Below are 288,358 nucleotides of genomic sequence, written 5' to 3' on the forward strand. Positions count from 1 at the left end.
ATGGAAAATTGGGAAAACTTTAAGAAGCAACAAAGATCCACAAAGCAAGCAATAAAGAAATGTCAGATAGATTATAGAAATAAGCTAGCACAAAATATAAAAATAAGTAGTAAAAATGTTTATAGTTATATAAAGTGGAAAAGGGCAACTAAAGTGAAGGTAATTCCTTGGAAAATGGGAAGGGGAACTATTGGGAATAAGGAAATGGCCAAGGCTTTGAACAACTATATATTTCTGTCTTCAGAAATGCCTAACATGTCCAAGAGCAATGTTATGGATTTATAGATGTGATGGGAGATTATGATCTCAATACAATTACTGTGACAAAAACATTAGTGATGAGCATACTAGTGGGCCTAACAGTGGACAGGTATGTTTGTCCTGAGGGGCTGCATCCTAGGGTACAGAAATAAATGCTGGAAGTTATGATTGTGAGAATTTATTATAATTCTCTGGACTCAGGATAGGGCCTGGCAGATTGGAAGTCAGAGAACGTCAATCACTGTGGCAAACGTAGGTATCAATTGGCCAGTTAGCTTAATGTCTGTAGTCAGGAAAATGTTTGAAATTATCATTAGTAAAGAAATAGAAAGGCATCTGGACAGAAGTTGTAGGATCAGACAGATGCAGCATAATGGGCAGGTCCTGTTTGATAAACTTATGAGGTGAGTAGAGGGGAACAGGCAAAGTAGTATATTTTGATTTCCAGAAAACATTCAATACCGTGCCACATAACGGAATTATCCATAACTTAAGGATGTATGAAATTGGGGGTGGGGTGGGGAAGAACAATTAGCACGGATAGAGTATTGGTTCACCAATAGAAGGCAAAATGCTGAAAGGTTTTTTTAGTTGTGATCACTAGTGATTGGAATTCCACAGCGATTGGTGCTGGGCCTGCAACTGTTTACGATATGCATTAACAATTTAGAAGAAGGAACCAAGTGTAGCATTTCTAAGTTTGCTGATGATTCTAAATTGAACAGAAAAGAAAATTGTGAAGAGTCTGCAGAGAGATATAGATAGGCTAAGTTAGAGGGTGAGGGTTTGACAGATGGTGTACAATGCTGGTAAATGTGGAGTCATCCACAAGGAAAAATAAGCATTAAATCATTATTTAAATGGTAAAAGATGGCAGTATGGTGCTGTGCAGAGGGACTTGGAAGTGTTTGTGTATGAATTGCAAAAGGCTGGTTTGCAGGTGCAACAGTTCATCAAGAAGGTAAGTGGAATGTTGACTTTCATTGCTACAGAGATTGAAATTATGAGCAGTAACTGTGCAGTGGATTGGTGAAGCTGACCTAGGGTACTGTGTGCAGTTCTGATGTCTATACTTGAGGAAAGACATCCTGGCTTTGGAGTAGGTTTACCAGCTTGATTCTGGAGATGAAGGGATTAACCTATGAGGAGAGAATGAATTGTCTGGGATAATACCTGCTGAAATTCAGAAAAAATGAGAGGGGATCTTATAGAAACATATAAAATTATCGAAGGAATAGATAAGATGGAAGCAGAAAAGTTGTTTCCACTAGTAATTGAGACGAGAACTGGGGAACGTAGCTTCAAGATTCAGGGAAATAGATTTAGATGGTGATGAGAAGAAACTGCTTTTTCCAGAGAGCAGTGAACCTACGGAATTCACTTCCCTAGGGAAGTGGTAGAGGCTACCTCATTAAATATACAATACACAGTTAGATAGAGTTGAGTCTACAGCCAGATTAGCCATGTTCTTATTGAATGGTGAAGGAGGCTCAGCAGGCCAGATGGCCGACTCCTGCTCCAATTCCTGATGTTTTAATATAATCCATTCAAGCTAAGAACATGTTTATCAGAGTTTGAGGTGAGGTGGAGATGTGAGGACTGAGCTTGAAAGTAAGTGGTGGGTGCGGGCAAGGAACAGTGCCAAGGAAATTCGGCATCATTGTTTTGTAAATTGTCTTTTGTAATTATTGCTCGATTAGTAAAAAAAAGCTAACATGCTATTCATACCAGCTGCATCTACCCAATTTCCATTATCCAAAATACTTATTACTGCCTATTTCAGCAGGAATGTATGTTTCAGAAGATACATTGTAAAACTAATGTCAAGCCACCATGTTGATTAGTCTCTAAAAACCTTATTTAGTAAAACATGCATAATAGAAGTATTTACACTCAGTGGCCTCTTCATTAGGTAATGAAACCCAGTGTAGTCTTCTGCTTGAGTAGCCCATCCACTTCAATGCTACAAGGTTTGCTAGTGCTACATGGGGGTGGAGGTGGTATTGATACAAGAATTGCAGGGGATGGAAACCAGAGTGCCAGACCAGAGGGCAGAGTGGTTGTGGAAAAACATGGTGTTAAGCCTATACAGTAAACAAAGTCAGGAGTAGGAAAAGTGATTGAGCTTAGGGCATGGGTCAGCACGAGGAATTATGACTTTGTAGCTGTTAGTGAGACTTGGTTGCAGGAGGGGCAGGACTGACTGCTCAATGTTCCAAGGTTCAATAGTTTTAAATGTGACAGGGTGGTAGGAATTAAAGGGAGAGGGGTAGCATTATGAGTCAGGGGAAATGCCAGAGCAATACTTAGGCAAGACAGGCTGCAGAACTTTTTTACTAAGGCTATATGGGTGAACTAAGGAATGAGAAAGGTATGACTACATTAATACATTAATGGAATTATATTATAATCCATCCACCAATCAATGGGATTTAGAGGAGCAAATTTGTAAGGAGACCACAGACTGTTGTAAGAAACATAAAGTTGTGATAGCAGGTGATTTTAACTTTCCACATATTGACTGGAAGTCTCATGCTGTAAAAGGGCTGCATGGGATAGAATTTGTCAAATGAAATCAGGAAAGTTTTCTTAATCAATAAATAGGAGCCCCAACTAAAGAGAGTGTGATACCAGATCTTCTATTAGTGAATGGGACATGGCAGGTTACAGACATTTATGTAGGGGAACTTTTGCATAAGATAATTTTGGAGAAGGATAGGTAAGGACCTTGGGTTAAGACTGAATTGGAGAAAGGACAATTTGATGGTATCAGAAAGGATCTGGCAAGGGTGGATTGGGATAGGTTGTTTTCTGGCAAAGGTGTACTTAATATTTGGGAGGCCTTCAAAAGTGAAATTTTAGGTGTAGAAATGTTTATATGTGCCTGCCAGAATAAAATCAAGGATACAGGTTTAGGGAATCTCTGTTTTTGAGAGATATTGAGGCCCTGGTTAAGAGGAAGAAGGAATAGCCAAGGAGGAGCAAATAGGGTACTTTGAGGAGTATAAGAAATGCAAGAGAAAAACTAGGTAGGAAATCAGGAGAGGTAAAAGAAGTTTGCTCTAGTAGACAAGGTGAAAGAGAATCCCAAAGACTTCCACGGATATTTTAAGAACAAATGGATAGCAAGAGACAAAACTGATTTTCTTGAAGATCAGAGTGGTCACTTCTTCCTGGATCTGAAAGAGATGGGGAGATCTTAAAAGAATTGTTTACACCTATATTTACTCAGGAAACAAAGAGAGAATCTACAGATGTGAGGCAAAGCAGCAGCAATGTCATGGACCATTCACAGATTCCAGAGGAGGAGGTATTTGTTATCATGAATGCAAATTTGGATGGATAAAACCCAAAGGTCTGACAAAGTGTTCCCTTTAACCCTGTGGGATGCTAGTGCAGAAATTGCTGAGGTCTTAGCAGAGAAACTTAAGACGTCCTTAGCTGCAGGTGAGCTTCTGGAGGATTGGAGGATGTTGTTCCACTGTTTAAGAAAGGGTCTAAGAATTATCATCATCAATATACACTGTGTCATATGATGTAGGTGATCATGGTCTTTGATCACAATTGTTCTTGGCAAATTTTAGTACAGAAGTGGTTTGCCATTGCCTTCTTCTGGGTAGTGCCTTTTCAAGATGGGTGAACCTAGCCATTATCAATACTCTTCAGAGACTGTCCTGCCCAGCATCAGTGGTCACATAACTGCAACCTGTGATATGTAGCATACACCACCTGCTCCAGGCTTCACATGACCCTGATCCAGAGGGGAGCGGCGCTGCACCTTGCCTAAGGGGGACCTGCAGGCTAGCAGAGGGAACGATCTGGGAAATTATAGGGCAGTAAGCCTGACATCAGGTGTGATTAAATTATTGAAATGTATATTAAGGGACCGATATACAGCATAAGTATATGGATAGTCAGGAACCGATTAGAAATAGTCAAGATGGCTTTCTGTGTCTAACCAATCTTATAGAATTTTTCAAGGAAGTTACCAGGAAAGTTGATCAAGGCGAGACAGTGAATGTTGTCTATAGGGACTCTAGCAAGGCCTTCAGCAAGGTCCCACAGGAGAGATGGTTCGAGATGGTACAGTTGCTTGGCAGTAAATTGGGCGAGGTAGTAAGGTGGATTAGACATTTGCTCTGCTGGAGAAAGCCAAAGGGAGCTAGTAAATTGCTGCCTCCCTGACTGGAGGCCTGTGACTAGTAGAAAGAGTCCTTAAAAGTGAGTCCACAGATTGTGGGGACAGTTCAGTGATGGGTTGAATGAAGTTGAATGACCTCATTCTCTCTGGTTCAAGAGCCTGATGGTTGGGGTGTAATAACAGTTCCTGAACTTGGTGGTGTGGTTTCTCAGGCTCCTGTACCTCCTTCCTGATGGCAGCAGCTCGAGGAGAGCATGGCCCAGATGGTGTGTGTCCTTGATAACTGATGCTGCGTTCCTGTGATAGCACTCCATGAAGATGTGCTCAGTGGCGGAGAGAGCTTTATCCATGATGGACTGGGCTGTATCACTTTTTATAGGATTTTCTGTTCATGTATTTTGGTGCTTTCATATTAGCCTGTGATGCAACCGGTCAATATAATCTCCACCACATATCTATAGAAGTTTTAAAAAGTTTTAGATTTCCTTGGCGGATCTCCACAAACTCGAAGAAAGTAGAAGTACTGCTGTTCTTTCATTGTAATAGCACTTAACGTACTGGACCCAGAACAGATCCTCTGAAGTTCACCAAGGAATTCAAAGTGGCTGATCCTCTCCACCTCTGATCCCCTGATGAGGACTGGCTCATGGACTCCAGTTTCCTTCTCCTGAAGTCAATAATCAGCTCCTTGATCTTACTGACACTGAGTGAGAGATTGTTGTGTGGTACATCTCAGCTGAATTTTTGAGCTCCTTCCTTTTTTGGAGCTCAAAAATTGATTCACCACCACCTTTGATTCAGCCAATGATTGTGGTGTCATCAGTAAACTTAAATGTGGCATTGGAGCTGTGCTTAGTCTCACAGTTTTAAGTATAAAGCATTGTGGTGCACGTTTCCTGATTGTGGACGAGATATTGTTGCCAATCCAAATTGACTGGGGTCTGCAAGTGGGCAGAAGAACAGCCAAATGAACAGATTTTCCAAAATGGAGTCCAGGGATCCAGTGGTAGCCATTCCTTATGGAAGTACAGCAGTGGTCGAATGTTTTTTTATCCCTTGTGCTGCACATGATACTTTGATAATAATGGGCAGAGATTTCTTCAAGCAAGCCTGATTGAAGTCCCTGACAATGAAAGGCCCTGACTCTGCTTCTTGTTTGTTGATGGTGGCCCTCTGCGCTTTGAATGCCTGCTTAATATCAGCCTTTGTCGGTATGTAAACTTTTCTCAGGTTATGGAGGAGTACTCTCTTGGTGAGTAGAATGGTTGCCATTTAATAATTAGACGTTCCAGGTTGGGGGATCATTAGTATGACAAAACCACTTTATCTGACCACCACAAAGAGTTCATCATGAAACACAGCAACCCCTTCCTCCACCAGCTTTTGCCTTCTATGAATCAGCAGTCTGGTCTAACCAATGTATCAAGAAGCCAGTGGGTGTTCAAAGTTCAGGCGGGTTCATCAAAGAGAGAGATTAAAGATATCCGTGCACACTTCAGCCAGTTATTTAGCAGTGGCCTTTAAGTCCTTAGCCAGGTACAATGTCTGGGCCGAAAGCCTTCTGTAGGTTCACCCTCCCAAAGGATGCTCTCATGTCAGCCTCAGAGACAGGGTCATCAGGGGCTGTGAGTGTTTGTGATTGTTCCTCTATGAGCACAAGAAGCATTGAGCTAATCTTTGAGTGAAACCTTGTTGTCACTATGGAGGAGTGGATTGTATTCAAGCACCACCAAGGCTGTCAAGCGTCCTTCAATGATTCATGTTTGGTCTGCATTCGCCACTTTGCACATGAGATGGCTTTCTGGAGATTGTACCTGGACCTCTTCTATTGGACTTAATCGCCAAACTGATCTGGCCCTCAGCAGATTGTGGATTTCATGTTTCATCCAGGCCTTCTAGTTGGGGAAGACTCTTAATAATTTTGTGTGGACATACATGTCTATGAATGTTTTTATAAAGTCTATGATAACCGTGGCATATTTGTTCAGATCCACTGATGATTCCTTGAAATTTTGCTCAGTTTACCAACTGGAAGCAATCCCCATTGCCACTCCTCTGCCTCATCGTTGTCCATCCAGGTAGAATGATTTGACAGAATAATACTTTGAGGCAGAATAATACTTTTTAAAATAAGTTGAATAGGTTCAAAGTTCAAAGTACGTTTATCATTGAAGTATCTACACCATATACAGCCTTGATATTTGTCTTCTTGTAGGCAGCCACAAAACAAAGAAACCCATTAAAAAAAAGACTATCAAACACCCAATGTGCAATAAAAAGTAAAGAAATAGCATTCAGAACTAAAGTTCACAAGAGTGTGTTCACAGTCACAAAGCCAGTCATTACTGCAGCCCATCCAGGGGGCCATTAGTAGAAGGCCACAGCCTCAGTTCAGCACAGATGTGAGTAAAGCTCACAGAGTAGTGAGCCGAATACCAACTCGTCTCTCACCTCTGTCCCTGACATCCCAAACTTTTCAATCTAGTCCGGCCAAACCTCAGCTCATTTCTCACTTTCAGACCGAGGTTGCACTCCCTCGATTTGGTCCACACTCACCATGCTGCAATCATCCCACACCTTTGAGACTTTGGTTCACTTCATGAAAATGCCAGACTGATTGCAGTGATCAATTTCAGAAAAAAAATGTGGTTACTAAAGTTTTTGGCAGCCTTGTTTGCTGTTGATAAGACATCACTGTGTTTCACCAGCACTGTGTCTTGAGTTAGCCATGTCTCCGTGAAACACAAATGCAGCAATTCCTTATTTCCCTCTGATACAGCAATAATTCTCCTCATTCCTTCACCTTGTTCTCCAGAGGCAATACATTTACTAACAAGATACTGAGTAGAGGAAGTTTCATACCGCATGTTTCAGTCTGTCTTGGAGTCCTACTCTCCTTCCTCTCTTCTAACCATGTGATGTGACTTCATCTGCTTAAAGGTGCCGTACCTGTATTCTAGAGAGTTATGCCAGCAGAGTCATTCAGAAAATCAGAAAATCATTATTTTGGTTGAATTAGTTTAGAAGTATGTTAATTAAAAAGAAAATACTGACTGCAGATTGCAGATTAGGAATTCAGAAGAGATACTGTATATCTAGAAGTTTTGTGTGTAGCTTGCAAAATGTCACCATGTGTTGCCAATACTAACTTGGTGATTCACCTTGTTGCACTTTGAGAAGATAATAAAAGGATATAGCTTACACAATGAGTGGTATGGCACTGAGGAATGTAATAGGACAGAGGGATCAGGAATAGAGATCCATAATTCTTTGAAAGTGAAGTCACAGGTTAAGGGGTTTTAAAGAAAACCTTTGGCACATAAACCAAAGTATTAAGTATAGAAGTGGGGATGTTATGTTGAAGTTGTGTAAGACAATAGTTAGTCCTAATTTGCAGTATTGTGTGCCGTTCTGGTCGGCTATCTACAGGAAAGATATTAGTAAGATTGAAGGAGTGCAGAGAAAGTTTACAAGGATGTTACCAGGACTTGAGTACCAGAGTTACAAGAACATTTTGATTTAGGTTAGTACTTTATTCCCTAGAGTGCGGAGGAATAAGGGGATACTTGATAGATGTTCAAAATTATGATAGGGTAAATGCAAGCAGATGTTTTCCATTGAGTTTGGATGAGGAAATCTAGAGGTTATAAGAGGAAAAGTGAAATGTTTACTGGGAACATGAGGGGGAATTTCTTCACTCAGAGGTTGGTGAGTATGTGGAATGAGCTGCCAACAGAAATGTTGGATGCAGGGTCGATTTCAACACTTTAGAGAAATTTGGATAGGAACCTGGATGGGAAGGGTATGGAGGGCTATTGTCTGCGTGCAGGTTGATGGGACTATGCTGATTAGTAGTTCAGCACTTGATGGGCCGAAGTGTCTGGCTCTGTCCAGTAGCCTTTTATGACTCTATGACTCTGTACATTGAGAGATGCTCTTTTGCACAACACTGTGGTAACATGTGGTTATTTGAGTTACTGTTGCCTTGTTGTCAGCTTGAACTAGTCTAGTAATCTCCTCTGACCTCTTTCATTAACAAGGCATTTTTGCCCACAGAACTGCTACTCGCTGGATATTTTTCTTTTGTTTTTTATAACATTATCTGTAAACTCTAGTAACTGTTGTGAGTGAAAATACTAGAGATCAGTAGTTTTTGAGATACTCAATCCATGCATCTGGCAGCAACAATCATTCCACAGTCAAAGATACTTTACAATTCTGATACTTGGTCTGAACAACCATTGATCTTCTTGACAATGACATTACCCGACATAGATTGATATACCACTTTGCCAGAAAAAGCAGGATCTCCCAGTAGCCAGCCATTTTAATTCCACTGCCCATTCTGGCATGTCAGTCCATGGCCTCCTCTACTGTCATGATGAGGGTACACTCAGGTTGGAGGAACAACAGCTTACATTCTGTTTAGGGGGCCTCCAACCTGATGACATGAATATTGATTCCTTGAACTTTCAGTAATAGCACACCCACCTCCCCCTTTCACCATTCCCCATCCCCTTTTTCCTCTCTCACCTTATCTCCTTGCCTGCCCATCACCTCTCTCTAGTGCTCCTCCTTCTTTTCTTTCTTCCATGGCCTTTTATCCTCTCCTCCTTTGATTCCCCCTTCTCTAGTCCTGTATCTTTTCACCAATCAACTTCCCAGGTCTTTACTTCACCCCTCCCCCTCCTGGTTTCACATATCACCTTGTGTTTCTCCCTCCGTCCCCCCCACCTTTTAACTGACTCCTCATCTTTTTTTCTCCAGTCCTGCTGAAGTGTCGACTGTACTCTTTTCCTAGATGCTGCCTGGCCTGCTGAGTTCCTTCTGCTTCTTGTGTGTGTTGCTCAGATTTCCAGCATCTGCAGATTTTCTCTTGTTTATTCTTGACAGTGTTTGCATGCTTTATGCAGATCTGCTGCCATATGATTAGCTGATTAGATATTTGCATTAATGAGCAGGTATGCAGGTGTACCTGATTAAGCGACCACTGAGTATATTTCCAACATTTGTCTATTCTCCAACATCCTTGTGCATGGTTCACTGTCTTCAGTAAGTGTATCCTTGATAAAGAGTATTTTTCACACCTAGAGCCTTTACTCAGAGATCTTGGTGGAGTGACCAAGTTTCTTTTGAACATTTGCTTAAGAGTAATGCTGCATGATACTAAGGTGTGGCAGAGTACAAATCTGACTCTGTGGCATCAATTACTTGCTGTCAGCTTTTGTTTTTATCCTGGGATCCCTCCCTGAGCATACATATGGTGATTATCTGTTAAAGATGCTTACGCTCAGGTGAGATATTTGAATAACATAGGGCATAAAACATTACAGCACAGGTGCAAGGCCTTTGTCTCACAATGTATGAGCCAAACACGAAGTTGAATTAAACTAAGTCTCTTCTTCCTGCACCCATCACTCTCTATGTTAAAAAAAATCAATTTGCTCCACACATCTCCCTTAAGTTTTCTTCCTCCTACCTTAAATTCATTTCCTCATGTATTTAATATTTCTACCCTGGAAATAAAACATTTTGTTTATCTACCCTATCTATGTCTTTCATATTTTTATAAACTTCTGTTGGGTTTTCCTCAATCTCCAGTGCTCCAGAGGAAACAGCCCATATTTGTCCAACCTCTCCTTATTGCTCACCACTCGGATTCAGGCAGAATCCTGGTTAATCTATCCTGCACCTTTCCCAGAGTCTCCACATCCTTCCGCAATGGGGCAACTCAAACTCCAGTATTGAAGCAGCTTCCCCTATCTCCGCATCATCCTTCAGATATTCATAAAAGAACCCATGGCACTCTTTTAAAGAAGGACACAGAAATGATTCCCGGTCCTCTGGATATTTATTACTCTTAAGCACATTTAAAATACATTACCTGATCTTTATCCAAGTTCAAGTTCCAGTTCAAGTTTATTGTCATGACATTTCATAGCCAGGGTATAAAAGCTTAACCATATAACCATATAACAATTACAGCATGGAAACAGGCCATCTCAGCCCTTCTATTCTGTGCTGAACACTTACTCTCACCTAGTTCCACCGAACCGCACTCAGCCCATAACCTTCCATTCCTTTCTTGTCCATATACCTATCCAATTTTACTTTAAATGACAATACCGAACCTGCCTCTACCACTTCTACTGGAAGCTCGATCCACATAACTACCACTCTCTGAGTAAAGAAATTGCCCCTCGTGTTACCCTTAAACTTTTGCCTCCTAACTCTCAACTCATGTCCTCTTGTTTGAATCTCTCCTACTCTCAATGGAAAAAAGCCTATCCACGTCAACTCTATCTATCCACCTCATAATTTTAAATACCTCTATCAAGTACCCCCTTAACCTTCTACAGTCCAAAGCAGCAATTACATTACAGGTGCAAGGCCTTTGTCTCACAATGTTTGAGCCAAAAACGAAGTTGATTACATTACATTACAAACATGACAAATATAAGCTTAAGTTAACATGCATTATACATAACTTACATTAACACAATGAACAAAAAAAAACAATGACGTTTAGCACAAATTGAAAGAAATATAGTCCGGGACAGTTTTAAGGTGCTCCGAATTGGTTCAAAAACCTGATGGCAGTGGGGAAGAAGCTGTTGTTGATCACTGAGGTGTGTTTGTTCAGACTCTTTACCTCCTGCCTGATGACAGCAATTATAAGAGAGCATGGCCCTGATGGTAAGGATCATTGGTGATAGATGTTGACTTACTAAGGCTATAAACTGTACTTATGTTAAAACTGGTGGAGTCCACCAGTTTCTAGGGTTTCTTGAGTCTCTGTGCACTGGAGTTTCCATATCAGACCACTATGTGTATCATCTTGTCACCGTTCCTACTTTGTGATTTCAAAACATAAATTTTTGGTGGTTTGTGATTTCTGGAAAAGGATATGAAAGGCGCTGGTGTTCTGATGAAGTTTTTCATCCAAAATAAGTTTTTCATCCAAAATGTTAAGTCTACTTCTCTTCCTGTATATGCTGTCTGACATGTTGAGTGTTTCCAACATTTTCTGTTTCTGTTTCAGATTTCAGGCTTCTGCATTTCTAAATATTTATTTATAATATAAACTTAGTTTTTCTAAAACAAACACTCTACCTGTAATTCTTTGTAATATGTTTTTCCAGCTAGAGAAACCTAGATCTCACAATGCCTTGGACTGTAAATCTACGTACAACATGTACAATTTTGAAGTGATGGCATTATCAATGGGCAGCAGGGTGATCCAGCAGTTAGTGTTCTTATTTCATAGATCCAGTGACCTGATCTCTGTCCTGTCCTCCAACACTGCCTGTATGAACTGTCACATTCACACTGACCATGTGGATTGTTTTTCAACTGCTCCGGTTTCTTCCTATCTATCCAAAGACATGGTGGGAGGTTAATCACACCCTTGCAAGTGGCAAAAAAGGAGCTGATGGGTCTACGATAGAGAAGAAAGCATGTAAAAATAGAGGCAGAGTGGGTTTGTCCTCATTGGAGAAGGTGTTGACCTAATTGATTACATTCTGTGTTGTAAAATATAGATAAATAAATACATAAATAAATAGATAAATCAAGATAGATTTTAGTGCTGTTGTTATTTTGGTAATCCTTTGAACCATGGTTGGGCTGTGGTTATATTTGTGTATCAGCTGGACTTTGAGAAATTTTTCAGGTTTGCGTGCATCCCAGATAGCGTTATAGGCATGAAATTGTGTGTCCACATTCATTTTTCATGTACTTTTACTTTAATGATAGATATTTCAACGGTTCAGTTCCACTGACTAGTAGATGAACATGCCAATGAAACCAATGATCTAAACAGGAGAGCAATTCTATGTACCACAAATACTTCCACTCCCATGAAGTACTCTATAGTTCCATCTCCTTAAACATTACTGACCTAGCCTGGCACAATTGCAATGGTTGAGTGATAGATTCCAGTATGACATGTAAATTGCGAACTGTAACCCAACTGTTCCAGTTAGATACATGAACTATTAACGGAATACCATACAAATAATTCAACCTATACAAATACCATAAACATATTTACTTATCTATAAAACAAAATCTTCACTGAATCAAAAGCTTAGCCTTAAGTAAACAAGACTCTATGGTAAGAAGTTCACTCAGATTCAGTCCTGGATGTATTTACTGTATATTAGCCTAGATCAATACCTCTTGAATCTACAAGCAAACAATTCTATGTGGGAATTCTTCACATTAAGCTTGTATTCTTTTACATTCATTGTCTTGCATACCGAATATGTTCCTTTTCTTTGAATATCACAAAATATTTTTCTGTGATCTATCAAGTTTCATAGCTTGAAGTCTGAAGAAAAGTATGAACCTGAAATATTGAATGTTTATTAATTTCCATGGATGCTACCTGACCTACTGAGTTCCTCCAGCATTTGGTGTGTGTTGTTTTGGATTTCCTGCACCTGCAGAATTTCTTGTGTTTAAATTTTTTAGCTGTTGCATTACTAAGTTGTAGCTAGGAGGTAAAATTCAGCTCAGTGGAAATGATGAACAGTTCTTCCTTATAGGCATTTGAGGCTAATTTGTTGCCTAATACTGAGATAGCAATTGGAACAAATCTTTTTTGACTGGTTCTCTGAGTATTAGGAACTTCCTGAGCGGTCAAAGAAGACTGTAGGTATTGGAATCTGGAGCAATAAACAGACTGCCAAAGAAATACACTGGGTAAAGTTGCATCTGTGAGAGCAGAGGCATAATTGATGTTTCAGGAATCTCTGCATCAGGACCTTTAGACCCTCTAAAGCAATAGATTCCTCTATGTCTGCATATTGTTAGGACAGGTAATTTATCAAAGAAGTTCAGTAAAACTCTGGTAATCTGGTATCTCATCGCTCTGAAATTCTAATTGTTTAGTATCAGGCATATTCATTAGGGCACAAAGTGAGCTGGGTTCTAGGCTGAGAGTGGAATAAACAGCTAGCCTCGGGGGTGAGGGGGCAGGGGGTGGGGGGGGGGGAGTGGTTTAGAGTGTAAGTAGTGTGCGTGGCTAAGTCAGGTATCCAAAATATGAGTGGGGTGTGGGGCTGGAGTTGGGGTCTGGACAGTGGGCTGGATGTGTAGTCAGAATTATCTTGGGGTTAGGAAAACTGAGGCTGCATGTGGGTAGGTTAAGGGTGAGATCTGATTGTGTTCATCTTTCAGATGCTTCTATATTTCCCTTCCTTCAAACATCCTGGGTTCGTTGAAACAAGTTCATATACTAATGTATAATATGAAATGAATTCTAGAACTCGGGTTACGTCAGATCTGGAGTATTGCATAAAGTTCAGGTCACCCCACTATTGAGCCCACTGTAGAGGCTTTGGAGAGGGTGCACAAGAGGTTTACCAGGATGCTACCAGGTTTTAAGGACATGTGCTACTATGACAGGCTGGAAAAACTTGCACTGTTCCCTCTGGAATGGCGGAGGCTGGGGGAGATCTGATAGATGTTTATAAGATAATGAGAGGCATTGAAAGAGTAGATAGGGGTTATCTGCTTCCCAGGGTAGAAATGTCTAATACTGGAGGGCATGCAATGAAGGTGAAAGTGGGTAAGTCCACAGGGGATGTGAGAGGTAACTTCTTTACTCAGAGGGTGGTAGATGCCTGGAATGTGCTGCCTGGTATGGTGGTAGAGGTAAATACATTAGAGGCTTTTAAGAAGCTTTTAGATAGGCACATGAATATGAGGAAGATGGAGGGATATGGACATTGTGTATGTAGGAGGGTGTCGTTTTTAGAGTTTGTTTTATTTACCTCTTAGTAATTTGGTACAATGTTTTGGGCCGAAGGGCCTGTTCCGGTGATGTATTGTTCAATGTTAAAATAGAAGCCTGCTTGAGTAAAAGCCAATGGCACAGAATATATTTCTAAGTTTGTCACCACCAAGTTTGAGAGTTCCAGATTATCACCTTTACAGTGGCTCTTGAGGCTATCCAAAAATTAACCCTCTAAATATTTGACAGGATCCAAGTTGTAATCAGAATTTTCAAATTAGCAATTAGAAATTTTGAGAAGTTCGTTCTTGAAAGGTATTATGCAATATTTTGATCAAAAGATTATATCGGATATGCACAACTTAGTCAATGTAGCACACTTTATTATAGAGAATTATCCCAGCGTGCTTCAGTTAAGTGTTATTATGAGAGAGGACTAGGAATGCAAATGAAAATTAGTTTCTTTAAATAGGAGGGAAAGGGAGAGGGAAAGGGAGAGAGAAAGAGAGACAGAAAGATGGATGGGGAGGTGTAGGAAGTTAATTCCTGCTGTAGTTGTTAGAGTTCGTCCAACAATGGTGGAAAGGTTGAAATTGTGGATTTACTAATGGTAATCAGACAGGCTTGTTAGGAAAATGGAGGTTCCAGGGTTAGGTATTTGAGAACAAGGATGAAAATTTTAATTCCACCTCTATCCCCACTGCTTATCATATCTCTTGTTGCAAATTCTACAGCTTAAGGCAGCAAATTACTCTTCCATTCCCAATCAACTCACTATAGGAACAGAACAGAAACACATTTAAACCTCTATTTGTTTTCAGCCAGTCACCTGTCCCTGTCAAAGACTATCACATGCGACAGAAGTAAGTAGCTTGATAATGCTAGGGAAGATAATGGGCTTTAAAAGAATTAAATAACATTGTTTTTTTTTCCTCTTGTGGAGGCCAGCGAGGGGAATTTAAGTGCTAAATAATGGAACTTTGCTTGCAATCCATAACGCACTGACAGCTCCAAGCAATTGTAGATCAAATCTGACACAGGTCATATGCAATGTATTTTTAATAAAGGAAATTTACCAGTACTGCGTGGCTGACTAAGCTGCAGGCTGTGTGCTTTCATTCATTCACAGTTTTCATCTTTTTGACTATTACTATCTATGATCTTGGCTTTCACTGTACAGAGAAAGAGAGAATAAATGGATAGATGGAAAGAAAAGAGCTTTGGGGAAACTGTAAAGAAGGAAACACTACTGCATTAATCTTATAGCTAGATTATACTGACTAAAATCTTTTTTATAACATCCATATTTTACCAAGCAAGCTTTCTCCTAAAAATTATGTGGACAATGTTATTGCCCTGTGTTTTCTGTGCTGAAGAGATACTGCTGAGATCATTTCAGATTTATATAATGTTATCCATAAGTACAAGAGTCTTGCTTAAATTGTGTAAACGTCTTACAAAAGAAAAGGCAGATTCAATTTCTCATGTCACCACATTCTCAGTCTGGGAAAGCCTTGACACTAATTGCTAACCCATTGCCCCATTGTCCTACATTAGTTGCCAGAAGGAAGCCACAATTTCAAAATTCTTGTCATTATTTTTCTATATATTCATCAACTCACTGCACTCTGTGTTTAAAACCTGCTCTGTGATTTGACACCCCTTACAATTTTGAAACCTTGATTAATCCTAATTTCAATCATTTGGTGAATGAAAGCTGTGCTTTGTGTTGTCCTTCCAATCTGCATTTCTTTCCCCGTGTCCTTCTTAAAGACTCTCCTTTCAAGCTTGCGTCTTTAACCAAGCATTGAATCTTCATCCCCTATTTCATTATGTGGCTCATTACTATGTTGCTAATATTGGGGAAAACATTTTACAAAGTCAAAAGTGGTGGATACAGTCCAGTCATCACAGAAAAAGACTTCCCCACCTTTCAGCACATCTACAAGGAGCACTCCCACAAGAAGTCAGTGTCCACCATCAAAGAGCCCCATCAAAACCATGCTCTCTTCTCATTGCTGCCAACAGGAAGGAGGTGCAGCAGTCTCACGTCCCACGCCACCAGGTTCAAGAACAGTTACTACCCTTCAGCTATCAGGCTCCTGAACCAGCATGAATAACTTAATTCACCTCAACCTTGAACTAATTCTACAACTTATAAACTCACTTCCAAGGACTCTACAACCCATATTCTTGGTATTATTTATCTATTTTTTTTGTATTTCCACGGTTTGTTTTATTTTTACACATTGGTTAAAAATGTCAGTCTTTGTGCATAGTTTTTCATTGATTCTGTTGTATTTCTTCATTCTACTGTGAATGTCAGCAAGAAAATGAATCTCGGGGTAGTATATGGTGACATATGTGTACTTTGATAATAAATTTACATTAAACTTTGAAAAATGCTACATCAATGCAGGCTGTTACTTCATTTCCAGATTAATGATGGAGTGCTGAGTAGATTAGGTGCAAAAGAGGGTGGTGGAAATCTGTACAGAGAAAGCCACACAGTAATCATCACATGATTTTATCACAGCAGAAAGGGGGCATTATAAAGTATCCACCTCATGTTATAAAGATATGGTTGGCTTCAATCCAGATAAAACAAGATTTAGGTTCAATGCCAGTTTAATTTGTTCAGACTCATTTACAAGAATGACGCCTGGACTAGAGAGTCTAAGCTGTATGGAGAGTATGATCATGCTAGAGTTTTTTCTTGCACCCCAGAGAATGAGTGGTGACCTCAATGAAGTTTATAAAATACCAAGAGATATAGATAAGGTAGAAAGTCATAGCTTTTCCCCCAGGTATGGGCAGTCCGAAAATAAAGAGCTTAGGCAGAGTCAGTCAGTGATACAACACCACAGCATAGGAACAGGGCCTTTGGCCTACCTAGTCCATACCAAACTGATATTTTACCTAGTCCCATCAAAACACACTTGGATAATAATCCTCCACATCCCTAACATCCATGTTCTTATCCAAACTTTTATTAAATGCTGTAATCCGCAACCGTGACTCAGTTCATGGACTTGTTTCAGCCGGCAGCCCGGCCCTCTGGGATTAAGTGTCGGCTTCGGGGCTCGACCCGATCGACAGCCCGGGCCCCTGAGAGTTGGAAGTGGCAGTGGAGCCTCCCCCATCACTTGGCCCGACCTGGAGCGCCCAACGACGCGACCCGCCGATTGATTCCCGCAGGACGCATCCACCAATCTCAAAGAGCTGCGAACAACACACTGCATCAGAGGAAATTTGGAAAGATGCACTATTTACTGAGGAAGCGTGGGAAAAGTGCTGGGCTGCTGGTCAGACTGAAGCTGAGGGGCTTTAGGGTCCCTCTGCCCACCATTCTACTAGCTAATGAGCAAGCCATAGAGAACAAGGTGGATGATCTTAAAGGGAGACTCACCTACTGCAGGGAGATGCAGAACTGCTGGGTATTCTGTTTCACAGAGACCTGGCTCTCCCCTGCCACCCCCGAGTGTGCCATCCGACCAGAGGGATTTTCGATCCATTGGATGGACTGCATGGCGTCTTCGGGCAAGACGAAGGGAGGTGGTGTCTGCCTACTGATCAACACTGCCACCACCCCCCAGGTGGATGTGGTGTGCTGTGAATACACTGTATGCCAACATCAGTGAACTTGAGACCAGGTATCCAGAGGCTTTGCTCATTACTTGCTGGGGACTTTAACCAGGCCAACCTCAGAAAAGCACTGCCAAAGTTATACCAACATGTCTCCTGCTCCACTAGAGGCCCGAATATACTCGACCACTGCTACGCAGCAGTCAAGGATGCCTACCATTCTGTCCAATGACCTCACTTTGGAAAATCGGACCATCAGGCCGTACTCCTCCTCCCGGCTTACAAACAGAAACTGAAGCGGGAGGTCACGGTGTCAAAAGTGGTGTCGTGTTGGACAGAGGAAACGGATGAGGTCTTCCGTGACTGCTTTGAATCGGTGGACTGGTTAGTATTCAAGGACTCGGCAGCTAACCTCGATGAGTATTCCTCAGCTGTCATGGACTTTATCTGGAAATGCACAGAGGACTGTGTGTCTCGCAAGAGAATCTGAGTATTCCCTAACCAGAAACCTTGGATGAATTATGAGGTCCAGTCCCTTTTGAAGGCTACAGCTGTGGCTTTTAGGTCCGGAGATACCAGTCGCTACGTGGAATCCAGGCGTGAACTCCAGAAAGCCATTAAGGGCACCAGGAGGCAATATCGAGCCAAGTTGGAAGCCCAGGCTAACCAGAATGATGCCAGTAGACTGGGAATATCAATAACTGTAGTGCTTCTCTTCCTGACGAACTTATCATATTCTACACAAGATTCAAACAGAGGAGGAGCGTTCTGCCCTCTCCGGATGAAATGGACCTGGTGGCATCGAGATTCATCGTCACCGAAGAAGACGTTAGAAGAGCCTTCCTGAAGGTAAATCCAAGGAAGGCAATGGGCCCAGATGGCATCCCGGGACGGGTTCTCCGGGCCTGTGCAAGTGAGCTAGCTGGAGTGTTTGCTGACATCTTCAACTGCTCCCTGCTTCAGTCTAAGATCCCTTTGTGTTTTAAGGAGGCATCGATAATCCCGGTGCTGAAGAAAAGCAAGGTGGCATGCCTGAATGACTATCGACCTGTGGCTCTGACATCAATTGCTATGAAATGCTTTGAGTGATTAGTTATGGCACACATCAACCATAACCTACCAGTCAACCTCGACGTTTTGTAATTCACCTACCGGAGAAAAAGGTGCCATCTCTCTGGCACTACATTCCTCCTTAGAACACCTGGAGAATAAAGATGCATAAGTAAGGCTCCTTTTCATTGACTAAAGCTCTGCCTTTAATACCATCATTCCAAATAAACTGATTCCTAAGCTCCAGAACCTGGGTCTTAGCACTCAGATCTGCAGCTGGATCTTCAACTTCCTCACAGACAGAACCCAGGCTGTAAAAATAGGGGACAAGCTCTCCTCTACAATCACTCTGAGCACCTGTGCCCCACAAGGCTGTGTACTCAGCCCCCTGCTGTACTCACTGTACACCCATGATTGTGTAGCCAAGTTTCCTTCAAACTCAATATATAAGTTTGCTGATGACACCACAATTGTAGGCTGTATCTTGGGTAATGATTAGTCTGAGTACAGAGAGGATATTAAGAACCTGGTGGCATGGTGCGAAGACAATAACCTATCCCTCAACATCAGCAAGACAAAGGAATTGGTTGTTGATTTCAGAAGGAGTAGCGGACCACATGACCCCATCTACATCGGTGGTGCGCAGGTGGAACAGGTCAAAAGCTTTAAGTTCCTCAAGGTGAATATCACAAATGACCTGACTTGGTCTAACCAAGCAGAGTCCACTGCCAAGAAGGCCCACCAGCACCTTTACTTCCTGAGAAAGCTGAAGAAATTTGGCCTGTCCCCTAAAACCCTCACTAATTTTCATAGGTGCACCATAGAAAGTATTCTTCTAGGGTGCATCACAACCTGGTATGGAAGTTGTCCTGTCCAAGACCAGAAAAAGCTGCAGAAGATCGTGAACATAGCCCAGCACATCACACAAACCAATCTTCCATCCTTGGACTCACTTTACACCGCGCATTGTCGGAGCAGTTCTGCCAGGATAATCAAGGACACGACCCACTCAGCCAATGCACTTTTTGTCCTTCTCCCCTCTGGGAGAAGGTTCAGGAGCTTGAAGATTCGTACGGCCAGATTTGGGAACAGCTTCTTTCCAACTGTGATAAGACTGCTGAGCGGATCCTGACCCAGATCGGGGCCGTACCTTCCAAATATCCGGACCTGACTTGCACAACCTTACTTTCCCTTTTCTATTTTCTAATTATGATTTATAATTTAAATTTTTGTTATACTTACTTTGATTTGTACTTCAGGGAGCGCGAAGCACAGAATCAAATATCGCTGTGATGATTGTACGCTCTAGTATCAATTGTTTGGTGACAATAAAGTAAAGTGATCGAACCTAGTTCCACAACTTGCACTGACAGCTCATTCAACAACTGTACCACTCTGAGTGAAGAAGTTGCCCCTCAGTTTCCCCTTTAATTTTTCATCTTTCAACCTTAACCTATTACCTCCTGTTGTAGTGTTATCCAACCACAGTGGAAAAACCCTGCTTGCATTTATCCTATTGATACTTTGCATAATTTTGTATACCTCTATCAAATCTCCCCTTATTTTCTTATGCTTCAGGGAATAAAATCCTAACCTATTTATATATTTATTTATATATTGTTACGAACCCGTAACTGGGTCGCTTACCAGCAAAGATAGAGAGGTCCGTTGAAGTCTGATGGTACTATGTTTAACAGTATTTATTAGTAAAAATACACAAAAATAATATCAATGCAAATATACAGATAATATACATCATCAATACTAAATCTACAAGTGCGGGTATAATAATAATCAATAAGAAATAAGCTCTATCATTGTCTAGGGGATAATGTATTGTCCGATGGAAATATAAAGTCACTCAGTTCATGCAGGCTGCAGCCTTTGGGGACCGCTGGGTTTTCAATGGTTGGAGAGAGAGAGAGATTTTGAGAAACTTGCCGGCTTTCCTTTTATGATTTCGATCCGTCAAAGTCTCGTTGGTATGGCCGTTCACTTGTGGCCTCTCCTTTAGCTAAGCCGTTCTTCCGTGGCGAGCCCGCCAATCCCAGGCAAGGGAAGGATGCACACGAGCCCCCCACCGGCTGTCGCTATTAAACGCTGTCACGGGTTTTCTAGCGTTTCTCCTGGTGCGTCTAAAGGGGTTGTTCCCCGGACCCTCTTTTATCCTTACTCACGGGGTCTCAGATGTCAATCAGGTTGGGATGATGCAATCCCTCAACCAGCCCACTCTGGTCATCCCCTGAGGGGCTTCAATGAATAGTACAGTACTCAATACACAATTCCGTCTCCAAGAGACAATAGCCATTATCAATGGTTTTGTTTCGCTGAGGCCAGGACACATTCCACACCTTGTGGATTCTCTCTCATTTCCTGGGTCCCAGACCCGAATTAATAGCGATCTTGCGATTCTCGAAAAGGAGGGGGCGACTTTGTACCCTTCGGCCCCTCAGAGTTGCGGCACATTCGTAACAATATCTGGTCAAGATGATGCCAGCGTGCAATGCTCCCATGGTCAACATCTTCCCGATAGCTCACAAAAATAGCTTTTTTTAACTTCTTTTATGTCTGTTTTTCCACCTTAAATGCAGGCTGTAACAGTTTCTGGGACTGTTACAGCCTGCAATTTACAGCTTGGAGATCATTTGTGTGATCCAGTGCTTTGCTGGCTCTAAGCAAATTCTGGGAAGCAAGCACATACTCGGTCGCCATTGGGAGCATTCAATAGCTAGTGGGAGCTTGTCTACATTAACACTCCCAGCTATTACAGCCTTAAATGAACCTAACTATTCAACCATTCCTTATAACTCAGGTACTCAAGTCTCTGCAGCATCCTTGAAAAATTTCCTTGTACTCTTTCAATCTTATTCATAGATTTACTTCAGGTAGGTGACCAGAACTACACACATTATTCCAAATTTGGCCTCGCTGATGTCTCATACAACTTCACTATAAAATCCCAAATCCTGTACTCAGTACTTTGGTTTATAAAGGCCGATGTGCCAAAAGATCTCTTCACAATCTTATCTACCTGTGATGCCACTTTCAAGGAACTATTGATTTGTATTCCCAAATCTCTCTGTTCTATTGCACTCCACAGTGCTCTGCCACTCACTATGTAAGTCCTACCCTGGTTTGTCCTTCCAAAGTGCAATTTGAAAGAGACATGAGCGGTAACTTCTTTATGCAGTGGGTAGTGAGTACTTCAAATGCGTTGTCAGATGACGTGGTCGAGACAGGAACAAGTGCAATGTTTATGACGCATTTGGATATGTACATGGAGGGTATAGGGTTGGAGGGTTATGGGCTGAGTAAAGACAACTGGGACTAGCAGGGAGGATACTATGGTTAGTGTGGACTAGCTGGGCTAAGGGCCTGTTTCCATGCTGGATAACTCCATGACTCTATGCTTGTCATTATAAGAACTAATTTAAAATGGGTTCATTTTAGTTATTTGGAAAGATGCATTTATCTCAGTGTATCTCTCTGCCCAGGAAACCCCACTATGATCAAAAGCCAAGATGCATTAACTTATCCACATCTAAATCAAGATATATATCATGATTTCATCACTGATGTTGGATCAAAACTCAGTCATTTCCTATATCATGGGGATTATTTTATATAATGCCTTTCAGAAGCTGTTAATGTCCAAAGCTTCTCTTCAAACAGCGAAGTATTCTTAATGTGAAATCTATGGTGCATACTGTCAGTAATTATTAAAATGGTGTACATTGATTATCAATTTTTACCCAGTTGGTAAACTGACTTATCGTTATGAAGTATGTGAGGGAGGAAGAAAGAGAGTTGTGTGTGGGTCCCATTGATCTAAATGTGAAGGCAATCCTTAAATTGTTCATTATAAGAAATGTGAAGAGTAAAAAAAGTGAATTAGCAGATGGAAATAACATGCAATATTCAGCAACATCTATTCCAAAGCAGTGCACAAAATTTGGAAATTCCTTCCAGTCTTTCAACTGTACTTGCGACATGTAGGAAACATCAGGTAGATTTCACAAAGTCCTCCTTTGCAAAAAGCAATTTAATAATCTGCTTCAAATTAATTCTTTAAGGGATGAATATCAATGAGGGTACTATAGATATGAAAATAGAACTGAGAAATTCACCAGAAATGTTTAAAGTTTACTGCTGTATTTAAGTGATGCACCACTGATGGTGTAGCCAATGCCAATCACATTTCCAAACTAGGATATTAAACCATAAATGTCTGACATGAATGGACAATGCTACTATCTGCACCTCTCAGTGCCACCATAATAACACAATCACCAAAATCTGTTCAATAGAAGAATGTTCACAATAAATCAGAAAAGGCAGAATCTTTAATCAGTACAACATCCTGGCAATTAATACCAAAAAAAAATTAAACTAGTATTTAGAGATTTCCAGTCTCATGTTTTCTGTGCTGCTATTCAAATTGTGCTCAGTTCGGAGTTCAGGATGTTAATTTCTCGTGCAACTCTTTTCTATTAAGATTCATCCCTAATCATTTCCAAAAAGAACAACTAAGATGAACTTAAATTGCCATATTGAAGTAACTGATATTAAATATTGTAATTTCGACTATTCATTCTTGATTCTGGCATTTTTCTTATAAAGAATGACTAAATAAATGTCTTTACACTTACATCAATGACATTCAATTTCTCTCAGTCCGATCATAGCTTTTGAACAGTGACACTGCTTGGTTGGAGTCCAACCCTGTAGAGTTCAGGGGGTCATCAAGTTTACAAAGTAGAGGCAACATCATTGGAATTCAATAATTGCACTTTGATGGATTACTTTGGACAATGGGTGAACTTGAATGCTATGCATTTTTATGAAATGATTCACTGCAAATTTGGATTTAGGAATTGATTATCATGTTTGATACATGTCTTCAGGCAATGCAACTAATAAAATCAATTTGTCATTCCATAATAGATAGTTTTTCTTTCTGGAAATGCCTTATACATAGTCTGATTCTCTGATAGAGTACCAAGAAACGTATTACATCATTAGAGGTGTCAACTTACAAATAGTCACTTAAACCAAAGACTGTTCTGCTCTACCAAGCTGATTGGTAGATCACATGGTCCACATAGCACTATAATGAAGAACACCAGAGCAGTCATCCTCAAAGTCCCTGCCAATATTTACCTTCCAGTTAATTCTACAGAAACAATGCCTTTCGTTGGAGCCTGTCCTGTAGAAACAGGTTGCCACCCCACTAACATCACAAAAATGATTACACTTTCTCCAAGAAAAACTAACCTGGTTATAAGAAGTTCGGAGGGTTCCTGAGGTCATGAAATGCACTTCATAAATTTTCTTTCTTTTGCCCCCATCTCTTTCTGGGACGTCTGTGTTGTGCAGTTGTGGAGTAAATTATATGGCCTTTTTATTTGATGGGCTCTATTGGCCAGGGTCATCCATGGATGTTGTGTATGAGCGGTTCAAGTTGATACACATGGCAGAATGCAAGCCAGGCCAGCACAATACGAAGGACAAGCTGTTGCCCGTGCAGCTGGCTCCCCCTCTCCACACAGCTGATGAATCCAAAGGAATGTCAAAGACCGATGATGCAGTTTGGCACCAGTACCATCACGGGAGCTACCAGTCAGTGTTGAATTCAAATTAGGACTGACTTAGGGATTCCAGCTCCATACTTTTCCATAGGGTTTACTCCTGAAGTCATCCCCATGAGTGCATGGTAGTGAAGGTTTGAGATCAGCGTTTTCCTTCTCTTAGATGAGCTGTCAACCACAGCTGATGAGCTCCCTCTGCCTGAAGCTGCTGTTTTTAAGGCGCCAGTAACCCAGCTTTGCCACTTCTCCTGTAGGTAGAAATGGTTCTGCCGGGCTCAGCAACTAAGCCACATCTGAGGGCCAGGAGCTGGACTTGGATATCAGAGGGTATTTAAGACGCACACCATTGGGAGCATTTAATAGGTAGTGGGAGCTCATTTCCCACTACTCCCACATCCCCACTATGACAACCTTAAGGAATCATTATATTACCAGCAACTAGCAAAAGGGCTGATCAAGTTCTCTGCAGCAACTCTGGGGGAAGGGGGGGCTGTGTTGTTGAAGTGGTCCTGTACCCCAAAGAAGGATGGAAATCACTTTGATCTTACATGTCACTTCTCAGTAATTGCAACAATACCATCACTGCAACTTCAACATACCTTACTATCATTTTAACTTACAGTATCTGGTATTCACATACTCAGCTCTGTTGCTCTCAATTGTGCATTCAGCACTGCTCTTCTACCAAATAAGGCACCACACCACTCGTAATCATGTAGCCAAAGCACAGATTTAAAAGCAGCACTCTTTTAGGGAGACAAAAAATACACAATCAATGGAAGAAGGATCTTTTGGGGGATTTCAATGATATTTGCATGAAATTATTCCGTTGATGGAGCAGTGTCACCCTGGAGGTCTGAGATATAAAACGAAGTATTATGGCCACTACAGCTCCTTTTCAGATTCAATACTGTTTCTGGTTATTCTCCCAGAGTTGACCAGCATATTTGCAGATGACTGAACAAAGAGAAGAAACTTTGATCTCAAGAGCATTATTACTGTATGTTCCTAACCTACCCTGACCAACCTGTCACTGAAACTCCAGTACTTCAGCAAGCTTTGTTAACCTCCAGTCTCAATGATTACAATCTTCTACTAAACTTTCTTAACTTATCCCAAGCTATATTTAGTAAAACATAACACAAGAGGGAATGGGTCAGTTCACATTCATATGTTGAGAACAGTTGTTCAAGTCTCTGTTGGGAGAACTGTAAACATGATGGTAATCAGTACTTTTTATAGATTCTTTTAGGTCAGAAACAATACTCCTAAAAAGCTTCAATGAAATGTCATGAAACAAAATCTGAAGTTTGACCAGACAATAAAAGAATATTAGAATAGTCAAAGAGGTAGGGAAAAACCTTCCTGCAGATCCTTTAGTGAGGAATTCAAAAACTCAGTGTCTTTTTCACTTAATATAGTAGTAGGCAGCTATCGATCCCAGGGGATCATGAGTTCTGCGCCTCAGGAGGTCTGTGCCTTCTCCAGGACTCAAGCCTGAGAGGGAAGATTTGAAGAACCAGCTGTTGCCCATGCAGCAGATTCCCCCTCTCCATGTTACTGATGTAGTCCAAGGGAAGGGCAAACGCTGATACAGCTTGGCACCAGTGTCATCGCAGAGGTTGCCAGAGTGAAGCTGTAAACAACATCAAACTGCCTGAGGGACCCCGGCTCCGGATTTCTTCCTTGGAGTTTACTCATGAAACCTTTCCCATGGGGGGGTATGGCCGCAAGGCAGCGGAGGTTTAAAATCAGAGTTTTCCTTCTCCCAGGCGGGCTGCCGTCCAAGGCTGATGAGCTCCACCTGCCTAAAGCAACTGGTTTTGAGGCTCCAATGGCCTGCCTTTGCCCCAGTAGAAACAGTTGCACTGGGACTACTAACGAATCCACACATGAAGGCCAGATGTTGGACTTGGTTATCAGAGGCTGTTAGAGTCGCACACCATTTGGAGCATTTTATAGGTATTGGGAGTTTATCGCCACTACCACCCCAGCTACGACAACCTTAGGAACCATCCTCTGCTGCCACTTAAGATATGGCTGCCAATAATTAATTCCTATCACTATCTGTGAGGAGTTTGTATGCTCTCCCCATGACCTCCTGGTGCTCCGGTTTCCTCCTACAATCCAAAGACATACTGGCTGATAGGTTAATTGGTCATTGTAAATTGTCTCATGTTTAGGCTAGGGTTAAATTGGGGGTTTCTGGGTAGTGCAACTTGAAAGGCTAGAACGGCCTATACCATGCTGTATCGCAATAAATTTTAAAATGAATAGTTAAATTTCAAGATGATCAAAGTGTTGATCTGGAAGAGGATAGTTAACAGAAACATGTGAGGTTGGAGTAGATTCAAGAAAGAGTTTAAGATATGGGGTGATTTAAAATAATAATGAGAAAAATATCTACTATTTAAACAACAAAATTACTTCAGATATTTTGTTTTGTGTTACTCCTCTAAAACTTATTTTTATTTCCCTCTATTTCTAATTAACTACAGGTTAACGGGATAAGGAATCATTGTGTAAGGAAAGGACAGCAACTTCAAAACATATATATCTGAGCCTTTATCCATCAAAAGCGGCGTCAATCATTAAGGATCCCCATCCCACAGGGCTCTCCCTTTCCTCATTGCTACCATCCGGGAGGAAGTACAGGAGTCTGAAGACACACACTCAATTTTTTAGGATCAGCTTTTTCTCCTCTGCTATCACATTTCTGAGCAGACAACGAGCCAACTCATGAACATCACCTCACCACTTTTGCTCTCTCATTTGTATAACTTATTTAATAACATATATATATATTACAATAACATACGTATTTGTATAATTTATATCAGTGATATTAAACCTGATTCTGATTCTATAAAACTCAAGTTACCCTAGGATGTACCTGAGGAAAGTGAATAACCACAAGTAATAACTCAAAGGAACTGCAGCTCCATAACCATATAGGTTATTTTCAGCAGTATCAGGATATCAGAAGTATAAAACATTGCAGCTGACATGATTTAACTTTGACAATTCACAGTTCCGAGATGATATTTGTTTTATACAACAGGAACCATCACGTTCCACATGGTATTTTATCATCTCTGTCTAAACTTATCCTTCCAGCTATCAATTATATCTTAACCCAATATCGATCCAACTCTATTTAAAGTAGTTAATCAATGAAACATTAATTGTTTTAGCTGGCAACCTACCTCACATACTTGTGATGGGTTTTGGAGAAATAAGCAACACAAATCTTAATTTTTTGTTTTACCTAATTTGTTATTGTGTTATGTGACTCATAGAGTCTGCTTCCAACATGACATGTAGTATCATAAAACTTGTCCATTAACTTGTCATTATCACCTGACTAAAAGATCTATCCTGGAGTAGAAGTTCACCTTTCTGTCAGGCCAGTAAAGAGCAGATAGTGGATTTTGCAGAATGCTCCCAATTATCATTCTGTTGATGGTGTCACTTAGTAAAGAACCTGAATTCTCATGTAGTTGTATGGTCAAAAAGAACTATGATGTCCTCATGCTTTAAACATCTGACTTTCAGGGAGCATTTACAAAAAAAAACTTTATATGAAACTGGAAGCTAGATAATAAAATTGGCCTGTGACCAGTCAGTGAAAAATAATAAATTGGTATTCATATTGTCTTAATTTACTGTTGATGAACTAATTTAAAATGGGTAAATTTACCTCATTGCTAAGCTGACCTTTGAAAAGTAATATAGTTTAACTATTTTGGAAGTACTGAACATGTGAAAAAAATAACTATTTAAAGGATCATATTTCACTGCAGTTTCCACAGTCATGATAAATAAAGCTATGATATTTTTTTCTGGGACATCATTAAATGCTTCTGAGGGACTGGGTCCATTACCATTGATGGAAGTAAGTTACAGAAAAATTACTGCCTTCCTGTGTTTATCAAGATCTATGCACCAATATAATGTAACATAATGGATATCTTACATCTAGTGGACCATACATCATTACTGAAGGACATTTTCATTAGTCTGTGCAGAGCACAGTGCGTTAGAAGTGTATGAATAATATTTAAACTATAATTGCAAGAAATATATGGATAATATTTTAAACTATAAATGCAAGGAATGTAAATATGCTGAATTTGTTTGCCTGTAATCTTTTGTTTCAGTCTGCTTCAATTTGAGGTTTCCAACAGCTATATGCAGGCTTAGGGTCACCAGCAAGGGTTAAGAAGTACATCCCAGTACTTAAAAACATGGTAACATGCTGTAATGACTACTGCCCAGAGTCTCTGACATCTACAAATATGACATGTTTTGAGAGGCCAGTCATAGCACTTACTAACTCCAGGCTCCCATACAGTCTTGACCCACTGCAATTTGGTTTGGTTCGGTTCAGATCCCACAACCCACCTATGGGTTATGGGAGCGCTTTCGCATGCCTTAGGCTGGTGAGGCCTTGCGGTACCCAACGCTCTCCAAGCCAGAACTCAGACAATGTCCTCCAACTCGGTGGCTTGCCCTGGTCTCGAACACATAACCATTGCAGTTCTTCAGGGAACTCATCCACCCTGGCTGGTGACCTCGTCGATGAGGCCCTTCACCCAGTGATGGAGTGTCAACACCATCCCCTCACATTGTTCAGCCCACTAGCTGAAGTGGTGGAGGGGGGTGTGCCATTGTGGCAGATGTGAGAGATTTAGGAGATGGATGAGGACCAGTGATATCTATCCACACTACAGGTACAGTGCAGCTGCCAGACATCAAAGGTACTACTTCTATCCAGAACCCGCTACAACTCCAGTTCACCAGCTGCCAAAACAGGTCTATGATGGATGCTATCTCCCTTGTCCTGCTCTCATCATCTGGACAGTACAGAAAACTATGCTAAACTATTGTTTATTGAACACAGCTCTGTATTCAATAATATAATTCCAAGCAAACTTCTCTCCAAACTTGTATATGTGAGAAGCAACACCTCCCTTTACAACAAGATCTTTGACATCCTGACCAACAGACCATAATCAAGAAGGTTAAAGAGCAAAATCATAGTGGGCCATATCTCAAATAACTATGTGTCAGAATACAGAATGGAGATAGAGAGCCTAGTGACATTGTATGTGACAGTAACATAGAATACAGAACAGTTTAGCACAGTACAGGCCTTTCCACCCTCCCCTCATACTTCCCTCCTATCACCTTAAAATTATGTCTACTTATATTACCCATTTTTGCCCTGGGAAAAAGTTGCTGGCTGTCCACTCTATCTATGCTTCTCGTCATCTTGTACTTCTTTATCAATTCATTCTCACCCTCCTTCATTCTAAAAAGAAAAGCCCTAGTTCACTCAACTTATCCTCATAAGACATGTTCTCCAATCCAGGCAGCACCATGGTAAAACTTACCTGCACCCTCTCTAAAGCTACCAATAGTTAGCACAAAAGGACACAGTTTTAAAGTGCTTGGAAGTAGGTACAGAGGAGATGTTAGGGATAAGTTTTTTTATGGAGAGAGTGATGAGTATGTGGAATAGGCTGCCAGCGATGGTGGTGGAGGCGGACACGATAGATTCTTTTAAGAGACTCCTATGCAGGTATATGGAGCTCAGAAAAATAGAGGGCTATGGGTAACCCTAGGTAATTTCTCAAGTAAGGAGATGTTCAGCACAGCTTTGTGGGCTGAAGGGCCTGTATTGTGCTGTAGGTTTTCTGTGTTTCTATTCTTCCTATATGGAGATGACCAGAAGAGAAGACAATAAATTCCAGAATTTAATGGGAAACAAAGTCATTGATTACACCCTAACTCATTTCAGCTATAGCAGATATACAGTGACACTATATCAGACAGCCATAAGAACCTTTCCGTAAATGTCAGTGAAACAAATTAGTTGATTGAGAGGGGTGATAGCTTCACGTTTCTGGGAATGAACATTACCAATGGTCTGACCTAGACCAAACATGCAGAGCCCAAGAGTGCCTCTATTTCCTCAAGAGCCTAAAGATATTTGGCATGTCTCCTCTGACTCTCAACAATATTTTAGATACACCATACAGAGCATCTTGTGTATCTGGATACATCACAACTTGGTATGGCTACTGTTCTGCCCGTGTCCGCAAGAAACCGCAGAAAGTTGTGAACAGAGCTCTGTACAGATATTCCTGTTTCAGCCTGATACAGCTACAAAGAACAACTGCTTCCAAGGTCAGTACGTTCAACAAAGATATTCTAATACATTTAAAAGAACCATCACTGCTTAAAACTGATGGAAACAACACTGATTGTGGTCAAAAGCACCCATGTAGGACACCTCGGAGGAAGTGTGGGTGTAGAGCGGGGTTACAAGTGTGTTTAAGGAAACGGGGTTTTAAACTCCCTATACCAACTATCTCGCTGGTGAACATGCAGTCTCTGGTGAATAAAATCAATGATCTCAGAGCCGGGGTGCTGAATCAGAGGGACATTAGGACCGTGTGTGTCCTTTGTCTCACAGAATCCTGGTTAACCCCTTCTGTACTGGATACAGCAATTCAGATCAATGGGTTTACCATACACCGTCAGGATAGATCCAGAGAGTCTCTCAAAAGCAGAGATGGAGGAGTATGCCTCATGATCAACTCTTCTTGGTGCACAAATATATCAGTGCTGTCCCAATTCTGCTCACCAGACCTGGAATATCTAGCAGTAACGTGCTGTCCTTTTTACCTATCATGGAAGTTCTCTGGGGTAATTTTGATAGCAGTTTACATTCCACCTCAGGCCAATGTCAAGAAGGCTTGAGGTAATCTGAGAAATGGGATTAACATGCAAAAACAGCACACCCTAACGTCTTCACCATTGATTTGGGAAATTTTAACCAGGCCAGTCTGAAAAAATCACTAAGCAATTACCATCAACAGAGCATATGCAACACCAGAGGAAACAACACACTGGACCATTGTTACCATATAACCATATAACCATATAACAATCACAGCACGGAAACAGGCCATTCCGGCCCTCCTAGTCCGTGCCGAACTCTTAATCTCACCTAGTCCCACCTACCCGCACTCAGCCCATAACCCTCCACTCCTTTCCTATCCATATACCTATCCAATTTTACCTTAAATGACACAACTGATCTGGCCTCTACTACTTCTACAGGAAGCTCATTCCACACAGCTATCACTCTCTGAGTAAAGAAATACCCCCTCGTGTTTCCCTTAAACTTTTGCCCCCTAACTCTCAAATCATGTCCTCTCGTTTGAATCTCCCCTACTCTCAATGGAAACAGCCTATTCACGTCAACTCTATCTATCCCTCTCAACATTTTAAATACCTCGATCAAATCCCCCCTCAACCTTCTACGCTCCAATGAATAGAGACCTAACTTGTTCAACCTTTCTCTGTAACTTAAGTGCTGAAACCCTGGTAACATCCTAGTAAATCTTCTCTGCACTCTCTCTAATTTATTGATATCTTTCCTATAATTCGGTGACCAGAACTGTACACAATATTCCAAATTTGGCCTTACCAATGCCTTGTACAATTTTAACATTACATCCCAACTTCTGTACTCAATGCTCTGATTTATAAAGGCCAGCGTTCCAAAAGCCTTCTTCACCACCCTATCTACATGAGACTCCACCTTCAGGGAACTATGCACTGTTATTCCTAGATCTCTCTGTTCCACTGCATTCCTCAATGCCCTACCATTTACCCTGTATGTTCTATTTGGATTATTCCTGCCAAAATGTAGAACCTCACACTTCTCAGCATTAAACTCCATCTGCCAACGTTCAGCCCATTCTTCTAACCGGCATAAATCTCCCTGCAAGCTTTGAAAACCCACCTCATTATCCACAACACCTCCTACCTTAGTATCATCAGCATACTTACTAATCCAATTTACCACCCCATCATCCAGATCATTTATGTATATTACAAACAACATTGGGCCCAAAACAGATCCCTGAGGCACCCCGCTAGTCACCGGCCTCCATCCCGATAAACAATTATCCACCACTACTCTCTGGCATCTCCCATCTAGCCACTGTTGAATCCATTTTATTACTCCAGCACTAATACCTAACGACTGAACCTTCTTAACTAACCTTCCATGTGGAACTTTGTCAAAGGCCTTGCTGAAGTCCATATAGACTACATCCACTGCCTTACCCTCGTCAACATTCCTCGTAACTACTTCAAAAAATTCAATAAGGTTTGTCAAACATGACCTTCCACGCACAAATCCATGCTGGCTACTCCTAATCAGATCCTGTCTATCCAGATAATTATAAATACTATCTCTAAGAATACTTTCCATTAATTTACCCACCACTGATGTCAAACTGACAGGTCTATAATTGCCAGGCTTACTTCTAGAACCCTTTTTAAACAATGGAACCACATGAGCAATACGCCAATCCTCCGGCACAATCCCTGTTTCTAATGACATCTGAAAGATCTCCGTCAGAGCTCCTGCTATCTCTACACAAACTTCCCTCAAGGTCCTGGGGAATATCCGGTCAGGACCCGGAGATTTATCCACTTTTAAATTTCTTAAAAGCGCCAGTACTTCCACCTCTTTAATTGTCATAGGTTCCATAACTTCCTTACTTGTTTCCCACACCTTACACCATTCGATATCCTTCTCCTTAGTGAATACCGAAGAGAAGAAATCGTTCAAAATCTCTCCCATCTCCCTCGGCTCCACACATAGCTGACCACCCTGATTCTCTAAGGAACCAATTTTATCCCTCACTATCCTCTTGCTTTTAATATAACTGTAGAAGCCTTTCGGATTTACTTCCACCTTATTTGCCAAACCAAACTCGTAACTTCTTTTAGCTTTTCTAATCTCTTTCTTAAGTTTCCTTTTACATTCTTTATATTCCTCGAGCAATTCCTTTACTCCATGCTGCCTATATCTATTGTAGACATCCCTCTTTTTTCGAACCAAGTTTCTAATATCCCTTGAAAACCATGGCGCTTTCAAACCTTTAATCTTTCCTTTCAACCGAACAGGAACATAAAGATTCTGTACCCTCATAATTTCACCCTTAAATGACCTCCATTTCTCTATTACATCCTTCCCATAAAACAACTTGACCCATTCCACTCTCTCTAAATCCCTGCGCATCTCCTCAAAGTTAGCCTTTCTCCAATCAAAAATCTCAACTCTAGGTCCAGTCCTGTCCTTCTCCATAATTATATTGAAGCTAATGCTATTGTGATCACTGGACCCGAAGTGCTCCCCAACACATACATCTGTCAGCTGACCTATCGCATTCCCTAACAGGAGATCCAACACTGCCCCATCTCTAGTCGGTACTTCTATGTATTGTTGCAAAAAGCTATCCTGCACACATTTCACAAACTCTAAACCATCCAGCCCTTTTACAGAATGAGCTTCCCAATCTATGTGTGGAAAATTAAAATCTCCCACAATCACCACCTTGTGTTTACTACAAATATCTGCTATCTCCTTACACATTTGCTCTTCCAACTCACGCTCCCCATTAGGTGGCCTATAATACACTCCTATCAGTGTTACTACACCTTTCCCATTCCTCAATTCCACCCAAATAGCCTCCCTAGAGGAGCTCTGTAATCTATCCTTCCAAAGCACCGCCATAAGATTTTCTCGGACAAGCAATGCAACACCTCCTCCTCTGGCCCCTCCTACTCTATCACACCTGAAGCAACTAAATCCAGGAATATTTAGTTGCCAATCACACCCTTCCTGCAACCATGTTTCACTAATAGCTACAACATCATAATTCCATGTATCAATCCACACTTTAAGCTCATCCACCTTTCTTACAATGCTCCTAGCATTAAAATAGATACATTTAAGATACTCTCCACCTCCTCCTCTCTTTTCATCCCTAGCAATGCATTCAAATTTATTATCCTTTTCTTTCTTCTCCCCTACAACTTCGGGCTGAGCGCATCCCTCCTCCATCACCTGCCTGTCCTCCCTCACACACGGTCTACTTACTTGCTCTACTGGTGAACTAACCTCCTCTCCCATAGTTTCCTCAAATTGATTTCCGCCCCCCCATCTTACTAGTTTAAAGTCTGCCCCGTAGCCCTAGCAAACCTCCCCGCTAGGATATTGGTCCCCCCAGGATTCAAGTGTAACCCGTCCTTCTTGAACAGGTCACGCCTGCCCCAGAAGAGGTCCCAATGATCCAGAAACTTGAATCCCTGCCCCCTGCTCCAATCCCTCAACCACGCATTCATCCTCCACCTAATTCCATTCCTACTCTCACTGTCGCGTGGTACAGGCAGTAATCCCGAGATTACTACCTTTGCGGTCCTTCTTCTTAACTGCCTTCCTAACTCCCTATACTCTCGTTTCAGGACCTCTTCCCCTTTCCTACCTATGTCATTGGTACCTACATGTACCACGACCTCTGGCTCCTCACCCTCCCACTTCAGGATATCTTGGACGCGATCAGAAACGTCCCGGACCCTGGCACCAGGGAGGCAAACTACCATCCGGGACTCCCGATCACCTCCACAGAACCGCCTGTCTGAACCCCTGACTATCGAGTCCCCTATTACTATGGTCCTCTTTCTTCTATCCCTACCCTTCTGAGCTACAGGGCCGTCCTCTGTGCCGGAGGCCCGGCCACTGTCACTTCCTCCAGGTAGGCTGTCCCCCCCAACAGTACTCAAACATGAGTACTTATTGTCAAGGGGTACAGCCACTGGGGTACTCTCTAGTACCTGCCCCTTCCCCTTCCTGATCGTGACCCACCTATCTGCCTCCCGTGGCCCCGGAGTGACCACCTGCCTGTAACTCCTCTCTATCACCTCCTCACTCTCCCTGACCAGGCGAAGGTCATCGAGCTGCAGCTCCAGTTCCCTAATTCGGTCCCTCAGGAGCTGCAGTTCGGCGCACCTGGCGCAGATGTGGACGTCCGGGAGGCTCGGAGACTCCAGGATCTCCCACATCCGACACCGAGAACAACAAGCTGCCCTCACACTCATACCTCCCGAATAACTGAAAATAACAAGAACTAAAAGATAAGCCTACTGTGCCCTCTTCCGCCTAAGCCCTCTGAGCCCAAGCCCTACACTCTGCTCCCGGCTCACTCCGCTGCCCACAAACGAAGCTGCCCGCTGCTTAAGGCTGCGTTCTTTTTATATCTTCCCTCCTTCCCAGGCCTCCTTCACGCGCCTGCGCAGTCCCGCCTCTCAGAACTCCGATCTGAGAAGCAATTTGAAAATGGCCGCCGCCGCACTTCTTCTCAGCCTCGCTGTCCTCTTCCAAAAGAGAACTGCCTCACTCCTTCTCTCCTTTTTATATCTTCCCTCCTTCCCAGGCCTCCTTCACGCGCCTGCGCAGTCCCGCCTCTCAGAACTCCGATCTGAGAAGCAATTTGAAAATGGCCGCCGCCGCACTTCTTCTCAGCCTCGCTGTCCTCTTCCAAAAGAGAACTGCCTCACTCCTTCTCTCCTTTTTATATCTTCCCTCCTTCCCAGGCCTCCTTCACGCGCCTGCGCAGTCCCGCCTCTCAGAACTCCGATCTGAGAAGCAATTTGAAAATGGCCGCCGCCGCACTTCTTCTCAGCCTCGCTGTCCTCTTCCAAAAGAGAACTGCCTCACTCCTTCTCTCCTTTTTATATCTTCCCTCCTTCCCAGGCCTCCTTCACGCGCCTGCGCAGTCCCGCCTCTCAGAACTCCGATCTGAGAAGCAATTTGAAAATGGCCGCCGCCGCACTTCTTCTCAGCCTCGCTGTCCTCTTCCAAAAGAGGACCACCATCAAGAATGCCTACCATGCTATTCCATGCCCTCACTTCTGGAAGTCTGATCACCTAACTGTACTTCTACTCCCTGAGTATAGGCAGAGACTGAAGCCTGGAATACCAGCAGTGAAGACCAAGAAGGTCTGGACAAGGGAAGCACAGGAGCGCCTACAGGACTGCTTTGAATCGGTGGACTGGACTGTATTCAGGGATTCATCTTAGAACCTGGATGAGAATGCTGCAGTTGTTACCGACTTCATTAAAACCTATGTGGATGAGTGTGTGCCTACAAAGACTTACTGTACATTCCCAAACCAAAAACCGTGGATGAACCAGGAGGTACCTCGTCAGCTAAATGCTAGATCTGTGGCATTCAAGTCTGGCGACCCAGGCCTGTACCAGAATACCAGATATGATTTGTGGAAGGCTATTTCAAGGGTTAGGAGACAATTTTGAACAAGGTCGGAAGCGATATCAGATGCACGGCAACTCTGGCAGGGTCTGCAAGACATTACTTCCTACAAAGCGAAACCCAATAGCATGAATGGCAGCAATGATCCACTACCCGATGAACTCAACGATTTCTATGAATGCTTTGAAAGGGAGAACACAATTACAGCTGTGAAGATCCCTGCTGCACCTGATGACCCTGCGATCTCCGTCTCAGAGGCCGTTGTCAGGCTGTCTTTAAAGAGAGTGAACCCTCGCAAGGCGGAAGGTCCCGATGGAGTACCTGGTAAGGCTCTCAAAAGCTGTGCCAACCAGCTAGCAGGAGTATCCAAGGAGATTTTCAACCTCTCACTGCTATGGGCAGAAGTTCGCACTTGCTTCAAAAAGGCAACAAATATACCAGTGCCTAAGAAGAATAGTGTTGGCTGCCGTAATGACTATCGCCCGGTAGCACACACATCAACAGTGATTAAATGCTTTGAGAGGTCTGTCATGACTAGACTAAACTCCTGTCTCAGCAAGGACCTGGACCCACTGCAATTTGCCTATTGCCACAATAGGTCAATGGCAGATGCAATCTCGATGGCTCTCCACATGGTTTTAGACCACCTGGACAACACAAACACCTAAGTGAGGATGCTGTTCATCGCCTATAGCTCAGTACTTAACACCATCGTTCCCACAATCCTGACTGAGAAGTTGCAGAACCTGGGCCTCTGTATCTACCTCTGCAATTGGATCCTTGACTTCCTAACCAGAAGACCACTGTCTGTGAGGATTGTTGATAACATATCCTCCTTGTTGACGATCAACACTGGCGCACCTCAGGGGTGTGTGCTTAGCCCACTGCTCTATTCTTTATATACACATGACTGTGTGGCTAGGCTTAGCTCAAATACCATCTATAAACTTGCTGGCAATAGAACCATTGTTGGTAGAATCTCAACTGGTGACGAGAGGGCGTATAGGAGTGAGATATGCCAACTAGTGGAATGGTGCCGCAGCAACAACCTGGCACTCAATGTCAGTAAGACGAAAGAGCTGATTGTGGACTTCAGGAAGGGTAAGACAAAGGAACACACACGAATCCTCATAGAGGGATCAGAAGTGGAGAGAGTGAACAGTTTCAAGTTCCTGGGTGTCAAGCTCTCTGAGGATCTAATCTGGTCCTAACGTATCGATGTAGTTATAAAGAAGGCAAGATAGCAGCTATACTTTATTAGGAGTTTGAAGTGATTTGGCATATCAACGAATACACTCAAAAACTTCTATAGTTGTACAGTGGAGAGCATTCTGACAGGCTGAATCACTGTCTGGTATGGAGGGGCTACTGCACAGGACTGAAAGAAGCTGCAGGAGGTTGTAAATCTAGTCAGCTCCATCTTGGGTACTAGCCTACAAAATACGCAGGACATCTTCAGGTAGTGGTGTCTCAGAAAGGCAGCATCCATTATTAAGGACCTCCAGCACCCAGGGCATGCCCTTTTCTCACTGTTACCATCAGGTAGGAGGTACAGAAGCCTGAAGGCACACACTCAGTGATCCAGGAACAGCTTCTCCCCCTCTGCCATCCAAGTCCTAAACGGACATTGAATCTTTGGACACTACCTCACTTTTTAAAAATATACAGTATTTCTCTTTTTGCATGTTTTTTAAAAATCTATTCAATATACATAACTGATCTACTTGTTTATTTATTATTATTATTTTATTTTTCTCTCTCTGCTAGATTATGTATTGCAATGAACGGCTGCTGCTAAGTTAACATATTTCCCATTACATGCCGGTGATAATAAACCTGATTCTGATTCCAAAACCAACCTTCTCTCCATGGACTCTGTCGATGCTTCTCACTGCTTCTGTGAAGCAGCTAATATAATCAAAGACCCCACCCTCCCCATACATCCTCTCTTCTCCCCTCTACTATCAAGCAGAAGAGACAAATGCCTGAAAAAACTTATAGTTGGCTCAAGTATAGCTTCTATCCCACTGCTATAAAACTAGTGAATAGTTCTATAGTACAATAAGATAAACACTTGATGTTGCAGTCTACCTTGTTATGACTTTGCACCCTATTATCCAACAGCATTTCACTTTCTCCGTAACTAAACGCTTTATTCTGCACTCAGTTATCGTTTTACCTTGTATTACCTCAATACACTGTTGTAATCAATTGATCCATAAGGATGATATGCAAGGCAAGATTTTCACTGCACCTCAGTACAGGTGACAACAATAAGCATATTTACTCTTAAAACTACCTCCACTTCAACTCTTAGTGGAACAAAAAGCTTCAAAATGTCTAATCCAATAACAGATTAGTGATAATTATTTCTTGTTTTTAACATGATACCTTCAAAAATAAAGGAAGTTTTAAAGCAAATCACAGATATTGATGATGGACCAGCGCTAGCAGAGAAGTGGCAGCAGTTCAGTTTGGAATTTTTGGTGTTTCCCCAGATAAGTCTATCTAAACTCAAGAATCTGAAGAATGCATGTAGGAACGCTAAGTATGAAATGTTTAGTGTTCTCCTTGCCAGAATTTTATTGGATTTGTTGATTCCAGGAGAAAATCTACAGTAATTCCTCTGCTTCTGTGTCAAGAATTATTTAATGCAAATACCTACCATTGTGTGGGGGTACACTACTAAGATTCAGCCTGCAATCTGACATGAACAGATCTGAAAAAGGTGAATTTTGATTTAAAATGGTGATTCATAGCAAGTCCTCACTGCTGGAAGATATCTTGGGACATTGAAATGAACCAAAAACCAAGAAGAGGAAGATTAAAATGGATTACCAAGGGATTACATGGAGATGCTTAAGTATGTAGATGCAGACTCAGCTACTGAAGCCAAGTGGAAAGTCGAAGAAACAAGTTCAAAAGCCAAAAAAATTCGGAAGAGGTGAGATTTCTTTTCAATATTTCCATTTTTTAACCATTTCATTTCCAGAATATGATTGCTACTGACAAGGTCTGTGATCTGTTGGTTGGTCAATTTAAATGCCGGCCTAGATAGACTGAAAAGAGCAGGGTGTGAGAGCTGATTTTGCTTACTCTCCATGACGGTCACTCCTCTCTCCATGACACTGAGGCTACAAAGACAGCTCTGGCTGCTGTGTTTTGTGCCCACTAATATGATGAACTGATAAGCAAGACTTTGGCCCAATGTTCCCTCTAATTTTTAATGACCAGTGTGTGAAAAAATCTTGTGCTGTGCAACTGTTTGCCCAGTGAAAACAACATGTGTGCTCTGAATAATTTATTTAACAAAAGCAGTATAAATAAGCCGTTTCTAAAATCTGCAGGCCAATCATCGCCATCTCTGCATTGTCAACACTGTCTGCATCAGAAAGCAGAAAAGGAAATGTGATCGTGTACGAATGTGAAAAATAGTTAACATGCCAATGAGGGACAGGGTGACAACCTTTTGTGCACAGTTTAAATTCCTTTGTGCACTAGTAGCAAAAGATGCGTGCGCACGCACACACGCGAACTTTAGATGGAAAATTGCTTTAGGCCTACTCCAGGCTTCACTGGAGTTCAGATCTGAGGACTCAATCTGGTTTGGAATGTTGTTGTTTCCTTCAGTTGTTTGCAAGATTTGCGTTCTTCCCCCTTTTCTCTTGTGCATCGGGGTTTGTCTTTTATTTATTTATTTTTATTTGGTTTCTTTCAAGTTCCTTGCTTTGTGGTTACCTGTAAGCAAGCAAATCTCAAGGTTGTATAATTTATCCATTCTTTTATAGTAAATACACTTTGAATATTGATTTATTGTCCAACCCTAATTGCCCTATGAAGGTCATAGTAGGTTGCTTTCCTGAACTGCTGTAGTCCCTCTGGTGTAGATATTCCCCTGAAGCTGTTGGGGAAAGTGTTTCTGGAATTTTACCCAGTAACAATGATGTACCAAGATACATATCCAAATCAGAAAGCAAACATCTAAAATAAAGGGAAAAGTATAGATACTGGCATTCTCATGTGTTTTCTTGCTTGGTGCTTCTTGATCATAATATTTAGAGTTTTGGGAGGTTTTTGTCAGAATAGCATGAGTGAGCTGCTACATTGTATTTTGTATGTGCTGGTGAGGGAGGGAATTACATTGAAACGCAAAAATACAACCGCAGATGCTGTGGATCAAAGAATACGTACACAACAAGTGTACGTATTCTTTGTTGTTGTTGTGTTGTGTACGAATTACATTTAAGTTGGTTGATAGGTTGCCAAACAAGTGAGGCGCTTCACCCTGGATGATGATAAGCTTCTTGGGGGTTGCTGATGTTGCACTCATAATGGGAAATGCAGAGTATTCTAGCACTCTCCTGACTTATGCCTTGTAGACCATAGAGTGTAAGAAGGAGAGTCATTGGACATGAGATTATATTTGCCTTAGGATTCCTAATCTGTAATCTCTTAGTGTTGCTATAGTATTTATATGGCTGCCCAGTTGAACTCCTGATTAAAAGAAATCCTCAGGACTGTAGTGAAGAGAAGCTTAGTGATGACAATGCTATTAAATGCCAGGAATAGGTCGGTAGACTCTCTTTTGCTGTAGCTTGACATCACTTGGTATCTTTATGACATAGATGTTGCTTGCAATTATTGGTCTTATTGCACAGGTATGGCTGTTTCATTTGCCTTATGAATAGAAACAAGTCTCACTACCGATGTGAACTGATCTTCAATATCCTCCGCCACTGTTACTCTTCCTCAATGCAGAGTCATAACCTGTTCAGGCTTCTGTATTCTCTACACTCCTACTTTGTTTTACCATCTTTACTGAATGCCGAGGTGAAAGGAAAATTATGTTACAGTTATGCAAATCCCACGCGTGCTGTATGCAGTCAGCTCTGGACTGACCCTATCAAGGATAAAAGAAGTCAAAGTTGAATTTCATTTTCATAAGCACAAGTACATGTATGCAGAGGTGAAATCAAAAATGTATTTGCTGCAGAATCATGACTGGGTTTGGATGGGAAGCAATGAAATCTTCCCAAAATAATACTTGGATTTCAAGAATGAAATTGCCAAGAAAATTTACATTAACTAGGGCTGTGTTTATCACAGTTAAAAAGGTTAAAGAATGTTTTGATTGAAGTGTTCAAGGAATGAACTGCAAAAGTAGAGGGAAAAAATTTTGTTTTATTTAGGTGTTTAAGATAAAAGAATGGAAGTTACAGCCAGCAGTAAAATTAGGAAATACATCAATATACACAGGTGTTAAAAACTTGGAAGGTTCTGCCAGAGACAATGGATGCAAAATCAGTTTCAATTTTGAGTTGGTTTGATAGATTTTTGTTAATGAAGGGTATTCAGCAGACTAGGGCAAAGGTGAGTATAGGGAGTTAAATCACAAATCAGTCATGATGGGCTCAGACTTGTTGGGAAATAAGCTGCAGTTCTGTGGCAAGCTGCCAGCACTTGTGTCAGCGTTTACCCTCTGAAAGGTGAGCACCTTCAGCACTTGCATGCAAATCTATAAGTACCACACTTTCTGGCCAAGCTGCACTATCGATCTCCCAACTGCTTTCAGACACTGGAGTCTGCAGGGAGCCCAGCAGAGAAATAATGATATGCCGGAAGCTGGCAGCTACACACGTGATAAGTTGAATCTGGTGCATGAAAATGAAGCTCACTTGCTTGATAGTTTAATTAATGGCAGTGAAACTAAAACTTCTCTATAAAAAATATATTTTAAATATTTTTTTCTATAATTTTGAAATATTTAAGAGATTTCTTGTTCAATTGTTTGTACCTTTGATTTTCTAAATGGTTTAAAATGGGCTATATCATGTTTAACCTGTCCCACATTTTATGCTGTCTGCTCAAATGGACCCTGCATCACACAAGCTATTTGCAGCATTGCAATCTCAGCTGTATTGAAGGCCTTGACTAAACAGTGAGGCACAACGGGTTGCAAGTGGTAACTAGACCTCAGGTGGCGCAGCCCTGATCGGACTTTGGCAGATGGCAGCTGTCAATAGTGCCCAGCACTGATTTAAATGCCTGATAGATTCAGAAAGATTTGAAGTGCGTTTGAGAAATACAAAACTGTGAAAATGTAACATCTTAGGTTCAAATGGTGTATAACTGTTAATTGAAGTATAAATATGTGTTAAAAAACAAAAAAAAAATCTTAGTTTTGCTTGTTTTAATGAAAACCATTAAAATGAATGCAGTTGTTACTTGTACAAAATCAATGCAGTGCACAGACCTAGACTCAAAGAAATCAATAGCTCGGAAGCGGGCCTTTCTGGCCATCTGGCCTGTGCCGAACTATTATTTTGCCTAGTCTCACCAACCTGCATGCAGACCACAGCTCTCCATACTCCTCAAATCAAAAGGGAAAGTCAAAATTGTACTGAAAAGAAGATAACAGGGAAAAAAAATCCATAAAGGCGAAGGGTCTCGGCCTGAAACGTTGACTGTACTTCTTCCTATAGATACTGGCCTACTGCGTTCCACCAGCATTTTGTGTGTATCACCCATAAAGTAACCTCTCCAGTACTCCTTCTCTGAATGTCCGAAAGCATTCAAAAACAATATTTTTGAAGCTATCTTATATTTTGGACAGGATTCGCTCTGGCCCGTCTACACCATCATATGAGAGTGTTCAGAATCTTGCTACAACACAAATACTATTTTGGAGCTGAATTACCCTTAAACAAGTTTGCCTTAATCAACTTTGCACAGCTGATCCTCTAAAAATTTTCAAAGTTTTCCATGCAGCAGTGGTAAATGTGAAAAGGAAAGCACTCTGAAAGTCTGCTCAGATATATTTGATTGGTGTATCAGCCCCAGAGGTCTGAGTAGCTTATTGCTCTTGCAGTGTTCAATGCTTAAATCCCTTTCAGTCAGGTTTTGCCATACCATTGCTTTGAAATGACATATCAGAGATAAAAGTGTCACCCTGTGTGACAACGACAAAGACAATCTTCCATTCTTTCCTCATTCTTCTTGAGCTGTCAGCATTCTTTGACATGATTGGCTACATCTTTTCCTTTCCATCTTCAATGTCACTCAACCAGGTGACTCCACAACCACCTGGCTCCAACTTTTCCATAACCAAGGAATCACTTAAAATAGATTATCATCTTGGTTCTTTTTAGCTCTCTATGTATCCAACTTTAGTATCTCCTATTTCTCATCTGTATTTTGTCTGTCATTGATTTCATTCAATGGTGTTGCATCATTTAACGCTATACACTGATAAAAAGCAGCCCCTCCACACTACTATTTCCCTTTGCCTCTTCTTTCCTTCAAAAAATTTCAGACGTTTATGTAACCTTCAGTAGTAGTGTGATCACTTGAGTCGAGTATGATGTTCTCCTAAGGAGTTATTCCCTTAATGGAGAATGCCCGTGCATTACTTTGTTTAATGTTGGGAAGCTGACGCATAAGTAGCCACAACGTAATCCTTGACAGTTTTGGGTCAGGGTCTAGTAGTATGGCATGCAAGACGACTGGGGATCCTTGACTGCTTCTGCCTTCCTTGGCCTTCACTGCCAATATGATGCAGCATCATCTTCCACCAGCTCCACCATTGAGGTCTTGGTTGGATTGCTCTTTGTTTGGAACCTCCTCCTTAACCTTACCACCATGGGTAATCCAACAAGGAACTGAGCTCCAGAGGGCACCGCTCTCACTATCTCAGGAACTCACGAGCCTTTCCACAGTGGCAAGGTGATGATCCTCAAAGAACGTAGCTTGCGGTACTGAATGAGCAGAAACATTCACCAGCTGAATGTCAGGAAGAACAAAGTGCTTGGCTTTAGTTCCAATTCTAAGCTTAATTTCATTCCACAAGCAAAATTTCCTGAAGTAAAATTCAAAATGCTTCTGCCCATATAGTAACTCAGATTGTCAGGTTTAATCACATGGGCTACAGTACATGGACTTCTAGTTAAACAGTGCTTTATTTTCAAAATTCTCTTTTATTTCAATACCTGAACAATCCAACACCTGCCTTTTTAAGTAAATTCCTACAGCCTTTTGAATATTCTCAGGTCTATTAAATTTGGGATGTTGTTCATTCCAGACATAAATCACTCCACCATAACAACCACATCTTCATTGACTAAGACGCTTTTAAGCTACTTCACCTCTATTTTTCTATAGAAAATTGCTTCTTTGGGCAATCTTCTGATTCCTTATGACTCATGCAGGTCAATAGTAAATTATGTTTGATAACATTCCTGTGAAGTGCCTTTGGATATTTTAATATGTTAAGGTTGTGGTATAAATACAAGTTTTGTGGGTGGAAATGTTCAAACTATTGCACACCAGTTCAGATAAAACCATGCTGAGCCACTGTGGGATACAAAGAATAGTCAGAATAGTAACAGATGTCTCTGTTTCTCAGGGTAGCAACACACTGAGGAACCTTGCTTTTCATCTTCTCTGATGCCAGGCCGCGAGGGAGCTTTATGCCAGGTCTTGCCAACCTTGCAAGTGTGAGGGAGGTGCCGCTGGAATTGGGTCCTTCAGTGAGATCAATTGCAGGGAGACAAATGTCAGCTCTGTCACTGGAAGCTTCAGCAGAATGTCCCAGGCATCCACCTCCAAGCCATCTGTCACTCGGATAGGACCAGCTAGAAGGAAGGGGTTCTGAGCTAAAACTTGTAAAAAGAGGGGGGTTCAGCAATAAGAAATTGAATGGAAAGATATCATTTAAACTGATTAATACTTAGAGGATTTGTCAGATAAAATGTGTCTGTTGACGGATGACCTTTTTCTCATTTGCTATTTGTATAAATGACCTTGACTGGATACAGAAAATACAGGGGAATAATAGACTACGATAATAGACTGCTTATTTAAACCATTTGCTGATTATAAGCTATCATTGTCCGTGACCAATTCACAATTGTCTTCCCTAATCCCCATTCCAGCCAAACTCTGCATGCCTGGTTCTCTAACCCTTCTCATTGCCACAAAAGTCTTTTCTTAAAGGCAAAATTGTACAGTATATTATAGGAAATAGTAATCTGTGAGAAATTTGCTGGAATATAAATCAGTGATGTTCATTGTATATGTCTTCTTCTGTCAATGTATGTTTATAATAGGCCTGAGGTTGAGTCATTTCTGACTATTCAGAAGACCCAGAGCAGATATTTAATAAATAAAAAATACAGAATGTCTCATTCTGTGTTAAAATATATTTACCGTAGATTTCGCACTACAGAGCGCACCTGATTAAAAGCCGCTGGCTCTAATTTTAGAAATAAAATCAATTTTGTACTTGTACAAGCCACACCGGATTTTAGGCCGCACCGGATTTTCGGCCGCAGGTGTCCCACGTTGTAATATGAGATATTTACACAGAAAGATATTACACGTGAGGATTTTTTAACTTTTAATTAAATCCATATGGTAACATAAACAAATACATATTGCAAATGCTTTTTTTCGAACCGTGCCTGTAACGCGGCTACTTTTAAATATACGTTGCGTATACTTTTTTACTGAACAACGTTCCAATATCTCCTAACGACTGGTAAAAAATATATATACTGCAGCCTACCAGGAAAAGTTATTGATCGCCTTTAACTTAAAAGCAGCGTTTTGGCTCCGCCGCTCGCCCCCCGCCTTCCCGTTTATCGCAAAGCGGTATTTTTCCCACAAGACGCGGCGAAACCGGGTGTGACGTCATAGCATCCCGGGATGTAGTACAGAAAACAAATATAGTTAAAACACTTCTAACTTTAACAAATGAATTACTAAGCGAAAATATTATAAACTAAATAACAGCCATAAAGGCAGCACAATGCTTTTCTTCGAGTGTTTTCCATGTTGATGAGGGTGAGTACAAATGACTGATTTACAATAATTTAATTGTGAAAGTGCGCTTGATTTATCGTACAATTTCATTGGACCTCTGTGAACCACTCATCAATTTTATTGGTCTACTGTTACAAGGCAAAATGTTTTTGGCGGCATGAAAAAAAATCATGCATTAGCCGCACCGTAGTAAAGGCCGCAGTGTTCAAAGCTGTTCAAAATGTGGGAAAAAAGTAGCGGCTTATAATCCGACATCTACGGTACTTAAGGTTAAGAGATTACAGTAACATTGATGTGCCAGCTTACTCCATGATAGCCTTCCCTTTCCCTCTACGCCTCCATAATGTGAATGAAACCCCTTGTACACCTCATTATCTTGGGGTCCATCCACTGCCAATCTGATGTGACATACCTTCTGGTGACTGACTAGGGCACCCTTCAAATGCAGCCCTGTCTCAGTGGTGCACCTTGCAGAATGTAACTCTTTCCTGAGTGCAGTCTGATATATCTTATTTTTAACATGAAATCTTGCTAACAAGTTGAATGTGGATATTTCCTCATTAATATAAACTTAATTTAGAACAGGGAGCAGACTTCTTATATGGTAAAAGGTAAACTCTGGACATCTAGATTTCCCAGCATACACTGCTGTGACCCTTGCACTTTATTTGCCAATCTGCACAGTACAGAACGTTCTCTGTATTGCAAGACAATCTCCTGCATTCTGTTTTCTTTGTACTACCTCAATGTAGTTATTTCGTTCATGATTTGTTTGGATTATGTATAAAACAAAACCTTTCTATTGTACCTGGATACATGTGTCAAACCAATACGAACATACTCAGGCAACCCAGTTACTGCCCTTTCTCCCAGGTGGATATTGAAGAAGCCTTATTTTGAAACAGAGGAGCTAGCTGAGTTAGTTTTTTCTGGCCAATATTTATTCTTCAGTCAATATTATACAAGGAATTATCTGATAATTTTCAAACTATCTTTGTAGAGGGAATGTGTCTTTTAGTTTTCCATATAACAAAAAATACAATTTAAATGTGTAATAAAGTGCTTTAGAAACTGCCTGAAGCTGTGAAGAGGACATAAGGATAATATCAGGTAATCCACTTGAATGAGTAATGCTGGTGTTTTCATCACAGATGTTGTCTGGCTTGATGAGTATTTCAAAGGATTTCTGATTTTAATTCAGACTGCAGTTCAGGTAAGTATTTAGTGATAAAGATAGCATGGGTTCACTTGATAAAATCTGTTTGGACATCATACCTCTTTAATTCCTTGCAGTAACTTGATTTTGATTGGGTTTAGTAATTAAACTTAATTTACTCCATTGTTGACTGGTCATTTGTACCTGAAAACCACCGGCTGAATTTAATTTGGTCTCTCAGAATGTGCTCAGATATTGGTTTCCTCTTAGTCTGTGAATGAGCAGAGTGCAAAAAGAACAGATAGAGATTGAAAGGTTTATTCGTACACAGAAACTATTTGTGTCACTGCTAAAAGCTGAAGTAAATTATTGTTTGAAAGGCAAAAATACCCAAGGGTCTTTCAACAGCCCCATTCTGAGAATGCAAAAGGCTTGTTGCAGATTATACACAATTCTGTTTGCCTTCACAAGAAAGACAGTGAGACAAAGTAAGATTATAAGTCTCTAACCTTACATGAAAGAAGTTGAGAAGAATGTTTCTTATTGAGGTAGTAAGCAGTATCTTAATTGAAGACTGAGAGGAAGAAAACCAGAGGGATTTATGAAATGAATTCAAGAGCTTAGGGGTCAGGCAATTCACTCATGGGAACACAAAATGTTGTATTGATATCCAGTCTTGCAATATTAAGTGCCATATGAAATAATCTCCATGGAAATCCAGGAAGTAATAACGCTTCTCATGTCACATTTATAACAACATCATTAGATCACCTGCAGAGTGACTCATTTACATATTTACATATTAATATGCCACTTTGCTTACTCCTCTTCAGTGTCACAGAGTCGTCAAAAAGCAGAGCACAGAAACAGGCCCTTAGGCCCTTCAGCCCTTTTTGTACATTCCAGAGCATTCAAGCTGCCTAAACCTGGACCCAGACTATAGCCATCCATACCACTACTATCCATACACCTGTCAAAACTTCCCTTAAATGCTGAAATCGAGCTCACATGCACCACTTGTGCTGACAGCTCATTCCACACATTCTCATGACCCCCTGAGTGAAGAAGTTACCCCGTAAGTTCTGCTTAACCGTTTCACCTTTCACTCTTAACCGATGACCTCTAGTTGTACTCCCACTCAACCTCAGTGGAAAAAGCCTGCTTCCATTTGCCCTATCTATATCCCTCATAATTTCATATACCTCTATCAAATCTCGCCTCAATCTTCTACATTCAAAGAATAAAGTCCTAACCTATTCAATCTTTCCTGAAAACTCAGGTCCACCAGACCCAGCAGAATCTTTGTAGATTTGCTCTGTACTCTTTCAACCTTATTTACATCTTTCCTGAAGGTAGGGGACCAAAACTGCACACAATACTCTAAATTAGGCTTCACCAACTTATTATATAATTTCAAAATAACATCCCATAACCAGTACACAGTACTTTGAATTATGAAGGCCAATGTGCCAAAAGTTTTCTTTATGAGCCTATCTAACTATGAGGCATCTTTCAATGAATTATCGAGCTGCACTCCCAGATTGCTGTGTTCTACAGCACTCCTCAGTGCCCTACCGTTCACAGTGTAAGACCTACCCTGGTTGGACCTACTGAAGGGCGACACCTTGCACTTGTCTGTATTAAATTCCATCTGCCTTTTTCAGCCCATTTTTCAAGCTTGTCCAGATATTGCTGCAAGCTCTGATAGTCTTCCTCACTGCCCACTACTAGAAGATAGAACCATAGAACACTACAGCACAGTACAGACCCTTCAGCCTTCCATGTTGTGCCGACCCATATAATCCTTAAAAAAAAGTACTAAACCCACACTACCCCATAACCCTCCATTTTTCTTTCATCCATGTGCCTGTCCAAGAGGCTCTTAAATACCCCTAATGTTTTAGCCTCCACCACCATCCCTGGCAAGTCATTCCAGGCACTCACAACCCTCTGTGTAAAAAAACTTACCCCTGATGTCTCCCCTAAACTTCCCTCCCTTAATTTTGTACATATGCCTTCTGGTGTTTGCTATAGGTGCCCTGGGAAACAGGTACTGACTGTCAACCCTATCTATGCCTCTCATAATCTTGTAGACCTCTATCAAGTCCCCTCTCATTCTTCTACGCTCCAAAGAGAAAAGTCCCAGCTCTGCTAACCTTGCTTCTCCAATCCAGGCAACATCCTGGTAATCTCCTCTGCACCCTCTCCATAGCTTCCACATCCTTCCTGTAATGAGGTGACCAGAATTGAACACAATACTCTAAGTGTAGTCTCACCAGAGATTTGTAGAGTTGCAACATGACCTCTCTACTCTTGAACTCAATCCCCCTGTTAATGAAGCCTAGCATCCCATAGGCTTTCTTAACTACCCTATCAACCTGTGCAGCGACCTTGAGGGATGTATGGATTTGAACCCCAAGGTCCCTTTGTTCATCAACACTCTTAAGTAACTGACCATTAATCCTGTACTCAGCCTTCTGGTTTGTGCTTCCAAGATGCATCTCCTCACACTTGTCTGGATTGAACTCCATCTGCCATTTTTCTGCCCAACTCTGCAGCCTGTCTATATCCTCTTGTAACCTTCGACAACCTACAGCTCCATCCACAACTCCTCCAATCTTTGTGTCATCCACAAACTTACTCACCCATCCTTCCGCTTCTACATCCAGGTCATTTATAAAAATCACAAATAGCAGGGGTCCCAGGCCAGATCCCTGCAGCACTCCACTATTCACCGACCTCCAGGCAGAATACTTTCCTTCCACAACTACTCTCTGCTTTCTTCCTTTAAGCCAATTTTTTAACCAAACAGCCAAGGTTCCACTGATCCCATGCCTCATGACTTTCTGGATGAGTCTCTCATGAGGTATCTTGTCAAATGTTTTGCGAAAGTCCATGTAGACCACATCCATTGCCCTACCCTCATCAATTTCTTTTGTTACCTCTTCAAAAAACTCAATCAGGCTCATGAAGCACGATTTCCTTTCACAAAGCCATGTTGACAATTCATGAGTAGACTGTGCTTCTCTAAATACTCGTAGATCGTATCCTTAAGAATCCTTTCCAGTAGTTTGCAGACCACTGACGTAAGATTCACTGATCCATAGTTCCCAGGTTTCTCCCTATTACCTTTTTTAAACAAGGGAAATACATTTGCCATTTTCCAGTCCTCTGGCACTTCCCATGCAGCCAAAGAGGATTCAAAGATCATAGCTAATGCTCCTGCGATCTCTTCTCTCAATTCCCACAACAACCTGTGGTGTATCATATCCGGCCCTGGGTGTTTATCAATCTTAATGTTTTTAAGAAGATCCAGCACTTCTTCTTCCTTAATCTCCACATTGTCCAGCACACAGGCCCGCTCTACTTCGACCTCATCCTGGTCAAGATCCTTTTCACTTGTGAATACTGAAGCAAAGTATTCATTTAGGACCTCCCCAACCTCCTCTGCCTCCAGGCACATGTTGCCCTCTTTATTCTTTAGCGGACCCACTTTTTTTCTTGTCATCCTCCTATTCTTCACATATGCATAGAACGCCTTGGGGTTCTCCTTAATCCTACATGCCAAGGCCTTCTCATGCCCCTTCGAGCTCTCCTAAGTCCTTTCTTTAGCTCCTTCCTGGCTACCCTATATTACTCATAAGCCCCTCCTACTTCCTGCTTCTTATATCTAACATGCTTCCTTTTCCCTCTTGACGAGTTGCCTCATATGTTTCGTCAGCCACAGTTCCCTTTTCCTCCCATTGTTTCCTTGCCTCAGTGGGACAAACCTATCCTGAACCCAACTCAAGTGGTCCGTAAACTTCTCCCACATTACTTCTGTGCTTTCTCCTTTGAACATCTGTTTCCAATTTACTCTCACTAGTTCCTGCCTCATCCCTTCAAAGTTAGCCCTTCCCCAGTTAAGCACTTTACCATGTCATCTGATTTTATCCCTTTCCATAGCTATGCTGAAGCTAAGTGAGCTGTGGTCACTCTCACCAAAATGCTTCCCCACCAAGAGGTCTGTCACCTGACCAGGTTCATTACCCAGAACTAGATCCAGTATAGCCTCTCCTCTTGTCCGCCAGTCCACATACTGTGTCAGGAATCCTTCTTGAATACATCTGACAAATTCAGCCCCATCTATCCCCCTTGCACTCAGGAAGTGCCAGTCAATATGAGGGAAGTTGAAATCACCCATAACTATTACCCTGTATTTCCTGCACCATTCTAAAATCTGCCTGCTTATCTGCTCCTCGGTGACCCGAGGGCTATTTGGGGGCCTATAGACTACTCCCAGCACAGTGATTGATCCCTTCCTATTTCTGACTTCCACCCAGACTGACTCCATGGACACTCCTTCTGCAGCGTCCTCCCTTTCTACAGCCGTGATACTATCCCTGACCAGCAATGCCACTACCCACTTTTCTACTGCCCATCCTATTCCTTTTAAAACACCTGAACCCCAGGACCTGCATCATCCAATCCTGCTCTTCCTCCAACCAAATTTCAGTAACGGCCACAACATCGTAGTTCCACATACTAATCCATCCTCTAAGTTCATCCTCCTTGTTCCTAATATTCCTAGCATTGAAATAGACACATTTCAACCCCTTTAGCTGGCTACAATTATGTTCTGTCCTCTGCCTATCCTTCCTCATCGACTCAGAATTCTTAGCATCATGTCCTTGTCCTTCTACCTTAATCCTTGCACTCACATTCTGATTCCCACTCCCCTGCCAAACTAGTTTAAACCCTCCCCAACAGCTCTATCAAACCTGCCCGCCAGGATATTGGTCCCCCTGGGATTTAAGTGCAACCCGTCCTTTTTGTCACACCTGCCCCAAAAGAGGTCCCAATGATCAGAAATCTGAATTCCTGCCCCCTGCTCCAATCCCTCAGCCATGCATTCATCCTCCACCTCATTCTATTCCTATTCTCACTGTCGCGTAGCACAGGCTGTAATCCCTTGGTGTCTTGGTGTCTCTTGGTGTCATCCGCAAATTTGCTGATCCAGTTAATCACATTATTATTTAGATCATTGATATAAACGATAAACAACAATGGGCCGAGCATCAATCCCTGGGGCAGCCCACTAGTCATAAGAACATAAGAAATAGGAGCAGGAGTAGGCCATCTGGCCCATCGAGCCTGTCCTGCCATTCAATAAGACCATGGCTGATCTGTCTGTAAACTTACCTCCATCTACCTGCCTTTTCCCCATAACCCTTAATTCCCTTACTATGTAAAAACCTATCTAACTCTTTCTTAAATATATTTAGTGAGGAAACCTTAACTGCCTCCCTGGACAGAGAATTCCACGGATTCACCACTCTCAGGGAAAAACAGTTTCTCCTCATCTTTGTCCTAAGTCTTCTCCCCTGAATCTTGAGGCAATGTCCCCTAGTTCTAGTCTCACCTGCCAATGGAAACAACTTTCCTACTTCTATCTTATCTATCCCTTTCAAAATTTTGTATGTTTCTATAAGATCCCCTCTCATTCTTCTGAACTCCAGAGAGTATAGTCCCAGGTGACTCAATCTCTCCTCATTGGTTAACCCTTCATCTCTGGAATCAACCTGGTGAATCTCCTCTGCACTGCTTCCAAAGCCAGTATATTCTTCCTCAAGTATGGAGACCAGAACTGCAAACAGTACTCCGGGTGCGGCCTCTCCAGTACCCTGTATAGTTGCAGCATGACCTCCCTGCTCTTGAATTCAATCCCTCTACCAATGAAGGCCAACATTCCATTTGCCTTCTTAATAACCTGTTGTACCAGCAAGCCAACTTTTTGCGATTCATGTACAAGCACTCCCAAGTCCCTCTGCACAACAGCATGCTGCAATCTTTCACCATTTAAATAATAATCTGCTCTTCTATTATTCCTTCCAAAGTGGATGATCTCGCATTTACCAACATTGTATTCCACCTGCCAGACTTTGGCCCACTCACAACTTAACTATCTCCCTCTGCAGACTACCCACATCCTCTGTACAATTTGCTTTTCCACTCAGTTCATTGTCATCAGAAAATTTAGCTATGCTACACTCAGTCCTCTCTTCCAAATCATCAATGTAAATGGTAAACAGCTGCGGACCCAGCACCGGCCCCTGCGACACCCCACTCACCACTGACTGCTAACCGGAGAAACACCCATTTATGCCAACTCTCTCCCTTCTATTGATTAACCAATCCACTATCCATGCCAATACATTTCTCCGACTCCGTGCATCTGTACCTTATTTATAAGTCTCTTATGCGGCACTTTATCAAACGCCTTCTGTAAATCCAAGTATACGACATCCACCTGTCCCCTCTATCCACTGCACTTATTATGTCCTCAAAGAACTCCAGTATGTTTGTCAAACAGGACCTGCCCTTTCTGAATCCATGCTGCATCTATCTAATGGAACCACTCCTTTCTAAATGTTTTGCTATTTCTTCCTTAATGACAGCTTCAAGTATTTTCCTGACTACAGATATTAAGCCAACTGCCCTATAGTTGCCCGTCTTTTGCCTACATCCTTTCTAAAAAATTGGCGTGACATTTGCTGTCGTCAAATCTGGCGGGATGTGTGTTCTACCACACTCTCCATGTCCAACTGTTCAGCATACTAATTGATTGTTTTATTTTTATTCACTTCTGGAATACATTTGATGAGTATTCTTTTAACTTGATTTGGTATGTATTCACTCCAATTCACACACATACAATATTGTTTATTCCTAAAGATTTACATTCCCTCACTCATATCACATTTTACCATTCAGTACATATTTGTTGATTACAGCATTGATTGCTTGAATTGTTTTTCTTTGCCTCTTCCCAAGAAGGTGTGAGAATGTAAATCATGATTTTACTTTTATTTTACTGCAATATCTTCAGTCTCTCTACCAAGGCAGGAGAAGTAAACTCAAGCACATTTGAAACCAGCAGTTAATGACCGCTGGGACTGCACCTTGAGATTGAAAGAGGCATTCAAAATACTTGAATAAGCATTTAGGTGAATGATAATTCATAGTTAGAACCTAAACATCTTGGAAATACGGTCTCTTCAAGGTTCCCATCAGTACAAATCTTTAAGCTACTATATCAGAGGTTGGATGGCAGAGGAAGAATAATGAGTACTTGAAGCATTCAAACAGATGTGATACAAATCACGACCAACTACTTATAATAACCCTTTAAATATATCACGTTTGCAAGAATAAATCCCATCTCCTCAAATGTACCTTCTACTGTTGTGCGCTGCCCCACATGTCAAACTTCAATCAATTTATAAGGTCAAGAATATTTTTCTGACAAAAACCAACACCAAAAATCAACTCACTAAAATGGTTATGACAATTACCTTCATATGTGTGGAATTGGGATTAGCAGTTCTGCACACTTGTCAACTTGAACGTGCTGAAACTAAATCTCTGGACTTTTGTAAATATCTGGTCAACATAAAGGCTTTTGGCAATAACCTTCATAATTGCCAGTGACAGCAAGTTCTTAGTGAAAATAAGAATCATAGCTTTCAGTGCTGTTACAGGAAGTTCTGCAGATGAAACTGGAAATTCATCATTCACAATCTCTGCAGTTCTGGACCTAGAGTGGCAAATAAAAGATTTGTAAGGCATTATTGTAAATTATTATATCCCAAAAGAAACTAGTGAAACTTCACATCTGCGAAGATTGTTTGTAGTTCTTTCTCAATAATTTTCTTCAGTTCTTTTTTTAAAGTGGAAGAAACAATAAAATTGTCCAGCACTTTTTTAAAGAGCACAAAACAATAAACTTGTCTTTGCTTTCATCTTTGACATGATTGAAGACTGTGCCCACTCCGTGGCTGATGCAAGAGCTTCAATATCCTTGACATGACATGTAGCTTCTCTATCTGCATGTACGACCATTGTCAATTCTCATACCATCTTAATTTTTCATCCATATTTTTGCATATGGTGCAATGTATAAATATTGTTACTAAGTCCAGTAAAAACCCAGAGTTACATTGTAATAATCCCAAGCAAGGTTTGAGGTCTGACTGATCTTCTGGTTTCTTTGCCTTTAAAAGATTTTAGTATTGTCCTTATGAGGGCTATGGGTAACCCTAGGTGATTTCTAAAGTAAGTACATGTTTGGCGCAGCATTGTGGGCCAATGGGCCTGTATTGTGCTGTGGATTTTCTATGTTTGTGTGTTTCTGTATCATCAATAGTGATGTCTTCAAAGCCTGATCTGAAGATATCACTTTTGGGTATCCAACATCTTTACTCTTGGGAAAATTTTCCAACAGTTTCTCATCCTGTTAAATATTTAGCCTTTCTCCTTGGACGCTTCATAACAAGTTGAGTGTTTTTATCATCTTTATTTTCTTTTGTTTCAAGCTGCTGTGATCCCCCCCCCCCCCGATGGTGAAACGTTTGTGTAACAGCATAGCAGTTTGTTTAATGCTATCGCAGAACCAGCGACTCAAGTTCACTTCTGTCACTGTACATTCTCCCCATGACCATGTGAGCTTCATCTGGGTAATTCTGTATCCTTCCACATTCCAAATACATGTGGGTTAGTAGGTTAATTGGCCTCGTGGGTTTAATTGGGAGGCACTGGCTCATTAGGCCAACAGGGCTGTTACCAAGCTGTATCTCCACAAAAATCTAAAGAAAGCACAATGCCAATAATATTGCCTGGTGATTAATGTTCGGAGCTATCACAATGTCCTTTCATAAATAAATGACCCAACACGCTATACTGTAGCTTAACCGTGGCCTGACTAATATTATGCAAGTTTGTCAGTTTTGCACTTTAATTCTACGTTACTAAAGTTTTGTATACAATGGTTTTATTGACTGTGTTTGTAAATTCACAATTTCATCTTTCTCTGTTGTACAATTTTCTCTTTAAGGATCTAAAGCTATAAGATATTGGAGCAGAATTAGGCCATTTGGCCCAACAAATCTGCTCCACCATTTCATCACAGCTAATCCATTTACCATTTTCCCTTTCAGCCCCAATTCCTGCCTTCTCACCGTATCGTTTCATGCCCTGACTAATCAAGAATCTATCAACCTCTTCCTTAAATATACCCAATTTGTCCTTATTCCTACTTTTTAAAATTTTACTCAAATATTATATCAACTTATACTTTTAAAAAAGCAAGCAGAACCTGTTGGACTTGCCTGTGGAGCACAAGGTCACAGCGTGGGTTGTTGACAGTTCCTTGTGGTCTTTATATGCCAGTTTTAAAAAGTGAACAAGGCCTGCTGGGAATTATCTGCATAGCGTGATGTCATGGAGTGCGTTGGAGACAATTCCTCGTGGACTTTATGAACCAGTTTTAGAAAATGAGAAGTGCCTGTTGGGACTTGTCTATGGAGCGGGAGATGGCTTGGGTTAATAGTAACTAGGGTTAATTAGCACATACCAATAATAGGAAGTGGGGTTTGAGCAGAGCGGCTATTGGGTAAGTGGATAGTGTTAGAGTGGTCAGGCTTTGGATCAACAGGTTTGTGCAAGAACAGGCGCAGGCTAGAAATTAAGCTTGAGCATAACAAGTGTAGGCAGGATGGCAGTAGAATGTTCCTCCTGTGAGATATGAGATTTCAGAGTATCTAATGGTCTCCTTGATCACTACATTTACAGGAACTGCACCCATCTTCAGCTCTTGATTGAGAAGATCAAGAGACTGGAGCTGGAGCATTATGCAGCCAGGACCATCTGGGAGACGGAAAACCTGATAGTAGAGGTTTTTGCTGAGGTGGTCACATCCAGACTGCAGGCTTCAGATAGTTGATGGGTGACCACCAGTAGAAGTAAGGGTAGTAAGCAATCAGTGCAGGGTTCCCCTGTAGTCATTGCCCTCAGCAACAAGTATACCCCTTTGGTTATTGCTGGGGAAGGAGGTGACCTATCAGGGCACAGCAGCTGCCGACTGGCCAGTGGCACTGCGGCTGGCTCTGAGACTCAGCATGGAAGTTTAAGTCAGGCAGAGTGTAGCAATAGGGGAGTCAATAGTTAGGGGGATGGAAATAAGATCCTGTGGCTGAGAAAAAAAAGATGCCAGAGCGACGTGTTGCCTCCCATGTGCTAGTGTCTAGGATGTCTCAAAGCAGATGCACAAGATTCTCAAGAGGAGGGTGAGAAATCAGAGGTCATGGTGCATATTGGCACCAAAGGCATGGGTAAAAAGGGGTAAGAGTTTCAATGCAGTAAGTAGAAGGAGTTAGCAAAAAGGCTGAAGAATAGGATCTCTGCATTACTTCCATTGCCACATGCTATTCAGGACAGGAATAGGATGATAGTATAGATTAATGAGTGACAGAGGAAATGGTGCAGGAGGCTGGGTTTTCAATTTCTGGATCATTGGGGAAGGAATGACCTGTACAAATTGGGGAGGATACACCTGAAAGCAAGGGGGACTGATAACCATGCAGGCACATTTGCTAAAGCTATTAGGGATGGTTTAAATTAAGTTGGCAGGGGTAAGGGAACCGGAGTAATAGGGCTGAAATGGGGCAATTGGGACACGAGCAGTTGCAGTATGTTAGTGGTCACCAACCTTTTTAAGCCCAAGATCCCCTACCTCGGCCTTAGTAAAAGACACGATCGACCCCAAATCGGTTAGTGACACGCATGCGCACCGGGGCAGAAAAGAACAGAAATAAAACCCCACAACCCAGAAGTAGCAATAATATATGAACACCAAGGGTCCTCACCCTTTCTTTGCACCGCGGACCGGTTTAATGTTGACAATATTTTTGTGGACTGGCTGACAGGGGGCAGGGGGTGTTAAACATGACCGGAGTACAGCGATACTTGAAGCAGCTTCCTTATGTCCAGTCTATTACACAATTTAGTTTTCATGGCTCTCAGCACTTAGCTTCTGTCCCGCTTGTTCATGTTTTTTCCGCTGTAAAAACTCAACGGGTTTGTCTTTAAGTGCAGGGTGTTTGGATTCAAGGTACCAAAGCAGATTGGAGGGCTTCATTGCCTCATTAGATAGCCTCTGGGCCCAAACTCCAGCCTCCCGTCCGCCCGCCGCCAGACGCCTTGGCCAGGTGCGGCTGGTCATGGGTGGGGTAATGGGACAAGGTCAGGACTGGAGGTCCCTGTGCCAGGGCTGCAGAGATCACAGTCCGGAGAGAGCGACCGACTGAGCGAGGAGTGCGACAGGGCACATGCCCGTCCCCCTTGTAGGATCTGTCGGCTGACAAAAGTTTGCTTTAGTAGATCGTAGTGAGGAGGCTGCTCTGCTACTTACAAAACCCTGAGCCCGAATTAGATCGTCTGCGAATATTTTAGCACCGGCTTCCCCACGAACATTTGGTGTGGTAAACAGGTTTAGAGGCGGTGCCCATCTGTCTGCGCTCCAGGCCAGCAGCAACGGCACTTCCTGCCGGCCGGTTACCCAAGGCCGACCAGTGATCCCTGGCGCGAGGGTATCACTGCGTTTAGGTGACTGATGACCTCGCGTGGATTCATGTTCAACAGTGGCCGTGACAGGGAATGAGGAAAGGTGCAGCTGACTCATATCGTTCCCTCGCAGCCTGGTGGTTGGGGACCACTGAAGTACACTGTGTAAACCCCGCAACCCAGAAACAATCTCTCAACAGTATTTGTATATTTATTTTTCACTTTTTTTTCGGGATCTACTGGGAAAGTCTCAAAGATCAACCAGTCAATCGTGATTGATGGGTTGGCGACCACTACAGTATGTAGTAAGACTTGTGAGGATGGACAGACAGATGATAGGGCAAAATTGTAGACATTGGGATGGGGTAATACGCAACTTGGGAATAAAATTAAAAAGTGTGATGAATATAGGACTGAAGGTGTTTGAATGCACACAGTGTGCAGAATAAGGTAGCTGATCATAGCTGGGAGCTGAATATCCAAATATTAAAAGGTCAGACTGGTAGGCAGAGGGGTAGGCATAAAATTAAATCAAATCCTTAAAAAGAGGTGACATAGAATCTTTGGGCGTAAATTTAAGAAATTGCTAGGGTAAAAAGACCCTGATAGAGGTTATATACAGGTCCCTGAACAGTAGCCAGGATGTGAAATCTTCTAAGCGACACTTTGCAAAGTCTTTATGTGGAAGGATATGGTTTTCTTTTAGCCAACTCTTCTTCCTTACCACTCTTCCATAAATACTCCTTTTGTGCAAGGTTTTTGCAACTATGCAGCCATTAACTTCATCTCCAGTTGCAGATGTTGATATCTGTAGCTCACTCGGAGTGACTGTTGGCATCAAAGTAGCCTGTTTTGCAAGTGCCCTTTTTTTCTGGCGACTAAGTTTAGAGGGACAGCCTGATCTAGGCAGCGTGATTGTGGTTTCATATTTTTTTACACTTGTTCACAATGGACTGCACTGAGCTCCAAGGTATGTTTAGAGCCTTTGAGATAGTCTTATACTCCTCCCCTATACTGGTTGTTGGATGTTGCTGATAAATGGTGTTCTGCTTGGGGTCAGTATTGGGACCACTTCTTTTCACATTATACTGTATGTTAACAATTTGGATGATAGAATTGATGGAATTGATGGCCAAGTTTGCAGATGATACAAAGATAGGTGGAGAAGCAGGTAGTTTTGAGGAAGTAGGAAGTCTGCAGAAGGATTTGGAAAGATTGGGAGAATCTTGGTAGAAAGAATAAAGGCACAGACTATTTTCTAAATGGGGAGAAATCAGAGGTGCAAAGGGACGTGAGAGTTCTTGTGCAGGATTCCCTAAAAGTTAACTTCCAGGTTGAGTCGGTGGTAAGGAACGCAAATGCAAGGTTAGCATTCATTTTGAGAGGACTGGAATATAAGTGCAAGGGTGTGATGCTGAGGCTTTATAAAGCATTGGTCATACTACACTTAAAGTATTGAGAGCAGTTTTGAACCCGTTATCTAAGCAACGTTATGTTGGTATTGGGGAGGTCCAGGGGATGTTCAGAAGAATTAGTCTGGGAATGAAAGGGTTAATATATAAGGAGCATTTGATGGCCCTAGGCCTGTACTCGCTGGAGTTTAGAAGAAAGAAGGGGATCTCATTGAAACATGTTGGATGTTGAAAGGCCTAGACAGGGTGGATGTGAAGAGGATATTCCCTATAGTGCGTGAGTCTAGGACCATTGGGCACGCTCAGAACAGAAGAATGTTCATTTAGAACAAAGATGAGAAGGAATTTCTACAGTCAGAAAGTGGTGAATCTGTGAAGTTAATTACCACAGGTGGCTGTGGAGGCCAAGTTATTGAGTATATTTAAAATAGTGGGTGATAGGTTCTTGGTTAGTCTGAGTGTCAAAGGTTACAGGGAGAAGATAGGAGAATGGGAATGAGAGGGTTAATACATCAGCCATGATGGAATGGCACAGGAGACTCGATGGGCCGAGTGGCCTAATTCTGCTCCTATGTCTTATGGTCTTCTGCCTCTCCAGCCAATTTGTAAATGGACCACCATGCCCATTACACTGTTGATTTACCTGTCTCTCTGAAACTGAGCACTGCTTTCACCTCCATTGGCTCATGTTCCCAAATTTTCCATCAAACTCATTTTGAGATTCTGTTTCAAATATCAAAGTCTTCAAGCTGTGCTGAGAATGTAGATATCCATGCCATATACCAGCTATTTACCTCAATTCTCCTTTTTCTATTTGTCAATCAGCTACTTATCTATCCAGCTCTACTTAAAGCTTTGCCTGAATTTCAGAAACAACTCCCTTGTGAAATGCTTTATTGAATTCCTGCTGAAAATCTATATAAATGACATCTACTATATCCCTTTTATCTGTCAAATCACTTACTTCCTCTGGAAATTTTATTGGATTTGTCAAATATGATTTTTCTTGTGAAAAACTCATGCAAGATACCCTTGATTAATTCATATGTTTCTAACTTCTGTCAACATTCATCATAAACTTTGGAAATTTTCTCACAAATTAATAGTAAATTATACTTCTGAGGTCTACCTTACCTACTTTTTGTTTCATTGTTCTTGGTAAGGGAGAGAAAAAGAGAGAGACAAGGGGAGGAAACAAGTGAAAGAGAGTGAGAAAAAAAGAGCGAGTGAGAGAAAGAGTGCGCAAAAGGAAGAGAAAGAGAGACTGAGATGCTAAGAATCACAGAACAAAGAAGCAGAGTGAAAGAAGTTCACATGATCGACATGCAGTCCCTATCAAAATAAGAGCATGATTAAGCCAGCTTGACAGCTCTGTGTATAACACTAGAAAGCAATACAAATGGATAAAGGTGAAAAGGGAAATAAGATGCTAGAAATCTGGAGCAACACACAAACCATTGGAGGAACTCAACAGGTCAGGCAGCGTCTATAGGGTGAGATGGGCAGTAGATGTCTTGTGTTGAGGCCTTTCATCCTGATGCTGAACAGGGCAGCGTGGTAGTGAGAAGCTGGGCTTGCTCAGGAGTGTTTAGTACTCAAGAAGACAGCCACCCATATCAGAGTGAGCCTGGCTAGTTCATCTCAGACAGTAGTATTTGAGTCCAAGCTGTGATTCTAAGATTGCAACCAGGAAGAGTAAAGTCAACAAGCAAGATCATTCCTACTCAATCCACTGATAAAAATAATGAAGGCATTCTGCAGGATTTTCGAACTATTCCATCCCAGCTTTCAATATATTGTAGTTGATTAGGTCAGTATTTATTGCTCACTGGATGTGGGAAGAAACTGGATCATCTAAAGGAAACTCACAATACCACAGGGAAAGTGTGTGAACTCCACGCAGACAACATCTAACTTCAGGATTGAACGCAGGTCTCTGGTAATGTGAGGCAGTCGCTCTACAACCTGTGTCACTATGGGTTCCCCACTCTTTGGTTTGTTAAATGAGAGGAAACAGAAGAGAGGAAACAAGGAAGATTGATGGGATCAAAAAGATGCATGTTAATCTCTCTGCAGCAGCCTTTGTGACTTGCTGCCATAGGTTGTCTTGAAGAGACAGTTAAACTGGTCACAATGTAGCTGATATGATTCGATGACAGCTGGACATCGGTATTAAATGCTTTTTTGATTTCAGGGTATGTTATCACCACATTACTTGCATACTTAGTTTTTTGATTTCTTTTACAACTCTCTGATGGGTGAGGAAAGATTGATGGGAGAAATCAGTCAACACACTGGAATTTTAGGGGTTTTGAGAGAAGGCTTCTCACCTGCTCCTGTCATCTGTTCATTCTGATTTCTGATGCAAATTATTTACCCCAGACTTGGTATAGCAGCAGAGTATTGATTCACTTTCAATGTCAAATGTTAAAAATATTCAGACAGACAGATATACTTTATTGATCCCGAGGGAAATTGGGTTTCGTTACAGCCACACCAACCAATAATAGTGAAGAAATATAGCAATATAAAACCATAAAAAAATTAAATAATAATAAGTTAATCATGCCAAGTGGAAATAAGTCCAGGACCAGTCTATTGGCTCAGGGTGTCTGACACTCCAAGGGAGGAGTTGTAAAGTTTGATGCCCACAGGCAGGAATGACTTCCTATGTCACTCAGTGTTGCATCTCGGTGGAATGAGTCTCTGGCTGAATGTACTCCTGTGCCTAACCAATACATTATGGAGTGGATGGGAGTCATTGTCCAAGATGGCATGCAACTTGGACAGCATCTGATCATTCCTCACCGTTTTTAACAGTTGATGCCAAGCTTTCCAAATATATACTTTAATATGTATAAACCGTGCCTGCTGTGAATGTTTCCAATCATGTTTATTACTAACAGGTTTATTATCTTTTGACAAATTCAAGCTGGACAAAAGATGTCAAGAAAGAAAATCTACTGAGTGAATTGTACAACACTTTTAGTGATCAGCTGCAAAAGCACTTTTATTTCAATGCAGGTATAGCACACTTCTCTCTCGCTCTATCCCTTTTATCCTTTCTCTCTCTTTGCTGCAGGGTTTCATGACTCCTTTAGGTTCAGCTGCTCTCCAACTAGACACTGCATATTTACACACAGGACTCTACCATTAAATTATTTGCAATTGTGTCACGTTTCAAACAGACTTTAACTTGAGTTTTTTTTCTTTCAATTTCATTACTTTCTACAGATATTTGGAAGAATTCCACACTCGCAATTATATTGTTGTATTTAATTTTATCCGTGTTTACACTTCTATATTTTTATATCAAGACAATGACAACCGCAGTAAGATAAATTATCAGGTTTCAATACAATATTATCATTTTTTAAATTTAATAACTAAGGAGAAAAAGAAGAAAAACACAACATTTTGCTATATGATCTTATAGCACTTGGAAGGAATCCATAAACAGTAGTGCAGTCAACCTCTGTTCATTCTGGATCATACAGGGCAATCAAATATTGAGCAAAACACAAAAAAATGCAGGAGGAACTCAGCTTGTCAGGCAGTATCAATGGAAATGAATAAACATTGATATTTCAGGCTAAGACTCTTCTTCAGGACTGGATAGGAAGGGGGAAGATGCCAGAAGAAAAGAAGCAGGGGGAGGGGAAGGAGGACTGCTAGAAAGGTGAAGCCAGATGTGTAGGAAAGATAAAGGGCTGGAGAGGAAGGAATCTGATAGGAGAGGAGAGTGGACCATAGGAGATAGGAGAGGAGGAGGCAATGTAGGGGGAGATGTAAGCAGGTGAGAAGAGCTAAGTGGTCCGAGTGGGGAATAAAAGAAGAGGGAAGGAGGAGAGGAAAATGAATATAAAAGATATCTATATTCATGCAATCTGGTTGGAGACTACCCACAAAGATAATAAGGTGTTGCTGCTCCACTTTTAGGGTGTCCTCATCACGACACAAGAGGAGATCACGGACCCACATGTCAGAACAGGAATGGTGGAACTGAAATTATTGGCAACTGGAAGTTCCACTTTTGATGGTGCTCAATGAAGCAGTCCCCCAGTTTATGACAGGTCTCACCAATGTAGAGGAGGCAGCATCGGGAACACTGGACACAATAAATGACAAATGTGGTTTAAAGGAAGAAAAGAGCTTGCACAGCTATACAAAATTCACACTGCCAGAGCATTTGAAAATGATTTAGAAGCTCTGATCACCATGATGTCTTATCACACATTGAACACAGAAAAGTTTCTCCTGCCAAAAAGGAGGAAATACATGCATAATCTAATTTTGATTTTGTTAATATATATATATATATTTTAAGTACAATAGATTTTAAGGTCAGTAAGATTTTCTCAATACGGAATAAAGATAATGAGAGGTGAATGCAAAATGCAAGTGAGGGTTCAGTGCCAACTACCTGTTTTTTGGTTGCTTGTGGTATCCCTCTTTTGCTGGAGTAGGAGCCTGTGGCCTACTGCTGTGTGGTGGCTCGCTGTGACCTGAGGGTAGGCCTTTGTGCATGAGTGGTATCTGTCTCTTTCGATGATGTTGGAGGATGTTGCCAAGGTTCTGCATTTATGGATTTGGACTATGGACATTTTCAGTCCAATCATTTTTACATTCTGTGTTTTTCCCCATTTTTTCTTGTTTTTTGTGTGTGGGGAAAAGGGATTGGGGGGGTGGGGTTGATTTTCTTGTTGCATTTTGTGTGGGGAGGGGATTTGTGGGTCAATGTTCTTGTTGTGCTTTATGTGAGTGGGGGGAGACTTGGGGGTTTGATAATCTGTTCACACTCTTTCATGTGGAGGAGGAGAGTATGCGGTTGCTCTTTGAACTGACTTCCATGGTTTTTCTTTGTTTCCTGGCTATCTGGAGAAGATAAATCTCAGAGTTGTATACTGCATGCATGCTTTAATTATAAATAAAATTGAAGACAAGGCATTTTCTGAAGGTCCTCTTGGCTTGGCCTCAAGCCACTTTTGCTGAGCCAAATCAGACTGACATTTCTGCAAATTCACAAACAATAAAGTGCAAAGGTGATGGCAACCACTGAGATAAAATGAAACACATCTGAATCTTCAGTTGACATATCTAATGCGGGGTTGCAAACAATTCAGTGCAGTACTGAATGAGAGCATCATTTGACTAGGCAGCCAGAGCAAATGAGTTCACTTACATTCCCTAACGTAAAGATGTTGCTTCTAATATTTGGGAAAAATAGAATCACTAAAGGACACTGCTGCCATAAAAAAATGTATCAGGAGAGATTTTTATTATTTGGAAAGAAAGAAAACATAAAAGACAGTATGTCAATTCTATCAGAATGATACTGAACACAAGAGACTCTGATGAATTTCAATACACTTTATATCACTGTGTTCTCTGCTTGTATGAAATCACAATAAAGAAATAAAATTGGTGGCAAAGGAATCATAGTTATGATTTTACAGGTGAATGCGGGATGACTGCCATCAATATTCTCTTTTGCTTTTGCAATTCAATCTTCATTTTATTGATGTTAACTTAAAGGACAGGCAAAAAAACTGACCAATAACAAAAGCTCCCAAAGAACTGCCAATTCAAGAATCTCCACGGGAATTCTAACTTAAGATGTCAGATTATGCTGTGTGCATCAAAGAAATATTTGATGCAAGAGAGACTGAAAGGAAAATTTATGCAATGCAATTCCAGGGTATTTTGGAGAAAAATGGAAACCTGCATTTACATTCAGTGGCCATTTTATTAGGTACACCTGTACCCCATTCGTAAATGCAAATACTGAATCAGCCAATCATGTGGCAGCAACTCAATGCATGAAAGCATGCAGTCATGGTCAAGAGGTTCAGTTGTTCATACCAAGCATCAGAATAGGGAAAAATGTAGACTAAGTGGTTAATGCCACACTGCTGAACACCTGGGACCTTTACGCACACAGACTCTAGAGTTTAGAGAGAATGGTGTGAAAAACAAACAACTTCCAGAGAATGGCACTTCTGTGGGTGAAAGTGGCTTGTTAATGAGAGACCTCATAGGAGAATGGCCAGACTGGTTCATGCTGACAGGAAGGTGACAGTAATTCAAATAACCACTTGTTACAAAAGTGGTGTGTAGAACAGCAGCTCTGAATGCACAATATGTCAGACAAAGTGCAGACAGAGCTACAGATTAACGTTTCATCAAAATACAAGACCTCCAACTGAGCTCCCTCGGTAGTTCTCCCTTGAGAAAATCGTGTCTGAATTTTCTTTTTGATGTAGCAGATAGGTATTTGGTTGACCTAAATTCTGCTCGTGTGAAAGTTTTCAATTTAAGCTTTGCAGTTATAATATTACCTATTTTAAAATCCAGTTTAATCAACCACATACTAATGTGCATATTTTACCTAAGCATTGCATATATGTGGCTGTGAGTCATATTATGATAAATGAAACAGGCAATGGATAGGACAGAGACATTTTTCATATAAGTAAATGGCTCTAAATGTAAAATATGTTTAGACTAATAAATAGCTGTATTGTAGTTAACCATGGTTATTATCTTCTATTTTTAGTTTTTCGTGTTGTAACTCCATATTGTGAAATGGGAAAATCCACACAACCTTCTGAAATAAGTATTTAAAGATTATTACATTATTTTTTCTATTACAGGGAATGGTTTCAAAATTGTTGGAAATATCAATTAACATTGTGATCCACAGTGGAGACCTTGGTAATCTGACAAAATAAAACAAAGCAATGGTACAATAATCCATCTGACAGGAATGTATGTAATATATTCAGATAAAAACACAGCAGGTTTCCACCCAGTTGCATGAGAATGCCCTTCAGTGAGTCAAATTCAAATGAATTCCACATTCTACTCAATGACCTGTGCTGATCAACTGGATGGAGTGTTCACTGAGATCATTAAACTTTTACTTCAGCAGTCTGAGGTACACGCCTGCTTTTAGCAGACTTCCCTTACACCGGTGCCTAAGAAGAACATGGTGACCTGCTTCAGTGACTGTTGTCCAGCAGCTCTTCCATCCACAGTGATGAAATGTTTTGAGAGATTGGTGGATGAAGCATTTGAAGTCCTGCCTTAGAAGCGACTTGGATTCACTCCAATTTTCCTATGGGATCAACCAGTCCACAGCGTGTCCTCTCATTGGCTCTTCACTGAACACTGGAATGTCCGGATGCATACATCAAGATGCTCTTTATCAACTATAGCTCGGCATTTAATACCATCATCCACTCAAAACTAATCCTAAGTTTCAAGACCTTGGCCTCAATATCTCCTTGTGCAATTGGATTCTTGATTTCCACACTTGCAGATTCCAGTCAGTTCAGACTTTTGACAACATCTCCTCCACAATTTCCATCAGCATAGGTGCACCAGAAGACTGAGTGCTTAGCACCCTACTCTACTTACTTTACACTTATGGCTGTGTGGCTAAGCACAGCTCCAATGCCATATTCAAGTTAGCTGATGATACCACTGTCATAGGCCAAATCAGTGGTCGTGATGTATCAGCATATAGGAGGAAGACTGAAAATCCAGCTGAGTGGAACTACAAAAACCTCATTCTCAATGTCAGTAAGATCAAGGAGATGATTATTGACCTCAGGAGGAGGAAACCAGAGGTACATGAGCCAGTCCTCATTGGAGAATCGGAGGTGGAGAGGGTCAGTAACTTTAAGTATCTCAACGTTACCATTTCAGAGGACTTGTCCTGTGCCTAACAAGTAAGTGCAATTATGAAAAAGCACAGCAGCGCCTCTACTTTCTTAGATTTTGGGAAGATACATGTCATCTTAAACTTTGACAAATTTCTATAGATGTGCAGTGGAGAATATATTGACTGGTGCATCACAGTCTGGTACAGAAACACCAGTGTACCTGAGTGCCAAATCCTACAAAAAGTTGTGGATACAGCCCAATATATGGGCAAAGCCCTCCACTCCAATAAGCACATTGATATGAAGCATTGTCGCAGGAATGATGCATCCATAATCAGGCATGCCTACCACCCAGGTCATACTCTCCTCTCTCTGCTGCCATCAGGAAAAAGGTACAGGAACCTCAAGACTCACACCACTAGGTTTAGGAACAGTTATTGTCCCTCAACTATCTAGCTCTTGAACCAAACAAGAGAAAATCGGCAGATGCTGGAAATCCAAGCAACACACACAAAATGCTGAAGGAACTCAGCAGACAAGACAGCATCTATGGAAAAGAGTAAACAGTCGACATTTCAGGCCAAGACCCTTCATTAGGGTCTTGAACCAGTAGGGATAGCCTCAGTCAACTTCCCTTGCCTCATCATTAAAAGGTTCCCACAACCTACGGATTGACTTTCAAGGATTCTTCTCCATACGTTCTTGATATTAATTTATTATTATTATTTCTTTTTTTGTATTTACACAGTTTGTTGTCCCAAGTTTGTGCAGTCTTTCATTGATTCCACTATGGCTATTATTCTATTACGGATATATTGTATATGCTCACTTGCATCATTGACCAGGGTTCTCTCTTCTTATACCTGATGAGGTCACCATAGCCTTTGTCCAGGAGCAGATGTCGTCAGGTGGTACCCAACCTTCAAAGAGTGTTTCGACCCTCTTTCGACCACTACACTCTCCGACTGGTGGGTCAGCAGTTGTGGCCTAGTCACTGCTCATCTGCTGCTGACTTCCAGCTCAACTCCTCTCACCTGCTCCATATCCAGCAAAAGACTCTTTCTGCTTCCTCCTCCTTCCTGAGAGCTGCTTGGTTCTTGCTCTTTTCATCACAGCCCAGTGCAGACAGCAACCTTCATGCCGACCTTGCAGGAACCCTATTCAGCCGATCTCCATGGGGAATAGGCACGTTTTCCATTCACTGTCCCTGCATTCCTGGATTAAGCAGGGTCTTCCTCTCATGAGCCTCCTAGCATCCTTCCTCCCATGGTACCGTGAACTCCAACAGGATGATTTTCTTGTCCTTGGAGGACCACAGTATGATGTCATATTAAAGTGTGGTTTGCACCACCTCTGGGAATTGCAGCATCTTCCCCACATCGACCCTTAATTACCTTGATTTGAATTTAGGCCTCTTTGATATGACTAGTATGACCCTCTCCTTGATGAAAATGACTGCCCTGTTTGCCTCTCTGCCAGCGGGTCTCTATTTACACCTCTCCCGTTCCAATGGGTCAGCAAGGGACAGCAGGACCTTGTTGTGGCACCACCTACACCCTCCAGGTTTTAAAGCTGTTTGCATCCTGATAGTTTGTGTGCCAGTGGACCCCACTGACCACAAAACTTGCAGTTATGCTTCTCTCTCAGTCCCGATGTGTGCACCTGTGATGATGCAGAGAGAGTATCATACATGGACCACAGGAGGAAAGAAATGTGGAAGGGCTCCAGTCTCCAAAGCTCTGCTCAAATGACTTTGTGCTTTGGAAGATCCCATTTCGTCCATGCGCCCTGTGATCCCCAACTCCACTGCCTTCGATACCCATCTTTCATCCTGGCGGTTCCTTACCTCTGCCTGGACCACGTCAAGCCTATCCCTTACACTTGCACCCCTCCATCATTGGAAGTGTGCAAGCCAAGGCCTTGCTGTTCCAGGCATGGGTTGCTGATGATGTCTCTCAATTGCAGGGAGCTCATTGCCTGGTCTGTGGCCAAGTTGGCAGCCTATTTTCAGCGCGATCTTGTTGTGACTCCTGCTTGCTTTCTTAGCTTGTCATTGGAACCCCTCAGTGTTAACACAACTCTACATTTTGCCACCTTGAACTCCTCCGCTGCCAATGACAACAGGAGCTGTAGCTAGCCTGATCTTATGTAGAGCCCACTGAAGAAAAACTTGGGATCTCCAGCCACTTCCACAGGTGCTTCTTGACTTGCTTATCCATGCTTTCTCCATTGAGAACTCGTACACCATGAAAAACCGGAGCAAACTTGGTAGAAGACCATGTTGGTACAGCCATGTCTTAAATTTACCAGGGAGATCGGTTTTGTCCATCTTCTTCAGCCACTCTTCAGTCTTCTTTACAGTGTTGGTGATGTTGTTGCTGTCAGCCATTGCTACATTAAATCCCTTTCCATGACACTTAACTGGGCTGTTCTCAATAAATGGAATGACTTCTCCCTGTACTTGAAGAATGAACTAGCTAGTAATCTTGCCCTTTTTGATTACCTTGCATCCGGACATCCTGACCTCGAAGATCAACCTAGCCCAAGTAGCTATGTTATCCAAAATTTTTATTACCCATCTTGCTTGGACATGGGCTATAGTGGTTATTGTAATGTCATCCATCATGTCATTCAGTCCAAAGATCCACACCCACAGTTTCTAGTCAGGGCATGACAAGTTATAGGGAGAATGCCAGAGAATGGGGTTGAGAGAAGAAATGGATCAGGCACGATGAAACAGCGGAGCAGACTCAATGGACTGAATGACCTAATTCTGCTCCTGTATCTTATGGTCTTATGTCAAAGAAATTTCTCCACATCTCATTCTTAACTAGTCCACACGGGCCCTCCTGCACTCCTTCATTCTGAAACTGAGATCCCTGTTTCAGTCAAGGGATGCATTCTTCCTGCAGCCAGCCTGTCAATCCCTGCAAGAAGTTTTAATAAAATCACTGCTCATTGTTCAAAACTCGAGGAATTAGGACCAGCTTACCTCAGTTCTCCTCAATATTCTAGATGTGTCCTGTGCGTAATTCTCTAGGTATAATCTCAGCAATACACAATATAATTGCAATAAGTCAACTTTATTCCTGTAGTCAATTCCTCCCACAATGAAAACCAATCTAATGTTTATTATGTTAATGGTGTGCTGCACCATGTTAGTTTTCAATGGTAAATGTAGCACTGTTTCCTGCTGTATTCAGCAAGATGGACAACATTACGTTTTTTTCCCATATCATAAGCCATCCACCACCATTTCTGTTAACTCTTTTAGTTTGCCTACATATCCTTGAACCTCTGTAAATTTTCTTCACTTAGCTTTGTATCAGTTGACATGAAATATGACATCTGATTCCTTCATCCAAATTGTTGATACAGTTTTAGCTCCGGCACTGATCTCTGCAGTATGCCACTAGCCAGAGCTAGAGAACTTGAGAAGATCCATTTATGTCCTCCCATTACTTTCTGTCTGCTAACCATTTCCCCATGCATGTCAGTATGTTAGCTGTTATTGTATATTCTCTTACTTTGTTGACCATCTTTCTCAGAGGTGTCATATCAATAAAAAATCTGAAACTCTATATACATGCCATGTTCACTATGTACACTTGATTTCCCCATAATGCTGAGATATAATGGAAAATGGTTCCCAGTTTTTTGAATGGAACACTTGCATACCCACAATCACTCAAACATTTGTCCTCTCATATCATATGTTGCCTTCTAAGGAGCTGGGTTGTCCTGGAAATTCCCAAGGTCTGCCATTGGCCTTTTAACTGGCACAGAGAGCATGCTGGAAATGCATATTTTTATTTATATTTACTCGTTTTCTGAACTTTTCAACTAAATTAAGCCTTCCAGTAACCATCAACTTCAATAGTGTGAAGGCCATTCATGCCACATCCAAAACCTTTGTTCCTATAAAACATGCTAGGCAAGCACAGAAAAATTATAATCACTTGTACTTTCTCAATTCAATGTGACTTTATTTTCTGGATAAGTAGAATCATCTCCCAAATGAGATTTTAGAGAGTTTCATTTTAAGAGTTTATTACTAACAGAGGAAGAATCACTCATGTGGTCCTCTTTAATATGAAGAACAGGCAGCTGTTGAAGGAGGGACCCATGGAAATACTTGCTGTAATTACGAATCTTTTCTTGTGATCATAACCAAAGGGATATTTAATGTCATCTCCACCTTTATTTGCTTGATACCAAAAACAAAAACTACCATAGTTCAGGGCTTTACAAAATTTCTATGACATACAAGCTTGAGAGTTGCAAGGATTCATCTCATAGCCACTCTAGTGATTAGAGTCAAGCTTGGGGACTTTGGCTACAGATGGTTGATTAACATTCTGCTTCTTCGAGCTGAACCAATTGAGAAAATGTAAAGTTTATATTAGCATTTGACTTTGGACCATCTAAATTGCTTTCCAAAGCAGACCTCAGATATTCATCCACAATTATTTGCTTCTTGGCAATGCATATACTTTCTTGTTAGCTTCTCAGTTCCTCTTGGCTGCATCCCAGTCCGTTCACAATATTACAGAAAATCAGCCCCCAAAGTGTGACTTCTCATGACAGCAAGTCTTGAGGCTGATATAAATGTTAATATCTGTGCTTCAATGCAATATTTAAATACCTATTCAGATTTTGTGATGAATGCATTTTCAAGTTTAGCTCTTGCTTCATTTTTCAATCTGGTGCACATATCTGAAAGTGAAGCAATCCCATCACAAGCTGTTAAATAATACCTTGTGCAAGAGGAATCTGATACTCCAAGAGAGAAAAAAATCAATTGCTTTCTCAGGTAATGGTGATGATTGATTGAAAAAAAATAATTAATATAGGAAAGAAACAGAAAAAGAGAATCAACAATATGTTAGAGAATTTTGGACACTCATTAAGAGGTCAAATCGATTCATATTTTTATGACTGATGAGATTCAAATAACATGTTTGGCATCTGTTCATCTTCCTAGGATGATGGATGTCCTCTAAATAACTTTGGTGAGACCTTATCATGTGCTGAGTTTCCATTGATGACAAATTAATTATAATGTGGATAGACAAAGACTGTCATTTCTGCCAGAACTGCAAGTGTCACAGGCTAAAGATGTATGGTGATCAATAGTTCTGTGGCCTTGTTTCTGGTGCTGGCTTCTATCAAACTGATAGCACTAACCTTCATTTTAACTCATATTTGCCCATTGACAACACCAACATTCACTTCTGCCATTGGCTACTATTTCCCCACTTGTCATCGTCAATGCAGAAGGTTTTCTTATTCTTTATAGTTAGAGTCTGGTCTTTGGCTCGGGATCCCTATGCATCCACATGTACCCACGCTATATGTTTGTGGTTGTGTATATCCTTCATTCTTTGCAGTGCCTGAACCAGCATATTCCATTTTGGTTAATGATGGTATCTTTGATCTAAAGGGTTTATTATGTTTGAAAAACGTTCCTTCTCTGAGAAATCAAGATTGCATTGTAGTCATTGGAAGTTGCTAAGTCTTCTTTAACTGAAATACAGCCTTATGCTATGAATGCAAAACTGAGGGACCTACAACTTAGGCCTCAGCGTGAAGCTGTTATTTTTTAATGTACATCTTTTTTTAGAATCAGCTGATGTTAACACCTACCTTTCCAAAACACATACAGGTAGTCCTCGAGTTACGAATGCCCGACTTATGGACAACTTGTACTTACGAACCGAGGAAGGAGAACGCCGTCTGCCATTTTAAGTCAGAACACGATGCTGTCCACCATTTTAAGTTGTTACTGTCGACACTGTGTTGAGTGTTTAACTTTGTATTTGGCTTAAATTTTTCTTAGTAGGATTCACCCTGAACCCCCCCCCCCCCCCCACCGTTCTGGTCAGTTGGTGGCGCAGTGAAATCAGACAGACAGACAGATAGACATACTTTATTGATCCCGAGGGAAATTGGGTTTCGTTACAGCCGCACCAACCAAGAATAGTGAAGAAATGTAGCAATATAAAAACATAAATAATTAAATAATAATAAGTTAATCATGCCAAGTGGAAATAAGTCCAGGACCAGCCTATTGGCTCAGGGTGTCTGACACTCCGAGGGAGGAGTTGTAAAGTTTGATGGCCACAGGTAGGAATGACTTCCTATGACGTTCAGTGTTACATCTCGGTGGAATGAGTCTCTGGCTGAATGTACTCCTGTGCCTACCCAGTACATTATGGAGTGGATGGGAGTCATTGTCCAAGATGGCATGCAACTTGGACAGCATCCTCTTTTCAGACATCACCGTCAGAGAGTCCAGTTCCACCCTCACAACATCACTGGCCTTACAAATGAGTTTGTTGATTTTGTTGGTGTCTGCTACCCTCAGCCTGCTGCCCCAGTATACAACAGCAAACATGATAGCACTGGCCACCACAGACTCATAGAACATCCTCAGCATTGTCCTGCAGATGTTAAAGGACCTTAGTCTCCTTAGGAAATAGAGACGGCTCTGACCCTTCTAGTAGACAGCCTCAGTGTTCTTTGACCAGTCCAGTTCATTGTCCATTCGTATCCCCAGGGATTTGTAATCCTCCACTATGTCCACACTGACCCCTTGGATAGAAACAGGGGTCACCGGTGCCTTAGCCCTCCTCAGGTCCACCACCAGCTCCTTAGTCTTTTTCACATTAAGCTGCAGATGATTCTGCTCGCACCATGTGACAAAGTTTCCCACCGTAGCCCTGTACTCAGCCTCATCTCCCTTGCTGATGCATCCAACTATGGTAGAGTCATCAGAAAACTTTTGAAGATGGCAAGACTCTGTGTTGTAGTTGAAGTCTGAGGTGTAGATGGTGAAGAGAAAGGGAGACAGGACAGTCCCCTGCGGAGCCCCAGTGCTGCTGACCACTCTGTCTGACACACAGTGTTGCAAGCACACATACTGTGGTCTGCCAGTTAGGACTGGCAGCACTGGGCTCAAGTTTGATCCAGTGACAGACCGTTCCCGTGCCGGGTTGATGTCGATCCAGTGACTCCCGTACTATCCGTGCCGGGTTGATGTGGAGCTTGAAACTTGAGCTTGTAAAAAAATACACTGCCACCTCCAGTTTAAATTCCCACGCGGAATATTGTGGAGGATCAAATACCCAAACCCAGCACAGACCCCACTTGTCCCATTTAGTCTGTCTCAGTGCGGTGGTCCTTAGGACCCGGTGCAGCTCGGGACCCACTGCCCGCAGTGTTTCTGTTCCACTGACGGGAAGCGATCACGATTGAAAATAAAGTGGAAATAATAAAATGTTTGGAAAGAGCTGAAAAGCCATCGGTCATTGGAAAATCGTTAGGCTACAGTCGGTCAATGATCGGAACGATTTTAAAGGATAACGGATAATGTGAGAATAATGGAGCATGTGAAAGGCCCTGCCCTGATGAAAGCTACAATTATTACTAAGTAACGCAGTGGTTTAATTATTGGAATACATATGTTTCTTAAGTGTTTTATATGCATAGAAAGGTAAATTATATACTATTCAGTATACTAAGACAAACGTTTGACTAACTGACGCAAAATAATACCGGATGTACTTGTTCCGACTTACATACAAATCCAACTTAAAGACGGACTCAGGAACCGAACTCATACGTAACCCAGGGACTGCCTGTACTAAAATTTTCATCAAATGTTATCTGTCAAACTAAATGCACAACAATGAAATCTGTTGACGATTTCAAGCGGAGTGCCATAGCATCTGATTACAGGTGGAGAAAGTACAATGATAGTAAGGGACAACATGGTGCAGATAGGAAATAACAACTGCTAAAGTTAATCTTTCAGTTGGCTACTAATGGATCATTATCAATCTCTGATCATCTAAGTTTGCAGACTAATCAGACTGAAATCCTTTCAATCTGATCATTTCCTGAAGATGACTTACTCCATTTCTGCAGAGAACGTGCAGGTCAACAGTCCAGAAGATACGATACCAACAGGGATCAAAATCTTGTTTCTAAACGATCAGAAGAAAAGCCATCAAACTACTTTTTTTTGCCATGGAATGCCTCGAAAAAATGAAATCAGACAGAAATTTTGGGAACAGTCGATCTTCTCCACTGCAGACATCCATGCCTTTGGATAAACTCTGTCAGATAATTAAGGGAGGTTATTTAAAATGATTCTGACAAAAGTTCTCTGTGGTCCAGCTATCAAAAACAAAGAGCATAATTTAAGCTGAGAGGAAAGTGTTTTAAATGGGATTTGATGGCATGTTTTTTACATGAAAATTGCTTTATATCCGAAAATTGCAGACATTGGAGGTGATGAGTCAGATACAATCACTATATTTAAGCAACGCTTGACAGGCATCGAATAGGCAAGATATTGAAGGATATGGATCTAATATGGGAAAATAGAATTACTTTAGATAGGCAAAAATTGTTACGATGGACATGGAAGGTCAAAGGCACACTTCTGTGCTGTATGGCTCTGTGGCTCTGAAATATCCCAGTAATTGTTTGTAAGGACAATGCTCTCTTCAACAAAGTAAGAAATAGTAGTCAGTGGGGGTAAGACAAATGACAAGGTTTTCTGTGAGATTTTCCAGATGATTTTCTGCCTACAAGGTAAGGAATAGCTATTGCCAATTTTCTAGCTTCTCAATGCCAGAGTTGTAATCTCAAATATATCACAAGATTGATAACCTTTATCTCATTCTGCAGCATCCAATCTGCTGCTAAAGATCAAAAGTGACACAGAAACAAAGCCCAAGTAGAAAAAAATCTATTTTTTTTCCCAATCTTGTTATGTGATCAACACTAGGAGACATCTATGACCCTACAGATGACTGCAAGCTTCAAATCTTTGGTATGAGATAATTACCAATTAAACCAGAAACAGATCTCACTCTCCTCAAATTAAATTCAACAAATCACTGCTTACTCTTCTCATGGAAATCTGCTCCAGTAATTCATTTTATTCTGGAAAATAATGCTTATTTTTTGTCTTAGATCAGTCCTTACACAAAATGTAGGCATGAGTTCTATTCCTCTGAAGCCAATTCTGTTGAACTTATGGGTCTTCATTAACACAGTCTTGCCTATACATCCCTTGATTTAACTATATCTGCTTCCATACTTTACTAAATACCTTACTCCTTCAGTGTTTTCTACATATATTGAGCATATTTTAAACTGGAGATTAGTTTTATCAGCCTTTTCTCTACCTTTCCAATGGCCACAATCTTTCTTGCTTTGCAAGAAGATCAAAAACAGATTTAGTGCTCTACACCTCAAACCTGACCCAAATCTTGTACAAGACAAAACAGCATGTCTTGTTTGCTGGTAATGTGCATTTTAATGCTGGACATGTGGATTTGGCTAGAGTTTCCTAATGTTAAGGCACACAATATGACGAGAGTAACTCTGCAGAATCCTCTCAGCCCAAAACATTGATTGTTTATTCATTTCCATAAATGTAGCCTGGCCTGTTGAGCTCATCCAGCATTTTGTGTGTTTTTCTTTGAATTTCCAGCATCTGCAGATGTTCTTGTGTTTGTTTCCTAATGTTGTTCATTGATCTTCAAGCCTGATATAGAAAAGCCAGATCTATCTCTTTTTTCACCACTGGCCTTGATTCTTGTACTCGTTCAGTACATGTATAATTATCAATTGACCTGCCAAACATGGGCACAATCCCTCAAGATAACTAGATTTGTGTTCAAATATCATGTCTGCTCCAGGTTCAGTAGCTGCCACATCATTCTTGATGTCATCCATCAACTTGCAAACTGTTCCTTGATTACCCCCTAGAGTTCATTAATAAAAAAATAGCAAGTGGGAAAAAGTAAAAGTTTTGGCTGGGTGGTGTAGGTATGAATAATCAGAGTGAATATTTTTCATTGAAAAGCTAACTTGTTTTATTCCACGTTTACTTCAAGTGTTACAGATCTTACTCGTCTCAATTTTCAAACTATTTTATGAAAGTTAACCCTTTAAGTATCCTATAACTTTGGTTCTATCAGCTGAACAGAACAATCTTTTTCTTGGCATTCTTCCACATGTAGCACTAGTATTAATTTGGAGTCATAACATAAGAAAGAGAAGTGAGAATAGGTCAGACAGCCCATCATGCCTGTCCACCACTCAATAAGATATGGCTGAATATTTCCTTCAGTGCCACTTCCCATGTTAACTAAATTTCCTTTGCTTCTCTTATTACTGAAAAGGTCCTCAATCTTGTGAATTTACTCAGCAATTAAGCCTTTTTAATCTGAGACTATGACCTCTGGCTATACACAGCAGTAATGTCTAGAACATGATTTAGTTTGTTAATCAAATACTATATTAATAATTGTGCCTTGTACACCATTTCTAAAACTTATGATGAAGCAAATATAACTTCCATATAATTTACATCCTCACTACATTTTGCACCTCGTGCTACTTTCTACTTTGTGGATGAACATTGAACATTACAGCACGGTACAGGTGATTGAACTTATGTATTAGGTATATCATCCTGGATTAAATGCAATAAATGCATTGCAAGTTATGACTGTTTGTTGCAATCTATAACCAAATTCAGCTCCATTGACCTCAACAGTACAAATTTCAGAGCACAATGCACATGCAACTTGTAGAGTTGGATTTGTTCCTCATTATTGATTTCTGAAAAATGCAGGGCATATTGCAAACCTCCATCTCTTTTAGACTCTCACCATGATAAATCCATGGAATGATGCACCTTTACATATATAGTGGGAAGACTTGAAGTAATTCAATCTCTGGCTTCTCTTTAACTGAATGAGGTGGGGCAGCATAGTCACATAGTGGTAAGCACAATCACTTTACAGTGACAGTGATCACCAGTTGGGGTTCAATTCCTACCATTGTCTGTAGCACATTTTAATTTTCTTCCTTTGACTATGTGGGTTTCTTCTGGGTGCTCTAATTTCCTCTCATGTTGCAAAAGATACATGGTTAGAGTTAGTGAGCTGTGGACATGCTACGTTGGTGCTGGAAGTGTGGCGAGACTTTGCTGATCATTGACACAAATAACAAATTTCACTGCATTTCAATGTACACCAGACAAGTAAAGCTAACGCTTACATGGTAGGAAACAGATTTGCTTGACTTTAACAAGTCTTTTCATTGTGTGTGCATAGATGATATATTTTACGAAGGCATGAAGGCAGGAGATTGGGGCCGAGAGGGAAAATGGATCAGCCATAATGAAATGGTGGAGCAGACCTGATGGGCTAAGTAGCCTAATTCTGCTCCTATATCTTGAGACTAAGGTAAAAGAAAAAAACTGCAATGTGTGCTGCATTTAAGAGCTGGTAATAATCAGAACAAATCTGGAGTCAGTAATTATAACGATATAACAATTACAGCACTGAAACAGGCCATCTCGGCCCTTCTAGTCCATGCCCAACACTTACTCTGACCTAGTCCCACTGACCCGCACTCTGCCCATAACCCTCCATTCCTTTCCTGTCCATATACCTATCCAATTTTACTTTAAATGACAATACTGAATCTGCCTCTACCACTTCTACTGGAAGCTCGTTCCACACAGCTACCACTCTCTGAGTAAAGAAATTCCCCCTCGTGTTACCCTTAAACTTTTGCCCCCTAACTCTTAACTCATGTCCTCTTGTTTGAATCTCCCCTACTCTCAATGTCAACTCTATCTATCCTCCTCATAATTTTAAATACCTCTATCAAGACCCCCCTCAACCTTCTACGCTCCAAAGAATAAAGACCTAACTTGTTCAACCTTTCCCTGTAACTTAGGTGCTGAAACCCAGGTAACATTCTAGTAAATCTTCTCTGTACTCTCTCTATTTTGTTGACATCTTTCCTATAATTTGGTGACCAGAACTGTACACAATACTCCAAATTTGGCCTTACCAATGCCTTGTATAATTTTAACATTACATCTCAACTCCTATACTCAATGCTCTGATTTATAACGGTCAGCATACCAAAAGCTTTCTTCACCACCCTATCCACTTGAGATTCCACCTTCAGGGAACTATGCACCATTATTCCTAGGTCACTCTGTTCTACTGCATTCTTCAATGCCCTACCATTTACCATGTATGTCCTATCTGGATTATTCCTACCAAAATGTAGCACCTCACACTTATCAGCATTAAACTCCATCTGCCTTCTTTCAGCCCACTCTTCTAATTGTCCTAAATCTCTCTGCAAACTTTGAAAACCTACTTCATTATCCACAATGCCACCTACCTTAGTATCATCTGCATACTTACTAATCCAATTTACTACCCCATCATCCAGATAATTAATGTATATGACAAACAACATTGGACCCAGTATGTATCCCTGAGGCACACCACTAGTCACCGGCCTCCAACCTGACAAACAGTTATCCACCACTACTCTCTGGCATCTCCCATCCAGCCACTGTTGAATCCATTTTACTACTTCAATATTAATACCTAACGATTGAACCTTCCTAACTAACCTTCTGTGCGGAACCTTGTCAAAGGCCTTACTAAAGTCCATATGGACAACATCCACTGCTTACCCTCATCAACTTTCCTCGTAACCTCTTCAAAAAATTCAATAAGATTTGTCAAACATGACCTTCCACACACAAATTCATTTTGACTGTTCCTAATCAGACCCTGTCTATCCAGATAATTATATATACCATCTCTAAGAATACTTTCCATTAGTTTACCCACGACTGATGTCAAACTGACAGGCCTATAATTGCTAGTTTTACTCTTAGAAGTCTTTTTAAACAATGGAACCACATGACCAATACGCCAATTCTCTGGCACCATCCCCGTTTCTAATGACATTTGAGATATTTCTGTCAGAGCCCCTGCTATTTCTACACTAACCTCCCTCAAAGTCCTAGGGAATATCCTGTCAGGACCTGGAGATTTATCCACTTTTATATTCCTTAAAAGCACCAGTACTTCCCCCTCTTTAGTCGTCATAGTTTCCATAACTTCCCTACTTGTTTCCCTTACCTTACACAATTCAATATCTTTCTCTTTAGTGAATACTGAAAAAAAAGAAATTGTTCAAAATCTCCCCCATTTCTTTCAGCTCCACACATAGCTGTCCACTCTGATTCTCTAAGGGACCAATCTTATCCCTCACTATCCTTTTGCTATTAATATAACTGTAGAAACCCTTCGGATTTATTTTCACCTTACTTGCCAAGGCAACCTCGTATCTTCTTTTAGCTTTTCTAATTTCTTTCTTAAGATTCTTCTTACATTCTTTATATTCCTCGAGCACCTCATTTACTCCATGCTGCCTATATTTATTGTAGATATCTCTCTTTTTCCTAACCAAGTTTCCAATATCCCTTGAAAACCATTGCTTTCTCAAACTTTTAACCTTTCCTTTCAACCTAACAGGAACATAAAGATTCTGTACCCTCAAAATTTCACCATTAAATAACCTCCATTTCTCTATTACATCTTTCCCATAAAACAAATTGTCCCAATCCACTCCTTCTAAATCCTTTCACATCTCCTCAAAGTTAGCCTTTCTCCAATCAAAAATCTCATCCCTGGGTCCCGTCCTATCCTTCTCCATAATTATATTGAATCTAATGACATTGTGATCACTGGACCCGAAGTGCTCCCCAACACATACCTCTGTCACCTGACCTATTTCATTTCTTAACAGAAGATCCAACACTGCCCCTTCTCTAGTTGGTACCTCTATGTATTGCTGCAAAAAACTATCCTGCACACATTTTACAAACTCCAAACCATTCATCCCTTTTACAGTATGGGCTTCCCAGTCCATGTGTGAAAAATTAAACTGTGCTTACTATAAATATCTGTTATCCCCTTGCAAATTTGCTCCTCCAATTCTCACTTCCCATTCGGTGGTCTATAATACACCCCTATAAGTGTTACTACACATTTCCTATTCCTCAATTCCACCCAAATTTCCTCCCTAGACGAGCCCTCTAATCTATCCTGCCAGAGCACCGCTGTAATATTTTCTCTGACAAGCAACGCAACACCTCTCCCTCTTTTCCCTCTGATTCTATCACACCTGAAGCAACCAAATCCAGGAATATTTAGTTGCCAATCACAGCCCTCCTGCAACCATGTTTCACTAATAGCTACAACATCATATTTCCAGGTATCAATCCATGCTCTAAGCTCATCCACCTTTCTTACAATGCTCCTAGCATTAAAATAAATGCATTTAAGAAATTCTCCACCTCTTCCTCTTTGTTTATCTCTAACAGTACAAAGAACTTTACTGTCTTCTTTTTCTTCCTTCTCCCATACATCTGTTCCTACACTCTGGTTCCCCTCCCCCCACATATTTAGTTTAAATTCACTGGAGCCTCTCTAGCAAACCTACCTGCAAGAATATTTGTTCCCCCTCCATTTCAGATGTAAACCATCCCGCTGGAACACATCCCACCTTCCCTGGAAAACTGCCCAATTATCTATAAATCTGAAGCCCTCCCTCCTGCACCATGTCTTCAGCCACATGTTGATCTGCACTATCTTACTATTTCTAAACCCACCTGCACGTGGCACTGATAGCAATCCTGAGATTGCTATCCTGGAGGTCCTGTCCTTTAACTTGGCACCTAGCTCCCTAAACTCACCTTTCAGGACCTCCTCACTCTTCCTACCCATGTCATTGGTCCCTACATGGACTACGACATCCGGCTGCTCACCCTCCCTCTTGAGAATACTGAAAACTCGACCTGATATATTGCGGACCCTGGCACCAGGAAGGCAACAGATCATCCGGGATTCTCGATCTCTTCCACAGAATCTCCTATCTGTCCCCCTAACTATCGAATCCCCTATCACTACTGCTCTCCTCTTTTCCCTCCTTCCCTTCTGAGCTGAGGGTCCAGTCTCAGTGCCAGAGACGCAACCACTACAACTTGTCCTAGGAAGGTCGTCCCCACCAACAGTATCCAAAACGGTATACTTATTGTTGATGGGAATGGCCACAGGGGTGCTCTGCTCTTCCTGTCTACTCCCCTTCCCTCTCCTGACAGTCACCCAAATACCCGTCTCCTGACTCCTTAATATTGCTTTGCTAAATATTGATATTGCTGAGCTTAATATTCTGAAACAAACATTCTGCAGCAGCATAATAAATGTGAAATATAAAGCACTAGTACTTATTTTGCAGGCCCTTGAACACATCAATGAAGTCCAACGCCTTCCTCACAAAACAAGAAATGACATGGAATCTGGAAGGCAATAAAATACCACATCAGATGTCAGATATCGTACTATACATCATTAAGCAGCACAAGTGTCAGATCTGTTTCAGTGATTACCAATGATGGTAGCAAAGGAGGGGAAGTACTGATGGTGCCATGATTGATATGGACACAACTTTATTATATTAAGGTGGAATATTTCTCTGCAAAAGAATATTTGAAAGCAGCATGTTCAATAAATAGGCCAGTGATACAGTGAAGATGTACAGCACTGCAGAGGTCATGGTACTGAAATACTAACTCATTTTACTGCAGCAAAGAAAATAGCAATGAAACTAACACCTTTCGATGATGAGAAGATTTCACTTTCACCTGGATTGACCCACAGGATATTCCAATCCCATACTACATGCTACATTGAGAAACAAGGTCTGTTCTAAAAGCTGCATTTCTTAGTACGATCTGGAACTGTAAGAATAAGCTAATATACAACAGAATATATTATTTCAGCTCTGAAGGCAAAGAAAAATCACATTTATACACCACTTAATATAATCTTTGGGAGAAATAAAATCATTAAAGCACATTACAAATTATACAAGTATGGTGGTAAATGAGGTAGGTCTAACAAAGAAGGGAGAGATAATTTGAGATGTGTAACAAGAGAGTTATGGATGGTGGTGAATAGAAGTGCAGAATAAGATCTAGAATTAACTCGGACTTGCACTAAAAAAAACAAGATAGCAGAAACGAAATCCAAAGGCAAAAATCACAATCAGTGGTACTAGAAATTGAACTCTTGTGATTGAGCACTGAGTGCTCAGAACAAAACCTTTCAGTACAGACTTTCTATGAAGGAATGTAGCGGGCAATAATTGGAAGACTGAGTCTTAAAGGGACAACAGCAGCTAACCATACCCTGGGGAAATGCAGCGGTAAAGCCTGGATGCCTGCTGCTGTTCAGTTGGGATTATGACGGAACTGCCCCCCCCCCACCCCCTGGTGGTCCAGAACAGTCAGGATGTTGCTGGTGAAAATCATCTATCAAGGTAGGGTCTAAGTGAGAGAATTCAGCTTCCTTCTTTGGGGCCACATCCCTCCGAATCGATGAGAAGCTGCCTTTTACCTCGAACAATGCAGGTGTCCAAAAGTCACCAGATTGTGTAGGCAAGTTATCCCTCAGCAATTCTGGGAGGCAGAGGAGGCTTGGGAACCAGAGCCTCAAACAATTGAGAGAGGATACATAGAATGTGGGGTGAACCTGCACGGTGTTTAGGGGTTGGAGACAATGGGTAACTGGGCTGACACGTCGTAGGATTTTGAACAGGTTGACATAATGAGGGGCCTATTTTCTGGATTCAACTTGCATGGGGAGTTTGCTAACTGAGAACCAGACCTGCTAACCAGGAAGAAGTGCTGGTCTCTGTCTTCTCCAGGAGTTGGCCTGGTCTTGTTGTTGACACAAATTTGCCAACAATATCTCTCTCACCTTAACCCATTTCTGGCAAAATCTCTGGGCCACTGATGGAACCCCCAACTCTTGTGCCAGGATCAGCAGAGGATGGTACCCAAACTGGCATTCGAAAGGGGACATCCCAATAGATGAAGGCTGAAGTGTGTTTTGTGCACAAGCTCCACCCAGATCAGGTTGTCACTCCAGGTGGTAGGGTTCAGTGCACTATCAAGTCTATGTTCCAGCAGATGTGTATCATCACTCTGGAGTTGGGAATTATAGTCGAAGGGTCTGTAATCCAGGTTAATTAAACCCAAAGGTGTAATGTTAGAAAGCTCCACACATGGAGGGCTGAAAACAAGGTTTACTAATTTTTTTTTAAAAGGAGTACTTCAAAAAGTAGAATGAGGTGTGGCTGACGCAGACATGGACAAGTGACAGAAACACAGCAAACAAACTGAAGATAAAAACTGTTAAAAGTAGAATTAGAAATGAGTATCTCTACCCTACTTACTGGAAATCCTCAGGGTGAAACCTTTGGTGGAGAGACAATATCAATAAAAGATTTATTGAAGCAATGGCTATATTGAGCACCAGCTATAGCGAGACAATATTGGTAGAGAGTAGTGTCCAAGATCCCTATCGTATAACTGGGAATTAGTTCTGTTAAATCAAATCAAGGGATTTGGTGAGTTAAAGTCTTTTTACTGTTCCGAGTGTTTAATTTGTGTGAAATATATCTGAGAAATGTTTGGAAATGACAATGTGATATTGACTTATCTTGAAATATAAAATAGAATGTGTATAAGAACTTGTGGATTGTAGTCCTGTTGCATATAGGTCAGGTTTTTGTTATATAAGTTTTGTGAATTGACTTTCCATGGATGATCCACCATTTTATCCAACGAACCAAGAAACAATATATTGAGCCATCCAAGATTGAAGAACCAGCGTGGGAATGAAATACTTCAAGACGCAGTGGATTTAATATGGTTGGACAAACAAGTATATTTCTCCATCGATGGATCTGAATTTAATTTTCTGGAAGAACTGATTATTTTAGCAAGGACTTTGATAAGTAACAGAACGAGATTTAATTTGTTTAAAAGTTGTGATGTTGGAGAATTGTCGTGAAAGGGGTTAAGTTGTAGATATATATTTTTGGGTTTGAATTTGAATTTGTAGACATACAGACTGAACAGAAACTGAGGTTAACTATAATACTTAAGAATAGGAATTCAATTAGTTTCCTAACTAGGGATAAATAGAAAGGCAAATGTTAGTCTGTAAACTTCTAAACAGAGAATAATACTAGATCTAATTAGTTAGAGAAATTCGAGTAATAAAGGTTATTCTAATGAATCCAATATTTCTAAAGGAAAAAGGAATTTGGTTTTCATTGATATCTTGGGATTTGGAACCTAAAACAGAATTTTGAATTGTGAATTATGCTTACTCATGTAAATATTGTATACATATATTGTAATATATTTTTTAAGCAACAAAGCTTACCTCCAGAAATGTGTGTTTTCCATTCACTGCCTCCTTCTGATATCTAGAGCTTCTGATGGTCCACTGGCTCCTAGTGTGGTACTGTGTGATTTCATTTTCTCATAAAGAGTGTGGCAACCAGTCACACAAGACAAGATGAACACTACACAGGTGTTATAATTCTCTTTCCAGTTAGGAGCTTCAAACTGTGGAGTGAGAGCATCTGCTTTTTGATTTTTTTTGATCCTTGGTGGTAAGTAATCTTGGAAGTGAACTCCTGAGGTATTTCTGGAGGTAACTCATAAGGTGTCTGGTGCCCCTTTTGGAGGGATTTATTTTTGCACTGATTTAACCAGCTCAGGACAATGTTTGTAGCCCAGTAGACTCTCACATTGTGAGATGACAGTCAGGGATAACCCAGAATGAATGGTATTTCAGGGGAGCAAATTAGATGAAACTGGACATGCTGGCCTATCTTGAATTTGAACAGGGATGTTTGGTGGTTGATCTCCCCTAGCAACAAAGTTCTCCATCCAGGGCCATGGCAACAAGCTGCTAGTTGAGATGTAAAAAGGGGATTTGCAATCTTCTGGTCAGTCCAAGGTCCTAATAATTCCCTGCCGCACTGAAGTCAATAAAGGTGTCTAAGGGATGTGTTTGGTCTCCCCATGGAAGTGATACAAGGAGCACCACTCCAGAGAAGTTGAACCACAAGTAAGGCTAGCAACTGCCACAGCCCTCCCTAGACTGGATGTTCCCAGGAGTTCCTGGCAGCTTGGAACAAGAGGTCCAATAATGTCTGGACTCTCCACAGTAAATGCAACACCTCTCTTTAGGCTTGAGGGAGGCTGGTATGTCCTATTTGCATGGGCTCCACAGAGGTTGGGACGAGCAGCAGTCAAGGAGGAGTCCTAGCCTGGGGAAAAGGAGAGAATGAAGGATAGACAGGAGGATAATAATCTTTTTTGGAATGATCCCCTTCATCTATCCCTTATCCTTTCCATTAATCGGTTACCAAGTCAGATTGCCAGGTCCATAAGACTCTCACAATTCTTCACCAAGTTTCAGGTCACAAGGGCATCCTTTAGCTCATCACTCATTATGGCATTAACAAAGGACCAATGGATAGTGGTGAACAGAAGTACAGACTAAGGTCTAGAATTAATTCAGAGGTACACTCAAAAACAAGCAAGACAACACAAATGAAATCCAAAGCCAAAATCACAAAGAATAGCATTAGAAACAGAACTCTACAATGGAACACTGAGTGCTCAGCATGATGCATTTAAGAACAGATTTTCCGTGAAGGAATGTGACAAGAAATAATTGGCAGTCTGAGTCTTAAAGGGACAGTAGCAGCTAACCATAATCCAGGTAACTGGCGTGCCAAAACTTGAATGCCTGTGCTATTGAGTTGGGACAATGACAGAGATGCAGAAGCTTAGGGAATGAATTTTAGAATTTACAAGAACTAGAGAGTATAAATCTGCATAATGGAACAATTAAAATCAGAGCTGTGCATGAGGGCACAGAACTCAAGGAGCAGAAGTAGATAAACCATTTGTTAGTCACAACAAATTAAGAATAATAACAAACGCTATTGACTCTGGTTTGGAGTTCCACTGGTGTCAATTATCCTCCTGTCACTTCTCTTCATGACCATTACTTGTATGTGCCTTGATAGTGAGTGTAACTGGATCTTCTAACTGTGGGAGGACATGAGAATTACATTCTGTCATGGAGTAAGTTAAAAGATTGTGTGTTAATCTCTCACTCCAGGCTCTAATCTTGTCTGAACGAATATTTTAAAAAGTACTGAACAGTCAGGAGTATTTTTTAGATGAAATGTTGTAAATCTATTTCACTATGTAAAGCGTAGATCTGTTCTTGGTATCCTGGTTAATATTTATTCCTTAACTAACTTAACTAAAACAAATGATCTTATAATTATCCAATAACAAACAAGAGAAAATCTGCAGATGCTGGAAAACCAAGCAACACACACAAAATGCTAGAGAACTCAGCAGGCCGGGCAGCATCAATGGAAAAGAGTATAGCCAACGTTTCGAGTTTGTTTACTCTTTCTCATAGATGCTGCTTGGCCTGATGAGTTTCTCCAGCATTTTTTTGTGTACCTTATCATTATTCTTTTTGCTGTCTGTTAAAGTTTACTGTGTGCAAAATGGCTACTGCATATTCCACATTACAATAATCATTCTGCTTCAAAAATAATTAGCTATGTAGCATTGTAGAAGGGGCAAGAGTCAGAAAAGACATTCTGTCAATGCAAGACTGGTTTTTCAAGGTGAATGCACCTTACAGGATCCAGGAGTTGGAGGATCCTATAGTGTGTTTGTTGCAGTTGGGCTTTGATAAGTAAGTTTGTTAATGTACTTGTTCTTTGTTACCAGCATATCTGTTTGACCAGGTAATTTGATTGATATTATCCTGAAAGAATTATTTTCTTAGATCTTGAGATACATTTCTGCTGTCAGCATGTCTGTGTTAACAATCGATTACAATTTTACATCGTGGCTTGGCAAATATGATTGATTGTCTGATATCTATCTGTTTTATTGATTAACATGAGCTTAAAACATGGCATGCATCTTTGAATGTTGGTTTGTACTGCAGTACAGCAAGTCATTTTGTAATTGTGTTTTCTCCTCTCTATGGTGTGAACGCGCTGCTCCAAGGAACTCATTCATGCACCGCTTCTGCCTGATGATGTGAATATGAATTCTTTTTGTCTTGATTTGCTGTGCTATTAGCACCCAGCAGATTTTGGTTTCAAACAGTTATTAATGTAGGACATGAAAGAAATGGGTAAAAACATTTAAGTCAGCATTTTTGCTCAGAGCATCCTAGCACGCTGGATCACTGTGCGGTACAGAAACTGCACTGCAGCAGACAGGAGGGCTCTACAAAGGGTAGTTAAAAACTGCCCAACACACCATCAGCCTACCTGCCATCAAGGACATATATACAGAAAGGTGCCAGAAAAAGGCCATGAAGGATCCCACCCACCCTACTTAGAGACTGCTTGTCCTCTCATCAGGGACGAATGGCTGCATCCACGCCAGTACCACCAAATTCAAAAACAGGTACTTTCCTCAAGCCATCAGTTGGACCAACATCGCCACCTATTAACTCATCCCACCACCACTACTTGTAATTTCCTGTCAGAGTCACCTTATGTATAGACCCTCCTGTAGCTAGCATCTCTTTTTGTGCATAAAATCTTTATATGTATATAGGCTAATCCTGTGTAGTTCCGTTTATCATGTTTTTTATTGTATTCTTAATGCTTGGTGTGCTTTTTTAATGACGTATCAGATCCAGAGTAACCATCCTTTTTGTTCCCCTTTACACTTGTGTACTGATGAATGACAATAAGCAAACTTGAATCCTGAATCTCTTTTATCCCCATGCCCAACTTTATGACCTTCACTTGAGATGCTGATGTTTCTGTTGTCAATATGGGAGGAATACCTAAAACATTATATTAGAAAGTAGTTCAGAAGTAATTCTTCTTATACAAAACCTCTTTCAACTTTCAATGCAGATATTTGATATTTTATATCAAATATATGCTAAGTTTCTCAGAAGATATTGGGAACTACTTAAACTATGTGTAAGTGTTGATAATGTGAGTGGATAAACAGGGTAAAATTTGCTTTCTATCACCAGGTCTAAACTCACGTATATGGTTTTGGATACTAGTCGGACTTATCACTGTACACTCAACTCCACTGAAATTTTGAAAAGAATATGTAGAAATGAATACAATCTGTGTTTGTTTCTTTTGCAAGCATTTATCACTGGACAGACTTCTACTCACTCATCGTTGTTTCATTTCCATATAGAAACATAGAAATCTTCTTTGTGCATTACCCTGATGTAAAAATACTTCAGGTCAGGGAGGGTAATTATCTTCTGACTGCATTAAAATATTAGAACATAGAAAAGTAGAAAACCTACAGCACAATACAGACCCTTCGGCCCACAAAGCTGTGCCGAACATGTCCTTACATTAGAATTACCTAGGCTTACCCATAGCCCTATATTTTTCTGAGCTCCATGTACTTGTCCAGAAGTCTCTTAAAAGACCCTATCGCTTCTGCCTCCACCACTGCTGCTGGCAGCCCATTCCACCCACTGGCCAGTCTCTGCGTAAAAAACTTACCCCTGACATCTCCTCTGTACCTACTTCCAAGCACCTTAAAACAATGCCCTCTCATGCTAGCCATTTCATCCCTGGGAAAGTCTCTGAGTATCCACACGATGCCTCTCATCATCTTACACACCTCTATCAGGTCACCTCTCATCCTTCGTCGCTCCAAGGAGAAAAGGCCGAGTTCATTCAACTTATTCTCATAAGGCATGCTCCCCAATTCAGGCACGCTATTCCAGGGTCCTATATAGCTGCAGCATTACCTCTTGGCTCTTAAACTCAATCCCACAATTGATGAAGGCCAGTACACCGTATGCCTTCTTAATCACAGAGTCAACCTGCGTAGCAGCTTTGAGTGTCCTATGGACTTGGATCCCAAGATCCCTCTGATCCTCCACACTGCCAAGAGTCTTACCATTACTGCTATATTCTGCCATCATATTTGACCTACCAAAATGAACCACTTCACACTTATCTGGGTTGAACTCCATCTGCCACTTGTCAGCCCAGTTTTGCATCCTATCGATGTCCCGCTGTAACCTCTCATCCTATGAATGTCCCTCTGTAACCTCAAGTCACTCAAAAGACAAGAGACTGTTGCCAAAGTTTCTAACTAGCGTCAGTCACATGCAATTGTGTGACCGTTAAACACTACATTTTGCTTAGGGCGAACAGTTTTTAAATATCATCAGTTGCATGTGTTTGTGTTCAAGAAGCAGTGATATTTGTCACTGATAGTTGGCAAGAAATAAGCAGAATGACAATTCAGAACAGTGCTGCTCAATGTGGTTTCAGGCATTCAAGCTTGGAGATGCTAGAAGTGGTTGGGAGTGAAGATAAATTGATTTCACTACTTCAACAAGTTAGGAACTTCAAATAATTTGAAGGTATTGACAGTCACCTTGTATGTTAGTTTGAAAATATACTAGTCACAAAAGTTTTTTTTTTAATATTGCAAAGCAATGGTATTCAGTTGCATTAAATGCAACATATTAAATTTTATACTTGAAGGTATAACATATTCATTTTTAAGTTGAATGAATTGAATGAATTGATTATATTACTTGCATCCTTCATATACATGAGGAGTAAAACTCTTTATGTTACTTCTCTGCCTAAATGTGCAATGTGCAAATTAATAGTAATTTATAATAAATAGTATGTGCAACAGGATAGTCAATGTAACATAGAAACACAGCTGGGTCAGCATGAGTTAAGCAGTCTGATGGCCTGGTGGAAGGAGCTGTCCCGGAGCTTGCTGGTCCTGGCTTTTATGCTGCGGTACCATTTCCTGAATGGTAGCAGCCGGAACAGTTTGAGGTTGGGGTGACTCAGGTCCCCAATGATCCTTTGGGCCCTTTTTACACACCTGTCATTGTAAATGTCTTGAATAGTGAGAAGTTCACATCTATAGATGCGCTGGGCTGCCTGCACCACTTTCTGCAGAGTCCTGCAATTGAGGGAAGTACAGTTTCCATACCAGGCAGTGATACAGCCAGTCAGGATGCTTTCCATTTTGCCCCTATTGAAAGTTCTTATAGAAAGTTTCTGATAACATAGATTGAGCATAACAATTAAAAGTTCCTCGTGAGTTTTTATTCGGATTTTTTTTCTGTGAGGAAATGATAACAAGAAAGGTGCTTGTTAGTTTATTTGACATTCATACTTATTTACAGTTTTGGAAAGGATACTCAGTGATATTAATCTTGCAGAATCATTGCTTGCCCCTGAGGCATGCTAACAAACCAACTCTTTAAATTTAGCTTGATATCGAATATAATTTATTGTGTGGATTTCTAAACATAAGAGATTCTGTAGATGTTGGAAGTCTACAGCAAAACACACAAAATACAGCAGGTCAGGCAACATCTACGGAGATGAACAAACAGTGGACTTGAGGGTTTTGCCTGAAATGATAACTATTTATTCCTCTCCGTAGATGCTGCCTGAGTTGCTGAATGCCTCCAATGTTTTGTGTGGTGGGTGTTATTATATAGAATTTTGGCCCTGTTTCAACTTTAAAATGATGTACAGCATTTAGCAAGGATGAGGTTTACACCAAAGGTATCCAAGATAGTGCTTGGTAACACAACATTGTGCTATGATACTCCATTGAGCTAATTTTTCAGCTATCTAATCTCCACAAAGTTAGTGAACAAGGAGCTTACTCTTAGTCATGTTTGTATGATTTTATCACCTGATAGAGAGGGCTGGTACCCCTTAGGTTCAAGGTCTGTGTGCTGCTCTTTCTATAACAACAGCTGCTCTGTGTCTTCAAGTTATTTATTATCAAAGTACATATACTACCCTGAAAATGAATTTCAGGGTAGTGTGATCACTTGAGTCGAGTAAGAGATTGTCTATGGGTGGGACGTCTGATGTTGTAGAGGACGATCTGGGATCCACATATTCTGATGCAGTATGGACACAAAACAGTGATAACTGTGGTTAGTAGTTGGGTCTTTTTATTGTTAGTTCTCTCCTTTCATGTTTTCTGCACCACAGTGGAGGTCACTCTCATATACTGTAGTGCAGCTCTTATTGTAAAGATCTTCTCCAGATGCATTGATTGAGTGCAGTGTCTTCCCAGTTTTTAGATGTAATTCTGAACAACTTCCAGCTGATTTTGATGTTATCTTTGAAGCATTTTCTTTGCCCACCAGGGGCTCGCTGACCTTTCTTCAAATGGGAGTAATGGATCTGATTGGTGAGACATGAGTTAGGCACCTGATTAACATGACCTATCCATTGGAATTGGTGTTGGTATATCATGGTGGAAATGCTGTTCATGTTGGCCTCTCCAGCACACTGGTGTTTGTGTGTCTTTCCAACCAGACGATCCTCAAATCCTGCATCATGTCTTTTGGTGGTATTGTTCCGGGGCATTCAGGTGTCTATAGTAAGTGGTGCATGATTCACCTCCATACAGCAATATGGGAAAGATGTCTCTCTATACACCAAAAGTTTTGTTTTGACCTGTAAGTCATGGTTTTCAAAGACTTTTTTTCTTTAATCTTGTATAGGTTCAACTTGCACTACTCAGGCTGTGGTTGACCTCTGAGTCAATGTCTGCTTTTGAGGACAGAATTCTGCCAAAGTAGGTGGGGTGGTGTACATTTTCAAGGACAAATCTTCAACCTTTATGGAGGGCTGGATAAATGGCTGGTTGGGCAGTGCTGATACAGAACCTGTCTTTTTTATATTCAAACCAAGACCAACGATCTGTGTATCTTGGCAAAGCATTCAGGGTACATTTGAGATGTGTGCTGCAAGACCTCATGGAAATATTTGGGGACATATATATACTTCGATAATAAATTTATTCTGAACTTTGAACTTCGAACTTTAAATTTGTAGCTTATCGCACACAGTGGTGGTATCCAGGCATGTACCCAGGATTACAGTCATCTGATATAAAGGGCAGAATCTCATCTGCAGAAAACAATATATCCTATAATTCTAGTACAGTGATTATGTGGTTGCATAGTTACAATGTTCCAAGTTCATTCTTAACCTCTGGTGCTATTGGTGGGAATTCTGCACATTCTCCCTGCGACCGTATCTGTATACCCTAAGAGTGCTGATTTCTTCTCACATACAAAAGATATTCCAGCTGGTTGGTTAACTGTCTCCAGTAAAGTACCTCCAGTGTAGCGGACTGCTAGAAAAATCAGGATAAATTTGACAGGAATGTGGGAGACAATAGATGGTAACAAAATAAACAGGGGAATGGATCTGAAGTATTATTCAGGGAGGATACATAGATTTAGTGAGATGAATAGGTTTTATATCATAAGAGTACGTGATACTTGCATTGCTCTTGTTGTAGTGGTATTCAATTGTTATGTTTGGGCCTTATAGGTCAGGGCAATAGAGGTAAAAATTCAGGGAAGTAGAGGTTAGCCATTGCCTACCAGGATCAAAAATACAGATCATTGCTGGCCACTGAAATTACCTGCAAATTCAGTCTCCAAGAATGAAATTATCATGAATGCTTCCTCAGAAGAATAATTTCTTTCAAGCTTGACGCAAAGAATACACCGGACAGGTAACGTTGGAGAAGAATATCTCGCGCTTCTATGCTTTTACCTTTTATGCTTTTCCAGAGCCCTCAGAAAACCTTTGCATCTCAAGTGCAGGCAAATGATGGTACACAGAGACATCTGGGATCTTGCTGAACTAGAGGAAAAACTGTGTAACTCCCAGCCTATGAAATTTAAGAAGCTTGAGAAACTTCTCAAACAAGATATCTTGACATTTTTTTTCCAGTTTGCGAAGGAAAATACCAACATGGACAGAATGGAAAAAAAAACAAAGTATGCTCACAGTTTCTCCTCCACATTTTCCCCATTAATGAGAAGCAGGCTTGTACAATCAAGGATTTATTTGCATTCTCTGGAGGTGCAATGATTTTATTCTTTTATTCACCGAAGATTAATTAGGATAACATGAAACTTGTTAGTCCTACTACAATAAAATAAAGATGTACCCTCTCACCTTCCTTCAAATGATATATCAAGTACTTATCATGACTTGTCAATGGCTAGATTTGATAAGTTTCAGAAAAAATAAGAGAACGACTCAATTTTGAAATAGCTGGTAGTCCAATATGATTGACCTTAGTTTGCCATGCCAAATTCTCCATTTAGGCCTTAGAACAGAAAGAAAAGCATGATGAGAAATTTTAGAGTTAATATTTACATTTGAAGTATAGTTAGCATTATTCTGCAGGCAATTTGGACACAACAACTCCCAAAAAGAGCAATGTGACAGTGATATAAAATAATTTTTGATGTTGTTTGACATTAAATATTTGACAAGAGCTGGAGGTAATGCCTTTGCTCGTATTCAACAAAGCTAAGGAAAAAAAATCACCTCAGAAAACTATGGTGTCTTGGTTTTTGACACTACTTCTGAAGGTACAATATTACCTCAGTTGTGATTTTATGTGCTCAGTTCACCAGAGTGGGAGTTAAGTCTGCACCTGTGTGACTTTGAATCAGGAGTGCTACCAATTAAGCTAAAGATGAAACTGAAAGATCATAAGAGTTCAAAGTAAATTCATTATCAAACCATGTATGTGTTAACATGTACAAACTTGAAATTCACATTCTAGCAAACAATTACAGGGTAAATACAATAGCATTCCATGATAAACTTTTGACAAACAAACACTGACCAACAAGCCATGTGCAAAGCAAGACAAACTGTTCAAATAAAAATAATATTTAGAACATAAGATGTAATGAGTCCTTGAAAGTGAGTCTCCAGGTCATAGAATCAGTTCAGAGTAATGGTGGTTGTTGTTTCCGGACCTTGATGGTTGTCAAGTGATAAGTGTTCCTGACACTGATGGTTTGGGACCTAAAGCTTCTATACCTCCTGCCCAATGGTAGTAGCAAGAAGAGGGCATGGCCTTCATAGTGGGGGTCTTTGATGAAGTATGCTGCTTTCTTGTGGCAGGACTCAATCGTGGTGAGTGTTTTGCCTGTGATTGACTTAATTTTACCCACCACTTTCTGTAGCCTTTTTCATTCTTGGACATTGGTGCTTCCACCCCAGGCCATGGTGCATCTGGTCGGGATTGTCAGAATGCTTTGTGACATGCTGAATCTATGCATACTGCTAAGAAAGCAGAGACTTGATCAGACAGTAGCATGAGTGTTTACTTTATGCTGCTATCTGACCAAGGATTTGAATAAAGTCCTGATACTGTTTGTTTAGCAAGAACTAATAGGCATAGTAGAAGAAGATACGGTCATTCAAATCCTTAAGCTTGTTGTACCATTAATGAGATTACAGATGATTTGAAGAGTTTAATATTCACTGGGATTACTTCAACAGAACTGTAAGTGTTGTTCAGTACAATAATGCAGTAGATTTCATATATTTTATCTACAGTATGTGCCTGTCATCAACAACAGTTCAAATTCCATTCATGTATTCATTCATGACATGCAGTCAATAAGAACACTTCACTCCATCATAATATTATTTTTAAAGTGAAGTGTGTAGATTGGAAGAAAACATAGATTTCAAGATTTATATCTGGCAAATCATGCAAATATCTTTTTCCTATTTGTTTCCACCATGCAGTATTGTCTCTGTCCTTATACTGTTTCCAGCTAGTTTCATCAGTTCATTCTCGATAGCACCACACATTCAATTATGGACTGTCACTATTAAAATATAAATTCCACGAAAAAGACATGCTGTAGCTCACTCCTTGTGAACTAAATTATCACATGGTCATCTCTGAACTTTCCTCAATCTACATTGGAATGCCCAGATATCAAGTATTCACTGGCCTTCATATACAAGTCTATCCTATAGTCTTAAATTTCAATTAGCAGGAATAAATCTTTGCATATAATGTGTTGAAAGTGATATTGTCTTGTGGTTGTAAAGAATTATAATGTACAAGCTGGAGTACTTTTTACAATATATTTTGTTCATTGGTCCAGCCCACACTGGAGGCAGCCGTCAATTCCAGGGGATCATGTGTTTGTGCCTCTAGTGGACTGTGTCCCCCACCCCCTCCAGGATGCAAGCTTGGGTGGTACAGTTTGAAGAACCGGCTGTTGCCCATGCAGTGGGTTCCCCCTCTCCACATCACTGATGTATCCAAGGAAAGGGCAAGAGCTGATACAGTTTGGCATCAGTGTCGTCGCAGAGGTTGCCAGAGTGAAGTTGTAAACAACATCAAACAGCCTTAGTGACACTGGCTCTGGATTTCTTCCTCGGGTTTTATTCCCGAAGCTTTTCCCACAGATGGGTATGGCCACAAGGCAGTGGAGGTTTAAAATCAGAGTTTTCCTTCTCCTAGGCAAGCTGCCATCCAAGGCTGGCAAGCCCCACCTGCCTGAAGCAACTGGTTTTGAGGCACCAGTGGTCCACCTTTGCTCCTTCTGTTGCCAGCAGAAACCATTCCGTCGGACCTAGTAGCTAAGCCACATATGAAGGCCAGGAGTTGGACTTGTTTGCCAGATGCTATTAGAGTCACACACCACTCGGAGCACTGTATAGGCAGTGAGAGCTTATCCCCAGTACCATCCCGGTAATGACAACCTTAGGAACCAAGCCCACACTGAAGCTAGCCCACTACACCTGATATTACCGCCAGTGTACCTGCCCACCAAAGCTTACCTGGGGCAAATACAGCAGCCCAGTCTGACAGTTCGCCTCATACTGAACTAGACAACGGAGCATCATCAGGCTTCACTGACAACCGAGTCCCAGGCCTGAGGCTTTGCCCCAGTGCGCCTTAAAACCCTTTGACAGGAGGCAATGCTGAACATCAACTTTTATTGAAACCACAAGGCTTTTTCTCTACAGTTTATAAATGATCCTCTTGTGTGTAAAAACATTAAATAAAATTGATTATTGCTTTTAGAAGCCACCTACCTTGCTCATTTTCAAGATCATTCTCTAATCACATGAAGTCCTACCAGGTCTATCAGAGTTAGAGGTGCAAAGTAGATGATAATAGGAATCCCAAAAAGGCTCCTCTATTGGAGTCCATGAACAGTTCAGAAATACAGCCAAAATTATTAAATAGTTCAAAAAAATCTCCAAAAAATTACGTAAAATCTTTGTATTACACTGAGACATAAACTGTGGCTTGCTGCAGAGCATTGAAATTTAGGGTTCTTAAGCACTTGTATTTACTAATCGTTAGCTTAACTAGAGCTATTAAGCCCTTGTGCTTTCAGTTTAAACTGTTCAAGATAATATTGACTGGCATGTGTTTCTCACATTCTATGAATATTTAAAGAGGACTCTTGTTTAGTGCCTTAGTGAAGTCATTGTGTTGGAGAAAATGAATTGTCGCCTGGTGTCATTCAGTCGTTTGTTTTCAGGCTCTGTTAGTATTCCTATATCTAACGTCTTGCTTCTGTCTCCTTCCTGGGGATCCTGCTGTTCCTCCACTCCTGGGTCAAGTTATGCACCTATTGTCCACAGCTCCTGGGTTGTGTCAGTTCCAGTGACTTGCGTAACAGAGAAAGCCTGAGTCCGTCCTCTGAAAGCGTCCCGTGAGGGAATGACTCTGCTCATTATGGACCCAGCAGGGTTTCTCCAGTCTACGTTCAAGATTTTTGAGGTTCTCTGGGTCAACAAGTTTTGTAAGGTCTCTCATGTTCTGCTTTGTTTCTGAGTTTTGTGCTAGGCTCCTGAGGATCATGCTGCGTTCCTGACTCCCAGCACTGCCTCGAGTATCAGGTCCGCCATGCCTTTTTCAGACCTGTGCTTAAGAGCACCAGGCCTGCCCCAAGAGGTCTGACTTGTGTGTTTTTCAGGCCTGCCTCAGGAGCATCGGAACAGTTCTGGATTTTGCACTGCTGCCTCGAGCTCCAGGTCTGCCTTGTGTTTTTCAGGCTTGCCTCAAGAGCTCCATGGAGTGTCAGGTGCCAGCTTTAGATGGGAGGGGAGGTATGGTCATGAGCTCTGCAGTTTGCTGTAGAGTGTTGAGCTACTGGAGTTTATGAGCACTTATTTTTACTAATCATTTTATCTAGAGCTATTAAGCACTTGTGCATTCAATTTAATCTGGTCAAGTTAGATTAAATTGCCAGCATTCTATGATGATTAAAGAGGACCCTTGTTTATTGTCATTGTGTTGGAGAGACTGAATTGTCTTGCAGTGTCACTCAGTTGCTGCCTCTGAGGTTCTGTTCGTGTTCCTACACTAACCTCTTTTTTAAAATCTTCTGCTGGGGATCCTGCTATTCCTCTGCATCTGGGTCCAGTTGTGAGCCCGCTGTCCACGGTTCCAGGGTCGAGTCGGTGCCAGTGACCTCTGTAACAGAGAAAACCGGTCATTCCTCTGCATTCCAATAGACAATAGCATGTATACTTAGAGGTAGAAATTTATTTGCAAGAAAGCACACAAACTATTTACATGATCATTGGTATAAATCTTCAAGGCTGTATTTAGGACTGTTATAGTTTGGATGAAGGAAAACTACACGTTTTCCTGTTCAACAGGATACAATATGAGCATGCAGCTAGAGCAGCCTTTTCCATGTTTAATGATTCATTACAGAGGAGGAAACCCTGTTTGGTCACCAGCAGTAAATTTGTGTATATGTTTGTAAATATGTCCTCACAATTCACTCCATTGCCTTGGATAGAAACATGCAGACAACCCAGGTCACAGATTGTATTTAGCATTAGTGACCAAAAGACAAATTTCTCTCTCACTATCCATTTATGAGTTCAGTGATACAGTAGCAAAATGACCTTTCATTGAAGAAAGTGGAAGTCTTACTTTTATGTTGTACCATTCACAATAACAATCTCAGGATTTTATAGCCAATGACATAGCTTTATAATCCTGCTGTTACATACTAACAATGACTGACAATCAAGCCAGAAAAAACTCTCATAAAAAGCAATTACAAGCAAATCTTTTTCATGAAGTCAACTCAGGGACAAATATTCACTGTCAGACCAAACTGTAGCAGCTACTTCACCAATTATTTGAAATGAATGTTGAAATGAGCCAGAAAGTGAGTTAACATAAACAGCAAGCAACACAATATCACAGCTTGTAGAGGTGCTGCCTCTCAATGCCAGAGACCCAGTTACAATCCTAACTGTGAGAGTTGTTTACATGGAGCTTGCACAACCTTCCAATGGCAGCATGTTTTCCTTTGGGTGAATCAGTTCCCTCTCACATTCCAAAGATGTACCAGTTGGTAGGTTAATTGTCTGTTGTAAATTGCCCCTTAGTGTAGATGTGTGGTGGATGTGGTGATATCACGTGCCACGTGTAAGAACGCGATTGGACAGAGTTCGGAGCATGCGCAGAAGTGACAGAATGATCTAGAAGCGTGGCAGTGTTAAATGTGGTTGTTGTTTGCTGTTAAATAAAAGTTCTAGTTATATTCTTCCAGAATATGGTTTGTTCTTTGTAATCCACAGTATGTATAAAGAACACAACAGTGAAATATGGGGAAATATCTGGAGAATGTAAAGAAAATTTAAAAAAAAACTCTTGGAATAATAGAATTGAGTGCATCCTCACAAAATCCTTCAGGTTTTACCCCAGTCAGATGCACTGGATGAGCCATAAAATCTGGAATTTGCTGAGAGCCAGATCAGAGGCATTTGAGTGTGGAGATCAAGAATGCTACAAGATATGTAGGTATGATCTCTGGAAAGCCACCCCATGGGCAAAGTGGAGATTCTGGACCAGACTGGAATCAAAGAGAGATGTTCGACAGCAGTGGCAAGTTTAAATGCCATAACCTCCTACAAAGTTAAATCTTGTGACATAGGGGCAGCAAAGCTTCACTTCCGGATGAGCTCAATGCCTTCCATGCTTGCTTTGATCACCAGAACAGGGAGGATCCGTCTCACACGCCTATGTCTCCTAATGATCCTCTGGTCTCAGTATCTGAAGATGACGTGCGGGCTGCCTTCAAGAGAGTGAATCCAAGGAAAGCATCCAGTCCAGAGGGAGTACCTGGCTGAGTACAGAAGAGTTGTGCTGTGCGACTGGCTGGTGTGTTTACAGATATCTTCAATCTCTCTCTAGCAGTGTGCGGTACCCACCTGCTTCAAGCAGGCTTCAGTCTTATTGGTGTCAAAGAAAAGCATGGAGTGGAGCCCCTAAGGCAGCTGGACATCACTGAACATCCTTCCCAGCAGCTCCTGCAGCCAAGCTGGTGCCAAATGTATTGTTTTGCTTTCCTTTGGATTACACAGGTAAGGCCGAGAGGGGGATCTTGATGACTGGGCATCCCAGGATCTCCATACCTTCAGCTCAGGCTTGTACCCTGGAGAGGTCACTCCAGAGCCACAATCCATTGCCCTCCAAGATAGATGGATGCTATCATTGAAGTGAATTGAATTGACTTTATTTCTTACATCCTTCACATACATGAGGAGTAAAGTTCTTTTTGTTGTGTCTCTATCTAAATGTGTAATCATAGTAATTTATAATAAATAGAACAGTCAATGTAACATAGAAATACACTCAAATCAGTGTGTGTAATCAGTCTGATTGCCTGGTGGAAGAAACTGTTGGTCCTGGCTTTTATGCTGAGGTACCATTTCCTGGATAGTAGCAGTTGGAATAGATTGTGGTTGGGGTGTCTCAGGTCCCCAATGATTCTTTGGGTCCTTTATACACACCTGTCTTTGGAAATATCCTGAATCATGGGAAGTTTACATGCTCTCTTCTTTCTGCAGCTATCAGGAAGGAGTACAGGAACCTTAGGTCCCACATCACAAAGTTCAGGAACTGGTATAACCCTTCAACCATCAGGCTGCTGAACTAGCATGATTAATTTTACTCACCTTAACAGTGAACTGATTCCACAACCTAGAGACTCACTGTCAAGGACTCTACAACTGGTGTTCTCGGTATTATTTATTTATGTTATTATTATTTTTATTTTATTCTCAATGCAGCAGGTAAAACCTGAGGTATGGGTATAGCCAAGCACATTGATTTCTCAATTGCTAGGAATGCTGGGACTACTCTAAATGTGTGTAGTATTGTGGCTTTTCAGAGATTTACATAAATATTGCTGTGTATGCCTAATTATTTAATGCTATTCTGTAATGACCTTGGGATGGTACCAGTGTAGATGTTACTACTGGGGCAATGTATACCCTGTTCAAATTCCATAGTCTTTTAATTTCCTCTTTTAATGCAGCATATTTATGTTATTTTAACTTATTGATTTCTGTATATTATTCAGATTCAGATTCAGTTTATTGTCATTTAGAGACCACAAATGCAATGCAGTTAAAAAATGAGACAACGTTCCTCCAGCATGATATCACAAAAGCATATGACAAAACAGACTACACCAGAAAATCCACATAACGTTCGGCAATCCCCAATCCAGAGTCCAGAGAGGTTGCTGCGCATTAATATCGCGCTACCGTCTTAGCGCGTTCCCCGGAAAGGAGCTCCAAATCCACCAGACAAACAGGACCAAAAACTATCTGTGCTGGAATAGCTTTATCTATTAAGTACGTTTTTCTAGCTTGTTTATCCTGTAGTATTCTGCCTGGATGGTTAAATTGGTTTGTTCTATCTGTAATGATGATTCAGTCATAATCATAATTTGTAGGACTTTGACTGTAAACCTTGATCAGTCTTGTATTCATAGTAAGGAACGGTGTATTTTATGAGTTTGTATTTTAAAGCAAGATTTTGGTGAATGACGTTTGCCACTTGAATGTAATTAAACTGAATTAAACTGCTGCAAGATCCTGTAATGTGTTGGATTATTTCTGGTTTCTTATAGCATGTTCTGCATTTACTGTTTTGAAATTGTTAGGTACTTTTTGATAATTTTTTATATTAGCCACCTGGTCCTGTATTGCCACAAGAAATACCTCTTATTCTTGGAAAGACATCAGCAAGTCTGAGCCAGGTGTTTGATGCTTCTTTGTCGACATCTAGTCTGCTCAGATTGTGGAGATGTCTTCCATAGATGGTCATGCTCTTCCATTTAAATTTTTTTTCTATAATCATGATTTCTCCATTTTTTCTAGGTTGTGCTTTCATTTAAGTTTTGTGGTGTGTACTTCTTATCAAAATTGCAAATGTTCTTGTGGAGTGCTGAATCCTGTTGTTGTGGAGGAAAGTATATCTTTCGAATCTCTATCCGACTGTTGTGTAAATTCTTTATGTTACTCCACTTCCTCCTTCGGTCCAAGGCAGTGTTAACCTAAGCGTGTTCACGTGTACATAGTTTTCTAAGATCAGTCATTTAAGTTCTTAAATTTCTTTGTAAATTTATCAGATCAGTTACTGAACAAAATATTATGCCAAAAGAATATATTAATATGGGCATAGCAGAAGTATGTATTGCCTTTGTTATATTTTTATTATTGAGCTCTGTTTGGCAGATTTTCTTAAGCCTTTACATAAATTCTGTCAAAAATTTTCCTTTATCGCACTATGATCTATTTTCCTTGCTCGTCGATGCCCAAGATACTCATGTTTCATATTCATCTATCGGTTGTATAGTATCCTACTGCTCTGTTTTACATTCTGCTGGCTCTCTTGCACCTTTCCTTATGCTTAACATTCTGCACTTATCTAGTCCCAAGTTCATTTTTATATCTTCAGAATATAGTTCTGCACTTTGAATTAATTGGTTTAGCTTTACTGATGGTGTGTATAACATTCTTCATGTTTGCATAACTTGCTTTCTTTTGCACAAGCTGTCATTCTTTTTGTGTAGTTCTTCATTGATTCTGTTATACTTCTTTGCTCTATGGTGAATGCCTGTAAGAAAATGAATATCAGGGGAGTATATGGTAACATATACTGTACATTGATAATTTACTTTAAATTTGAACTTTAATAACAGTGTATTATACAGTGTGCAGGCAATCAGTCAAAGTCAGTTTCGTTAGGAGTGAATGGATTCTCAAAGAGACAGCTCCTTTTCAAGCTTCACGATTTCACAGGTCTGCATTTTAGCTTTTTACTTGTGGTGACAGAAAGTCAGACATTTTTGAAGTTTTAGCTTCATAACATTAAAAATCTTTCCTCATTTTCAGAAGTTCATCTGTGAAGATCGGAGGTTTTGCAGATTTAAGCTTTTTTTTTGCTTATTTTGGCCAATATTTCAAGTTATTTTCTTGCATGTGAGGCATACAGTCCCCATTCATTTAATATTTGCTCTTCATCACAGCAAATTATGATACTATTCACTTAACAGCATATTCTAATCCAGTAACAAAAATAGATGCATTTTTGATCATTTCAAGATTGGTCACAGGTGGGGAAAAGGCAACAGAGGGAAAAATAATACTGATGAAATTTTATCCAAAAACAGTACATTTTGAAAACAAATGTATCAGTATTACAGATGCAGCTGTTACACATACAACTGAAGGGAGACAATGGGGGTGGATGGCGGGGGGTGGGGGTGGAATCATTATGCTCAGTGGAAATGTTGGTTTGAATTTATTTGCTTGAAAGGCAAAGCAATTGGGGTAGCCAAGTGCAACAAATATTATCCAGCAGCAATAATGTGCTTGGACTGAATTCTAAAAGCTGACTCCACGATAGAAGGAATTCAGAATTTATAAAAAAATAACAAATAAAGTATATTCTTGCCAGAAAGGAACACCTGGAATATAAATGCCTTTTAAGAGTAATTCAATAATATTACTCTTATGATGATATGATGGGCTATTTCAAATGGAAGTGGTTCTACAATGTAAAGAGGTTATTGATTCTTTCAGATAATTGTCATGTTAAAATGGGCAGAAATCCCAACACAAATCTGATCTTGGATCTATAAGTTATATCACATCACTATCTTCTTACATAGCTCATTTGATGGGTTCAGTGTTTTAATCCACTGATATGGAAAATTAATGACAGGAAGATATTTCTTCAAGACAAAGTGTGCAATGCAGCTTAAATCAAAGTCTAATGAAGCATCACAACGAAAAAAATTCTGAGGTAAGTGCCATTTTAAAATCAGAATTACATGTGCTGTGATATGCTAAATGAATATAAAGACTTTGTCATTTTTTATTCATGTTTAGTTTAGCATCAATAATCAACCCCAATTATGCATATTTTAATATTTCTGCTTCAATCTAAAGCTTCCAGGAGAAAAATAAAATTACAAGATGACAATAAGATTATGAAACACTGCTACAGTCTCTCTGTACCTGGAATGTTTCTCACATTCACTGGATCTATTCTTCGTTCTGTCTGCAAAGGTAGTAGCATGTATGTTCTCTGGAGCAATTGGAGGCCTCTATGGGTCACTGTTGACCATGAATGTTGCATCCCAGCTGCCTGGATAGGCAAGCCAGGGCAGCACAATATGGAGAGTAGGCTGCTACCTATGTAGCAAGCACCCCCTCTCCACACAACTGATGAACCTAAAGGAGCGGCAGAGACCAATACTGTTTGGCATCAGCCCCATTGCAGGAGTAGCTAGTTGGCATTGAACTCAACATAGGACTGCTTTAGGAACTCCAGCTCCAGATTTTGCCTTCAGGGTTTATACCTGAGGCCTTCCGATGAGTGTGGATAGCCGCAAGGCAGTGGGGATTCGAGATCAGAATGTTCCTTCTCCTAGAGGAGCTGACAACCACGCTGATGAGCAGCATCTGCTCGAAGTGACCTGTTTTAAGGCACCAGTAACCTGCCTTTGCTCCTTCTCTTGTCAGTAGAAATGGTTCTGTCAGGTTTTGTGGACTAAATTGCTAGAGGTTACTTGAATGACATGCCACTGAGAGCATTTTTAGGTAGTTGGAATTTATCCCCATTGCCACCCTGGCTATAACAACCTGGAGCAATATTTGCATGGATTTGGTTGCCATCTTACAAAGTATCTGGAGACAAAACTAAATGAGCAAGATGAAGTCGATGGAAACTACAAACTGCAAAAGGTGAACATTATGGCTGTTTGGAATGGAGTCGGGATAATCAAAACTCAAGGACAAGGTACTTTGCCATTTTATCACATATCCTCAAGCAAAATGGTGCTTGTCCCATCATAAATGATGTAGTCCCTTAGTAGTTAGTACAGTTTTTAATGCCCCTGATTGGCTGTTGGATCAGTTTGTTATCAGGGATTTTCACTTGGCAGACAATGAAGTACCTAGCACACGTACAAAGTAATTAATTCTCTGCCTGGTGAAAATCTTATTTGATTTGGAGCTGCATTATTTGTCGCATTTTTATCACTTTAATTCCACAGATTAAAAGAGAATAAAGGTAAAATTAATATTGCTCCAAATGTTGTGGCAGCAGAAGGATTATCAATGTCCATTCTTAATTATGTCTACATTTAGTTGCTTAACATTAATACAATTTTGCCTTGGAAAGTGACAGAGGAGATGCTTCAAAATGCTGTTTTAGAGCAGGGCAAACATCTGAACGTCCCATCAAGGAATGTAAAATTGCCAGTACAAAGCATAGCCAAAACATGAGTAAGCCTGATTCAAATTCCAGAAAGAGAAATAAAGATTTGGAAAGATTAATATTTTTCAGTGACAGATCTAAAATTCAATGGGGCCCATTGGGACTTTTTGTGAAACTTCAGATTATGCAGAGAGCTGCTTGTGGAGTTTATCATCAGATTTGAAAAGTGAGTGGGGCCTGACACCAATTTGTGGGATTTTGAGGTTGTTTAACTGGAGCGGCCAGTGTGGGAGTGGCCACTGTGTAATTGGGCCTTCATTAGAGTGGCTTTGTCTCAAGAGTCTTTGTTGAGAAAGGACAGAAACTAAGAGATTGGACAGTGGCACAGCAGTATTAGAAGCGTTCCAGCATAGATCCTGAGTGGAGCTTGGAAAACCCAGTCTCCACAAAAGAGGGGTAGAGTCTAGCGGAGCGGTCATCGTACGAGTGATCTGAGTCAGAGTGGTAAGACTTTGGCTCAAAGGACTTTGGTGTGACAGGCGGAGGTGAGATAAGCGGGCAAGTTTATTTCTTATTTCTTTTCCTTATTTAACTCTTGAAAGAATAGTCGGCAAGCTAGTGTTCTGTTCTGGGTGTCAGATGTGGGGTCTTCAGGAGACTTCTAGCCTCCCTGATAGCCACATTTGCACCTGGTGCAGTGAGTTGCAGCTCCTTAGAGACCATGTTTGGGAACTGGAGCTGGAGATTGATAACCTTTGGCTTGTTAGGGAGTGTGAGGGGGTGATAGACAGGAGCTACAGGAAGGTAGTCACCCTAGGGCTACTGGAGACAAATGGATGACTGTCAAGAGAGGGAAGGGAAAATATCAGATGGTGGAGAGCAGCAAGTACTGTGGAGGGGGGACAACTTACCTGGGGGAAGCAACAGCAGCCATTCCTCTGGCACCAAGTTGGCCCTGTGGCTCAGAAGGGTAGGGAACTGAGGAGCATAGCAGCAGTAATAGGGGACTCTGCAGTTAAGGGGACCGGTAGGCAATTCTGTGGATGCAAAAAAGAAAAATAGATGGTAGTTTGCCTCTCAGGTGCCAAGATCTGCTATGTTTCTGAACGTGTCCACAATATCCTGAAAAACAAGGGTGAGCAGCCAGATGTTGTGGTACATATTGGTACCAATGACATGGGTAGAGAAAAGAAGCAGATCCTGAAAACAGAATACATGGAGTTAGGAAGGAAGCTGAGAAATAGGACCTCAAGGGTAGTAATCTCGGGATTGCTGCCTGGGCCACACGACAGGAATGGAATGAGGTTGCAGATAGATGTGTGGCTAAAGAATTGGAGTTGGGGCAGGGATTCAGATTTCTGGATCATTGGGACCTCTCTGGGGCAGGTGGACCTGTGCAAAAGGGAAGGGTTGCATTTGAATCCAAGGGGGACCAATATCCTTTTGGGCAGGTTTGATAGAGCTGTTGGGAGTGGTTTAAGCTAATAAGCCAGACAGATGGGAACCAGTATCATATAACTGAGGAAGAGGCAGCAGGTTTCCATGTAGATGATGGGTAGAATATGAATGTAAGGAAGGGCAAGCCAATGACTGGGTACAAATGTAGACAGAGCAAAGAGTTAAATTGTATTAAAGAGTCAAAATTCAGAAGGACGAAGAATGCAGGACTTAAGGTGTAGTATTTAAATACACTTAGTATTCAGAATAAAGTGGATGAACTCATGGCGCAATTAGAGGTTGGTCAGTATGACGTTATGGGCTTCACTGAGTCGTGGCTGAAAAAAAGTCATAATTGGGAGCTTAATATCAAAGGATATTCTTTGTATTGAAGGACAGGCAAGAAGGCACAGGCTGGTTTGATAAGAGAACATGGGGTCAGAGAATGTTAAATCTTTGTGGGTCGAGTTAAAAACTGCAAGGGTAAAAAAAAACACATTATGGGAATCATATTTAGGCCTCCAGATAGTAGCCAAGATGTGGGGTTGAGATTACAAAGGAAGCTGGAAAAGGCATGGTATAAGGGTAATGACAGAATTGTAATGGGGAACTTCAATATGCAAGGGGATTGGGATAAATCAGGTTGGCGCCAAATCACAAAAGTGGAAATCTGTTGAATTCCTATGCCATGGCCTTTTAGACTAGCCTGCCCTTGAGTCTACTCAGGGAAAGGTTATCTTAGATTGGGTATTGTGTAACAATCCAGATTTTATTAAAGAGCTTAAGGTAGAGGAACCCCTAGGAGCCAGAGATCATAATATGACTGAATTCATATTGCAATCTGAGAGGGAGAAGCATAATTCAGATGTATCAGAATCAAAATAGAATACAAGGAATTACAGAAGCCTATGAGAGGAGCTTGCCCAGGTGAACTGGAGGGGGATACTGACAGGGATGATGGCAGAGCAGAGGTGGCTGAAGTTACTGGAAATAGTTCACAAGGCGCAGTATGGATATGTCCCACAGAGGACGAAGTTCTTAAATGGTAGGGGTATGCAACTGTGGCTGAGAAGGAAAGTTAAGGACTTCATAAAAGCAAGGAAAGTGCATATAATGTAGCAAAAGTGAGCAGAAAGTTGGATGACTGAGAAGATTTTTAAATCCAGCAAAAGGAAACAAAAATAGCCATAAGAAGGGAAAAGACAAAATATGAGAGCAAGCTAATCAATAATATAAAGTAGGATACTAGAAGATTCTTCAGTTATATAATGAGTAAAAGAGAGGTGAGAATTGATATTGGACCACTGGAAAATGATGCTACTGAGGTAGTAATGGGGGACAAAGTAATGGCGGATGAACTTAATAAGTACATTGCATCAGTCTTTACTATGGAAGACATTAGCAGTGTGCCGGAGGTCCATGTATGTCAGGAAGCAGGAGTGAGTTCCATTGCTGTTTTAAATGGAAAAAGTGCTAGACAAACTCAAAGGTCTTTAGGTGGATAAGTCACCTGTACCAGATGGATTACATCCCAGATTTCTGGAAGAGTTTGCTGAAGAGATAGCAGATGCATTGGTTTGGATCTTTCAAGAATTACTTGATTCTGGCATGATTCTGGAGGATTGGAAAATTGCAAATTTCCCTCCACTCTTTAAGAAGGGAGGAAGGCAAAAGAAAGGAAATTGTAGGCCAGTTAGACTAACCTCAGATGTTGGAAAAATGTTGGAGTCCATTATTAAGGATGAGTTTTTGATGTACTTGGAGACTAATGATAAAATAAATTGGTTTCTGTGAAACAAAATCTTGTTTGACAAATCTGTTAGAGTTCTTCGAGGAAGTAACAAGCAGGGTGGACAAAGGAGAGGTAGTGGATATCATTTACTTGGATTTTCAGAAGGCATTTGATAAGGTGGCACACATGAGGCTGCTTACCAAGATAACATCCTATGGCATTACAGGAATGATACTGGCATGGATAGAGGAATGGCTGACAGGCAGGAGGCAGCATGTAGGAATAAAGGAGACCTTTTCTGGTTTGCTGCCAGTGACTAGTGGTGTTCCTCAGGGGTCAGTATTGGGCTAACTACTTTTCACATTGTCTGTCAATGATTTAGATAATGGAATTACTGGCTTCGTGGCAAAGTTTGTAGAGGGTACAAAGATAGCTGGAAGGGTAGGTAGTTCTGAGGAAACAATGTGATTGCAGAAGGACCTGATCAAATTGGAAGAATGGGCAAAAAAGATGCATATGGAATACAGTGTTGGGAAATGTATGACAATGCGTTTTGGTAAAAAGTACAAAAGTGCAGACTATGATCAAAGTGGGGAGAAAATTCAAACGTTGAATGTTTAAGGGGACTTATGTGTCCTTGTGCAAGGCTCCCGGAAGGTTAATTTACAGGTTGAGCCTGTGGTAAAGAAGGCAAATGCAATGTTTGCATTTATTTCAAGTGGAATAGAATACAAATGCAAGAAGATAATTTTGAGGCTTTATAATAAACTGGTCAGGCTGCACTTGGAGTATTGTTAACACTGCTGGGCCCCATTTCTCAGAAAGGGTGAGTTGTCATTGGAGAGAGTCCAGAGGATGTTCATATGGACATTTCCAGGAATGAAGGGGTTAACAATGAGGAGCATTTGGCAATTTTGTGCCTGTACACACTGGAATTTGGAAAACTGGGGGAAGGAGTCTCATTGAAACCTACCGATTGTTGAAATGATGAGATAAAATAGATGTGGAGAGGATGTTTCCTATGGTGGGGGTTTCCAGAACTCAAGGGCATAACCTCAAAATTAAGGGACAACCCTTCAGAACAGAGGGAAGGAGGGATTTTTTTTAGCCAGAGTGTAGTGAATCTGTGGAATGCTCTGTCACAGACAGCTGTGGAGACCAAGACTGTGGGTACATTTAAAGCAAAAATTGATAGTTTCCTGATTGGTCAGGGTATCAAAGGTTATGGTGAGACGGTAGGTGTATGGGGTTGAGTGGGAACTGGGATCAGCCATGATGGAATGGCGAAGCAGACTCGATGGGTTAATTCTGCTCCTATGTCTCATGATCTTGTGCTGAGTTCCCTCCTTCCCTCCCTGACAACTATACCAGAAGGAAATTATCTAGCCACAGCTTCCTACAGACTGCATTAGGGGACTGTAGCTGGATGAATTTCTGATCATTCAGGAAATGGAGGGCTTGATTGACAGGACGTACAGGAAAAAGTTATACCGAAGGTGCAGGAACCAGGTGACCATCAAAAGAGGGAAAGGGTTTCGGGAGCCAGTGCATTGTACAAAGTTCCCCTCAATAATAAGTATACTTCTGAGGGGGTAGCCTAACAGAAGTTTTCCGGCCCTGATTCTGACTCTGTGAAATAGAAGAGAAGGGGGGCAGAAGAGGTGAGCAGTAGTGGTAAGGGGGTTCATTGTTTAAAGGAACAGACAGGAGGTTCTGTGGATGAGTACAAGATTCCCTGATGTTATGTTAAGTCGCAGGTGCCAGAGACAGGGACATCTCATACCGAGTCCTTAGCATTCTTAATGGGGAAGGTGAGCAGCCAGAATTCGTGAGCCACATCAATTCTATAGACATGGGCAGTAACAGTGACAAAATTCTGCAAAGTGAGTTCATGGGGTTAGGTGCTAAGTTAAAGGAGAGGATCTGCAGGGTGGTGATTACAGAATTGCTACCATACCATGTGGTAGAAGTAATAAGATAATGCAATTTAACATGTGGCTAAGGAGATGGTGCAGGAGAGATGGGTTCATATTTTTGGATCATTTGGCTCTCTTCAAAAGCAGATGAGACCTGACCAAACAGGATGGGTTTGCACCTGACCAGGAGGGGTCCAATATCCTTGTGGAAAGGTTTGCTTGTGCCACTCCAGGGGGTTTAAACTAGAGTTGCAGGGTATGGGAACCAAAGTGCCAGGACAACTAGTGGAGGGGTTCTGGGGAAAGCAGATGTTAAGCCTACATACAAAGAGAGGAATTGAAATTTTGAGCACGTTGGGACTAATATTCTGAGATATATCTATTTCAGTGCAAGGTGTACTATAGGTAGGCAGATGAGTTCAGAATATGGATTAACTCGTGGAATTATGACATTGTAGTCATTAGCGAGACTTGGTTTCGGGGAGGCAGGACTGGCAGTTCAATATTCTGGGGTTCCATTGTTTTAGACATGATAGAGTGGGAGGGATTAAAGGGGGAGGGGTGGCATTACTAGTCAGGGAAAATATCCTGGCAGTGCTCAGACAGGACATACTGGAGGGTTCATCTACTGAGCTTATGTGGTTGGAAGTGAGGAATAACAAAAGGAGGACCACATTAATGGAATTATATTATAGCCCTGCTTTTGGTCAGCAGGATTTAGAGAGCAAATTTATAGAGAGATAGCAGACAACTGCATGAAAATGAATGTTGTGATAGTAGGTGAGTTTAACTTTCCACATATTAACTGGAACTCCAATAATGTATAAGATTGGATGGAACAGAGTTTGTCAAATGTATTTAGGAAAGTTTCCTTAATCAATATATAGAGATCCTAACTTGAGAGAATGGAATATTGCATTTCCTATAAGGGAATGTGACAGGACATGTGACAGAATTGTTTGTAGGATAACTCTTTGGATCCAGTGATCATTAATTCCATTGGTTTTAAGATAAATATGAAGAAGGATAGGACTGGTGCATACTTTGAGATTCTTAATTGAAAAATGGCCAATTTTGATGGCATCAGAAAAGAATCTCGCAAGTGTGGATTGGGATAGGTTGTTTCCTGGCACAGGGATGCTTGGTAAGTGTGAGGTCTTCAAAAGTGAATTATTTAGAGTACAGCGTTGGTATGTTCCTGTTGAAATAAAAGACAAGGTTAACAGGTTTAGAGAATCTTGGTTCCTGTTGAATATTGAGGCCTTGGTTAAGAAGAAGAAAGAAGTGAAGTTTGATTATAAGAAATGCCAGAGAACATTAAGAGGGAAATCAGGAGGGCTAAAAGAAGGCATGCAGTTGCTCTGGTGGACAAAGTGAAGGAGAACCCAAGGGGTTCGACAGATATAGTATATTAAGGGCAAAAGGATGGCAGCGGAGAAATTAGTTTACTTGAAGAGCAACATGGACGTCTATCATGGAACAGCAATTTTGCAGATAACAGCAAAATTGGGTAGTTAGTGGACAGCGGGGAAGGTTATTAATGTTTGCAGCATGGTTTGGACCAGATGGAAACAAAAGGCTGGAAAATGGCAGATAAAATTTAATGCCAACAATTGTGAGGTTTTTGAACTTTGGGAGTACAGACCAGGGTAGGTCTTATACAGTGAAGGGTAGGACATTGACAAGAGTGGTAGAACAAAAGAATCTGGGAATACAGATCTATAATTCCTTGAAAGCTGTATCACAGGTAGGTAGGGTCATAAAGAGAGCTTTTGGCATATTGGCCTTAATAAATCAAAGTACTGAGTACAAAAGTTGGACTGTTATGTTAAAATTTTATAAGACATTGGTGAGGCCAAATTTGGAGTATTGTGTGCAATTCTGGTCACTTACCTTCAGGAAAGATATCAATTATATTGAAAGAGTACAGAGAAAGTTTACAAGGATATTGCTGGGACTCAAAAACTTGAGTTATAGGAAAAGTTTAAATGGTTAGCTTTATTCCCTGGAGCACAGGAGAATTAGGGGAGATTAGATAGAGGTATGCAAAATTATGAAGGGTATAGATTGAATAATTGCAACCAGGCTTTTTCCACTGAGGATGGGTGAAACTATAATTAGAGCCTGTAAGTTAAGGATGAAAGAGGAAATATTTAAGCAGAAATGGAGGGAGAACTTCTTCACACAGAGGGTGGTGTGAATGTGGAATAACCTGGCAGTTTAAGTGGTGGGTGTGTGTTTGATTGCAACACTTATGAGAAGTTTGAATTTGTAATGTATGGAACTAATTCTTTTAGAGCCCCCTTAGCACTACAATAAATTGTTGTCTATGCATGCATACTGATCTGTTGACTGTGCATGCACTGTTGTCTACGCATTTACATTGTTCTCTCTCTTTCTTACTGCAATGTGAATGCACCAGTTAAAGCCATCTCCAGTATGTGTGCTTTTATTTAATCAATTTTAAGGGTTCAAGGACACCAAACAACACTGCATCACTGATGGCTCGTCATGCCTAACACTACTGGCAACTGAAGAAGAAAAGTCTTCATGCCGTGACCCAGCAGAGGTGTTCCACACCACATGGGAGGACCAGCTGCTGGTAACAAATTCCGATATAGAAAGGAAACATGGAATGACCTGACATTGTCAGTAATCAGTGAAATCACGATGCAAGCATGGCCAGCTCCTGGTATCCCTATATTTCCAGAGTCCTCAGCAAGACAAGACCAACTGTCAGAATGTCAAAGAAGGCTGGTGTGTGGATCTCATGTTGCAGTTCCCTCTAAACTGCACACCAGGGTGTTAGAAAATCTGCATTAATAACACCTGGGTACAGTCCAGGTGAAGTCTAACCCAGAGCTTTGTATGCTGGGCAGGAATAGATAAACAGATTGACAACTTAGCCAAAAACTGTTCGGGGTGCCAAAAAGTTCAAAATGCCCCCACAGGTGCTCTTACACCCATGGGAGTGGCCATCTTCATCATAGTAAAGAATACATATTGACTTTGTTGGTCCATTCATGAACTCCATGTTTCTGATCGTTGTGGATGCTCAGTCGAAGTGGTCGGAAATTATACCAATGAAGTCAAGCACCTCAGCAAAAACTGTCTCTGCCTTGAGGACTATCTTTACCAAAAACGGCTTATCAGAACAAATTGTGAGGGACAATGGACCACAATACATGTCAGAAGAATTCCGACTGTTCATGAAGAAAAATGGCATCAGACATTTCAAGTCAGCTCCTCGCCACCCAGCAACAAATGGGTTAACTAACAGGTGTATCCAAACCTTCAAAAAGTCCATTAAAGCAATGGCTAAGGAGGGCATTTCTCTACAACACAAGGTGGATAATTTCCTTTTGTGGATCAGAACTCTGTTGATGTGACGACAAATCAAACACCTGCAATGTTGTTCATGAACGGGAATCAGAAATGTTGCACAGACTTCCTGAAACCAGATCTACGGAGGGAAGTGCAGAATCAACAGCTCAGCGAGTTGCCAACTGAAGCAGCACAGAGCTTTGAGAATGGACAAGAAGACGTAGCCTGTGATTACTGAGAAGACAAGTGGACACCCAGTTGGAGAGCTACAAGATCTGGACCACTAATGTACACAGTGGATGTTTGCGATCAGATATGGAGACATCATGTGGATCAGGTACTGGATGCTCAAAGACACAGCTGAGTCAATTGCATCCAACAAGATGGACGTATTACAGTCACTGAACTTGCCTCTCAGTGATGATCATGTCACTGACAGCAACCTGACATGGGAAACCAAGAACGTTGTCTTTGACAAGACACCTACGAAATGCAATGCCACTCCACAGGCCCAGAGGTGCGACAAGGACATTATCATTGACAAGACACCTGCCAAACCTGATGCCACTCCACAGGCCCAGAGGCACTATCCTGAATGAAACAGAGCACCTCCCAAAAGACTGAACCTTTACAACTGAGAAGTTAGTTATGGATGTTATTGTGAAAGCATATTTATTTGGAATATTGGTTTATGAAAGGGAAATTGAATGTTTTTTACATGTATAGTTTTATGGAGCATTAATCTAAAGGTGGTGGAAGTATGGATCTATTTCTTTTAGAGGAATGACCCCCCACCCCATATCACTACATATGGTTGTTGTCTACACATACATACTGATCTGTTGACCGTGCATGCACTATTGTCTATGCATGCCCATTGTTCTCTCTCTGTCTCACTGCAATGTGAATATACCACTTGAAGCCATCTCCCGCAAGTGTGCTTCTATTTAATATATATGTTGTGCACCAACACAAGAGGATTAGTACATAGATGTGAAGGATATGGAGGGCAATGGTATAGGTACAGGTGAAGGTTGATAGGACTAGTCAGAATAAGAGTTTGGCCTAGACTAGAAGGGCCAAAGAGTTTGTTTCTGTGCTGTCGTGCTCCATGACTCTAACACTTTGAACTGTACTTTGAGAGAGACAGAAGAGAGAAAAAAAATGGTAAACAGGACACAAAAAGAAAAAAAAACAACAGAAGAATGCCTGCAAAGAATGTCAACATTTTAGCCAAGACCCATTATGTGTTTATTCCCTTCCGCAGAAATTGCCTGTTATGCTGAGTTCCTCCAGCATTTTGTATGGGTTGCTTAAGATGTTCAGTCTCTGCGGTATCTCTTGTACTTATTTTTTTGTGTGTCTTCGGCATCAAATGCAAATTTTCAGTTGTAAAACTATAAATGACAGAAATGAGCAAGCCATAACGTTAAAGGCAACATAGTCCAGCCGTCTTATAAGCAATTATTAAAATTTCATGTCATTCAATGGAATCCCCTGGTGAACCAACTGACAAGATACGTTGTTTGAAAAACTATCACCCCATCATTATCTATTCGACAGCAATTTATAGATATCCATGCATAATTGCCCCTCATCTAAAAATATTTTATCATACCTGTTTGAAAATTAACAAGACCATTGGATTTACCATTAATTTCATAACAATATTTTGATGAACATCTTTGCATCTCTTAAGGAAGATTTCAGGAGAGGTCTAATAATTTAAGCTGGCATTATGCAGTTAAAGGTACTTAGTGATTTTATTGCTTTCCTGGCATCAGTTTAAATCTCTGAGCTGTTGCATTAATCTGTGAATGAGAGGAAAAGAAACTTACTGTAGCATTTATAAGAGCAATTTACAACTGATGCTTGTCTATTTTCTTATCGTCCAGCTATTCTGCACTATTTTGAGACATGAGTTATAGGAATCCATATGAATAGTTCTCTAATTTACAGATCATTGAGGAGAATGATCACAGAAATAAACACTAAAATCGTACAGACATGCTTTGGGAAATTATCAAGGACCAGTCCATAAATAGTCAGGACTCTAACAGATCTAGATAGTATACTCAGAGATATCTCCATAAATAAAGTGGCATCACTTGAAATGAACTGAGAAATGGCAGGCGAGGTTTAATCCTGATAAATGTGAGCCAATGCATTTTAGCAGAACTAATGAGTCTACGTTACTATACCAGAATGGGTAAGATCTTAGAAATAAGTGAGAAATAGTGGGAATTTAACAGGCAAGTTCAAAGATCCTTGAAGATAGCAGTGCAGGTTGATAACCTGATTAAGAAGGTATATGGGGTACTAGTCTTCAATAGTTAGGACATTGACTACAAGAACAGGGAAGTTATCTAAAACATTGAAACATTGGTCAGACCTTAGCTGAAGTATTGTGTGCAGTTCTGTTCATCACACTACAGGAAACATGTGATATCACTGGAGAGAGTACAGAGGAGATTCACTAGGATGTTGCATTAGATAGATAGATACTTTATTAATCCCAAAGGAAATTACAGTGGCATTGCAAGTGCGGATATATGCAAATATACAAATATGACAGGAGAAGTAGGAAAGAATATAAAAATTAGATACCTCAAACTGTCTAACAGGAGGCTATAGGTTGACTCATTATAGAGTATAATGGCTGAGGATAAGAACCTGGGGGAAGTAACAGTGGACCTGCCTCTGGCACTGAGTCTGGCCTTGTGGCTCAGAAGGGTAGGGAACTCAAGAGGATGCCAGCAGTAATAGGAGACTCTATAATTAGGGGGACAAATGGGCGATTCTGTGGACAGAAAAAGGAAATATGAATGGTAGTTTGCCAGGACCCAAAATGTTTCTGGATGTGTCCAGAATATCCTGAAAAGGGAAGGTGAGCACCAAAAGTCAAGACACTTATTGATACAAAAGATGTAGGAAGAAAAAGGGAGAAGGTCCTGAAAATAGAATGCAGGAAAATGAGAAGCACGACCTCAAAGGTAGTAATCTCGGAATTGTTGCCTGTGCCATGAGACGGTGAGGATAGGAATAGAATGAGGTGGCAGATAAATGTGTGCTGAAGAATTGGAGCGGTGGGCAGGGATTCAGGTTCTGGATAATTGGGACCTCTTCTGGGACCTGTACAAAAGGGATAGGTTGCTCTTGAAACAGTGGGGGTTAATATCCCTGTGGGCAGATTTACTAGATTGGCACAATTGTAATGGGGGACTTCAATATGCAAGGGGGTTGTGAATTTGTTGAATACCTACAAGATGGCTTTTTAGAGATGCTTGTTCTTGAGCCTAGAAAGGGAAAGACTATCTTAGATGGGCAGTGTTTAATAACCCAGATCTTATTAGGGAGCTTAATGTAAAGGAACCCTTAGCAAGCAATGATCATATTATGATTAAATTCATACTGTAATTTGAGAGGGAGAAGCATAAACCACATGTAGGAATATTGCAATGTAGTAAAGGGAATTCCAGAGGCATGAGAGAGGAGCTTGCTCAAGTGGATTGGAGGAGGATACTGTTGAGGATGATGGCAGAGAAGAGATGGCTGAAGTTTCTGGGATAATTTCACAAGGTGCAGGATAGATATGTCCCACAGAAGAAGTTGTTCTCAAGTGGCAGTGGTAGGCAACTGTGGCTGACAAAGGAAGTTAAGGACTGCATAAAAGCCAAGGAAGGGGCATAAGTGATGTAGCAAAAGTGAGCGGGAAGTTGGATGATTAGGAAGCTTTTAAAATCTGACAAAAGACAACTAAAAAAGTTATAATAAGGGAAAAGATGAAATATGAGGGCAGGCTAGCCAATAATACAATGGAGGATACCAAAAGTTTTTCATTTATATAAGAAGAAAAGGGAAGTGATAGTTGATATTGGACCACAGGAACATCATACTGTCTATGTCATTTGCATCGGTTTTCACTGTGTAAGACACTAGCAGTGTGCTAGAGATCCATGAGTATCAGGGAGCAGGAGCAAGAGTCATTGCTATTACAAAGGAAAAAAGTGTTAGACAAACTCAAAGATCTGTAGGTGAATAAGTCACCTGGACCAGAAGGACTATATCCCGGAGCCTTGAGAGAGGTTATTGAAGAGATAATGAAGCATTGGTCACGATCTTTCAAGAATCACTTGATTCTGGCATGGTCCTGGAGGACTAGAAGATTGTAAATGTCACTTCGCTCTTTAAGGATGGAGGAAGGCAAAAAAAAGGAAATTATAAGCCAGTTTGCATAACCTCAGTGCTTGGGAAAGTGTTGGAGTCTATTATTAAGGATGAAGTTTCGAGGTACTTGGAGACTAATGATAAAATAAGTCAAAATCTGCATAGTTTTGTAAAGGGAATTCTTGCCTGACAAATCTGTTTGAGTTCTTCAAGGAAGTATTAAGTAGAATGGACAAAAGAGAGCCAGTGGATATCATTTACTTGAATTTTCAGAAGATGTTTTATAAGGTGCCTCACATGAGGCTTAACAAGATGAAATCCTATGCCATTACAGGAAAGATACTGGCATAGATAGCAAAATGGCTGACAGGTAGGAGGCAGTGAGTGGGAATAAAAGGGGCCTTTTCTGGTTGGCTGCTGGTGACTAGTGATATTTCTCAAGGGTCAATATTGGGACTGCTACTTTTCACATTGTTTGTCAATGATTTAGATATTGGAATTGTTGGCTTTGTGGCAAAGTTTGCGGATGATACAATGATAGGCGGAAGGATAGTTATTACTGAGGAAACAATACAGTTGCGGCAGGAATTGGAAGGGACAAAAAAGTGGCAGATGGAATACGATGTTGGGAAATGTATTGGTAAAAGGAACAGTACTGCAGACTATTGACTAAATAGGGAGAAGGTTCAAACATCAGAGGTGCAGAGGGATTTGGGAGTCCTCACGTAAGACTCCCAGAAAGGTAATTTACAGGTTGAGCCTGTGGTAAAGAAGGCAAATGCAATGTTGACATTTATTTCAAGGGGAATAGAATATAAAAGCAATAAGACACTAGTCAGGCCACACTTGGAATATTGTCAACAGTTGTGGGCCCCATATCTCAAATGATTTGCTCCATTGGAGGAGTCCAAAGGCAGTTCATGAGGATGATTCTGGGAATAAAGGGTTCACATATGAAGAGCATTTGATGGCTTGGGTCTGTACTCATTGGAATTTAGAAGAATACAAGGTGGATCTCATTGAAACCTACCGAATATTGAAAGGTCTAGATGAGGTGGATGTGGAGAGAATGTTTCCCCTGGTTGGGGTGTTCAGAATTAGAGGGCACAGCCTCAAGATTGAGGGGAAGCCCCTTAGTAAGGAGGAATTTTTTTAGCCAGAGTGGTAAGCCTGTGGAATGTTCTGCAACAGACTGTGGTGGTGTCCAAGTCCGTGCATATATTTAAGGCGGAAGTTGATAATTTCCTGATCAGTGAGGGCATCAAAGGATATGGTGAGAAGGCAGGTGTATGGGGTTGAGTGGGAACTGGGATCTGCCATGATGGAATGGTGGAGCGGACTCGATGGGCTGAATAGCCTAATTCTGCTCTTTGGAGCTGTGCACTTGTTTTAGACTATTACTAAAAGTGTTTCAATATTCACCCAAGGTTGCATACAGAGGATGAGGAACATTGTCCAGAATTACCAGGATTTTCTGGAGGGTCCATTGTTCTACTACAGCCTCCAGTATGTGCAGTTTGATTTGTATAACAGAGCCAGCCTTTCTAATCAGATTATTGAGCCTGTTAGCATCACCTGTCATTGCCCCAGCACAATAATGCATTGAATATTGTACTGGAGACAACTGAGTGGTGGAGCATGTGAAGGAGAGGCCTGCATACTCCAAGGATCACAGTCTCCTCAGGAAGTAGAGGTGACTATGGCCCATCTTGTACACAGCCTCCGTGTCGGTGCTCCATTCAAGTCTGTCATCCAAGTGCCCCCCGGGTACTGTAGGTCCTCATCACATCCAAATCCTTATCATCAATAGTAACAGGGAGCAGTGCAGGTTTAGTCTTTATAAAGTTCATCACCACCTCCGTTGTCTTACTGATATTGAGCTGCAGATGATTCAACTTGCACGATTTGATAATTCATGACGGAGCATTTCAGTTCTGAGGAAAGAATGGAGAGGCAAATTCTCACTTTCCTGAAATGCAGGAGGTGAAGAAGGAACATGAACAAGTTACATAAATTATGAGGGGTAGATTGCAGGTAGTTTTCTATTTAACAGACATGAACAAAACTACAGGACATGGAGTTAGAGTAAAGGGCAAAAGATTTAGAGAAGATCTGAGAGATCTTGTTCACCTAGAGGTAGTGAGCACCCAGAGTATCATGCCAAAGAAAGGGGTGGGAGATAATAATTTATAGAATTTAAGAAGTGTTTCAAAAAGTTATTGAATCATCTAGGCATTAAAGGCTACAGGCTAGGTGCTGCAATGTGAGATTAATATAGATGAGTGACTACTGTTTGGCCTAGATATCAAGTTTATCGTCATATGCACAAGTCTGATGAAGTATAGTTGCAATGCAACAGCATCATGGGTGGATAGGTACAGAAAACACATAGAATAAAGAATATACTTAAAATAATTCCATACATAAGACAAAGAAGGCTGTGCAAAAGCATGAACATAGTGCAAAAAAAAGATGCAATTGAAGACAAGTCCAGGTTAGTCCATGATGGGCCAAACAACCTGTTTCCTTGTTATATGTCTTTATGACTTGATAATATGTCATGAAAAATCAGGTTCATATTAATTTAGTGGGGTGATGGAGCAGCAATCCTGATATATTCAGCACAATTCTTTTTCATGTGACGCAAACAGGATGTCTGATAGATGGATAATCCAATATCAATCATCTGTCCCTGATCTAGATGTCCAAAATGCTCTCTATATGTCAGGGTCCGGTCCGGAACCGCGTTCCGGGTTTTGATCCGGTCCAGGGGCTCCGGATTCTGGGTCCTGCAGTTGTCCTCCCGTCACCCGTGATCTAGTTAGGACCCTCCTGGTTCAAGGAGGCACACCTGTAACTCATTGAGCTGCAGGTGTTTATAAGGGGCCTTGGGACTGGGACCAGGCGGGTGGTCGTTTTGTTCTGTTTCCCGTTTCTCCGCCGGCTCCGAACTCTGCTTTGCATTCTGTGATTCTGCCTGGGCTCAGATCTACTCTTCATCATGCTTCTCTGCCCCGTACCAGTACTGCCAGGTTGGTCCGCTCCCCCACCTTTCTTCCCATGCACTGGTCCCGCTTCTCCGCTCGTTTGTTTTGTTCACGTGGTTGCGCTGTCTGCTGGCCGTTTCCGATTTTCCCGTTATCATGACTGTTGTGTTGGTCACCCTGGACCTATGCCCGTTCTTACCCCTTGCCTCCGTCGGGCAGGTCCGGCCGACCTGCCGCTGCCCGGCGCGGTTTCTGTCCCATTTTCCTCTTCCGTCCGAACCCTGGGATAGTGCCCCGCACCCACCTAGGAGTCCATTCATGCCCAGGCCTCCGGTGTTTCCGCCTGGGGGGGGCGTCCCTACCCGGGATATATGCGGCCTGCCCAGGGAGGGCTCTCCGCCAGCTTATCTAGACTGCCTGCCTGAACCCCGGGGACCTGTCTCCCTGCCTGAACCCCAGGGACCTGTCTACCTGCCTGAAACCCAGGAGCCTGTCTACCTGAACTTGAGCTTTGGGAGCCCGCTCCGCCCTGCCTGCCTGAACTTCGGGAGCCTGCTCCGCTCTGCCTGCCTGAACTTCGGGAGCCTGCTCTGCTCTGCCTGCCTGAACTCTATCTACCTGAACCCCAGCTCTACCCTTTAGTGCCATGGCATCCCCATCCTGTCCTCCCCCTAGTACTTCAGTGTCTGCATCCTGCGTTTGGGTCCATCCGGCCCCTCCTGACACTATAATTATTTTAAAAAGTACAATTAATGAGAAGTGCATATAAGATAGCAAAAGTGAGTGGGCAGTTGGATGACTGGGAAGCTTTTAAAATCCAACAAAAGACAAATAAAAAAGCTATAAGAAGGGAAAAGATGAAATATGAGGGCAAACTAGCCAATAGTATAAAGCAGAATACTAAAAGTTTTCTCAGTTATTAAAAGGGTAAAGGAAGGTGAGAGTGGATATTGTACCACTGGAAATGATGCTGGTGAGGTAGTAATGGGAGATAAAGAAGTGGCAGATAAACTTAATAGATACTTTACATCTGTCTTCACTGTGGAAGACACTAGCAGTATCCCAGAGGCCCAAGAGAGTCAGGGAGCAGGAAGGAATGCCAATGCTATTAAAAAGGAAAAACTGCTAGGCAAACTCAACAGTCTAAAGGTGGATTAGTCACACGGACCACACAGACTACATCCCAGGCTCCTGAGAGACATTGCTGAAGAGATAACGAGTGCATCAGTCATGATCTTTCAAGAATCATTTGATTCCGGCATGGTCCAGGAGGACTGAAAAATTGTAAATACCGCTCCACTCTTCAAGAAGGGAGAAAGGCAAAAGAAAGGAAATTATAAGCCAGTTAGCCTAACCTTAGTGTTTGGGTAAGTGTTGGAGTCTATTATTAAGGATGAGGTTTCGGGGTACTTGGAGACTGATGATAAAGTAAGTCAAAGTCAGCGCTGTTTCTGTAAAGGAAAATTTTGCCTGACAAATCCATTAAAGTTCATCGAGGAAGTAGCTATTAGGGTGGACAATGGAGAGACAGTGGATGTCATTTACTTGGATTTCAGAAGGCATTTGTTAAGGTGCCACACATGAGGCTGCTTAACAAGATAAAATTCAACAAAGTTACAAGAAAGGTATTGGTATGGATAGAGGAGTTGCTGACAGGCAGGAAGCAGGGAGTGGGAATGAAGGGGGCCTTTTCTGGTTGGCTGCCAGTGACTAGTGATGTTCCTCGGGGGTCAGTATTGAGACTGCTACTTTTCACATTATTTGTGAATGATTTGGACAATAAAATTGATGCCTTTGTGGCAAAGTTACAGATGATACAAAGATAGGTGGTACTGAGGAAGCAATGCAATTGCAGCAGGACTTGGTCAAATTGGAAGAATGGGCAAAAAAGTGGCAGATGAAATACAGTGCTGGGAAATGTATGATAATACATTTAAAAGAAACATTAGTGCTGACTACTATCTAAATGGAGGGAAGATTCAAACATCAGAGGTGTGGAGGAATTAGGAGTCCTCGTGCAAGACTCCCAGAAGGTTTATTTACTGGTCGAGTCTGTGGTAAAGAAGGCAAATACAATGTTATCTTATATTTCAAGGGGAATAGAATACAAAAGCAAGGAGATAATGTGGAGGCTTTATGGAACACTAAGTCCGCCTGCACTTGTTGTATTGACTGCAGTTTGGGGCCCCATTTCTCAGAAATGATGTGTTGTCACTTGAGAGAGGCCAGGAGAGGTTCACGAGGATGATTCTGGGAATGAAGGGGTTATCATATGAGGAGCATTTGGCAGCTTTGGGCCTGTACTCACTGGAATTTAGAAGAATATGTGGGGATCTCATTGAAACCTACCAAATGTTGAAAGGATTAGATAGTGTGGATGTCGAGAGGATGTTTCCTGTGGTAGAGTTATCCAGAACTAGAGGGTACAGCTTCAAAATTGAGAGGGAACCTCTTAGAACAGAAGTTAAGAGGATTTTTTTTTAAATCCAGAGTGTAGTGAATTTGTGGAATGCTCTGCCACAGACTTTGGTGGAGGCTAAGAATATTAGCATATTAAAGGTAGAAGTTGATAGTTCCTGATCGGTGAGGCATCAAAGGATATGACAAGAAGGCAGGTGTATTGGGTTGAGTGGGATCAGTATCAGGCTTGATGGAATGGTGGAACAGAGTCAATGAGCTGAATGGCCTAACTCTTTCCCTATGTCTTATGGTCTTATGATCATAAACTCCCAAATTATTGACGGATCAGTTATTGTTATGCTAAGTGTTTGTCTCCATATGGTCTGTAAGCTTCCTTGAATTAAACAACTTAGCTAACCTTGTCTGGTTTGAAACAAGTCAAATTAAATAACTGTTTATCTTATACTGTAACTTTTCAGTAATAATACAGGTGCTTAAGTCAGCATCTTGTGTTCTATAGTGTGAGCTTCTTTGGCAAGCTGTCTTTTTAAACTTCAAGCTGATTACTGCATTCAATTTACTTCAAAGGAACTGAAGATTGGCTTCTGTTTATGATCAGAAACTAAACAATGAATTTTAGTTTTAATTTTAACTTACAACTATTTGATCTTCACAAGTGACAGCTGCTGTGTATAGAGAGCTAAGTTTGGCAAAAGAGCAAGAGGCACTCTGGGCCAGGAAGCAAATATCCATCTCATCCCCTCTTGCTAAGTGAAGATTTCTAACCAAGCTTCTTCCTACAGATATCAAGTATGAGATCAAGCGTCCTGCCAAGACTCCTCTTGGGAACAATCTGTCACTCCATCAATCATTCCAGTAGATTAGATAGATAGATAGATAGATAGATAGATACTTCATTGATCCCAATGGAAATTACAGTATCACAGTAGCATTATGAGTGTTCAGGTACAAAACATTGGAAGAGCAGTAAGAAAGAATAAAAAATGTTACCTTAAAAATAAGATTTACAAATCAAAGATTACAAGATTTACACGTTCACACTGATAAGGTAGTAATGCAAGCATTACTGTATTATTATACAGTAATGAGTGCACATTCACACCATCCAGATAAGAAGTGATGGTAGTATTGTACCAGGTGTTTGTGATAAACAGAACTAAGCAGAGTTTAAACAGAGGTTAATAGCAGTATGACACAAGGGGGTCATCACTTTTCCTACTTTAGGTTGACTCATTATAGAGCCTAATGGCTGAGGGTAAGAATGACCTCCTATAGCGCTCTTTGGAGCAATGCAATTGTCTTAGTCTATTACTGTAAGTGTTCCTCTGTTCAGCCAAGGTGGCATGTGGAAGGTGAGAAACATTGTCTAAACTACCAATATTTTCCAGAGGGCTGTTAGTTCTACCACAGCCTCAAGTGTGTCCAGTTTCACTCCCATAACAGAGACAGCCTTTCTAGTCAGTTTATTGAGCCCGTTGACATCACCCATGCTGATACCATTGCCACAGTACACCACCACACAGAAGATTGTAATGGTAACAGCAGACTGGTAGAACATGTGAAGGAGAGTCCTGTATACTCCAAAAGATCTCAGACTCCTCAGGAAGTAGAGGCGACTCTGGCTCTTACTGTACACAGCCTCTGAGTAGGTGCTCTACTCAAGTCTGTCATCCAGATGCACCTCAGGTACTTGTAGGCCCTCATCACATCTACATCCTCACAATCAATGGAAACAGGGAGCAATGCAGGCTTGGTCTTTCTAAAGTCCATCACCATCTCCTTTTTCTTATTGATGTTGAGCTGCAAATGATTCAGCTTGTACCATTCACCAAAATCCTCCACCAGCACTAGAAAAGCTCTCTTCAATTCAAAGGTCAAAGAACTCATTAAGTACTTCCTAACGTAGGTGTTTCTGTGTGAAATTCTTTTTAAAGTATTCACTTGCTTAATCCCAGTTGCACATATTTCTTAAATATCAAAGGAATGTTACCATTATACTTTTTCAGAAACACACAACAACACATCAACGTCCTTATTATAAGTCCATATTAATCTATGTTTAAAATCTTCTTCCCCACAAGCAGTTCTTGTCACTTCCTTGATGCAAGTTTGAATCACTGTCTCTGTCACCGTTAGATCATCAGGTCAGCTAGCAATGTCTTTCACTAAGCTGAAAATAGTTCATCTCCTCCACAGGCTTATTTGCATTGCTTTCAATGCTATGCACGACTTTACTCTGGTTTTCTGAAAACAAATCTTGTTACTGATTGTGTATTGCTATTTTCTTTTGCCTAAGGAGTAGTAATCTCGCATTTTAATTTTAGAAAATTGTATTCAAGATTGTTTGTCATTTCCAGTACACAAGTGTAAAGGAGAATGAAATTAATGTTGCTCTAGTTCTGATGCAGCACAAAAAAGCCACACTAAGATAAAGAACACAGTAATGAAAAAATACAATATAAATACATAGATTGTATCTCCATAAACTGATGTTCGGCATGGTGTGTCTGTACATAAGGGGACACATAGGAAATGATAAAGTAATGATAGTGAGGGTGAGTTTGTGGGTGGAGGTGTTAATCAGCCTTACTGCTTGGGGAATGTAAACTGTTCTTGAGTGTGGTGGTCTGTGTGTGGATGCAAGTAGCTTACTCCCCTACTGGGAGTTAGATAGTTCATGAGCAGGGTGGGTGGGACCCTTCATTATGTTATTGGTTTTTTTCCAGCACTTTTCAGTTGATAAGTCCTTAGCGTTGGGTAGGTTTTATAGAAGAGATACATTGGGAGATTTTGACTACTCATTGTATAGCCTTTCTGTCTGCTGCAGTTCATTTTCATTACCATGCAGTGATGTAGCATATTGAGATACACATCTGTAGAAGGTCATAAGTATAGATGTGCATAGTTCAGCTCTCTTCAGCCTTCTCAGAAAGTAAGGAATTGGTGAACTTTACTGATTGTGTAGAAAGTGTTCTGGGAGCATGAGAGATTGTACAAGATATACACTCCCAGGAGTTTGAAACTGCTCGCGTTTCCACTGCTGTGCCATCAATATAAAAGGTGGTAAGCTCTCCTGAAGTAGATAACCATCTCCTTTGTCTTGATAACATTGAGGAAGAGGCCTGGCAGAAGGTCTCGACATCTTCCACCTCTTCTCTATAGGTCATCTCATCATTGCTGGTGATGAGCCCCATCACTGTCGTGTTACATGGACAAACTTGACAGTGTGATTGCTCAAGTGTTTGGCTGTACAGTCGTGCATGAGCTGAGTCTACAGCAATGGGCTCAGCACACGACCCTTAGGGGTACTCGTGATGAGCACGATGAGAAGGATGGTGCGGTTGTGTATTCTGACTGTCTGAGGTCTGAATGTTAGGAAATCCAAAACCCATTTGCACAATGGTGTATTTAGACTGAGGAGTAGGGGTTTGCCCACCAAGGTCTTTGGGACAATAGCGCTGAATGTTGAACTGAAAACCAGAATAAGCATCCTTGTTTTCTAGGTATGTCAGGGCCTGGTGTATGACAGATTCTACGTCACCTGTCATACAGCAGTTCTGTTGCTAAGTATATTAGTCAGTGTCCAGTGCAGCATGAGTGGTGTCTTTGATATGAGCCATTACCAGTTGTTCAAAGCACTTCATGATGATTTGCATCAATCCCACTGGATGGCAGTCATTTAGTTCTGAAGGTGTAGACTTCCTTGGTATAGGGATAATGGTGGTGTAAACCGTAATAGTATAGTGCCACCATTAGCAATGAACAACATATTTATAAAGTACATTATATTAAATCTTAAGAACCATACACTATGGATTCTAGTTGATTGGGCCAATATGTTTGGCCCAGTTAAGTGTATGCCCCAATTATCCAGTTTCATGGAATTTGTTAAAAAAGTATAAAAAAATAGAAGCTACCATTTAACTGATTGACAAATGATGTATTTCAATAAAATGCGGGACAAATTAGAACTTTACCAATATTAGTAAAGCACTATAAAATTGTGTTCATAATGGTTACCAATGGAAGAATTCATTGACATAGTACTTAAATGGTAAACTATCCATTCTTAGCCCCTTAGAGCATTGAGGTTCAATGCTCTTCCCAATAACCAACAATTTCTTTTTATCAGTTCCTGACATACTTGAACACCACAACACAGTATGTGATCCATTGATTTCTTTGAACCTGCTAGTGTTGAGTGTTTGCAGCAAAGGGAACCGTCTGGCAAGGCATGATTTTAAATAAAAGGCCTGTTTCTTCGGCATTGTAGACAGCATTTGCACAACATTTTTGAAGCAAGTCGGGGTATTTTGTAGATTTCCATGCGTCTGCACCTACAGCATCAATATTACCTACCTCGATGTGTACTTTCTTGAATTTAATGTGATGCCTACATTTCCATCAACACAACTGATCATTATGTTGATTTAAAATCTTCATGACCCAGCTTCTTAGCTATCTTCTCTGTCTTGCCTATTTAACATTGGTCCACTGACAAGCACACCTCATCCAGGTACAATGGAAATCCATTGATGCAGGCCCCTTCAACATCTGGATCCTAACTTTCACACTTTCATCTCTGTTGCCAATGGCATAATGTCCATTCTTCTTGTGGTTTATTTTGTTGATTTAAGTGTGCCGTTGTAGAGTTTGGCACCTCAGTTATCTCTGGCAACTGGTGATGAGTGGTGTGAGAGAGATGCCTTTTAATTTGGCCCAGTAAGGTAATTTTTTGGCTAGGGTCAAATATTTTCATGGCAAAGATCTCACTTTTCTAAAGTCAAAATAAAGCATTAAAAAAAGTTATCAAAAGTCACTGTTTGTTGAATTGGCATCCATCGCACTAAATGGATAATGTAACATAACCACAGGTAGTGATGCAACTGTTCACTTTGAACTTGATGTAGTGTCTAATGGCCACACAACTGCACATGACTGACTATCTCCTGCCTCAGTTAAGTGGCACAGTATCCCAAATCAATGAAGGGAATCGCAGCTATTTTCTCAATTTGTTTTTGTTCCTTTGTCCCAAATAAGTGGTTGCCCTGATTAATCAGTGGCCAAAAAAACTATAATCTACTCTATAAAAAGCTACCTCTGTTAGAAAGTAAACATTTAATATCCAAAGACGTAAGATAATCTTTGTTGACTCATCTTTCTGTGAGATTGTGTTATTAGGCCAATTATTTATGACAGAATCATCCCAACCCCTCTCAAGATGAAGTGAGAAATGTGCATGCCCGCATATAATATTAGTGATCAGGACTGGGAAAAGGAGAAGAGCAAGGATAACATGATTAGGGCGGCCCCTAATCTTCAGTCTTCCAGGGTTAAAGACTAACCAGAGGAATAGGTAAAGAGGTGAGTATGAGGCAGTGTATAGCAAAGCAAACATATGAGAAATAATCCAGATTATTGCTGGTCAAATATAGAAGTTAATGAAGTAAAAAACACAAAATGCTGGCAGAACTCAGCAGGCCAGACAGCATCTATGGGCGGAGGTAGTGATGACATTTTGGGCCAAAACACTTCATCAGGAGTGAAGTAACATGGGATGGTTGAGGGGGGATAAGAAGTGGGGGGAGGGATGAAGTAGAGAGCTGGGAAGTGATAGGCTGGAGGGAAATGGGCTAGGGGGAAGGTGGAGAGTTATGGGAAATTAAAGAGAAAGAAAGGTAGGGCATGTTACTTCACTCCTGATGAAGGGTTTCCGCCAGCATTTTGTGTTTCTTATTTATTTCCAGCATCTGCAGATTCACTCATGTTGCAAGTTAATGGAGTATTAGGAGTGGAGCCATTACTTAAAAAAAGAAGAAACAACAAGAAAATCTGCAGGTGCTGGAAATCCAAGCAACACACACAATGCTGCAGGAGCTAGGCAGACCAGGCAGCATCTATGGGAAAAAAGTACAGTTGACCTTTCGGGTCGAGACACTTTGGGTCCTGCCTGACCAGCTGAGATGCTCAAACATTTTGTGTGAGTTGCATACCAAAGGCAGGAGTCGTTCTGTTAAAACTGGACTTACTTTTTAATCTTGTTCATTTACCTGTTAGCCACTAAATGAAAGTACAATAAGATACCTGTCTAATGGAAGAGAATCTTTATTTAAAGGAAATGCTCTTTCACAATGTTCTAGTCTAATGATTTCAATGTTATGTTCCCATAAGTGGAATCATTCAATGACATGGCATTGCTTTTCTCCATGTGTAGAGGAATTCATGTCAAGAGATTTCGCTATTAGCCTACCTTCAAATCTTTCAGTTTTGTTAGGGTGTTATTAATCATTTCCACAAGTGATTATTTTGTTTTCCATGTATCTATGTTCATTTCATCTATAATGAGATCAGAGAGAATGTTTAAGTAGACAGGAACAATCACGTTGCCAGAGGCAAGATTTAAGGGTTCCAGTGTCAGGAAATGTAGCAGAGGCTTCACCCAGAAGCTGAGCAGTGGAGGCGATTTATCAGTAAATAAAACTTTGCTAATAGACTGCAAAATAACAAGCTACGAGGGGCCACAAAACAAGAGACAACAGAAACTAAACTCGACAGGTAACAAGACAGGGAGAATCAAGGCTAGGAGCAGCTAATTGGGGCCAGCTGGTTGGAAGACTGAAAAAGAACTGAAGGACTGAACAGGGGTTATAGGCTATAGGTGACGAGTCTGGCAAGAGAGGCAGGTTAATTATATTAGCTGGCTAGAGACTGGGAAGAGCCTGCATGTGCACTGTGTAGACCTTCCACCATCCTAGGTTCTGGAGGTGCAGGCTCAGGTGGATTGAGTGGTCCATAGACAATGGGGCTTCAGACAGAAGACGTGAAAGGTAGGTGTGATCCTGAGGGATGATGGCAGCTGGAGATGGTAAGTGACTGGAATAATGTGATGGGTGGTTTTGAAGGGACAAATGAACCAGGGAAAGAGTGCAAGGGCAGATCTCAGGTAGACAGCTAGACACGTTTCCCAGGTCAGGTTCCCTTGCATTGGTTTGTAGTACTACCATCATATTGGTCAGTTAATTGGATTTTGTACTTTATCCCTAGTGGTATGTGGATGAGTGATGGAAACTGGCAAAAGTTGATGGGAATGTGGGGAGAGTGAAATGGGATTAGTGGAAGATTACTGTAAATGAAATGGACTCCGAGGCTAGGTGACTGTTTCTCTGTATGTAGGTTTAAGATAAATTAATAGCTTTCTTTCATGTTCAACTTTAGCTCCCAGTTAAGCATTGCCACAATTTAATTTTCTTGTTTACAAACTCCTTCAAGCCTCTGACACTTTTATCTCTGTGAACCATCCAGTCACATAATCCCCTTAGGTATCTACTGTAAGTCTCTTTAACCCTGTCCTTTTGATCATCTCATTTGACCAATAGCAGCTGTGCCTTAGACTGACAAGGCCCTAAACTCTGTCATTCCCTACTATAATGTCCTGCCTTGTGAATTCTCTCTGCTGTTATTAGGCTCAACATAATCCCTAATTCTTTGGCCAAGTTTATGGTCACCTACTCTAATATCATTTCACTTCATTTATTTATGTGTTTGTTTGTTTGTTTGTTTATTTATTTATTGAGATACAGCATGAAACAGGACCTTCTGGCCCTTCGAGCCACTCCACCCAGTAATCCCCCAAATTAATCTGAGCCTAATCACAGGACAATTTACAATGACCAATCAATCTACCAGTCTTTGGACTGTGTCAGGAAACCAGAGCACCCAGAGGAAACCCATGTGGTCACAGGGAGAAAGTACAAACTCCTTACAGGTAGCGGTGGGAATTGAACTGTGGTGGACTGTACTGTAAAGCACTGTGCTGACCATAACACTACCGTGTTGCCCCATATTGTCAAATTTTAGTTTAATAAAGTTTATGAAAACTATCAAGGGGGCTACGTAAATGCAAGTTATTATTGATACAATATGATAAGGCATTTTATTTCCAGAAATTATTCATCAATGGACCTGAAAAATAAATTATACAATATTAAGTACTTCCTTTAGTGTAAAAGATGATGAGAGGCATTCATTATGTGGAAAGTCAGAGGCTTTTTCCCAGGGCTAAAGTGGTTGCCACTGGAGGATACAGGTTTAAAGTACTGGGGAGTAGGTACAGAGGAGATGTCAAGGGTAAGTTTTTTACTCAGAGAGTGGTGAGTGCGTGGAATTGTCTGCCGGCAATGGTGGTGGAGGCGGATACAATAGGGTCTTTTAAGACACTTTTGGATAGGTACATGGAGCTTAGAAAAATAGTGGGCTATGGGTAAGCCTAGTAATTTCTAAGGTTGGGACATGTTTGGCACAACTTTGTGGGCCAAAGGACCTGTATTGAGCTGTAGGTTTTCTATGTTTCTATATAACCTTCAGAACTTTACATAGAGTTAAAAAACACCTTTTTAATTGCTGGTGGTGGGGTGGAGATATGTCTCTACTAAAGGAGATGTAAGAACTAGCCTGCTTGTCACACTAAGGCAAGGTGTAGCCCCTGCTTAACCCCCTCCAATCAGGGTCACATGAAGCTATAGGGGCAGGTGGTGGATGGTTGAACGAGCAGCTTGTGCATATCACAAGTCCTGGTTATGTGACCATTGACAACAGAGAGGCAATCTCTGAAGAGTATTGATAATGGCTGGGGTCACCCGCCTGTCCAGACACTGCCCAGAAGAAGCCAATGCACTTCACTTCAGCAGAAAATTTGCCAAGAACAATCATGTTCATGAGACCATGATCATATGACATGGCACATAATGGTGATGATGGATTAATTGCTGGCTTCTTTACAGAAGAGACACAGAAAAATTAAAGGCAAATCATATCAACTAACCTTTTGGATATTGTCAGTAATCCCCTTCAGATAACTCCTTCAAAATTCCAGACCCACCTATGGATTAGGTGAGATATTCAGGAATTAGGGAATCTATTCTTTATTCACATTTTCAGAATTTGACAACAGTGAGATCTTTCATCATAAAATCATGCTTTAAGCTTGCCTTTATTTTCTTTAATATTTACTATTGAGAAGTTGCTGATTGTGCACACTTGGAATCCAAATATAAACCTCCAGGTCAATAGAGATTGTTTACTGTCTCTTGCTTAATATGTAATGCAGCTTCAAAAGAAAGCTTCAATCTTAGAAGCATGGTTGGATGTGTATGACATCGTATGTTCAAGTGAATACAACAGCAGACTCACTGCCATGATTTTCTTTAACCTATTTTAAAATATTTGTCTGTTCTGATTTGTTTTTGCAGTGAGATTAATTCTGTAAGAGCTGCCCTAGTCAGTTTTGAGGTTGATAAAAAACACATTATCCTCTGCTTACTGCAGTACTTCCAGATGTTTCTCTACTCAGTGTGACATATAAATGTGTCTGAAAATCTAATCAGATCCATTCTGCAACAAAATTTGCCTTGAAGCCTTGTCTGACCATCTGTTTGAACATCATAATGCTAGGGAGCTGATACATTGAAACAACATGGTCTTATATAATGAATGACAAGCCATGTACAATTTTTACACCTTGGGAAGATTTCAGCAGCCTTGGAAATGGCATGCACGAGAAGTGCTTTTTCTGTCACATTTGCAGATAGATACTGTTTTAGTCACGTACACAATGTGGCCATAAGACCAGATCAGTGACCACCTCCTTGTAGTTGCTTGCTGAGCCTCATAACACCCTAACTTGGAAATATATCACCAGTCCTTCACTGTCAGTGTGTAAGATCCTGGAGTTCTCTCCCTAATAGCATTACAGGTATACCCACAACTTGAAGACTGGAATGGTTCAGGAAGGTAGTTCACCACCACATTTTCAAAGCCAGTTTGGGATGGGCAAGCTTGTAATTCACTTCCTAATTCCCCAAAGTCAGTCTGCGGTCCACCAATTCAAGTTAGGAGAATGATGGAATAACCTCCCTAGCCTAGCGTCTCAATATCACCAAGACCAAGGAGATGGTGGTGGACTTTAGGAGATCTAGGCCTCATATGGAGCCAGTGATCATTAATGGAGAATGTGTGGAGCAGGTTAAGACCTACAAGTATCTGGGAGTACAGTTAGACGAGAAGCTAGACTGGACTGCCAACACAGATGCCTTGTGCAGGAAGGCACAGAGTCGACTGTACTTCCTTAGAAGGTTGGCGTCATTCAATGTCTGTAGTGAGATGCTGAAGATGTTCTATAGGTCAGTTGTGGAGAGCGCCCTCTTCTTTGTGGTGGCGTGTTGGGGAGGAAGCATTAAGAAGAGGGACGCCTCACGTCTTAATAAGCTGGTAAGGAAGGCGGGCTCTGTCGTGGGCAAAGTACTGGAGAGTTTAACATCGGTAGCTGAGCGAAGGGCGCTGAGTAGGCTACGGTCAATTATGGAAAACTCTGAACATCCTCTACATAGCACCATCCAGAGACAGAGAAGCAGTTTCAGCGACAGGTTACTATCGATGCAATGCTCCTCAGACAGGATGAAGAGGTCAATACTCCCCAATGCCATTAGGCTTTACAATTCAACCGCCAGGACTTAAGAACTTTTTAAAAGCTATTATTAATGCTTTTTGAGATAGTGATTTAGATGCATATCATATTTTTTACTGAGTTAAGTATTGTATGTTATTAGTTTTGCTACAAGTGTATGGGACATTGGAAAAAAAGTTGAATTTCCCCATGGGGATGAATAAAGTATCTATCTATCTATCTATCTATCTATCTATCTATCTATCTAGTGCAGCTTTAATATCACTCACAAAGCTCAACCCTGATGACAGAATCATTGGGGTCTCTCCCTACACAAACCCCATCCAGGACGTACACCAGAAGCACTGCTTTTGAAGAGCACGTAGCATTGTCAAGGATCCCTCCCATCCCTCCCACGATCACTTTGACCTCCAACCATTACAAAGAAGATACTGTGGCGACCCACTTACTAGCACACTCGAACCGGCTGACAATTAGCCAGCGTGCAGGCACAAAGGGAGAAAGCCTGAGGGGGTGTCAGTACGTGCCTCTCGAGGCATCCGCACGGGGGAGGGCGGATTGAGGGAGGCTTTAAAAGCAAGGTTGTGAAGTTCGAATAAACTTTAACTTTGACTGCAGTTTACCGACTCCGTGTCGTTATTTTAGCGCTGCGTGTAGCACACTGCTACAATACCACAGAATAAGAACAAAGTCTGTTAGGCAGGGTAACAGCTTCATCCCCCAGGCTGTGAGTCTTCTGAATACCCTATTATTTATGATAGGGCCAGTAGCATTATAATGTTGTATCTTAAATTTGCTGTTATACTTACACTTTATGTCAGCTTGTATACCTACAGAATATTTTTTAACTATTTGTTGATGTTATTGTGTTAATATTATGTTCTGTATGTATCGTCTTCTGCTTCTTGGTCTCAGAGGATTGTTTCCTTTAGCTGTGTGCATGTGCATGGTTGAATGACGATAAACTTGAACTTGAACTTTACTGGACATAGCAGCCTTCTTGATAGGTACCTGATCCACAACCATTCACTCTCTTCATCAACACACAGAGCAGCAGCAGATAAGGTGAAACAACTCACCAGGACATTCAAACCAACAACCTCTCCAAGCTAGAAGGACAAGGGCAACAAAAGCACGGGAACACCGCCTCCTTGTAGTTGCTTGCTGAGCCTCATAACACCCTAACTTGGAAATATATCACCAGTCCTTCACTGTCAGTGTGTAAGATCCTGGAGCTCTCTCCCTAATAGCATTACAGGTATACCCACAACTTGAAGACTGGAATGGTTCAGGAAGGTAGTTCACCACCACATTTTCAAAGCCAGTTTGGGATGGGCAAGTGAATGCTGAATCAACCAGCAAGGTTACATCCGTTGAAATATACAATAGCACTGCTCTTTTAATGTAGAAGTAAAATCACTCTGCAGACATAAGCCTGAGCCTTACAAAACACAGTATCATTAAATCATAGAAAGACATAGCACCGAGGAACATTTTTATCCATAAACCTGACTGATGACCAGAGTGGGGGTTGCCATAATGGTTGATTCTGCTTCAGATTTCTCCCATCCATTATGTTGCTTATGAGCCAAAGAATCCAAAACTGACAGAGTTTTGCAAATTTATCCTTAGCTGCTGCTCCAACTGAGACGGTATCTGAGTGGATTTGGCAAAATTAATGCCTCCATAATTCCTTATACCTCTTAAGAGCTTGAGTAATCAATCAACTAGATGATTCTTAAAAGAGAATACATGTCCAAACAAAAAGATTCAGGTTCAGATTCAGAAAGGTGTGCTCAGGGGCAGTCCACAAGTACACACACTGTAATTGAATGAGTGAAGCTTAAGAATATCTTCTTTCTATGAGCATAATATATCTGTGATGAAAATTTATGTGCTTAACATTCAGAATCAAAATTAGAATCAGATTTAACATTACTGGCATATAGAGTCAAATATGTTGTTTTGTGACAACAGTACATTGCAATATGTAATAATAAAGAAACACTATAAATTACAATCTCATGTAGTAGGCCCTCCATTGATTGGAGTGGACATGGATGTTGTGTCCCAGCTGTCTATGCAAGCCAGGGCAGTACAACATCGAGAGCAAGCAGTTGCCCATGAAGCAGGCTCCCCCCTCTACGCAGCTGATAAAACCAAAGGAACAATGAAGACCGATGCGGTTTGGCACCAGCAGGATTTCAGGAGCTGCCAGTCAGTGTTGAACTCAAATTAAGACTGACTTAGGAACTCGAGCTCCAGATTTTTCCTCAGGGTTTACTTCCGAAGCCTCCCCCATGAGTGCAAGGTAGCGGAGGTTTGGGATCAGTTTCTTCCTTCTCCTAGATGAACTGCCAGCAACAGCTGACATACCCCATCTGCCTGAAGCAACTGGTTATAAGGCAACACTAACCTGCCTTTGCCCCTTCTCCTGTCCATAGAAATGGTTCGTAAAGCAGAACTGCACTCACGACTTGAGTCTGCCATCCAGGTCTATTGATTTTGAGGATCAAGAGATTTTCTTAAACATCTTGAAACAATATTTCTTACTGGTTGTAGATTTCAGCTGTAGTAGTCCTAATTGGGAATACTTGATGATTCCCATCAGAGCTGCCAACAAAGAATTGCATGGGCAGCACTGGAAGGCACACTAGTCAGGTTGGTGGAGCCACTGATCCGCAGTGCAGATACCCATGTTCATTTCTTAACATGAGTGTCGAATGTGTGGCATTTATTTGTACTTAAACTTTTCAGGTTTCAGCAGACTTATCCGGTTTGCTCACACACCCCCAGGATGTGCATTTGGCAGGTTTATTGCATGTACAGTCGGTGAGAAGAAGAATCTGGGAGAGTTGATGAAAAGTGGGAGGAATGTCGGATTAGAGTGAATGGTTGGTTGATGATTAGTGAGAGCTTGAGGGGGCCCATCTTCAGTATGTGCACCATGTGTCTATGACTATTTTAACTCTGAATAAGTACTTCAAGCAGCCCAAATAGCATGGCAACACCAATTAGTTCAATTACATAAAAACTAGAAATGATTTTAGTACTTCCAAATTAAGATGGTGCATTGAAGTACAGCTTCCATACATGTCAAATTATTACCAGACATTTCAAAACCTTTACTTAAAAATGTGTTTAATTCAGCCAAGATGTCCTCTTTTAATAACAATCCATAAGTTTATGAAAAATATTTTCTCATTTGTGAAGAGAACAAAACAAACACTTCATAAATATAACAAAATTACAAATACTACGTGGAATTCAGGAAAGCCCAGTTTACCAAGAGGGCAGTTAGAATGGGCATTTTTTTTTACCACAACCAGTATCTGAAACAATTGAGACAGGGGCAGTTACTAATAGCTAGACAGGCAGGTGGCCGACTGGAGTACTGAAAGACATCTTCAATCTCTCATTGCCAGTCAGTTGTTCTCACCTGCTTGAAAAGTGCACCAATCATAAGAGTACCCAGGACGAGCAGAGTGAGGTATCTCAATGACTTGCATCCAGTTGCACTCAAATCAGCTGTGATGATGTGCTTTGAGAATTTGATGATGGCTGGAATAAACACTTGCCTAAGCAAGGACCTGGACCCGCTGGAATGTTCCTACTATCAAAATTGGTCTACAATGGCTGCAATTTCTCTGGCTTTCCGCTCTGCCTTGGACCACCTGGATTACAGCAATACCTACGTCAGGTTTCTGTTTATTAATTACAACTCAGCGTTCAACAGCATCATCCTCTCAATGCTAACCAACAAGTTTCAAACCTGGGCCTCTGTACCTCTGTACTGCCTTTGCAATTGGATTTTTTGACTTCCTCATCTGGAGACCACAGTCAGTGCAGATTGGAAAAACATCTCCTCCTCACTGACAATCAACACCGGTATACCCAATGATGTGTGCTCAACCCGCAGCTCTACTCTGTGTAGACTCATTACTTTTATTGGCAGAATCTTAGATAGTGGTGAGGAGGCATACAGGAGTGCGATAGATCAGCCAGTTCAGTGGTGTTGCAATGTCAGTAAGATGAAGGAGCTGATTATGGGCTTCAGGAAGAGGAGATCAGGAGAACACACAGCAGATTCTTATTGAGGAGTCAGCAGCACAAAAGGTAAGCAGCTGAAAGTTCCTGGTTATCAACATATTGATACAGCAAGATCCATCCTGCACCCAACATATTGATGTGATTACGAAGAAGGCATGCCAGCAGCAATATTTCATTAGGAGTTTGAGGAGATTTGATATGTCTCCAAAGACTCTACAGATGTACTGTGGACAGCATTCTGACTGTTTGCATCACCATTTGGTATGGAAGGGCCGCTGCACAAGATTAAAAAAGCTGTAAACTCTGCCAGCTCCATCACGGACACCAGCTTCTGCACCATTCAGTATATATTCTTATTGTAATTGATAGTAATTTTTATGTATTGCTTTGTACTGCTGCCACCAAAAAACAGATTTCTGAACATATGTCAGTGATAACTTAATTCTGATTCTGAATACATTATTTGGACAAAAAGGGCCATTTCTGCCTTGTAATTTCTATATAACTCGATGTGAAACAAAAGGAAAATCTGCCAAATTATGCCAGAACTCACTTTGATATGGTTAATTATGAACAGTTTCCAATCGGCATCTAACCAGGTGCTTCTGATTGCCAGCTCTCTTTGTTCTTAATATAGAGGGACTGAAAACATCCTCTTTATTATAATCTAAATATGCCTGGACCCGCCAGAGAGAATGTTATTGACTAATTGTTTTTAAATCACCTATAATGGCAAATAGAGGATGCTTTCTCTATAGAACACATTATTGCAATATTTCTCAAACTAAAAGCCTGCTATTTGTGGATCTCATGTGGATGCGCTTTCTGTTTGTTAACCAGCATGGTGATTGTTTCTCCTTTCAAAAGTGGCTTTAACAGAATTTGCGCTCCCTTGAACTTTCACTTAAACCATACTGTGAAGCTCTGAGACTTCCAGAATGAGTTGGATTTAGTCAAGGTCAGACTATCTAAACAGGCATATATTAAGAGAAACATTTGAAACTACTATTTCCACTCTACTCCAAGCTTCTGGATTCAAAAATCAATGATCAACTTGAATTGTCACTGACTAGAAGTCATAGAAAAGAGTTAATTTTCACTTTTTCATAATATAAATTGGGAAAAATCCAGCTTTTATATCATACTGATTTACTTGTATTTACTCTGGATTTAATCTTTTTGTTTTCATTCTCATTCTAACAAGATTCTTCCATTTCATTCCTCACAATGTTTGTAAAGCACCAGCTTCAATTTATATTACAGGCCTGCCGATAACAGTTCTATTAAGTGTTCAAACAGCAATGACTGCCTTATTCCCTCTCTTTCTCTAACCATTGGATGATTTTGTGGTTTTATGTATTGGTTATTATATTGAAAAAAATGAAGTCAACCAGTTTCTCCAGCTTGATGTGCACTAAGTTACCTTGCTGCAATTTACCAGTCATTGATCTAAAACCCCTGGTGGGCCAACAAATTATTTATCCCCTTCTTGAAAAAAATACTTGGTTGGCATTTGTGTGGCAATTGCAAGCTAGGCAGAGTATATGGATAAAAATGGTACAAGCAGGCCTGCTAATTGGATGCATAGAAAATGGCCAACTGGCTGCAGTGTAGATGTCAGGATAGTCCGAGTTAAAGCACCTATACTCTATCCTCTGGAGATCACCTGGGCATCTTTGAGATGCAGTTAACCTTCCTCCAGATGAGTGTTCTACTGAGAGCTCTTAGAAGAGCAGCTAAGCTGTTGCCATGGAAAATGAAAATGAAGGTTTTTCATGATTTTGCTGATAACATACCCATGTGACCTACTCCTGCCTTAATTTCTATTATCACCGTGTCTTTGGGTGAATCATTCTATAAATCTAATTAAATGTTTTAGTGTGCTGCTTTGGTTTGCATTTGTTTTAGTTTCACTCTGTTGCTTTATATTTAGCTTCCCTTTCAAGGCAGTGAGGGCGGATATTGGAACCTAGCTCTTTTAGCTTATGAAAAGGAGACGTGCTGTATATCCACATCAGAGATGTAGACATCCCATCAATCTGGTAGAAAATGGCAAGTGTGCATCTGCCCTCTCTCCTGTAACTAACTATATATATATATATATATATATTTGCTTAGTAATCTATATTTATATATATATAACCTACTGCATCTTGAGACTTAATGCCACCTCAGACAGCCTAGACAAATCACTTCAAATCTATATATACCACTATTCTATTTATCAGACTCTTAAGATATTGGTTTAGAGTCTACAAGTTCAGTGCTCAATATATTAATGTTTTCATCTGAATTAAAACTACACACACACACAGTCATGTTAGACCATTTCAGCTTTTGAATTGCTGTCAAATACATAAAGTACATACACAGCAACAAGCTTTTATTAGTTATTAAAATTGCAAAGGTTAGACCTTGACTTTATGCAACAGATTAAAAATGGTGATAAAGTCAGTAATGTACTTATGTCTTTCCTCATTGGTATTTCCCTTGACTTTAAAGGCAATTTCATCTCCCAGGAGTAAATGTTTAAGGACGCAAACAGCATTAAATCATAAAATCAAATGTCATGTTAATAGTGGTGTCATACAGAAACTTCTATGTCAATCTCAATCCTCCAAGAACATTTACTGTAACAGAAGATGATCTCTGTTGAGCATTATTTATTGTACTTCAGAAAACCTTCATCACCAGTCTGTAGCCTTTTGATAACCTCTTCGGTCAGAGTGCTTCCATTCAGAAGGTACTTCATACTAACAATATTTACACCAAAAGTCCTTCATAACAGCAATTTAGGAATGGCACAGGTTTTTTTTTGAAAGATCAAAAAGAAAGTAAAATATCAAAGGCTCAGTATGAAGGCTGGTTTGAAATGAATAAACAAAAATGAGGAAAGTATATCAAAGATATCAAAGGCAATACAAATTCTGTTTGAGAACTACAATGGCCATAGGAATTCTAGAACAAATAGAAGACAATTGTATTTTTATTCTTTTTTAAATGAACTTCAAGAAAGGTTCTTTATACAAGGAGACCCCAGGAGCTTCATAATAATGATACGGGACCTAAGTGCGCTGAACTACAAGAATTTTACTTTCAGCAAGATGTTGGTGCACTAGGTCACTCCCGGTCCAACAAATGGTGCAAATGCTTGTCTTAAACTTTTTTTTCTAGTGATCATCAGACCCTGTTGGACATCGGTAATATAAAATGCTGCAAATTGGGTTGATTGGTTTATTGACGAGACCGATGGCAGGGGAACTGCTGGCATTAGTTATTGTGTGGACAAGGAGCTTATGCCACGGCATCGCCTGTTACAAGCACCCAGGCAAGGAGGCATTGGAGGCAGTGAGGGAAAAGAACAGAGGAGATGAGTGCATGCTGGAATCTGTGCTGGCTTGGGAACTGTGCTCTGCAGGCTGGCTCTCCCATCAGTGCTGCTCTTCAGTGCTTACTCCTTGGAATTCAAGCTGGATTGTCTTCATCTACAGCTGACACAGCATGAGACAAGCTGATTTACCTTTGTCTCTGACTGACACAGTGCAAGATGAGGAACTGTTGCACTCTGGTTTTTGCAGAAATGTGGTCCCAGGGCAACATCTCATGTGCCATCAACCTTCAGAGACTTGTGCTAATTTTATTTTTGTGACTGTGCATGATATTGTTGCTATATATGCTGTGTGTGTTTTACACCTCGGCTTTGAAGGAAGGCTGTTTTTTTTTACTTGTATATATGATCATGAACAACAATTAAACTTGAACTTGAAAGTTTATATCAACTGGGTTTGTATACCCCTGAAGTCTAAAGATTTTATGGAAATTGAGGGAAGAGAAGGAAAAAACTATTTCCATTGATGGGGAAGTCCAAAGCAAAATTTGTGTAAAACCATTCATAGGTAGTTTCAGAAAGCACTTAAAAAAAAATAGTGTTTAAAATCTCAAAATATTTACCACAATTGTTGTTGAGCTGCTGATGAATTGGGGGCATAGAAAATTTCAAAGCTGAGATTGATAAGAAAAAGGTAAGAAGCAGATCAATTATGACCTCAATAATTGTTAGAACAGTTTTAACAAGCTTACTGGCTGCACACAAACAGTTGCCACATCATGGCATCATCTTCCTTTAGTTATAATAGTGAATGTTAAATTTTAGTATTTGGGAAGTAAAAAATCAATCTACTGTGCTTCATAGTTTGCTGTTGCCTTTCTTAATATTCAGGAGTTCTATCCGGCCAAATATATCGATCACTCCAATGCAACAGATTGTTCGAAGGACCCTGGAAAACAGAATAAAAACTGTATGCAGTGATTTTCTGGTGTTGCCTCAGGTTTTCCAGCACATGATGTGGAATCATCAAAGAAAACCCTACAGAAATTCAAACCCAAATTATTTTGTGGGTTCGAATGGTACCCATATAGATTTTAGCTATTCTTTGATTTTCCTTAACATTACTTTCATAATAAAGACAACGATGCAATTTTGTGATAAATATTTTTTTGCTCATATTTATTTATATTTTATGCTGCTTTTCTTCCTATGCACTGAAAACAAAGATACAGGGTATCACTGCCAACAGATTAGCAAAAAACATATAATTCACTGTTTCAGTTTGTGAGATAATTATTTTTTCTTGACCTGTGCGCAAATGGTTGTATCTGTTTTTGGTTGAAAACATTATGGAGTCATTTTCAATTTCCTAAGAATGGATGAGATAATTCTCATGCAGCAGCATGGCCATTTAATTCCAAAGACCCGAAACTTTATCGAAGAGTCAAAGAAAGCAATGAGAGAACAGTGTTTTTTTTTGGTGGGGGATGGAGGTAATCAGGAAAAAGAATGAGTTAGCAAAGGCGAAACTAAAATGCTCATTAGTAATAATGAGAAATGGTGCATGACAAATCCACTGCCCTGGGGTTGTAATGATGTGGTTTCGCCTCCGGGATGTGGAGTTAAGCTTTAACTAATGAAGTAAAGTATCTTGTTTCTATTGCCTGAAAAGGACTTAAATGAAATGCATTTGGATCAATCCGAAACAATTCCCACTGGGTTTAGACCTTTAGAATAAAATTAATATAATTTGGCAGAAATTTAAGCTTTATTCATTGTACATGAAAATAGAGACAAGAAATATCTATAAAATATGATTTCATGTGACCTGAATTATTCGATGCTGTGGACATTGAGTGCTTAAGTAGAAAATTATTCTCTATTAATTCTGGTATCTCCAGCAAAATATCATCACCTAACACAAATTCCTCTTAACTGTCTTTTCAGAAATTCATAGGAACCACGTCATACGGTAGAGTGCAAAGACTTAGGCACATATACATATACAATTAGGATTTTTGCACAGTACTGTATTTGTTAACATGGAGCGGAGAGCCAGCTTATAAACGTGGTGGGAGCAAAGGATGTTGGGACTGGTCAAGTGGAGCGATGTGGGAGGAGTGTGGGAGAGGTGCCAGAGAAGGAGTGCCATGGATAGGCGTGGCACGGTTGCAGACATACCCAGCCCTGGGGCACCAGGCAAGGTCATTTGATTCCAAACAATTGGTTTATTGATCATTACAGAAAGTCTCTCTAGTGCTTCCCAATCCTTCCTCTCTCCCTTCCCCTCCCTTTCCCATTTACTCAACCATGATTTCCCTCGCAGCCTGGGCAGTACGATATGGAGAGCAAGTTGTTGCCCATGTAACAGCCTCCCCCTCTCAATGCATCTAATGAACCCAAAGAAATGGCAGAGACTGATACAGTTTAGTACCAGCACTGCCACAGGTGTTGTCAGTAGGACAGCCTTAGGGACTCCAGCTCTGGATTTTTCCCTTGGGGTTTCCTCCCAAAGCCTCTTCCATGGGCGTGTAAACCCAAAAGGCAGCGGAGGTTTGAAATCAGAGTTTTCCTTGTCCCGGATGAGCTGTCTACCATGGCTGATGAGTGCCATCAGCCTGAAGCAACTGGTTTTAAGATGCCAGCACCTTTGCCCCTTCTCCTGTCAGTAGACATGGTTATGCGGTCATAGTAGCTAGGCCATATATGAAGGCCAGGAGCTGGACTTGGTTGTCAGAGGATATATGAGGTGCATGCCATTGGAAGCATTTAGCGGGTAATGGGAGCTAGTCCCCATTACCACCCCCGACTATAACAACCTTATGGAGCCTTTTCTATAAATGCATTAGATTATTATTCATAGTCATCAGTATTATTCTTCTTACAGTTGAATAAACAATTACAGCAGTTGTAAGGCTCACTTCCTATGGGCAGTGGATCCTGACTTCCAATGGAGTTTGTGGTCTTGTTAAAGAACGTGCAGTTTACAAGTTTAAGTAATTGAGGTAACATTTCAGTTAACTCGGAACTTCAGAACCTTTCACTGTATGTATACCTGATTAAAGAAAACTCATCGACCAGAACTTTATTTATTTTGTACAGATGTAGTCTTAACTTATGAGCATATCAAGAATTTTCCATTTCTGTTTTGCAAGTCTCAGCCTAGGTGATTGTATAATAAATGACAGACTGATTACATGGGATCACATTTTTGTGCATGATTGCTTCAGTGATGATGGTCTCTACCTTTGTCAACACATTGACTTCAAGTATTATTAAATGGCCATGGAACAAGATTTTGAACAAATAAAACATGCTTCTTATTTGCAACATTCATTCAGGTGCCAGACAATCAAGGGACAGGGTCCATTATCAATTTATCAACAAGTTAATGAATCCCGTGTAGAGTGAATGGCAACAAGGGAAATTTGGCAGCTGTTTAAAAAGCACAATTGAATTGACAGCTTGTAAATTAGTGATATCATTGGTGCAGTGAAATTTGCAACAAAGACACATCAAGTGAAGTCAAAGATCTAAGTGTTTGTTTGAAAAAGTACTGAAATGAAAATTAGAACAAGTACATATATTCTTTGAGATAAATTACATTGAAATTATTCTCAGGAGAGAGAATTATTGAGGATAGAAGAAATAGTTTAACTTTTTAATTACTATATAGCCATTTTTATAATTGCTGTCTTACAATTTTTTGTCAATGGGCTGGGAAGAAGAACCAATTTCATCCCACAGTTTTAAGTGCCATCTCCATACAGAATTACAGCTGAAAAATAGTTGATTTTATTCTTCCATTCTTTTTATCTGTCTTCTGTTTGTTCTATCCAATGGATGTAATTGTCCAGTGGTATTACTTCAAAGAAAAGGAGTGGCATTAACCTCATTTTCAAACTGAAACTGTGTCTGACACTCTTCATGTATTTGTATATGAGAGCTTGCCTAATGCAGAATTTTCAGTTGTGTTTTAACATTGCAATGACTAGTAAGTAATGTATCAGTTGTAAAGCCTTTAGAAATGCACAGCCGCTGTGGAAGACACAATATTGATTAAAGCAATTTTCTCTTGCTTTCCATCATTCTGTTTGCATTAGTAGAGGATCTTGCACCAAAGAAAATGGCTGTGGCAGCTAAGTTTGGTTAGTATTCTATGCCTAAATGATAGAGCATAGAACAGTACAAAACAGGAACAGTCACTTCAGTCCACAATATCGTGCTGAGCCAATTGAATTAGCAATCAAATGGCCAATTAAACAAGTCTCATCTACTTCCACAATGTCGATACCCTTCAATTTTCCTCAGATCAACGCGTCTATCTAAATGTCCCTTATAAGACCCCAATGCATCTCCTTCTACCATCACAACAGGCCGTGCATTCCAGGCCCCCACCACTCTCTGTGTAAAAACACTAGCCCCTCACATCCCCTTCTCACCTAAAGTACATGCCCTCTGGTATTAGATATTTCAACCCTGGGAAAAAAGATTATGTCCGTCTACTCCATCTAGGCCTTTCATAAACTTATAAACCTCTATCATATCTCTGCTCAGCTTCTGCCACTCAAGAGAAAACAGCCCAAGTATGTCCACCTTCTCATTATAACACATGCCTTCTAATCCAACCAGCATGCTGGATAAACCTCTTCTGCCTCAACATCCTTTCTATAATAGGGCAATCAGAAAGTTTGGAATACTCCAATGCGGCCCAACTAGAACTTTATAATTGAAGTAACCACATTAGTCATGCCAGCTGGTGATGTCTTCATTTTGAATTGCCGCACAAACTATAAAATATTTTAATTGAATGTCTCAGGAATATTTTAAGAAATAACATCAGGCGTGGTCCTGGGATCTGGTGAAGAGCTAATGTTGTTCCATTATTCAATAAGGGAACCAGGAATAATCCTGGAACATATAGATCAGTGAGTCTCATGTCAGTGGTAGGGAAGTTACTGGAGGAAATTGCAGTTTTATTAAGCTGCAATATAACTTCCTAAACTTTGAACTCCAGGTCATTTAGATACATCACAAACAACAGAGGTCCCAGTACCGATCCCTGCAATACACCACTGATCACAATCCAGCAGGAATAAGTCCCTTAAACTATTAAGCTCTGCCTTCTATAGGAACACCAGCTCTGAATCTAATTGATCAATTCACCATGGATCCCATGCATCTTGATCATCTGGATGAGCTTCCCATGAGGGACCTTATAAAATCCATGTAGACAAAATTCACAGCACCCTTCATCAATCACTCTCATCATCTTGTCAAAAACTCAATCAAGTCACAACTTGTCCCACACAAAGCCATGCTGGCTCTCTCCAATCAGGTCATACTTTTTCAAATGCTTTTCAATCCTATCCCTAAGAATTATCTCCAGTAACTTCCCTACCACTGACATGAGACTCACCAATCTATGGTTTCCAGCATTTTCCCTGGTTCCCTTATTGAGTAGAACAATATTAGCTATTGACCATGCCTGATGTTATCTCTGTAAGTTATTTAGAGGCATTCAATCAAGATATTTCATAGTTTGTGTGGCATTTTTGTAATGAAGGTGTCATGAGCTGATATGGCTAATTTCGTTCTTCAGCCAATTACCCTGCAAATGCACCCTATGAATAAAATGTGAGTGGATTTCAGCTGTGCCTCATTGAGCAAGGCTGACTGTTATCAGCATGCTACCGAAACCTTGCAACTCACACTGACAGTGCTGTACAGAGCTCCTACATCTGACCAACAGCTGTGTATTGCATTCTGACCTGCTGGGTTCCTCCAGCATTCTGTGGTGTTGATGGCATCTGTTTCTTTAAAGTATACGCACCTAATTTCTTCAACACCACAAGCAACACCAAGGTCGCAGGGCACTTGCCCATTGCAGTGCTTGACAGCAGTCTTATTCCTGCATCCAGGGTTGCCAAGCACTTTATCTTGTGCAAACACACCTTTAATACCTCGCCTTACAGCTTTGCCAATCACTGCTGATCAAGCCTTTCAATGCTTCCAGAAGCTTTCTGATTTCTATCTGTCAGCTAAAATCATGAAGGGTTAGGAGTAGGTACTTACATGCTTGAGTTAACTCAACGTTCATTCCGAGTGTAGCTGTTGTGCTTTCTAATTATATCTGTCTGTCCTGGCTCCATATAAATTTATACTACACTCCTGTTCAGCAAAAATACACTTGCTTCAGACTTAGAATAATTAGCTGAGAAAGCATCGATCCTATTTTGTGACAAGATTTCTATAAACCTCTGCATGAAGAGCTGGCTCTAAACTTCCCTACTGATCGGTCTGGCTCTGATGTTAGCATTATCTCCTAGACTAATCTGCAATCTATCCTCTTAATCCCTTGCAAAAATCCAGCATCTTAAATGATATCATCCCTTAATTGCATATATTATTTGTCCTGTTTCCTTAAATATAATTTAAATACTATTTTCATTTCACATATATGCAAACACATCAGATTTAACACTGGAACTCAAAATCATGCAAATGATCTATGATCAAACTAATTTTAACATTGACATTGACATGTATAAAGTTTCAGTGATTCAGCCATTTTATCTCTCCCCTTTCTTTCAAGTGGGACCACCAATTTACAGTAGCTCATTGACTATTATTTGTAATTAGTTGAAATTTATCATTTCTCATTTTCCTTGCCTTAGTTCCATTCATACTCTGAAATATATATGTCCATTAATTTCACATATGATACAATAGAAATATGCTGAAGAACGTGACTCAGGGTGAATTTCTATTCCACCGTTCTGGAGAGTTATAATGTTATGAGGCAGAAATGTAACCATAATCATTTTCACTATCCATGTACATTATAGTAGCTGTGTGTTATACTCTATTTCCCAAATCCATTTTATTAAAATGCAGAGTATAATATGCATACACCACTAAAGCTTGTATTAACTACAAATGGCCAAGGACAGATTTTATTCTGCAAACCAAGTTATAACTGATTTACCTCTGAAGACCAAAAGAAACTCCATAATGTTGACATCTTCTCAACTGTCTGAAATGTGTATTCACTTTGAGTGAATAAATAAACAAATTGATAAACAGCCTGTTCAAAAGGCAAGGCATTGAAATTGCTGTAGAAATTAATTTGTAGGAAACAAATATGTGACAGTGAAGTATATGGGAAAATGATTGTGTTGACACTGTGTAATGCATCCATAAACTGATATGTGATTAAGTGAAGATGCAGGTATTATGGGCTTTCCCAAGCTCTTCTTGCATCATAGATCAATAGACTTTCTAGCAAAGGCCGTCTGCCAAAATATTACAGAACATTCTCAATGAAATATGCAGTTTTCTTAAGTTTATGAAGCCAAAAGATGAGCGAGTAGAGCTGCAGAACTTGCAAATCTTGCTGCCACAGTAAAGACCTTTCTCATTCAGCAGAAGCATCCTGATAATAAATGGGACTGTGCATTACTTCTGTTTTAAAGTGGAAATCAAACATTTTGCTGTTTTTTCTAATTTATTTCTGGTTTTCATGAAGTTAAAATTCAAGTTCAAATTTACTTTCTTTCAATCATATGCATGTATAATGTATACAGCAAAATGAAACAACGTTCCTCTGGGGCTATGGTGCAAAACAGTATATACAGTGTGTATATACAGTGTATATACAATAATAAACAAATATATTCTGGGGGTGTACAAGTTGACATGAAATGCATACAAGACATATAGTTAAATGTACAACAGTATAATGCCACTGGTGCGATCATGCATAATGTGTACTGGCAGAGTGTTCAGAATTCTTACAGCCTGGGCGAAGAAGCTATTACCCAGCCTAACAGTCCTTGTTCTTATATTGCGGTAGCTTCTACCTGACAGTAGGAGGTCAAGACATTGTAGAACAGACGGAAAGGGTCCTTGACAACGTTGAGTGCTTAGCAAATGCAGCGCTTCTGGAATATGTCTTGGATGGCTGGTGGAGTGGTGGTAGAGATTATGATGAATCTCTTCAGCAGCCCTCACAATCCACTGCAGGGTGTTGTGCTCAGATGCCTTGCAATTCCCATACAGACAGTAATACAACTAGTCAGGGCACTCATGATGGCGGTCCAGTACAACGTGGTTAGAATGGGGGGTGGGGAGCCTCGCTCGCCTCAGTCTCCTCAGGAAGTAGAGGTGCTATTGTGCTTTCTTAGCTAAAGAGGCGGTATTGAGGGACCAAAAACCAATAATTCAGTTGACCATTTTTTAAGAGACAACATTCAATATTATTATTGTTGAAAAAAATAGCAATTCTGTTTATTCACTATGAGTAAAGATCTTTGCATTGTGCATTTACAAGTAGCTTGCAGCCTAGTACTCTGCTTAGAAACAATCGCTCATGAGGCTGCTCGTGCCCAGAATTATTCTGGGTTCTGATGATAAGGCATTGCTTTATTGTTACCCGGAACGATGAATGAGAAGTAAGCTGTTTCCTGATAAAAGTGTAACCTCAATCACAAACAAACAGCAAGATTATCAACAGAACTATTAGGAAACTGAAAATCAGTCCTCTCAAAGAATGTCTTCATATGATAAAGCCTGAGGAATTAACTGACTTTGAGTTTTCATTCCAATGTCCCCGCCATTTCCTGAGTGGGCATTCAATGAGGTCGACCCTTATTTTGGCAAACATTTTAAGACCATATGATCATAAGATATATGAACAGAATTAGGACATTTGGCCCATTGAGTCTGCTCCACCATTTCATCATGGCTGATATATTTCCCTGTCATCCCCAATCTCCTGCCTTCATTCCATAACCATTCACGCCCTGACTAATCAAGAATCTATCAATACACCCAAAGACTTGGCCTCCACAGACACCTGTGGTAGCAAATTCCACAGATCCACCGCTCTCTGGCCAAAGAAATTCCTTCTCATCTTCTTTCCAAATGGATGTCTCTCTATTCTGAGGCTGTGCACTCTGGTCCAAGACTCCCCCACCTTAGGAAGTATTGTTTCCACATCCACTCTGTCTAGGCCTTTCAATATTTGATAAGTTTCAAAGCAATCAACCCTCATTCTTCTGAATTGCAGCATAGGCCCAAAGACATCAGATACTCCTCATATGATAAGCCTTTCAATCCCAAAATCATGTTTGTGAACCTCCTTTGAAACCTGTCCAATTTCAGCACATCTTTTCTAAGATAAGGGGCATAAAACTGCTCACAATACTCCATGTAATGCTTCACCAGTTCTTTACAAAGCCTCAAAATTACATTCCTGCTTTTATATTCTAGCCTTCTCGAAATGAATGCTAACATTGCATCTGCCTTCTTCACCACTGACTCAACCTGCAAATTAACCTTTAGGGAATCCTGTATGAGGTCCCTTTGCATGTCTAATTTTTGATTTTATTTCTCCATTTAGAAAATAGTCAACCCTTCCATTTCATATACCAAAGTGAATGACCATATACTTTCCAATACTGTATTCCATCTGCCACTTATTTGCCCATTCTCCTAAATTATATAAGTTCTTCTCTACTTCCCCAAATCTACCTACCTCTCCTTTGTATCACCCGCAAACTTGTCCACAAAGCCATTAAATTCTATCATTGACATATAACACAAAAGGAAGCAGTCCAAACACAGACCCCTGTGGAACACCACTAGTCACTGGCTGCCAAATAGAAAGAGTAAAAGACAGGTAAGAATAGACATCGGCTCAATTTATTCCCACTCTTTGCCCCTGCCAATCAGCCAATGCTCTGTCGGTGCTAGTATCTTTCCTGTACCATGGGCTCTTAACTTGTTATGGAGCCTTGTGTGGCACCTTATCAAGGCCTTCTGAAAATCCAAGTACCCAACTCCACTAACTCTCCTTTGTCTATTCTGCTTGTCATTTCTTCAAAGAATTCTGGAAGATTAGTCTGACAAGATCTTCCCTTAAGGAAACCATGCTGATGACTTGATTTTATCATATTTTATTGTGTGCCTCCAAGTACCCTGAAACCACATCCTTAACAATTAACTCCAACATCTACCCAAACACTGGGATAAGACTAACTGGCCTATAATTTCCTTTCTTCTGCCTCCCTCCTTTATTCAAGAGTGGAGTGACATTTACAATATTCTATTGATTCTTGAAAGTTCATTACAAATGCCTCCATAAGCTCTTCAGCCAACTCTTTCAGAACCCTGGGGTATAGACCATCTGGTCCAGATGATTTTTGTTATATTCAGACCTTTCTGATTCCCAAGCATCATCTCCCTAGAAATGTCAACTTCGCTCACTTCTGCGCTTGACAATTTTGAGCTTCCAGTAGACTGCTGGTGTCTTCCACAGTGAAGACTGATGCAAAATACTTATTCAGTTTGTCCACTATTACTCCATTACTGCCTTATAAATTGCCTTTTCCCTCAAGTAGAGAACTGTATGCATTGCTGCTTCCATTAACCTACAGCCTTATTCTTTTGAAAGTACATTTTTTTTTATATAAAAAGAACTGAAGAATGAACCCCAATGTTTTATACATTCTTTTAAGATGTGTTTTAGTAGTTTAGGTATGAGATGACTTAATTATATATAGATATGCAGAAGGCACACAGCACATTTACCTTCAGAGAGCAGGACACACAGTAGATATAAGAGTTGAGATTTTATGTTGCAACTGCACAATACAGTCCGCATCTGGAATGTGGTGTGCAGTTTTAGCTGCCACGTGACTAGAAGGATGTGATTGTACTGGAGAGAGTGCAGATGATATTTACCAGAAGGTCACCTGGAACAGAGGATTTTTGTTAGTGGGAGATATTAGATATATTGGACTTGTTTTTCTTAGAGACATTGAGGATAAAAACAAACTGCAAAAACCACATAAGATTACGTGAAGAACAGATAGGTTAGGTAGTCAAAATATTTTTCTCATAGTAGGGGTATTAACAATGAGAGCACAGAACAAACTCAAAGGAGATCCAAGGGAATTCATTTTGCGATTGATTGCTGCCAGAAGTGGTGCAATCAGATACAATTAATATATTTAAGAGGAATTCAGTCAGACACTTAATTAAGCAAGTTACAGATTTAAATGGCCCTAATATAAACAAATGGATTACTTTCATCATACACCAGATACTCTCTACTGTTACCTGATGAGGTAACCATAGCGTCTGGCCAGGAACAGATGTTGTCAGGTGGTACCCAACCTTCATAGAGTGTTTCGACCCTTAACCACCACACTCTCCAGTTAGCGGATCAGCAGTCTGCTCCATCTGCTCCTGACTTCCAGCTTAACTCCTCCCATCTGCTCCACATTCAGCAAGAGGCTCTTTCTGCTTCCTCCCCTGTATTGTGAGCTGCTTGGTACTTGCTCCTTTCATCAAGGCCCAGAGCAGGCAGCAACATCTAAGCTGACCTTGCAGGGACCCAGTTCAGCCAGTCTCCATGGGAAATAGACACGTCTGCCATCCTTTGTCTCTGCACTCTTGGACTAAGGAGTGGTACTTCACAACCTTCCTCTCATGTGTCTCCTCACATCCTTCCTCCCATGGTGCTGTGAACTTCACCGGGATGATTTTCTTGTCTTGGGTGGACCACAGCATGACGTCTTGTCGAAGTGTGGCTTACACCACTTTCGAAAACTGCGGCTTCCTCCCCACATCAACCCTCATCTCACATGATTTGGCAGTTTGCAGCAGATTGGATTTAGGCCTCTTTGATATGACGGGCGTGGCCCTCTCCTTGATGCCCGTCACTGCCCTGTTTGCCTGTTGGCCAAATGGCCTCTTTTTACACCTCTCCCGCTGCAGTGTGTCAGCAGGGGACAGCAGGATCTTTTTGTTGTGCCACCTACACCGTACTTGTGTTAAAGCTGTTTTGCATCCTGACTGTATGTGTGCCAGTGAACTCCCCTGACGACGAAGCTTGCAGTAAGCATCCACTCTCAAATCCCATGCGTGCGGCTGTGATGGTGTAGTTAAAGTGTCATACATGGACTACTGGTGGAAAGAAATGACTTAGTTATACTTAGACATGAAGAAAGCACACAGCCTATTTAGCTTCAGAGACCAGGACATACAGTTGATATAAGCATGCTGCATCATCACAATACAGTCTGCATCTGGAACGTGGTGTGCAGTTTTAGCTGCCACATTATTAAAAGGATGTGATTATACTGGACAGAGTGCAGATGATATTTACCAGGAGGTCACCTGGAACAGAGGATTTTTGTTAGTGGGAGAGATAAGATAGATTTGACTTGTTTTCCCTAGAGACATTGAGGATAAGGGCAAACTGCAAAAACCGATAGGTTAGGTAGTCAAGATATTTTTTCTCACAGTAGGGATATTAAAAATGTGAGGATTGAGCAAACTTAAAGGAGATCCGAGGGATTTTACATAGCGAGTGATTGCTGCCAGAAGTGGTGGAATCAGATACAATTAATATATGTAAGAGGCAATTAGTCAGACAATTAAAAAGGCAAGTTACCGAGTGAAATAGCCCTAATGTAGGCAATTAGGACAAGTAAATTCAGCATGTGGTGGGTGAAGGGCCTTTTTCTGTGCTGTATAACTTCATGACAATGACTCAAAATCAGGTCACTTAAGCTGATGGACTGGCACTGGAGCTAAAACGTCAGATCTATTTGCAGTAGATGAACGTAGCATTTTTAATACGTATTTTAAAATGCTCCTCAGTTGGGACCTTGATAGGTTTTGTATTTGTTAACAAATATATTGGTCGGGTATCATGGGGAAAGAAAATCTTCCAAAGATAGTCACAAGTTTAGGCCAGCACTTGCACTGGCATACTATACTCCTTTTTTACCATCTTATCCACTTGAGTATCAACTTTCACTGAACTACAGACCTGGACCTGAACATCCCTTTGTATCTCAATGCTAATAAGGTGTCTATTATTAACTGTTTACTTTCCCATTTTATTTGACCTCCCAAGGTGCAACACCTCACTCTTGCCTGGATTAAACTCCTTCTGCTACTGTTTCTTCCCAGCATTGTAACTGATCTACATCCCACTGAGTTCTTTGTTAGAATAGCAGTTATTGAGTGCTTTACAGCACCAGAAATCGTAGTTCAGTTCCTGCTACTGTCTGTAAGGAGGGTGTATGTTCTTCCCGTGACTGCATGGGTTTCCTCAGGGTGCTCTGGTTTCCTCCCGTGTGCCAAAGACATACACATTAGGAAGGGTTAGTAAAGAGTAGGCATGCTATTTTAGCACCAGAAGCATGGTGACACTTGTGGGCAGCACCCAGCACATTCTTGGACTGTATTCTTGGACTCGTTGATGCAAACAACACATTTATTGTATAGTTCAATATTTTGTTATGCACGTGACAAAAAAAGATGATCTCTTATCTTATCTTTAGACTGTACACAATTGCACCAATCTTGGTGTCATCCACAAATTTGTTAATCCACTCGTCTATATTTTCATCTAAGATATTGATATATTCCACAAAACAACAGGTAGTCAGTGCTGATCCTTCTGGAACACTACTGGTTATGGACTTCCAGCCAGAATGGCAGCCGTTAACCTAAGTCTGTCTTCGATGAGCAAGCCAGTTCTAAATCCCAAAACTTGCAATTCCATATTCCATGCATTAGGGTAGTGATAACAGAGTAGCACCTGCTAAATCGCTAAATCAATCCCGTGCATTTGTCCTCTGAATCAACCTAGTGAGGGATCTTATTAAATATCTTACTAAAGTTTATATAGATAAAGTCCACTGCTATACCTTCTTCAAGCACGTTTGTCACCTTCTCAGAAACTCAATCAAGTTTGTAAGGTTGTACACAAGCTCACGTTGACAGTCCCTAAATAGGCCGCGACTTTCTAAATATGCATAAATCCTATCCCTCGGTATCCTCTCCTATAGTTGCCCTCCCACTGACATAAGGGTTACTGGTCTTTATTTACCTGCATTATCCCTGCTTCCTTTCTTGAACAAATACACAACATTTCCTACTCTCCAGTCCTCTGGGACCTCACTTGTTGCTGGTGAGGACACTAAGATCTTTGTCAAAACCCTGCAGTCTCTTCACTTGCTTCTCTCAATATTTTGGGATATATATGATCAGGCCCATGTGATTTATTTATCTTAATGCTTTTTAGGTGACCCAGCATTGTCTCCTCCTTTATCTCAAAATGTCCCAGCAATTTAGCATGCTCTATTCTGTTTCCACTATGCTTGAAAGCTTTTTCCTCAATAAATACTGTCGCAAAGTACTTATTTAGTATCAGAGCCACTTGCTGTGACTCTGAGCACAAATTCCCTTCTTTATCCTTGAGTGAACCTACCCTCCCCTTAATTATCCTCTTTCAGTTAACATCAGTATAAAATGTCTTGAGATTCTCCTTTGTCCTGCTCACAAAAATCATTTTATGGCCTCTTTTGGCCTTCCTGGAAGGTGGTGAATCTGTGGAATTCATTACCACATTTGGTTATAGAGGCCAAACCATTAGGTATATTTACAATGGAGGTTGAGAGGTTCTAGAATTGGGTTGAGCGGGAAAATAAATCAGTAATGATTGAATGGTAGAACACGTTTGAAGGGCCAAATAGCCTAATTCTGCTCCTATGTACTATATCTTATGGTCAAAGCTTGGAAGTTATCCACACTCATAACTATCCTAAAATAGAATGAGTTGATAATGAAGCTATTGGCATTTTTGCTTAATCAAAAATGAGCAAAGTTGCATGTGTGTTGCATCTTGCAATGCATAGTGCACTTTTACTCCAAGCAATTGTGTGATAAATAGAATTCTGTAAACTTCCATTTTAAGGTGTTCTGCAACCATAACTATGGAAAGCCAGTAGAATTTCAGGAGACAAGCCAGAAATGGTATTTGGCTATTCCCTCTCATGGACCTACCATGTATGATTGAGAAGATGTCCACAAAATTCACCTCATTTCTTTTTCACACTATACAAAAATAAAAATTGCTTATGAGTATATTCCTCCAGCTTTATTACAGACACTCCATGGAGAGGGACAGCAACTTCAAATTCCTTGGTGCTATCATTTCAGTGGCCTTGTCCTGGACCCAGCACATAAGTGCAATTACAAAGAAAGTACGGTGCTGTATTACAATGGGTGTCATTTGACATGACATCTAACACTGACACCTATTACATCGACAATATTCAACCTTTACCGCTACCATTTTCAGAACCTTAGGATGCAGATCATCTCGTCTGGGTGACTTATACACATTTAGGCCTTTCAGCTTTTTGAACTCCTTCTCCCATGTAATAGTAACTCACTTCTCTTCCCTCACACTCTTCAACACCTGACACACTGCTTGTGTCTTCCACAGTGAATACTGATGCAAAATACTCATTTAGCTTATCTCCCATCTTCTTGACCCCCGTTATTACTTCTCTGGCCTCATTTTCCAGAAGTTCTATACCCATACTCATCTCTCTTCTATTTTTATTATATTTGAAAAAAAAACTTTTTCTATCCACTTTGATATCTTTGCTAGCTTGCTTTCATACTTCATCTTTTCCATCTCAATAAATCTTTGAGTTGCTTTCTGTACATTTTTAAAAGCTTCCAAATCATCTATCTTCTTGCTATTTTTTCCTTTGTTGTATGCCCTCTCTTTTGCTTTTACATTAGCTTTGACTTCCTTTGTCAGTCACGGTTGTACTATTTTGCCATTTGAGTATTTCTTTGTTCTTGGAAATGCATCCATCCTGCACCTTCCTCATTTTCCCAGAAACTCATGCCATTGCTACTCTGCTGTCATCCCTGGCAGCAGCTCCTTCCAATTTACTTTGGCCAACACCTCTCCCATACCACTGTAATTTCCTTCACTCCACTGAAATACTGCTACATCAGACTTTACTTTCTCCCCATCAAATTTCAAGTTGAATTGAATCCTATTGTGATTACTGCCTCTTAAGGATTCCTTTACCATAAGCTCCATAATCACCTCTGGTTCATTACATAACACCAATCCACTATAGCTGATCCCTTAATAAGCTGAATGTCAAACTGCTCTATAAAGTCATCTTGGAGACATTGTAGTGAACTACATATACCTGTCTGGACACTCCCCCCCGCTGACTGCTCCTGTGGCTCCTCCCACAGACCCCGGTATAAAGGCGATTGGAGGCACTGCTCCTCCCTCAGTCTCCAGGATGCTGTGTGATGGTCTCTTGCTGCTGACAGTGCTTTCTTCCAGCTAATAAAAGCCTATCTCTCGCCTCACGTCTCCAAGAGTTATTGATGGTGCATCAGACATTCAACAAATTCACTCTAAATCTCCTATGACTATCATTGCCCTTTTGACATGCCTTTTCTATTTCCCATTGTAATCTGTAGTCTACTCCCTAGCTATTATTTGTTGGTCTGTATATAACTGCAGTCAGGGTCCTTTTACCCTTTCAGTTTCTTAACTCAATCCACAAGAATGCAACATGTTCAGATCTTATGTCACATCTTTCTAATGATTTGATGCCATAGTTTACCAGCAGAGCCATACCAAACCTCTGTCTACCTTCCTTTTCCTCTGATACAACACGTAACTTTGGACATTCAACTCCCAACTACAAGCATCCTTCAGCTATGATTCAGTGATGGTCACAACATCATACATGTAAAAGAGTAAAAAGATCATCCACCTTATTTCTTCTACTTTGTGCATTGAGATATAATGCTGAGACATCTGTATCATTCACTCAGCTCCATAAATGGATTGCAGCCATGGAACTCAATCGCATCTAGGGAATCCACACCAACAATTCTATGCCCACTGGTCCTGGAGATTAAAAAATAAAGGCCAAGAAATTAATCATTTTAAAGTTGTTAACCACTTAATAGTCTTTCAATCAATAATATTTAGTGTTTAAGTTTTCCTTAAGTTAAATAATTAAAAGATCTATTTTAAAATTCTTATTAAACTTCACAAGTGTTTACAAGAGGACAGGATCCACGCTGTTCATTCTAAAGAAGGAGTGTTTGTAGTATACAAGCTGATGTCAAGTCGCTGCCAATTCCGGGACTGGGAGGCCAGTGTGATTGGACCTCCACACCATGTTGGTATCTGCATGGACAAAGTATGTGGTAAATCAGAGAAGTAACCTAAGCTGTGCTCAATAGAGGTCTTAATTGATCATGATACTCACATATTATCATTTTAACTGTAACCAACCATAGATACAAAGCAAAAGGAAAGGCTCCAATAGAGACCTACTTTGGAAACAATGGATCCAAATCATCTATCTCAAAATGCAGGTAAAAATGACACATGTACAGCCTTTATTGCTTTAACTGGAGATTTGTAGGATTTGCAAAGTTTGATTACATCTCAGCCTTGCCACTTAATGGGTCTTCTGGTGTAAGTATTTCATAAACTTCATCAACGGTGCCATTTTTTTTTAGCAAACATGTATCTATGGCATGTTAGCCAATTATTAATGTTGCAGAACTTGAAACATCGGCCCATTTATATTACTTCCATAAATAGTTGTTAAAGCTAATCACTTTTTTCAGTTAATGAGCTTTGCAGGGCATTTTATTTGCTGACAGCAGCTGTTTCCTTTGTTAAAAACATAACTCACAATTCAGCAAACACATCAGCACAAGTTATCTCTATATCCAGAACCTGAAGTGATGTTCATTTTAACACATCTCTGCCCCTAAACTGCTTTATTATTGGTAATTTAGGAATGGTTGTGGGTGTATTAAAAAACTAATTAGTGACAAGATTGGCAGAGCCATGGTGCACTCAAGCACCATTTTCTCTGTTGGATGACACTGTCAGTCAATGTCCTGAGTGTGTTAGTCAGTAGGATCTTTGATGCGTTGTTTGCCGTTAGTTTTTTTTTAACTGTACATGTTTTATTGAAGGCTCCACCTCTTGTTTTCCTTTATAAGCATTGATGCCAAATGCCCACAAGCATGATTTTGAGAACAAATGAGCAATGTTGTGGCTTGAGTGTACAGCAGGGCAGAAATTATGTGTGAGGTTACTACAGGGGTAGGACTTTCTTGGTAGATTGGTGATGATAGTGCACGTGGTGGACCAGGTGGGGTCCTCCAGAAATATGAATTGACTTAAATAGTGTCACTGCACAACAAATGTTCAGGAGCATGAACAATGTCAAGGTCATGGAGGTGAGTTAAGAACAGAGCAACAGCCTATCTGCAAAATAAGGAAGCTGATATTGTAGCTGGAGTATGTGGAAAAACAGAGGAAGCTGATAACCGTATAAATGTCATGAACTACAGATAAGGTCACTTGCAAATACATTTTAAAAACCTCAAAGGGACAATTTAATCCAGCATTTTCAGAGGCTTTTGAGAGAAACTATTCCGTGCAATGAGAAGCCAGAAAAAATAGTTGCCAAACACCCATTTGGGTCCTGACACTTGCAAAAGGTACAATATCTGTGTTATTATGTGTACACATAATAAAGAACCTCAGTTTCCAGTTCGTAATGCGGGCATTTCACCCAGAACTGGAAGTGACATTGATGAGCTGGTTGCACGCACTCATGTTGGGCTGAAGCCATTACTGGAATGTCCTGTAATTAAATATGTGTTGGCTTTACCCATGCTAAGTTTGTCTTTTATCAAGAACAAATACAACACGGTGTCAAAAGTCAGCATGAAGACTAAACACAGACAGTTAAATGTACCAGGAGCAATTAAGAAAGAGATGCTACTGTATGTTCTGACAGAGAGAGGCTGGTAGCCAGAGTGACGCTGCAGTTGTTCACCAAATTCACCAAAAGAAATTTGCATGAGAGCCCAAATAGATAACCTAAGTCCTCCCACGCCTCTGCAGTTTCCTGGCAAACTAACTGATAACTGAACATGCTTCAAATAGTGATTCAATACAGTATATATTTAGTGGTCAGTACAGGTTGACTCACGAATGAAAAATTTAAAGCATCTATCTTTCTACAGATAATTAGCGAAGATGCTTTGGATATCTATGACATCTTTCAAATTGATGAAACAGCCTTTACATTGGACACTATGATGACAAAATTTGAGGAGTATTTTGTCCCAAGTAAAAACATCACATTTGAAACATATAAGTTTTTTTTCCCCTGTGAACAGAAGCAAGATGTTAGCTTTGTCCAATAGTTAGCTGAGTTTCACACACTAAGTCCTGTGAGTTTGGAGATTTGAGAGACTGAATTGTGAGAGACAAAATATTTTGTGGAATCCCAGATAATGGACTTAGAGAAAGCCTGATTCATGAACAATATTTAACACTGGAAACAGCTGTGGATAAGTGTAGTGCAACAGAGACCATGTGAGAACTACCCAAGGAGCTTCACAGGGGAGAAACTGCAGTGTGTGCTGTGAAAACAGTGGGGCAGAGCACAGGGCATTTCTCAAAGCAACAGCAAAGCAGAGAGGTAGGTTAATGTGGAGGTAAGCACATTCTAAAATTGTGTTCTGCGTATGGAAAATCCTGCAGTAATTGTGGGACGGAGATTCATTTTGCAAAGTGCTGCAAAGCAGGGGCTACCAAGATAAAGGTGCACACTGTTGCTGAGGAAATGGAGGAAGTCTTCAAACATTTTCTACAGACTGCCGAAACTGTTAAGACAGAGTGGATTGTTCCTGGGAGTGTGAATGAGACAGTAATTCCATTCAAGCTTGACACTGGAGCGCAGGTGAATTTGCTGTTCTTGAATGATTACAGGGCTCTCAGTTACAAAGAGCAAGATTTACTCAGTGAAGTTAAAAGTAAAAGATTATACTGGAGGGAATGTCCCAGTAAAAGGGGGCTGCTTAGTGACCTTCAAGCACAATGGGCAGCACTTAAAGGCACACCTACTGATCATAGAAAAGAGAGTACAACCAATATTTGGTTTGAGTGCATGTCAAAAGCTAAACGTGGTGAAAAGTGTTTTCATAGTCACGTCACACTTCAAAGATGATCACACTTCACTCATGGAAGAGTACACAGATGTCTTTGAGGGGCTCAGATGCTTACAAAATTCATACAGATGAGATGGAGGCTCCTGGTGTCAATGCACACAGGAAAGTTCGATTTGCACTTAGAGACAATTTTAAACAAGAACTGGCACACATGGAACAGATGAATGTCATACAGAAAACTGAAGAACCAACAGATTGGGTGAGCTCACTGGTTATTGTGCAATGGAAAAGTGCAGCATTATGGATAAGTCTAGACCCGAGATATCTCAATAAAGCCATCAAGCAAGAGCATTTTAAATTGCCAGCCCAGGAGGAGATCATGTTCCAGTTTGCAGGTGCCAAGTGGTTTAGCAAACTCGAAGCGTCATCTGGGTTTTGGGAGATGAAGCTTAATGAGGCAAATTTCAGATTGTGTACTTTCAGCACGCCAGAGGGAAGATATCTCTTTGGTTACCATTTAGGATTCTGTCGACATCAGAAGTCTACAGTAAAACCATCCACGTGATCTCTGATGACATATCAGGTGTTGAAACCATGATGAATGATATCATATGGGGATTCACCAAGGAAAAACATGGTGCATGATTGAGACAGGTGCTAGATGTGACACGGAATGCCAATTTGAAATTAAATGAAGACTAATGTGAGATTGATGTAAAGACACTGACTTTCCTAGGAGACAGTATGTCAGAAGAGGGAGTGAAGCCTGACCCAAGAAAGCTGTTGAGATCATGGAGAGGCCCAAAACAAAGAGGAGGTGAGAAGGTTCGTAAGGGATGGTGATTTACCTGGCTAAGTTCATCCCTTGCCTGTCTACTATGTCAGCACCACGTAGGTCAAGTTGTGTAGCAAAATGAGTGGATTTGGTCTCATCAGCAAGAAAAATGCTTCCAGAGGCTGAAAAGAATCCAAAATGAAGAGCTCATGCTGAAGTTTTATGATCCAAAAAGGTGTACTAGGATTTTGATTGATGTGTTCCAGTCAGCCTTGGAGAAGTACTACTTCAGCAGCACAATGACTCATGGTAACCTCTGGTCTATGCATCAAGGGCTTTAAGAAGTGCAGAAGCCAACATGATGCACAAATAGAGAAAGAGCTTCTAGCCAGCACATATGTATGCGAAAGGTTCCAACTGTATATCTATGGACAAACTTTTGATGTGGAGACAGAGTTTAAACCATTCATCTCAATTATGTCCAAACCATTGAATAACTGTCTCATGTTGATAAGGTGACAGAAGTAAGGCATGAAGATGATGTACACACTGGGAAAATATATGTTTGCTGCTGATGCACTGTCTCAAGCAGCCAACAAGAAAGAGTAACCAAGAAATTAATGCTGATAGACAGGCCAATGTTGACCTGATTGTCACAAATGTTCCAGTATCTCCCAGCAGTACAGAGAAGATTAGGACAGCATCAAGGACAGATGAAACAATGAAAGTACTAAGAGACAATACAGAAAAGATGCCCAGCAGCTAAGAATGACTGTCCAGTTTTGCAGAACATACATGAAGAGCACTGTGTTGGGGAAATGTGTAAACGTAGAGCTTGGGAAATCATGTACTGGCCAAGAATAAATCAAGAATTCTGCCAGAACTCTGCTTCATGTGAAATATGCCTTAACTACTGACCAAAGCAGCAAGCAGAATCATTGACTCCACACCCTGTACCAGACAGACTGTACTTCAAAGTTGGAGTGGATTTGTTTGATTGCAATGGGAAGCATCACATTGCTGTAACAGACTAGTTTTCCAATTACCCAGAGGTTGTAACACTGCAATCAACATCCAGCAAAGTGGTCAACACCTTCCAGAAAGCTGTGTTTGTGAGGCACAGAATTTCATGTAAAATGGTATCAGACAATGGTCTACAACTTTTGAGCCGTGAATTTGAGTTCTTTGCCAATGAATGGGGTCTTGACATATAATTTCAAGCCCACATCACCCAAAAGCTAATGGGCTAGCAGACAATTCAGTCAAGGTAGTGAAAGGCCTTCCTCATGAAGAAAGTGCAAATGAATAAGAGAATTTCCACAGAAGTCTGATTTACAGGAATGCAACACTGCAGAACAGCCCAAGTATTGATATGTCAGAGGATATGCACTAACCTTCCAGTGGATGAAAACCTGTTGACACCTAAAGGAGAAACAAGGTCAAATTGGCCAAAAAGAAAGGGGGGAAAGAAACAGACAAAACATTGAAAAGCCTAACAGTGCTGAAGCCTGAACATCAAGTGCGAATCTGAGATCACGATTCTGGCATATAACCATATAACCATATAACAATCACAGCACAGAAACAGGCCATTCCGGCCCTCCTAGTCCATGCCGAACTCTTAAGCTCACCTAGTCCCACCTACCCGCACTCAGCCCATAACCCTCCGCTCCTTTCCTGTCCATATACCTATCCAATTTTACCTTAAATGACACAACTGAACTGGCCTCTACTACTTCTACAGGAAGCTCATTCCACACAGCTATCACTCTCTGAGTAAAGAAATACCCCCTCGTGTTTCCCTTAAACTTTTGCCCCCTAACTCTCAAATCATGTCCTCTCGTTTGAATCTCCCCTACTCTCAATGGAAACAGCCTATTGACGTCAACTCTATCTATCCCTCTCAACATTTTAAATACCTCGATCAAATCCCCCCTCAACCTTCTACGCTCCAATGAATAGAGACCTAACTTGTTCACCCTTTCTCTGTAACTTAAGTGCTGAAACCCAGGTAACATCCTAGTAAATCGTCTCTGCACTCTCTCTAATTTATTGATATCTTTCCTATAATTCGGTGACCAGAACTGTACACAATATTCCAAATTTGGCCTTACCAATGCCTTGTACAATTTTAACATTACATCCCAACTTCTGTACTCAATGCTCTGATTTATAAAGGCCAGCGTTCCAAAAGCCTTCTTCACCACCCTATCTACATGAGACTCCACCTTCAGGGAACTATGCACTGTTATTCCTAGATCTCTCTGTTCCACTGCATTCCTCAATGCCCTACCATTTACCCTGTATGTTCTATTTGGATTATTCCTGCCAAAATGTAGAACCTCACACTTCTCAGCATTAAACTCCATCTGCCAACGTTCAGCCCATTCTTCTAACTGGCATAAATCTCCCTGCAAGCTTTGAAAACCCACCTCATTATCCACAACACCTCCTACCTTAGTATCATCAGCATACTTACTAATCCAATTTACCACCCCATCATCCAGATCATTTATGTATATTACAAACAACATTGGGCCCAAAACAGATCCCTGAGGCACCCCGCTAGTCACCGGCCTCCATCCCGATAAACAATTATCCACCACTACTCTCTGGCATCTCCCATCTAGCCACTGTTGAATCCATTTTATTACTCCAGCATTAATACCTAACGACTGAACCTTCTTAACTAACCTTCCATGTGGAACTTTGTCAAAGGCCTTGCTGAAGTCCATATAGACTACATCCACTGCCTTACCCTCGTCAACATTCCTCGTAACTACTTCAAAAAATTCAATAAGGTTTGTCAACATGACCTTCCACGCACAAATCCATGCTGGCTACTCCTAATCAGATCCTGTCTATCCAGATAATTATAAATACTATCTCTAAGAATACTTTCCATTAATTTACCCACCGCTGATGTCAAACTGACAGGTCTATAATTGCCAGGCTTACTTCTAGAACCCTTTTTAAACAATGGAACCACATGAGCAATACGCCAATCCTCCGGCACAATCCCCGTTTCTAATGACATCTGAAAGATCTCCATCAGAGCTCCTGCTATCTCTACACAAACTTCCCTCAAGGTCCTGGGGAATATCCGGTCAGGACCCGGAGATTTATCCACTTTTAAATTTCTTAAAAGCGCCAGTACTTCCACCTCTTTAATTGTCATAGGTTCCATAACTTCCTTACTTGTTTCCCACACCTTACACCATTCAATATCCTTCTCCTTAGTGAATACCGAAGAGAAGAAATCGTTCAAAATCTCTCCCATCTCCCTCGGCTCCACACATAGCTGACCACCCTGATTCTCTAAGGGACCAATTTTATCCCTCACTATCCTCTTGCTTTTAATATAACTGTAGAAGCCTTTCAGATTTACTTCCACCTTATTTGCCAAACCAAACTCGTAACTTCTTTTAGCTTTTCTAATCTCTTTCTTAAGTTTCCTTTTACATTCTTTATATTTCTCGAGCAATTCCTTTACTCCATGCTGCCTATATCTATTGTAGACATCCCTCTTTTTTCGAACCAAGTTTCTAATATCCCTTGAAAACCATGGCGCTTTCAAACCTTTAACCTTTCCTTTCAACCAAACAGGAACATAAAGATTCTGTACCCTCATAATTTCACCCTTAAATGACCTCCATTTCTCTATTACATCCTTCCCATAAAACAACTTGACCCAATCCACTCTCTCTAAATCCCTGCGCATCTCCTCAAAGTTAGCCTTTCTCCAATCAAAAATCTCAACTCTAGGTCCAGTCCTGTCCTTCTCCATAATTATATTGAAGCTAATGCTATTGTGATCACTGGACCCGAAGTGCTCTCCAACACATACATCTGTCAGCTGACCTATCGCATTCCCTAACAGGAGATCCAACACTGCCCCATCTCTAGTCGGTACTTCTATGTATTGTTGCAAAAAACTATCCTGCACACATTTCACAAACTCTAAACCATCCAGCCCTTTTACAGAATGAGCTTCCCAATCTATGTGTGGAAAATTAAAATCTCCCACAATCACCACCTTGTGTTTACTACAAATATCTGCTATCTCCTTACACATTTGCTCTTCCAACTCACGCTCCCCATTAGGTGGCCTATAATACACTCCTATCAGTGTTACTACACCTTTCCCATTCCTCAATTCCACCCAAATAGCCTCCCTAGAGGAGCTCTGTAATCTATCCTTCCAAAGCACCGCCATAAGATTTTCTCGGACAAGCAATGCAACACCTCCTCCTCTGGCCCCTCCTACTCTATCACACCTGAAGCAACTAAATCCAGGAATATTTAGTTGCCAATCACACCCTTCCTGCAACCATGTTTCACTAATAGCTACAACATCATAATTCCAGGTATCAATCCACACTTTAAGCTCATCCACCTTTCTTACAATGCTCCTAGCATTAAAATAGATACATTTAAGATACTCTCCACCTCCTCCTCTCTTTTCATCCCTAGCAATGCATTCAAATTTATTATCCTTTTCTTTCTTCTCCCCTACAACTTCGGGCTGAGCGCATCCCTTCTCCATCACCTGCTTTTCCTCCCTCACACACTGTCTACTTACTTGCTCTACTGGTGAACTAACCTCCTCTCTCATAGTTTCCTCAAATTGATTTCCGCCCCCCCCCATCTTACTAGTTTAAAGTCTGCCCTGTAGCCCTAGCAAACCTCCCCGCTAGGATATTGGTCCCCCCAGGATTCAAGTGTAACCCGTCCTTCTTGAACAGGTCACGCCTGCCCCAGAAGAGGTCCCAATGATCCAGAAACTTGAATCCCTGCCCCCTGCTCCAATCCCTCAACCATGCATTCATCCTCCACCTAATTCCATTCCTACTCTCACTGTCGCGTGGCACAGGCAGTAATCCCGAGATTACTACCTTTGCGGTCCTTCTTCTTAACTGCCTTCCTAACTCCCTATACTCTCGTTTCAGGACCTCTTCCCCTTTCCTACCTATGTCATTGGTACCTACATGTACCACAACCTCTGGCTCCTCACCCTCCCACTTCAGGATATCTTGGACGCGATCAGAAACGTCCCGGACCCTGGCACCAGTGATGCAAACTACCATCCGGGACTCCCGATCACCTCCACAGAACCGCCTGTCTGAACCCCTGACTATCGAGTCCCCTATTACTATGGTCCTCTTTCTTCTATCCCTACCCTTCTGAGCTACATGTTCCATGTAAGAATATCTGCAAGAGGAAATTGTCCCATATTCCTACCAGATCCAGACAGAGTAAGGAACACCTCTAAGAAGGAACCATGTGGATCTACGTCCATCAGTTCCTCAACCCATAGTTGCAAAACGTACACCAAAGGGGCCAGCAGATGTGAAAAATATACTTGTTAATCAGAGTTCTCAAAAAGACACAGATATTGACACATCAAATACAAGTTATACGTTTGTGGAAACATTTTGGTCACCAAAAAGGATCATTAAACCACCTCACAGACAGAGTGAAAAAGGGACTGGCTACAGAATGTAAATATCTTTGTTGGCAAGAATTATTGTTTCTTGCAGGTTTATGGGGACAGAATCCTGTGTTTGTTTTTAAAGGGGGAAGATGAGTTATTATGTGTGTACATAAATAAAGAACTTCAACTCACAGTGTGCAATGCAGAACCAGAAATGACGTTGGTGAGCAGGTTGCACATGCTCGTGGAAGGCTGCGGCCATTACTGCAGTGTCTCGTAAATACATATGTTAGTTTTACCCATGCTAAGTCTTATATCAAGAATAAATCTAACAATATCTACATCTGTTTCAAATCACTGCCAAAAATGTTTTTGACATATAGACTAATAAATAAAAGAACTAAGACAGATCTATTCAACACCTTGGACTTTACATTGGAAGGAGTATATAGACTAACCAACAGTATGGGCCGATTCTTAAGAATGTGAAATCGTTAACAATCCAACTGAAATGGTAACAGTGGTATAGTCTTCACTATATACATATATATATAGTGAAATTAAATAAGAAGTGCAAAAAAAGTAGTGAGGTAGTGTTCATGGGTTCATGTCCATTCAGAAATCGGATGACAGAGGGGAAGAGGCTATTCCTGAATCATTGAGTGATTGCCTTTAGGCTTCTGTAACTCCTCCCTGATGGTAGCAATGAGAACAAGGCATGACCTGGGTGATAGCAGACGTTAATGAGGGATGCCACCTTTTTAAGGCATTGCTCCTTGATGACGTCCTAGATAATACAGAGGCTCAAGCCCATGATGGTGATGACTAAGTTTACAAATCTCTGAGGCTTTTTTCGATTTCCCCTCCCCTCACCTTCATACCAGACAGTGATGCAGATGGTTAGAATGCTCTCCATGGTATATCTGTAAAAATTTGTGTGTCTCTTTAGTGACATACTCCCCAAACTCCTAATGAAATATAACTGTCGTCTTACCTTCCCTGTAGCCGCTTCAATTTGTTCATCCAGGATAGATCCTCAGAGACATTAACACCAGGGAACTTGAAATTGCTTACACACTTCATTTCTGATTTATCTCTGAGGACTGGTGTGTGTTTCCTTGTCTTACCAGTTCTGAAGTCCAAAATCTATTCTGTGGTCTTACAGAATTTGAATGCCAGGTGGCTGCTGTAACACCATTAAACTTATTCCTGTATACCCTCTCATCACCATCTGAAAAGGTGCTAATGTTAGTGTATCATCAGCAAATTTATAGATGCCATTTGAGCTGTGTCTATCTACACAACCATGGGTCTAGAGAGAGTAGATCAGTGGGTTAAGCATACATACCTGAGGTGTGCCAGTGTTGAATGTCAGTGAGGTGGAAACTTCCTTTTTGATCTGAAGAGGTTATGGCCTTCTGGTTAGGGCGTTGAGGTACAGAGGCTCAGATTCTGGAGCTTTTTATCAGAACTGGAGGAATCATTGCATTAAACACTGAGCTGTAGTCAGTAAACAACATCCTGGTATTTGTGTTGTCCAGGTGTTCCAAGAGTGTCTGAAGAGCCAATGATATCACATCAGTGAAGACTCAGAAGATCCGTAGGTCTTGCTAGTTGTGGTCAGTTACGTGAATGTCAATTATTACCAGAAAATGCAGTCTGTCCCCTTTAATATGGACCAGATAAATGCAGTAGCCTGGTACCAAAGCTGCGGAGTCACAAGGATGCATTGATTTCTAGGAGTCTCACTCACTGACTCCAAAAATTACGTGTGTCTTGATCTGACCCAAACCACAAGAGATAAACCCAGATTGAGATCCTCATACAAGAAATACAAAGATGGCACTCATGTAGGACAATAGATGTACACTCAGTGACCACTTTATCAGGTACAGTACATCTGATCATTAATGCAAATATATAATCAGTCTATCTTGCAGTAGCAACTCAATACATAGAAGCATACAAACATGGTCAAGAGGTTCAGGTGTTGTTCAGACTAAATATCAGAATGGGGAAGAAATACAATCTCTGTAACTATGACTGTATGATTCTTTTTTTTAATAATTTTTTTAAATTGAATTTTCAAATAGGTTACAGAAAGAAAAAAATTATTGACCCTTCCCCCCCTTAACCCCTCCCCCCTAACATATCCCTATAGAAAAAAAGAGAGAAGAAAAAAGAAAGAAAGAAAGAAAGAATGCCTGGATATCGGAAGATCCCCACATGCTCCATGGAGTTCATAATAGCTTTAATATGTATATTTATTTCTTTCCCCAGATAACCAATAATTTTATCTTCGGAGCACCTATATATTTAATTCTATCTTTTGTAAATAAGGGCGCCAAATTTTCTGAAATATTTCATATTTATCTCTTAAATTATAAGTAATTTTTTCAAGTGGAATGCAGCTAAAAATCTCATTCTTCCAACAATCTATACTTAAGTATGAATCCGATTTCCAAGTAACTGCAATAACCTTTTTGGCTACTGCCAATGCAATTTTTATGAATTCTTTCTGATATTTATTCAATTTGGATTTCAATTTTATCCCTTCAATATCACCTAGTAAAAATAATGTTGGATTATGTGGAAGTTGTATTCCAATAATTTGTTCCAGTAAAACTCTTAAATTTGTCCAAAAAGACAAATTTAAAACAAGACCAAGTAGAGTGTAAAAAAGTACCAATTTCTTGATTACATTGGAAGCATTGATCAGATAAATTTGGGATTAATTTATTTATTTTTTGTGGTGTAATATATACTCTTATCCGGACATTTGTTGTATTTGTCATACTGTCAAGACTGTATGATTCTTAGTGTCAGATAGGGTGGTTTGACCATTTCAGAAACTGCTGATCTCCTTGAATTCTCGTGCCCAGCAGTCTGGAGAATTTATGGAGAATATTGTGTAAAACAAACAACAAAAAAGCAGGCAGTGAGTGGCAGTTATGTGGATGAAAATGCCTTGTGAATGAATGAGGTCAGAGGAAAATGGTCAGACTCGTTGAAGCTGACAGGAAGGAGACAGTATCTCAAATAGCGATGTGTTACAACAGTCATGAGCAGAAGGGCATTTCCAAGCATACAGCACATTAGACCTTGAAGTGAATTGGCTAGAGCAGCAGAAGAGAGCAATGTACACTCAGTGGCCATTTTTTAGTTATCTCGTGTACCTAATAAACTGTCAAGTTGAGTGTACTATACATCTGAAACTCTACAGACATGCAGCTTTGATCGAAGGGCAGCTGTTACTTTTTATCAAAAGATGCTGAATTTTTTCTGATATGAAACTGGGCTAGTCATTCAAGATTATATCCAAAATTTTTGGAACGACAGAATATGGTCTTGTTTCTGCAGCATTGCTTGATGGCACAAGTTTGTCTGCTGTATGCAACACTTGAAAAAGCTGCTCCATTAATGTCACTGTGGTTGAGCTTGCACTTTGGCACTGGCATAGTACTGATACTGTCTGTACTCAATTTCTTTGTTGTAGGCTGACAGGGGCAAGGCCCAGGACCATATTTGTACTGCCACAAAGGTTTGTATTACGGATTTTGACTTAGATATGATCAGGAGACATTTGTGATCTGTCAAAGAGCTGAATTTTCAACCATACAAATGTTTGCAAAATACCCTGGCACCCAAGATTATGCTTAGTTTTTCATTCCTGCATTGTGCCTAATTTAGTTTAGTTTTTTTAGGTACCTAAAAAGACCAATGTAACATGTCTGAATGACTGGTGTCCTGTCACACACACCTCAATAATAAGCAAATGCTTTGAGAGGCTAGTCAAGGACTACATCTGCAGCTTGCTGCCACCCACACTGGATTCCCTACAATTTACCTACTGACGCAACTGATCGACAGACGACACAATAGCCACAACTCTATACACCATCCATACACATCTAGAGAATAAGGATGCTTATGTGAGGATGCTGTTCTTGGACTACAGTTCAGCATTCAACACCATAATTCCCTCCAGGCTTGACAAGAAGCTCAGAGACCTCGGCCTTCACCCTGCCTCGTGTAACTGGATCCTGGACTTTCTGTCAGATCACCGGCAGGTGGTAAGAGAGGGCTTGCTCACATCTGCCCCTCTGACCCTCAACACAGGTGCCCCTCAGGGCTGTGTCTTAAGCCCCCTCCTTTACCTCTGTATACCCATGACTGTGTAGCCACCCACAGCTCCAATCTGCTAATTACACTTGCTGATGATGCTGCACTGATTGGCCTAATCTCAAACAATAATGAGGCAGCCTACAAGAAGAAGTTGTCACCCTGACACAGTAGTGTCAAGAAAACAACCTTTCCCTCAATGTCGCAAAAACAAAGGAGATGGTTGTGGACTACAGGAGGAATGGAGACAGGCTAACTCCTTTTGACATCAATGGATCTGGGGTTGAGAGGGTAAAGAGATTTAAGTTCCTCGGCATAAACATTACCGAGGATCTCAGACAGACTGTACATCCCAGCTGTGTAGTGAAAAGGGTAAAATAGTGCCTCTTTCACCTCATATGTTTGAAGAAGTTTGGTGTGGGCCCCTAGATTCTAAGGACTTTCTACAGGGGCACAATTGACTGGCTGCATCACTGCCTGGTATGGGAACTGTACTTCCTTCAATCACGAGTCTGCAGAGAGTGGTGTGGACAGCCCAGCGCATCTGTACATGTGAATTTCCCACTATCCAGGACATTTACAAAGACAGGTGTATTTTAAAAAATAAGGCCCGAAGGATCACTGGGGACTTGAGCCGCCCCAACCACAAACTGTTCCAGTTGCTACCATTCTGGAAACAGTACCACAACATAAAAGCCAGGATCAAGAGGCTCCAGGACAGCTTCTTCCATCAGTCCATCAGACTGCTTAACTCATGCTGACACAACTGTATTTCTGTGTTATATTGACTGTCCTGTTGTGCATGTTATTTATTATAAATTACTATAATTTGCATATTGCACATTTAGACGGAGAGGTAAACGTAAAGATTTTTACTCCTCATGTACATGAAGGATGTAAGTAATGAAGTCAATTCAATTCAATTAATGTCAGGGCTCTGGAGGCAGTCTAAACAAGATGCACTGTTGTAGAATAACAGTTGCCTTGATAACTTTGTGAACATCACCATCTACCACTTTGCTAATGTGAAAAGACCGACAAGATGACAATTAGTACAAATAGTTTTGCTCTGGGTAGCTGGGCCACTTTATGATTTCAGATGTGTCGAGATAAAGGACTATCAGTAGAAATCTTCAGGTCTGGTGAACAACTTAAACAAGTTTAAAGAATCCAACGAACAGTAGGGGCCCCCCAGTCAACAGTAGAATTGAGCGTGGGTGTGCATTAAGCAATCAGACTCAATTTTCACTTTATTGCATTGCTGTATATCTGTTCCTACCACTGCACTGTAAAACTGACAGAAGCATTATGTTCTCTCAAAATTCTACCAGGTAAAAGGAGGCAGTTTCACAACAACATCGCTCTTGGACGTGCCATCGTCTGATTTGATCAGATTAGACATTATTATTACATTGAAATGTTGGCAACTTTTAAGTAGCCCAATATCTTGTAATATTAAGTAGGTCATTCTAAATAGGTATTGAAGTCCCCGTGGTTGTCATATTACCGATTGCTGAGGTTTATGTATCTTGGAAATATATTGAAATGACCAGATCTGATTTAATTTGTTGGAGAACCTGGCAGAGAGAAGTACCTATTATCACTTATCTCTGGGAAATAGTTGAACTTCATTTCCAAAGGCCAAAGCTATGAGTTAGATCACTTGAAAAATTAAAACTTAATAATTTCTTCATATGTGGCAAATTATTACCAGCCCTAACAGGGCAACATGTTCCATTCCCTGTGGCAATAACATGTCAAGGTGTACTTGATGGGAAAAAAAACAACAATTTTACTTGAAGTCAGAGCATTGCTTTAAACTGTAACTTCATCAAAACCGCTAAAGTGAAGGTAAGGGTAAAGGGATGATGTGCAGTGGAGTGTGAGGTATCTTGCATACATTGGCAACTTGCGTACAAAGTTTAAATTAAACCAATAGGTGAAATTCCTTTAATTTATTGTAACTGTCAGCTTAGGGCAAATCTGTATGCATAAGATGCTCAGCTGATGCCACAGGTGTATTAATATAAATGATATTAATAAGTTTATTGGGAAATGGTCCTACACAGAACCTGGAAAATTAATGGGCTGGTTTTTTTTTTACTGATTATTGGCCTGGAAACAACTTTAAAATTAAATAATACACACAAAATGCTGGAGGAACTCAGCAAGTCAAGCAGCGCAATTGAAAGGCATAAAGAGTCAATGTTTTGGGCTAAGACCCTTCATCACAACTTAGGGCCTTGGCTTGAAACATTTTATTCCTTTCATAGATGCTGCCTGACTTACAGATTTCCTCCAGTATTTTGTGTGTGTTACTCTGGATTTCCAGCATCTCCAGAATCACTTATGTTTAAAACTAAAAATAAATGACACTGTACATAGAAATAAATAATACTTTAAAAGATAGCATTACTCTGTCACTACTTCATCATTTATACAAAGATGACTGTCACTGTGAGATCTGAACGTGTTGGAGTATCGGACCCGGATCCATCTCCTCAGGGCATTTTCATTGGCTAGTGAGGTTAGAACTATTCCACATAACTTCTTATATTTCATTTGTTCCAGACTACTTAATGCATGCTCCTGACTCTGGATGCTGCTCATCACCCAGCCAAAGTTATTGACTCCCAGCTCCAATGACATAACCTTGCCCACATCCCTGAGGCCCACCCGACCCAAAATCATAACCTCTAGCTTATTATTGCATTGTAAGTGAGCAACAGTCATTTTCACAGATCTACTGTATTGAACAATTCACAGCTGGAATACTGTGCATCAATCTCATCACCGCACCACAGGAAAGATTTAACAGCAGTCAAAAAAATGAGAGGAAATTTGAAAATTTTGTTAGGACTGAAAAAAATAATAACTGCAAAAAGTGACTAGTCGGTCTAGAGTTCTTTTTCTTGGAACAAAGAGGATTGAGTATGTACTTCATTGAGGTACTTCTTGTGAAAATAGGCTAAGATTCAGCAAAGGGGAAGGAGCAACTGCTCTTGGCAGAGACATTAGTAATTATGCAATTGAATGTCAGGATAGACCATAGAGGGGCATGATGGAATTTAAAGTCCAACTTGATACAACTTGAGCATCAGACTTTCCACGTGACTACTGGAAATCTGTTTGCATTTATTTTTCTGTCACTGAACTCCATTAGGAGTTTAAGCTGAAATGCATTCAAAATTACACCAGCAAGAATTTCTCAGAAATTTTGGAACTTCTATTTCAGTCTAGTTTCCCACAGCAGTATTGCAGGTAATATGACCCTTACTGCAGAAACAAAATGAAGATCATGGGCCTATATACTTGTAGTTAAATAACTGACATCTGACTTGAACCTGCAACCACAAAACCAAACTGTGTGTGACTTAAGATGTCACTTCATTCATTCCAGTTTTCCATGATGTTTTTACTGATTATTGGCCTGGAAACAATTTAAAAATTAAATAAAGCACACAAACTGCTGGAGGAACTCAGCAGGTCAGGCAGCCCGATAAAACTGCCTTGAACTCTGGAACCGATTTAATGATACAATTTATTGTTTTCAGTGGTAGATATTAAATGTGTGAAAATACATTTTCTGACTTGTTTCACAGATCAATCACAAATTAATAAAAACGGTTATGATTTAAATGGACATGTGATCATCATTTTTGATTACCTAGTTAATATTGTTAACAATAGACATATAGAATTGAATATTTTAAAATATATTGGTTGTTAGATCCAGTCTCTGAACTCCAAACACCAATATATGATTTCCCATTGCACAGTTCTTCTAATATGATTTTTTATCACTTACTAACAATATCTATTTGTGTTTCAGCTTACTTTGTGCATTCCTCAGCTAAAACCTCTTTCCAATAATATGGAAGATGTCACTTGGTAGTTGTCCTGCCTAATCCACTAAAGCTGGATGCCATTAATACCGGACGACTAAGATCGTTGGATTATATCTACCTTGGCAATTGGCTCAATCCTTGTTCCCAGCATGACTCTGTCATCCATCACCCCTACATTTGTTGTTCTATATTGGTTTATAGCCTGGTCTTGTCTGTGTTCTAAAGCACTCAACTTTGGTTTTAAACTACCTCAAGGCCCCATCTTTCCAGAACACTATAACATCATTTATAACACTTATATCATTGATTTCTCCTTCCTGTAAACAAATTTCACCACCTCTTCCTCTATTCCCCCACTCTGACATTTTTACCTCTTCTCACCTGCCTATTACTTCCCTCTGGGTCCCCTCCTTCATCCCTTTCTCCTATGGTCCACTCTCCTCTCCTATCAGATTCCTTCTCCTCCAACTCTTGACCTTTCTCACCAACCTTCTAACACCTTCTATCTAGCCTCCTTCCTCACCCCCCCCCCCACATTTTTATTCTGGCATCATCCCCCTTCTTTCTCAGCTTGAAAAAGGGTCTCAGCCCAAAACATCAACTTCTTATTCCTCACCATAGATGCTACCTGACCTGCTGAGTTCCTCCAGCATTTTGTGTGTGTGCTGTCTGTACTCCTACAATTCTGGACTTCTGTATATTCCTACATTTCCCCTCCCTCATTTAGCAGCCTTGGTTCTAATCTCTGTAATTGTCTTTCTAAAATACTGCACTTCACCATTAATATCTTCCATTAAATCACTCCATAGATCCCACCTTGTCTGCCATTTCATGATATTCTCTGATAGCTCAGCATTTAAACAATTTGGATAATATTGCTATCAAAATTTACAGTTAAAAGCACTTTATGAGCATGACATAATTTGTTGCCACTGTTATTCATAATTACTATATTTCAAAGGATACATTTGTATTAAGTGTTATTACTCCTAAATTTATATCTTACATCTGTCTGCTTTATGAAGATAATACTCTGTAATGACATTGCCGAGAAATTATCTCCCATATGCCATTCATCAGTCTTCAAAAAGTGCAGGCAGAGGCTGAGTAATGTGCAAAACAAAGCTCATGGTGAGGTTCCTTTCTAAGACTCATCAGGACTGCAACCTAATAATCCAAAGTTCAAATTTCAAAGTAAGTTTATTATTCAATTACATTTATATCCCCATGTAATTCTCTGAGATGTTGTCATCTTGTGGACATTCACAGTAAATACAAAGAAACACAATTAAATCAATGAAAAACTGCACACAACAAAAATGTTCAAACAATCAATGTGTTAAAAACAACAAACTCTGTAAATACAAAAGATAACAAACAAACAAACAAACAAACGAGACCATGAGTTGTAGAGTCGATGAAAGTGAATCCATAGGTTGTGGAATCAATTCAGTGTTGGGGTGAGTGAAGATGGTCATTTCAGTTGGTGTAGCTACACTCAAATCACCAAACCACCATGGCAAGATGGAATAGTACGTTTGATCAGTTCTATTCCAGGACCTCCACGGTTGATAGGGAGCTAGAGCTTTACTCTTTGGAGAGAAGGAGGATGAGAGGAGACATGATAGAGGTGTACAAGATATTAAGAGGAATAGACAGAGTGGACAGCCAGCGCCTCTTCCCCAGGGCACCATTGCTCAGTACAAGAGGACATGGCTTTAAGGTTAGGAGAGGGAAGTTCAAGGGGGATATTAGAGGAAGGTTTTTCATTCAGAGAGTGGTTGGTGTGTGGAATGCACTGCCTGAGTCAATGGTAGAGGCAGATACACTAGTGAAATTTAAGAGACTACTAGACAGGTATATGGAGGAATTTAAGGTGGGGGGGGTTATATGGGAGGCAGGGTTTGAGGGTCGGCACAACATTGTGGGCCGAAGGGCCTGTAATGTGCTGTACTATTCTATGTTCTATGTTGTGATCTCAGGATTGCTACCTGTGCCACACATGCTATTGAGGCCAGAACTAGAAAGATTAAACAGTTTAACAAGTGGCTAAAGAGTTGGTGTAGGAGGAAGGGCATAAGATTTATGGATCATTAAGCTTTCTTCCAGGGATGGCAGGGCCTGTACAGAAGAGATGGAAGGGGATTAATATCCTAGCTGGAAGGTTTACTAATGCTGCACGGTTAGGGGGTGGGTTTTTAACTAGAGTTATAGGGGGATGGGAACCAGAGTGTCAGAACTATTACTGGAAAGGATGTGGAGACAGATGTTATTAAGACCTCAGACAAAGTCAGGAATCAAAAGGTTGAGCATGATGTGACTAATGTCCTGAGCTGCATATATTTCAATGCAAAAAGTATTGCAGGAAAGGCAGACGAGCTCATGGCATTGAACAACAGCTAGAATTATGATATTGTAGCTATTACTGAGACTTGGTTGCAAGAAGGGAAGGACTGGCAGCTCAATATTCTGGACTTCTGTTGTTTTAAATGAGGCAGAGGGGAGGGATTAAAGGAGAAAGGGTGGTATTACTCGTAAGGAAAAATGTTAAGGCACTGCTCAGTCAGGACAGACTGGATAACTCGTTTAGTGAGTTGTTATGGATGGAACTGAGCAACTAGAAAGGTGTGAACATATTAATGGGGCTATATTACAGACCACAAAACTGTCTGAGGGATTTAGAGGAACAAATTTGTAGAAAGATTGCAACCATTGCAAGAAACATAAGGTTGTAATAGTGGGTGATTTTATCCCATACTTTCAAAAGGACAAGTTGAGATAGAGTTTGTCAAATATATTCAGGAAAGTTTCCTTAATGAGTGCCAACAAGAGAGTGCATGGAATCTGATTTGCTAATACGGTATGAGACAGGGCAGGTGACAGAAATTTGTGTAAGCGAATACTTTGCATCTAGTGATCACAATGCCATTAGTTTTGAAGTATGTTTGGAGAAAATAGATTTAATCTGCTGGTTGAGGTTCTAAATTGGACGAAGGCCAATTTTGATGGTATTAGAAAGGATCTGGCAAATGTGTACTTAGCAAGTAGAAAGCCTTCAAAGGTGAAATTTCAAGAGTACAAAGCTAGTATGTGCCTGTCAGAATAAAAGCTATCAGGTGTAATGAACCTTAGTTTTCAAGAGATATTGAGAAACAGGTTAATGAAAAAAAGGAAGTTCATTGTGGGTCTAGGCAGGTAGGAACAAATAAGGTGCTTATGGAGTGTGGAAAATGCAAGAGAACACGTAAGAAAGAAATCAGGAGGGCTTAAAAAAAGCACAAGGTTGCCTTAGCAGACAAGGACAGGATTCTACAGATAGGTTAAGGGCAAAAAAGACTGCAAAAGACAAAATTGGTTCTCTGGAAGATCAGAATGGTAATCCATGCATGGAGCTGAAAGAGACAAGGGAAATCTTAAATGGATCTTTTACATCCATATTTGCTCAGGAGGCGGACACAGAGTCCATGAAGAGACGCAAAATGACATCAACTTCATGCACCTTATATGGTTTACAGAAGAGGAGGTGTTTGTCCTCTTGAGGCAAATTAGGATGGATGAAGTCCCAGTGTCTGATAAGGTGTTCCCTTGGACCCTGTGGGATGCAAGTGCAAAAATATCTGCGCCCTAGCAGAGATATTTAAATCATCCTTAGCAACAGTTGAGGTACTGGAGGATAGCAAAGTTATCCCATTGTTTAAGAAAGGCTCTGAAAATAAACCAGGAAATTGTAGCCCAGTGAGCCTGACATCAGTGATGGGAAAGGCATTCTAAAGGACTGAATATATGACATAGATTGATTAAGGATAGTCATGTAGGTCATGTCTAATCAATCTTATAGACCTTTCAAGGTGGTTACCTGGAAAACTGATGAAGGCAATTCAGTAGAGGTTGTCTACATGGGCTTTAGCAAGGCATTTGACAAGGTCCTGCATTGGAGATTAGGCAAGAAGTTTCACTCCATCGACATTCAAGATGAGGTAGTAAATTTGATTAGACATTGGCTTTGTGGAAGAAGCCAGAGAGTTGTAGGAGATGGTTGCCCCTCTAACTGGAGGCCTGTGAATAGTGGAAGTCTGTAGGGATTGGTACTGGGTCCATTGTTGTTTGTTATCTATATCAATGATCTGGATAATTATGTGACAACTGGATCAGCAAGTTTGTGGATGACATCGAGATTAGAGGTTTAGTGGACAGCAAGGAAGACTATCAGAGCTTTCAGTGGGTTCAGGACAAGTTGGAAAAATTGACTGAAAAATAGCAAATGGAATTTAGTGCAGACGTGCGGTGTGTTGCACTTTGGCAGGACCAAACAAGGTAGATCTTACACAGTCAACGGTAACTAGTTCACTGAGGAGTTATATAGAACAAAGAGATCTAGGAATACAGAACAATAATTCATTGAAAGTGTGTCACAGGTAGACAGTGTCACGAAGAAACCTTTGGGCACATTGGCCATCATAAATCAAAGTATTGAGTACAAGAGATGGGATGTTATGTTGAAGTTGTATAAGACATTGGTGAGGTCTATTATGGAATATTGCATGCCATTTTAGTCACTTACCTACATGAAAAATGTAAATAAAGTTGAAAGGGTATAGGGAAAATTTACAAGAATGTTGCCGTGTCTGGACGACCTGAGTTATGTGGATATATTAAATAGGTTCAGACTTTATTCCTTGGAATGTAGAAGACAGAGATGAGATTTGATGAAGTATACAAACTTATGAGGGGTATAGATAGGGTATATGCAAGCAAGGTTTTATCCATTGAGGTTGTGTAGGATTACAACCAGAGGTCATGTGTTAAGGTGAAAGGCAGAGTTTAAGGAGAACATAAGGGAAAATTTCTTCACTCAGAAGGTCGTGAAATTGTGCTATGAGTTGACACTGGAAGTATTGTATGTGAGCTCAATTTCAAAATTTAAAAAACATTTGGATATGTGCATGGATGGTAGGAATATTGAGGAGTATGGTACCACAGCAGGTCAATGGGAATAGGCAGCTTAAATGGCTCAGCAGGAACTAGATGGGTCAAAGGACTTATTTCTGTGCTGTACTTTTCTGTGATTCTATTGCCTGTACAAAGATAATCAAACTATCCATCAATGACAGAGTGTAACTACACAGAGTTTACTGTGGAGATACTTTCTTCCTGTCTACCTTTGGAGTGAGAAAAATAGCAGTGTTGAAATGCTGTAATGTTGGTCACCCTTCATGCCACACTCTGTGGCACAAACTATTGCTCTATTATCTTCAGTGAACCATTTGTTTTTGGCTGCTTATTCTTTTTTGAAAAATCAGTTTTTAGCTATTTACTTGCAAATCTAGTGTAAGAGGCAGTTCTGCCTTTTAACAGCATTAATGTTGCACATTTGCCTTTTCTGTTCTTTATTTGAATAAAGTGGCCACACTGAGTGTATGCTCATGGTCTTCTTGCTGCTGTAGCCCATCCACTTCAAGTTTTGAAGTGTTGAGCATTCAGAAATTCTCTTCTGCACGCCACTGTTGTAACACATGGTGATTTGAGTTACTGTTGCCTTCCAGTCAGCTTGAAACAGTCTGGCCATTCTCCTCTGATCTCTCTCATGAACAAGATATTTTCACCCACAGAACTGCTCCTCAATGGATGATTTTATTTTGCTTTTCACACCATTCTCTGTATACTATAGAGAATGTCATAGAAAATCTTTGGCAATCCGCAGCTTTTGAGAAACTCAAACAACCCCATCTGGCACCAACAATCATTAGGTGGTCGAAGTCACTCATCACATTTCTTCCCTATTCTGATGTTTGGTCTGAACAACTGAACCTCCTACCCATGCCTGCTTGCCTTTATGCATTGAGTAGCTGCTACATGAGTGGCTGATTAGATATTTGCATTAGGTTTACAGGTGTACCTAATAAAGTATTGATTCTTTCTCTTCTTTCCCCAGCACAAGAAAAATATTTCTTTTTTACACCATACACCAATTGTGAGCTGCATTGTCTTTGTCTGCCTTTACTAAAAGTTACAAGTTCTACCAAACTTTGTAATGAAAATTGATCCTTTTGATCAATTTTCAATTTGCCAAAAGGCATTTTTCTTTTCTAAATTTATGGACGAGCATGTAAACACCAATTTACATTGAATAAGGGTACAGTTCCATTATTGTTGTTGAGGTTAGCAAAACACACCGGTGAAGTATGTGTGTTCAGTGAAGTAATGCTCAGATTGATTGGAATGTATTTGATAATACCATTTTGATAAAGATCGCACATTTGTTACAACTTGAGACATGCAGATTAAAGCCCATCTGGTGTTACGCAAAATTCAAGCATTAATATTCAACTCGTTAATGAATGAATGAATTTATTAATTTATTTATTGAGATAGCATGAAATAGGCCCTTCTGGCCCTTCAAACCGTGCCGCCCAGCAATCCCCTGATTTAAACCTAGCCTAATCATAGAACAATTTACAAGGACAAATCAATCTACCAAATGGTACATCTTTGGACTGTCGGAGGAAACCAGAGCACACGGAGGAAACCCACACAGTCACAGGGAGAACATACAAACTCCTTACTGGCAGCAATGGGAATTGCACCCGGGTGGCTGGTATTGAAAAGTGCTATGCTAACCACTTTGCTATCGTGCTGCCCTTTATGGTGGTTCATGACGATGGCTCACTATCACCTTCCTAAAGGCAATTACAAATTTGCAATAAATGCTCACAGAGCCACTCACATTCCATAAATGAGTGGTTACAAAACTATAAATAATGAAGTGTCTATGTCAAGAATGACACAAGCACAATGGACATTAAGGAACTAAACTTAAATAATAGTTAACTGTTTATATTTCTTCATAAAAGCCTGATAAAGCAAAATTATAAAAATATAAGTATTCAAATTTGTTTTTCTTTAGCTTAGTTCAAATATAACATGAAAGTCTTGTTTTGTCACAAGTATGGGAAGAAGATTTGAACGTTAACTTAAATGAAGGATAAGTGCTGATATGGACTTGTGACACTGAATGATCTATACTTACATCGTGACTCTTTATCAATTCTATCTATTTATTCCAATACCACATCTCAAATGTTTGCTTGCCATCTCCACCAAACACATACTGTATATTTTGAAAAGAATAGTTTGTCCATTCTGCAATATTTTGAATAATAAAAAGTATCTAATTTCTGTTTAATTGTAAAACGGCCAGATAATTAGTTTCAGTATAGTGTATGCTAATATGAAAATAACAAATAAATTAAACGTCAAACATATGTTTGCAGAACCTCAGGCATTTTGCAATCATTTATCACTTATAGTGCAACACAATTTATTTTAATTTTCCCTAAGGGTATAAACAGAGGATAATTTGTAATTACTCTCCTGAGTGACTTTTACTTTTAATGCAATGCATTACTATTCAAGATGTAAGATGAGGCTTCACATAAATTTTAAATGTGGACAGTTGAATGTGCTGAATTCATCATCTGATCTGGCTGTGTACAATCATTCAGGCATGAATCTAGAAGTTCATGTATTCCAAATCCCAAGTTCTGCCAGAGTGGAGTGTTCAATTTATTCTTTTTTCTGTTTAAAGACTGACTTTTTTCCCCTCTTAATTGTGTTCTCCCTAGTCATGGTCAACTGCTTGCCAGGATATAACTATGCCTTCACCAGAGAACTGCAAGCGTAACTACCATCAGCATTTCACAGTGAGAAAATAAGATGGAAAAGGCAGATCAATACTGGAAAATCACTTGATATCTTTCTGTTACCTCCCCAGGGAGGTGGGGGGTGGGGGGAACACCATGTGGTGCATCATATATTTACGAAATAATTATTTTCCAGAGTACAGCATAATGCCATCTGGCAGGTTTGCAGCTGTTGGAGAAAACATTATTGCACTTACACTGTTTCACTCATCAGCACCATTGCTTTGACTGAATGTAGAATTCTTAGCTGAGCAAAGCTTCACACAACTGTTTCATAGGTAGTCTTTTTTAAATAGTACCACAGATTATTCAAAAGATGCTTAGAAAAACTTTCAGGATGCCCACAAGATATGTTTTTCATATCACACTGTGCATTGGAAGGCACTAAAATTGGTCCATGTGGGATTCATTGCTCTGTATCCATTTGATAGTTAATATATAAGCCTTCTTTGCACATTCTCTTAATCTGTCTAAGTCCTTCTGTAGCCTCTGTGTTGACTCAAAACTATATGCTCCTCCGCCTATCTTCGTATTGTCCACAAATTTGGTCACCAAGCCATCAATTCCATTATCCAAGTCATCAATTCCATCAGCCAATTCAGATAATGCTCCCTTTATTCCTGCCCTTTGCCTCCTATCAATCAGCTACTGCTTTGCGCATGCTAGTATCTTTCCTGTAATACCATGGGCTAACTTGTTAAGCAGCCTCATGTGTGGCACTTTGTCAAAAGCCTTCTTAAAATCCAAGTACACAACATCTATCAATTTTCCTTTGTCTATCCTGCTTGTTATTTCTTCAAAGAATTCCAACAGATTTGTCAGGCAAGATTTTCCCTTGAGGATACCAAGCTGACTATGGCCTATTTTATCATGTGTCTCAAAGTACCTCAAAACCACATTCTTAATTATTGATTCCAACATCTTCTTAACTATGCAGATCAGACTAACTGGCCTATAATATCCTTTATGTTGTCTCTCTCCTTTCCTGAAGAGTGAAGTGACATTTGCAATATTCCAGTCCTCAGGAACCATACCAGAATCTATTGAAAGATCATTACTAATGCCTCCACAACCTCTTCAGCCACCTCTTTCAGAACCGTTGTGTGCAGATCATCTGGTCCAGGTGACTTATCTACCTTCAGACCTTTCAGTTTGCCAACCATCTTCTTTCTACTTCTGTCTACTTCTCCTACATCTGCCCTTACACACTTGAGCATCCAGCAAACTGATAGTGCCTTCCCCAATTCATCTGCCATTTCCTTATCCCTCTTTACTACCTCTCTAGCCTCATTTTCCAGTGGCCTGATAACTTCACTTTTTTACACTTTATATATGTGAATATATTTTATTCTCCTCTTACTTATTATTAACTTGCTTTTCTTTGTTTTTCATCTTTTCCTTTTTCATGACTTTTTTTAGTTGTCTTCTGTAGGTTTTTAAAAGCTTCCCAACTCTCTAACTTCCCTCTGCTTTTTGCTCTATTAGATGTCCTCACTGTGGCTTTTATGTTGGCTTTGGCTTCTCTTGTCAGTCATGGTTGAATCATTCTGCATTTAGAATACTTCTTCTCTGGGCTGTGTCTATCCTGCACCTTCCAAACTGCTCACAGAAATTCCAGCCATTGCTGCTCTGACTATTGGAGCTCTCTAATAGTGCTCTCTTCTTGTTGGTGCTCTTTTGCAATTAATTTTGGCTAGTTCCTCTCTCAAGCATCTGTAAATTCCCTTTACTCCACTGTAATACTGATACATCTGAATTAGCTTCTCCCTCTCAGATTCCTAAGGTGGATTCTATCATATTATGCTCACTGACCCCTAAGGTTTCCTTTATCTCAAGCTCTCTAATACATTCCAGTTCATTGCACAACACCCAATCCAAAACAGCTGGTCCCCTAGTGGGTTCAACCACAAACTGCTCATAGGCATTCAACAAGATACCCCCCCCCCCCCCCGGGATCTAGCACCAAGCTGATTTTTCCAATCTACATGCATATTGATCTCTCATGACTATTATAACACAGCGCTTTTGACTTGCATTTTCTATCTTCAGTTGTAACTTGTAGAGCACATCTTCGTAACTGTTTGGAGATCTGTATATACAGTAACTACCTTTTGACTCCTTCCTTGGTTCTACCCACAACACTACACCTTCAGATCCTACATCAATTCTTTCTAATTATTTAATTTTATTTTTAACCATCTGAGCTATCCCATCCCTCAGCCTTCCTGCCTATCCTTTTGATACAATGTGCTCGCAGCTATAATCTTCTTTCAGCCACAATTCAGTGATACCCACATTATACCTGCCTATACATTACACCCTTTGTGAATTTGTCCCCCTTTTACAATGCTGCTTATCAAATTGACTGCAATTTTGCCCTAACATCTGCCTCTCCTTGATAGCTGACTTGCTACACTCTGCCTCTGTTTGTAACCAACTGCCCAGTCCTTAGCCTTATCACTCCAGTTCCCACAGCCTTGCAAAATTAGCTTAAACCCTGCCAAACTGCTCATTACAAAGTTTCTGTGTCAAAGGTAAACAAAACAACATTAACTTCACTTATTGATTTGGCAGCTAATGAGCCCAGAGATGGTGTCTCATTGCCTGTCAAAACTATTCTACATCTAGTTATTCAAAATGGGTATGTCTATGTGCATTATTGCACTGTCCTGGGCCACGCCAATGAGCTGGGACCCCATCCTGTGGAACACTGCTGAACACCAGAGTGAAGGAATCTAGGAAGATCAGCCCCAACAATTTTAAATCAAAAATCCAAGAATAAATATAGGCAATGCAGACAGATGCAGGTCAGCCAGGATTGTAATAGGCTGTGTTAATCAGACTCAACATTCAAGTGTCCAGGAGATATGGTACAAACTGTACCAGCGCAAGAAGGTAACTTAAGCCAAATTTATTATCATAAAACAGAAAACACAAAAATACTAGATGGGAAATCATAGCGATTTCCATAACTATTTCAGGGCTCACAATTCTTAGTTGTCAGCTGATGTTTTCCGCTGTCAGGGAATCTCCAAATTCCAACATATTCGGGAACCCATCCCTGAGTCCTAGGCAACAATTACAATCTCCGACCTTCAGTTGAGGTCCAACAAAACCAGGAAACTCAATAAATATGAGTTTCACAAGGGTAGAGCAACCACGAGACAGACAAAACTCTTTGATCTTTTGTTCTCATTTCAGTAAATCAGCCTGGTTTCTTTCATTCAAACAACACTTGAAGATCAAGCCAATAAAGGGGTACAAATGCAGACGGTACAAATAGTTAAATTGTATCCACACAGGCAGAATTCAAAAGGACAAAGAATGCATGACAGAAGGTGCTGAGCTTAAATGCATGTAGTATTTCGAATAAGCTGGATAAACTTGTGGCGCAATTAGAGATTGGTCGGTATGATGTTGTGGTATTTGCTGAGACATGGCTGAAAGAAGGACATAGTAGGCAGCTTAATATCAAAGGATATACTGTTATCTGTTCCGGGAGTTTCTCGTGAGCATGATGTAATTTCTCATGATATTGGTATGATGTAATTGTCTCATGATAGTGGAGTGATGTGATGTCACGTGATGGCATGTTCCAGCTGGTATAAAAGGGGAGACCATAGGTTGTTGCGTAGTTGTTTTGTTGGGGACTCACAGTCAGTTGTTACGTAATCATAGAAGGGGAGAGAGAGAGAGTCGAGAGAGAGTGAAGAACTGCCAACTTCATACGAATCCAAAGAATTGGTAGAAATCAATGGCATTCTGTGTGTCTCGAATGTGATTGATGTGGATTGTGGCACACACTTTTGTTTAACCCCTGCATGGTCTCAGGTGTTGTGTGGTGACCACCTCTGGTGAAAAGTCAGTTACTTTGAGAAATCTTATTCTTCATGATCTCTTTGGAAAGGCATTTCTCGGCTGGAATCTATGTCAACAGTTTCGTCTTTTCTTCGAGAATCACTTCATCACTGGTTCAGGAAGTCTCTCCTCTCACTTAGTTTATGAATCATATGGATTTCTTAAACTACCACTTTAAGACTGTGCTTGAGTGAGATCTGTTAAGAATTGTCTCTAAGCTTGACTGTTTGATACCTATAGACGCATAACACTTTTAACTTCCGTTTAAGTTAGCCGTCTCTTTACTTTTCTACATTTTTGGGTAGAGGTTAATAAATTTTGTTGTTCATTTATAAAAACCTGACTCAATATTCATATCTATTGTTGCTGGTACATAACAAAGCTTTGTATCGAAAGGACAGAAGGAAGTTATAGGTCGTGGTGTAGTTCTGTTGGTAAGAGATGGAATTGCATCTTTGGAAAGAGGTGACATAGGATCAAAGAATGTCAAATCTTGGAGGGGGGTCTGGTGACATCGTCGGCCAGAATGGCAGCTTAAGTCAATAGCTCCTCCGGAAAAATGCATATTTTGCACTGTTAATCCATCAAATATAAGGTCTTTTGAAAATATCTGAATTGATAAGGGGGGAAAGAATGGAGAAAAGGAATGGAGACAAAAAAGCCTGCAAGCGTAAGTGCTACACATGTCCCTACACCTCATCTCTTACATTCAGGGCCCCAAACGGTCCTTCCAGGTGAGGCAACACTTCACTTGTGTATCTGTTGGGGTCATCTATTGCATCCAGTGCTCCCGGTGCGGCCTCCTCTACATCGGTGAGACCCGACACAGATTGGAGGACCACTTCATTGAGCACCTACGCTCGGTCCGCCACAACAGCCAGGATCTTCCAGTTGCCACTCACTCCAACTCTCCTTCACATTCCCATTCGGATATGTCCATACATGGCCTCCTCTACTGCCATGATGAGGCCAAACTTCGGTTGGAGGAACAACATCTCATATACTGTCTGGGTAGTCTCCAGCCCCTTGGTTTGAACGTCAAATTCTCCAACTTCCGGTAATTCCCACCCTTTCCCTTCCCCCATCCCACCTTCACTCTGTCTCCCCTTCTAGCTGCCTATCACCTCTCATGACTCTGCCTTCTTCTACTACCCATAGTGCTTTCCCCTTATATTCCTTCTTCACCTCTCCTGCCTATCCCCTCCCTGCTTCCCCTCCCCCACCCCTTGATCTTTCCTCTGATTGGTTTTCCACCCTTCCCCAACCTTCTTTATAGGGCCCCTGCCCCTCTTTCTTTAGTCCTGATGAAGAGTCTCGACCCAAAACGTTGACTGCTTCCTTCAACGGATGCTGCCCGACCTGCTGAGTTCATCCAGCATTTTTGTACATCTTGATTTGACCATAACATCTGCAGTGTACTTTGTGTTAGGAGTCTTTCAAATATTTGGGCATCATTATGCCAAAAGATTTGGTAAAATTATCAGAATGCAATTATCAGCCTATATATAAAAAAATTAAGGAAGATGTAACAAGATGGAACCTAATTCCTTTTTTTAGTTTCAGTTCAAGGATTGAATCTATTAAAATAAATATACTACCCAGACTATTATATCTTTTTCAAACCCTACCAATAGAGATTAATCAAAATCAATTCAATGAATGGAACAAGATGTTATCAAAATATATTTGGCAAGATAAAAGGCCCAGAGTTTGTCTCAAAACTTTGCAATTAGCCAAGAAAAAGGGGGATGGGGCCTACTTTCTCTTAGAGATTATTATTTTGCAGCACAATTGAGAGCTGTGATGTGTTGGTGCAACCTATCATATGACGCTCAATGGAAAAACATTGAGGAGCGGGTATTTCCCATCCCCATACAGGCAATTTTGGCTGATAACAGCCTACAAAGGTACATAAATACTATTGATAACCCATGGGTGAAATAGACTCTTAAAATATGGAAAACTATTATAAAAGAATATAAACTAGAGGGAGATATTGCAATTCTTAAATGGTGCGCAAATGACTCGGATTTTACGCCAAATAAACTGGATGCTAGATTTAAGGACTGGACAGCTAAAGGAATAATAGTTCTTTGCAACATAATGAAAGAAGGAACACTGTTCAGTTTTGAAATGCTTAAAGAGAAACACTTATTAGAAAAACAAGACTTTTATCGGTATTTACTGATGTGACAATATGTTAATAGGATGATTAAAAATGTAACCAAGGCAAGTACATGTTTGATAGAGCTATTTAGAAAAGCATATAATTCAGATAATGGTAGTAGAATCATTTCAAGCGTGTATAAGGGTTTGGCAAATCCTAAAACACATTCGACTTCATACATTAAAACAAAATGGAGAAGGAAGGAGGGATAATTATATCTGAGAAAGAATGGACAATAATATGGAGGTATCAATGGAAGTGTACCAGTTCACAGAAATGGAGGGAGTTTGGATGGAAAAACTTGAAACCCTCTCAGAAATCCCATTATGATAGTAACCTCTCTGTTTGCTGGAGAAATCGTGGAAATCAAAATGCAAACCATTATCATATTTTCAGAGAATGCCCCATTATCAAGGACTATTGGAGTGGGATACACAGTGCCCTACAAGACATCTTTAAATGTGAGATACCCTTAGAAAGTAAGACCATATATTTTGGGTATATTTCTCTAGAATGGTTGAAAAGAGATAAATATGTAATGAATATACTTTTGGTGGCTGGTAGAAAGACTCTTACTTGGAAATGGTTATCACAGGAGAGCCCAACCTTCAATACATGGATGGAAATTACAAAGGACATTTACAAAATTGAGAAGATAACAGCATCTGTTAATCATAAGTTGGAACAATTTGATTCATACTGGGAAAAACGGTTTAACTACACAACACCTCATAGGCCTGATTTTATTCTCACAAAACAATGAATACATTGTAAAAAAATATCACTCCCTATTAGTATATAGTTTTCTCCTTTCGCTTGTTCTTTCTTTCCTCTCTTTTCTATAAGTGTATACCTCAGATAAATGTTACGTGGAGATTTGTGGCATATATGACTATATGATATATACGTACAATATCTAAAATACATCTTATGGAAATGTTTGTTTGATGATGAACTTCAATAAAAAATAAATTACAAAAAAAAGAGAATGTAAAATTTTTGTGGTTGGAGTGAAGAAGCTTCAAGGTTAAAAAAAAATTTATGGGAATCGTATATAGGCCTCCAAATAGTAGACAAGATGTGGGGCTGAGCTTTCAAAGGGAAATTGAAAGGGCATATAATAAGGATAATGTCACAATTATAATGGAGGACTTCAATATGTAGGGGGATTGGAAAAATCAGGTTTTGTGCCGATCACGTGAGGAAATTTGTTGAACGCCTACACAATGGCTTTTTAGAGCATTTTGTCCTTAAGCCTACTCAAGGAAAGCTCATCTTAGATTGGGTGATGAGTAATAATCCCAATTTTATTAGTCAGCTTAACATAATGGAACCCTTAGGAGGCAGTGATCATAATATGATTGAATTCATACTGCAACTTGAGAGGGATGTCTCAGTATTGCAATGGAATAAAGGAAATTACTGAGAAATGAGAGAGGGGTTTGCCCAGATGGACTGGAGAAGATACTAGTGGGAATGACAGCAGAGCAGAGATGGCTGAAGTTTCTGGGAACAGTTCACGAGGTGCAGGACAGATATGTCCCACAAAGGAAGAAGTTCTCCAGTGGCAGGTTAGGTAACTGTGGCTGACAAAGGAATGTTAAGGACTGTATATAAACCAAGGAAAGAGCATACAAGGTAGCAAAAGTGAGTTGGAAGTTGGATGATTGGGAAGCTTTTAAAATCCAACAAAAGGCAATGAAGAAAGCTATAAGAAGGGAAAAGATGAAATATGAAGACAGACTAGCCAATAATATGAAGCAGGATACCAAATGTTTTTCCAGATATATAAAGAGGTAAGAATTGATATTGGAAAATGATGCTGTTGAGGTAGTAATGGGGGACAAAGAAATGGCAGATGAACTTAATGGCTACTTTGCATCTGTCTTCACTGCATTGTGCCAGAGGTCAGTGAGAGTCAGGGAGCAGGAGTGAGTGCCATTGCTATTACAAAGGAAAAAAGTGCTAGGCAAACTGAAAACTCTTAAGGTGGATAAGTCACCTGGACCTGATGGATTACTTGCAGACTTCTGAAAGAGGTCATTGAAGAGATAGCAGATACATTGGTTATGATATTTGAAGAATCATTTGATACTGGCATAATTGCAGAGGACTGTAAAATTTCAGATGTCTTGCCACTCTTTAGGAAGGGTGGAATGCAAGAGAAAGGAAATTATAGGCCAGTTAGCCTAACCGCAGTGGTTGGGAAAGTGTTGCAGTCTATTATGGAGTATGACGTTTTGAGGTACTTGGAGACTAATGATAAAAGAAGTCAAATTCAGCAAGGTTTCTGTAAACAGGAATAATGCTTGACAAATCTGTTAGAGTTCTTCTAGGAAGTAGCAAGTAGGGTAGATAAAGGAGAGGCACTTAAGTCATTTACTTGGATATTCAGAAGGCATTTGATAAGAAGCCACACACATTAGGCTGCTTAGCAAGATGATATCCCATGGAATTACTGGAAAGATACAGGCATGGATAGAGGAATCGCTGACAGGGAGGAGGCAGGGAGTGGAAATAAAGGGGGTCTTTTCTGGTTCACTGCCAGTGACTAGTGGTGTTCCTCAGCTGTCTGTCTTGGGACTGCTATTTTTCATTGTTTGTCAATGATTTAGAAAATGGTAGATAACACTGAGGAAGCAATGCAATTGCAGAAGGACTTAGAAAAATTGAAAGAATGGCCAACAAAGTTGTAGATGGAATACAGTGTTGGGAAATGCATGATAATGCATTTTGGTAAAAGGTACAAAAGTGCAGACTATTATCTAAATGAGGAGAAGTTCAAACATCAAAGGTGCAAAGGGACTTGGGAGTCCTCGTGTAAGACTCTCAGAAGGTTAACTTACAGGTTGAGTCTGTGGTAAAGAAGGCAAATGCAATGTTGGCTTTTATTTCAAAGGGAATAGAATATAAAAGCAAGGAGATAATGCAGAGGTTTTATTGGGCCTAGTCAGGCAGCACTTGGAGTATTATCAACAGTTTTGGGCCCCATATCTCAGAAAGGATGTGTTATTATTGGAGAGACTCCAGAGGAGGTTTATGAGAATGTTACCAGCAATGAAGTGGTTAACATATGAAGAGGGTCTGTCAGCTTTGGGCCTGTACTCGCTGGAATTTAGAAGAATGCGGGGGGATCTCATTGAAACCTACTGAATGTTGAAAAGTGTATGTGGAGAGAATATTTCATATGGTGAGATCTTGAGAACTAGAGGGCACAGCCTCAAAACTGAGGGTGACTCTCTAGAACAGATATAAGGAGGAATTTTCTTTTTTAGCCAGAGAGTGGTGAATGCTCTGCTACAGACAGCTGTGAAGGCCAAAACAAATGGAGATATTTGAAGTGATAATTCATAGTTTCTTGATTGTTCAGAACATCAAATGTTATTGCAAGAATGTAGGTGTATGGGGTTGAGTAGGATCTGGGATCAGCCATGATGGAAAAGCGGAGCAGACTTGTTGGGCTGACTGGCCTAATTCTGCTTCTATGTCATACAGTCTTATGGTCTTATAGTCTAACACATGTGTCCAATAACAGTGTTCATCTAACCTTATAAATCAGTTACACACCTTAATGATCACACTTCATCTATTAGTCCACCAATGTTTGTACACAACATTTCTTAGCTTTACAAAACAACACTAATATTACATATAAGTGATAAGCCAGAATCGAAAATAGAATCCATCAAGCTAACTTGACAGCCACTAAGCAAAAAATCCATCAGCCTAGCTCTCAATGTGACAGCAGACATTTTGTCATTAACAGACATCCTCATGTTAATGGTAGCTGAGACTAAAAAAGAATCTAGCTGCTATCAGGAAACAGTAGACATTAACAGACTTATAGTGTTTACCTTGTATAAACACTCTGCAAATGTTATTCACTAACAGGCATACAGACCCACATGCTAAGGGTTCAGACAGAGTTAAATGGTCATTTTACCCACCAGACATTAATATTCTCAAAATTGAATCTGACACTATGACCTCCTTGAATTGCAGAAGTTGTTCAAAATATTGAATGTCTTCTACATTTCTACTAAAGATTCAGGTTATCAATACAAGCCTCTCAACAACACATTGATTATGAGCAGTGGAAGTATAGTTAAGTATAATCAGATATAGTTTATTGATGTCTTCTGAACATGCATTATATCGCATTAAAGTGGAAAGTAAGCTGACCGAAACTGATGGGCCAGTACTTGCAGTCTGTACTTACTACTGACTTGTGTTGTAAGTATTTGCTACTGTGAACATCAGATCATCATAATTTTGGACAGCTGGTCAAGAAATCCGCAGCAAAAGACAGCCAACAATTTTCACACTTGCACACAAATGCACAACCTGGACGAACTCATTGGGAGAAACAGCAACAAATTCCTGCCCTTTGTGATTCAGCACAAAATAAAGTTTTTTTTTCTTTTAAGTTTAAGATCAATCTTAGGATGGAAATGCAACAAAAGGATTTTTTTTATTTTGCAAAGTTCATGAAAAATAGCAATGGAAAAATATTCAAATGTAGGCAGACTAGAAAAAGAAAGTTGCATCATGCAAGCAATCTGTCAGCATCTGAAAGGACAACCTTTTCCCTTTTACAGATGAAAGATTATAAAAAAAATGATTAATGGACATTACTGCCTTTGACATTAATACATATTTATAACAAAAATGGATGAGAAAATATATCCAACTACTGCAAAATTTAAATAAAATTAGCTGTGGCAGAAAGATTATTCACATTGTTGATGGATTTATCTTGTACCATATGTGTCACAAAATTATGAAGCATTTACTTAAAATTATTTGGCATTTCATGGTAGAAACATTGCTTTAATTTATCAATGGGATGTAGGAATTGCAAAATAGAAGGGAGATAATTAAAACTTCGAGTGCTAGTTTAAAATCTGTTATAGGGTGGTGGCAAATCTTTTGCCAACTTTGGAATATTGGAATACTGTACTTTATTTCCACTTTTGTAATGGCCGTTAATTTACAGTTACCCATTTTATACCTCTGTCCAATGTCAACATTATGCCAGTTTCATTGACTAGTAACTCATTGCTTGGTACCCCTGAATATTTGAGCTATCTAGAGATGAAAGTCATCCTAAATTAATCCACATCCAAATAGAGTTTGTACTCCTTGGTACCTTTCAGGAATTAAAAAGATACTTTTTGAGCTAAAGAATTAAAAAAAACACTGATTCACATCCTTTTGGTTATTTTTGCTCTAAATTTGTTTTGAATACTTTGTTCAAACAGTACACGCCAATGACCTTATCATTCTACAGACTTGAATAAGTCACTGAAAACATCAAGAAGAATTAACTCAAACAGTTGAAGCTGAAATATTTCAGGTTAATGATTTGTGTCTGTACTAATGTTATTTAAACTACCTTGTTATGCACTATCTACCTGATCAAGTAACATAAATATAAACATGTCAGAATAATATAAAATGATTAAGGTGCTATGAAAGTAATTATGCATTCACCTTACTCCTGTATTTACTTTACAGCAAAGTAACTGCTGTGTACAGCACAATCATTTTGGTATGAATAGGATGTGGAATCAATTTATAGTCAGCAAACTGCCATTGATATCAAAGGCAGGATTGTTCATTTCAGTCAGCATTGTTTCTGGATTCATGGTGCCCTGGACATCTGAGGGAAATCTCCTGTTCTGCTTTGAAGCAGCTCTATTTCTATCCACCCACATGGGCAGCATGTCTCCTCAACTTAGCGTTTCATCCAGTAGATGTATTGGTGGCAGTGCAGCACTGCATCCCATTCAGCTGCGAGTTTCGGTCCTTGGACTGGCTCTCGAACTCACAACCTACTGACTGAGAGGGACACATGTCAGCATTGACTAAGCACTGATATAATCAAAATAACAGTTCTAGTTGGCTGATTTTAAAGAAAGATGGAATGAATCCCATTCCCCAAACAAAAAATATAAGAAGAAAATAGTAATTTAAAAGACCGTACAGATGAAAAAGTGAAGAAATTAAGAGGTTAGATTTGGAAGAAAGTTAAATTCCTGGAGGGTTCTAAGAGTAAATAAATGCTCTGACTGATTAGTTTGGTTTTCAAATATTCCTACGATTGCTGAAAAATGTAGTTAAATATTTACTATTTTTATATCCTTTGGCCAGTTGTTAAATATCTATATTCCAGCTGGAACTTATCATTTTCATCCAATATAACTAACCAGATTTAGTTATATCTTGCATTCTTGCATTAGAATTTAATATTTCAACATCCTTGGCTTTTTCAAAAGTAAGTGCTGTATTCTTGCAGTAACAACAATGCTGGTGAACATTCTGAGCATACTAAACCTACGTAACTTCTTCCACTCTGCAGTTTTCAAAATGTCTTTACTAGTTCTACACTTAACATGCCTGATTCAAGCAAAGAATCACCAGAATGTCTCTTTTTCTGCCTTTTGTACTGTCATCTCTGCATTTGTTTTAAAACCTTCCAGGAATTTAATTTTCTTCCAAGTCTAATCTCTTATGTTCCCTTAATTCCTTCACCTTTTCATCAGCAGTGTCTTAATTTGTCAAGTCTCCAAGCTCACCAACATTACTGTCTTCACCGCGTTGTCTTCATTATCATTTTCTAAAACCGTCTCAAGTTCTCTGAGCAAATTACTGGTTACCTGTCACAATATTCCTATCATTTTGCCTGATAAGGCTCCTACGAAGAACCTTTGAATGTCTTAATACTTTAACATTGCTACATGCTTTATTTAAATTGATTTATTTAACTACGAAATTTGACAATGGAAAACAGTAATAAGTGATGAAATTTCGCTCTCTCTCTCTCTTTCTCCCTCTCTCTCCCCCTTTACTCTGATTCAACATCATGCAGGAAGACAATGAACAAAATCTTGTTCTAATAAATATAATATTATCATCTACCTTTTCAAACTTTGACTGATTGCATGACATAGTCCAAAAAGATATAAGCAACTAACCTATTTTGCATAGACCTTAAAACTAATATAACTGCCAAATAAATCCATTAAACACTCTTTCACTGTTAGTGCAATTTTGAAGAGCAGACTATTCAAGTCCCAGTTCCCCTTAATTTCATGAAACTTCAGTCTTGATTTAATGTGTCTCAATCTTCTGCTTATTATTCCTACCTCCAGTGATAATATGGCACAGAGTGACAGTGTGAAAGAATACAATTTGATGGCATTGTTCCACATGTCATTCCTTGGGTCATGCTTCAAATTGAAGGTTAAAGCTTGCCAAAGCTCTCTAATAAATATTGTTCTGCCTCTACTACTTTTTACTGATGAAACTTGACTTTGCTTAATCTGAGGGCATCCTGAAGTCTTCCTTCTTGCCATATATTTTAGAAGAATTTTCAAAAATAATGAAGAGACATTAAGGAAGGCTGAGGCATAGATCAATTCTTCCCAGTTGCCTGATAGGAAATGTTATCAAGAATCGTGTTGTATTATAATTTCTTAAATAAAGTATGCTTTTTGAACCAATGAAAAATAGGAATCTTTGGAATTGAGCTATCTGTTGTGTCTCAATACCTGCCAAGTTAATCTTGACAATGGACCTGGCTGATCTGATAATGGTTAAGTAATTGTTCCATAATTATTTTAAACTGTCAATCAAATCTTAATAATTAAGACATAGTTTAATGATTGTTATACTATAAATGTAGAATACTGGTTGCAAATTCCTTATTGTTAAGTAATTTTATATTGATGTTATCTCTGAAATGAGCTTAGTATCTCCTTTATCAATATGGAATAAACCACTCAATACTGCTATTTAATTATGTATTCATAACACCTGAGTAACTAAATGAAGTGAGTACTCCATGCATTGTCTCAGTAATGTTCAACTATTTTTTTCTAGGCTGCTACTTTGCAACATCTTGCATTTAATAAGGCCTTGTTCTTTAATTACTGACACAAAAATCTTTCATGAGATTGTTGGCACATTGCACAAATATCTGCTTCAAGTTATGGAAGTATGATATTGTTCCCATAGACTTGGTTGCAGAAGGAGTAGGACTGGCAGCTGAATATTCTGGAGTTCTACTGTTTTAGATGGGACGGGTGGGTAGGATTGAAGGAGGAGGTGTGTCATTACAAGTCAGGGAAAATGTTACAGCTCTGCTCAGTCAGGACAGACTGGAGAACTCGTCTAGTGAGGCTTTATGGGTGGAACTAAGGAATATAAAAGGGATGACCACATTAATGGATTTATATTTCAGGCCACCCAACAGTCCACAGGATTTAGAGGAACAAATTATTAGAGAGACTGCTGAAAGAAGCATAAGGTTTTTATAGTTGGTGATATTAACTTCCCTCATTTTAACTGGGACTCCAATGCTGTAACAGGACTAGATAGGATAGAGTTTGTCAAATGTATTCAGGAATGTGTCCTTAAGCAATATGCAGAAGTCCCAACAAGAGAGTGTGTGTGATACTGGATCTGCTATTAGGGAGTGAGACAGGGCAGGTGACAGAAATTTGTGTAGTGTAAGACTTTGCTTCTATTGATCACAATGCCATTAGATTCAAAGTAAATTTGCTAAACAGATAATTCTGGTCAGTGGGTTGAAATTCTAAGTTAGAGAAGGCAAATGTTGATGGTATCAAAAATGATCTGGCAACTGTTGATTGGGACAGGCTGCTTTCTGGCAAAGGTGCACGCGGTAAGTGGGAGACCTACAGAAGTGAAATTTTGAGTGTACAAAGCTTAAATGTGCCTGTCAGAATAAAAGGTAAAAATGACAGGTATAGGAAACTTTGGTTTTCAGGAGATATTGAGGCCCTGGTTGAGAAAAAAAGGTGGTTGATAGCAGGTATAAGCAGGCAGGAACAAATGAGGTACTAAAAGGGAATAAGGAATGAAAGAGAACACTTAAACAAGAAGTCAGGAGGGCTAAAAGAAGGCATGAGGTTGTCTAAGCAGACAAGTTGAAGGGGAATCCTAAGGGATTCGACAGATATGTTAAGAGCAAAAGGATTGCAAGGGACAAAATTGGTCCTCTGGAAGACCAGAATGGTAACCTATGCATGGAGCCAAAAGAGATGCAGGAGATCTTAAATAAATATTTTTCATCTGTATTTTCTCAGGCGATGGACACAGATTCCATACAAGTGAGGCAAAGCATCAACTTCATGGAGCCTGTAGAACAAAGAGATGTGGAAATGCAGGTTCATAACTCATTGAAAATGACATCACAGGTAGACAGGGTTGTAAAGACAGCTTTTGGCACAATGGCCTTAATAAATCAGAGTGTTGAGTACAGGAGATGGGATGGTACGTAGAAGTTATATAAGACATTGGTGAGGCCTAATTTGGAGTATTGAGTGCAGACTTGTCACCTGCCTTCAGGAAAGATGTAAATAAATTTGAACGAGTACAGAGAAAATTTATAAGGATGCAAATGAGACCAGAGGACCTGAGTTATAAGGAGAGATTGAATAGGTTAGAACTTTATTCCTTGGAACACAGATGATTGAGATGAGATTTTATGGAAGTATACAAAATTATGAGAGGTATAGATAGGGTAAATTCAAGTAGGCTTTTTCCACTGGGGTTGTGCTGGGCTACAACAAGAGATCATGGGTTAAGGGTGAAAGGTGAAAAGTTTAAGGGGAGCATGAGGAGATCTAGGCCTCATATGGAGCCAGTGATCATTAATGGAGAATGTGTGGAGCAGGTTAAGACCTACAAGTATCTGGGAGTACAGTTAGACGAGAAGCTAGACTGGACTGCCAACACAGATGCCTTGTGCAGGAAGGCACAGAGTCGACTGTACTTCCTTAGAAGGTTGGCGTCATTCAATGTCTGTAGTGAGATGCTGAAGATGTTCTATAGGTCAGTTGTGGAGAGCGCCCTCTTCTTTGTGGTGGCGTGTTGGGGAGGAAGCATTAAGAAGAGGGACGCCTCACGTCTTAATAAGCTGGTAAGGAAGGCGGGCTCTGTCGTGGGCAAAGTACTGGAGAGTTTAACATCGGTAGCTGAGCGAAGGGCGCTGAGTAGGCTACGGTCAATTATGGAAAACTCTGAACATCCTCTACATAGCACCATCCAGAGACAGAGAAGCAGTTTCAGCGACAGGTTACTATCGATGCAATGCTCCTCAGACAGGTGGAAGAGGTCAATACTCCCCAATGCCATTAGGCTTTACAATTCTACCGCCAGGACTTAAGAACATTTAAAAAGCTATTATTAATGCTTTTTGAGATAGTGATTTAGATGCATATCATATTTTTTACTGAGTTAAGTATTGTATGTAATTAGTTTTGCTACAACAAGTGTATGGGACATTGGAAAAAAAGTTGAATTTCCCCATGGGGATGAATAAAGTATCTATCTATCTATCTATCTATCTATCTATCTAATTTCTTCATTTAGAGGGTCGTGAGAGTGTGGAACAAGCTGCCAGTGCAAGTGGAGCATGCGAGCTCAAGTTCAAAGTTTAAGAGTTCTTAACATGGATTACATGGATGGTAGGCATACGGAAGGCTGTGGTCTTGGTGCAGGCTGATGGGAGTAGGCAGCATACATGGTTTGCCATGGACTAGATGGTCCAAAGGGCCTGTTTCTGTGTTGCTCTTTTCTATCACTCTAAATTTACCAACAATGATAGGAGAAACAATTTTTGCTCTTGTCATTATTTACTTTCCTTAATATTTCTTTCCCAGTCCCTAGTTTGCTCTGTTGTGCTCCATCTACTAAAGAAGGACATATTACATGTCAATTGCTGGTAAGCTTATAAAACTAGGTTTTATGAGTTGTAGAGACAGAATACAGAATATGGGTCTTTGTCCAAGTGTCCTTCCTTCTGTGTGCAGAAAGCAATTGTTCTATTCACATTAGATCTTCAGGCCATAAAAAACTAAAGGCAGATAATTATGAAGATAAACAGAGTTCTGTCACCATGTCTGTAAAGTGTCATGCTCTGTTCTATTAAACCACTGTTGATAAATGTTTCCATTTTTCAGAACTAGTCATTTATTTGCATCAGTATCTGAGAAGCAGATTATAGGTTCAATTCAATACTGGAGACAGTAGCATGAAGCCAAGGCAGAGATTTTCAGTTGACTGTTGACAACATGTGGTGTTTATTTGGCACTATATTTTAGATTTCAGTTTAAACTGAGGCCCTAACCATCCATTTAGATAGGCATGAATCATCTCACTTTTGAAAAGAGTAGGGAGTTCCCAATTGGAAAAAGTGAAATTAATAATATGTCTGTTTAAGATAATGACTATTCTGTTTTTTTTTGTGCCCCAACCATAACGTTCTCAAGGAACTTAACTGGAACACAGGAAATAGGCACTAATCAGACATGGCCCTTTTGTTGCTCACTTTGACATGATCAAATTAATTCAACATCGAGCTAAGACCTAGATATTATTGTTTTATTTCTCAATTTCAAGGTAGAGCATGGTAACCAGCTCTTCTGGCCCAACAAATCTATGCTGCTCCATTACATCCATGTAACCAATTAGCCTACTAACCCATATATCTTTGGAATGTGGGAGGAAACTGGAACACCTGGAGGAAGTCCACACGATCCTCGAAAGAACGTACAAACTCCTTATGGACGATGGCATGATTGAACCCGGGTGCTGACTCTGTAATGGTGTTATGCTAACCGCTATACCACTGTGCTGCTCTAGATAAAACTGGGTAATGAAGATGCCTGCAACTAGTTACATGTTGGAGACAACAGAAGGACACCTTCTCCTTCCACAAGATAGAAGAACCCAGACTATTAGGCCACTTTGAAACAGCTTCCAGCAGTTGCTGTAATTGACCCAATCTTTAAGTAACCCTGGACACTGAAAATCCACCTGCCTCAAGCTAAAGGAAAGGGCTGCAAACTCATTTCAATATTAAATCCTTATTTGTCTTAATTTCGACACTCCCGCAAACTGCCCAAATTATGGCCCTGACCTAATTAGTTGCCGGTAGAATACACATTATCATTCAGGTCTGCTGTCTACACTTTCTACTTGGTTTTAGTATAAGGATGTAAGGGCACTGCATTTAAAACTAATTGATCAGAAAGGATGTGTGCTAAGCTTTGGTTCTGGTTACTGTGCCTTTTGAAATCTACAATGTTCCTTGACTCATTGTTATGTTCCATCACATTCAAAATTCCATGCTTAGAAATGTGGAAGTGCATAATGTTAATAGAATTGCAGTAATTACTGAGCACTGATGAACAAACAGGAACAAAGGGAAACATTTCAAGATTCTGCATCATGCACAAGGGATTGAAAGAAGACAAGTGTAAAGAAAATCAGCCAATGGGCTCAGACTGTTCATGTCATTAGATCACAATGCAAAACAACAGGAGTGTTATAATTAAAGGAAAAAGGGCAATGTGGTATTAAAGGTTGGGTGGTTTCCAGATGCTAATGAAATTAACATAGCAATTTTTTTAAGGTTAAAGCAATTACCATAGAAGCATCTCCCAGAGTAAGGTCACCCTTGCTTCAGTTAAGTGTCATTTTCCATCTGTTTATTACATATTATTAAACACTCAGTGGCTTCTCTGTGGCATCCAAGAGGCCTTTAATCATCTAGGTCAATTACTGTACATATTTGTCCTTTCAGTGCATGGTCAATGCCATACAACATAAGAGTATTGAGAGAGGGATAACACAGTTCATTCTATCACTGCTGGATTTACATAGCAAAAACCTGGTGGAGATATAAAAATAACATTTACCTTAATGTAGCCCATGCAGAGCTAGTTAGAACCACTCAATTCTCCCAGCAAGAAAGTGCTATTTTGCAGCAAGAGTCTTTGGCATAAAATCAGATATGTGTTGCGTTTCTTTTTTGGATGTTAAGTAGAGGCAATCACAGGCATTTAACTGTGGGATCCCCCACACTGATTCTGCAATCTGTCTCATTGCTCACACAACCCACCATCCAGAATAATGACGAATACACAATGACGGATGTTTTGGCCAAGACCAAGACTTGGCTGTCGCAAGTCTTCATGTCCTGGGCTTTAGATGTTTCAAAAGAGATAATGAAAGGGTAAGGGAAATGTTATTACTAATCAGGAATAGTATCACAGCTGCAGAAATAGAAGGCATAATGGAAGGAGCATCAACTAAGCCAATGTGAATGTAAGTCAGAAATCAGAAGAGAGCAAGTACCATAGTAGGAGGATATTATAGACCCCTCCCCATAGCAAAAGGCATGCTGAAGAGCAAATAAGGTAGATTTTGGAGAGATGCAAAAATATCAATATTGTTGTCTAAGGAGACTTCATTTCCCTTATATTGATCCTTAGTACAAAAGGTTCTGATGAAGCAGAGTTTGTTAGGAGTGTACAGGAAGGACAGAGCAACTAGAGGAGCAGACACAGTGGATCTAGTACTAGGTAATGAACTTGGTCAAGAGATTTGGAGATAGTGACCATAACTCCCATCCTATTGTCAGAAATCTAAAGTAGGCTTGACCCAAACGCAGAGCAGCACAGGTGATTTATGATGAGTGATTATTTTAATAATAAATAGCAAGCCATGAGAAGCCACAAAACAAGAGAGAATGGATACTTAACATGACAAGGCAACAAGGTAACTGTAGGTTAGGAGCAACTGGTTGAGGCTGGCTAGTTTGATGGGTGTAAAAGGATTATGGATGAGAGCTAGGTTAAAATAGGCTGCAGGTGATATGCTGGAAAGGAGTGGTAGGAGACTCCTGTTAGCTGGGTAGAGACTGGGAAGTGCAGGCCTCACAGGACCCATCCCTCCTATAGCTGGCACTTAGTTGTCTAGGACAATCAGATGGGTCTGGTGGAACACTCTGATAAGCAAAGGATCCAAGATGAAACTGGACAGCACCCAAGAACCCAGTCTATCGGGGCAAGGATCTACGATGGTGGAATGATGTGCTGAGCACTAATTTCTATTTCCGCTGGGTTGAATTGTCATTACAGGGCATCTGCTTCAATGGTTCTTCAAGCCTGGTCAGTAGGAGATGATGAAGTTGAACTGCTCAAGGAAGAGGGCTCAGCAGGCCTGACATGAGTTGAGTTAACGGATCTACTGAATGGTTATGCGGTGGTCTGTCCACATAAAGAAACTATCTTTGCAACTCTTAATTAATTGAAGCTCAAACTTTATTGTCTCTGCAATGTAACTATGTTAATCCCAGGCCAACAACTTAAAACAGTACCAATATTCACTCAGATCACTTTTCCAATTGATAACACCAAAATAAAGGATCTCTGTTGGCCAGATGATCAATCCCTCTTCTCCCAGCACCTGGCATGGGGGTTCTTCCTTACGATGAGGAATCTTCAAAGTTATCGCTCCTTTGTACTTGAAGCCTATTCTTTTACATTCATCCCTTAGCAGTTCAAACATTGCACTTCAGTGTTATTAACTATGGGTCATCTGACTGACCTTTTACACCTTCTTATTGGCTCTGGTCCAAGCCAGCATCCATTTACTGCCCTGTTCTGCAAGTGACAATTAGTAATTTATGGCTCTTTGTTTTAAATCAGTTACCAAACCAGAAACCAGCTCAAATCACTCAGAGTAGACACAGGCCCCACCATCCACAAACCTGCATGTTATATCTAACCAAATAACACCTTATGAACAGCTTTGTATTTTCAGATGATATCTAGTCCAGCATTCTTAAAAACACTGATCAAGGCATGCAACTCCAGCTGACAAAATGTAGGATGCAGCCTCCATTCCTTCAACCACATGGCAAGAACAAAGACAATTGGCTTGCCTGTTTCCACTGTCCTTGACACATTTGCATTTGACATTTTCTTGTAGATTGTAAATACTCCATGGCCAACACAGGATTTCATTTGGGGCCTCTCAATGACACCTTGCACTTTCTCTGAGCCCCTGGTTATGCTATGAGGTGAAATGATTGGTATATGGAACCGGCATTTCTCTAACTTGGAGTTCAGTTTTGAGGAGATACTGAAGCCTGTGTAGATATGACAGATGTGATCTTGGGGATCCTTGGAGGAGATAAGGATGTCATTGAGGTAGACAACATATACCTGTGTAGGATATCTCGGATGATCTCATGAATGAAGGCTTGGAAAATGGCTGGACTGTTGGGAATTCCAAAGGGCATCACCAAGTATTCGTAGTGTCCAGAGAGTGTTATCAATGCCATCTTCCACTCATCCATCCATAGATGCAGATCACATTGTAAGCACTCTGTTGATCCAGCTTGGTGAAGATCTGGGACCCATGAGGTGTTTCAAAGGTGCTGTCCATCAGGTGGAAAGGATAGCAGTCCTTAATGTTGATTTTGTTGAGTCTACAGTAGTCAATGCAGAGATAAAGATCCTTCATCTTTCTTTTTGACTAAGAAGAATCATGAATTGGCTTGGGTATCAGGACCGGAGAGGGAGAACAAACAGCCTCAGAGCCTCACTGGCTGATCGTGCAGTCATATGGTCTTTGAGGTGGCAGGGTTCTGGCCTCCCTTTTACTGAAGGTGATGGCAAAGTTGTGGTATTCCTGTGGGAGTATGGGGTTTCCTCCATCTCCACAGATTTACAGAATGAGGTCTACTGGGGCTGCAGTCAGGTGGGTCCCCAACTCAGAAGTGAACCTGATGACCAGGTGAAATAAGGGTCATGAGTGGAGAGCCGCGATGAGAGGATTGTTGGGTGAGTCGATAAGAAAGAAATGAATGGACTCACAGTGCCTTGCAATGCTCATGTGTACAGGCTGGGTGTGCACTCTGTCCATTCCAAACCCCAAGGGACACTCATCAGTGGCTATGAAGCTAAAGGAATGAGAGATAACCTCAGCAGGGAGGACAAGCTGCACATTCTACCAGACCCTCCCGTACATGTAGAGCCATGGAGTGTGGAGAAGTTCAGAGAGAGGGAGCAGGGTTACGTTGATAGAACCAGGAGCCATGAGGAGCCTTCCAGCCAAAAAGCCCATCAGTTCTACCTGATAGAGACCAAGAAGCTCGCAGTCAAGCATACTGAACTTCCTTTTCAGGTGGGGGGGGGGGGAGTTGCAGAGCTGCCGGCTGAAGAAGGTGAAGGGCTGCCACACCCCCCCAACTAACTGTTCATGCACGGCCCCCACAGCAGAGTCTGAGGCATCAGTAGTGATGGCTATAGATGCATTGGGGAGCGTGTGTGCCAGTAAGGTCCCATTCGAAAGAACTTGTTTGGTGTCGTCAAATACTCTGGTCATGTCTGCTGATCACTCAAGCATTCAATAAGGGGTACTGTCTTTCATAGCATATGCAAAGGGAACATCCATTCAGCAACTCATGGACTGAAACGATGATAGAAATTCATCAAACCTGAAAACCCTTGCAATGCTTTGGTAGTGTGGGGCAGTGAAAAGTCCATAATAGCCGTGACTTTTGACGGCAGTGGTGTCACACCCTCTGCGGAGATGTGGTGGCTGAGAAAGTCAACAGTTGACAACAGGAACTGGCATTGGCGGGCTTAATAATTAGCCCATGTTGGGCCTAAGTGCTTGAAAAGTGTGTGGAGATGAGATAAATGTTCACTTTTGGATGTGCAGGTGGCAAGTATGATGTCCAGGTAAAGAAAAAGAAACTCTAAGTCCTTTGAGTCCACTAATCATTGGAAAGTCTGTGCAGCATTTTTCAGCCCTAACGGCACATGCAGAAACTCAGAAAGAGCATGTGGGGTTATAACATTAGCTTTTGGAACATCCGAGGTACACAAAGGTCCTTGCCTATCCACTTTAGAGAAAATTATCTTTTCAGCTAAACATGCTGAAAAGTCTTGAATAAGTGGGACAATTTAATGATCGGGGGTGGTGACCTCATTAAGGTTTTGTTAATCGCTGCATGGACAGAAACCACCCTTGGGCTTAGGGATCATGTGGAAGGGTGAAGCCCAAGAGATATTCAGCCTGCATACATTGCCAGGCATTTCCATGTTAGCAAACTCAGCCTTTGCACTGGACAGCTTTTCAGAGTCCAGTCTACATGCACAGGCATGGGCATGGCTATCATGGGGGAAATAAGAATAGCTTTTTCCTCGTGTGCCGAGCTGCCACAGAAGGTGTGACTGGTGCTGGTGACTTACTTCACGTAGTCTGTTTCTTTGAAATCGGCCCAGACCAATTCATGCACTGCACTTTCAGAAAGATCATAAATCACAGAATCATTATAGCAAGAAGAAATCAGCAATGCCCTTTGAGTCAGATCAGCAATTAGCTCATCCTTTCACCCTCTTGACCCTTGCTCAAAAGGTTATTTCCACTCACGTCTATCCAATTCCCTTTTCAAAAGCCTGATTGATTTCTTTCCCTTTAGAAATAAGTTGCAGCCACTCTCTACATTAAAAATTATTTCCCCTTCCCCGGGTGCTTTTGGCCGTCACATTTATCTGGTGTATAACCCCATCTATTCTTATTCTCTGTTTACTGTAATCTATCTATCCTGATGCATTACCCTCAATACCTTGAGACTTTAGTTTTTGGAATCATCGCCCTAGAACACGTTATCAGATGCATTTGGAAAATTAAATCTCCCTATGTTCATTTCGCCAAAGCAGAAATGCTGTAAGAATTCAGCTAATTATTCAGCATTGGTGAAAATTGAAAGCAATTAACATTACAATTCAGTCACCATAATGTATCGATCTATTTCTTTTAGAGCAGACCCCCCCCCATTAATACTAAGTATTGACCTGCTGACTACGCTTGCGCATTGCTCTCACTCTTGCTGTAGTGTAAATACACCAGTCAAAGCCATCTCCCGCGTGCATGCTTTTTATTTAATCAATATGTAGTTGTGCACAGACACAACAAATTGGTGATGAGTACGAACCTGAACATCAGCAAATATCACGGACTGCATCAACAGTTAGAGGATGAAACAGCAAGAGTTATATGGCACGACAAAGCCAAAGGCCGCAAGAGTAATAGTGAAAAACGCGCTGAACTTAAAGTGAAAATAATCTGGGGATGGCTTCATTTGGGAAAATTAATTAATTTAGTAACACTAATGAAGGCTGGGAGTCATATATCGAGAGGGTTGAACTGTATTGTAACACCAATAATGCGGAGAAGCAAAAATCACGGCATCTCTCCCAGGTGAGTTCAATTGCTTTTACGCTCGGTTCGATGTTGTTAACTCTGAGCCTCCGAGGAAAGCCACCGCTACAAGCTGCAACCTGGTCATCTCTGATGCTGAAGTATGCAGATGTTTCGCAAGGCAGTCGCAAGGCTGCAGGACTGGGCGGCATCCCAGGGTGAGTACTCAGGACGTGTGCAGCACAACGGGCAGATGTGTTTACAGACGTTTTTAATCTTTCCTCTCCCACTGTAGAGTGCCCTCCTACTTCAAATTATCCACCATGTACAAACAAGCTGGAGGAACTCAGCAGGTCGGGCAGCATCCGTGGAAATGAGCAGTCAACGTTTCGGGCCGAGACCCATTCGTTTCCATGGATGCTGCCCGACCTGCTGAGTTCCTCCAGCTTGTTTGTACATGTTGCTTTGACCCCAGCATCTGCAGTGTACTTTGTGTTTTGTAAATTATTCACCATTGTCCCGGTACCAAAAAAGACCAAGGTAACATGCCTGAACGACAGTCATCATGTCACACTAATCTCAATAATAAGCAAATGCTTTGAGAGACATGGCTCAGTACTCCAGGTAGGATCTGACCAGGGTCCTATATAGTTGTAACATTACCTCTTGGCTCTTAAACTCAACCCCATGGTTGATGTAGGCCAATGCACCATATACCTTCTTAAGCACACAGTCAACCTGCGTAGCATTTTTGATTATCCTATGGACTTGGACCCTGAGATACCTCTGGTCCTCCACACTGCCAGGAGTCTTAGCATTAATACTATATTCTGCTGTCATATTTGACCTGCCAAAATGAACCACCTCACACTTATCTGGGTTGAACTCCATCGGCCACTTCTCAGCCCAGTTTTGCATCCTATCAATGTCCCGCTGTAACTTCTGACAGCCCTCCACACTATCCACAACACCCCCAATCAATGTGTCATCAGCAAACTTACTAACCCATCCCTCCACATCCTCATCCAGGTCATTTATAAAAATCACAAAGAGAAAGGGGTCACAGAACAGATCCCTGAGACACACCACTGGTCATCGACCTCCATGCAGAATATGACCTGTCTACAACCACTCTTTGCCTTCTGTGAGCAAGCCAATTCTGGATCCAAATTGGGGAGACCCACCGCAGACCGGGAGACTGTTTCACCGAACACCGGCGCTCAGTCCTTCAGCAGTGGCGGGATCTCCCTGTGGCCACACACTTCAATTCCACAGACCACTCCCACTCCGACATGTCTGTCCATGGCCTCCTCTACCGTCAAGATGAGGCCACATGCAGGTCGATGGAGCAATACCTTATCTCCCGCCTAGGTAGCCTCCTACCTGCCGGCATGAACATTCAACTCACAGACCTCCATTGATACCCCTGCCCCCCCTTACCCCATCCCTATCTATAATTTTAGTCTGGTTCTCTTTCTCTCTCTTTTTCCCCCCTCACTATAATCTCCCCCCAGCCCTACCTTTCTTTCTCTTTTATTTCCCATAATTCTCCACCTTCCCCCTAGCCCATTTCCCTTCAGCCTATCACTTCCCAGCTCTCTACTTCATCCCTCCTCCCACTTCTTATCCCCCCTTGACCATCCCATGTTACTTCACTCCTGATGAAGGGTTTCGGCCCGAAATGTTGTCACTACCTCCTCCCATAGATGCTGTCTGGCCTGCTGTGTTCTGCCAGTATTTTGTGCTTTTATCTGGATCCACAAAGCAAGGTTCCCTGGGATCCCATGCCTCCTTACTTTCTCAATAAGCCTTGCATGGGGTACCTTATCAAATGCCTTGCTGAAATCCATATACACTACATCTACTGCTCTTCCTTCATTAATGTGTTTAGTCACATCCTCAAAAAATTCAATCAGGCTCGTAAGGCACAATCTGGTTTTGACAAAGCCATGCAGACTATTCCTAATCATATTATACCTCTCCAAATGTTCATAAATCCTGCCTCTCTGGATCTTTTCCGCCACTTTACCAGCCACTGAAAGAAGACTCACTGGTCTATAATTTCCTGGGCTATCTCTACTCCTTTTCTTGAATAAGGGAATAACATCTGCACCCCTCCAATCCTCTGGAACCTCTCCCATTCCCATTGATGATGCAAAGATCATTGCCATAGGCTCAGCAATTTCCTCTCTCACCTCCCACAATAGCCTGGGGTATATCTTATTTGTTCCCGGAGACATATCTAACTCGATGCTTTCTAAAAGCTCTAGTGCATCCTCTTTCTTAATGTCTAAATGCTCAAGCTTTTTAATCCACTGTAAGTCATCCCTACAATAACCAAGATCTTTTTCCATAGTGAATATTGAACCAAAGTATTCATTGAGTATCTCTACTGTCTCCTCCAGTTCCATACACACATTTTCACCATCACACTTGATTGGTACTATTCTCTCATGTCTTATCCTCTTGCTCTTCACATACTTGTAGAATGCCTTGGGGTTTTCCTTAATCCTGCTTGCCAAGGCCTTCTCATAGCACCTTCTGGCTCTCCTAACTTCATTCTTAAACTCCTTCCTGCTAGCCTTATAATCTTCTAGATCTCTATCATTACCTAGATTTTTGGACCTTTGATAAGCTTTTTTTTTCTTCTTGACTAGATTTTCAACAGCCTTTGTACACCATGGTTCTTGTACCCTACCATCCTTTCCCTGTCACATTTGAACATACCTATGCAGAAGGCCACGCAAATATCTCCTGAACATTTGCCACATTTCTGCCGTACATTTTTCTAAGAACATTTGTTCTCAATTTATGCTTCCAAGTTCCTTCCTGGTAGCCACATTTTTCCCCTTACTCCAATTAAACACTTTCCTAATTTGTCTGTTCCTATCCCTCTCCAATGCTATGGTGAAGGAGATAGAATTTTGATCATTATCTCCAAAAAGCTCTCCCACTGAGAGATCTGACACCTGACCAGGTTCATTTCCCAATACCAGATCAAGTACAGCCTCTCCTCTTTCAGGTTTATCCACATATTGTGTCAGGAAACCTTCCTGAACATATCTAACAAACTCCACCCCATTTGAACCCTTCACTCTGGAGAGATGCCAGTCAATATTTGGGAAATTAAAATCTCCCACCATGACAATTTTGTTATTATTACACCTTTCCAGAATCTATCTCCCTATCTGTTCCTCAATGTCCCTATTACTATTGTGTGGCCTATTAAAAACACCCAGTAGAGTTATTGACTCCTTCCTGTTTCTAATTTCCACCTACAGAGACTCATTAGACAAACCCTCCATGACTTCTTCCTTTTCTGTAGCCGTGACACTATCTCTCATCAGCAGTGCCATGCACCCACCTCTTTTGCCTCCCTCCCTGTCCTTTCAGAAACATCTAAATCCTAGCACTCTAAATAACCATTCCTGCCCCTGAGCTATCCAAGTCTCTGTAATTGCCACAATTTTATAGCTCCAAGTATTGATCCACACTTTAAGCTCATCCACTTTATTCATAACAGTCCTTGCATTAAAATAGACACATCTCAAACAATTGGTCTGAGTGCGTCCCATCTCTATCACCTGCCTATCTTCCCTTTTGCACTGTCTCCAAGCTTTCTCTATTTGTGAGCCAACATCACATACCTCTGTCTCTTCAGCAGTTCTCACTCCCCACCAAATCGACTTTAAACTCTCCCCAGTAGCCTTAGCAAACCTCCATGCCAGGATATTGGTCCTCCTTGGATTCAAGTGCAACCCATCCTTTTTGTACAGGTCACGTCTGCCCCAAAAAAGTTCCCAATGATCCAGAAATCTGAATCCCTGCCCCCTGCTCCAATCCCTCATCCATGTATTTATCCTCCACCTCATTCTATTCCTATTGTTATGGCACAGGAAATAATCCCAAGATTTGTGGTCCTGCTTCTCAACTTCCTTCCTAACTCCCTGTAGTCTGTTTTCAGCATCTCCTCCCTTTTCCTAGCTATGTCGTTGGTACCAATATCTACTATGACCTTTGGCTGTTCACCCTCCCATTTCAGGATATCGTGGATGTGATCAGAAACTCCCGGACCCTTGCACCTGGGAGGCAAACAACCATCCGTGTTTCTTTCCTGCATCCACAGAATTGCCCTTCAGTCCCCCTAACTATAGAGTCCCCTATTTCTGCTATCATCCTCTTCCTTTCCCTAACCTTCTCAGTCACAGGGCCAGACTCTGTGCCAGAACAACAGCCACCGTCGTATCCCCCAGGTAGGCTGTCCCCACCAACCGTACTCAAACAGGAGCACTTATTGTTAAAGGGGACAGCCACAGGGGTACTGTCTAGTATCTGACTCTTGCCCTTCCCTCTCCTGACTGTTACCCACTTATCTGTCTCTCTAGGCCTCAGTGTGACTACTTGCCTTTCGCTCCTCTCTGTTGCCTCCTCACTTTCTTTGACCAGACGAAGGTCATCGAGCTGCAGCTCCAGTTCCTTAACGTGGTCCCTAAGGATCTGCAGCTCAACACACCTAGTGCAGATGTGGCCTTCTGAGCGGCTGGGAATCTCCTGGACTTCCCACATCTGACACCCAGTACAGAATACCGGCCTCACAGACATACTTCCTGTTTCTATTCTTCACAGGTAACCCACCTCGCCTTGACCTGCTATCACTGAAGCCCCGTTGAACCAAAGCCCTCCTACTCTGTCACCTGCTCTATAAAGCTGTCTTCTTTTTATACTCTTCCCGTCGGACTAACTCACTGACGTGCACACGCCTGCGCAGACGTTCCTCGATCAAACAGCCAAAGAATGATCACCTTTTATACTCTTCCCACTGGTCTAACTTGCTGATGTCCATGTGCCTGTGACTCTCAACACAGGAGGACCCCAGGGCTGTGTACTAAGTTCCCTCCTTTACTCCCTGTATACCCATGACAGTGCCGCCACCCACAGCTCCTATCTGCTAATTAAATTTGCCGACAACACTACATTGATTGGCCTAATCTCAAACAATAACGAGGTGTTCTACAGGGAAGAAGTCATCTCTCTGACACAGTGGTGTCAAGAAAACAACCTCTCCCTCAATGTCGCAAAAACAGTGGAGCTGGTTGTGGAGTACAGGAGGAAAAGAGATGGACTAACCCCTATTGACATCAATGGATCTAGATTTTCACAGGTAAGCACCAGCTGTGTTGTGAAAAAGCACGATAGCACCTCTTTCACCTCAGACGGTTGAGAAAGTTTGGTATGGGCCCCCATGTACTAAGGACTCTCTACAGGGACAGAATTCAGAGCATCCTGACTGACTGCATCACTGCCTGGTATGGGAACTGTACCTCCCTTAATCACAGGATTCTGCAGAGAGTGGTGTAGACAGCCCAGCACAACTGTAGTTCAGAACTTCCCATGATTCAGGACATTTACAAGGACAGGTGTGAGAAAAGGGCCCAAAGGATCACTGGGGACTCAAGTCACCCCAACCACAATCCATTCCAGCTGCTGCCATCCGGGAAGCGGTACTGCAGCATAAAAACCAGGACCTACAGACTCCAAGACAGCTTCTTCCACCAGGCCATTAGACTAACTAATTCATGCTGATTTGAGTGTATCTCTGTGTTACATTGACTGTTCTATTTATTACAAATTACTATGATTGCACAATGCACATTTAGACGGAGATGTAACTTTAAGATTTTTACTCCTCATGTAGGTGAAGGATGTAAGAAATAATGTCAATTCAATTCAAAAGAAATTATTCACACTTAGCTCAATGGGAGCAAAGATGTACAGTCTCTTATGCAACCTAGTAATGGCTGAAAAGACACAAGCAAGGTGTTCTACAAAATTGTTACAATTTTATAAAATCACTTGAGCCCTAAGCTGCTGGCAATAGCTGAGAAAATAAGATTCTACAAAAGGAACCAGTCAAAAGATGAACACATTTCTGAATACATTGTGGAACTGTACAAACTTTCCCAGTACTATGACTTCAGAGGTGGACTTTCTGATGCATTAAGGAAAAGGCTTGTATATGGCATGCATAGTCAAAGCACTCAAAAGAGGCTACTATCTGAAAGAGCCGAAACCATAGAACGAACATCTTCCCCATGTGTGCTTTTTATTTAATTGACATGCAGTTGTGCACAGACAGTACATTGACCATTCCTCGTTTTGGAAGCCTGGCTAGTTCTGCTGTAAGTGGTATCTGGTCATTGGAGTTTAGAGGTTTATTTTTATTTTTTCTTTCCTTTCATGAACTTTGCTAACTGTCACCCAGGGCTGTGTGCTGAGCCCACTACTGTAGACTCAGCTCACACATGACTGCACAGGCAAACACCCGAGTAATACATTGTCAAGTTCGCCCATGACATGACAGTGATCACTAACAATGATGAGATGGCCTACAGAGAGGAGGTGGAAGAGCTCAAAGCCTGATGTCAGGTAAATTATCTCTTCCTCAGTGTTACAAAGACAAAGGTAATGGTTATTGACTTCAAGAAAACTCACACCCCTTCACCCTTACTTTACATCAGCAGTTCAGCAGTGGAAACTGTGAGCAGTTTCAAACGCCTGAGAGTGCACATCTAGCACAACCTCTCATGGTCTCAGAACACATCCTATATAAGCAAGAAAATAACCAAAGCCAAAACTGTAATTTCTGAGGAGGCTGAAGAGCTGGACTATGCACATCAATGCTCACGACCTTCTAGAATAGAGAGCATCCTAACATGCTGCATCACTGCATGGTACAAAAATTGCACTGCGGCAGACAGGAAGGCCCAACAATGGTAGTCAGAACATGCCAATTAAGGAAATATATACAGGAAAGTGCTGGAAAAAAAAGACAAGTAATATCTTGAATGATCCTACCTAACCACCCTGCTTTTTATCTATTTGTCCCACTCCCATCAGGGAGGAGGTTATGTAGCATCCATGCCAGGTCCTCCAGACTATAAAACAGTTGCTTTCCCCCAGCAGTAAAGCTGATCAACATTGCCACCCACTAACCCACCTCACCACCACTACTTCATCATTTCCTGTCAGAGTCACCTTATTGTGTTCTTTTCCTTATTGTGAATTATTTTTGGGGGGTGCATAGGAGATGGGTTAACAATTATTTCATTCTTCTTTACACTTGTTCATTGTTTTTTTTTAAATCTCCTACATAATTGTATAATTGGTACTGTATTTATTTTTTCAGAATTATTTTAATAAACTGAATATACACTGGACACTTTATTAGGTATAGGAGCTAATTAGGTAGCCGCAGAGTGTGTACCTGTATGCTTGTGGTCTGCGGTTGTAGCCCATACATGTCAAGTTTCAATGTGTTGTGCATTCAAAAATGCTCTTCTGCACCCCACTGTTGTAAAAAAATGGTTAATTAAGTTACTGTTGCCTTCCTATCAGTGTGAACCAGTCTGGCCATTCTACTCTGACATCACTCATTAACAAGGTAATTTAGTCCTTTGAACTGCCATTCACTGGATGTATTTCTTTTTGTAAGCTGTAGCGACTGTTGTGCGTCAAAATCCCAGGAGATCGTCAGTTTCTTAGATGCTCAAAGTACTCTTTCTGGTGCTAACAATAATTCCATGTTCAAAACAACTTATATCACATTTCTTCCCTATTCTGATGTTTGGGCTGAACATCAACGGAACCACTTGATCACGCCTGCATGATTTTATGCATTGAGTTGCTGTATCATGATTGGCTGATTAGATATTTGCAGGTATACAAGTGTTCCTTATAAAGTGGCCACTGAGTGTAAATTCTTCAGAGCTGTTCTGTAAATTGAATATTTATGGATCATAATCCAGACCTCTGCATTGCTAGATCCATAGCTTAAATACCATGTTTTGGGCAGAGAACATTGTCTGTTTATTCCCTTCCATCAATGCTGCCTGACCCACTGAGTTTCTTTCGCATTTTGTGTGTGTTGCTCTGGATTTCCAGAAACTGCTAGATCTCTTGTGTCTAAAAAATGCATTTTGAGTCACGTCAGTCTCTCAACAAATGTCCATCATCCCATTCCTGAAACCAGACTGCATTGCGTGGGAATTGCACACAATAATCCAGGATCAACCTTACCATAGCCCTGCACATTTTCAATAAAACCCTTATTCCTGTAATCATATTTTTTGTAATAAATCTTTTCTGGTTGCTTAATGTTACCCTTCAGTGATTTCTGCAGAAGCACATCTAGATCATATTCAATATCAGCTGTCACCATTTAACAACACTGTTGCTCTCCTATGTTCACCATAGTGGATGACCTCATATCTTTCCACATTATATTCAAGTTGCCTTGTTCTTGCTCACTCACTATGCTTATCCGCGTCTCAGTAAAATCTCTATGGATGAAATCCTGAACCATTGGTGCCTCAGAAGTATCTCCTGAGTGTCAACTAAAACCGAACATGTGCAAGCATCGCACTAAACAGTGTAACTAAATTGGATAAAAATGTATGGTATACTAATCTGGGGACCAATTGTAATGTTGTGGCTGAATATTCACTATAACCCTAGTACAGATGGTTCTGTCCAAAGGGGAAAAACTCACAGTAATAACTAGCAGAACGGTGAACATCCAGGCATGGGTCACTAAACAGCTGCTTGTCATTCAGCTGACTCTGTTAAAATTATGTAACACCTGTGTAGTGTTGGTCTTATCTCATGCGACTTGTCGCTACACTCTTTATGAGAAAATCAAATTACATAGTACTACCCTTGGTGCTAGTAGGAGCTCTAGGTATTGCAAGGAGGCAGTAAATGGAAAACAGACACTTCTGGAGATAAGTTTATACAAAATATCTACACGAATAAGAACAATTCAAAATTCCAACATTCTGTCTTAGGTTCCAAGACTCAAGTATCATTGAAAACCAAATTCCTTTTTAGTTAGAATGAGTGAGATTCATTAGAGTAACCTTTATTACTCCAATTTCTCCAACTAAAAGATTTGGTTCTATTCCCTATTTAGAAGCTTTTAGACTAAATTCCTTTTTATTTATCCCTAGTTAGTTAGAAAGCTAATTGAACTCCTTTTCTAAATATTATGGTTAACTTCAGTTTCAGTTCAGGTCAGCATGTCCTAAAATTCAAATACAACAGTGCTAAAATTATATGCACATATATAGCTTAACTCCTTTCATAACAAATTCTCCAACGTCACAACTTTTAAACAAAGTAAATTTCATTCAGCAACTTATCCAAGTCTTTGCAAAAATAATCAGTTCTTCCAGAAAATCAAATTCAAAATCTTTGAATGAAAAGTAAACATACATCCAAACATATTAAATCCTGTTGAAGGGTCTTGGCCATACTCTTTTCCATAGATGCTGCCTGACCTGCTCAGTTCCTGCAGCATTTTTCGTGTGTTGTTTGGATTTCCAGCATCTGGCAATTTTCTCTTGTTTGTATTAAATCTTCTATGTCTTGAAACATTTTGACCCCACACTGATTATTCGAACTTGGCTGGTTCACCATCTTGTTTCTTGGTTCATTGGATGAAATGGAAGGTCATCTATAGAAAGTCAGTTCACAATACCCATACAAAATAACCTGACCAGTATAGAGCAGGATTACAATACCTACTCGAAAAAAACCTACAGAATACCTACACAAAAAAAAACCTGACCAGTACACAGTAGGATTACAATACCTACACAATACCTACATTTAAAAAAACCTACACAATACCTACACAAAAAAAAAATCTGACCAGTATACAGCAGGGTTACAATCCTTAAGATGTTATGTGTGTTCTATTTTCTATTTCAAAATAATTCAATATCACATTGTCATTTCCAAACATTTCTCAATTGCAACACTACTGATTTAACAGAACTAATTTCTGGTTACATGGTAGAGATGTTGGACACTACCCTCTGTCAACATTGTCTCACTATAGCTGATGTTTGCCTTGGACAATAAATCTTTTATTGATATCTTCCCTCCTCCAAGGCCTTTACCTTGAGACTTTCCAGCAAGTACAGTAGAGATAGTAACTACAAACTCCACTCCTAACAGTTTATATCTTTAGCTTGTTTCTATAGGGCTCCACAGGGAACTGTCCTGTCTTCCTTTCACTTCACCATCTACACCTCGGAATTCAACTACTGCACAGAGTCTTGCCATCTTCAGAAGTTTTCTGATGACTCTGCCATAGTTGGATGCATCAGCAAGGGAGATGAGGCTGAGTACAGGGCTACGGTGGGAAACTTTGTCACATGGTGCGAGCAGAATCATCTGCAGCTTAATGTGAAAAAGACTAAGGAGCTGGTGGTGGACTTGAGGAGGGCTAAGGCACCGGTGACCCCTGTTTCCATCCAAGGGGTCAGTGTGGATATGGTGAAGGATTACAAATACCTGGGGATACGAATTGACAATAAACTGGACTGAACACTGAAGCTGTCTACAAGAAGGGTCAGAGCCATCTCTATTTCCTGAGGAGACTGAGGTCCTTTTAGATCTGCCAGAAGATGTTGAGGATGTTCTACGAGGTTGTGGTGACCAGTGCTGTTGTGTGCTGGGGCAGCAGGCTGAGGGTAGCAGACACCAACAGAATCAACAAACTCATTCGTAAGGCCAGTGATGTTGTGGGGGTGGAACTGGACTCTCTGAAGGTGGTGTCTGAAAAGAGGATGCTGTCCAAGTTGCATGCCATCTTGGACAATGCCTCCCATCCACTCCATAATGTACTGGTTAAGCACAGGAGTACATTCAGCCAGAGACTTATTCCACCGAGATGTAACACTGAGCATCATAGGAAGTCATTCCTACCTGTGGACATCAAACTTTACAACTCCTCCCTTGGAGTGTCAGACACCCTGAGCCAATAGGCTGGTCGTGGACTTATTTCCACTTGGCATGATTAACTTATTATTATTTAATTATTTATGTTTTTATATTGCTACATTTCTTCACTATTCTTGGTTGGTGTGGCTGTAATGAAACCCAATTTCCCCTCAGGATCAATAAAGTATGTCTGTCTGTCTGTCTGGTTGTGTTCTGTCGGTTGTCTATGCCCTGCGTCAGCTACGCGTCGTTCTCGCAAGGCTCTTTTCTTCAAGTTTTCATTTTTGTTAAATCCAGTAAACCTCATTTTCATCCCTTCACCGGTGGAGCTTTCTAACATTACATCTTTGAGTTTAATTAACCCGGGTTACAAATTTCTATGAATAAATAAAAACCATAGGAAATAGGTGACCTTTGATAAGAACAGAGGTGAAAGAGAAGATACAGAGCAGGAAGAGAAACAAGATAAAGAAAAAAGAGAGAGAGAATAAATACAGAAGGTGGGTGGAGAGGCAGACAATGAGGGAGTGAGAGGAATGAGAAAGAGTAAGGACAAAAGACAGTGGATAGAAAGAGAGATGCAGAGGTTGGAGGAATTGAGAGACAGATCACAAGAGAGTGAAAGATTGAGGAGGGAATGGAGGAAGAAAGAGGGAAATAAAAATAATTAAGATTGAAGAGAGAGCGTGGAACATTACGGGAAATAAAAACAAATGAAAGACATGATAGGGAAAGGAGTTATGAGGCAGGTGGAAAAAAAGAGGAAACACAAAAGAAGAGAAAGGTTATAAAGAGGGAAAACAAGGGAAGGAACCAGAGTGACAGAAACCAGAGACTATATAAGTTTAGTATTAAGTCCAGTGAAAGGAATGTGAAAAGGTTTTGGTTTGTACCAACAAAGATGTAGAAATGTCAAGAAATTGATTAATGGCCATTGTTTCAGGGAAAGGGAGGTAAAGTCAGTGGAGATTTTCTAGTGACTGCAGCAAACTAGAAAGGATGCAGTATGATGAAAATTCTTAAATAACCTTGCTGCCAGTCATTTTCCTGGTGCATGTTTAGTTACCACAGAAATGGTATGCTAAATGAAAAATTAATCAGCTTCCAAGCAATAGAAACAGTTATTAAACTAAATAGGCAAATACATGACCTCTTCCAATGAATGACGCTTTCAAATAAGCAAATTAACCCATTCTCTTTGGTTTACACAAAGCTGTTATCAATCCTTTCCTATTGCCGCTTATCAATTCCCCGTGTAAGTAATTAAAATTATTTTTCTCCTCTCTATTATTTATTCATTTTTGTTTCCTAGGTGTCCCTGCGACATATACCATGGGACGGCGAACCCTTGGGTAACGCTCTGCTAGTGAAGTGTGCCAGAGGTATTTAGTAGTGAAGGTAATGTAAATTGAATTCATTAGTCATTTGGTTATATAACTCTTGAATCTCATTTAAAAAGTGCATGCTGAATATGCAGTGTAGCATGTCTAAATTGTACTGTGGATAGGGATATTTCATGAGAAACAAATAAAAATTTGCATTGCATTCTTCTTTTAAATGTCATATTGATGTGTGTAAGAATGCTGAAAACATGGAATAAACTGGAAGCAGGATTACAATGAATTTTACTGCCCTTTGGCCCAATAGGACCATGCTGATTTTTATGGACCACTCAATTCTCCTCATAATTTACATGTAAATGTTCGTGTTTACAGCAGTAAAAACGACAAGAAATAATGGTGTTACCACAGGGAATTCTATATCAAAGAATGCTGGAATTTTGAAATAAAAAACAGAAAATTCTTGAGGTACTCAGTAGGCCAGTCAACAATGTTAACGTTTCAGATTGATGATTCATCTGAATCGGAAAACTGAAGACACACGGGTGTTATAAGTTGCATACGAGAGGACAAGGTGGATGAATGAATCTCAATGCTTGTGATAAGATGGAGAATTCAGGTGATAAAAAAAAAACTACAGTTGTGCCATCAATGAGGGGATGGTAAAAGATTAAAGATGAGCTTTAATCTGCACCCAACGAGCACAGCCTCAGCACAGAAGGACATTCCTTCAGAACAAAGATGAAGAACTTCGCTACTGGAGGCTGGTGAATCTGTGAAATTCATTGCCACAGATGACCATGGAGAACAAGTGATTCGGTATACTTAGAGTGGAGACTGATAGATTTTTAATTAGTAAGGATGTTGAAGAAGGCTGGATAATGGGGGTTGAAAAGGCTAATAAATAGACCACTGTGGAATGGAGGAGCAGACTCAATGGGACAAATACCCTAATTCTCCCACTCTGTCATGTGGTCTGATGGTCTTTGGTTGTTGTCACATGTCTATCAAAACACCAAAACATACAGTGAAATGTGTCATTTGTGTCGATGACCGACACAGATCAAGGTTGTGCTCGAGACAGCCTGCAAGTGCTGTAATGCTTCTGGAACCAAATTAGCATATCCACACTCACTATCCTTTGCTAACCCATACACCTTTCGAGTGTCAGAAGGAACCGGAGCACACAGAAGAAGCCCACACGGTCACAGGGAGAATGTACAAACTCCTTACAGCCAGTGACAGCAATTGAACCCTAACCTCTGGTGCTGCAATGCGTTGCACTATCATGCCATCTCATGATGAATGCTTTCTGATAGTAGCTGATCTATCCGGAGGAGAAACAAATAGAAGACCAAGGAGATGGTGGTGGACTTTAGGAGATCTAGGCCTCATATGGAGCCAGTGATCATTAATGGAGAATGTGTGGAGCAGGTTAAGACCTACAAGTATCTGGGAGTACAGTTAGATGAGAAGCTAGACTGGACTGCCAACACAGATGCCTTGTGCAGGAAGGCACAGAGTCGACTGTACTTCCTTAGAAGGTTGGCGTCATTCAATGTCTGTAGTGAGATGCTGAAGATGTTCTATAGGTCAGTTGTGGAGAGCGCCCTCTTCTTTGTGGTGGCGTGTTGGGGAGGCAGCATTAAGAAGAGGGACGCCTCACGTCTTAATAAGCTGGTAAGGAAGGCGGGCTCTGTCGTGGGCAAAGTACTGGAGAGTATAACATCGGTAGCAGAGCGAAGGGCACTGAGTAGGCTACGGTCAATTATGGAAAACCCTGAACATCCTCTACGTAGCACCATCCAGAGACAGAGAAGCAGTTTCAGCAACAGGTTGCTATCGATGCAATGCTCCTCAGACAGGATGAAGAGATCAATACTCCCCAATGCCATTCGGCTTTACAATTCAACCGCCAGGAGTAAGATATGTTAAAGTGCTGGGGTTAGGACTCAATTTAAGTAGTATTTAAGTAAACTACTTAAGAACTTTTTAAAAGCTATTATTAATGCTTTTGAGAGGGTGATTTTAGATGCATATCATATTTTTACTGAGTTAAGTATTGTATGTAATTAGTTTTGCTACAATAAGTGTATGGGACATTGGAAAAAATGTTGAATTTCCCCATGGGGATGAATAAAGTATCTATCTATTTATCTATCTATCTATCTAGAAGGAGAGGGATAATAGCAGAAGAAAGAAAAATAGAAGAAACAGATGCTCTAACCTGAGGTGCAGAGCATAGTAGTGGCAGGGTATCTGAAATAAAAGAGAAAGCTAAAAACACTCAATAGGCAAGGTAATACCAGAATTGACTAATTCTGGTGTAAGCTCGTCCACAAATAATGTTTTATTTTTATTTGGGGATACAGCATGGAATGGGGCCTCCAGGCCCTTAAAGCTGTGGCACCCAGCAACGCCCTAGTATAATCACGGGACAATTTACAAAGACCAATTAACCTACTAACCAATATGTCTTTAGACTGCAGAAGGAAAACAGAGCAGCCAAAGGTAACCAACACATTTCATGAGGAGGACGAGCAGACTCTTTACATATGACATTGGAATTGAACTCCAAACCTGACTCCCCGAGCTATAATAGCATTGCTATGTTACCACAGATTTTCCTTTCTCTAGAGTTGCTACCTGAACGGCTGAGTGCATCACCTCGATTGTTTTGCTCTCCGTCCTACTATAGACATTCCTTTTGTTGTCTTTTCTTTCCCAAACACTAGCAATTGTTATGTAGCCGAACATTCAGACTTTGCATACAATGCCTTAGCCGCTAAAGGCAAGCATGCCATATAATTTCCTCACCTGCCTGTCTATTCCTTTGTCATTATCAGGGTATTAGTTTATCTACTAAAGTCTCTGGTCTTTAACACTCACCATAGTCCTAATAATTATTGCACAGTCCTGTTCCGGTTTAATTTCCCAAAATACATAACTTGGCACTCATCTGAGTTCAACTCCATCTGCAATTTCCTTGCCCACTTTCTCAATTGATCAATGTGCTGCTGGAACCATAGGCAACCTTCTTCACGGCTCACTATACCATCTATTTTGGATCATTGACACACATACTAACCACACCATTTACATACTCATCTAGAACTCAATAGATTCTGCAGATGCTGAAAAGGCAGCAAAATGCTGGAGGAACTCAGCAGGTCAGGTAGCATCTATGGAAAGGAATAAATAGTTGAAGTTTCAGGCTGAGACCATTTATAAGGACTGGAAAGGAAGGGAGAAGAAGCCAGAATAAGAAGATGGGGGAAAGGGAAGAAGTTAGAAGGTGTAGGTGAAGCCAGGTGAGTGGAGGAGAGGGAATGGTATGAGAAGTTGGGATACGATAGGTAGAAAAACCAAAATGCTGCAGAATCAGGAATCTGATAGGAGGGGAGAGCGGACCATGTGAGAAAGAGAAGGAGGAGGAGTACCAGGAGAAGACACTGGCAGGTGAGAAGCAGCGAAGAGTTAAGATGGGAACCAGAGTGGGGGATGGAAGAAGAGGAGAAATCAATGATCTTGTCATCAGATTGCCGAGATGGAACATGAACTGTTGCTCCTCCAACCTAAGAGTAGCTCCATCATGACAGTAGAGGGGGCCATGGAACAACTTATTGGAATGGGAGTGGGGTTTAGAATTAAAATGATTGGCCATGGGAAATCCTGCTTGCTGTGAATAGAGTGAAGGTGCTGGACAAAGTGTTCTTCCAATCTATGTTGGTCTAATCAATGTAGAGGAAGTCACTCATCAAGAACAACTTCAAAGTAATTAATTCTATTTTTCCTTTCTCCAATTGTCACCTCTGATCCCTTTGCAAATTACTTTATCATGTACCCTCAAGTAATCACTTCCTCCACCTTGGAAAGTTTCTCTTTATTTACTTAATTTAAACCTTTCAAGGAGAATATATTTTTCTTCCCAACAGGCTTCCTCTATCAGTATTCTTACACATGGTGCCCAACAGCAGAACTGCTCAGGGGAAATATACTGGATGAGGAGTTCAACTGCAATTCCACTGAATATAATCCTTGCTGACAAGGCACCATGCTGAGAATGTACAATTTGAATTCAACTCTAATGTTTCATCCCCTTTCTCAATCTTAACCATGTTACAATTTAGAAGTGGTAGAAACAATTACAGTTGTAGAGAACGACCTTCCAGTGATTGTGTTGTTTTCCATTCACAGGATTGAGTTAAGATGCACTAAGCTGAAGAATTTACCAGAAGTTAGGCAATATGTTTCTTATTGGTTTTGTGAGGTACGCTCTGTCACCCTGTCCTTTTTTGCTATATTTTCACCCTCAAGATTAAAGCACTATGTTGCCATGAGGCACTCCATCAATTATCCTGTTCATTGCTCTACAAAGTGCAAGGCTGAATACTGATCCATATCTTCCTTTTGGGAAGGGTGTAAGAAGAACACTTGCAATCTGAATGACAATAGACAATAGACAGCAGGAGTAGGCCATTCGGCCCTTCTAGCCAGCACCGCCATTCACTGTGATCATGGCTGATCATACACAATCAGTACCCCGTTCCTGCCCTCTCCCCATATCCCTTGACCCCGCTATCTATAAGAGCTCTATCTAACTCTCTCTTGAATGCATCCAGAGACTTGGCCTCCACTGTCTTCTGGGGCAGAGCATTCCACATATCCACCACTCTCTGGGTGAACAAGTTTTTCCGCATCTCTGTTCTAAATGACCTACCCCTTATTCTTAAACTGTGGCCTCTAGTTCTGGACTCACCCATCAGCGGGAACATGCTTCCTGCCTCCAATGTGTCCAATCCCTTAATAATCTTATAAGTTTCAATCAGATCCCCTCTCATCCTTCTAAATTCCAGTGTATACAAGCCCAGTCGCTCCAATCTTTCAACATATGACAGTCCCGCCATTCCAGGAATTAACCTTGTGAACCTACGCTGCACTCCCTCAATAGCAAGAATGTCCTTCCTCAAATTTGGAGACCAAAACTGCACACAATACTCCAGGTGGGGTCTCACCAGTGCCCTGTACAGCTGCAGAAGGACCTCTTTACTCCTATACTCAATTCCTCTTGTTATAAAAGCCAGCATGCCATTAGCTTTCTTCACTGCCTGCTGTACCTGCATGCTTGCTTTCATTGACTGATGTACAAGAGCACCTAGATCTCGTTGTACTTTCCCTTTTCCTAACTTGACTCCATTTAGATAGTAATCTGCCTTCCTGTTCTTGCCACAAAAGTGGATAACCTCACATTTATCCACATTAAACTGCATCTGCCATACATCTGCCCACTCACCCAACCTGTCCAAGTCACCCTGCATTCTCATAACATCCTCCTGACATTTCACACTGCCACCCAGCTTTGTGTCATCAGCAAATTTGCTAATGCTACTTTTAATCCCTTCATCTAAATCATTAATGTATATTGTAAACAGCTGCGGTCCCAGCTCCGAACCTTGCGGTACTCCACTGGTCACAGCCTGCCATTCCGAAAGGGACCCGTTAATCACTACTCTTTGTTTCCTGTCAGCCAGCCAATTTTCAATCCATGTCAGCACTCTGCCCCCAATGACTGCTCTTGTGTGAAGAACTTGTTTACATCTTTCTAAATCAGCGTCATTGAGCAGCTTGCTGAGGTAAAGTTTATGGAGGAGAAAACCAGAAACCTGTTTCAGTATTGGTTTCAGTTTATTATTGTCACATGTACCAAGATACAGTAAAAAGCTTGTTGTATACTGTTCAGAAAGATCAAACCATTATACAGTGCATTGAACTAGAATAAGTTAAAAACAGTAACAATGCAGAATATAAAGTAAGTTACCAAAAAAACTACAGTGCATAAATTGGAATCAGAATCTGATTTGTTAATACAGACATATAGTATATTATAAAATGTGTTGTTTTGTAGCAGCAGTATAAAACAAGACATAAAGATTGTTATAAGATACAAAAATAAATAAATAATGGAAAGCTGAAAAATGAGGTAGTATTCCACAAAAGCAGGTGGGAAATTTGAATTGAATACAGTAAATAAACACTGGAATTTATAAAACAATGCTTAATGTCAGTAATGATAATCATGAAACAACTAAATTGTAAAAAAAAAATACAACTGGCTTAATAATATTGTTTAGGAAAGGAAATCTGCCAATCTTGACTATTCTGGTCTCTATGTAACTTTAGACTCATACCAATAAGGATAACTCTACAAAGCTTTGAGTTTGAAGCCAATTAGGTTTGAATTTTGAATGCGGACACCTTTAAAATAATTCACTCTGAACTTGCACCTCTCCATATCCAAATATGCCATCCTTATTCGCTTTCTTCATCCTTTCATGCCTGATGACCACCTGCATATTTTATTCACCATTTGTCACAGCTTTATAATGTGGTAAAATATATGGATATGGTTCATGCTGGAAATGCACTGAGCTGTAAACAGTGCAATAAAACAAATTCCACACTCTCCTGCTCCCAGAGATGAATTTCCTGCAATTAGAATCAGAATCAGGTTTAGTATCACAGGCATAAATTGTGAAATATGTTGTTTTGCAGCAGCAGTATATTACAATAAAAAATAATAATATTAACTATAAATTATTATAAGATGTATAAATAAAAAGTCAATTAAATATACAGTGCTAAAAGAGAACAAAAAATAGTGAGGTAGTGCTCGTGGGTTCATTGTCCATTCAGAAATCTGATGTCAGAAGGATAGAAGATGTTCCTGAAATATTGAGTGTATGTTTTCAGGCTCCTGTACCTCCCCCTTGAAGGTAGAATTGAGAAGAGGGCATGCTCTGGGTAATAGGGATCATGGATGACGGTTGCCACATTTTAAACCATTGTCTTTTGAAGGTGTCATTGATACTGGAAAGGTTAGTGCCCATGATGGAGCTGGCTAGTTTACAAATGTTTCTGATCCTGTGTAGTGGCCCCTCCATACCGGATGGTGATACAAACAGTTAGAATACTCCCCATGGTTCATCTGTAGAAATTTGTGAGAATCTTTAGTTACATACCAAGACTCTCCTCAAGCTCCTAATAATATATAGCTGCTGTCGGGACATTTTTGTGATTGCATAAATGTGTAGATCTTCAGAGATGTTGTCATCCAAGAAATTGAAACTGCTCACCCTTTCCACTTCTGATTCCTCAATGAGGACTGGTGTGCGTTCCCCTTCCTGAAGTCCATGATCAATTCCTTGGTCTTATTGATTGTTGTTGTGGCACCAACCAACCAGCTGAAGTTTTGACAACAGTAGTTGTGTCACCGGCGCATTTATAGATGGCGTTTGAGCTCTGCCTAGATGCACAGTCATGGGTGTAGAGAGAGTAGAGCAGTGGGGCAAAGCACACACCTGTGAGGTGTGCCAGTGCTGATTGTCAATGAGGAGGAGATGTTAGTTCTGATCCGCATAGACTGTGGTCTTCCAGTGAAGAAGTCAAGGATCAAGTTGCAGAGGAAGGTACAGAAGCCCAGGATATAGAGCTTGTTGATTAGAACTGAGGATATAATTGTGTTAAATACTGAGTTGTAATCAGTAGACAGCAGCCTGATGTAGGTGCTTCTATTGTCCAGGTGATCCAAGGCTGAGTGCACAGCCGATGAGGTTGCCTCTGTTATAGACCTGTTGTGGAAATAGGCAAATTGCAGTGGGTTGCTTAGGCATGAGTTGAATCTGCCCATGAGCATGACTCAAAGCACTTCATCACAGTAAATGTGAGTGCAACTTGGCAATAATCATTCAGGCAGCTCACCCTCATCTTCTTGGGCACTGGTATGATTGTCGCTATTTGAAGCAGATGGGAACCTCTGACTGCAGCAATGAGAGACTGAAGATGTCCTTGAATACTCCCACAGTCGGTTGGCACAGGTTTTCAGTGGCCTACCAAGTACACAATAGGGCTTGATGCACTGAGAGGTTTACCCTCTAGAAAGATGTTCTGATGTTAGCCTCCAAGGAAGAGATCACCAGCTCACCAGATGCTGAAGGGATTCGCTCAGGTGTAGTCTCATTTTCTCTTTCAAAGCATGCATAAAAGACTTTGAGGTAATCTCGAAGTGAAGCAACACAGTCATTCATTATGTTCTTTTGCTTTGTAGGCAAATGACCTGCAAACTCTGCCAGAACTGACTTACATCTGATTTTGTCTCTACCTTCCATCAGAATTGCTTTTTCTTTGCTTTTAAAATAACCTTCTGAGGTCTCACCTGGACTTCTTGTATAGTGCTGGACCACCAGTCTTGCATGCCACCAATCTAGCCTTCAACAGACCGAATCTCCTGGTTCTTTCATGGTTTTTGGATTGGGTATGTCTGGTATGTTCTTGAACGCACACACTCATCAAGAATTTGTGGATGAGTGTCCTGCTTCACTGGAGAAGGGATCTGATCTTAAGAAGTAAGAATTCAGGGTGACAAGCAGTAATTCATAAGTGGAGTAATTAAACTTAGTTCCAGTATTTGATGTGACAATGTGTTATATTCAGTGGGTTCAGTGCACTAATTGAGCAGTCCAGTGAGAAGCTCTCTCTCACTGGAAGCACAGGTCAGATAATCAATGAAACTGAAATGTGGCAACATTATCTTTTAATTGCTTCCAACTTGGTTGCAGCTTTCACATTCTTGGTTCGAGAAGAAGTTTAAGGTGAATCATCCAGAATTACTTGTGAACCTCAGATGCAGAGAAATTTCATCCCATTTAGCTCTTCCATCCCCATTCTTCTCTGTCCTGAGCTTTTTCCCAAGCTATTCCCACTCCAATTCTCCATAGTGCCAAATCAACCCAGGTCAGCTGAAAGCATTGCAAACTTTGGGCTGAATCAGAGCACAAACTGCAAAGAAGTGGTATTAGTTTTAGAAAGGACTCAATGTTTGTTTTATATTGCAGAATCTGAAGTACAGCAGGGATATTGCTTTGTATTTAATGAATCTCATGGAATAATTTACTATAATTTCAAGTTAATATAATTTTGTTATCTTCTGACTGGGTAAGTGATGCACCATCAATAACTCTAGGAGACTGGAAGTAAACGATAGGCTTTTATTAACAGCGATAAAGGGACCACGGCCATGTCGAGACTGAGGGAGGAGCAGTGCCCCCAATCGCCTTTATACAGGGGTCTGTGGGAGGAGCCACAGGAGCAGTCAGCAGGGTATACATACCTGTCCAGACAGGTATACATAGTTTACCACATTAAGCTTTGCAGATATACTATTGTGCATGAAATTTACCTGGGTGCAGCTTGATAATTCCTCCCATTCTGGGCTTTGAAATCGGAATATAGGTGTGGTCAGGTAACAGCTTTTATAATTTTCTGAATAAAGTGCAGTAAAAAAGACCATCTGTGAATAGTCTGGCAGATATTTTTTTAAATATTTAGTTTAGTTTTAACATTGTTGTTTGCCAAAGCTTCCATGACCAATCAAATCTCTGAACTAATGAATCTTACTCCAGGTACAAAGTGGTTGATTCTAGAATGGGAAAGCAGCCTTTCATTTAGTCCTATTTTATCTTCATCGGAATCCTTAAAATCTAAATTTTCTGAAGAAATTCAAGCATTTTAGGTTTTAAACTTGGTTTAGATTCACTCTAATATGTTGTCATTAAAGCTCATATTTAATCTTTTACAAGCAAACCCTTATGTGAGCATTAACCAAATAGCTGTAGGAGCGCATTAATTTATGCTGAGATGCTAACTGTTATTTTCTTTCCTCTGCAATCAATAATGTTTCACATTTATTCAGTCCTCCTCTGTGCTTGAGATACCGATCAATAAAGACTTTTACAGAATTATTGGAAGGAAATGTTCAAGTCATGCATAAAGTATCTTTAATTCAAAACGCTATAAGCTGTGATCAATTGGTAGTACTAATTTATACTGATAATCACATTCTACACTGGAACGGGTTCCAGCAGTTGTTGATCTAACTACTAAAGGCATTGACATCAAACAGATTAAGAACTGTACTTGTTCTGTTCCAATAACTGCTAGTTATTGTGAATATATTAATAAATTGTTCTATAAATAAATGACAAAGCAAAATTCTATTTTCAAATTAATTATATTACTTTATTTTAAGTTTACCTAACTTTTCTGATGTGATGACTCTGGGGTTAAGATGTTTTATTCCAGTGTGGAAGTGGGAATTCAGACTGAGCAGAGGATGTAGACCATATATGTCAAACTCAAGGCCCGCGGGCCAAATCCGGCCCGCGGTGGAATTATCTTTGGCCCGCGAGATAATATCTAATTACTATTAAAGCCGGTCCCAGTAATCGAAGCGCCTATGTCGTATGATATGACTAATGCTGAGTTTATTCAGGTACCAGGTTTTCAGGGTTTTTACTGTTTATTCGGCAGTCTTGCTCGGCAGTCTTCTTCATTACAAATGGAATTTGTAAAATGAAACACTTTGTAGTTATAGCAGAGACTGAGACACATGAGAGCAGGCTGAAAAAATGGAGGCAACGAAAGCTGCGTTCGCACGCGTCCGACTGATCCGGCCCGCATGAAGCTGCATTTTGCTCAATCCGGCCCGTGACCTAAAATGAGTTTGACACCCCTGATGTAGACAGTCAGTGATGCTGAACCACTGACCCTCCTTGCTTTCTTCCTCAGAGATTCATTGTATATATTGTTTGAAGTGAATTGCTGAAACACCACCAAACCTGAAACATTTTGAAGATGAGATAAATACAACTCAACTGCCCAGTGACAAACTGGACTGCAAGCACACTGTTAAAATGGAGAGTTTAACGAATCCACTCATGTCCACAAACCACTGGAATCTTAATTTTTCTCTGGAATATGGGGCTTCTTCCTAAGCCAAATCTTCATTACATGCAGTTAATGGAAAAGTTATATAAAACCACTATAAAATATTGATGCAGCCCTCACCTGCATATCTTCCATTTCCTGAATATCTGTTCTTCCTGCCACCTTAAAAGTGTAAGAGTTCCTCTTGTCCTTACCTACAACCCCATGAGCCTCCACATCCAAAACATCATTTCCTGAACATTTTGACACATCCAAAGGGATCCTACCATCAAACATATCTTTATGTCCCCCCCACTCCACTTTCTGCCGGAATCATTCCCTCCACAATTCCCTTGTCCATTCACCCCTCCCCATCAATCTCTCTTTTGGCACTTACAGTATCCCTGCAAGCAGCCAAAGTGCTGCACCTGCCCATTTATCTTCTCTCCCACCTCCACTCAGGGCCAAGAACAGCCCCTCCATTTAAAGCAACACTTCACCTGAAAATCCATGTCCAATGCTCCCAATGTGGCCTCCGCTACCTTGGTGAGACCTGTTGTAAATTGAGGAGCCGCTTCCTCAAGCACCTCCGCTCCATCTGCCAAAAGTAGAACTTCCCCACTCTAGCCCCTAACCTCTTCTCACCTACCAATCACATCCCTACCAGAAACCCTTCCCCTTCCCCTTCTCCTGTGGTCCACTCTTCTTTCTTAACTGATTCCTTCCTCTCTAGCCCTTTACATTTCTTACCTACCTGCTTCACCTATCATCATCCAGCTTTTCTTCTTCCCCTCCCACATTTTCTTACTCTGGTATCCTCCCCTTCACTGTCCAGTCCTGAAGGGTTCAGCCCGAAATGTCAACCATTTATTCTTTTCCATAGATGCCGTCTGACCCGCTGAGTTCCTCTAGCATTTTGGGTCCTTTGCTTTGGATTTCCAGCATCTGTAGAATTTCCAATGTTTATAAGTCTACCTGCAAATCTGGTATCAGCACAATAAGTTGAGTTTACCTCTGACAATGGCCATATGGCCCTGCACATGAAGTCCGTATATACTTAGTAGCCACTTTATTTGGTGCAGGTGTTATCATAAAATGACCACTGAGTTTATGGTCACCTCCTGCTGTACCTATTCACTCAAGCTTCAATATGCTATTCATTCAGAGATGCTCTTCTGCACACCACTGTTATGAAGCATGATTATTTGAATTATTGTCATCTTCCTGTCAAACTGAACCAATCTAAGCATTCTCCTCTGACTTCTCTCTTTATCGGGGAATTTTTAGCCCACACAACTGTCATTCATTGCATGTTTTAGATCCTCGTACCATTCTTCGTTAAGTCTGCTGTATGTGAAAATCCCAGGAGATCAGCAGTTTCTGGAATAATCAAACTAACCCATCTGGCACCAACAAACATTATATGATCAAAGTTACTTAGATCACATTTCTTCCTCCATTCTGAACAACAACTGAACCTCTTAAACATGTCCACATAATTTTAATCATCAAGTTGATGCTACATGATTGACTGATTAGATATTTGTAATAATGAACAGATATATGGGTATATCTAAAAAAAAGTACCCATTGAGTGTATACACTGCATATGTCTTGTATTCACCTCAACCTCTCAGTTTATTATTCTATATTTTTAGCTCCAAAATGTTTCCTTCACTTTTAATTCACTTTACTCCATACTACACTTCTTATCTGCTACCTGAAGAAACAAGAGATCTGCTGACCTCTCGATTAGATTTATTAATTAGATTATAATTAGTGATTAATTGAAATCTGTTGCTCATACAAATGGAAATGTTTTTGAAATCAGCATCTTAAAGGTAAATGTGTTTCTTCCAAAGTGCTTACAGTATCCTATTTTCCACGTTCTGCCATATGTTGTTGTTGCTCATAGACATAGAAACATAGAAAACCTACAGCACAATACAGGCCTTCTGCCCACAAAGCTGTGTCAAACATGTCCCTACCTTAGAACTTAGAACTACCTAGGGTTTACCCATAGCCCTCTGTTTTCTCAGCTCCATGTAGCCATCCAGGAGACTCTTAAAAGACCCTATTGTTTCCACCTCCACCATCGTCACTGGCAAAACATTCTCTAAAATACTTACCCCTGACATCTCTTCTGTACCTACTTCCAAGCACCTTAAAAATATGCCCTCTCGTGCTAGCCATTTCAGCCCTGGGAAAGAGCCTCTGACTATCCATATGATCAATGCCTGTCATTATCTTGTACATCTCTACCAGGTCACCTCTCATCCTCTGTCACTCCAAGGAGAAAAGGCCAAGTTCACTCAACCTATTCTCATAAGGCATGCTCCTCAATCCAGGCAACATCCTTGTAAATCTCCTCTGCACCTTTTCTATGGTTTCCATGTTATTCCTGTAGTGAGGCGACCAGAATTGGGTACAGAACTCCAAGTGGGGTCTGACCAGGGTCCTATATAGCTGCAACATTATCTCTTGGCTCCTAAACTGAATCCCACTATTGATAAGGTCAATGCACCGTATGCCTTCTTAACCACAGAGTCAACCTGCATAGCAGCTTTGAGAGTCCTATGGACTCTGATCCTAAGATCCCTCTGATCCTCCACACTGCCAAGAGTCTTACCATTAATGCTATATTCTGCCATCGTATTTGACCTACCAAGATGAACCACCTCACACTGATCTGGGTTGAACTCCATCTGCCATTTCCCAGCCCCGTTTTGCATCCTATCAATGTCCCATTGTAAACTCTGACAGCCCTCCACACTATCCACAACAACCCCAAACTTTGTGTCATCAGCAAAATTACTAACCCATCCCTCCATTTCCTCATCCAGGACATTTATAAAAATCACGAAGAGTAGGGATCCCAGAACAGATCCCTTGCATGGGGTACCTTATCAAATGCCTTGCTAACATCCATATACATGACATCTACTGCTCTACCTTCATCAACATGTCCAGTCACATCCTCAAAAATTTCAATCAGGCTCGTAAGGCACGACCTGCCTTTGACAAAGCCATGCTGACTATTCCTAATCATATTATGCCTCTCCAAATGTTCATAAATCCTGCCTCTCAGGATCTTCTCCATCAAATTACCAACCGCTGAAGTAAGATTCACTGGTCTATAATTTCCTGGGCCATCCCTTACCCCCTTTCTTGAATATGGGAACAACATCCGCAACCCTCCAATCTCCCAGAACCAGTCCCGTCCTCATTGATGATGCAAAGATCATTGCCAGAGGCTCAGCAAACTCCTCCCTCATTTTCCACAGTAGCCTGGGGTACATCCCCCCAGTCTCGGTGACTTGTCCAAATTGATGCTTTCCAAAAACTCCAGCACATTCTTTTCCTTAATATCTATATGCTCAAGCTTTTCAGTCCACTGTAAGCATTCCCTACAATTGCTAAGATCCTTTCTCGCTTTTGAATACTGAAACAAAGTATTCATTAAGTACCTCCACTATTTCCTCCGGTTCCATACACACTTTTCCACTGTCACACTTGATTGGTCCTATTCCCTTATGTCTTATCCTCTTGCTCTTCACATACTTGTAGAATGCCTTGGGGATTTCCTTAATCCTGTCCACCAAGGCCTTTTCATGGGCCCTTCTGGCTCTCCTAATTCCATTCTTAAACTCCTATCTGCTAGCCTTATAATTTTCTAGATTCCTATCATTACCTAGTATTTAGAACCTTTCGTAACCTTCTTTCCTTCTTGACTAGATTTACAACAGACTTTGTATACTACGGATCTTGTACCCTACCATCCTTTCCATGTCTCATTGGAACGTACCTACTCAGACCTCCACTCAAATATCCCCTGAACATTTGCCACGTTTCTTCCATATGTTTCCCTGAGAACATCTGTTTCCAATTTATGCTTCCAAGTTCCTGCCTGATAGCCTCATATTTCCCCTTACTCCAATTAAGAACTTCCCTAACTTGTCTGTTCCTATCCCTCTCCAATGCTATGGGAAAGCAGATAGAATTGTGATCAGTATCTCCTAAATGCTCTCCCACTGAGAGACGTGACACTTGATCAGGTTCATTTTGCAATATCAGATCAAGTACAGCCTCTCCTCTTGTAGGCTTATCTACATATTGTGTCAAGAAACCTTCCTAAACACACCTAAGAAACTCTACCCCATCTAAACCCCTTACTCTAGGGAGATGCCAATCAATATTTGGGAAATTAAAATCTCCTACCACAACTACCCTGTTATTATTATTACTCCTTTCCAGAATCTGTCTCCTTATCTGTTCCTCAATGTCCTTGTTTCTATTGGGTGGTCTACAAAGAAACACCCAGTAGAGATATTGACTCCTGCCTATTTCTAACTTCCACCTACAGAGAATCTGTAGACAACCCCTCAGTGACTTCCTCCCTTTCTGCAGTCGTGACTGTATCTCTGATCAACAGTGCCATGCCCCCACCTCTTTTGCCTCCCTCCCTTTCCTTTCTGGAACATCTAAAGGCTAACACTTGAAGTAGCCATTCCTGCCCCTGCACCATCCAAGTCTTTGTAATGGCCACAACATCATAGCTCCAAGTGCTGATCCACGCTCTAAGCTCATCCACTTTATTCATAATACTCCTCGCATTAAAATTGACACATCTCAAACCATCGGACTGAGCGCATCCCTTCTCTATCACCTGCCTATCCTCCCATTCCCACTGCCTCCAAGCTTTCTCTATTTGTGAGCCAACCTCCCTTTCCTCCGTCTCTTCAGTTTGGTTCCCACCCCCAGCAATTCTAGTTTAAACTCTCCCCAATAGTCTTAACAGATCTCCCAGCCAGGATATTGATCCCCCTTGGATTCAAGTGCATCCGTCCTTTTTGTACAAGTCACTCCTGCCCCAGAAGAGGACCCAATGATCTAGAAATCTGAATCCCTGCCCCCTGCTCCAATCCCTCAGCCATGTATTTATCCTCCACCTTATCCTATTCCTATACTCACTGTCATGTGGCACTGGCAGTAATCCTGAGATTACTACCTTTGAGGTCCTGCTTCTCAACTTCTTTCCTAACTCCCTGTAGTCTTCTTTTAGGACCTCCTCCCTTTTCCCCCCTTTTATCTGTGTCGTTGGTACCAATAAGTACCACAACCTCTGGCTGTTCTCCTTCTCAATTCAAGATATCGTGCACACGATCAGAAACAACCCAGACCCTGGAACCTGGGAGGCAAACTACCATCCATGTTTCTTTCCTGCATCCACAGAATCGCCTATCCGACCCCTGAACTATAGAGTCCACTATTACTGCTGCCATCCAATTCCTTTCCCTATCCTTCTGAGCCACAGGGCCAGACTCTGTGCCAGAGGCACAACCACTGTTGCTTCCCCCAGGTAGGCCGTCCCCCCCAACAGTACTCAAGCAGGAGTACTTATTGTTAAGGGGGATGGCCACTGGGCTACTCTCTAGCACTTGTTTTTTGCCCTTCCCTCTCCTGACTGTTACCCATTTCTCTGTCTCCTGTGGTCCCAGGGTGACTACCTGCCTATAGCTTCTCTCTATCACCTCCTCACTCGCTCTGACCAGAGGAAGGTCATTGAGCCGCAGCTCCAGTTCTCTAACATGGTCTCTAAGGAGCTGCATTTCGACACACCTGGTGCAGATGAGGTCGTCCGGGAGGCCGGGATTCTCCAAGACCTCTCACATCTGACACTGAGCACAGAAAACCGGCCTCACTCATTCTTTCTGTCTTTATTTTAAACAGTTGTTCAGTTGATAAGTTGAGTCCAACTCTCCATGAATAGGGTCCATATCATTGTCATGGAGAAATACGGAAGTAGATTGCCAGGCCCTTCTTCCACGCAGATACTGCTGCTGCCCAGGTTGGGACCTGGCTGGGTTTGAACTCAGAAACCATCTACCTTTAAATCCAGTACTGATTCCTCTACACCACCAGCTGACATACTTCACTATTGTGAAAATGAGTGAGAAGTTAATAGATTTTCTGCATCTTTGAAACATATTCTTCAGCTCTAACATTGTTGATATTTTTGGCATTACCCTGTCACAAATGCTTCAGGAACATATGAAGGATACAGGGTTTAAAGGTGGGCAGAGTTTAAGACCACTCGATGTCAAAGTAATTTGCAGTTGATTAGTAGTTTGGAGACACACCTGCTTTACGTTCTGTAGAAAGTTGTTGCATTGTTGGTTGCACCTTCAGGTCATTTCACTCTAATATTGTTATTCAATTTATTATTAAAATCAATATTTTGCTTCCTGCAGACAATTAAAGACAAATCGCTATTCTTTCTGTTCAATTGTTGTCGCTGAATTTGAAGCTGAAAATTCTCTTTTTGTTAGTATCTGTTTGGTTTCTGAGGTGCAGCAATATGCTGAAATATACCTCAGCTCTTTCATTTAGATGCATCATACTGTATGCCCAACTACCAGCAAAAAATCTCCAGTCTAAATTTGTAAAAGAAATATAAAAAGATTTGTGGTTACGTTATGCCTTTTACAACATTTTCTGGATGCCCAAAAGCACCTCACAGCCAATCAAATATTTTTGAATTCTGCTCACTATTGTAATACATGCAACTGTTCAATTTGTGGACAGCAAACTCACACAACAGCAATATTGTAACAACCAAATAATCAATTTTAATATTGTGGATTTAGAAATATATGTTGTCAGGATGCTGATAATAAATATTGGCTCCACATAAAGATTTTGCCTAGAAATCATTAGATACACTGAGAAGATAGCTAGATCCTTATTTCAATATTTAATTTAAAACAATAACATCAAGAATCAATTGATGAGAGAGTCTGAAGTAAGGGAATTGTATGTCTGTTCGTCTGACCACAGTGTTTGGGAAGATGTTGGAGTCGATCATAAGGGTGTGGTTTCAGGATACTTGGAGGTACATAGTCATCAGGAAAAACTTGTCTGACAAATCTGTTGCAATTCTTTGTGGAAATAACAAACAGAATAGACAAAGGGACATCGATGGATGTTGTGTAGGTGGATTTTCAGATGTCCTTTGGCAAGGTGCCACACATGACAATTGAAAGCCCATGGTATTACAGTAGTAGTGTTCCACAGAGGTGTGTGCTGGCACCGCTTATTTTTATATCTCAATGATTTGGATAATGGATTTGATGGCTTCTGGCCAAATTTGTGGATGATACGAAGATGGATGGAGGGGTATGTTGTTTTGTAAGTAGGGTGGCTACTAAAGGACTTAGACCTCTTATCAAATGTAAAAGTTTCACACCTTTTCAATGTGCCTTCAGTTAGTTGAATAAACACATCTTTGAAGATCAACACCACAGTCCTGCACAAAACCCATGATCTAAAAGATATCAATAACCCCTGTGTTTCTAAGTACTCCTGACACCTGAACTACTTCGAGACATTTGCAAGATCCCACAAATGCTGCCAATCTTCTGGTATATATATATTATTTGTTAATTGATTTGTGATAATACTTCTTTATGTGTTGTTTGTGAGTTCTACAGTAGATACTGTGTTGTGCATTTGAAGGAACACTGTTTCATTTGGCAGTACACTTGTGTACATTGAAGGTCAATAAAATTTAACTTGAATTGGAACAAACCTTTTAAGTTCTCTGGAAGGTCTAATGACCAGCATCAGTTTGCACCATAAATCAACAATCCCAGTAATAATTTGTCAGCTCCAAAGAGATTATATGACCAGATATATATTCCTCTTCCTACCCCAGTCAGCATTTCAAAGCAACATTCTCTTCATAACTCCTAGGTCCACTTTTCCATCCCAACCCACTGTCCCAAGTGACAGGACACTTTTCCTTATAACTACAGGATATGCAATACCTATCCTTCAATTTCTTTCCTTCCCTCCTTTCAGAGAACCAAATAAGCCTTCCAGCTGATGCTGTAATTTACAAATACTTTTTACAATCTCATGTACAGCAATCATTGTTCAAAAAGAGATTTACTCCATATTGGAGAAACACAGTGGAGCTTGGGCAATCACTTTTTGGATCCCCTGCACTCAGTCTCTAGGAGCAAAGCCACTTTAATTCATCATCATTTCATTCCTGTTCCTGTTCTGCCCTAGATGTTTGTAGCAACAAGGTCTAATGAAAGTTTGAGGAAGAACAACCCATCTTCCATTCTGGGAACATTTAACCCTGGATCCCATATTGAGTTTTCTAACATTAGGTAGGTCACCTATTTTTCTCAGTGTCAGAACTGTCCATCTCTGCCTATCATCGTTTTGTCTCAGTTCTCTATTTCTATGAGTTTAGCCTAGCTTTGAGGACTTCATACACTTATCACACATTTCCCAAGCACACTAACAGAACAGCATAAAATGTTTCTAGTTTCTAACCGCTCCTATCCACCCCATAAATCCAGTTGTTTTCAACTTATCAGAGATACTCCCCTTGTTCTAGCCATCAAGTTCTCTACCTTTTCTGCTAACGAAAACCAAATTGTTACACTCACTTTCCTGTACTGATGAAGCATCTGGGGACTGAAGCATTAACTATTTCATCTTCCACAGATCTGCTGGATCTGTTGAGTGTTTTCAGCATTTTTTATTCTTTCTTAAATCATTTTTAATGGTTCCAGTCACTTTCAGTTACCAAACCCATTTGCAGGCTATTGTCATGAGAGAAGATTAGAAGGTGTAAAGAGGAAAAGTTTCAAGGATTGAGGTCACATTTTCCTTAAAGAAATGTAACATTTTCATTGACTCTTGAACCATAACCACTTAAATTGGAGCAGGAACATACAAACTACTTGGGAGTGTCTTGAATCCATGTATGTGGAGCACACAGGAACCTTGTAAGCAGCTGAAGGAGTGCACTCATTAACTATCCACCTATTTGTCTAATCAGACTTGCCCTCTCCTATGTGAGGAAGAGTCCACTTCATTGGTCACCTCAAATCCTACAAAATTAGTATGGAAAAATGCAGTTGTTCCTAAAAAGATGTAGATACACCATTAGATAAGTGAGTGGACAACATCATGCGTTTTATGGTTATCAGCCTGAAGGATTGCTGCCTTTTATCATTAGTTGGTGTATCAAAAGGAATAAACATCTTGAGAATTCAATGTTTGAGATCTGATGCAATTTTCAAAAGAATTATCAGATAATTGATCTGCTGTAAACACAAATTACCTTGCTTTTCCCATAAACTGATAAAAATCATCTTCTTCCAAAGTGTAACTGTTTTATGAATGTGTGTGTTTAGATAGATAGTTAACAAACCAGATAGGTTGCAGTTTTAAGACTACACAAACAGGAAAACAATAATTTGAAGCAGAAAAAGTGCAAGTAATATGCAGACAAGGTTATTTTTAACAAAATGCAGGCTCAATTTTGTGACACAAGGGATTCGACTGATGCTGGAAATCTTGAGCAGTGCATACCAAAATGCTGGAGGAACACAGAAGGTCAAGTAGCATTCATAAGAAATGATGAAGAATCCTAGCTGAAAACATTAACTGTTTATTTCACTCCATAGATGCTCTGTCTTGTAGAGATCCCCCAGCATTTTGTGTGAATAGCTCAGTTCACTGACTGTTAAGTGTCAATGTTCATTATGGTTTTGTATCTTGACTGCTCCTTAGTTTACCTGCCAGATCCTTCCAGACTATTCTACCTTTGATCAGGTTATTCAACTTCAAAATCATGTTTCTAACCCTGTAGTGATACCACCTGCAAACGTTGCTCTTCCACACCTGCCCTTTGCTTCTAGCATTTGTTCCAAGTCAGTTTCCATTTCCAAGAAAGGCTTTGATACAATGAAGCAACGTTAATATTTTATCTCTGGAATTAGTTGTAGCCGTTTTGTTCATGCTTCAAAGTTCTTCAGCAACTCTGAACACTGAAGCATTTGTCTGAAGTCACCATCCTTGTGACCTCATCCCTGGGAGAGGAAGGATCTTCAAAGATAGACTACACCTGGGGATAATTTGAAAGACTGGCTCAGGAGAGAGGACTCTGGTGGGCTACTTTCAGTGGGTAATGCTCTAGTAGGGGTGATAGGCTTGATTAATTAGGTAAGTAACATATGACTATAAAAATAGGTCCAGAAATAAACTACTTGGCCCTTTGAGTTTGTTCTATCATTGCTTAAAATCATAACTCATCTTCTACCTTTTTGCCACTTTCCAGCTCAATCCCATTATCATTTGGTTCTCTTAATGCCCATAATTTTATGAACCTGTACTTTGAATGAGCACAATGATTAAGCCCCTGAAGACCTCCAGGTAGAGAACTCCAAAAACTGACCACCATGTGAGTAAAGAAATATTTCCTTATTTCAGTCTGAAATGGCCTATCCCTATTCTGAAACTGAACCTTTAGGTACTGGGCTCATCTGTCTGGGGAAGCACCTTCTCTGCATCTAATTAGCCAAGCATTTAAGAATTTTATATTGCAAATTTTGCTGAGCCTCATTTCCGTATTTCTGCGGTTTAGCTTCAACTGCAGAGAAAATCCAACCTTGCCTCTTTCTTGGATTTCCCAACTATTCCCGAAGAAGACAGCTGGCAAAATCATTGGATTCTCTGTGACTCTATGGCATGAATTCCTAAGATGTTCTTTTTCGGTTCATCGCCATGAAATCCCAATGACAGAATAATCAAAGTGACTGGAGGATTCTGAAATGATCTCAAAACTAGAGTTGCAACAGAGAAAAGCTGGGAGAAACAAAGAAGGGCAATTTGCATCTGTGAGGATGATTGATGTTTCATGCTATTAGGACTGTTCTTGCCTCCACAGGTGCTGCTTGACCTGCTCAGTTCCTCCAGCAATTTATTGTTATCTCCAGATTCCAGTGGCTGCAGCCTCTTGTGTCCATAGTTCCACAGACTTGTTGATATATATAAAAAAATGCAATACGTTAAGCATATTATGTACATGTGTTATTGACACAAGCCAAAGGAGAATGGATTGTAAATACTTCAATTTCTATGCCTGCAATCACTGAAATGCAAGATTGTAACACAATAAAAAAAATCAAATTAGCTTACTCCTCTGGAGGAATTTGTCTTATCTTGATTTTGAATCATTTTCTGCTGGGTTCTGAAGTCGAATGAAATGGTTTGCATTCTTCTAAATGTCCTTTGATATTCTTTGCACATTTTGGTTGGTTTCTGTGACTTCGCCGCTTGATTTAACGAAGCCCCCAGCCATTGAGGGCTTTACTCCTTTGCCCAAGCCTAATGAGAAAGGGTTTGGGGACAAATTCATCAGGAGAACGAACGACAATCCATTCATTCCGATTAGAATGCTGGGTACAGCAGGCACCCTTACCTATGGTTTGATTGCTTTCAAACATGGCAAGACTCGACAGTCCCAAATGTTAATGCAAGTGAGAATCTTTGCACAAGGTTTCACTGATGCTGCTATCCTGGTTGGTGTGGTAGCTACAGCAATGAAGTGCAAGGAAAAGTGAATTTCTATTCTATGAACAGAATCAAGCGTAAAGTTGGAAGTTGGTATTCTTTGGCATTTGGAATGTGATTGTAACTCATAATAAAAAAAGGGAAAAAAAGATAGTCTTTGCACATTTTTAGCAGTTGGCAACCAATAAATTGCTTTTGAAATTCACTCACTGTTGTTTTGTGGGTAAACGTAGCAGTTGATGCATATGCAGAAGGTTCCAGTGAAAAACAATTCAATCAATCAACCAATATTTGCTGGAAGATTTAGTATGGTCCAAAACACCAGAAAGACTGCCTGTTCTATATTAAAAAATGCCATGGGATCTTCTGCATCAAACTGAGCAAGCACAAAGTTCCCTGATTTAGTGGGCAAGATCACGTGTCACCATAAGAACTTGCCCTCTGGTTGCAGAAAGTTTTGCAAGAGTGTAGTTCACAATGTATGCTGTTACTGCTATAATAGCCATTCGATGAGCTGCAGAGGGCTGTGGGTGTTAACTGGACCCTGCTCATCGATCACTTTGATGGCCTTCTGTCAGAAGACCTTTCCATTACATCTGAACTTCTCTAATCATTCATGATGCTTGGAAATAGCTTTAAAAATCCTTAAAATTGTAATTATGTTAATTTTTTAAAAAAAAATGAACACATTCAAAAGCATATATTGTAAGTTAAAACATCGGTATGCAATGAAAGAAGGAGTGATTCCTACTTAAATTTACCTTTTTGAAGGCAAGTATGTGATCTCACTAAAATGAACTTAAATGTCCTAGATATATCAGTATAGTGTTGTAATTAAAACTGAACATCTTCTGCAAACATTCAGAATCAGCAGTCCATTGATTTTCAATGATGTGTGTGAATCTGGTGGATCAGATCCAATATGTACTTGCCCCCAACTCAACAATTCACAGGAAGCCCCTGAATTCACAGGCATATTCATGGAGGGAAGGGATACTACCATAGTACATCCAGCTTCACATTGCAGTGACTTATGCTCTACAGGTTTGCTAATTGTCCTCTTTGGAGATGTTGGCTAGCCGACAACATGTCCCCTTAATTACACTTTCTCCACAATGTGTCTGTTCATTTTAGACTGTGGAAAGTATTTCTCTGTGCCAATTACACTCAGTGCCAACTGCGCAAACTTGCTGACAGGCCTTCTGCCTGAAGAAAGCATTCTTGGCAAAATAAAAACTAATGTTCCCTTGTCTAAACATAGAAAGAAAGCAGTTCATCTTTTCATTTATGCCGTTCCTTCCACAATCTCAAAGTATTCAAAAATAAGTTATGCCAAAATTACTGCATTTGAATTAATGTTAGAAATGCGGTTAATGCTGTTATGGAGGGAAATGTGACACTAATTTGCTCACAATAGTGCCACAAACAGTCTGTGATGAAGTCCTACTAACATTGAAGTTGATAGAAGATTAACAATTGGCTAAAATATTGAAAATAACTAAGCTACTCGTCCTCAAAATATCAGAAGAGCTATCCTATTCTCCTTTGAATATTGCTATGGTGATGTCTGTTTTAAACTTGAAAAGGCACCCAGGACATTAATACAATGGAATTCTGGATTTTGTGTTCAAGAGCCTGGAATGGGGTTTAAAACTACACAAATTTCTGACTCAGAGGTGACATCTCCAACTGAGCTATAGCTAAAGTGTCTTAAATATTTCAAATTCAAGAATTCTTCAGTGAATTGATTTATCTGCTACTTGCCAATGGAAACAATAATTGCAAGGGGAAGTTCCCTCTCAATAATCCATATCAAAAATTTATTTTCATGCATATACGCTTTATTAATAGGTTGCTTCTTGCCTGTAAATGTGCAGCTCACCTGCTTCCATATTTACTTGGACATAAGAAATAGGTACAGTAGTAGTTCATATGGCCATGCAGCTGTGCTGCCGTTCGATAATATGGTGGTTGAACTGATTTGATCTCAGTTTCACTTTCATGCCAGTTCCCTGTTACTCTTGAATCTCCTATTGCCAAAGAAATTAAAAAAAAAGTCTTTTGTCTTTAATAATTTAAGACATGGCCTTCGCAAGTGTCTGGAGTAAAGAATTAAAAGAAAGCTTTATGGTCTGAGAAGAATTTTCTCCTCATCTAATCCTCAGCATCTGTCTAATCAAACATCCTCAGAACTGTCTATATTTTAATAAGATGACTTTTCATTCTTCTAGACACCAATGAACATTATCCTAAACTGTTTAACTTACCCTCCTAAACTAGTCCTTTCATCCCACAAGCCATAAAACTAATCTGTCTCAGAACAGCTTCCAATGCACCTACATCTCACCTTAAACAAGAAGACTTCTCGTTTAAGATGGCATTACTGAATGTGGGCAACAGCTTACTGATGGTTCTCAAGGCAAAGATTTTGACCAAATACTCTATTAATCACACTTTATGTATGGAAAAAACAATCACAGCAAACAATGAAGGGGCGAGTAAAAGGGAGGCTGATCTGAGGGTCAAGGTGCGAGACAGAGCTGGAGCGAGGTCGAGGCATGTTCCAGGGGAAGATGGAGTTGGAATAAGTGGAGTGGAGCAAAGCTGGTTTTGAGCACATCCACCTAAACCGGGAGCGAGGTTTGATCCATGTAAGCACTGCACCGATTTGGAAAGGTCCAGGATGGGCATATTGATGTGGCAGCTCCGGGGCTCGGGCCCGAGATCGAGGGATGACCCAGTGCTTAGACAATTTTAACAATGGGTCAGATGGACTGAAAAGCCAAGGTGTCGGGACCGGAGGTGAGAGTTGGGCCGCTCTGCCCCACTACATTTTGCTCCGCTCTCCTCGGCACAGAGGCTGATGCCGTGTTGTGCCCGGACTTCTCTGGACTTAGTGTCTGCAAGCTGCACAGCAATTTGCCTCTGTGTGACAGACTGAGATTGAAATACCCATTGACCTGCCCTCCACAGCTGCACGTGGCAACAGATTCCATAAATTCACCACCCTTTGGCTAAAGAAATTTCTCCACATCTCTGTTTTGAAAGGGTACCCCCTCTGTCCTGAGGCTGTGCCCTCTTGTCCTAGACTCTCCCACCATGGGAAACATCCTTTCCACATGTACACTCTCTAGGTCTTTCAACTTTGAAAATATTTCAGTGAGATCTCCCCTCATCCTTCTGGATTCCAATGATTACAGACCCAGAGCCATCAAATGTTTCTTGTATGTTAATACTTTCATTCCTTGAATCATCCCTGTGAACCTCTTCTAGACCCTCTCCAATGCCAGCATATCTTTTCTAAGATGAAGGGCCCAAAATTGTTCACAATACTCAACGTGAGGCCTCTCCAGTGCCTTATAAAGCTTTAGCATCACATCAGCTCTTGTATTCTCGACCTCTTGAAATGAATGCTAACATGGCATTTGCCTTCCCCACCACCGACTCAATCTGCAAGTTAACCTTTAGGGTGTCCTCCACAATGACTCCCAAGTCCCTTTGCATCTCAGATTTTTGGATTATTACCCTGTTTAGAAAATAGTCCACACAATTATTTCTACTAACATTTTAACTATATATGACATAGTTAAAATACAACAGTGTAATACTGCTGGTGATGTCATAAGTAATGTGTACAAGGTAGTAGCAGTGTGTTCAGAAATCCCACTATTAGAGAAGAAGCTGTTACTCAGCCTAACAATCATTGTTTTTATACCTTGGTACTTTCTGCCTGGTGCTAGGAAATCAACAAACTGATGGGATGGTTGGGAGCAGTCCTTGACAATTCTGAAGCTTAACACTGCACTTCTGGTATATGTCCTGGATGGGAATGGGTACATCCTCATCCTTGTCATTAATAAGGATTGTAAGTACCTCTGGCATGCACTATCACCAAATATTGGTTAGCCATTCCGTTGTCCATATTGATCCAAATGTCGAGATTTCTTTCCTTGTTTTCCTTTTCGTAAAATGCTGAATGCTGCAGATTTTCAGCACCTGCAGTCCTTCTTGTGACTTAATTCTGACTGATTTTCTAAATGTCACATTGCCACTTCCTTAGCAATAAATCCTAGCAATTTCTCAATGGCAAATGTAACTTTAAGTGACCTATAGTTCCCATGGCAGGTGTTATGTTAAATAGCCTATAGTTCCCAGCTTTTCATCTCCCTTGTTTCTTGAATAGGAAACATTACATTTGCAGTTTTCTAATTCACTGAGATTACTCCAGAATATAATGAATTTTGATGAACTGTAACTAATGCATCCACTGAAATTGCATTTCTTTTAATGCCAGATAATGTAGACTATCAGATTTAGTCTTTAGTCTCATTAGTTTATTAGCTCTTTGTGAGTGATGGTGATATACTTAATTCTCATTTTCCTCCTGCCCCCAGACTTTCTACTAACATTTGGATGATATTAGTGTCTAGTACCATGGCAATAGGTACAAAAAGTGTTTAACTATCCTGCCATGCCTTTGATTTCCATTATTACATCTGCATTCACATCCTCTAATAGACCAACACTTTAGATATCCTCTTCCACATTCACATTCCAATAGAAGCTTTAAATTCCGGTTTCATTCCAAGCTTACATTCCCATTCTATTTTCTCCAGCATTATTAATATTTTAGTCATCCTTTACTGGGTTCTAAATTTTACCAGTCCTCTGGCTATCCACTAATGTTTGCAATAACGTTTGGCTTTTAAGCACAATATGAATGTAATCATTCATTTCTAATATTCATTAAATTTTGTGATATACAGTTTCTGTCATTTTATTCATTCAAGTATTTCTCTGAATTCTGTATTAAGAAACAGAGATAATGATAGTTGGTGTGAAGAGGAGCTAATAATTAGACCATGCCATCTATTTATCTGTCTTCTTCCAAATAGACCATTGAAAATAAGTGAACATTGTAAGTTTTATGGAGCATATCTTTCAGCATGGGTGGTGCCAAAGATCTCCATAGTTTGTTCTATTCTTACTGCAATGTTGCTATATTCTAGAAATCAGCCACTATTCTCTGAATTTGCTTTCTTTATAGCATTAAATAAATGTGCAAAATAACCTCAGAACTGTAATGGAGGTATTCCATTAATGAACCAGCCTTGGGAACCAAAGACGACAAGCACAAGTTCTCAAAATGAGAACATCTGCAGATGCTGGGAATCAAAAGCAATACACACAAAATGGTGCAGATCAGGTAACATCTATGGAAGTGAATAAACAGCCAATATTCAGAACTGCAAAGGAAGGGGGGGGGGGGGGGGGAAGAAAACAGAATGCACATGTTCTGGCAGCAAAATTCACTTTTTGGTACAACAGTATTCTGCGGATTTTTCAGCAAGGGAAATTTGATTGGTTTGATTCTGCACATTCTCAGCTTATGTTTCTCACAGCCAAAGTCCTATGATCTGCAATCCCCTTCTGTTGATTATTTAATATTTCAGTAATATTTGAATGATATTGTAAATACATTGTTTAAGCATTCTTTGTTGCTTACTTCATACGTATAACTAATGAATTATGTAAGTGATTGGCATACGCCATTATATCATAAGTGTTTGCCTCACTTGAAGTAAAAATTAATTAAGACATGTTTTTCCAAGCTGCTGTCTTTTTCTTGCAATTAGTTTTTTTTTGTTTTGGAGTTAAAAAGACATAATACAGGCAATGGGGAAGTTTTAAACAAACCTGAGATGACTACCTACTATTTGAATCGCAGCAAGACAATCAAGTATTTTAAAAAGTGCAGAGACTTTTGAATTTAAAAAAGCACAGCAAGGAACAATTGAGATAAAAATAAAACAGTGCAGCATGCTTTCTTCACAAGAGGAGAAGACTTTTGAGTTTAAAAAAGCAGGAAATAGACAAATTTATGGGTTCGTAAATAGTGAATCATAAATTTAAAAAAAGAGCAGAAACGGCTAGCTACATTGGAAAGATAAAGACATTCAATTTCACAAGATATAACTGGAATATGAATGCAAAACAAATTGAGCAGTATTTTGAAGCAAATGAAATAACCAATAAGAAGTGAGTACCGATTTTGCCAAGTGCATTGGGTTGAAAAGCATACCATTTCCACAGAACTTTGACTGCTCCAACCAAACCAGGCAAAATGAGCTTTGTTGGTATTGCGAAAGTGACACGGGAACATTTAGAACCAAAACCATTGTTCATTACAGAATCAAAAGGAAGGTGTTACACGGGGGTGACAGAGGAGAACCCAAGTGCAGGACACTGGCACGTCGACTCAGTTGGGGAGGTTGGCGTAGACCTGAACATAGAGCAGGAATCCAGAGGGATCTTGACAAGGAGACGGGATTCACAGGGACTCTGTAGAACTAGATAGATAGATAGATACTTTATTCATCCCCATGGGGAAATTCAACTTTTTTTCCAATGTCCCATACACTTGTTGTAGCAAAACTAATAACATACAATACTTAACTCAGTGAAAAATATGATATGCATCTAAATCACTATCTCAAAAAGCATTAATAATAGCTTTTAAAAAGTTCTTAAGTCCTGGCGGTTGAATTGTAAAGCCTAATGGCATTGGGGAGTATTGACCTCTTCATCCTGTCTGAGGAGCATTGCATCGATAGTAACCTGTCGCTGAAACTGCTTCTCTGTCTCTGGATGGTGCTATGTAGAGGATGTTCAGAGTTTTCCATAATTGACCGTAGCCTACTCAGCGCCCTTCGCTCAGCTACCGATGTTAAACTCTCCAGTACTTTGCCCACGACAGAGCCCGCCTTCCTTACCAGCTTATTAAGAACTAGAGCAGAATTTAGAATTACCAGTTCTAATCGGAACAGGGAACAAAGTATCACACAAGAATTGACCAACAAACTAGCAACCTGTGATAGAGTCGTCTTCCTATTTATTTCCTAGTCTCTGATGAAAGCCAGGTGTATGATTATTGGGTAACTAGCAGCAATTGACTGAAATTGGGGCATGATCAGGGAGAAAGAAGTGTTAAAGGGGAACGGCCAACCGGAACCATGACAGAAGGGGAATCTATATAATTGTACGTGGTTGAATTGAAGAGATTGTCTAAGCATTGTCAGTTCAGTAATGCACCTTATGATGCACTGAGAGATTGCTTAGTTTGTGGAATCTTACAAGACAGCATTCAGAATGGCTTCTAACTGAAGCATAACTTGTATTTAAATGAACAGTTGAAATAGCTGTATCAGTGGAAACAGCAAGTGGAGATGCAATTGAGTTGCAGTCAGAATAAAAGTGATCATGAACAAAATTTCAGCGTCTAAACAGAAACCAGCCTGAATGAACAAATTGTATTACTGTTGTGGCAGACCAATGCAGAATTTAAGGCAAAGCTTGCAGAAAATGCAACAAGGAAGGAGACATACAAAGAGCATGTTCGGCGGAAAAGAATAAATGGACTTCACAGGGAAGAGAAAAAAAATAAAAAGTCAAGTCGTGGTTTCAAAAAGAGCATTAATCTGCATGCTGTTGATGAAAGATTTGATAATGATGAGAGTGATGTAGTTCTGGATAGCCTTGAGATTTACAATAGACAAGCAGCATGCTTACACCAGAAGTGAATGGCAAATTAATTAATATTGAATTAGACATTAGCTTAGCTGTTTCAGTCATTCTACAAAATAAGTTTGAATGGTATTTCAAAGATACTGATCTGAAGTCCGCAGATATCCAACTAAGAACTTATATTGAAGGAAAAATATTTTCTGTGGCAATGACATCTGTAACAGTGAAATACAACAACCAACAAACCGCATTGGGCTTGTATGTGGTAAAAACAGGAGGGCCAGTATCTTTGGGGTCATAACTTGATTGGCGATCCATCCACCATTTCCATGCCACATTCCCAGCAATAGAGTCAAATCAAAGCAAATTAAGAAAGATACTGGATGATGCTACAACCATCTCCATTCTGTACACCTTGACCCATTTTCTAACAGAGAGCAAACTGGAGCTGGTGCCAACATCTGTGCCTCTTGTTGGAAAGCATATTGGCTGATCTTATTGCAAACTCAACCACAATTCCTGTCTCTGTGAACCTTTCATTCCCATGTTGATCAAGAATATATCTGCATTTCCCTTAAAAGTATATCTTAGTCAAGTAAGCGTTTTCTGAACTGTTTCCAATACATTGATATCTTTTATTAAAGATGTAGATAGTTGTCTCTCGGAGTCCAAGGAAGACTACATTGTGCAGAGTGGCAGTGTTTTTTTACAAGGCTGAGTTGCGAGCTCGACATCAACCTGGCACGTATGGAGAGCGCGCTCGGGGATGGTCTGTCACTGGATCGAACACTAGAACCTCCGTTCTCGAGCCCGGCGACACCAGCCAACCTGTTGCACAATGTAACCAGTGCGTGAAAGATATTGAAGTGGAAAAGCCTTGCACAGAGATGATCCCACCCTCTCGGCCTCAGAAGTCAGGATCCAGTGGCAGGAAGAATCGTTACATCTGGCAACTTCCTTGGCTGCATTAGATGGCCATGTCTTCTTAAGTGCTCTTCCGTGCCCTACGCACTCCACAATGCGCTGCTGCAATGCCTTCTCAGCCGTTGAACCCCCGGGTTTCCTTCGCCTGATCCACCGAAGCAGTGTTCGCATGCTCGGATGAGCAAATTCCTATCTTGCCAAGGGTTTCAGACACATTGGCTACCCTCACCTGATTTAGCCGGCCTGTCGAAGCCGTTGCCCGGGGTGTGGCCGCTGTTGCATGTAAACAGCTATGAGGAGTCACAGGTGAGAGCTGGGCATTGGTGGGGACCAATAGATGATGAGCCACTCCAAGGAGTGTGACAAGCCCCCCATCCAGAGGTGCTACCCCTCCCATACTCCTCATGCACCCCTAAAGATATATGCTGTATATCATACACAGTGCTATATATGTGGTCAGAGCAATGATTAGCACTCTCTGACTACTGTATTCGATCCCTCAAACAGTAAACAATACCATCCTATTAGTTTGCCACTTACTTGTTATATCTTCAAATTATCCTGTTACAAACATAACTTGCAGTAAAATGCCAAAATGAAACAATTCTACATTTCCCCACATTATACACATTTGTGAGATCTTTCTTCAGTCAATTATGTCTTTAACTTCACCCACATAACTTACTTACTATCACTCCTTCCACCTATTTAGCATCTTTATTTTAGGACATACTTTCTTCAAAATATTTAGCATAGGGTCAAGTGGTAGATTCCCTTTTATTTGTTCTTTGTCATGTTGAACTTAAAATTTCTTTAGTTCCTAGGCTTAGTTTTGCATTCCAATGCATACAAAAATAAATTGAGCTACACAGGGTTATCAGATATGATCCATTTCTCTCAGCAAATAAATGAGGATGTAAGGATTAAGGGAAGCTAAGAATTTTAATTTCATTAAAAAGGGTGATGGGAACTGGATGTACTTGTTGAATGGATGATGAAGGTAACTATTCTTATTGCATTTAGAAAGTCTTCTTTGTCTTCTATGGCAATTCCTCAGGATAGATAGATAGATAGATAGATAGATACTTTATTCATCCCCATGGGGAAATTCAACATTTTTTCCAATGTCCCATACACTTGTTGTAGCAAAAACTCATTACATACAATACTTAACTCAGTAATAATATGATATGCATCTAAATCACTAACTCAAAAAGCATTAATAATAGCTTTAAAAAAAGTTCTTAAGTCCTGGCAGTTGAATTGTAAAGCCTAATGGCATTGGGGAGTATTGACCTCTTCATCCTGTCTGAGGAGCATTGCATCGACAGTAACCTGTCGCTGAAACTGCTTCTCTGTCTCTGGATGGTGCTATGTAGAGGATGTTCAGGGTTTTCCATAATTGACCGTAGCCTACTCAGCGCCCTTCGCTCAGCTACCGATGATAAACTCTCCAGTACTTTGCCCACGACAGAGCCCGCCTTCCTTATCAGCTTATTATCCACAGGATCAAAGACTTGCTTCTAATGTTCTAAGGTGGGGGTAGGGGGGAGTAGTTGGTAAGACCAATTTGGGAACCACAGGCCCTTTTACAGTGTGCAATAAATGCCAGATGGGGCAAATGCATGAGTAATATTTGAAGTGGGCACTCTTCCCAGCTATTAATTTAGAGTTCTTTGTTCTCCCAATACATGTAATCAGCATTCTTAATGTCACCCAGAATTTTCCTTCTTTCATCTGTCCACCTGGTAACCTCTTCCCATGAGAGGACTCAGAAGAGAAAATGTATTTCTGAAATCTAATGTTGGGCATATAAACGGCATAGCTTGCCCAAAAGAGCTCATTGAAATTAACAAAGTATTGTTCTGCTTGCATCTTAAAATACAAATGTAAGATGTCTTCGGCAAACTGGAGTTTGAGTACTGAGGCCGAAACAGAAAATACTGGAAGTGCTCAGTAGCTTGGGCAGCACACTTGAGGAAAAAAAAATAGAGTTAAAGTCGTAGGGTTTCATAGCCAGATGTGCCATTTTCACTTATTTGCTCTATACATTATGATTTTGAGTAACCTCTTCCCTTTCGGCAGGGCTTAAAGGCTGTTAGCTCTTACAAAGTGAAACCAAGTGGTATAGGTGATAACAAGGCTTCACTTCCAGATAAGCTCAATGCTTTCTGTCTTTGTTTCGACCATCAAAACATGGTGGAACCTTCACAAACTCTTACAGTCCCTGATCACTCTGTGATTTCAGTTTCTGAAGCTGTGGTGAGAGCATCCTTTAGAAAGATGAACCCATGGAAATCAGCCAGCCCAGGTGGTATACCTGGCCAAGTACAAAAGACTTGAGTGGATCTATTGGCTGAGGGTTCCCTGACATCTTTAATCTCTCACTTCGGCCATCTGATGTGCCCACCTGTTTCAAGAAGCCTTCATTTGTCCCAGTGCCTAAGAAGATTACGGTAACTTGCCTCAATGATTACCATCCAGTGGCACCTACATTCACTGTGATGAAGTGCTTTGAGAGGTTTGTGTTGAAACTTAGTGGTGACTCAGACCTTCTCCAGTTTGCCTCCCAACACTACAGGTCCACAGCAGATGCCATTTCTTTGGCTCTTAGCTCAACCCTGGAACACCTGAACAGCAAAGATGCATACAAAAGGATGATCTTTACCAATTGCAGATCAGCATTCAGTACTATCATTTAGTTAAAACTACTGCTACTACTACTACTACTACTACTACTAATAATAATAATAATAATAATAATAAATAATAATAAGTACTTTATTGATCCAGAATGGGAAATTATTTCAGTAAGAACTAATCAATAAGCTTCAAAACTTTGGCCTCCATGCATTCTTGTGCAAGTGGATCCTTGACTTCCTCACTTGCAGACCCCAGTCAGTTCGGGTTGGCAACAACACTATCTCCATCAGCATGGGTGCACCACTAGGCTGTGTGCTTAGCCCCTTGTTCTACTCACTGTATACTTATCACTGTGGGGCTAAGCATAGCTCCCATGCCGTATTTAAGCTTGCTGACAACTCCACTGTCATTGGCCGAATCAAAGGTGGTGACAAATCAGTATATACGAGTGAGATTAAAAACCTGGCTAAGTGGTGCCAGAACAACAACCTTTCACTCAGTCAGCAAGACCAAGGAGCTAATTATTGACCAGGCAAGGAAACCAAAGGTCCATGAGCCTGCCCTTGTTGGAGAAGATAAACAACTTTAAATTCCTCAGTAACACACACAAAATGCTGGAGGAACTCAGCAGGCCAGGCAGGATCTACGGAAAAGAGTACAGTTAATGTTACGGGCTGAGACACTTCAGCAAAGAAAAAGACATGAGGAATCAGAGTTAGAAGACAGGGGAAAGGGAGGGGAAGAGCTGGAAAGTTGATTGGTGAAAGTGATACAGGGCTGCAGAAGGGGGAATCTAATAGAAGAGGTCAGGAGGTCATGGAAATAAAGGAGAGGAGCACCAACGGGAGGTGAAGGGCAGGCAAGGAGAAAAAGCGAGAGAGGGAAAAGGTGATGAGGAATGGTGAAGGTGGGGAGGGGGGGTGGGCTATTACCAGACGTTCGAGAAATTGATGTTCATGCCATCAGGTTTGAGGCTATCCAGACGGAATAGAAGGTGTTGTTCCTTCAAACTAAGTGTGGCCTCCAACCTGATGGCATGAACATTGATTTCTCAAACTTCCAATAATTTCCCCCTCTCTTCACTATTCCCATCCCCTTTTCCCTCTCTTACTTTATCTCCTTGCCTGCCCATTACCTCCCTCTGATTGATTGGAAAAAGAGATATGGGGCCGGAGAAGGGGAAATCTACTAGGAGAGGAGAGAAGGCCTTTATAACTTCGATAGCCTTCTGTCCTCTTCTATTAGATTCCCGTTTCTCCAGCTCCGTATCTCTTTCTCTAATCAACTACCCAACTCTTTACTTCTTTTCTGTCAGTAGTGCATATTAGTGTTCAAAAAGCAGGTGTAAGAGATAAACAGTATGACAATTTAGAACTATTTTGCTGACTGTGATTTCAAGCATTCAGCCTTGGAGATGCTAGAAACAGCCAGGAGTGAAAATGAAAAAAAATCACTATTTCAACAAGGACAATGAAGAAGTTGAAGGTAGTGACAATCTTCTTGTGTGTTACGGTAAAAATGAAGATTTGGAGGATGCATTCATTGAACACATTGTATGAAGACAGTCCATTAGCAGCAGTAGATGTCTGGACTGATATGTTCACAGTCAATCAAATGAAAATGGCAGCATACACTGTGGATGAATTCCTATTAACAACTGTAGTAATATAGTATTGCTAAGACTTCTAATTTGTATTGCATTTCACTTAAATACTTAACTTGTTACAGTTAAATGTTAGTTTGTCTTTTTTTTAACTGTTTTTAACTATTTCACTAACTGGGGCAGCCAAAATGTATTGTTCCCAATGTGTCCCAATTAACTGGAATCCACTGTATCTACTTTGGTGTCTGACAGTCTTAACTTATGAATTTGATTATCTTGCTTGCGCAAGCGCCATGTCTCTGGCAGCTCACTTCCTTCCACTTTGGAATATTTCTGGGTCTGAGGTTCGACTGGCCATTCTTTTCCCAAGACATTCCAGGTTTCATGACAGTCTGTTCTGCTTGTCTGATAATGTATGTAGAACTTCAAGATTTATTTATATTTTGGCAACCCTTTCTCTGGACTGAATTCTGAAGGTCACATCATTTCCAGGAAAGAAGGAAAAACTGAAGATGCCTATATCACGAGTTTTCAAGAAAAAAAAGGTGCTGAAATGATCCGCTCTGATTGGGTTACATTAACTGCAAAAATGCTTGTTCCCAAAAACTTGGAACTATCCAACTTGGTTGTATTTGACAGTATGTTTTTCAGGAACTATTGTTTTTTTTTTGCAGCTTAACTATTTGCCAGAAGTTGGGTCAGAAACTTTCAAATGCTTAGGGCATACTCATGGTCTTTTACACACGTTCATAATTTGTTATGGTGGAGAAGCATACAACTTGCAGTGATCTAGGTACAAGGCAGATGATGGATTGAATTTAAACACATAGCTCTTTTTGTGTTTGTGAATGAGCTGCAGTGATGGATATGATGGTGCTTTTGAATTGCATATAAATAACATTTATTTGCTCAAGTTGTCTATTCTGTGAGTGAATGCTGAAAGCTTGTTGGACTGAGATTTGTTTTCTAATGAGATGACGACCACAGATTTATAAATGTTAATCTTTCTTATTAATCTGGCTTCTCAATGGTCCTAAGCTGGTGTCACTTTCAAGTACTGTTTGCTTTGGTAAACCTGTTTGCAACCGTTTTAATGATTGCAGGGTCTATTGATAGTGCACTTCTCAGTAAAGTTGTCAATCATATGGACAAGATGATTAACAATTGATTCATATGTATAAAGAAAAGAAACAAGAGCAGGAATAGGCTCTTTTCTTGCTCTGCCATTCAACAAGACCATGACAGGTTTTCAGCCTCAGCTCTACTCTCCCATGTTGTCTCTATATTCACACAGTGGCCAATGGTTTGTCAGTTTCAATCTTGATGTACTGACTACCTGAACATCTATTGCCACTTAGGGAGAGAATTCCAAAAATTCACAACCCCACCAATAATAAACTTTTTAAAAATTGCATTTCAAAATAAAAGATCTCTTATTCTGACTCTGAAGCCCAATACTAGATTTTTTTAAACAAGGACAGTATCTTGCAGTCTAAATTGCCATCTTACCCAGGATATGCTTATGCTTTATCAAGGGTTTCTCTCATTCTTCTCTACCCAAGGGAATGGTGGTCTAGTCTACTCAGTCTCTCAGAACAAACAACTTACAGGAAAGGTTAAAATTGTAATCGCTCCTGAATAAATGAGTTGTTCTAATTATTATGTATAAAAATTTCTTTAGTCGATATGAAAGCTAATGCTATTGCCTGAACTTTGAAACTGCTGTTTGTGCAATCATCAAGACGTTTAATTGGTTGATGGAATCAATTTGCAAAAGCAACAGTTCAGGAATTGATTGCTTGAAGGTATGTTGCAAAAAGCATTCTCACTGTCAATTGTAATGAGGAAGGTCTCTGAGTTGACATTCAAATATTTATCAGAGTTATAAGATGTATTTTATAACAAGCATTCAATCTGCAAATAGCCTGTTCACATCTCCTCGAAATGAAACGTAATAGCTCATTATGATGCTCTGGCAAACATGAGCTAAATGGACATTTGACCCTATGAATATCATTGAAATGCTAAAATCTTTTCATTCAGTTCACAAAAATGATCTAAAATGATTGAATGAGAATAGCACATTACTAGATTCAGTAAGCAGGCCCTATGACTGTTAAGGTCAGTATACAGGAATAAGAAAATGGCCTGACAATTTAGTTTTGGAATTTAGCTCTGCAAATAACAGTATGCAGTTTGAGGAGCTCAGTGCTTTTAAAAAATGGTTAGATCTTAAATTCCATTTATATTGATTATCTTCTCATATAATGCACACATGCAAAGAAGAAGAAGCTAGGCTCAATGTTTAGTCCATGGAGCCAAATGAGATAGAACATAGAAACATAGAATAGTACAGCACATTACAGGCCCTTCAGCCCACAGTGCCGACCCTCAAACCCTGCCTCCCATATAACCCCCCACCTTAAATTTCCTCCATATACCTGTCTAGTAGATTCTTAAGCTTCACTAGTGTGTCTGCCTCCACCACTGACCCAGGCAGTGCATTCCACGCACCAACCACTCTCTGAGTGAAAAACCTTCCTCTAATATCCCCCTTGAACTTCCCTCTCCTAACCTTAAAGCCATGTCCTCTTGTACTGAGCAATGGTGCCCTGGGGAAGAGGCGCTGGCTGTCCACTCTGTCTATTCCTCTTAATATCTTGTACACCTCTATCATGTCTCCTCTCATCCTCCTTCTCTCCAAAGAGTAAAGCCCTAGCTCCCTTAATCTCTGATCATAATCCATACTCTCTGAACCAGGCAGCATCCTGGTAAATCTCCTCTGTACCCTTTCCAATGCTTTCACATCCTTCCTACAATGAGGCGCCCGGAACTGAACACAGTACTCCAAGTGTGGCCTAACCAGAGTTTTATAGAGCTGCATCATTACATCACATCTCTTAAACACTATCCCTCGATTTATGAAAGCTAACACCCTGGGTTATTAGGGAAAGCAAGAGAAGAAAGTACTTTTGGCAACGATCATTGTATCCTCACTGGCCGCAGGGTAGTACCAGATGTTTGGAGAGTGGCAAATGCTATTCTTTTGCTCAGGAAAGGTAATAGGGATAATCCAGGGAAATTAGACCAGTGAGTCATACATCAGTGAGGTCCTCTGTTTGTTGGGGTCAACCATAGCTGTCTAAGTTGCAAACTGGTAGGCAAGTCAGGATAGTATATAAGGAGGGCAAGCTGTTGTGATGCAGCAGGTTCCCCCTCTCCATGCAGCTGATGAACCTAAAGGAGTGGTAGTGACTGACAATGCTCGGCACCAAGGGACTCACAGGAGTTGCCAGTCATACGACTGCCTTAGGGACTCCAGCTCTGGATTCTTCCTCAGCGTTTATTCCCAAAACATTCCCCATGAGTGAGTATAGCTGCAAGGTAGCAGAGATTTGAAATCAGTGTTTTTCTTCTCCTAGAAGTGCTGCCAATCCTATAACCTACCTTCAGTAGAAATGGTTTCACAAGGCATAGTAGCTAAGGGCACAATAATAGACTTCTTTGCCAGAGGCTATTTGAAGCATGCACCATTGGGAGCAGATAATAGATAGTAAACTTATTCCCACCAATCCCAAACCCCCCCTCCCCCTGGCTATGACAACCTTAAGGAACATAAGTGGCGGGCAAACTATTGAAGAAGATTCTTAGAGATAGGATATATAACTATTTGGAGAAGCATAGTCTGATTAGGGATAGTCAGCATGGTTTTTTAAGGGGCAGATTATGTCTCATGAGCCTGATTGAATTCTTTTGATGAAGGAAGAACAGTGGATGTGGTGTATATGGATTTTAGTAAGGCATTTGACAAGGGTCCCCATGGTAGGCTCATTCACAAAGTCAGGAGTCATGGGATTCAAGGATACTTGACTGTGTGCATTCAGAATTGACCTTCCAATGGAAGTCAGAGGATAGTAGTAAATGGAGTATATTTGCCTACAGGTCAGTGACTAGCGGTGTTCTGCAGGGTTTTGTTCTGGGACCCCTGCTCTTTGTGATTTTTATAAATATCTTGGATAAGGAAATGGAAGAGTGGTTAATATGACACAAAAGTGGATGGTGCAAATAGTGTAGAAGGTTATAACAGTGTAAAAGGTTATGGTAGGATGCAGAGCTGGGCTGAGAAGTGGCAGATAGAGTTCAATCTGGAAAAGTTTGAAGTGACACACGTTGGAAAGTCAAAATTGAATTAAAATACGGGGTTAATTAGGATTCTTCGGAGTGTGGAAGAACAGGGGAACTTGCGGCCTATGTCCATAGACCTCTCTAAAATCTCCCCAAGTTAATAGTGCGGATAAGAAGGCATATGGTGTGTAAGTCTTCAGCGGTTGGAGGATTCAGTTCAAGAGTCATGAGATAACGTCACATCTCTATAAAACTATGGTTAGACCACACCGAGTTTTTTGCCTTTTCTACATTAGCACTTTGGTCCATTGTGTGAATCAAGAAGCCTTTGGGTCTGATCACTGTATCTGTATCTATAGTTGTGTAGTGCAGATTACATTGACATTGACTGGCTGCATTACAGTCTGATATGGAAACCATAATAAAATCAATGAAGGACCACACCAACTTGGGCATTCAACCAGTGTGCAGAAGACAACAACCCGTGCAAATGCAAAAAGAAAGAAATAATAATATTAAATATTGAGCATATTAGATGAAGAGTCCTTGAATGTGAGTCCATGGGTTGTGGGAGCATTTCAAAGATATGGAAGTGAAATTGAGTGAAGTTATCCCCTCCTGTTCAGGAGGCTGATGGTTGAGTGGTAATAACTGCCCTCGAATGGAAAATCCTACAAAAATAGTGGAAACGGCCCAGTTCATCACTGGCAAACCCTTCCCACCAATGAGCACATCAGGAATCACAGCAACCATCATCAGTGAGCACACCCTTCCCACCAAAACATGCTTTCTTCTTGCTGCTGCCATCAGAAAGAAGGTACTGAAGGTTCCTCCACCACACTCAGTAACAGTTATTACCACTTAGCCATCAGGTTCTTGAGCCAAAAGGTGATAGCTTCACTCAACTTCACTTACCTCATAATTGAAATATTCCCACAACCTATGGATTAAGTATTATGGACTCTTCGTTTCAAGTTCTCGATATTTATTGTTTATTTATTTACTATTATTATATGTGGTGACACATTATTACTATATATAGTGACACATAAGTATTTTGATAATAAATTTACTTTGAATTTTTGTGTCTCCATTTGCTTAACATTCAAGAAATCCTCCTATCAGATTTCAATATTTTATATACAGAACACTTATGTCCATGGTGCATTGTACAAATACATATTTGTCTGAAAATGCAGACACAAGTTTTCATGGATGATTGTTTTCAGCAGTTGAGAATATTGACTTTACTTTGAACTTTAAATTTTGGAGTGCTGTGTTCATTTCTAGCCATCATTACAGAAAGGATAAAGAAGGATCAAGAGAGGATAATTTACCAGGCACTGACTGCCTTATGATGCATTGTCTTATGATGATTGCTTGAGTGAACTAGGGAATTTTAGATGGATGATGAGAGAGGACTAGATAAGACAATAAGGCCATAAGATATAAGAGCAGTAAAAGGCCTTTTGGCCCATCAAGTCTGCTCTGCCATTTCATCAAGGCTGATGCAATTTTCCTCTCAGTCCCAATCTCCTGTTTTCTCCCCGTAACCACTCATACCCTGACCAACCAAAAATGTATCAAACTCTGCCTTTAATGTACATAAAGACTTGGCCTCCACAGCTGCCTAAGGCAAAGAATTCCACAGATTCACTGTTCTCTGGCTAAGGAAATCCCCTTTCACCAGCATTCTAAAAGAAAAGCACTCTACTTTGACCCTGGTCTTAGATCCACCCATCATATAAATCATCCTCTCCACATCCACTACATAAAGGTCTTTCACCATTCTTTAGATTTCAATGAGGTCACCCCTCATTCCTCTGGATTCAAGTGAATACAAGCCCAGAGTCAAAGAAAATCTCATTATATGACAAGCCATACAATCCTGGAAACATTTTTGTGAGCCTCCTTTGAATCCTCTCCAGTTTCAGCACATCCTTTCCAAGATAAAGGGCCCAAAACTGCTCACAATGCTCCAAGTGATTCCTCACCACTGCTTTGGAAAATCTCAACATTACACCCTTGGTTTTATATTCTAGTCCTCTTGAAATGAATGCTAACCTTTGCCATTCTCACCACAGACTCAACCTGCAAATTAACCTTTAGGGAATCTGCACAAGGATTCCCAAGTCTCTTTGCACCTCAGTTTTTGGTATTTCTTCTCCATTTAGGAAATAGGCAATCTTTTCATTTCTTTTACTAGATTGCATGACCATACACTCCCCAAAACTGTATTCCATCTGCCATCTCTTTTGCCCATTCTCCTAATCTGTCTAAATCCTTCTACTGTTTCAAAACTATCTGCTGCTCCACCTATCTTTGTATCATCTGAAAACTTTACAACAAAACCATCAATTCCAACATCTAATCATTGCCATATAATGTAAAAAGAATCAGTCCCAACACAGACTCCTGTGGATCAACACCAGTCACTGGCAGCCAGCCAGAAAATGTTTCCTTTTTTCTCACTCATTGCACCCTGCCAATCAGCCACTGCTTTATCCATGCTAGAATCTTTCCTGTATTACCATGGGCTTATAGCTTATTAAGCAGCCTCATGTGTAGCACCTTGTTAAAAGCCTTCTGAAAATCCAAGTACATAACAACAACCAATTCCACTTAGTCTATCCTGCCTGTTACTTCTTCAAAGAATTCCAACAGATTTGTCAGGCAAGATTGTCCCTTGAGGAAACCATGCTGACTAAGGCCTATTTTATTATGTACCTCCAAGTACCCCAAAACCTTATCCTGAACAATCAACTCCAACATTTTCCCAACCACTGAGGTCAGACTAATTGGCCTATAGTTTCCTTTTTCTGCTTCTCCCCCTTCTTGAAGTGTGGAGTGACATTTGTAAGTTTCTAGTCTTCCAGATCCATTCCAGAATCTAGTAATTCTTGAAAGATCATTACTAATGTCTCCACAATCTCTTCAGCCACCTCTTTCAGAACTCTGGGGTGTATGCCATCTTGTTCAGGTGATTTATCCACCTTCAGTTTCCCAATAACCTTCTATCTAGTTATGGTAACTTCACAAAATTCATATCTTGGGAATTCCACCATACTGCTAGTGTCTTCCACAGTGAAGATTGATGTAAAATACTTACTCAGTTCATCTGCCATTTTGTTCCCATATTATTGCTTCTCCAGGTTCATTTTCCAGCAGTCCAATATCCACTCTTGCCTTTCTTTTTCACTTTACATATCTGAAGAAACTTTTAATATCCTCTTTAATATTATTGTCTTGCTTATTTTTGTATTCTATCTTTACACTCTTAATGTCTTTTTTAGTTGCCCTCTGTTAGTTTTTAAAATCTTCCCAATCTCTAACAACCCACTAATTTTTGCTCTATTATATGCCCTCTGTTTGGCTTTTATGTTGGCTTTGACTTCTCTTGTTAGCCACGGATGTGTCATCTTTTCTTTAGAATTCTTCTTCCTCTTTAGGATGTATATATCCTGTGACTTCTAAATTGCTTCTGGAAATTCCAGCCATTGCTGCGCTGCTGTCATCCTTGCCAGTGTTATTTTCCAATCGATTCTGGCTAACTCCTCTTTCATGCCTTTATAATTCACTACACTATAATACTGATACATCTGACTTGAGCTTCTCCTTCTCAAATATCAGGGTGAATTCTATCATATTCTTATCACCTCCCCGAAGGGTTCTTTCACCTTGAGTTCTCTAATCAATTCTGTTTCATTGCACATCACCCAATCCAGAATACCAGATCCTCTTGTGGGGTCAACCACGAACTGCTCTAAAAAGCCATCTCATAGGCACTCTAGAACTTACCCCTCTTGGGATCAGGCACCAACCTGATTTTCCCAATCTACTTTCATATTGAAACCGCCCATGACTATTGCAACATTGCCCTTTCTGTATGCATTTCCTATCTCCTTTTGTAATTTGTAGGCCACATCCTTAGTACTGTTTTGGGGGATCTATATACAGCTCCTATCAGGGTCTTCATACCCTTGCAGTTCCTTAGCTCTATCCACAATGTTTCAACACCATCCAACTCCATGTCAGCTCTTTCTATGATTTGATTTTTTTTACCAGCAGAGCAATGTAGCCCTTTTAGTTTCCTGCCTATCCCTTCAATACAATGTGTATCTTTGGAGATTAAGCTTCCAGCTATAATATTTCAGCCATGATTCAGAGATGCCCACAGCATTATACCTGCCAGTCTGCAATAATGCCACAAGTTCATCTACCTTATTCTGTATAATGTGTGCATTCAGATGCAACACCTTCAGTCCTATATTCACCCTTTTTGATTTTGCCCGTTGCATTGCAACTCATCCTGTTGACTGCAGTTTTGTTCTGCCACAGCCTCTCCTCACTATAGTGGTGTATAAAATGACAAGAAGCATAGATTGACCAAACAGCCCAAAACTTTCATCCAGGATAGAAATGGCTAATACCAGGAGCCATAATTTTAGGGTGACTGAGGGAAACATGGGGATAGGTTGGAGGTATTTTTTTTTTACACAGAGAGTGATTGATGTATAGAATGATCTGCCAGGGGTGGTGGTAGAGGCAGGTAAATTAGGAACAGTTAAGAAACTCTTAGATAGGAACATTTATGAAAAATGAATGGAGAGCTAGGTGGGAGGGAAGAGTTAGATTGATCTTAGAGTAAATTGAAAGGTCAACACCACATTGTGGGCTGAAGGGCCTGTACTGTGTGATATATTTTATGTTCTATGTACTATGAACCTGGTTGTTTGAGATTCTTCTGCAACATGGTGATCTGTTGTAGACTCATGATAAAATATATCTCACAGGCAAAAAAGCTCCTTATTTTTGGAACACACAGTTACAGCCCAAGTTTCTTGCCTCCTATCAAAGCTACAAACATGATAAGCTGGGAAAAATGTATTCCAACCTTTCAGCGTCTTGTAAGTACCATTCTTCTTTAAGAGGGCAACATTAGTGTGGCATTTAAGTATCAAAAAAGAGGAAATATTCAGTGCAGCATGAAAATCATTATTTTTTAATTTAATTTGGCTTTTTTTTAAACACAGATCAACAGAAAAGGACTCTTTTGTGTCAAAGTGCAAACAGATCTCTCCAAAGTAATCTAAAATAATTAAAAATATAAAACAGAAAATCATTGATTGCAGAAGTATTTACTCCCTTTAATATGACACACCAAATCATCAATGGTGCATTCAATTGGTTTTAGAAGTCACATCCTTAGTTAAATGGAGGTCACTTCCACATCTCCAAATGGGAAGTCAAGGTGTTTCAATTGATTGTAATAAATTACACCTGTATCTAAAAGATCCAACTGTAGGTGAGTCGGTACCCTGGTAAAACCTACACCATGAAGACAAAAGAACACTACAAGCAACTCCACAAAAATGTTGTTGACAAGCACATGTCAGAAGATGGATACAAGAAAATTTCCAACTCACTGAATACCCCTTGGTGTACAGTTAAGTCAATCATCAAGAAATGGAAAAACATATGGCATAGCTGTAAATTTGCCAAGAGCAGACTGTCCTCAAAAACCGAGTGACCGTGCAAGAAGGGAACCAGTAGGGGATTCCACCAAGAGACCCATGACAATACTGAAGGAGTTACAAGCTTCAGCGGCTGAGATGGGAGAGACTGCACATACGGTAACTGTTGCCCGGGTGCTTTACCAGTCACAGCTTTATGGGAGAGTGGCAAAGTGAAAGTCACTATTGAAAAAAAACTCACATGAAGTCTTGGCTAGAGTTTGCCAGAAGGCATGTGGGAGAATCTGAATTCAACTAGAAGATTCTATGGTCTGATAAAACCAATATTGAGCTATTTGGTCATTAGATACTATGCTACGTTTGCCGTCAGCCAAAACACCACGGATCATCAAAAACACACTATCCCTACTGTGAAACATGGTGGTGGTTGCACCATGCTGTGGGTGTGTTTCACTGCAACAGGCACTGGAAGGCTTGTGAAGGTAGAGAGTAAAATTAATGCAGCAAAATACAAGGAAATCCTGGAGGAAACCCTGATGCAATCTGCAAGAGAACTGCGACTTGGGAGAAGATTTGTTTTCCAGCAAGGCAATGACCCCAAGCATAAAGTCAAAGCTGCACAGGAATGGCTTAAAAAACAAACAAAGTTAATGTCCTGAAGTGGCCAAGTCAGAGTCCAGGTCTCAATCCAATTGAGAATTTGTGGCTGAACATGGATAAGGCTGTTCACTCATGATCCCCATTCAATCTGACAGAACTTGAGCAATTTTGTAAAGAAGAATGCCGAAAATTTGTAGTATGCAAAGCCGTTAGAAACCTATCCACATGGACTCAAGGTTGTAATTGTTCACAAAGGTGAATCTACTAAATATTGCTGAAGGGAGTGAATACTTATGCAATCAGTTATTTTGTGTTTTATTTTTATAATTAATTTAGATCACTTTGTAGAGATCTGTTTTCATTTTGACACAATAGTTTCTATTTCTGTTGATCGGTGTCAAAAAAGCCAAATTAAATCCACTGTGATTCAATCTTGTAAAACAATAAAATATGAAAATTTCCAAGGGGGGGGGGGGGAGTACTTTTTATAGGCACTGTACTTTACATCTTCAAATGGTTTCAAGATGTCATACTGTTATCATCTGCTCTTTTGATAATACAGTATCACCAGTTTTTTAAAATTCCAAGTACTTAAATAGAAATCTGTTTCAGAAACAACTGTTCTGCAGACGTTCATAATATTTGCCTATAGTCTGCAAAATCAAATATTGTCTCCTGTGCTGGCTGAAGAAGTTTTCTACAAGTAGTTTTATCTCTGAACAGTGACATAAGACATAGGAGCAGAACTGGGGCACTTGGCTCATCAGGTCTGCTCCGCCATTCCAATCATGGCTGATCTACTATCCCTTTTACCCCATCCTCCTGCCTTCTCCCTGTAACCTTTGACCCTAACTAACCAAGAACCTATCAATATCCGCTTTAAATATAATCAATGACTTGTATACCAGTTCCCCCATCCTCAGTCTTATCACTCCAATTCCTATCCCCCATCAAATTAGTTTAAATTCTTCCCAATAGTCCTAGAAAACCTGCCCACAGGCTCCCCCCCCCCCCCCCCCTTCGGGTTCATGTGTAGCCTGTCCTTTTCATACAGGCCATACCTTCCCCAGAAGCGATCCCAATGATCCCAAAATCTGAAACCCTGCCCCCTGCATTCATTTGTTCAGCCACTCATTCATTGGTACTATCACCCTATTCCTGCCCTGACTATCCTGTGGTACTAGGAGTAATCCAGCAATTACTACATTAGAGGTGTTGCTCTTTAGCCTCTTTCCTAACTCCCTATACTCATTCTGCCTGACCCCTACCTCCTTTCCACTTCTGTCATTGGCAATGTGCACCGTGACCTCCGACAGGTTTTAAGTATTCCAGGTTGTTAACTTGAAGCACGATGAATGTAATTTTAGCATTCTGATTAGAAAATGAAACAGTTCGACAAACAGAAGATTGTGGGAGAAAGTATTTATTTCTGGGTGGAAGTTACTTCTTTTGGATAAAAGCAATGAATAAATAAATTCAGATTTTGTTCTCCTAGGCTGATTCAATCACGTTCACTTCTCTGGCTGTATATTTCATCTAAACAGAGCCCTCTGCTATATGTCTCTGCCTTTCAATTCTATTCTTCTTCTCTTGATTTGAATTAGGCTGAGCTTTAGATTTCCTCAACCCATTTACCCACTGTCATTAAATTCCTGTCCTGCTTCCTGCTCTGTATTCTCATCTGTTTTACTTTCTGCCTCAGCCTTTCTAATTGTGAATCCAAACTTTTAATTTCCAACTTGGCTCTGCCCAATTTGTTTTTGGACGATTTCCCCTCTGTCCTGCGTCTCTGCTTACAATGCATTCTGGGTTCAAGATTCTGGGTTGTTTTTTGTCATTCCTCGCAACACAAGTGTGAAAGAGAACAAAATGCTTGTTACTCCAGATCTGATGCATAAAAAACGCACAATAACATTGGGAATACATCAGAAGATAAACATAAATACTTTATATAGTTTATGTATATACATAGACCGATTGTATGTACATTAAGTGATGTTTGGTATAGGAATATCTATACATAAGGAAATGATGAAATAGTGGAGGTGGGGATGTAGTGGTGTGAGTTAGTGGGTGAAGGTGTTAATCAGCTTTACAACTTAGGGAAAGAAACTGTTTTTGAGTCTACTTGTCCTGGCATGGATGCTGTATGGCCTCTTCCCTGATGGGAATGGGACAAAGCATGCATGAGCAGGGTGGCTGAGGCCCCTCATGATATTCCTGGCATTCGCCTGGCACCTTCCTCTATATATGAGCTTGATGCGAGGTAGGCTAGTGCTTGTGTTGCGTTGGGCAGTTTTAACTACCCATTGAAGAGCTCTCTTATCTGCTGCAGCCCTCCAGCTTGTTAGGATTCTCTCCACTGCACATCTGTAGAAGTTTTGTGAGTAATTCAGCTTGGTGTGTTGCAATAAGGAGCTTGTAGGTGGAAATTGAAATGTTATAATATATGTCAGAAATGTGGACTACAAGAGAACTAACTTTAAACACAATATGATGCTGCTAATGAAAGTATTGACTGGCCTCAATAATTACTCATTTTAAAAGATTTTTTATTCCCTTTATATTGAGTCAATCATGTATAGATCTGGTGACTATTTCTTGTTTAGAACTTCATTAGCTCTAAAACACCATGAATATCCAGAAATCAAGAAAGGTTTACATAAGTGAGTATCATTAACTTCCACCACCCAGACCAACTTTTTTCAAAGTAAGATGAAAGTCATGCAAAGAATAGTACTTAATTATTACATTTCAATTATATGTTCCGAGATAGATAGATTTACCAATGATTACAAAATGTTGAATTTTATTTCAATTTAATTTCAGTTTCATCTATTGAAATATTCTATATGCCCATGCAGCACAGTGACATTCAGCTACTGGCTAAGAAGTGAAATTTTTATGCCATTTAATTTGTCCAATTAAAATTCCACCCAACTATCTTCTCTAATAAGGCAAAGTCTAACATCTATTTTTGATATTCAGTGACATTACCATTGCCAAATACCCCGCCATTGTCTTATTTAGCGATCGCTACTGACCAGAAACTCAACTGGACCAGTCACCTAAATATGCAAACAGATCAAAGGTAGGGTATCTGGCAAATTCTTTTTGTCATTGTCAAATGACCCTTCAGCAGTGTGATAGAATATTCTCCACTTGCCTGGATGAAGCTAACTCCAAGACTTCTCAAAGATGTTAACAGCATTCAGGGAAAGCTCTCCTCTTAACTGATGGATTTTCCAGCAGTCTAAACATTTATTTCCAACAAGAATTGAGCTCATTGGCTCCAGAGTATACCACTCATAGCGTTTATTTCAGTTCTTAAATTGATTGCTCCAACAACACATTCCAAACCATGTCTCTGCGTCTTTGAACTTCATAGATGTATATTGAAATGAACGGCTTTATTGTTATTCCGCCTAATCCTGAAACTACTTCTCCAGCAAAATACGATGGGAGAATCTTCACTACAGACAGGCAGGCAGACAGACAGACATACTTTATTGATCCCAGGGGAAATTGGGTTTGGTTACAGCCGCATCAACCAAGAATAGTGAAGAAATATAGCAACATAAAACCATAAATAATTAAATAATAAGTTAATCATGCCAAGTGGAAATAAGTCCAGGACCAGCCTATTGGCACAGGGTGTCTGACACTCCGAGGGAGGAGTTGTAAAGTTTGATGGCTAGAAGAACTGCAGTGGCTAGAGTCATGGCAAGGAAACAGGCCTTTTGACCCAACTCATTAATGCCTACCAAGATTCTCATCAAAGATTGTCCCATTTGGCTCAGATGCCACTAAACCTTTCCTATCCATGGACCTGTCCTATAATCTTCTAAATATTGTCACTGTATCTACATTAATCACTTCCCCTGGCAGCTCATTCTATAAATCTAACCCCTTTTACATTAGAAAGCAATACACAATCACCTACTCAGGAGCAATAAGGAAGGAATTATAAATCCTAATCATACCAGCCACATCCAAATCCTGTAAAAGAATAAATAAATTATTCCAGTGAAAGTTATCATCTGTCAACAAAAATATGAAGTAATATACCAGCACTAAATATGCAATTAACTGCAGAAACAATTTTCCTACCTTATATGACTACACTGTAAATAATGCAAATACAATTGCTTATAAAGAATAGATTATTTTCTACCTTCTGCTTTCTGTGCTTGTTGATTTTATTCTTACCTTGTAACATTACAAGGCAAAAACAATCTTTGTCTCAGATAATTTCTCCTTATTGATTTGCCTTTTACTTGACTTTTTTTTATACTATGTGTAGGTAATTTTTCAACAGATTAGATCATGTATTTCTAAATCAGGAGTGTACACATTCATATATGTTCATATTACAGTATACTTATAATGTAATGCACAAACAGCAGTGTATCTGCCCAACGATGAGTAGCGATGTTTAGAGATTATTCATACAGGTAAATAATCTGTATACGTGCAGGTGTTCAAAGGCAATTGTGCCGTCCTGATATTTACAGGATTGCAATGAAACAAGATTTAAAATCAGTCTATCAAGCTATTCAAGGAAAAGACAAAAAAAAAACTGGTTTGATAATAGATTTATGAGGCATCTTATTGTAGATGTGCAGGATTGAAAGGCTATAGGTCTTGAGAAAGACTCTTTGAGTTTAGACTCCTGACAATTTAAGAAATTGTACTCAGTTTGTTTTTTCCACTTAAATTCAGAATGAACTAATGCACCATAATCAAAGGAATGCAGATATCCCATAAACCTTTTCGAAAATAACATATACTTTGTGGCCACTCTATTAAATATACCTGTACATCTGCTTGTTAATGCAAATATCTAATCACCCAATCATGTGGCACCAACTCAATGCATAAAGGCATGTAAACATGGGCAAGTGACTCAGTTGTCATTCAGACCAAACATCCAGGTGGGGGAAGGAATGTGATCTGGTGCCAGACGGAATGGTTTGAGTATCTCAGAAACTGCTGATCTACTGGGATTTTCACGCACAATAATTTCTAGAGTTTACAGAGATGATGCAAAAAAAACCCAATAGAAAACACGCAGTGAATGGCAGATCTGTGGGTGGAAATGTTTCAATAATGAGCGAGGTCAGAAGAGAATGGTTAGACTGACTCAGACTGACAGGAAGGTGACAGTAACTCATGTAACAATGCGTTACAATAGTGGTGTGGAGAATAGCATCTCTGAATGCTCAACACATTGAACCTTGAAGTGGATGGCCTTCAACAGCAGAAGATCACAAATATACACTCAGTGGCCACTTTATTAGGTACATGAAGTACCCAATTAAAGTTGCCAATGATTGTAATTTTATGATTACATCCCTACAGATTTAAAGATGAAGGATATTATTGTCAGTATACCTCTGCAACAATGTCATTGTTTCCATAGATGCTTCTTGAGCCACAGACTAATTAACTAATTCTATCAATTTCTGTTTCTGCTCCAGATTTTGCTGTAGTTTCTTGTATCTCCTGCTTTTCCCTGCAGTTGCACATCAGTTAATCTATGTCATTACAGTATATTACTAATCCTTGACGTGAAGCTGCAATCTTATAGAAAAGTCAGAATCAAGAAGAGAACAACTCTAATCATACCCAGCACTGGTGAGATCTGGCATTTCCAAAAGTATTAGTAGGAACATTAGATGCAGACAGAAAAAAAAAATGACTTTGACACTCAGCCAACTCTTGAAGAATTGTAGAGGAGCTTTCTTTCCATTTGTGGGGACAAGGAAATGGAATGGGGAACTCAGAATTTTCCTTGTAAAATCGAGGGAAGTACTCCTGCTTTGCCTTATCTCGCATGGCTATTTGAATGCAATTTGCCCAACTCCAAGTCCTTATTCTCTACTTGGTTCATCATCAAGCAACTTTCTGCACAAGCCAATAGTAAGAACAAAGACTCAGTCCCAAATGACACATTTGGAATCCAATCTATGTACTTACAGTATTAAAAGATCCCTGGTACCTATAGTAAAAAGAAATGAAACCCAAAAGGGAGAAGGCATCAAGGTATTTTTTTCCTGAGTGAATGCAATTGCCTGATCACTTTCCACTCTGTGGACAGCTTTAAAATAAACCCTTCACAATTCAAAAGCAGGTGCTGGAAATCTGAAAAAGAACTAAAAATGCTGGAAGCAATCAGTAATCCAGACAAAGCAGAGGCAAATTTTCCTAACCTTGTTCATTTTATGAAGATTCAAAGATTAGTAATAAGCATTTATTTGTCTATACTTACTGTTTTTTTAGTTTGAGTTGTTATTGCCTCACCTGTTTGAGCTACTTTGTGTACTAACTTGGAGCCAATATCAATGCATGGATTCAAGTTTGTACATTTCCCACTGACAACTCAGTGCCAAGGGAGCGCACAATGTTGGAGCTACCGTCAAGAAAGTCATTGCATAAAGCCTGGCCGAATCTGCCTAATCCTGGAGCTTTAATGAGAAGACATTGAAATAAGCATGCTAATTATGTGTCCGTCCACAAAACCTACCTCTCCTGTTGAATATTTGCAGTATTTTTGAATTTCATTTTAGATTTCCAGCTTCTGCAGAATTTCGTATCTGTTTTCATGCTCCATAGAGATATTTAAGAATTTACTACACCCTTTGAAGAAAAGTTTCAGTTGATACTTACTTTTCAATTGACAGAATCATTAAGAGATCAACAATTTATTGGTTGCTGTGTTTGTGACGTATTTCCTTTATGAAATGGATGTCAATGGAGACAAAGTCTGAGAGAATGCAACACAGGAATACTGCTATCTTGCTTGTTTAATGCATGCTACTAAGAATGTTTTTTTCTTCACTTCATTGACTCCATTTGAAATTAATTGGCTATGACACGTTTTAGACCATTGTTGTGGTAAGGTGCAATTCAGATGCAAATCTTTATCAAAAATTGTGTATTGCGATACAACCGTATTTAATAGTGATAAATAAATGCTCTTCCAACCAGAGAATTCTGTACAGAAAATCCACTTTAATTTCAAGATAATTCAGGCTGTTGAATGTATTGACTATGGGATTGACTTTGGGATTACTGAGCAACAGCCACAGCCAGAAAATTGCAGCATCTTGTGCGCTTTCTCTATTTTAATACTCAATAATGAAGTAAACAATGTTACCAATGCCCTGCTGTAACACTGTGACTGAAATGTGATTCAACAATACAAGTATAATGTCCACAGTGAGCTCCAACAGAGATATTTCATGTAGTGATAAAAATGAGACTTCACAGATTTAAGCATGCTGTGGTATTTAACTAACTTATTGGACTGAGGGTTATAACTGGCATTTGCATGAGATAAAAATGATAATCCATTGAAATTAAGTATTCATTTGTAAAAGAGAGAGCTTGCATTTTCTCCAGGATACAAAAAATTTTTTGAAGAATACTAAATCATGTAAGAAAGGAAACTGCTGTGTTCCACCTGAAGCTATGCAGTCTGAACTTCAGATGAGTTTTAAATCAAGTGGAATTTAATTGCTTTGTGTAAGGGATAGTATTTACTTTATGGCAGAAGTGAGTCATCACTATTAGTGTGACATTATGTAGGTCATATACAATAATAAATCATTGCTGTTGGCAAACAGTCATTTAACATATTGCCTAAGTTTGCATCTCGGTGGCGATTCGCCTCTAACATTTTTATGGACTAGAGCTGGTAATGCGTTGGGCAGTTTTAACTACTTGTAGTGGTGCCCTCCTGTCCACCGTAGTGCCGTTTCTGTACCACACAGTGATGCAGCAAACTGCTCAGTGCAGAACAGGAGGGTTCAGCAGATAGTTCAAAATATTCAATGCATCTTGGGCACCAGTCTACCTGCCATCAAGGACATATACAGAAAGGTGCTAGAAAAAGGCCAGAAATACCATGAAGGATCCCACCCACCCAGGTCATGGACCATTTGTCCTACTGCCATCACAGGAGAGGTTACATATCATCCACACCAGGACCTCCAGACCCAAAAAACAGTTACTTCTTCCAAGCCTTCATGATGATCAACACCTCCATCTATAAACCCAGCACTCCAGACTCGCTCACACAACTACTTTATCATTTCCTGTCTGTTATATTATGTGCAGATACTCCTGAACCACTTCATGTACATACAATAAGTCTATATTAATAAGCTATTCTTACGTATTTATATTTACTGTTTTTAATGAGTTTTATTTTATGCTGCATTTGATCAAGAGTAACAATCATTTTGATCTCCTTCATACTTCTATACAGATAAATGATAATTAACTATGTGAATTTTGAACCCCCGTCTAAAGACAATGCTATTTCATTTACATTTAGGTTGGTTGGTTGCATCAGGCATATGAAAAGATCAGGATAAATGCAGCTGTACAAGTCATCATACCAAATCCCAAGCAAAAAAGAATTAAAAAGTTAAAGAGAAAAGATGGGTCTCCATTGTTCAATCAAGTGTGAGTATTTCTTGACAATCATGGACATCAAAATGTGCCAAAAAGACTGAGATGTTCAAAAAGCAGTTCAGATAATTAGGAGGAGATGATCAAATAGTCAGTGATATCCTGCAAAATCTTTCATATATTTTTCTTTAGGTGCTTGACAAACGACTGGAATCTAAGCAGAATATTTTACATCTATCTTACTACTTTCAACATTAAAGTCTAGAAAGCAGGCTACCATATGGACTCAGCAACTAGACAAAATGAAAATCAGTTCTGAAGAGACTAGTGAGCACTCGTTTTATTCACAGGAAGCACACAAATCTATTAACTGCTTTTTAAAGCAGGTGCTCAGTTATGCATGAATGTCTGTTGCACTTACAGACTTCTAACAAACACACGCACTCATCAAATCTTTTGAACAGTGCTATTGTACTTCACCAATACCATCTGTACAGTAACATCCAATTGTGTATTAGGGGTGATTTTATGAATTGATATTCCCGTGGAGGTTTACAAATTGATAGTGCCAATTGGCTATCTAGTGCACAGATTAGCAGGACACTTGGACATCAGTCATTTCAAATATAATCTTGGCCTGTCTAGCCAAATACCCAATACAGATGCCCTCACTGTAATCCATCCTATCTCTGTGCATCTAATCTTCTAACATAAGCATTAAAACACATAGGAAGACAGTATTTATAATGTATTAGTTTTATTTTGTGAAGTTTTGGAAAACAAAACAAGCACAATCACCATCAAACCTGCAGATGAGAGGGGTGCTTTAGTAGTCTGCTGGGCTGACCTCTACCTTGCTGAGGTCCAGCGACAGCTCTCAGACATTACTTAGCCCTCGAACAGGATCCAACTAAGCAGCACCACAATGTTGTCTCCCACACCATCACCAACCTTATTAGCTTTGGGAATCTCCCATCTACAGTCACCAACCTTATAGTTCCCACACCCTGCACCTCTCGTTTCTACCTCCTACCCAAGATCCACAAAACTGATTGTCCACGTAGGCCCATTGTTTCAGCTTGTTCCTGCATCACTGAACTCATATCTGTATACCTCTACTCTGTCCTATCCCCCCCAAGTTCAATCCCTTCCTACCCAACCAGTTCCCCTTGCCGCCACACTCTTCCATCTCATGGGCCTTGTCCTCACTCTCGATAATTTCTCCTTTGGCTCCTCCCACTTCCTTCAAACAAAAGGTGTAGCCATGGACAGTTGTATGGGTCCCAGTTATGCCTGTCTGTTTGTTGGCTATGTGGAACGACCCATGTTCCAAACCTTAACTGGTGTCTGTCCCCCACTTTTCCTACTCTACATCAACAACTGAATTGGTGCTGCTTCCTGCAGCCGTGCTGAGCTCACTGACTTCATGAACTTTGCACTCCAACTTCTAACCTGCCCTCTAATTTACCTGGTCCATTTTTGGCACCTCCCTCCCCTTTCGTAATCTCACTGTCTCTATCTCTGTTGACAGCTTATAAACTGATGTCTATTATAAACCCACGGACTCTCACAGCTACCTGGACTACACCTCTTTCCACCCTGTTACATGAAGATGCCATCCCCTTCTCTGAATTCCTCTGTTTCAGCCACATCTGCTCTCAGGTTAAGGCTTTTCATTCTAGGAGGAAGGGGATGTCCTCCTTTTTCAAAATAGGGGCTTCCCTTCCTCCACCATCAACACTGACCTCAGCTACATCTCTTCCATTTCACTCACATCTGCTCTTACCCCATCCTCTTGACACCCTATCAGGGATAGGATTTTGCTCTTGTCCTCACCTAGCACCCCACCAGCCTCCACATCTAGCACATAATTCTCCGGAACTTCTGACCTGTGCCATCCCAAAGGGGATCCCACCACCAAGCAGATCTTTTCCTCCGCCCCCCCACCTGCTTTTGGCTGGGATTGCTCCCTACATGACTCCCTTGTTTATTTGTCCCTCCCCACTGATCTCCTTCCTGGCACTTATCCTTGCAAGTAGAACAAATTCTACACCTGCTCCTACACCTCCTCCCTCACTACCATTCAGGGTCCCAAACAGTACTTCCATGTGACACGACACTTCACCTGTGAGCCTGTTGGGGTTATATACAGAGTCCTGAGCTCCCAGTGTGGCCTATATCGGTGAGACGTAGATTGGGAGACCGTTTCACCAAGCGCCTATGCTTCATCCACAAGGAGAAATGGGATCTCCCAGTGGCCACCCATTTTAATTCCACTTCCTATTCCCATTCTGATATGTCAATCTGTGGCCTCCTCTACTGTCATGATGAAGCCACACTCAGATTGGAGGAACAACACCTTCTATTCCAATTGGGTAGTTTTCAACCTGATGGCATGAACATCGATTTTTCGAACTTCCAGTAGTGACACCACCCCCCACCCTCAACTTTGCCAGTCCCTATCTCCTTTTCCCTCTCTCACCTTATCTCTTTGCCTGCCCATCACTTCCCTCTCGTGCTCCTTCCCCCTTTTATTTCTTCCATGGCCTTCTCTCCTCACCTATCGGACTCCTCCTTCTACAGACCTGTATCTCTTTCACCAATCAACTTCCCAGCTATTTACTTCTTCTCCACCTCCACCTCCCAGTTTCACCTATCCCCTTATGTTTATCTCTCCACTCCCCCACCTTTTTAAATCTACTGCTCATGTTATTTTTTCTCCAGTCCTGTTGAAGGGTCGCGGCCTGAAACATCGACTATACCTTTTTTCCATAGATCCTGCCTGGTCTGCTGAGTTCCTACAACTTCTTGTGTGTGTTGCTTGGATTTCCAGCATCTGCAATTTTTTTTCTCGAAGTACAACATCGGGTTGACTATTTGAGTTTAAAAATACCAACCTTCTGTTCAGTAACACTTTAGTATATTTATTCCAAATAATCACTAAACCTCAGAAAAGCATTGCCCCATCACAACAGCTCAACAGCAGATGTCATTTCACCTGCCCTTCAGCTCTGGAGCTCCTGGACAATGATGATGCATACATCAATATGCTCTTCGTTGTCTCCAGCTCAGCATTCAACGCTATCATACCCTTAAAACTCATCACTAAGCTCTATGACATGAGCCTCATTACCTCCCTGTGCAACTGGTTCCTCAATTTCTTCACTGCAGAACACACTCAGTATGGATTGACAACACCATCTCCTCCACAATCACCATCAGCACAAGTGCAACACACAGTTGTGTGCTTAGACCCTGCTTTACTCACTTTATACAATATCGTGAGACTAAGTACAGCTCCGATGTTGCATATAAGTTTGCTGATGACTCCTTTGTTGTCTGAATCAAAGGCGGTGACGGACTGGCATGCAGAAGGGGAATTGAAAATTTGGCTAAATGGTGCGATAACAGCAACTTCTTACTCAGCATCAGCAGAACCAAAGAGCGAATAATTCACTATTGGAGGGGGAAGTCGGAGGTCCATGAGCTTAAAGTAATAGTTGAAGTGAAATTGTGAGCAAGTTTTATTTCCTGAAGACTGTGCATTGCACAATCTTGTAGCTGTTGCACTTTATTTTGCATTGTTATTGTTTTACCTTATTCTACCTCACTTGACTGATCTATATGAACAACATGCAAGACATGTTTTGCACTGTATCTTGCTGCATGTGATAATAATGAACCAATTCCAATAATTAATATTCATTAGCAATAACTTCACAATTTCACAAGAAACCCAAGCAATATGTACCTGAACTTACACAAAATACTAGAGGAACTCAGCAGATCAGGCAGAGCAGCATCCATGGAAATGGAAAGGTAGTTGAAGTTTTGGGCTGAGACCCTTCAGGGCTGGAAAGAAAGGCTAGGTGGGAGGAACCCAGAATTTAAAATATGGGGGAAGGGAAGGAGGATAACTAGAAGGTGACAGATGCAGCCAGGTGGGGAGGAAAGCTAAAGGGCTGGAGAGGAAGGAATCTTATTGGAGAGGAGTGAGTATGATAGGAGGAAGGGTAGGAGGAGGGGCACCAGGTGAGGCGATAGGCTGGTGGAAAAAGGGGAGATGCCAGAAAGGAGAATAGGAAAATAGTGGAGGGGGAGGGTATTTTTTTTACTGGAAGGAGAAATTGACATTCATGCCATCAGGTTGGAGGCTACCCAGAAGGAAGATAAGGTGTTGCTTCTTCACCCTGAGGGTGGCCTCACCATGGCACAAAAGGAAGCCTTGGATTGACATTTCCAAGCAGGAATGGAAACATAATTAAAATATTTGGCAACTGAGATGTTCTACTTTCGATGGATGGTGGAGCAGAGGTACCCAGCAAAGTGGTCCCCCAATTTATGACAGGTCTCAATAATCTAGATGCCACATCGAGAGTACTGGACACAATAGACAATCCCGGCAAAAATGCCTCACCTGGAAGGACTGTTTGGGACCAGGAGTGGAGGTGAGGGAGGATTTGAGTGAAAATGTGTAGCACTTTGGCCGCTTGCAAGGATAAGTTCTGGGAGAGAGATTAGAAGGGAGGACGAATGGACAAAGGAATCACACAGGGATAAATCTCTGCAGAAGCCGAGAGAGGGGGTAGGTAAAGGTGTGTTTGGTGGTAGGATCCCATTGAAAATGGCAGAAATTGCACAGAATGATCTGTTGGATACAAAGGCTCTTGGAGTCTTATATCACTCGGAAAGTGCAACAACTAATCACTGCACTGAGCACTAAAGTTTTGGCATAAGACGTGCATGAGAAATGCCGACACAAGAGAGACTGGGGATGTTGGAAATCTGGAGCAAAACACAATCTGCTGAAGGAACTCAATGCATCAGGCAGTTATGGAGGGAAATGAACCGTCAATGTTTCAGGTCGAGAGTCTTCACTGGGGCTTGAAAGAAAGAGAAAAGATAGCCAGTATTAAAGGGTGGGGGGAGGGATGGAGTGAAGGGTGGCAGTGAATAGGTGTATTTCGGTGAGAGAAGGGTGACAAGCAGGTGAAAGAGGGGAAAAGTGAGAACGATGCAAAGATTTGATTGGTAGAAGTGAAATAACTGTGAAGAAGATGGAATATGAAAGGAGAAGACAGTGGACCATGGAATAAAGTGAAGGAGGTGAGGACAGGTACAAGAGGGAGGAAGTTGTGGGTGTTAGGTATATTGAGAGGACTAGGGAGTGGAAAAAGAAAGGTTATAGATACCAGTGGGATAAAGGAAAAGTAGAGGGGACAAAGGGGAATGTTTACCTAATGTCAGAGAAATCAATTTTCATGTGCTTAGGTTAGACTCCATCAAAGTGGAATATGGAGTGCTGTTTCTTTAATCTACGTCTAGCCTCAACTTGGCTCTGGACAGACATATTGGTTTGGGACTGGAATTAAAATGGTTGACTACTTGGAGATCATGGTGTTTACAGAGGATAAAATGAAGGTGCTTGATGAAGTGACCCCCCCCCCCCATTCTGCCTTGGGTCTCATTAAAGTGGAACATGCTGCACTAAGAACACTGGATAAAATAAATTACACCAATGGATTTATATGTGAAGAACTCCCTCTCCTGAGATGACTATTTAAGGCCCTGAATGGTTGCAAGGATAGAGGTGTAGGGGCAAGTGCAGGGTGGTTGCAGGGAAGTCTGCCTGAGGAGGATCTGTGGAGATGGACAAGTAAGCAAAAGAGTCACTGAGAGAGCTTTATCTATGGAAAGCAGAGATGTGAGGGATGGGAAGATGTGCCTGGTGTGAGGTTCTATCCAAGATGACAGCAGTTGTGGAGAATAATATGTTTGAAGCTTAGGCTCAGGGGGTGATTGCTGAAGACAAGGGGAACTTAGTCCCTACTGTGTCTGAGGAGGAGAGATAGGACATAGAAGATTTGTAGGTGATGGTTGCATCAATGGCAGTGGGTGGAACCTTGTTTTCTGAAAAATCAGGACATCTTGGATAACTTGCTTTTCATCATAAGAACAGATGTGGTAGAGATGGAGGAATTGAAAAAAAAGGATTTGCATCCTTCCATGTGACAGATTGGGAAGAAGAGTAGTCAGGGTAACTGTGGGAGTCAGTGGGCTTATAGAAGATGTCAGTGGATAATCTGTCTCCCAAGATGAAGACAGAGAGGTCAAACAACATGAAACAATTGTTGGAGATGAACCACATGAATGAGAGGGCAGCATGCACATTAATAGCAAAGTTGATGAAATTGATGAGCTCAGTACAGTTGCAGGAAGCAGCATTAATGCAGTCAACATTGTAGCAGTAGAAGTGATGAGGGGGGTGGTGTTTGGAAAATGGATTGCTCCACATGCATTAGAAAATTTGAGATCAGACAACAATACATTCCACCTACTTTTCAAACTAAGTAATGTAGTAAAATCCTCAAATTAACCAGCTGTTGGATACAAGCTCAAAGCATTTGGACAGATGTAGCTTAATGTTCACTGTTCACTATGTACAGTAGTTGAATGTTTTGTAGCAAGCGAATCAAAAGAATATCATCATTACTGACTAGGCAAAAAAAAAGTGCTGACTGTACCAAGGACACTTCCCTCCCCGACATTCTGAAGAACATTTATGCATGCTTCAAGGCATGGAACAGATTGCCAGCCACGAAAGCTGCCCCATTCCAGGGGCAGCCGATGTCTGTAATAGTAGCACCCATGAAAAGGACTCTGCAGAGAGTCAATCCTGTAAAGCTGCTGCGCCAGCAAACATCCCAGGCCAAGTACTCAGGCTGTGTGCACACCAGGTCACTAACATCTACATGGTCATCTTCAACACTTCACTTATCCAGGCTGTTGTCCACACATGTTTCTGATCAGTCACCGTCACCCCTGCACCACAGAACTCCATGCCTTCAGAACTAAGCAACTACCATCCGGTGGCACTGACACCAATCATCATAAAGTGTTTTGAACATTAGGTAATGGCACATATCAAAAACTCCATTCCTGCAGTGCTGGACACTCACCAACAGACAGAACTGGTCTAAGACAAATACCATAGCATCTGACATGCACCTGCTCCTATCACACATAGAAAACAAGGTCACTTACTGTATATCAGAGTGCTGCTTATGGAATGTCTAAATACGCCACTGTGAAACTGGGTGTTGGACATCCTCACCAGCAGAGGATCCACAACCACTCCTGGCTCCTCATCATCCCCTGCACGTTTGCTGAGCCCACTGCTGTACACTCTGCAAATGATTGTACGGTAAACACTCGAGGAATCGCATTGTCAAGTTCGCTGATGGCACGTTGGCTCATCACCAACAATAATGAAACAGCCTACAGAAAGAAGGCGAAAGAGCTCAACGCCTGGCGCTAGCCAAATAATTTCTTCCTCGATGTCAACAAGACAAAAGGGATGGGCATCAACTTCAGGAGAACTTGTACTGCTCACACGCCTCTTTACACCATCAGCACTGCAGTGGAAACTGTGAATAGTTTCAAACCCCCGGGGATATACATATCACTCAAACTTTCATAGTCCTGGCACACATGCTACACAATGAAGAAAGCTCGCCATTGCCTCTACGTTTTGAGGAGGCTGAAGAGAACTGGACTATGCATATCAACATTCACGACTTTCCACATTTGTACGGTAGAGAGCTCGTGGACTGTTTGTCCTACTCTCATCAAGGAGGATCCACAACAGCATCACCAGACTCAAAAAAAATTACTTTCTCCAAGCAGTAAGGCTGATGAACACCTCCACCCACCAACCCCTCCACCAGACCCCCCGCTTCACTATTTTATCATTTCCTATCAGACTCACCTTATGTATAGACACTCCTGCACTTAGCACCAGTTTATGTACGTGCACTCAATCTATGTAAATTAGCTGTCTAATGTATTTAAATTTATTATGTATTGTATTATTGTGCAATTTATCTTATTGTGTTTTTTATGCTGTATTAGATTTGGAGTAGCGATTATTTTATTCTCCTTTACACTTGTGTACTGAAAATAATATTGAACAATTTTGAATCTTGAATCTTGATTCTTGAAACAACTTGTTTCCTATAAATAGCATAGGTTATCTAAATTCTTAACATAGAAAGTTCAATGCAAGGCAGCAATGCAAATTATAAAATATAATGGTCTCCACATCTATGCAAATCAGCATTTTTTTAATGACCCATACTTTCCTGGTTGTTATTAGCACGAAGCATCACAACATCAGACCTCATGGAGTCCAGAGTGAAATGTGAAGTGCAGCCAAATGCAGCTAAGCCATATATTTATCAGGCTACTACAATGTTGAGCGAGATGTTCAATTTTTGGGATAGAGTTTACCATGGGATGGTGGGGAAAGGGTGATGGGCTGTAGGAGAAATTCTGCATTGAGACCGTATCAGGCTAATTTTTCCACTTGTGTATGGGCAACTCTTCCAACTATGACATGGAATGAATAAATGCACAAAGCTGAAATAAAAAAGAAATTCTGGTAATGCACAAAAGAAAACTTAACACCTAAAATATAAAGATAACTTAGTACAGTGGATGTGCCTGAAAACCAAAAGTATGGTTTTGCCTGAAATATTTTCTTTCAGCTTCTGATAAATTTAACATGCATCTTTTTCATTCAGCTTTTTTATTTATAATCTGCTGTTGGGATTCTGTCTTACAATTTTCTGTTCTTTTATAATCAGAAATACTAGTAGTTTCTCATTGATGCCATTAATTGGAATATTTTTGTGACAGTTTGCAAATCTCTATCCTTCAGCACCAACGTTAGAGTAGTCCAAGATGAAAGCTCACTCTGAAAATGCTAATGTCCTCCATCCATTCTTCTTTTCATTAATGAAACTGTTTGTTTTATTTAGAAATGTTCAGTGTGTACCAGCTAATATTTGCTGGCTGAATGTTCAGTCTAGTCTTTGGATAGTTAATCTTTTTGTCTAGAAGGGGTTGGATGGTTTCTACAGAGAAAAAAATTATCTAGTGTCTACAGATAATCGGTGAAAGTCTACCTTTAGCCAATGGGTATATTTCTCCAGCTGACTACTCAGCTTGTACTTGTTTCCCCAGAGCACTGTGTTCCTCCTATTTGTGAAATGAATTGAACGATGTTGTTAAACCTGTATAGATGGTGATTGATCATAGATGGCTTCTCAAGAAATAACTCTGTGAAGCATCCAAAGCAGCAATGGGTGATTGATCACGAGTATCAAGCACTAAGGACCACGAACTAAACACCTGCAGCACAAAATGGTTTGAGTTCCATTTTTCATTCCAATGCAACCTTCGTCGAGCCACAATGTTGTTATGTCAACGACACTGGTGGTGGCAGCAGCTATCAGTAGTAACTCTTTAAGCAGGAGAGTATCTTGGTCTGTCATGAAGGATAATCATACAATTTTGTGGCCAAAATCCAACCATTGAATAAACCCCATATTTCTTTTATGTTCTGCCTTGCGAAACAACATCTTGCATAAATATAAATTGTACTAGAGCCTCTTTGTATTCTCTTCCCTGAATCCACTTTTCCAATGATTTCTATCATTTGCAAACTTATAAATATTACATCCAGAATAATTTCTCCATGGTTTTCCTATAATTTTTCTTCAAATTGGTTTAAATTTGTAACTGTAAATCCAAGGGGGATGGAGGAAATCTCTTTAAAACCTATCGGATACTGAACAGCCTGGAGAGCAGAATTGGATAGATACAGAGGCTAGCAGCCGAGAGCATAGCTTCTGAAGAGTTGGATGTCCCTTTAAGATTGAGATGAGGAGGAACTTCTTCAGCTGGATTGTAGTGAAGCTATGGATTGTACAGCCACAGACAACTGTAGAGGCCAAGTTCTTTTTATTCTGAAGTCCTTCACCCCTATTGCAGAATAGACCACCAACAGCATTTCCCCAGAGTGCTCTGTCCTGGCCTGTCTTTTAAGTTGTCTCCAGGTGTAGCCCATCTTTGAAGATCCTTCCTCTCTCTTGAATGAAGTCTTTAAAACTTCTGTTAGCATTTCTGTTGCTCTGGGTTTCTAGAGAAAGGTATTGCTAGCCCCAGAGCAACCCTACTCATTTCACAGCCGAATTTGGCACCATCCATGATAGAGTTGAAGAGACCAAGTCTCTGGGTACATTTAAGGCTGAGATTGATAGGTTATTGACTAGTTAAAGGGATTAAGGATTGCCTGGTGAAGGAAGCTGGATAGGGTTGAAAGAAAAAAAAAGATCAGCCATGATTGAATAGCTGGGAAAATCCATGGGTTTAATTCTGCACCTATGCTATATCTTATGGTAACATGGTAACTTCAGATTGTTGTCCTTTTGGTTAAGACATTATTCTACATATTCTACATTGGGTAGAAATTTATTCTCAGGTTGCTTGGGCTAAATATCCAAACAGTAATGGGTACATATTGTACTTTGTTTATTAAATATAGTCAGACAATGAAACACAATATTATACATTGAAGACCTGTCTTTCTGCTCAGCGATTCGTCTTTTTATACACCTTGATTAAATCTCATATCAGCTATGTCTTCTGCACAGAAATTATCTCAAGTCTCTGAAATCTTTTCTCTTGAGTAAAGTTTAGAGTTTCAGCTAAAGGTATAGATGGAGAAATTAAATGACTGTGATACAATAACATAGTTATTAAGTTACTGGACTAGCAACCAGAGCTCTAGACCACTGAATCAGAACATAAGCTGATTCCAATCATGGCAACTGGAAAGTGTAAATTCAAATAAATAAATCTAAAAATACAAAGAAGAAGAGCTTGTCCCAGTAATGGTAGCATTAAAACCACTGGTTTTATATAAAGTCCCATCCTATCCTATCTGACAGGTATGAGAGTTGACATGGTTGATTTTATCCAGTTTAAAAGCAACTTGGAATGGACAATAAATACACAATTTCTGGAAATCTAACCCCACTTCCCCCAACACATTGCACACTCTCACACATCCCTACATATTAAACAAATGAATAAAATAAAAACAAGTTGAGTTTGAACCATTTATTATTTGTTTCATCTGTAACACAGCCAAAGCCGGTTTTGCTTGGTGTGACTCTGGGATTGAATAAAACAGAGGAAAATGGAAAAGAAGAATGCTGCTTCAAATTTTTAAAAGTGTGTACAAATAATTGTACTGATGACTTTGTTGAACAGTTTCAACCTAATAAACCCAGGTAATGAATGAAAGGAAATTAGAAATCTGTGAACAACATCAGGTCTTGTTTCAGAGTGTTAGCATTTCAAGTTCCACTGAAGAGACTTGGGATACATTACATTGTACCTACGAGAAAATGTTCATTCAACACCTTTGATCTTATATCCTATGCCCTCAATGTTTAGGTGAAGCAGCCATGGCTAAAGTATGAAATTTAAGATATAGTAGACATTTATACAAACACGAACCAGTCTTCACAGCTATCTCAAAATGTAAGCTACGTGCAGCAATCAATTTTAAAATTAAAAGCACAGCCCAATGGATAAACACAACCATCTGAAGAGGCTGACAATTGGCTGACAACAGGAACTTCTTGAGAGATGCACTCAGTGACCATGTCATTAGGTGTAGGAGGTATCTGCTGTATACCTAAGTGGCTACTGAGTGTATTTCTGTACGTTCATGGTTTTCTGCTGTTGTAGCCCATCCACTTCAAGGTTTGTCATGTTTTGCATTCAAAATGCTTTTCTGTACACAACAGTCGTAACACGTTTATTTGAATTACTGTCGATTTCCTGTCAGCTTGAACCATTCTAGCTATTCTTCTCTGACTTCTCTTATTAATGAAGAATCTTTGCCCACTGTTTTCTTGTTTGATTTTTTTCATGTTCTTTGTAAACTCTGGTGTTGTTTGTGTGTCAAAGTCCCAGAAAATCAGCAGTTTTTGAGATATTCATACCACACTGTCTGACACCAACGAGGATTGCACGGTTAAAACCACTTGGATCATATTTCTTCCCCATTCTGATGTTTGGACTGAATAACAACTGACCCTCTTGACCATGTCTGCATGATATTATTCATTGATTCGTTGCCACATGATTGGCTGGTTGGATATTTGCACTAACGAGCAGCGGTTCAGATTTACCTTATAAAGTAACCAGTGAGTGTATCCCTTGTAAAGTGACATTGCAATAAGACATTCTTTGCATTGTATGTATTGGCTGAACATATAGACAACTGGACAATGCTTAATTTGTCTATATCAAATCAGGCATCAAACAACTTCATCTAAGTGATTAGTAACTGGAGGTACTTCTGTTTCCACATCCCCTCAATCCTAGTTTCAAGTGTCTGTGGTTTATGTATCCAGAAGCTTTTAGAACATTGGTATAAATTATTTTTCCCAGCAATTGTGTTTGAATATTCAGCATTGTTTTGTCAATTGTGATGCACTTCTATTATAAATATATAATAATTATATATTTATATATATATAATTAGGAAAAGGGGAGGTGCAACGAGACCTGGGTGTCATTGTACACCAGTCATCGAAGGTGGGCATGCAGGTACAGCAGGCGGTGAAAAAGGCAAATGGTATGTTGGCATTCATAGCAAAAGGATTTGAGTACAGGAGCAGGGAGTTTCTACCGCAGTTGTACAAGGCCTTGGTGAGACCGCACCTAGAGTATTGTGTGCAGTTTTGGTCCCCTAATCTGAGGAAAGACATTCTTGCCATAGAGGGAGTACAGAGAAGGTTCACCAGATTGATTCCTGGGATGGCAGGACTTTCATATGAAGAAAGACTGGATCGACTAGGCTTATACTCGCTGGAATTTAGAAGACTGAGGGGGGATCTTATTGAAACATATAAAATTCTAAAGGGATTGGACAGGCTAGATGCAGGAAGATTGTTTCCGATGTTGGGGAAGTCCAGAACAAGGGGTCACAGTTTAAGGATAAAGGGGAAGCCTTTTAGGACCGAGATGAGGAAAAACTTCTTCACACAGAGAGTGGTGAATCTGTGGAATTCTCTGCCACAGGAAACAGTTGAGGCCAGTCCATTGGCTATATTTAAGAGGAAGTTAGATATGGCCCTTGTGGCTAAAGGGATCAGGGGGTATGGAGAGAAAGCAGGTACAGGGTTTTGAGTTGGATGATCAGCCATGATCATACTGAATGGTGGTGCAGGCTTGAAGGGCCGAATGGCCTACTCCTGCACCTATTTTCTATGTTTCTATGTTTCTATGTTTAATCTGATGGAAGCATTTGTCTGCACTCAAAATACTGAATTAAATTATGCATTTGTAACTTTTCAAACTGTGTTCAACCAGCTTCTGTTATCTTTTTTCTTGGAAGTGTAAAAACTCAAAGTGCTTTGAGTTCAAGAAGATTCTTCTAAGAGGTTGTCCCTGGACAGAGTGTTTCATCAAATATCCAGAATATCTATTTTGCTGTAAGAAGATCTTTTGTATCTACAGCTGAAGTATCACTGTGGCATATTCAAAGTCACTACATCTCCTTATGAGCCTAGCATTGCATACATCTTCATTACCATCCTATCCAACTGTGCTGCTACTTTCATGGACCTTACGATTTACACTCTAAGCTCCCTCCAAGGGCCCTACCATTCATTGTATATGTCCTATCTTTTCTGAACTCTCAGAATATATCACTTCATATTTATTTGATTTATTTATTGAAATACAGTGTGGAACCAGCCCTTCTGGCCCTTTGAGCTGTGATGCCCAGAAACCCCCAATTTAATCCTAGCCTAATCACGGATCAATTTGCAATGGCCAATTAATCTACCAATCAGTAGGTATTTGAATTGTGGGAGGAAACTGGAGCATCAGGAGGAACCCATGATTTCATGGGAAGAGCGTACAAACTTCTTACAGACAGCGGTGGGAATTGAACACAGGTTGCAGGTATTGTAAAGCTTTGTCCTGACTACTACACTACCATGTTGTCCTGAATTTATCCTGGAATACAAAGCAGTACATCAAAGGAACAGGCTACTCAGCCCACCATATCGCCATTAATCATAATGCTGATCTAAACTAATGCTACCTGTTTGCATATGGTCAAAATTGCACTACTCTCTGACTGTCCATTTCAGTATTAAATGTTGTGATCATATTTGTTTATTCCACCAGCCTCCCACATCTAATGCACCTATCACACTCTGCATTAAAACAAAAACTTGCCTTGAAAATCTACTTTAAAGTTCACCCCTCACCTTAAATCCATATCCTCTTATATTTAACGTTTTCACATTGGAGAAAAAAAGATTCCGATGAACTACCCTATCTCTGCCTCTGATAATATTATCAGATAAAAATATGATAATATTTTTATTATGTCACACTTCAGCTTCTGACAGTCCTGAGAAAACTAGACATGTTTATGCAACCTTTCCTTACAGCTGTGGTGATATCATGTGTCACCTGACGGAGTTGTGCGCATGTGCAGAACTGACAGAACGATCGAGAAGCTTGTATGTTAAGACGTGGTTGCTGTTTGCTATTAAATAAAAGTTCTATTTTTAATTCTTCCAGAGTATGGTTTGTTCTTAGTAACCCACAGTGCGTACAAAGAACAGGACATGGTGTAAGAAGTCGGTATGGAAGAACAATTCATTTCGCTAACACGGGAGAAGCAAAGATAATAGGAAAAAAAAGAGCACAAACTTTTTTGTTGTTTGCTAACAGCTTTAAGAATGGAACTTTAGCAACACCCATCAACGTTTCAGCTGATTGAAAATGTAGCTGAAAACTGGAAAAGATTTAAACAGCGTTTTGAAATTTATTTATCAGTGATTGGAGCAGATAAAAAATGGAGAAAACGAAAGCTGCAATTCTACTCCACGTGATTGGGGATGACACAATTGAGGCATATAACCATTTTACTTTTAAGGATGGAGATAATTTGAATCTAAAGGTGATTATTGACAAGTTTGAAGCATTTTGTACACCGATGCACAATGTATGCAAAGATTGGAGAGATGTGGATAGAGCTGTAGGTTGTCGAAGGTTACAAGAGGATATAGACAGGATGCAGAGTTGGGCAGAAAAGTGGCAGATGGAGTTCAATTCAGATAAGTGTGAGGTGGTACATTTTGGAAGGAAAAACCAGAAGGCTGAGTACAGTGTTAATGGTCGGTTACTTAAGAGTGT

Source organism: Hemitrygon akajei, chromosome 20, assembly GCF_048418815.1.
Source record: "Hemitrygon akajei chromosome 20, sHemAka1.3, whole genome shotgun sequence".
NCBI classification, from domain to species: Eukaryota; Metazoa; Chordata; class Chondrichthyes; order Myliobatiformes; family Dasyatidae; genus Hemitrygon; species Hemitrygon akajei.